The sequence below is a fragment of the Crotalus tigris genome, unplaced genomic scaffold, assembly GCF_016545835.1.
Source record: "Crotalus tigris isolate CLP2741 ecotype Arizona unplaced genomic scaffold, ASM1654583v1 scf7180000024339.11422700, whole genome shotgun sequence".
NCBI classification, from domain to species: domain Eukaryota; kingdom Metazoa; phylum Chordata; class Lepidosauria; order Squamata; family Viperidae; genus Crotalus; species Crotalus tigris.
Window position 1 is genome coordinate 784,422 of NW_024100509.1, and position 288,358 is coordinate 1,072,779.

The window sequence follows — 288,358 nt, forward strand, 5'->3', positions numbered from 1 at the left end:
ATTCTCAAATATCAAATGCCATAATAACACGCTCACTTGCTCCCTGAAAGTATGCTTGAGGAAGAGCTGTAGAGGAACTTTTGTCAACCACAACAGCTGAAGAATCAGCTTTGAAGTGCTTTGAAGTCAGTTTTTGAAACTGTGGCCACAGGGTATCTTCAGGGAAGATAGTTTACAAACAAGTACTTCTATTAAATTGGTTACAAGCAGCATCTTGCTGGTGCCATATTAGAAATAAGCAACACTGTGAGACAGTAATTGATTGATTTGAAAAAATAACAACTTCACCCTTAACCAGGCAGAGATATCACAAACTTGATGTTAAAATGTATTCACAAATAAACAATGTGCTTGATTTACACAATAATCTTAATTATAATAATCCATGGATTATAGATTACAGTAGCTATACACAATACACAATATGCTAAATCAGAATATATGTAGTTTTAATTTATTGTGTGTTAACCCTATGAATCTCTTGCTGCCAAAACCATAACTGGAAACTAAGGTTTGGTTCACACATTGCATTAAGTCATGGTTTGTTGAATAAAATCAATTGTTGGATTTTGTGCTACATCTTTTTATATGACAAAGGACTGTATTCACATACAGTAAAATACTCTTTTTATTCCAAACTTTCTTAAAAGAAATAATTGATTGGTTTTATATATAGTCCTCACTTAACAAAAGTATAATAATAATAATTTTTATTTTGCGGTCACAGACCAAAATGCAAGTGCAACAAAAGAAAACACAAGAAAAATATAATCACAATTAACACCAGAAGCCTTGGCTAAAGGGAATTACAACATTCTCCTCCAATGGTTACAGCTCTCAAAAGAAATTTAGAAACCTGAGAAGTAAGCTTAACAAAAGTAATTGGGACCAGAATTTTTGTCACTTAAGTTATGCAGTCGTATGCCGTTACACGACTGTTGCCTAGCAAAGGCAGTTCAGGCACGGATACATTTTTAAAATTCTTTAAGTATGTTAAGCACTTTATGCTACAAATAATTAAGAGTAAATTTTCTTTAAAAGTGAACTGCCAGTTCTAGGCTGTAGAAATCCAGATGTTGAATAATTTGAGAAGGGCAGCAAAAAATTAGATAGAATTTGCTATATCTCGTTGTGGCTCAGAAGTGATAGCCCCAGTAAATAAGAGCTTATTTCTTAGTAAACACAGGTTGGAGTGCAAGGGTCCAAAATGATGTATGTTCAGTTGGTATATGTCTCTCTAAGGTCCATCTTTTTCTGGATTAAGATTAAGATTTTGACTAAACCTTGACTCCTCCAAGTAGCATCATTCTTAGGGTATATGTATTCATTTAGGAAGAGGCAACATTTCTTCTGATGTTGGATATAGTGGGGCAAAAAAGTATTTAGTCAGCCACCAATTGTGCAAGTTCTCCCACTTAAAAAGATGAGAGAGGCCTGTAATTGTCATCATAGGTAGACCTCAACTATGAGAGACAAAATGAGAAAACAAATCCAGACAATCACATTGTCTGATTTGGAAAGAATTTATTTTCAAATTATGGTGGAAAATAAGTATGTGGTCAATATCAAAAGTTCATCTCAATACTTTGTTATATATCCTTTGCTTGCAATGACAGAGGTCAAACATTTTCTGTAAGTCTTCACAAGGTTGGCACACACTGTTGCTGGTATGTTGGCCCATTCCTCCATGAAGATCTCCTCTAGAGCAGTGATGTTTTGGGGCTGTCGCTGGGCAACACAGACTTTCAACTTCCTCCAAAGGTTTTCTACGGGGTTGAGATCTGGAGACTGGCTAGGCCACTCCAGGACCTTGAAATGCTTCTTACGAAGCCACTTCTTCGTTGCTCAGGCGGTGTGTTTGGGATCATTGTCATGCTGAAAGACCCAGCCACGTTTCATCTTCAATGCCCTTGCTGATGGAAGGAGGATTGCACTGAAAATCTCACGATACATGGCCCCATTCATTCTTTCCTGTACACCGATCAGTCGTCCTGGTCCCTTTGCAGAGAAATCAGTCGTCCTGGTCCCTTTGCCACCCCCATGCTTCACAGTAGGTATGGTGTTCTTTGGATGCAACTCAGCATTCTCCCTCCTCCAAACACGACAAGTTGTGTTTCTACCAAACAGTTCTACTTTGGTTTCATCTGACCATAGGACATTCTCCCAATCCTCTTCTGGATCATCCAAATGCTCTCTAGCAAACTTCAGACGGGCCGGGACATGTACTGGCTTAAGCAGGGGGACACGTCTGGCACTGCAGGATCTGAGTCCCTAGCGGCGTAGTGTGTTACTGATGGTTGCCTTTGTTATGTTGGTCCCAGCTCTCAGCAAGTCATTCGCTAGGTTTCCCCCCCCCCCCGTGTGGTTCTGGGATTTTTGCTCACTGTTCTTGTGATCATGTTGACCCCATGGGGTGAGATCTTGCGTGGAGCCCCAAATCGAGGGAGATTATCAGTGGTCTTGTATGTCTTCCATTTTCTAATTATTGCTCCCACAGTTGATTTCTTCACACCAAACTACTTGTTTATTGCAGATTCAGTCTTCCCAGCCTGGTACAGGTCTACAATTTTGTTTCTGGTGTCCTTCGACAGCTCTTTGGTCTTCACCATAGTGGAATTTGGAGTGTGACTGTTTGAGGTTGTGGGCAGGTGTCTTTTATACTGATAACAAGTTCAAACAGGTGCCATTAATACAGGTAATGAGTGGAGGACAGAGGAACTTCTTAAAGAAGAAGTGACAGGTCTGTGAGAGCCAGAAATCTTGCTTGTTTGTAGGTGAGCAAATACTTATTTTTCACCATAATTTGCAAATAAATTCTTTCCATATCAGACAATGTGATTGTCTGGATTTGTTTTCTCATTTTGTCTCTCATAGTTGAGATCTACCTATGATGACAATTACAGGGCTCTCTCATCTTTTTAAGTGGGAGAACTTGCACAATTGGTGCTGACTAAATACTTTTTTGCCCCACTGTATATTACACAACACAATTGAACAAACAATCCAGACAATGTAGATTTAATTGAATATGAAAATATTGCAAACTTGAACTAGTAATACAAAGAACTAGCACTTTAAATAAATCAAAAGTTGGATTCAGAGCCAAATGAAGGTAGTCTTCAAATTATAACAATTGGGACCAGAATTTCTGTTCCTAAGTGAAGCTGCTGTTAAGTGAATCACACTCAATTTTACAATAATTTTTGCTACAATTGTTAAATGTGGTTCAAGAACATGGAAGCATAACTTCAAACTGACAGGCGGGAAGTTCAAACGTAACAGTGTCAACGTCCAGCTCGAGAATCCAAATAAAACTCTAGGATCCAAGTTTCATCCTTGACAATTAGAAAGTATTACTTCACAGAAAGAGTAGTGGAAGCTTGGAATCTACTTCCAGCAGAGATAGAGGGTTAGTCAACTGTAGCTGAGTTTAAACATGCTTGGTATAAACGCATGTCTACCATCCAACAAAAATTAAAAATAAGTAATAAAATCAAAATAATAATTAAAATAATTAAAACAAAAACAGAAAAATTCAAAGAATAGACTCGGTGTACCACTGGATTTTTTTTTACCATCAGTTTTCTATGTTTATAAATGTGAACTGATTGCCAAGAGTCCAAATTATAAGCAAGTGTGGGGGGGGGGGAGTGACAATCCTAACTTTGAGGATGGGTCATAAGTCACTTTTTCCAAGGCTATTGCAACTTCATTAAATGAATGGTTATAAGTCAAAGACCACCTGTACACAAAAACAATTTCCATTTAGGAAAGCTATTTACTGCAAAGGATCAGAAAAACAGAATATGAAACAAACTCATTACTGACAGCTGTGGGTTATCAGCAGTAACAGCCTTCTGCCTATCCCCAGTCTATTTGCTCCACTACACAAAGGAAAGATGGCTGATAGGAGAATATTGTATTTTCGCAAAATAATTTGCACCAATTGCAGAGTTGCACCAATTGTGGAAACCTAGAGTACACATTAAAATACTGCAAGCCATGGTATTCCCATTGACACTCATTGGAAGCAAAAGTTGAACTTTGAAGAAGCTCAGGAAGAGTATTGATAAGATTGCCAACTTTTTTGCAATGAAAAGGAGGACACAAATAAATTGAAGAAAAAAATATCGTAAATAAAAGAAAGGTTTTATTCATTGCAACAATAATACAGACAACTTGTATGTGCAAAGTTTGCCAGTCGGGTGTTTTGGCGCGCTCAGCAGCAATTCCTATTGGCTTTTGAAAGCCAATAGTGGGAGTAGCACAGCTCATGCAAAAGTTGAAAAAAAAAAACATCAAAAAAGGTGCTGGAACAGTGTTCTGAGAGTTCTATGAGAAAAAAAAAGCCCTGCAAATTAGTCTTCAAATATTGAAAAGGGGGACATGTAGGAGGACACTTTTTGAGGGAGGACAGAACCTACAAAAGGAGGACTGTCCTCCCTAAAGGAGGACGGTTGGTCACCTTAGTATTGATATCTTTGAAATATGATGTTGGTGGAACACTCCTGAGAATATTGGGGACAGCCCAAAAAAGCCCTGAGGGACTATCAAACAAATCAATCCAGAATTCTCGCTTGAGGTCCACACCAACATACATTATCCTATTTCAGACATAGTATGCAAAGACTTATTTATTTATTTATAAAATTTATTATTAATTTTATATTATTAATTCCCTAGAGGAGACTGTAATGCTGAGAAAGGAAAGACAACCAAGCAGAAAAGTAGATTGACTCAGTTACAATGCACCACTGGCAGATTTGAAAGATCAGGCAAGAGACAGATTGCCCAGGAGAAAATCTATTTATGTGGTTACTAAGAATTGATATCAACTTGATAATACATAATTATCTGTCAGAGTACATATTCTGTACTGATGTCTTGTATATGCTCATCATTTACAAGATAATTGTTTCATTGTACTGTTTTTATTCTTTGTATATATTTTTTATTCTTTTGATTGTGAGCCAGCCAGTTTGATTTTAAGATGGGCAGCTATCCCAATTATTTATATTTTATTTCTTATTCTAACACCTGTACTGTTCATCTTCTTTAACAGTCTATTCTTTTGATGTTGATTTCATATTTCTTTCCTGGGTTCTATTCAATCGGGAACCGGGGATGTAAAATATACAAAGGAAGTAACGTATTTATAGGGTGTTAATCATTTTGGCTATATAACTGCAAACTGTCCCGTAAATTTCGCGCTTCTGTTCCGGGCCTCCGTGACGGTACTCCAGAAGAGGTCCTCCGAGGGCGAAAAGCCAGCAGCCGCAGTTCCGGACTTTGGCCCTTAGAGGGCGACGGAGACAAGCCTCTTTCGCACTCTTCTCACCTGGATTCCAGATCTTTCTCGAACTCCGGGAGGCTACCCGAGGACCCGCGGAAACTGCCGAAGTTCAAGTCGGAATTTCGCGGCGTCCTCGTATGGCAATCAGCCGCGCCTGCGCAGAGGAGAGAAAGTGCCGGTTGGCGGTTGTTGCTCCGCAGTGAGAGAACGAGCGAGCTACTCGCCGAGGTGCCGTCTCCCCGCCGCTAGCGCTGTCCCGCGAGGGCCCGCCGCGGTAACGCGGAGGGAGAGCTGAGGAAGAAAGCGGACCGCACCCGCCGCAGTCATGTCTGTGGTGGGCATCGACCTGGGCTTTCAGAACTGCTACATCGCGGTGGCGCGGAGAGGCGGCATCGAGACCATCGCCAATGAGTACAGCGACCGCTGCACACCGTGAGTCTTAGCCTTCCAACCGTGCTTTGGGCAACAGCCTCCTCTCCGGAGGGATTAACGGCGGCTCGTGCTCTTTCCGTTGGCTCCTTCCCTGCTAGCCTCATGAAACCTTTTAAGGAGCTTTCCCCCCTGGACCGGTGCTACTCCGCCTACCTGGAAATTATTAGGTTGGGGAAAGGCCGGTTAAATTAAAAAGCTCTCTCTCTCTCTGGATTATGAGCTGTCATCATAGTTTACAAACCCATAATAGGTGGGTTCACATAACATCCTAAAACATGGCTCATTGTCATGTATAAACTTGGAAAGAAGCTGCTATGTATCAGCGTGGATCCTGTACTAAGGGAGTTCGGTGTTGTCAAATTAACCGTTTCTCAGCTAGGTGTATTGAACTCCAACTCGTTCTTAACTGTCCTGCTACAAGCAGATTTATAATCACCAAATCTGGAAGATTGTTAGATTGAGATAAGACTAACTTTTCCAGAATTGTCTTGGTCAGTCTTAAAAAGGCCTGGAATTTTCTTGGCACTATTTTTCACACAAAACCTATGTCGTGCTGAATATCTGTTCTTATCAGTGCTGACATTATCCAGATATGTTAAAATTCCAACTTCCAGAATCCCTTTCCTGAATCAAATAGAGTTTTGGCAGCTTTGGATTGAAGAAATAACGTTTATCTCTTTTCCAAAAAGATTTTCTTCTTTTCACTTTAATAAGTTTGGGTTTAACAGTAAATTTCAGTTGATAGATTTGAAACTAATTCACCATGAGCTTTGGCTTTCATAAGAAAAGCCAACTTAAACATTTCTTTCTTATTTATTTAAACACATCCATTGTTGAGTTATTTTGTTCTACTGGTCTCATTTCTCATTTTAAAAATGAGAATTACACATCTAAAACATTGTAGGTCTGTTAAAAACTATGACAATAACTCCTATTATGAAGATTATGGTATCTACTAATCCCACATTATTGTTTTACTTTTGCCCATTGCCATTTTCTATCCATCCATCACAGTAGCATTGAAATAGAAGCGCTTTAAGTTTTTGCAAACAATTCCACCATAAGGCATTTTTTTCTGAATCTCAAAATAATTGTAACTGTCTCTTCACTTAAAAGTATTACGGTTGAGGGCAATTCAGGTCACAGTAATATGCACCATTTTTGCAGATTCAACCTTTGAAATAAGCATGCTAATGAGAACATACATAGGATGAAAGAAGTTTGCCCAGTATTTCATCTTTTCTATCTTGTAGCATTTTTCCTTTTGCCTGGCATGTTACTACTTGTTCTATTGCCTAACTATCAGGCATGGAGGGTGGTACCTGTGAAGAGATGATGTGTAGATGATTGTAGAGTAGATAGAACTTGTTCACACTTTCCTGCTTCCATGGGTTACAACCAGGAGTGTAAATGGGCAACATCTCTTTGTAGATTTAGCAGAATCGAAACTTTATATAATCAGAAGTACACAATTATTTGTTTTGTGTTCTTTGTTCCTTTGAAAAACAGTATTTGTCATTCCAAATGTTCCAACTATTATTTTCTTTAGTTAAATTTAACAAAAACTGATAATGAATTGGATATGCAAAAACATGGATTGTGTGTGCATGGGAGAGAATGAATGAATGAATGTATTTATGTATTTGTTGGATCAGTCCAAAATTCTTTTTGTTCTACTGCTATGTATTCCAAAAATCAAACAAGACTTCAAAATAACTTATCTTTTGCTCAGCCTTATCAATCTTTACTACTGGGAAGATGCTATTTTGCTACATCTGGAGGTTGATAGCTGTTTTATGCTCCTGGGATTTACAGTGTTGTATAAAGAAATAATAAGAATTTAACTTATTGCATTGAACTTTAGGATCTTGGATAATTGCAAACATTTTAAAATTCAATAATTCATGGTTATCCTTAAATCTAATTCAGTTAAAACATTTATTTTATGAGAACCCAGATTGTTGGAATCAATATGCTGACTCTAAACCACTTAGAGAGGGCTGCAAAGTACTATGAAGTGGTATATAAGTCTAAGTGATACTGCTATTGCTACTTATCAATGACTTACATTGCTGATTTTCATATATATCCTTGAAAATTCTACTTTCTGTATTGTCATTTTTGATTTTCTGAAGGTGAAAAAATATTAGTGAAATTAGATTTGCTTCTGCAAAGGGGCTGCTTATGATTCATGGTTGGGTTCTCTTCTCTGTAGATTTAGATTAGCGTCTTCCTTTACATCACCACTTTCCATTATTAAATATTATATTTGTTTTATATTGGTTTTTTAAAATCAAGCTCAACTTCTGTAGACAAACTTCCCAGTCTAGTTCACATGACTGAAATTTATGTATATCTATGCTTAATATATACCGGAATTTCAAACTCCTTTGTTCTGTTTTCAGATTGATGAGTCTTTCACAGCCCTATAGGTAACAATTTGATTTCTTCATGCACATTTATAGAGTATCTGTTGTATTTCAGAGCTTGTATATCTTTGGGATCCAAAGCCCGGACTATTGGAAATGCAGCAAAAAGCCAGGTAAACATAAGTTTATAACTTTTCAGTAAAAGTTATCATTTTATTCAGCAGCAGTTCTTTTTATCAAAAAATTTATTCACAAAACTCCTTTTAAATCAAAAGCATTGATAGTATTACCACCAGTGTACACTATGAACTTAAGTATTTATGTCTTGCATAAAATTTTATTTACAATACTAAGGAATTAGAAATGCATAATAAGAATGGAATATTTTTACTACTATTAAGTTAATAAAAGTATTGAAAAACTGTAAGATGAAAGGAATTTTAATATGAGCATGCAAAATTAATACCTTAATATTATTTGACAGATTATTACAAATATTAAGAATACGTTACATGGATTTAAAAAGCTGCATGGAAGAGCATTTAATGATCCCTTTATAAAGTCTGAGAAAGAAAAAGTGCCATATGAGCTTCAGAAATTACCTAATGGGAGTGTAGGAGTGAAGGTGAGCATGGTACCTTCTCTTTTGATGCCTACTATCAGAATATACAAAACAATAAATGTTAAGATCTGGTCCTTCTAACACAGCATTCCCCAATCTTTTCAGTTTTGTGGACTATCAAGGGGGAGAGGAAGAGGGAATGGTTAAGCATGGGCAACGAGTGAATGCACGCACAGCTCCATTTGCACACGCTCACCCATTGCTTCCGTGGCCCAGTTCTGAACAGGCCAAGGCCTGGTAGTGGGCCACAGCTGAGAGTTGGAGACCCCTGTTCTAACATATCTCACTAAATAGAGTTTGCTGATGGAAAAAATAAAACAAGTGTTACATCTCTGTCATTATGAGTGCCTACTATGTATTCTAGTTCATTATTAATTTAGGTGTTTTTTAAACTCTAGGTACGATATTTGGATGAAGAGAGATTATTTGCTATTGAACAAGTTACTGGTATGCTATTAGTTAAGCTTAAGGAGACATCAGAAAATGCACTTAAAAAGCCTGTAGCAGATTGTGTCATTTCCGTAAGTTTTTATAATGATATAGATACTTACAAAATAATAATGTTATATGAAATTTGGAGTGATTAGATCAGTGGTTCTCAACCTTTTTAATGCCGCGACCCCCAACAGGTCGTAAGTCGAGGACTACTCAACTGGTGCAGCACCGTTTGCAGAATGGGACTTTTGGTGGGCTCAGCAGGGCAGAGACAGCCTGGACAATTCCTATTGGCTTTTGAAAGAGAGTCTATTCAAGAGAGTCTATTCTATTGACTTTCAAAAGCCAATAGAATAAAAGTGAGTAGCACAGCTAAGGAAAAGGGGGAAAAAATGGCGGACTGCGTTGTTTGGCGACCCCCGTGAAATGGTCGTTTGACCCCAAATGGGGTCCCGACCCACAGGTTGAGAACCACTGGATTAGATTATAACATGTTCCTGGCAAGACAGTCCTATTATTTATTTGATTTGGTTTGTTGGCTGCTCATCTCGCAACTCTGGGCAGCTCACAATATTAAATTATAAGGTAATAAAGTTTTGTTTTCTAGAATATTCTTTTCTGATTTCTCAGTTACTGACAATGCTTGCAGAAATGTGTAAACAGTAAACAGTTGCATACATAGTAGACACTTGATAAGCTGAAGTTTGTCCAAATTCAGACATATAGGTTTAGGATGTTGATCACGTGCTGAAATAATTCACATTGTCCCCTTTCCCTCATTGTTTTGTGCCCAGCACATCGTGAAACTCACATATATTGTTGATAACATCATTTTGCAAGAAACCTAATTATTATATAATACATTAAGTTAATCTAAGTTGCTTAATTACTTATCAGCTTACATTTGTTGCAGGTAGAGGGCTTGTTTCAGGTAATCCTTGATTCATAACAGTTTATTTAGTGACAGTTCAAATGGCTCTGAAAAAACTGACTTATCACCATTTTTCACATTTACTACCATTACAGCATCCCCACGATCACATGATCAAAATTTCGATACTTGGCAACTGACTTATATTTATGATAGTTGCAGTGTCCCAGGATCACGTGATCATCTTTTGCAGCCTTCTGACACGAAAGTCAATGGGAAAGCCAGATTCACTTAATAACCATGTTACTAACTTGACTACAGTAATTCACTTAACAACTGTGACAAGAAAGGTTGTAAAATGGGGCAAAATTCACTCAACAAATATCTTGCTTAGTGCTAGAAATTTTGGGCTCAATGGTGGTTGCAAATCAAGAACTAACTATATATGTACAGGGCTATCCATGAACCATTTTTTGATATTGAAACGTAGACTGCTACTCAGGTCCCTTTCTCTTCCCAACCTGGCATTTTGTGAACAAGCAAAAGTTGAAAATAGGAAACATGTACAGGCAGAATATATGTCTCTCTGCAGCATTGAGATCTAATTTGATTCAGGGTCTCATAGAGCCATAAAATTATTCCAAATTAAAACTAATTAGAAAGATGAATATGGTGAAATTAATTTAATAGAAAATATTTTTCTACAGATCCCAAGCTTTTTTACTGATGCCGAGAGAAGGTCTGTTATAGCAGCAGTGCAAGTGGCAGGTTTAAATTGCTTGAGATTAATGAATGAAACTACAGCAGGTAAATTTATATTTTACTTGTTATAGCAGTTTTGCTTTTTAATCAAATTCAAATCAGAGTCAAAGTATATTACATAACAATCTAGTAAGATTATACAGTATACAATTAAATACTGAGGTACCTTACTCACAAATAAACTATTGTCCAGTATGAGTGGTTTCTACTAAAATAAGTATTGTAAATTCTTGGAGCAACATTAATGCATATCTATTCAGAAATCTATCCACCACAATAAATTCAATATGACTAATACCATATTTCTAGGATAACATTTAATAAACAAATATTCATATTGCTTTTGACTCCAAGGTAGAAAATTGGCTTTATTTGTGTAAGTAAATGAGATATTAATAATGTACCACAAATTATTTGATTTAAATATGTGCACTATTGTTTCCTCGCCATTTTTATAAAGAAAGATTGCAAGAGGAAAAGTTTTTAAGTTTTATGAGTAAGGCAAATTCTTCAAATTATGCCATTTTTAACTAAAAGTAATTTCAGTGAATTTGTAATGAATATCATTAGAACATAAGAGAAATGAATGTTTTGCAATAGCTTATAATTTGACAATATAAAAAGAAAAATAAATGGTATTTTGACTATTTTGGATCAGCCTTGAGATGTGAAAACTCCCTCAAACTTTATTAATAGAATACTGTATCTGATTTAATAAAATAATTTAGCAAATGTTGATTGCCAAGCACAAGGATAAAGGACTGGCAGGAAGAAAAAAACATTAAACCATTTTCCTTAAAAGAAATGGTTAAGTCAAAGTTTCAGAGTGCTTTAAAATGATCAAACAGTATTGTTTCCTTAAAGCTAATTGATTTCTTTTTTAAAAAAAAATACTTACATAGTGGTAAATTACCAAGATATGTGAAACTCTATTCCATCTTGAAATATTTCAGTGTTCCCCGTTCCATTTTTTTCCAAGCATATGAAATTTCAGTATATCGGATTGGTTTGTTATGTTCCAAAAGTAGTCAGAATAATAGTTTTGCACATAACTAGTTATAGTGCAGCCAATATTTTGAAGCTAATTTTTAATACTTTTTTACTTCATAGAATTTACTCTTTAATTCTTGCAGTTGCTTTAGCCTATGGAATTTATAAACAGGATCTACCAGCCCCAGAGGAGAGACCAAGGAATGTGGTTTTTGTAGACATGGGACATTCTGCCTACCAGATTTCTGTTTGTGCTTTTAACAAAGGAAAATTGAAGGTAAATTGTTGAAGCAACATATAAATAAGAAAGATAAAACAGGATAAAGAATAAGCTCAATCCCAAAATAAATATGAGCAATAACATACCAGAGAAAAAACTATATTGCCTTATAGCTGTGCTTGGAACTTTTTCTGATACAACAATAACAACAAAGTTCTTGAAAATGACTAAGTCAAGATCCTATGGGACTTTTGAATCCAAAAAGACATATGGCCCACAACACCCCTGACATCGCTATTGTGGAAAAGAAAAAAGTCTGGTTCATTCATATTGCAATAGCAGAATTGAATAGAAACAGCTAGAAAAAAATAACAAAATATTGTGATTTGCAAATTGAAGTTGAAGATTATGGAGGAAGAAATCAATGGTTGTACCAAGTAATAGGAGCCTTTGAAGCAATACCCAAAGGACTGCCTAGATAGATACATGGACATTTTGAACTTGTTAGACTTGAATATCCTGACTTTGCAAAACACCATCTTACTCGGAATTGCCTATATACTCAGACATTGCCTTAACACAGACATGTCAAACACAAGGCCCGGGGGCCGGATGCAGCCCGCGAAGGGGTTTCATGTGGCCCACGAAGCCATCCTGGAAACAGCCCTGGCCCAAGCCAGCCAGGAGCCAATGTACAATTTTGTGGTGGCCATCTTGGCACTTGCTCCGGTCCTACCCCCTTCTGCCAGAGACCCTCACATCTGTCCCACTCCTGCCCAGGCCCCTATAGGCAGCCTTGACGCGAATGATGTAGAACTGGGCATGCCCACCAGGAGGCCACACCTACTCCATCCACGCCCACTCAGTAGGCTGCACCCACTCTGGCCACACCCACCTGGCCCCCCCAGGGCAACCGCAATGCTAATGCTGCCCTCAGTGAAATTGAGTTTGACACCCCTGCCTAACAGCTCTTAGATCCTTGGTTAGGACTTGAACTGTTAAGTTTTTATCAGTCCCAGACTGAATCAAATTGAAAATTAATAATGATGATGATGATGATTCATGCACGGACACTGCATTAAGACTTTTTTCTTTATTGCTTTTACCATTCTTGTTGTGTTTAAATTCATAGGTACTTGCTACTACATTTGATCCCTTTTTGGGCGGTAGAAACTTTGATGATGCTTTAGTAGATCATTTCTGCGAAGAGTTCAGGATCAAATATAAACTTAACGTTAAGGACAATGGTCGAGCATTGCTACGATTATACCAGGAGTGTGAAAAACTGAAGAAGCTGATGAGTGCAAATACTTCTGATCTTCCAGTAAACATAGAATGCTTTATGAATGACATTGATGTCTCTAGCAAAATGAACAGGTATCATATTCAATGTATAAAGTGGGAATTATAACAATTTACTGTATATGCCTGAAATATTAATATTCTTTTCTCAAAATAGGGCTCAGTTTGAACAACTGTGTGCATCTCTTCTGGCCAGAGTAGAACCTCCTCTGAGAGCAGTGATGGAACAAGCTAGTAAGTAAATGCTGCAACATTATACAGTATTTAATATAAAGACTTCTTGCTACTGTAGGTCACACCTATCACATTGAATATTCTTCAATTATTTAATGTCTATAAAAATTGAAAAATAATATTTTGGTATTATAGAGTTGGGTATGTGTGATTCTATCAAGTACAGAAAAGAAGTTAAGAAGAGGGAAGAAAATAATTATCTAGATAGAAAAATGGCATCCACTCTAATAAGCAAGAAAGCAAACATGTTAGGGAAAACATGCAAATGTGGCTTCTAGAATTTTTTATCCGTGAATAATAGTTTTGCTCTGTGTCATGTGACAAAGAGGGAGGAAGGGTTCTAAGATTGCAGGAATTGGTAATATGTTGAGCAGCTGCCCAATTGCCTCTTCCCTAAGGGGAAAAATTGTGGATTTTTTTTTTAATGCTGTAGTTCCTGGTCTGATCCAGCCTATTTTTGAACTTGATCTTTCTTTTTTTCAGTTCTTCATACCAAATTTGATCCTGTTGTATTTAGTTTTCAGACTGTTATCATGCTAATAGACAAGCAGACTGACAGAGTCCTAACCCATATACATAATTTTGTTTCAATACTCTGTTGATTTGGAAAGAATAGAAAATGTGCTGGAAGGAAAATTCGATAGAAGATTGGGAAAGGAGAGCTAGACTGCACACCTACAGATTCAGATCTAACATTGAATAAGCCACCAAAATCATGAGTTGCAAGAAAAAAATTAAGTAACAGGTCCTTGGGATTCATAGACATTGTAGAGATTAGGATAGTGTAGTCATGTAGCTAGCAGAAAACCTATAGTAGAGGATGAAAACAATCAAAACTAAGAAAAAAGAAAACTACTTTATATTTTAAACTTGAATAGTCACTAGTTTACTCTAATTCATTTGTTGAATGGGAGTTCTCACTATCTGTATTGGGCCATCACTTAATGTACCATGTACCAGCAGAGCACATTGCTTTAATTTCTGGTTATATTGTATAAGTTTGGTATAAGACATCTGTGTATCCAGTTTCCAGATGACCATAAAGCTCATTTAATATACAGATGGTTCTTTTTTCCATTGATAATTGTTTAAGTGTAGGCTATCTGGATGAAGACAAGCATTTTCTCAGAAGTTCTTTAATTTTTTTTCTATTCCAATAATAATCATAATAGAAGTAGAAATCAGAGTAGATCAAAACAAGTGAATTGCATTAAAATGTTGCAGTGTGAAATGCTTCTTTTTTAGGATTCTACTTTCATTACAGTCTTCATTTTGCTCAAACAACCACTGAGCATTTCATGGCCATTGAACATATTTTTCTTCTATGAAACTGTTTTGAGGCTCCATCGTAGAGTTGCTTTATTTTTGTTAAAATATGCCCATTTCTACAGAAGTTGGGGTTCTCATAAACCTTCTTAGATTTTTGTTTTACTGGATATCAGAACATCAGAAATCCTAAGAACTTAGGATCTGTGGCTGAAAAACAAAAGTTAGTATTAGAGACAAGTGTATTCAATATATCTGCTTACCTTCCGTTTAATTACTCCTTTAGAGAGCAAAGGAAGGCATATAAACCATTTTTGGGGAGTCTTTTTGTCTTTTTTAATGAAATTGAACAGATCAAATAGCCTTTTGCCAGCTGCTAATCCTCACTGTCAATTTAGTACTATACACCAGGGATCCCCAACCATGGACCGGTGCGGCATGCCAAGTGGCTCTTTGAGTGTTTAAGGTTGCTGACCCCTGCATTATACCATACTTAATTTTGATATTTATTTAAATTATGTATCACTTCTGCTAGGTTCTGGGACCTAGCAGCTAGCTTCCTATGTTATATGTGGCATTAATATCTCACTGTGTTATTTTGGCATATTTATTTAATACTTACATTTAGAGCCCTATTACCTATAAGAACGGTAAGTACATTTTTAAAACAAAATTTCCACATGTATTTAGAAAAGAAGATTAAGTTTTAATGTTAACAGAGATATACAATGTATGGTAAAGAAACTTCTTCCATTCTTGCAGTCTCTCCAAGTAAATCCATTCCGTCTAAAACTGATTATATTTTTCATCCATAAAAACAAATAATCTCCTGTTTGTCTCCTAGAACTACAGCGTGAAGATATTTACAGTGTAGAAATAGTAGGTGGAGCAACTCGTATTCCAGCTGTGAAAGAACAGATTTGCAAATTTTTATGTAAAGAGATAAGTACTACATTAAATGCAGATGAAGCTGTTGCAAGGGGTTGTGCATTACAGGTGTGTTAATTGTTTTTCTGTTCAGTATTACTACTTAAATTTCTTTGGCTTTGCAAATTTATCAAAAGAAGCATGCTATAATTATATTAATCTTCGCATTAAGGTGTTGAAGGTAACACAGCTACTTAACTTATTTAACAAATTTTAACCTTTTTGTATTTTTAATTAATCATTTTGACTAATCCTGAATCTGTTCTCTGAAACAACTGAGCTCTGTTTGTGAGCAATGTTGCATCTCTTGTATGATTTTTCTGGTCACAAAAAAAGTTACTTGTCGTCTCTAAGAACATTGATTTTGCTACAGCAAATTTTCTTAGGCTTTATAATTGTGAAGTTAAAATGTAGTTGACTAGTACCTCATAAATAAAATAAATGTGTACCAGACACTTGTGAGTGATACTCCATTTCTTTTCTAGTGTGCAATTCTGTCCCCAGCATTTAAAGTCCGTGAATTTTCCATCACAGATGTTGTTCCTTATTCAATTACTCTGAGGTGGCAATCATCTTATGAGGAAGGAACAGGGTAAGAGTTTTGAGATTTAAAAATATGAAAGAATTAAGTAGATAATATATCTATAAACAAAAAGGCGTTCTCATTTCATCTTTTCTATGAATATGAAATTCATGCTCATTGAAGGATAAGAAGGCATATAACTATTGTGCATTGGGATAGAATAATTTTGAAGCTTAACTGTTTATTCTTCTAAGTTCTCAGAAGGATACAGACGTGAAAAAGAAAGTACATGCTCTTTGAGTTTTATGGTGTTACATATCAGGACACAGTAAAATCCATCTGGTCTTTAGCAATTCTTAAGAGTAGGTAATGCAAGCTCAAATGAACAACCACACATGACATATTACATCATGTCATCATTTATTTTACAAAAAGCCAAAATGAAGATTCAATACCTTGTAGAACCATCTTTAGCAGCAATAATTTGAAGTAATCATTTTCTTTATGACTTCTCGGTCTTTCATATTGTTGTGGAGGAATTTTGGCCCACTGTTGTTTATAACAAGAGGGCTTTTTTTCAGTTCAACAAGCCCACTTTTTCAATTCAGATCACCCCTCCACCACTGTGGTTGATGGTTGGTATGAGATATTTGTGCTGATATGCTGTGTTTGGTTCATGAGACATGGCATTATGACCGGACATCTCACTTTAGTCTCCTCTATCCAAAGAACAGTATTCCAGAAACAAACCATACTTAGTATTCTTCTAATTGTACTGTCGTGAACTTTAATGTTTACAGTGAGGGAAAAAAGTATTTGATCCCCTGCTAATTTTGTACATTTGCCCATTGACAAAGAAATGATTAGTCTATAATTTTAATGGTAGGCTTATTTTAAAGCGAGAGACAGAACAACAACAACAAAATCTAGAAAAACGCATTTCAAAAAAGTTATAAATTGATTTGCATTTTAATGAGTGAAATAAATATTTGATTCCCTATCAATCAGCAAGATTTCTGCTGCCAGGGGTCTTTTAAATGAATTCCTCTCATCTTCCTATAAATTGAAGTGTTAGATGTCTAAGTCTTGAGTTGTACATATCCTAGCTTATCTTTAAAGGTAACAGTTATACAGGTAGAGTTCTTCAGCATGTTGTATATTGACTACATGTGGGACCATTTTTCCCTGAATGAATGTTCCTCTAAATTAATATTGAATGTTCTGCTATGTAACTTCCTCAAAATTCTTAGTTTTGTAAAAATATCTAAGATTCATAATGGATGGTTTATTATGAATTATTGACTATACATAATGATAATATGGAAGTAATCAATGGTTTTAAGATTTAAATCTTTAATTCAGGCTTCACGTAATTAGTATCACAAGATATATTGTGACTGCTTTCCTATTCTCATTATTTGTTCTTTTTAATTATAAGCACTCTTTTTTTCTACAGTGAATGTGAAGTCTTCAGCAAAAATCATGCTTCTCCATTCTCAAAAGTTATTACTTTCCACAAAAAAGAGCCTTTTGAACTGGAAGCATTTTATACACATCCTCATGATGTTCCTTATCCCGATACAAGAATAGGTAAATGTTTTTGTTACTGGTTGAGCATGATAACAAAAAAACTTTTTAAAGATTTGTTTCAAATTTCAAATTTGTTTTATGTTTATAAAACAACTGTTTTGATTACTGATGCCTTGTTTTCTGTGGACAGTGCTCTTCTTTAAAAAAATATATTTCTACTTTTCTGCATGTGCCACTTATTAGTAACTAGGGCTTACTATCCCCAAGTGGCACATATCAAGTTACACCTTACAAACATATTGTTAGCAATGTAAATTCCGGTTCCAATTATTGTCATTAACTAAGGACTACCTGTATTCTCTTTTACTCAGCTGTTGTGAATTATAGGTGTACAAAATATTTTGGATTCAGAGTATCCTGTTGTGCTCGTACTGAAACAATTCAACTAAGCAGCTGTGTTTTCATCTCTTAACAACTGCTTAGGCAATGGCTGGAGTATTCCCAACAAGATTGAAACAATCACTATTGATTCCTACCAACTGCCTGGACATGTTTTTGCGGTTTTCATGGCAAGATTTTGAAATTGGTTTGTTATTGCCTTTTTTCTAAGGTTGAGAGAGAGAGTCAGATGCTCAAAGACACTTAGATAGATAGTGCGTAAGATAGGACTAAAGCTCAGTTTTCCAATATCTAGCCTGGTGACATAACTGTTACATCAAACTGATTCTTTCAAAGCATTTTAGATTTGAATTATATTTACATCACTCATTTGGATAAACGTGGTTGAATCTAGAAGCTTAGATTGGATCAGGCCATTTAAAATTTGGATGGAAGGCCACAGAAGAATTTAGAGCTCTAAACTAGACTAGCAGGTTGGAAAACTATCCTGGGGGAAAAGACAACAGCAAACCATATAGATCAACGTATTACAAACTCACTTCAAAGAAAGTCCACTAACCATTGATTATCCTAACCTAGGATGGAAATAAATTGAAAATGATTTTGTGCTATTTCTATTATTACTTACCACTATGTTAAACAATCAGTGTTATCTTGATTTTATTTTAAAGTATAGCTTTCCTATTATATGATACACTTGTGCAAGAAATAGAACACATTCTGAAATGGATGTGGTTGCTAATTATCAGTCAGATAATTCTTAATTATCTTTATAGATCCACAATTTTTTTTTTATGTAGTGCAGTTCCTGGGATTTTGACCTGCTAGGAACTGAGCAACAGGGTGGTAGTCATTTGTCTTTGCCCATATGCTCAAATGTGGTCTAGGGACAATAAGGGCTTCATGTTGCCCAGATATAAGTGGATAGGTATAGTTTTAGATAATTAGCTTATTGTATAACTATTAATAACACAGATCTGTTCAATACAGTTTAATTAAATAGATATTTGATCTTATCTCCTGATGACTGCATATATAAAAACAGTGGAAGTGATTTATAGGGTAATTTTAGTAGGCTGCTGTTGATATTAAACAAATAAAATAAATAAATAACTTTATTTCAGTCTGTGACACCATAAACACAAATATGTAAATGTATGTAAATATCAGGCTTCTGATGGAACCACTCAGGTCTCAGAAGACACCTTCGGAATTTTATGAGGCATCCTGGAATTAGAGAATGGTTACAGATTTGGGTAGGGTTTCCCCTGGATTTTTTCCCCTTGGCCACTGATCCAAGGAAAGTCCTCAGTGTATTAAGGAGTTCCAAAGATGAAATGGCAGAAGAGCGCCACTTGTGGGAAATAAACAATTAGTCTGAATTGTAATGCATATTCAAAACTTTACCAGCAACCAAGAACCTGCTTGAAAAGGATGGACTGGAAAACTGTTACAGGATTGTCATAAGGAATATTCTAGGCATCTGAAGGATGAAGGCTTTCTCCAGATCCATTTAGAGTTGGACGCCAGCTGAGTTATTCAGTTAAGTCTTGTGATGTTATCTGGGATGAGTTTGTACTGGACATAGATCTGTGTGCCAGCTTGGCCAACTGTAATCTAGATCTGTGCCCTTCTAGAACGATGAGAACCGTCAGTGAAGTAACAACTGGATTGGGGGTCAGTGAATGAGTCAAGGAAAAATGCTGCCTGCTTTAAATGAGTGGTACTTCTCCTCTACAAGAAACCATTGCTGAACTCAACAATGCTGGGCAAATGTTTATATGTTCCTTATCTCCCCTTTCAGGAGAATGTTACAGAGAAATGATAGGATGCTGTTGCATAGAGCACTGGAGGAAACTGATTATCTCTACTGTTTTCAGTTAGATTTTAGGGCTGGCCTTGGTACTGAGTACTATTTCTAAGTTGATGACCTTAGTATGACCTCCTTAACCTCTTAATAACTTTTGATACTATTAATCAGGCTATTCTCCTTGACTATTTCCAAGTGTTAGGGGTGGATACACTGTTTTGTAGTTCTCCTGATGGAGCAGTTCCATATAGTGGTTAAGAGAGCAATGTCAGACCTCTTGAATATTGGGTGCAGAAACCTCACTCTCTCCACTCCTCAACATCTGCATGAAATCTCTAGGGTGCATAACAGTTTAGTAGAAGAGTAGCTGTTAGCCAGTTTTATATCTTAACTTGCAATACAAACAGAGGATGCTGTCAAACATCTTCTCAGGTTATTAGAATGGGGAGAATAAGCTTAGTCTCAATCTCAGCAAAAGGTTGTGTTTTCAGAGGAGGAAACTGCTTAAATCCAGAGATATTATTTACCTCCCAAGGGAATCATTTTTCCCTGTGCTAAATTGGCACATAGCTTAGATCCTTGGTGCTCAGCTCCTGCTTGAGGAGTAGGTTACAATTGTAGCAAGGAGAGGTTTTGAACAACTTTACCTGGTGTAACAGTTACCACTTTCTATGGAATATTCCAACCTGTCTTAGTTATCTCTCATTTGGTATTACAATATGATCTGCATGATACTCTGTGAAGACCACTTGGAAGCTAAATCATGCAACTGTTTCAACTAGTAAATATATTATACATACTTGAAGTATAGTTCAGGTATATTATAATCTGCCCATATTTCATTGATACCTGTTAGTTTTGGGTACAATTCAAGATGCTAGTGTGACATTAAAGCTTTTCATGCTGCATAACCTGGATATCTTCAGGAATACTTCCTCTTAATTGTGCCAATTCAATAACATTATAAAGATCTCAGAATTGATTATTGGGACATCAGAGATGGACCTTTTTACTTGCTACATTCTTTGAAACAGCATTCTCCCTGAGATTGAGCAGGCATGGGAAGGGGATGCTGTAGCACTATGCAAATATAGTTGAGTGCATGCATTACAGATCATGGGATGGAGCATGTTGCAGGTAAGTGAGCACTCTGAACTGTAAGATCCCTTGGATCTTGTACTCCGTAGCGGGAGAAGGCACAGCAAGAATAACTTATGGGAACAAGTTGTGATTGCCTACTGGATTTCCCACTGACTTTGCTTGTGGAAAGCTGGAAGGAAAGGTTGCCAATGGAATTCATATGAACACAGTGTACTGCTAGCATTGGGAGTGCAAGCCAGCTTCCAAGTGCCCAAATTGTGATCACGGGACAGAGGGGGTGCTGTGACAACACAATGGTCATAGGTAACACTCAGTCATCAAACTTTGTAAGAGAATTTTAATTTCTCTGTTGGTGAAAAAATAAATCAGAAGCTCTCACAGTTGACTGCATTTAGCTGATTCAAAATAACTTCTTTATATTTATATCAAAATATTTACAATACCATACATTCTTCTTTACAGCAACATAGCACAAATGAAGACTACTTATAGAGAGATACAGAGACAGACCTGAGACTGGAAATCCAGCTCCTAACTCAATACCCTTTTGCACAGACTCAGTAGCACTTTCTTCACATTGGCTGGCTGAGTTACCACATGACTTCCTGCTCATGAATATTCCAACACTCCTCCCTTCATGACAGGAAGAGACATCAGACCTATTGACTTAATACATTCTCCATAGTGAAGACTACCCAATGGTTTAGTCATCATGTCTGCCAAATTATCCTCAGAAGAACAATGATGTAAACTAATCAATTTTTTTTTACAACTTCCCTGACATTACAATACTTAATGTCTACATGTTTACTTCTGTTCTTTACCCTGTCACCAATTGCCATTTTTATACAGGCAGTATTGTTTTCAAATACCTTTACAGATTCTTTTACGTTAATATTTAAATCTTGCAATAACTGTATATCATTATTTGGCAATACCTTTTTCTTATATACCCACTTACAACCCACAGCTTTGGTTCCCTGTGGCAAAGTCACTGCTTTAAATACTTCATGGTCTCCCATGGATTTCATCTCTTTATCCATGGCCTCCTTCCATCTTTCTTGTTCAGCTTTTGTAATGCCAACACTTCTTTATAACTTCTTGGCTCATACCACACATTGCAAACTTTTACCTTGCTGGCAGAATACTTGTCAGGCGGAATTCCTTTATTACATCGCTCTGACCTATGTGGAATTAACTGCTCCTGTGTCTCAAGTCTTTCTGGTTTCATGTCTTGTTCAGCCTCTCCTCCCTGAACATGGACATCTTCAATAATGATTTTTTCATCATTAGATGAGTTATTGTCATTAAATAGATCACCGTCATTAAGTGAGACATACCCAGAATTTGCATTCTGTCCCAATTTTGTTCTGCAAAATTAGCAGACCTTGACATTACAATTCTTTTACTTCCATCGCTAAAGCGATATCCTTTTGACCCTGGCTCATAGCCCACAAACCTGAGTTTTCTTGCCTTTTGCTGTCCCTTTCTTCTGATTGCTTTTGGAATATGTACCCATGCAGTACTTCCAAAAATTCTCAAATGTGCCAGTGATGGCTTTCTCCCATATAGAATGGCATATGGAGTATTATTAATGGAGGAATTCCATAGCCTGTTAACTATATAATTGTCAGTCAATATAGCTTCTCTCTAATATGACCTGCTCATACCAGAATCCTCTAATAATGAATCTTTCATTGTTTGCAAAACACCATTCCTTCTTTCAGCTACACTGTTCTCTGCTGCTGTGTAAGGATTTGTACATCTGTGTCTTATCCCCAACTGCCCTAACCATTGTTGGAATTTAGTTGACATAAATTCAGTACCTCTGTCAGTTTGCAACTGACACACTTGTCTGTACCTTCTCTCTACAAAACTTACCCACTTTGAATTGTTGTAGCACCTCTGTCTTTGCTCTAAGCAAGTAACAAAACGAATACCTGCTATAATCATCAACAATTACCAGTGCATATTTTGCTCCTCCCAAACTGGTTTGCATAGGTCCCACCAGATCTGCATGGACCAGCTCTAGAGCTCTTTTTGTTTGTCTTGTGCTATATTTACTAACTGGGAATGCCTTTGACTTCGATGCTTTGCATACTGCACAGTCCAAATATGTTTTGCATCCCTTCAAATTTAGCCCTTCTGCAAACTCTTGCATTTGCTGCAAAATCTTAAAGCTTGCATGGCCTAGTCTTCTATGTAGAAGATGAACACACGAATCATGCTCTGCAACATTCTTAAATATATGGGAACATTGAACCTTTTGTCCCTGCAATACATATAGATTATTTTCCTTTATGCCTTCTGCACAAATATTCCCATTCCTTTTGATGAGACACTTCCCATTTACAAACATGACCTCAAAACCTTGTTTGTCTAAATTAGACACACTTAACAAATTATGTTCCATCTCAGGTATACAAAGCACTTTGGAAAACTTTGATTCCAAATATGGAATTTTTACATTGCCTTTTCCGATGACTTTTGCTTTCTGGCCATTTGCCAAAGCCACAGCTTCTTGTGCTACTGGAACAGACCTGCAAAATAATTCAGAGTCATTAACAGTTGTTTGACTTGCCCCATTATCTATTAGCCACTTGTCTCTGTTGTTGCTATAGCAAACTTTTGCAACACCAAAATGTTCCTTTTGCAAATCAGTCCTTTTTGCGTCCACAAATGTCCTTTGCTGCAAATTGTTCCTTTGCAAACAGTTCCTTTTCAGATGTGTCTTTGCTCCACAAATGTAGCAATTCCTTTCTTGCTTAGCTCTCTGCCTGCAAAATGTTTCTTCTTCGGAGACTTGCAGTCTGGACCCCCTCCTCAGGAATTTCACCTCGTGGCTGCTTCTAAAATGTTGCTTTTCTTCTTCATTAAGCAAACTTGCCTTTAAAGCAGCGGTTCTCAACCTATGGGTTGCGACCCCATTTGGGGTCGATCGACCATTTTTCGGGGTCGCCAAAGGTGGCGATCCGCCATTTTTCGCGGCGCCGTGCACGCGCGTCGCGCATGGGGGCGGCGTGCGTGGAACGGCGTCGCGCACGCACGCCGCGCATGGGGGCCCCGCCCCCATGCACGCGGCGCCGCGCATGCACAGAACGTTTGTGTGACGGGGGTCGCCGTCACACAAACGTTGAGAAGCACTGCTTTAAAGCCTCAAAATTTAAGTCTTGCTCTTCTTTACACTCAAATATCGCAGAAACTGTCCCAGGTTTTATCTAAACTGTTCAACACCAATAAAACCTTCTGGGACTCAGGGAATTTAATCCCACGTTGTTCTAAGTCCAAAAATAAACTTTGCATTTTATTTAAATGCTGTTCCACAGATTCACCTGGTTGCAAATAGGCCCTGTAAAGTTTTCTTGACAACTGCATTATATTGCATGCAGAAACATTCACGTGCACAGCTCTCAACTTCAACCAAATCTCCTTTGCAGTCTTTAAATTTGCAACATTTAGAAATTGTTCATTATCTAAATTCAAGATGAAATAAGCTATTGCTTGATCATGACTTTTCTGATCAGCAGCTGCAAACACTTGTGGTGGATTTTCTACGATATACCACAGCTCTTTTGCTTTGAGCAAACATTCCATTTTAGCAGCCCACACAATGTAATTCTTCTGGCCTAAACGAGGCACAGAGTTTTCCTCAAATTCCATTGCAGCCATTCTGCTAATTCTGCCTTGTTCTTATACTTTCTAAACACAGGCAATTTCTTCCAGCTTTAAATTACAATGCAGTCCTTAGTAAGCTCTGGGCCCATAACCTGTTAGAGAATTTTAATTTGTCTGTTGGCGAAAAAATAAATCAGAAGCTCTCATAGTTGACTGCATTTAGCTGATTCAAAATAACTTCTTTATATCAAAATATTTACAATACCCTACATTCTTCTTTACAGCAACATTGCACAAATGAAGACTTCTTACAGAGAGATACAGAGACAGACCTGAGACTGGAAATCCAGCTCCAGACTCAGTAGCACTTTCTTCACATTGGCTGACTGAGTTACCACATGACTCTTCCTGCTCATGAATATTCCAACAAACTTTGAATAATTGCCTGTATACTGAAACTTTAGTAAAGATTTATTATCACAATGTGCTAAAAGGTTCACACCTCACCTGGATTACGTCTATTCCCATCTCTCAGTTTGGGAATATCAAGTGGACCATATATTTCCCACTTATGTAACAAATATGATAAGAACAAAGAAGAGACTTTGCTTGGTTAAAAAAAGATGTATTATCTTACATATATGAATTACAATTCATTTATAACATACAGGTAACTTGCAGTCCAATGTTCGTTCTTATAATCTTTTTTAAATTTTGTTTTTAATCTGTAAATTTCATCATCATTAAATTTTCCAAGAACATGCAGGCATTTTTTCCCTACTCCACCTAATGTAATTTTTTATTGATACGTGTAAAACCTCTGAGAACAAATTGCAAGCTTAACATAACAAAAAACTTTCTTATGCAGTTAAAAAGAATAAGGTGATCTACCTTTTGCTAGTCAAGAGGATGCAAATTCATGAGGGGCTTTAAACAAACTTCATCATTTCTGGAACTTTTCCTTACTTATTTTCTTGTACCTTGTAAATATGTTCCAGAAAGTCTTTTAACTATTTGTAGTCTTGGGAGGACTGAGGACATAATGTTTCAATGGTGGATACCATATGGACATTACTGGATAAACCAATGATATTAACATAATACCTATACATAATCAGTACTAAAGTATATCTTCCAGAATGCTTCTATAGGGATATATATATGTAACTTTTTTAAAAATGTTGAGTAACATCCTAATTTGCAAAACTGTAACTGTTTTGCATTGCCTCTTTTATTCTTAATGGAAACAAATGTCTAACTGGCTTTTTTATCTGTCTATCTAATCTATCTATCTTCTATGCCCACCCTTCTTACCAAGGTGACTAGGCAGCTTACAGTTTCAGTCATAGCTGCAGTAGCAGCCATTTGAGGAAGTTGCCCATCAAAGATCCATGCATACAGGTATCCTCACTTTACAATCATAATTGGGACCGGAATTTTGGTCATCAAGCAATGCGATTGTTAAATAATTGATCATGTGAGCAGAACTGATTTTGTTTTACTATTTTTACCATTGTGGTTAAACAAACCCCTGCAGTAATTAAGCAAATCATGTGGTCATTAAGTAATTCTGGCTTCCCCAGTTGGCTTTGCTTCTCAGAAGCTGCCTCGGAAGGTTACGATTATGTGACTGGAAGATGCTGAACCATTGTAAATGTAGCCAGTTGCCAAGTATTCAATTTGCAATCACATGACTGGGGGTGAGGCCACAGTCTGAGGTATCATAATTCAAACCATCATTAAAAAATATAAGTGATGTATAAATTTATAAATGTTTTTGTAATATGTTTGATATAAATAAGTGTACTAATCAATGCCATATTGCTATGTTGTTTAGGCCATTTTGTTATTCAAAATGTTGGTCCCCAAAATGACGGTGATAATTCAAAAGTTAAAGTTAAAGTGCGAATTAATATCCATGGAATCTTCAGTGTGGCTAATGCATCTGTTGTAGAGAAGCAAAATTTGGACTGCGAGCCTAATGATATTCCAATGGACACAGAATTGTCATGTAACAATCAAAGCACAGAAGAACTGGTATGTAAAAACTATAAATAGAATTCTTAATTCTAAATTGTCTTATGTACTGTGCTGACTAAATGCAGTGGGGTTTTTTACTTTAATCTTTGTCATTGAGAATTTTTGTATTTTGAAAATCCAGCTTGTTTCATTAATTAATTTAACTTTTTTTCCAAACCTGTGAAATTTTTTAATCCTAGTGCTTTCAATATTTTTTCCTATTCCATGTAAATTAACTTGGCTTTCTATCTTTAACTTTCTTGTTTTCCTTGCTTTTATAAACATGCATACTAGTCACTCTTTCTCTGCACTAATAAAGGCTATATCTTTGACATTGTATTGAGAAATCTCTTATAAAACTATATACACACACATGTATACATGTACACATGCTTAGTTAATTGTAAATGTGTCTCCTTAACTTCCATAGAAGTTTTAAAATAGTTAATTTAAATTTACAGCATGTCTGTTAGAAGCATGTCAAAGCAACAGAAAATAGGACTTCCGGTTCTGGATCGCGACGCCTCTGGCCGCACAAAGAGACTTGTCTCCTCGTCAGCTAGCTTCCCTCCGCCGGTAGACCCTGGAGAGTGTGACTTCTGTCGAGGAGGCTTTGCTCAGCTGCGGAGGAGCAGTGGCTCCTCCAGCTGTCCGAGCTATCTCTGAGGGCTGACGGAGAAGATCGGCCAGTAAAATGGCCAATCAGGCGCCACACAAAGAGACTTGTCTCCTCGTCGGCTAGCTTCCCTCTGCCGGTAGACCCTTATGAGGGTTGAAAGTCGCCCTGGAGGGTGCGACTTCTGTCGAGGAGGCTTTGCTCGGCTGCAGACGAGCAGCGGCTCCTCCAGCTGTCCGAGCTATCTCAGGGCTGACAGAGAAGATCGGCCAGTAAAATGGCCGATCACCCTGCCGCTTCAAACCGCAAGTCAAAGAACATCTAAGCTGTAAGAACCACTGTGGTGAATCCGGTGAGGCTTTTTTTCTGTTTCCTGCTCCTCTCTTCATTTTATCTTTTTTTTTTTTTTTTTTGCCTGTAAGAGCCTTGTTGGAATTATTTCCCTGGCTTGAAAAAACAGCTTTTACATGTTTGGGAAGAAAGGCATTACAGAAGAATACAATAAAAATTTAAAGAATATACTTTATTTTCATATGCTTTGGGGTACAGAAAAAAAAAATTTTTCTAAGAGCTGTACTATCATTTTATGCTGGAAGATTATTTCTTTTTTCACATTATATTTCAAAAGAAAGAAAAAAGGGGGAAAATGGTGTCTGGAAAAGTTTTTTTCAACTTACTGAGGACATCTAGTGGTGAAAATCTAATATTGCAACTTTTGGCTATTTTTTGGAGATGGAATAGATGGACCTTCAAATTACCTTTGAGGAGAAAAGATAAGCTGATGCAGCTGTGAGAGTTGTGGGGGTGAACACTGTTTAACTTTTATTAAACACAGCCTCCACAAGAAGAAAAAAGAGACTCTTTTTCATTACTATCAAAATGTAGAAAGCTCATTTACAATTAAACTGCAAACTTATATTGGAAAAGATTTATGAGGCCACTGCAGAAATATGTGCTACAATGAAAGAGTTTACTACAGAATTAAGATCCAGAAGTTGTACTTCAAATCTTCAAACTGATCTCCAGGCTACATCTGATTATTCTATAAATAAAAATATACTAGAAGAGGAAACAACTGAGATAAATGAGAAAGTTACTTTATCTTATAAATATTCCATCTACAGCTTTGAGGACCAGAAGAATCAAAGATTGAGACTGGAAACTTTAAAGCAATGAAGCTTTAAGAATGAGAGAAATAGATGCCTAATTCAGAGGATGGGATTCCTATTGTTTCAAAGGGCACTACAAGCAATAAAGAGAGATCTATTGGCTGAAAAGGAAGCTTGATTATGGAAACCTGCCTGGCACAGAAAAAAAGCCAGAATAAGACTGAAAAGAGGAATTTAAAATTGTGTAATGGATTTAAAGGCAATGTTGATTTATGGACAGTTATAAGGATTAAGATTCAGAGTTAGAAGTAAGAAAAAAGGTTGATTATTAGAACAGATGTTTTAATTAGATTAAGAATGTACTTTTTGGAATAATAGGTTTATTTTCATGAAAATTATTATGTATTGGAATGGAAAAATGCTGGCTTTTTAGGGTTGGATTGTTTTAATAATTGTTTTAAATTAGTAGGATGATGTTTCGGTATGATAATATAGATGTGATAAGGCACGATAATCAATTGGATGAAATCTGAATTTTGTTTAATGAATTGAAATGAGTTAAGACTTACACTATTTTGTTATTTTAAAGAGATTGGTCGATAGATGGATTATACATGTATAGGGTAGATTAATATTTTATCTTAATTAGGATATGTATTGTGTAGTGGAAGAAGAAATAAATGAGACTTGTGATAAAATGAGGGATATAAGAGATTAAGAATTAGAATATAGCTGGAAGGGATATCTGAATTGATTGTCAACGCTGCAAATATTGTATATTCTTGCTTTTGACAATATGTAGAATTGTCTGGTAATTATGGGGTTAATACAGAGCAGAAGGGGGGTTGGGGGTAAAGCCCGGGAAAGAAAGAGGAAGAAAACATTTGACCTTCACACTAATTGGGTAATGTGAGATATGACGGCTAATTTAGGGAGGGAACATGCTGATAATTTAACTGCTCAGAGGAAGAGAACTTAGACCGACATTTTGTAACAATAAAAGACTTTTAGGAAAATAAATGCCTGGAAGTTCTTTGGAATTTCATTAGCCGAAATCACAACATTAATAACTTTTGACTTAAAGTTAAATTTGATTATGGTAATTGTAAATTTACAACGTTTTAAAACAGGTTTAGCAGTTATAGAAATTTAAATTAGAAATGAAATATTTTAAACGTATTATGGTAGTTGAGGGAAATAGAGAGGGGACATTGAATGTATTGAGTTGAGTTATTTATATATGGTTCTATTGTTGAATGTTTGATTACCCAAACACCATGGTGTGTCCCGAGCACCTTTTTTAAGATTTAAAAAAACCAATAAAATGTGTTTCAAAAAATAAAAAGCAACAGAAAATATGATTGTAACTTGAATATTGCTCATGCAGATGTCAGTAAAGAAGTAGATAAAGAGTTCATAGGATAGCTAAATGTCTATGGAGATTCTTAGTAATCCAGGTCGTGGTTATCCCAAAGCTGCTTTTCCATGAGACAACTGGACTTTCTTGTTTTTCTTTGAAGAGGTTTCGCTTCTCATCCAAGAAGCTTCTTCAGCTCATACGATAATGTAACCATTTTAATTCTTAAGCCTTGTTTCTTTCAAATATTTGCTAACTATTGTCTGATACTATAAAGGGTATTGATACTTACCTTTCATGACTGAAGACGAAACCCTTCAACTCTGAGGTTGAAGTTAAATATATAGTAAGCAGAAGATAGCAAAGATTGACTAAATTTTGGATTCTTTTTTGAATATAGAGTAGGATATAAAGATGGTGATTATAAGGATTTTCTAATAGCTGTACTTTTCAAAAGTTATTAAGGCCTTAAAGTTTTTGGGAATCTGAAGCAAAAAAAAAATGGATTGAAAGCATATAGCACATGTTGGCCTTTGTAAACCAGCAATGGCTTTTTCTGGATCATTTATGTTGTACACCCCTATAAAAATAGAATGCTTGTTACTTTATAATTATAGCAAAAATACTTCCACTTCAGATGTTGGCTAACAATTGAACATGCTAGTGGTACTTATGTACATTAAAAAAAATAAACCATTCAAAAATATTGGAATAAATTTTGACTTAAATGCCAGAAACACCATTAATTTAAATTTTTGACTTAAATGCCACAAGCATAATATATGGCCTGGGGAACCCAAAATTGGATGGAGCCCATCAAGTGGCTTATTTGATTGACTGTTGTTGCGGGTAGGGAAGCTGATTGCTTTTTATTGTTTTTATGCTGGGTTCTTAATAGCAATTAGACTCTTTGAGTTCCTTACAATGTCAGCGTATTGCTCTCAACAATCTCTGTCCTCATTTTACTGACCTCGGAAAGATTGAAGACTTGAATCAATATCGAGCCCAGGCAGGATCGAATTCCAGATCACTCAGAGTTAGTCTGCAATATTGCATTCTGACCACTGCTTATCTTTGTAAGCTACCCAGAGTCATTGAGAGTGAATTGGGAGGCCATATAAATTTTCATAAATAAATGATGTTCTGCCTCAAGCTTGTGAATTCTTATAGTAATGAGGTGCTAATTTTAGGGGTTATTTTCAGTTTTCTATTATTCCGCTTACTGACTTAGTTTCATTTAAATCTTTTTGTTTCTTTTTCTAGGATTCTTTTAACTCCATTGTTTATAGAACATTTAAAGTGTTCTTTGATGTAAATGCAATTATATTTTGTTTGAAGTGGGTTGTTTTACTTTTAATATGTGATTAGTATTATAATTAGTAATATGGTCTCATTAATGTATAATTAGAATTATATTATTAAGTAATTAGGACTGTATTTCACAGCCATAATTATTTATCAGTCATGGACACTTTCTTGCAATAACCATGTTGAAGGAATTGAATAATCTTTTATTGTTAGGGAGAAGTCAGTAATAAACTATTCCAAAAGTATTGCTAAGACAACTGCATGGATTTGTCCATGAAATTGCCAGAAGTCATGACTGATTCAGAGGCAAAAACATTATTCCCCCCTCCAAAAAAATCCCTCAATATTTTTTTTTCTAAAAGTCATGGAGGTAGGGGAATAGTATATATCAAGAACAGAGTCCTTCTGTGAGGGAGATGGGTGGTTTCAAAATAAATAAATAAAAATGAACACAATTTAATACCATTGTTTTGATTCGTATTTTAAAATTATTTTTACTGGCATACCTCGTTTGATTGTGAAAAGCTACTGCTTCTTGACAAGAATAATAAAACTTTTCATAAAATTTAGTGTGGAATTAAAACTTCTGTTTTATAGGCTAAAATGCAGATTGATCAAGATGATGGTAATCAAAAGAGTCAAATAGAACAAAGTCAAACAGATGAAGAAACTGATCATATAGGGACCGAAGGAAAGGTATATATGAAATTATGATAAAGTCAGATTCTAAAGTTAGGGCTGTCTATCTTTTGATAGTGCTAAGAAGTGTTAAATACTCTGAGAATAGTGTGCCATGCTTTGACACCTTGGAATTCTCACTTATAGTCATGTGAAAAAGTTCTATGGTTTTACATATTAGGATACAATAAAAATCATCTAGTTCTTAGAGTTCTTAAAAGTAAATACAACCTTAGATGAACAATACATAACACACGTCATCATTTATTTTATAAAAAGCCAAAATGGAGAAGCCATGTATAAAAAACTAAGTACACCCTTACTGCTTCTATAGGGATGAAGTGGCTAAGTAGCAGCTAGATGCTGCTAATCAAGTGCCCTTGATCAATTAATCATCAGCAAGAGTGACCACCTCTATAAAAAACAAAGTTTTAGGAATTTTCTGATATCCAGCAATGAGGTATGAGTTAACACAATGGAAAGACATCAGCTAAGAGAAGCAATTATTGCTGCCCATCAATCTGGGAAGAGTTACAAGGACATTTCCAAACAATTAAGGCCATCATTCTACAGTGAGGAAGATTATTCACAAGTGGAAAATATTCAAGACAGTTACCAATCTTCATAGGAATAGACAAATTCATCCCATACAATGCTCAGAAAAATCACTAAAAATCCAAGAGTTACAGGACTCAGTTTGCATGTTAAATGTTAACGATCATGACAGTACAATTAGAAAAAGACTGAACAAGTATGGTTCGTTTGGAAGGATTGCCTGGAGAAAGCCTCTTCTCTCTCAAAATATGGCAGCAGGGCTTAAGTTTGCAAAGTTGCATCTAAACAAATCACAAGACTTCTGGAACACTGTCCTTTGGACAGACGACACTAAAACAGAGATGTTTGGCCCTAATGCATAGTGCCATGTTTGGCAACAACCAAACAAGCATATCAGCACCAACATCTCATACCATCAAGCACAGAGATGGAGAGGTGATGATTTGGGCTTGTTTGCAGCCACAAGACATGGGTACCTTGCAATCATTGAGTCAACTATGAACTCCTCTGTATACCAAAGCATCCTGTGAGGCCATCTGTCTGATAGCTAAAACTTGGCTGACATTGGATCATGCCACAGAACAATGATCCCAAGCACAACAGCAAAACTACAACTGAATGGCTGAAAAAAGAAAAGAAAGTGTTGCAATGGCCCAATCAAAGTCCAGACCTCAACCCAAGAGAAATGCTGGGGCGGGGCCACAAGAGAGCTGTGCAAGCACAAATGTCCACAAATCTCAATGAATTGAAATAATGTTGTAAAGAGTGGGCCAAAAATCCTCCACAACAATTTGAGAAACTGATAAAAGTCATAACAAAAACAGTTATTTCAAGTTATTGCTGCTAAAAATGGTTCTACCAGCTATTAAATCATAAGGTGTACTAAGTTTTTTTACACATGGCTTCTCCATTTTGGCTTTCTTTTTGTAACATAAATGAAATCATGGTGTAATATGTCATATATTGTTCATCTAAGGTTGTATTTACTACTTTTAAGAACTGCTGAGGACCAGATAATTTTTATTGTGTCCTGACATGTAAAACCGTGAAACTCAAAAGAGTTACTTTTTCACATGACTGTAGGTTAAAAGCGTTCATGTTTATGTAGAGCAGGGGTGTCAAACTGCCGACCCACGGGCCAGATGCGTCACACCAAAACTGCGCCCACCCCTTTGCCGGCAATGGGAAAAAAGTCGCAGTATGTCGCGACATGTCACGTGACATCAAGAGTTTGGTAGGGTGGATGCTTGTTATGTATAACCCTTGAATAAATTGATGTGTGGAAAAGTCTTTGACTGCTAGGCTGAAACACTTCTGGGTGAGTTTATTTTCAAGCAATGTTGGAAAATAGAATCACTCTATTTTCCAAATCTTGTATTTTAAAATTCATAAGTAAATGCAAAAATTACAAGATATGTCTATTTAAAATGGCAGCATATTAGGATATTATTTTATCTGCTAAATTATACAAGTATAGTTTTTTATCAGATTTCTATTTTTATGTGCAATGGGAACAAATGCTATGGTGACATAATTTAATCTCTTATTCTGCAGACTGCTTCAGGAGACAAGATTGATGCAAATCAGTCAAGCAAAACAAAGACCAAGAGCATTGATCTACCTATCCATGTTAACTTATATAGACAGGTTGAACAGGATCTTATTAATTGCTACATTGAAAATGAGGTGAGCAATTGCAGAAATCTTGAATCATATATGTGGAATAATTATAAATGCATCAGTGCAGAAAAGAAAAATTATCTCTAATTGTTCCTTGTAAATCCAGTAATTTGGGGTAGAAGAATATAGATGTATTTCAAGAAAAAAAATCAACTATGCTTTATATTTGTGATTAAGTTATCTGAATACTTTTATTTGCTGCAGGGGAAGATGTTGATGCAAGACATTCTGGAGAAGGAGAAAAATGATGCCAAAAATGCTGTTGAAGAATATGTGTATGATCTGAGAGATAAGCTTTGTGGCGTCTATGAAAAATTCATAACTGAAGATGTAAGAGTTCTCATGAAACTAACATGATGAAGTCCTTTAAAATAACATTAGTATTAAAATTGCTGCATCTGTAAAACATTGCAGTGAGTTGGTTCTAGTTATAGTTCAATAACTCTTTAAAATCAGTGGGATAAATTAAGATAAACTTGAGCTTCCATTGATTATAAATATTTTACTTCATAAATCAGTTCAAATGTTCCTAAACTAGTAGATTTCCTCATATGTTTGGCATAAACTTCTAGGCCTGTGAATTTGGAGGTGTTTTCCTTGTTGGGGGGGGGGAGAGGGAAGATTGTTAAATTTCTCCACTTTATTACATAAAAATTTCTAACTCCTTCAAGATTTTCTCCTCACTGACACATCAAGGCAGAAGGAGGCTATGGATGATCTCCATTGAAGTAAAAGTTACATTGAATTCTATTTAAGAAGGAAATGAAGATAAAATTACTGTTTTAATGATTAAAGTATATTCCTTAAAATAGTAATACACATTCCTGGAGGCCTTCAGGAATGTTATTGCCTTCCTTAATGCCAGACATGCAAGACCAGAAGCAAGGATCGAGCGAGCATTTGTTGCTTGTCCTTTAGTAGCATCTTTTCCATTGTATTGGGCCAGAATAATTTATTGAAATGTTCCATTCTAGTAGCAGGAGCAGGAGCATCAGTAGTAATCAAAAAAAGAAAAAGCAGGAGGGAACAAAAAGAAAACAGGAATCCTTTACTCACCTGTACATGAATTACTGGTGGGATAGTGGACAGGATTTCCTTCGGTTGCAGTTTTCGTTCTCTCAGTAAATGCTGAACCTTTTCTTTAAGAAGAAGAAGATATTGATATATGTAGGTGTAGGTACATAAACATAATATGTCTATTGGTTGGTATATATAATACACGAGTTGTATATTCTAATTAGTGGTAATAAATAATTGAGAAGTATGATCTCTCCTGGGAAAATGTTTATCAGCAATTGACCTTAGTAACTTTGCTCTGAAGGAGAGATAATCAACAATTCATGACAGGTAGAATTTTTTTTAATTTCTACTATTAACAGAGTAAACCAAAATCTCAGAAAATAGATTATAGTCTTCCTTTAATTTTCATTCCTATACATTAAAATTATCTTTGCTTATTTAAGCATTCAAACAAAGCTCCTATCTTGTTTTAATGTCTGTTTTGATTTTTTAATTTCCATGTTCTAATAGTTGGTGTTATACCTATAGAAATATAGACATTTATTTATTAAAATCTCTTTCAGCACACTTTGGCAAAAAAGTAGCGTGTGTTCTGAATATAGATTTAAATATAGTAAATTCCAGATGTATTGCCATTATTAAGTATAGAATTAAACTAGATAGATACTTCTATGAGAAACTTAAATGGAATTATGGTCTACCTGTGTTGCTGATAAATTAACCATTAGATGTGAGATCTAATTTAAATTTATATTAGATTTGCCTATTAACATTTACTACAAGAGTTGATGCAGAATGCATGTAGGAGGGACTTGGAGCTAGACTATGGTATTCCTGAAATAACTGAAACAAAGAAAGTTCCATTTATACTATATACTTCTAGTAAATGTATTATTTGCCTCCAAGTTTACTTTTTAAAAATATTAAATAGCATGAAATAGCATATCTTTGACATTGCAATTACTGTTATTTGTTCTTTATGAACAGTGTAGAAATAAGAGCTTATAAAAGATGCTTTAGTTATAATCTTATTACTGTAACAGTATAAGTAGCAAATTATTATTGTAGAACTATTTTTTCACTAGTTTAAAATGATAAAGATCACTGGGCTATTGTTATATATTGTATTATTCTCCCTCTAGGATTCAAGAAAAATAACATTAATGTTAGAAGATACAGAAAACTGGCTTTATGAAGATGGAGAGGACCAACCAAAACATGTATATGTGGAAAAACTTCAGGAAATGAAAGTAAGCTTTCTATTGCTAGAAATAAAGGGCCTGATAGAGATAGAGAGATAGATTAATGATGATGATGATGTTGGAAGGGACCTTGGAGGTCATCGAGTCCAACCCCCTGCTCAGGCAGGTAGGAAGGAAACCCTACACCATTTCAGACAGATGGCTATCCAGTCTCTTCTTAAAAACTTCCAGTGTTGGAGCATTCACCCCTTCTGGAGGCAGGTTGTTCCACTGGTTAATTGTTCTAACTGTCAGGAAGTTTCTCCTTAGTTCTAGGTTGCTTCTCTCCTTGACCAGTTTCCATCCATTGCTTCTTGTCCTGCCTTCAGGTGCTTTGGAGAATAGCTGACTCCCTCTTCTTTGTGGCAGCCCCTGAGATATTGGAACACTGCTATCATATCCCCCCTCATCCTTCTCTTCATTAAACTAGACATACCCAATTCCAGCAACCGTTCCTCATATGTTTTAGCCTCCAGTCCCCTAATCATCTTTGTTGCTCTTCTCTGTACTCTTTCTAGAGTCTCAGCATCTTTTTTACATCGTGGTGACCAAAGCTGGATGCAGTATTCCAAGTGTTGCCTTACCAAGGCATTGTAAAGTGGTATTAATACTTCACGTGATTTATATTCACTGATTTATCAATTTATCACTCCTATATTATAAATAAGATATTGTAAAATATCACAGAATCTCTGCCACATTTACATATTGCTGCATTTGTTGATTAGTAGAAAATACCTTTACAAAATAGATCACACATTTATCCCTGTCATTCCTTGACATCTGGAATAATACAATTTTCTTAATATAATTATTTTTGATGCACACACATACTCATGCTCAATCCAATCATAGTTCCTTATAACAGTCAAATTCCAAAGCTTTGGTTCATAATTCAGGATTACATTAACACGTAAAGTATTAAAAATCTTTTAAATATTAAATATTTTCCCATAAATCTATTCAAAGTTCCAGAAAGATGCCAGATGATTACACGGCTATATCATATGGATAAGGGTCCTCATTTTTTTTTAATACCTCCAGCACAAAAAAATTGATGTCCATCCTTTCAGATACATTTTTGAAGAGTTCTGTACTTCTGTAAATGCCTTTTTGATGGATCAATCTTAATCTCAAATCTACAGATACAATTTCAACATTCTAAGAACCTGAAGCCCCTAATGTGGCTTTATCAAAAATTCCAGTTCTATAAACCGTGTTTGAAATATCTCAGAGATGTCTGCTTTAAAAATATTGAGCTTTTAACAGAGATATGTTATAGGTTTTATTCTGTCATGGATCCATCAAGCAAAGTATTTTTGAGGCAGTCAAAGCATTTGGTCCATATTAATCCATTAGAGCATGGGTGTCAAACTTGTCACATGACATGTCTCAATATATCGCAACTTTTTTTGCATTGCTGGAGCTGGGCCTCTGCATGATGCAACTAGCCCTTGGGCTGGCAGTTTGACACCCCTGCATTAGAGCATACTTAAGCTGAAGACACATGACCTGTATTCCATAGGAATCTGTCTACATTTTTTTCCTCTTAACTATTCTTTGCTTTGTTCAGTACTTGATTCCCCCCCCCCCCTATACATTATACAGTATTTTCTTTCTACTTACCAGGCAGCTTTTATCATCATCCCACCTGCTTGAGCATTAGATTTCTTTCCAAGCTTCAAATACTTTTTAGATCTTTTACTGTGTTTGTTTCATTTGTATCCTGCCTTTCTACTAGGGGACTGGGATGGCAGCTATTCCAAACTATAGTCCATAGTGGAATATGTGAGAGAGATGCATTGGGTTTCCTGCTTTAAGCAAGAAACTGGACTACCTCCCATATAATGGTAATTCTAGTATTCCCACACAATTAAGACATAGGCTTGTTGGCTGTCATATGTGATCAATTTTCCTGGTTTCTTTCATATAGCACTAGCAATAGCACTTAGACTTATATACCGCCTCAAAGTGCTTTATAGCCCTCTCTAAGCAGTTTACAGAGTCAACATATTGCCTCCAACAATCTGAGTCCTCATTTTGATCTCGGAAGGATGGAAGGCTGAGTTTACCTTGAGCCTGGTGAGACTGGAACTGCCAAACTGCTGTCAGCCGGCAGTCAGCAGAAGTAGCTTGCAGTACTGCATTACCAGGGTGACTAATGGTGATATATGGTGACTAATCATTTATAAGCAGTTCTGATCAATTAATAACAAGATTTTATCTTCATTTATATTTTTTTTCTACATTTTAATGAGAACTTTTACAATAATTTTTCTATATTTCTAGAAATTTGGTGGCCCTATTCATGATAGATATAAGGAATATGAAGAAAGACCAAAAGCTTTATTTGATTTAGAAAATAAACTCCAGATGCTTATGAAAGCTCTAGAAGAATACGAAAATAAGGTAAGACAGAGCATATGTTTTTAATAATAGTTATTCATAAATATCTATATTATATAGGACATTTTCAATAAATGTATATAAAATTGAAAACTAATTTTCAAAATTAGATATATAAGATAATTTGGGCTTGTGACAATGTGACACCAGTACTCCAGCTCCACTTGGAACAGGAATTTCTAAAATCAAACAATAAATAAGGCTATATTTTCAGATTCCTTTAAATAGATAATTATCTGACTTTAACAGAATGTGTTTGTTCAAGTAAGAAATCATTATGAAATCAACTCTTCTAAAATCCATTATGAGATAAACATATATGTTTATTGCTGAATGTTAATTTTTAATATTTTCTTTGTAGGATAAAAAATATGATCACATTGATCCTGTTGATATGGAAAAAGTTGAAAAATATGCCAGTGAAACTATGAACTGGTTGAGCTCAAAGATGCATACACAGCACAGACTGAATTTGACACAGGATCCTATTATTAAGGTGGCAGAAATAAAAGCAAAATCTAAGGTAAATTAACTTTCGGATTGAAATATTCTAATGGAAAAGTAGGATGAATTAGCCTTAGAATAGCTTAGTATTTCAAATGATATCAGAACACAAAATATATTTTGGCAAAAGCTAAGGCAACTACAGTAAATAGATATTTCTTAAGTTTCCACAAAAATGGATATGATGTAGTTCAACCTGCTATACCTGTTCATATGAAAACAGGGTTCTCTAGGTGATGATGTTATCCTCCCTTTTTATATAGGCAGTAAATATACCTTATTCTCATGCCTCGTTTTCCTCACAACAACCCTTTGAGGTGGGTTGGACTGACAGAGACTGATCCTAAATCATCCAGCTGGCTTTCATGCCTAAAGGAGTCCTAGAACTCACAGAATCCTGATTTGTAGGCCAGCACCTAAATCCCTATCCAAACTAGTTTTCAGATGTTAAATTCAGGTGATAACATACAAATATATTTAAATCAGAAGGAGAATTTGGTTTGTTCCATGAGTTTTCTATTCCATTGACGGAAAAGGTTTTTATTATCAATCTATTAGAGTTAAAATTGTTCATCATAATATATGTGCTTTTGCTGCTGGGAGAAAAAGCAGTTAAAAAACACTCTATTTTCCAAATTTAAAAACATGTAAAGAAGTTTCCTTATTACAGATTACTCATGTTGACATATGCTATTGTGTTGTTTAATCTAATTATGGGTAATTTTATAAATTTACTGCTAAGCTTATCTCCAGTATTTTACATTATAATCAATTTCATAGACCATTATGTTATTTGCATGGTAATTATAATAATTATTTTTTTCCTGATAGGAACTGGACAGCTTATGTAATCCAATTATTTACAAACCTAAGTCCAAAGCAGAACCACTGTCTAAAGATCAAGGAAAATCTAATAGTGAACAAAACAGGCCAATGAATGGACAAAGCAGCTCCGACACTAAATTAGAGGATAGTTGTCAGCAGCCTAAATCATCTGAAGAAATGGACATGGACTAAGTTTTACATTTCTTTGAGTTCATTAAAAATAGTGCAAGTAATCAGAGGGTCCTTTTTTTTCTTAATTCACACTACATATGTTCAGTTATTTAGAAAACTTTGTCCTTTATTCTTTTCATTAGGTTTAAAGTGTTTTTCTATTGAGCATATTCTCATTGTTCATTCCACTGATTAAGCTTATTGTGAAGCTTTAGTTGAATGTAGATTGTAATCAGTTTAAGCTTTTATGATACATTTTATATCAAAGAGGTGGAATTGATACATAAATGACAACAATCTACCATATTTTATTGTAAGCCACTGCTCCTTTATTCATGAAAGACCACAGTATTGCACTTTCGATGCTGAAGTGTAGATTTTTGCATCTTTATTTTAGAAGATATTCAGTTTGATGTGGCTTGAACATTGCCACCAGAAGCACTGACCTTTTCCTAATTGTTGTATTGTTCTAATTTAAATATTAAAATAGAGGTTAGTTGGCAAGCTAGTTCCTCTTGTTGATGTACCACAATAACTTGTAAAAATTTTGTTGATCAATATCCAAAGCTTGAAAGGACCTTACACCAGCAGCATTCTTTGTCTTCAAACTAGTAACATGATTCAAAATAAAACTCTTGGTCACCGTGTCCACACGGTCCTGTATCATATTTTGTGTTGATGCTGAGATGCTCTTAAAGTTGTAATAGTATGGAAAGGGGCGTTGTCTTACCTGAATGCCTTTTCTCAGTATGGAGATGGAGAATCCACCAATGGGTTGAGACTGTATTCCTGCCCAATCAGATCAGTCAGCCAAAGTTGCCATGCCCGTCCTGGACCATGAGATCCCAGTCTTGACGCGAGCGAAGCCATTGACTGACAGCAAGACGTTGTGGCTCACCATTAACTAACCGTAAGCCTATATGACCTATGAGGGTGGGAGTGGATTCTCCATCTCCGTGCTGAGAAAAGGCATTCAGGTAAGGCAACGCTCCTTCTCCAGCACTAGAGATGGAGAATCCACCAATGGGACATACCAAAGCCTACTGTCCCTGAGGGTGGGAAATAGACTGGTCCCGTGTGTTACTTTGGTGTACAACCTGCTGGAGAACCCTCCTACTGAAGGAGGCCTCTGCAGAGGAAAATCTATCTATTTTATAGTGACGGATGAAGGGTGATGGCGAGGCCCATGTAGCCGCTCTGCAAACTTCCTCAATGGAAGCTTGAGTGGCCCATGCCGTGGAGGTGGCTGCACTCCGTGTGGAGTGTGCTGTAACCCGTCTGGGAATCGGCAATGCCTCCGCCTGATATACCCCGGCGATGCATGCTCTGATCCACCTACCAATGGTGGAGGAGGAAGCCTTCCGACCCCTGGAAGAGGAGCAGAAGGATACAAAAAGAGCTTCTGAACTGCAGAATTCTGCTGTTCGTGATATATAGTACCTAAGAGCCCTACAGACATCCAATGTATGCCATTGACACTCCAGGTCATGCGCTGGATTCGGGCAGAAGTCCGGTAGCACTATCTCCTGTGACCTATGAAATAAAGAATTGAATTTTGGGATGAAAGTGGGGTCTAATCGCAGAACGATCCCTGTGGAAGAAACAGGTAATCCGGTATCAAGAGCGCCACTAATTCAGAGATACGTCGAGCTGATGTAATTGCCACAAAAAATGCTACCTTGTGGGACAGTAGCAGACGTCGCATTCTTTTAGTGGCTCAAACGGTGCCTTGGTAAGCGCCCGTAAGACCCGTGGTAAATCCCACGAAGGGTACCTGTGCACAGTGGGAAGCCTGATATTCACGGCCCCTTTAAGAAAGGAACGGAGTAAAGGATGATGGCTCAGTGACTCCACCGAGTTACAAGAGAGAACCGTGGAAAGAGCAGCAATCTGTCTGCGTAGTGTGCTTGGGGCCAGGCCCCTCTCCAGACCGTCTAACAAATAATCCAAGATGTTGGGGACTGTTAGTTCCCCGATGGACAGGTTCAGGCCAGAACACCAAGATTGAAAGTTTTTCCACGTGACTTCGTATATACAATTCGTGGAAGGATGGCGAGAAACCTGAATTACCCTGATGACCCCTTGCGAACAAAGTTCCCTTGCTAAGATCGAGTGCTCAAGTGCCAGATGGCTAATTTTAGCCATGGCGGTTCTGGATGGAGAATCACCCCGACTGAGTGAGACCCGGTCCGGAGGGATCCGCCAAGGGTCTGTGATGGAGAGGCTCCTCAGGTTGGCGAACCAAGGTCTCCTTGGCCAATACGGGGCCACCAGGAGTATCTCCGCTCGCTCCCGAAGGAGTTTGCGTATTACCGCCGGAAGAGGCAAAGGGGGAAAGGTGTAAAGCAGATCCTGTGGCCATGCGCTCCGGAGCGCATCTGCCTGTTCTGCTCCCGCGGATGGGAACCGGGAGAAGAAGCGAATCAACTGGGCATTGGATGGTGATGCGAAGAGGTCTATTAGTGGATGGCTGAAGCGGTGACAGATTTATTTGAAGACCCTTGGATGGAGACGCCATTCCGAGTGATCTACTGTTGTCCTGCTCAGTAAGTCGACCTGAGTGTTTGCTTCCCCTGATGTATGATCGGCCTTGATTGAGGCCAGGTTTTGTTCCGCCCAGGATCCCAGCAGGAGGGACTCGGACCATAGGGAGCGAGATCAAGTGCACCCTTGGTGATTTATGTGGGCCTTGGCGGCCACATTGTCCATGAAGACTAGTATGTGCCTCCATGCTAACAAGTTGTGGAAGTGCTGTAGTGCTAGGTGGATGGCTCGTAGTTCAAGCCAGTTTATGTTGTGTCAAAGGTCCAATGCGGACCAACGGCCCTGCGTCCACTGAGTCCGGAGGTGTGCTCCCCAACCGAACAGACTTGCGTCGGTCGTAAGGACTAACCTGTCCAGCTCTCTGAAGTCTGAGCATGGCTGCAGACAGCCACCACGTGAGGGAACGCCGCACCCATTGTGGCAGTCTTACTCTTTTTTGGGAAGTGTTGAGGTTCTGTCTCTGGAAGGGAAGCATGAACCATTGCAGCTCCCGGGAGTGGAGTCTGGACCATGGAACAATTGCTATGGTCGAGATCATCTTCCCCAACAATTGGGAAAGACTGGCCAATGTTACTGACTGGTACCGGCATATTTGGAGCAATGACTCCCTTATGCTGTTCCGGCGTTCTTGGGATAGGTATACCCGGCACTCCACTGTGTCTATGATGGCCCCGAGGTGCAACAGTCTTGTTGTGGGTACCAAGTGGCTCTTGGGGAAGTTCACTGAGAACCCGTGATCCTGGAGCAGTTTTACCACCAGTTCTAGGTCCGTCAGGGCGGACCAGGTGGACGATGACTGGATTAATATGTTGTCCAGATAACATTGGACTCTGACTGGTATCGTCCTTAAATGAGCTGCCAGAACCGCCAGGATTTTGGTGAACACCCTGGGAGCCGATGACAGACCAAATGGGAGTGCCTTGTATTGGAAGTGGCGTCCCTTGTATGCGAACCGTAGAAACCGGCGGTGGGCCAGAGATAGGGATATGAAGATACGCCTCGGTGAGGTCAATAGATGTCAATAGATCCCCTTTTCTTACGCTTCCCAAGATGGAGCGGAGTGTTTGCATTTTGAATTTGCGATGTGCCAGATGGAAATTCAGGCCTTTGAGATCTAGAATGGCTCTCCATCCCCCTGATGCCTTGGGGACGACGAAGAGTATGGAGTAAAATCCCTGGCCTCTCTGGTCCAGTGGTACCGGTTCTATGGCCCGTATACTTAGTAGATGTTGAACGGCTTCATTCATGAGTCTTTTCTTTGTTCGGTTCCGGGGGTAGGGGCAAGAGAGGAACCGATTTGGGGGTTTGGAAAGGAATTCTAGGGATAGGCCGTGACGGATGGTGTTGATCACCCATGCGTCCGTGGTGGTGACTTCCTATTGGTGGGCAAACAGGGAAAGTCTGCCCACTATGGGAAGTGCTGATGGGGAGTCATCTGGAACGGCGGAATGGCCGGCTGCTCCCGGGAAAGGGCTGCTTGCTCTGCGCTTGTTGTCTGGGCCTAGGAGTTTGTATATCTGCCTGTCTCTCCTGCCTATCTTGTCTGGCCTGGAAGGGTTGCGATGGCTGGGAGTAGCCAAACCTAGCTCCTGCACGAAAGGACTGCTTCCTTGAATAGTGACCGGGACGTCTGTCCGGTCTCTTCAGGAAGTGATTGAGGACCCTGCACTTGTCCTTGTTTTCTGTTAGATAAGGATTTAGCGCATCCCCAAATAGCTTGCCTCCCTGGTATGGAGTGGCTGCCAGCTTCCTTTTGGATTTTGCATCGGCTTGCCATTGTTTAAACCAAAGTATGCGCCGGCTGGTGATGCTAGAAGCTATGGCTCTTGCCGAAAATCTGGCAGCCTGGAGTATTGTGTCTGCCGCATACTCCATGGCCGCTACCATCTTACTGAGGTCCTGGTGTGTGCGGACGTCCTCCGCTGGGACCCAGTTCTGTAACTGTTGGAGCCAACGGAGTGTGGCTCTGCTAAAGAAGGAGGCGGATGTTGCGGCCCTGATTGCCCATGCGGTTGTTTGGTATGTTCTGCAGTGGGTGGACTCGCATTTGCAGTCCTCAGCCTTGAGGGCCTCAGAAAAGTCCCCAGATATGGCGGTGGACGATACTAGAGACCCTAAGGGCTCATCCACCATCGGTACTTCCAACGCCTCTTCCAGCTCTTTGGCTACATTATACAACCTCTTGTCGATGTTCCCTGGGAGAGGGAGGGAAGCCGGGGGCGGACCATTGTTTCTGGATCACGTTCAGGAACGAGGGACATGGAATGCGGTGCTGGGACGTTACCGGTTCGACGAAGTTCGGGTCTGCCTCCGCATCAGGAAGAACAGGAACCGGTTCTGTTGAAGTCCCCGATCCGAGATGAGCAGTGGATGTGGCCTTATGTAGTAGGGTGACAAAAAAGGAGGGGTTAAAGAGCCCGCTGAATGAAGGGACTTCAAGTGGGATGTCCTCCTCCTCAGACATTTGGACCTCTTGCTCTATAGTGGCCTGGTCGAGATAAGAATCCTCGGAAACATATGATCCCAATGGAGAAGAGGGATATTGATGGGTGTCTGTCCCCTGCTGTTGAACGAGACAGGACGTGGTCATTCCCAGTTTGGGAGCCTGAGTCCTAGCCTCAAGGGCCTGGTCTACTGCTTGTGCGATCAGTATGGCTAAGCGGTCCTCCGAGGGTAAGGAGACCGTCTTGCTAGGGCGTAGCCCTGCTACCGTGGATGTGAATGTGGCCTCGGGAACCCCCCGAGATACCCGTGGGGAAGAGGATTGGGAAAGAGAAGAGAACTCACCTGTCTCCCACCGTGCCGCGGACTGTGAGGATTCCCCTGTTGACCAAACTCCCAGGGGGGAAGTTGGAGCTCCCAAAGGTAAGTCAGGAGCTATGCTTCCAGCCTGAATCCTTTCCAGTCTGGCCCTCTTCTGTGCTCTGGAGAACTCCTTTTCTAGAGCCTGGTGTGTCCTGCTGGCCAGTTTGTCTATCTTCCTGGAAGATTTCTTGGTAGACCTTAGTTGCCGCCGTCTTATCAATGCCTTCCGGACCAGGTAAACCTGATGAGGATGGCAAGACTCCTGTCGAGGGAAGGATAGCTTCCTCCATTCTCCGATAGTACAGGGACACGGTAGGGGGGCCCTGGTATCTGGAGAGTATACACTCTGGATAAGGACAGACATACTACAGGGGACGCCTGAAACCCAGGTACAGCCTCCGCGTGGATAAGTATAGGTGCACTGTTGGGGGCTGCCTGAATCCCACAATGGCTGTGCACGGATAAGGACACACACACTACTGGGGGTGCCTGGAATCCGGCTTAGTAAGCTGTGGATAAGGACAGGCACACGACTGAGGGCACCTGGAATCCACGCAGTTGTTAACTGGATAAGGACAGACACACTACAGGGAGTGCCTGGAATCTGGATGGAGCCAATCGTAGATGTTGATGGGATAGGAGCCAGGAGACACCAGGGCCTGAAAGATGGGGCACCAGAGAGTTGTGGCTATGTGATCAATCTAGTCACCCTTGAGGAAAAACTAGGGAGGCCTAGCGTCCTTCTTTGAGGGTAGGCCTCAATCTGCCTTGGTTAGCCCTTATAATTTAGCCAGTAGGTGGAGCCGCTTCCACCCCCACGGTGAAGTTTCAACCTGAATCTGCTTAACTTTTAATTTAGACAATGTTGTCCGGACACTGCCACCTGCTGAGGCCTTAGCCCCAGGGTCCTCCCCTGCGGTGGTTGGGAAGCGGCTCCCTCACTACGCCTGTTGGTCTATGTAGGCCGTGCGGTGAAATGGCCATGCATGCGCAAAATGGCGGCCATGCATGCGCAGTGGCTCTCTTGTTCGAGCCTGCGCTTTGGGCCTATTCGGGCCACATGCATTGAACAAAGGAGGTTGCTCGTGCGCCGCGTCGGTTTCAAGATGGGGGCCTGTGTGGAGAGTAATGCTCGCCCAGAGGCCTTGGAAACTAGTGGCTTAAAGAGAAATCGGAGCGGCCCCGGTTTCTGGCTTTCCCGCGGCCACCTGACAGCTGATCCGTGGCTGTTCCGCGTGGTACTCTGCGCACACGCCCCTCTTCACCAGCAATTTCCACGCCTCCGAAATCGCTTATGGGTCCGGAGAGGCCCACAGAACGGCCGCTGAGTAAGCTCCACTCCCCGAACGTGTTCAACAACTGGCTGGACTAACAGCCGTTAGTCCAAACTGTTAGTTCAGTGAGCAAGACTTAAAGTTTGAGGCTTTAAAGCAGTGCTTCTCAACGTTTGTGTGACGGCGACCCCCGCCACACAAACGTTCTGCACATGCGCCGGGCCGCACGCATGGGGGCGGGGGCCCCACGCGCTGCGCGCATGCGCGGCGGCACCCCCATGCGTGACGCGCATGCGCGACCCCCCCCACGTGCAGCGCGCGTGCATGGCACCGCCCCATGCGTGACACGCATGCGCGGGGCTCCCCCCACGCGCGGCGCGCGTGCACGGCACCGCGAAAAATGGCGGATCGCCGCCTTTGGCGACCCCCGAAAAATGGGCGATCGACCCCAAATGGGGTCGCGACCCATAGGTTGAGAACCGCTGCTTTAAAGGCATGTTTGCTTAATGAAGAAGAAAAATGCCATTTTAGAAGCAGCCACGAGGAGGAGAAATTCCTGAGGAGGGGGTCCAGACTGCAAGTCTCCAGAGGAGAAGAAACAAGCATACGGGACCAAATTGCAACAAAGGAGAGATTTTGCAAGAGAGCTTTACCAGTAAAGAATTGCTACATTTGTGGAGCCAGCACACATTTGCAAAGGAACTGTTTGCAAAGAAACAATTTGCAGAACAAGAAATTTGTGCAAAGAAAAAGGACTGCTTTGCAAAAGGAACATTTTGGTGTTGCAAAAGTTTGCAATAGTAACAACAGAGACAAGTGGCTAATTGGTAGTGGTGCAAGTCAAACAATTGTTAATAACTCTAAATTATTTTGCAGGTTTGCTCCAGTAGCACAAGAAGCTGTGGTTTTGGCAAATGGCCAGAAAGCAAAAGTCATTGGAAGAGGCGCTGTAAAAATTCCATATTTGGAATCAAAGTTTACCAATGTGCTTTGTGTACCTGAGATGGAACATAATTTGTTAAATGTGTCTAATTTAGACAAACAAGGTTTTGAGGTCATTTTTGTAAATGGGAAATGTCTCATCAAAAGGAATGGGAATATTTGTGCAGAAGGCATAAAGGAAGATAATCTATACGTATTGCAGGGACAAAAGGTTCAATGTTCCCATATATTTAAGAATGTTGCAGAGCATGATTCATGTGTTCATCTTCTGCATAGAAGACTTGGTCATGCAAGCTTTAAAGTTTTGCAGCAAATGCAAGATTTTGCAGAAGGGCTAAATTTGAAGGGATGCAAAACATATTTGGACTGTGCAGTATGCAAAGCATCGAAGTCAAAGGCATTCCAGTTAGTAAATGTAGCACAAGACAAACAAAAAGAGTTCTAGAGCTGGTCCATGCAGATCTGGTGGGACCTATGCAAGCCAGTTTGGGAGGAGCAAAATATGCACTGGTAATTGTTGATGATTTTAGCAGGTATTCATTTTGCTATTTGCTTAGAGCAGTGGTTCTCAACCTGTGGGTCGGGACCCCATTTGGGGTCGAACGACCATTTCACGGGGGTCGCCAAACAAGGCTGTCCGCCATTTTTCCCCCTTTTCTTTGGCCACGCCCCTGGCACCCGGTGATGTATAAGTGGTTGGGGGTCACCACAACATGGGGAACTGTATTATGGGGTCGCGGCATTAGAAAGGTTGAGAATCACTGGCTTAAAGCAAAGACAGAGGTGCTACAACAATTCAAACAGTGGGTAAGTTTTGTAGAGAGAAGGTACAGACAACAAGTGTGTCAGTTGCAAACTGACAGAGGTACTGAATTTATGTCAACTAAATTCCAACAATGGTTGGGGCAGTTGGGGATAAGACACAGACGTACAAATCCTTACACAGCAGCAGAGAATGGTGTAGCTGAAAGAAGGAATGGTGTTTTGCAAACAATGAAAGATTCATTATTGGAGGATTCTGGTATGAGCAGGTCATATTGGGGAAAAGCCATATTGACTGCTAATTATATAGTTAACAGGCTGTGGAGTTCCTCCATTAATAATACTCCATATGCCATTCTATTTGGGAGAAAGCCATCACTGGCACATTTGAGAATTTTTGGAAGTACTGCATGGGTACATATTCCAAAAGCAATCAGAAGAAAGGGACAGCAAAAGGCAAGAAAGCTCAGGTTTGTGGGCTATGAGCCAGGGTCAAAAGGATATCACTTTAGCGATGGAAGTAAGAGAATTATACTTTCAAGGTCTGCTAATTTTGCAGAACAAAATTGGGACAGAATTAATGCAAATTCTGGGTATGTCTCACTTAATGACAGTGATCTGTTTAATGACAATAATTCATCTAATGATGAAAAAATCATTATTGAAGATATCCATATTCAGGGAGGAGAGGCTGAACAAGATATGAAACCAGACAGAATTGAGACACAGGAGCAGTTAATACCACGTAGGTCAGAGCGATGTAATAAAGGAATTCCGCCTGACAGGTATTCTGCCAGCAAGGTAAAGGTTTGCAATGTGTGGTATGAGCCAAGAAGTTATAAAGAGGTGTTGGTATTACCAAAAGCTGAACAAGAAAGATGGAAGGAGGCCATGGATAAAGAGATGAAATCCATGAGAGACCATGAAGTATTTAAATCAGTGACTTTGCCACAGGGAACCAAAGCTGTGGGTTGTAAGTGGGTATATAAGAAAAAGGTATTGCCAAATAATGATATACAGTATAAGGCCAGGTTAGTGGCACAAGATTTTTCACTATTAAAAAATGTATTAAGTTAATAGGTCTGATGTCTCTTCCTGTCATGAAGGGAGGAGTGTTGGAATATTCATGAACAGGAAGAGTCATGTGGTAACTCAGTCAGCCAATGTGAAGAAAGTGCTACTGAGTCTGTGGAAAAAGAGTACTGAGTTAGGAGCTGGATTTCCAGTCTCAGGTTTTGTATCTGGTCTGTCTCTGTAAGAACTCTTCAATTAAGCTATGTTGCTGTAAAGAAGAATGGTATTGTAAATATTTTTATATAAATATAAAGTTATTTGAATCAGCTAAATGCAGTCAACTGTGAGAGCTTCTGATTTATTTTTCACCAATTAGAGAAATTAAAATTCTCTAACAGTATCCCTGCGAGGACTGCCTAAACCACAAAGTACTCAGTAAAGGATTTACCAATCTGGGACAGCGCTGATCCCAGTGCTGACCAGATGGCAGCAGAGAAAAAGAATCCACAAATGGAAAAAAAAACTGTGTACAACCTACTTTTCTCAAATTAGCTGGGAGCCAATTTACCATGTCCGTTTGGGCTGAGACCAAATCAAAACTGGGGTGTGACGTAGCCCAGGATGGGTGTGGCAACTTTAACTGATTTGGTCTAATTGGGCAGGAAGACAGAGTTAACCCATTTGTGGATTCTCCATTCTTCATGCTGGAGAACAAGCTATTAACATTTAAGCTTAATATCAGAACAGATGAATCCAAAAATAATCTTAAAACATGCTAACACCACTTTCTGATTAGCAATTACATTTTTTTAATCAAAGTAATCATTGCTCATTCCAATTTTTGGCTGAAAAATTATAATGTAAAATGCATCTATGCTTTTGCAAAAATATTATAAATCAAATTTCTGTTCTTTATATTCTACATATAAGTTGATTTGCTAAGTTATTAAATTTTAGATTTAACTGACTGGATCCTAAAGAAGAAATCAGTTTTCTGCTGCTGCCAAAAAAATAGGATTTGTTCTTTAGCAACCAGAGACACATTATTTTGTCCGAAAGAATTACATGTTCTTTGCCTAATTATAGCATGTGTTTTAGTATATCATATTCATATTGCTGTAGTATGGTAGATACTGCTTTCCCATCTGTCTCAATTGATTAAAAGAGGAGAGTAACATAAAAACATTTGCCAACTACTGTTAAGTCAGCCTATCATGCTAGCCAGTGGATATAAGCTTGCTAAATTACAATGGCTAATTAGAAACCATATTTTAATATTTTAAGTCTGCGAGTTATGGGAAGTGACCACATACATAGTTTATGCCCATTTGATGATGGGCTATTTTTTAAAGCAGGGGTCCCCAACCTGTGGGCTGCAGCCCAGTAATGGGCCGTGGCTGCTGACCATCAGGCCACGGGACAGGTTGATCAGTGTGCGCATGTGCATGCACATCCCCTCACTTGCACTAGGGTAGTGGCCATGGGGCACAAAAACGGGCCACTGCTGCGCTGTAAGGTGCAATAACAGCTGCCGCTGCAACGCAGAGAGCAAAAATGGGCACTGCTGCGCTGCAAGGCACAAAAACGGCCGTCGTCACCCCGCGGGGCACAGGAACAAGGCACTGCGCCATGCAAGAACAGGGCAGGGCTAGTGAGTATAACACGGGCACTAGCCCCGCCCCATTTGCAGTGCATGTGTGCTCATGGCCCCGTACATGCGCACATGCACATAAAATGCTTCCCACTCCCTTTTCCTCTGGTCCACCAACCAACAAAGGTAGTGATCTTTGTTTTAAAGTATGATCTAAATGGATATGCTTCTCATAATAATACTGAACACAGATGGGGGGGCACTTAAACACCCTATTTGAAAGAAACAAGTATTAGAAAGAATCTGAAGTTAAATCATCTGCCATTGTGAAGGTGATTAGTTCAACAGATTTTTGTATTATGAAGCAAATATATTCTTATATAAATATTGCCTAGTGGGACAGAGGCGTGTTCTCAACTTGCATAAATCTATACAGTGTTACATAATGTTTCCTATATACACTGTGTGCACAATTATTAGGCAAGTTGTATTTTGGAAGATTTTCTTATTGAACTACAGTGCTCTCAATCCAAAATGTTAATAAACCTCAAACATGAATATTTAAGAAAGTAAAAGTGACGTTTTGTCTTTCTTAGACTATCTTATGTGGTGCACAATTATTATTATTTTTATAAATATTTTATTAATTTTCTAGTTCTACAATAATAAATACTTAATAAACGTGTTGTCTGGGTCCATTAGTAATTCAATGGTATAAACCTCTTCAGTATAAGCCCAATATTACACCATCCAATGCTTCCTCTCTTCTTCCGGTAGTATACATTTTCCCACACTAGGCAAATACAATTAATTCTTACTGTTGTTAATACATATACAATTGAATATCAATATCTTTGTTACATTTTCCTAATAATATCAATAATGTCGGTTTAAAATATCTTTTCTAACCAAAATATATCTTAATTGGATTTGCATTTAATATCCAATTGTTCAATTAATATCCTGTTTTTCCGCTTTTTAAAAAAATTAACTTCCCATCAATGTTCAAAATATCTCTATCGCTTATAATTTCTCATAATAAGTTATATTTGGGTAACCAAAAGCTTCCCTTATTCAAACCTTCTCACCATTTTTATATTTCCCTTTTCATACCAAAATATAATATTCTAGTTACAAATCCTATCTTTCTAGTTATAATAATACTTCTATCTCTAACAATTATCTATTCTCAGCCATGTTCAAATATCTGATTAATAGTATAATATCCCATCTAATGGGTCAAAACCTCTATTTTCTTCAATTTTACTCTAGCTTTCTTCCTTTGCCAACTAACTTTCCAAGTCAATGCATTTGAATCATCAAGTAATTCTTCCTCTATTTTTGTGTATATTGTTTGGAATAAGAAAGACAATTTGATTAAAGTATTTTTGGAAGGACGCTCAGCCCATTGATATTCAATTAAACAGCCTCCCTCCTCCAATTTCCCACAATTTTCCTAACAGCTCTATCTTCCATTCAATATAATATCTTCCATTCCATATAAGATGACTTTCTAGGCATGTGACTTGGCGCCGAAGATGGGGGTCATCTTATATGCCGGGTCGCCTTATATGCCGGAATATACGGTAATGTTTTCCTATCAGTGCTAAGAAAACTGCATGGATCAATCTGCAAAGTCCTATCTTATTTTAGGATTTTACTCATTCCCAGGCTAAATAACATTGCCAGTACTTGGACACAAAGAATTGGGTTTTGTTGGCTTTTTATATGCTGCAGCTTTTCCTACTTATCTTGATAGTTTGTGTATCTGTTTGTGATTAACCCAACTGGCTTGGTTGGTTATATTGTTTTATCTTGCATTAGTCCTACCTATTTGATTTTTTTTCCCCTTACATCAGAAAACCTTATTCCCTTGTGTCAAAATACTGACGATACTAGTTTACTAATGAAATGTTTCCAGAGAGAAATCCAATCTCCGCAAACACCAAGATTCTAACATTTCAAGTCTGATGTGTAGCTGCACATTCTCTACTACTGCAATTTTGCCTTGTGCAAATGTATATACTGCCTATATTAAATTATTCTGAAAGCTACATTTACTTGTTAATTGATTCAAAGCTGTTTACTAGATTAATGGAAATTCTTTTACTCTTTTGTTAGTAGGAATCACACAGCACACTAAAGCATGCTTCATTTAAACATGGTTTATGCTGCAACTCACTAGGTTAACTAATGTCAAGATATCAGTTATAAGTCACAACAGCCAAATTCCCTCAATGCAGTAAGAAAAAAATCAATCCACAGAATATTTATTGTAACATATGATCCAATCATAATATTCAGCATATGAATCCACTACTGAGCCCTGATGTAACGTAAAGCTTATAGGATAACATCACTGGCTCTCTCAGCTAAGAAACGGAGATGAGCACTCCCCCCACCCAGAGTCAGACACAACTTGACAGAGAAAACCTTTACCTTTATACCTCACATATACAATCAGCACCTTTTTCTTGAACTGGCTCCAAGAATACTTCTGCAGCAATTGCACCTAAATTACAGAAATCCAGCTATCCATTATACTGTACTCTACACTTAAGAGAGACAAAGTCTTTGCTCTATCTACTAGTCATTAGATTAACAATCCAGAAGAAGCAATTGGCAAAAAATGGATTGGACACAGGCACCGGAGCCTTACATGCTTCATCCACATTCTGTATTGCACGTAAGAAGAGTTTTTTCTAGCAACTGGCAAAGTTTGAATTCTAGCCAAGAAAATCACTCTTCACTGTTCTTACAAGGGTTGCACAGAGAACATGTAAGGCCCTCCCCACAGCATAGCTCCTATTCCAACGTCATGTCACAGTAACATTATATATACTGACGTTTTTCTCCCAACTCCAGGATAGTATAGCAAAGTTGCTGTGTGGATGAGCTCAGAATATGATAATGGCTTAATGTGTTATGCAAAGCCAGCCAATTTTGCCTTTTGTTGAACAAACCAGTCAAGCAAACACTAGAATAGCAGGCTGTAAGAGACAGCTTGGGGTCAGATATTCTAATTAATAGTTGTTGACAAAGCTACAATGTCTGGAGCATTAAATTCTCCAATTTTATCCTCATAACACACATCTGAGATAAAATATCTTAGGTTGGGTGGGATCAATACAAAAAAAAATATTTTTGGATTAGCATGATCAACGTACCTTGGCTTGACACAAGAAGTTTGTAGACTGAAGATTAATGAATGGGGGAACAGAGAAACAATGAAAGAAGCCTTCAATGTATGCTTGCAAGTTTCCTTCCAGTATTTGGACGGCCCCTGCACGAAGTATTTTGCTGAATAGCCAGCTAACGTATTTTGGCTGCGTTTGCCCAGCACAAAGAACAACAAACTCATCACGTTTTAGTTTTAAACAATTCCATTCTCAGCGGCATGGTTAGCTTATGGTTTAGCCCGTTGGGTAAACCTAATAAATTGGGATCACTACGTAAACTAGGAATATATATATTGCATGAATATAGTCCTTTTATTTTTAACATAATTAACTCCCCCGGCTATAAAGTCTGAAATCTACTTCCTCCATATCCTGTCGTCCCACTACACTACAGCTAAAATGACTACCCATCCATTCGCATGCGCTTTTTGTACCCCTTTCTTGCCGATCATAAACAGCCTAGAGCGCACGCGCACGAGAGAGGAAATGACGTATGACGTCAGACGCAACCTTTCTGGGCGAAGTTTGCAACGGCGCAATTTTTCAAAATGGAGCCTCGCAAGGAGGGAGTTTCTCGCCGACCCCCATAGCGGGGACGGACAGGCCTCTGGACCGATAACCCTAGCTAGGCTGTCATGCGATAGTGGTAACGGATAAGACGAAGGAGTGAGCGCATCACCTTCACCATGGCGACCTGCATCGGCGAGAAGATTGAGGTGCGGAACGGCCATTAAACTACGGGCGGGGCGGGGAAAAATGATGGACTTCGCCATTCGTTCCTTGGGAACAGATTGCGTCCAAAAATTATCCAGTCGAAGGGAGGAAGGTTTGCTGAGTAATCCAGTAGTCCCATCTCACCTTTCATGACAGATGCGGCGCAAAAGCATCACCCTTGCAGAACACAATTGACGATCAAAGTTCCCGGCTCGGGTCCCCTTTTTATGCAAAAGATATTTCTTGAGGTTCTCTGTGGAAAAGGACCTCGTTGTCTCTAACCCCGCATAACCGGATAGTTGAGAGAGATCCCAAACCTGTTTTACTAAGCTGGACTCCAGGAAACGTACTGGACGCGTCTCTGTTTTCTAGTCCGAAGTGATCGCCACTACTTTCTTCCGAAATACTTTTTTAAACTTCCGAATCTCACTCTGCTTGACATTTTTGGGATCAGTCGAGATCAGCTAGACTGCCCTTTGTAAACAAAGTAAAATGTACCCTCAGCTCCAAAATTTTAAACCTTTGAGGTTTAAAATAAACAATGGAAGCAAGCTGGGCATCCAATAGCTGTGCAGTTCAGTTATCCTGTGCAAATTATCCCGTGTAGAAAGCATTCATAGTAGCAATATGCCTGTGGCCTATTTGATTGTAGAAATACTTTATGAAACATGCCTTCAATTTTTCAACATTAATATTAGTTTAGATAATTGCAAATTACAATTAACATTTCAGAGTAGTAAATTCTATCATAACTGTCTTAAATAATTCAGATCTTGACAGATTTCCTGACAAAATAAGCCATCTTGTTCAACTATGATTTGTTGAATAAGTTATAAATGTTGTATAAATGAAATATCTGGCCCAAGTCAGATTTGATTTCTGGTAAATTCATGGACACTTGTGTGCTGCTGGGATTTTTTTTTCAACAGTAAAGAAGTGGTTTACAATTGCTTGATTTCCTAGTTTAGGCTAGTCCTGAGATTTCCTGGAGCTCTCCTATTAAACAGATCTAATCTTGCTTAGATTTTTAATCCAGCTAAGGTCAGCTAGGTAACTTTAATCATCACAATCTTACCTTAGAGGTAAATTGCTGTACACTAACTACATCTGAGCCACAAAGCAGTTAACAATATAGTCCAGCAGGTTCCGTAGAATCAGCTGGTATGGTTAGTTTATAGTTCAGTGTGTCTCAGAAAATTGCATTGAGAAATCTACAGTTAAGCCTCTTGTAAACAAGTCAATATTTTGAGTGGATGTAGACTATAGCTTTCAAAAGCATGATCCTAAATTTACAGTTGCAGTTCTATACTTACCTAGAAGTTAATTCCTTTAAATATTATGAGACTAAATTATTTGCTATCAATTTAGTTCAATTACTATGCTGCCTTCCTTGGCCACCTACCATTGTTTCAGAGTCTAATAATGAATAGCAGACAGAAATGTAACCAGAACTTGTTTTCAGTGTCTGAATTCTTATGCCATTCATGTATAACACTTCCGATTCAACTTCAAAAGATTCTTTGAAAACCAAACACATCACCTTTCTTGGAACAGTTTAAAGCAGCTACATGCAATTCCAGGAAGAGACATAGTTGCCAACAGGTGCTGCCTTTCCTACTGCAGTACATTCGGAACTCCCCCCCCCATTTTTTAATTGCCTGATTAGGCGTTACAATGACTTCCAAAATGTAAGTCTGAGTACATGGTAACATTCCTACCTTCTCAGATCTATTATTTCTTTGCATACAGGATAGCCCCCAATTTATGACCACAGTTGAGCACTAAATTTCTGTTGCTAAGTGAGATCATTGTTAAGTAAATTTTGCCCCATTTTACAACCTTTCTTGCCACAATTGTTAGGGGAATCACTGCAGTTAAATTAGTAACACAGGTGTTAAGTGAATCAGGCTTCTCAATTGATGTTGCTTGTCAGGTCACAAAACGTAATCACATGATTTCAGGGCATTGCATCTGTCATAAATGTGAGTCAGTTGTCAAGCGTCTGAATTTTGATGTGACCATGGTGATACTGAAATGGTCATAAGTGAAAACTACTCATGTCACTTTTTGCAATTTCAGTTTCAAACTTTGGTCACTAAATGAAATGTTGTAAGTCGAAGACTACCTGTATTATAGATTGTAAGATAATGCTGTTTCTGAAAGTGATAAGAAATGGAAAGGAAATGCTCCACAGGAAATACATATGTATGTTGGTCTCAATTATGCATGGATTGATGGTCTAGAAAATGAATTAATAAGCCTCTATTTCAACGGTTCTCAACCTGTGGGTCGCGACCCCATTTGGGGTCGAACGACCATTTCACGGGGGTCACCAAACAAGGCTGTCCGCCATTTTTTCCCCTTTTCTTTAGCTGTGCTACCCCCTCTTATTCTATTGGCTTTTGAAAGCCAATAGAATAGACTCTATTCAAGAGACTCTATTCTATTGGCGTTCGAAAGCCAATAGAATCTATTGGCTTTCGAAAGCCAATAGAATAGACCAGTGGTTCTCAACCTGTGGGTCGGTGCTGCACCAGTTGAATAGTCCTCGACTTACGACCGGTTGAGTAGTCCTCGACTTACGACTGGTTGGGGGTTGCGGCATTAAAAAGGTTGAGAACCACTGGAATAGACTCTCTTGAATAGAGTCTAATTCTGTTGGCTTTCGAAAGCCAATAGAATAGACTCTCTTGAATAGAGTCTAATTCTATTGACTTTCAAAAGCCAATAGGAATTGTCCAGGCTGTCTCTGCCCTTCTGAGACCGCCAAAAGCCCCAGTCTGCAAATGGTGCTGCAAGGAAAACTTCTCTCCCTGCTGAGCAACTACTAACAGTAAGTAAAAGAGGGCCAGGGGTGGGAGGTGGGAGGCCGGCGAGTGCAGGGAGGGTTGCTGGCATGCATGGGGCCTGGCAGGTGCCTTACCTACCTGGGCTGGGCCAGCTGGTGGCCCAGCCGGTGGTTGCCTGCGCCGTCGCTGCCGCTTGCCTGGGCCTGCCTGCCGCCGCCCCGAACAGGCAGTGGCCAAGGTAAGGCTAGCGGGGCAGTGGCGGGCACAGGGAGGGTTGCTGCCACACATGGGGCCCGGCGGGTGCCTTACCTGCCTGCGCTGGGCCAGCTGGTGGCCCAGCCGGTGGTCGCACTGTGCCGTCGCTGCCCCTTGCCAGCTAGGCCTCGGCCGGCGCAGGGGGCGGCACCACGCATACGCAGCGCTCCCGGGCAGGGAAAGTCCTCAACTTACGACCGATTGAGTAGTCCTTGACTTACGACCGGTTGCATAGTCCTCGATTTATGACCGGTTGGGGTTCGCGGCATTAAAAAGGTTGAGAACCACTGCTCTATTTGTTTGCAAAATCTTTTTAAATCTGGTTACTAAATATTTTTTAAAGTAGACACCAGAGACCAAGCTGAAATATTCCATAAAGAATGTTTCGTATTTTCAAATTGTATATGTGTGTGTGAGAGCACACAAGTATATATATGTATAAAACACTTAGATCCATTTATGCTGACAGGGATTGCCTAAGACAGGAGTGTCAAGCTGCCGGCCCATGGGCCAGATGCAGCATGCCAAAACTGCCCACTCCAGCTCCAGCAATGGGGAAAAAGTTGCGATACGTTGTGACATGTCACGTGACGGGGCGAGTTTGACACCCCTAGTCTAAGAGAAAAATGAATGTAAGGGAGTAAATATTACTGAGAAACACATGTTTATATGATAATGATATTACCTTTGGTAATGCTCATCTGTTCAGTATGTAATTCTAGAAGTACCTTGGAAGGATTTCTTTTACAGATTCTTGTTTATGTCAATAGTGCAACAAAGAATCCCCTATTTCAGTCATCTTTCAAAAAGCACAGCTGTTTAAAAGATGGCATATGCCATATTTTTTATTAGCATTGTTCTGTTTTAAGCTTCTTTTATGACTACAGATATTAAGATCAGATTCTATGTTTACAGTGTTTAATAATTTGGGGTGCGCAACTGTAGGGTATAACAAAAAATAGAAAACGTGTATTTACAAAATACTAATATTCACACATTATTAAATTCAAAATGTGATAGTGCTTGTGTTTAGAAATTAAGTTTTATTCTGATTGCAATTGAAGATTTAGAGTGGTAAACTGAATCCTTGGGAAAACATGTTTAGCAGTTGCCATAGTATGCTGAAAGCGCATCTGGCAAATCAGATCTTTTGGGGAAAAAACTGGATTTTTTTGTAGAATTGTGCATAATGGAATCACATATTTATCAGTCAGTACTGCAAAATCTGTAACAATTGTATAATGATGTAAAGAGCTCTTTTATGTTAAAAATTTGGCCTGTTACTTAACTGGAACAGGTAGCTAAGTTGGCTGATTCTCTTGCAGATTTAGTTACTTTCTAGCTTATAACCATGATACAGTTAGTCCTTGACGACCATTTGTTTAGTAACCTTTCGAAGTTACAAATGTAACTTATGAGCATTTTTCACAGTTATGACTGTTGCAGCATACCCATGGTCATTTGATCAAAATTTGGACGCTAGAAGTGGTTTATATTTATGATGGCTGCAGTGTCCCAGGGTCATGTAATTATCTTTTGCGACCTTCTGAAAGCAAAGTCAATAGGGAAGTCAGATTCACTGAACAACCGTGTTATTAACTTAACTGCAGTGATTCACTTAACAACTATGGCAAGAAAAGTCATAAAATGGGGCACTTAACTGTCTTGCTTAGCAACCGAAATTTGGGGCTCAATTGTAAGTCAAGGATTACCTGTATTTTATACTCTATCTCAGGGGTCTTCAAACTTGGCCCTTTTATGACTGGTGGACTTCAACTCCCAGAATTCCTCAGCCAGCATGCCTGTCATAAAAGGGCCAAGTTTGAAGACCCCTGCTCTGTCTCATCTTTAAATTCAGAGTGCTTTACAATCTGAAGCATATCCAAGAACGGTCAGGAAAGAAGAAAAAAAGTTACCATTAAACCATATAGCAGTGTTTCCCAAACTTGACAATTTTAAGGCATGAGGACTTCAACTCCCAGAATGCTGGCTGTGGAATTCTGGGAGTTGAAGTCCTCATGCCTTAAAATTGTCAAGTTTGGGAAACACTGCCATATAGAAAGACAGGTTGCGCTTTAGAAAAGGCTGTTTTACTAAAGCTGTAGAGAGTTATCCTAATCTGAAGTTCTCCAAACGTCTGTGTAGCAGATTTAAAGTCTCTGCTTCAAATGGGTTCAGGCTCTTGCTTCTTTTCGAGAGGGAGGGGAAGAAGGGAGCTCCAAACGCTCCTTAAATCATTGGGCTCGTTTTCAAAGTGAAGGCTCTAGTCTAGTCCAGGGGTAGGCAACCTCGGCTCTTTTATGACTCATGGACTTCAACTCCCAGAATTCCTGAGCCAGCATAGCTGGCTCAGGAATTCTGGGAGTCGAAGTCCATGAGTCATAAAAGAGCCGAGGTTGCCTACCCCTGGTCTAGTCTAAGCCACTGTTGAGATAACTTGACTCAGTCCGATCCGTTTTGTTCGTGGGCTCCCTTCCCCGATGCAACGGATAAACTTGGAGTTCCGGACTTCACGGCCGGGCGGCAATAACTTAAATCACCGCGGGATCCCAAGGGGCAGGGAGGGTGTTCAGGCTCGCCTCCCTCCGGAGTATTTCCTTGGCGGCGGCGGCGGCTGCTGCTGCTATGGAAGCGAGTGTTGGAAGCCGCGTCTCCCTCGGGAGCGGGAGAAAGAGCGGCAAGATCGCCCGTCTGCATAGCTTATGCTTCAGACCTCTCAGTGGGCTCGATTCCCGGGCAGGATGCCGCAGTGGCTGCTCAGTCTTCTGCTCTCTCCTCTGCCCAGCGACGGCGTATCCTGCGCCGGCATGTCCCATTGCTTGCCTTCTGAGAGCTCCATTAAGGTAGAGAGCCTAATCAAAACGGGCTCTAAGATGCCTCAGATTTTTCTCCAAATTACGGGCGGGATAGTTCTCTTTTGGAAGGGGATTGTGTGTGTGTGTGTGTGTGTGTGTGTGTGTGTGTGTGTGTGTGTGTGTGTGTGTCTCACGGAAATTGTGTGGAGGGAGAAGCGTTGAAGGAACAGGTGGTTTACATTACCCCCCACCCCAAATCAGGAATTTCACAGGAGCTTACAGGATTAGTCTGAATGACTTTTCATTAGGTCTTTATCTCTTATTAATGCAAATAGGAAGAGAATTGTGTGCTTGTGTAGCCCACTTTTGAAAAGTCTATGGAATAATAGAAGTTAAGAAGCCAGCAACACTGTGAACTTTGTAGAACTGAGACCTAGGTCCAGTGTTGTAGTCATATTTGCATCTTGTGAGTCTTTGCCCTGGGACACAGAAGGAATTTTTTTCTTCCACTTTTATAATATTTTTATTACTTTTATTTTTATTACTTTTATTACTTTATTGCTTTACTTTTGTTTCAAAACATTTCACTGTTATTTTTTTTTTGAAGTAAAGTTAACATGGTTTAAAACAGTTAAATGTTAATACATTTTTTTCTCAATTTTCTGTAAAAATTCATTTCATAATGGGAAAAAGTGCATGTAGCATATTTACAAAATAGCTAATATTGGGTAAACAATAAATGAAATAATATAATTTTTTTTCATTTGTAGGATTACAAGGTAGGGAACCTTTTGGGCAAGGGTTCCTTTGCAGGTGTATACAGAGCTGTGTCCTTAAAAACTGGGCTTGAAGTGGCTATTAAAATGGTAAGTGGCCAGCAGAGCAATAAATAGACTAATAACATTTCATGCCTGATATTCTTTATTTGCACCAGTTTAGCTGATTTCCGACTAGGGCCTGGTAGAGTTTCAAAAATGTTACTGGTTTGAATGTTATCCTTCGGCATCTACTAGTTTGGAAATGATGTTTATTGCCACTGAAAACTTACAGTATAAAAGTATGTTACATTTATATTGCAGTTCCCAATCTGTTCCCCCACCCTTTGATTGCTATTTAAACTTAAAACAATAGCCAAACCATGTTTTAAGATAAGTTGGCTTTTGTTTTATGAGTAAGTTCATTATATTTCCATATGACTTACAAGGCATTCAAAGCAATATTTGTATCCAGATCCTAACTATATACTGGAAGTAATGCTAGTTTGATTCAGTTCATGTATTTCTCTGTGATCAATGTGAAATTCTAGCACCAAAACTCATTCAAAACTTTGGCTTGAGAGTAAAAAAGCAGCGTGTATCTGAAATAATATTGTCATTATTCATTATACTGTTAAATGTGTTTGCTCATTCTATCTTAACAGCAGTTATTTTCATTTTTGTATATGAGCTGAAAAGATTTGTTACCTTTTTAGATGATAAAAAAGCTATGCACAAATCAAATCAAATCAAATCATTATTACAGCCGAAGGCCAACACATAAATTAAACATTCAAATAAAACAAAACTAAACAGAACCAACACAAGAAGACATAGCAATATATTACCATTAATGATGTAATCAATGGGTGACCAAGGTCTGCCTAGTTTTATAGACAGTATAAAAAAACTAGCTAGCTTCAGAAAAACTGAATCATACTGACCTGACAATAAAAATACACTGACTATAGTCTAATGCTGGATAAAAACATGTACTAAAATTGATTATAAAAGATTATTAAAAAGATCTAAATGTTTATGTTTTTGTATATGAGCTGAAAAGATTTGTTACCTTTTTAGATCGACAAAAAAGCTATGCACAAAGCTGGTATGGTACAAAGGGTACAAAATGAGGTGAAGATTCATTGTCAACTAAAGCATCCCTCCATACTTGAGGTAAGAAATTATCTTTAGAATTTGTACAACTATAATTAAGATTTAACTTGTTATAACTATTTATTTTTTTTCTAGTTGTATAACTACTTTGAAGATAGTAACTATGTGTATTTGATACTTGAGATGTGCCATAATGGAGAAATGAGCAGATATTTAAAAAACAGGAAGAATCACTTTTCTGAAGAAGAAGGTAAGATTGATACATGTTGATTGTATACAAAAATATATCCATTTTAAAACGTTTACATAAAAAATCCTTACTTGAATTTCAGAAATTGAAATTTCTAAATACTGCAACGCATGTATGACATGTAAATGTTAACTTTCTACACTGAGACAGATGTAATTTCACAATTAATATAATATAACAAACCTCAGCTTGAGAAACAATTCAGTTTCAGAGTTTACTATTACAAACATTTGCACAAAAGAAAGGACACGATTTTAGAGGAAAAAGTCAGATATTGTTTTGCATATAGTCTAAACTGAATTTTTATTCTTTGCTCTGTTCTATAAATTAGAAGCTTTTAATTGAGAGTAGAATAGGAATAGCACTTAGACTTATATACTTATAGCCTTCTCTAAGCAGTTTACAGAGTCAGGATATTTCTCCCAACAATCTGGGTCCTCATTTTACAATTCCATTGTTATGGGTAGGTCTTGCAGTATTTTATTTGTATGTGGTAGTTTATATTTCCCTTCTTTCATCTCTTCCATCTCTAAGTCCATTTCCTCTGCTTCATCTTCCGATCTCTGGTTTATTTGTTCATACTTTGTAGTCATCTGGGAATTTTCTAGTTGTAGATTTAATTGGAGATTTGCTCATTTATATTATCTAAATTATTTTTGTCTCATTGTGGTTTCTTTTTATGCCCTCTTTGTATGCAACAATTGTTTGGTGAATTAGTTGTAGCGTAGAGTATATTTCCTTCTGAAAGGTATTTGTTTTTTCTTGAGATCCTGGAGATCTCCTGGAGATCCTCTAATACAGTGTTTCTCAACCTCAGCAACTTTACGATTTGTGGACTTCAAGTCCCAGAATTCCTCAGCCATCATGCTGGCTGGAGAATTCTGGGAGTTGAAATCCACACATCTTAAAATTGCTGAGGTTGAGAAACACTGCTCTAATATCACCAGTCTGAGTAAGACTAAAACAAAGTTTCCTCTACTTTTCTGGTATTTATATGCAGCCTTTATAATCCAATAGATTTTAGCATACAGGTCCAGTCCCAAAAGCAATATTTTATAGTGATCTTTTGTCTCAGGCATCCAAAAATTGTCAGTCAGGCAAAGTTATAATCCACAATGTCCAAAGTGTTCAACCTACCTGAAAATAGCTCAAAAGTCTCTCCCAGCCAGATGTAATCAAAGGTCAAGTTTTTCTTTTTCTTCCACTAGCTCTTGAGATTAAAAATCCAAGCTCAGTGGGTGTTTATAGTCCAACAAGGTCAGGGTGATAAGTATGCAAAATATTTTCCTTTATTGCCAGTTGTTCTCCCTTAGGCTAGGAATCACCAAGCAGGCAGGAAGCTAGATGTCCACCACTAGATGTCATTCAAAATCCATTTTTCATTCTTAAAGGATTGATTTCTTATATTTCACCTCAATGTTTTTTTTTCCAAAGAGAAAATCTTAACAATTATCTCAGTTCTCAAATTTCAAAACTGTCGCTTTTTGTTACTTCCACTTCAATATTGTGTATTTCTGTCCCCCATAGAAATTAAAATGTCGCTTCCCTTCACATTCGGAGGTTTTTAGCTTCTTGGAAGGCTTTCCCAGGAAATTCAGTTGTAAAATAGTAAAGGAAAGATCACTATTCTCACCCAGTTCCAAATATGCTGTTTATGATGTGTTAATTGGTGCTTTTCTTCTTCGGTTGTCAGCAGCTAATGGCTGGCATTAGGAATGTAACCAGTATTTCCCCTACTGGTTTGGAGGGCTTTTCTCTGATCAAACAGAAAGACCGCTATCTCTCCGTCATCAATGAGACACCTCTCCTCCTTCATCGCTTCTTCGAGGTGACTTTAGGCCCTTTTTAGGGCCCCCAACAGGGTAAAATTGGGAACGGAAGAAGAGCTCTGCCTTCCTGCATGTGTCTCGCCGCGATACAAAACCGAAAGTCCTGGGTCCTCATTTTATTGACTTCTGAAAAATGGAAGGCTGAGTCAACCCGAGCCAGACATAAACAAACTCTTGGCAGTGAGCAGTGAGCTAGCTTGCAATACTGCACTCTAACCACTGCGTCATCATGGCTCTTAAATAAATCATTCTGATTTGTTTTACACTAACAAGGCATATGTAATCAGTATTTATATGCTTCATGCTTCAGCGCATAGCTTTTTTATATTAAGGATGAGATTTTCTTAAACCCTATCTTTATGAGTTCTGTGAATGTATCAGCTTTCTCTCTGAATGTGTAAGATGTATATTTGGTATAAAGCATCCTGTATCTCTCTCTGTTCTATACAGTTCGGAACTTCATGCATCAAATTATTACAGGAATGTTATATCTGCATTCCCATGGAATACTCCATCGGGATCTTACACTCTCTAATCTCTTACTCACCAACAATATGAATATCAAGATAGCTGATTTTGGACTTGCAACACAACTGAAAATGCCTCACGAAAAGCATTATACAATGTGTGGGACTCCTAATTATATTTCTCCAGAAATAGCTACAAGAAGTGCACATGGGCTTGAATCTGATGTCTGGTCTTTAGGATGTATGTTGTTTACTCTTCTGGCTGGAAAGCCACCCTTTGATACTGATACAGTAAAGAACACTTTGAACAAAGTTGTACTAGCAGATTATGAAATGCCAGCATTTTTGTCAAGAGAGGCTCAGGATCTCATTCACCAATTACTTCGAAAAAACCCAGCAGATCGTTTAAGCCTTTCATCTGTATTGGATCATCCTTTTATGTCCAGTGGTAGATCAGTAAGAAGTAAAGATTTAGGAAACGTAGAAGATTCAATGGATAGTGGAAATGCCACAATTTCCACTGCTTCTACTGCTTCTCCCAGTGTCAGTACAAGTGGCTGCTTAAAAGAAAAGAAAAGACTTTTAATCGAGCATCCACTTCCTAACAAAATGACAGTTTTTCCTAAACATAACAGTGCTAACAATGTTGCAACTGGTTGTGGAAGCTGTCCTTATGACAACCAGGGACTTCCAATAAATGAAGTTACCAATATTGGAAGAGGAAGAACAATGCAGCTAATTGAAGAAAGACCTCATTCACGCTATCTCAGGAGGGCCCATTCGTCTGAAAGATCAGGCACATCTCACAGTCAAAATTCAGAAATATTAAGTCAAGTGGAAAGATGCCAATCCTTGGAAATCCTCCCAAAACCAAGACAAGGACTAATAGAAAATAGAAAAGAATTTTCTCCTGCAAATTGTTATCATGATTTCCCAGCTGTATTTAAGGAGGACCTTCCCACTAACTGTGACTCAGTGGAAAAACATTTTCCACCATCTATAAAAGAACAGCCTTGGTAAAAAATGAAATCTTATTTTAATTGGGTTCTCTATAATGTATTACCTTTCTTTTACATAATGATAAGTAATGATTTAGAATCCGGTTTGCTAATGCTTTCATTGCAGATGTAATATTAGAAATGTACATTTAAATTTGTATCCAGTTACAGTTCAATAGACAGACAAACTTAAACTGGGAACCTTTAATTGTGGTTTAAAGAAATAAGCCAACTACTTTATACATTTAAAATGCAACTTCTGTCTGAAATAATTCTATATATTGTATTATGTTGAATTATAACCTAGCCTATAATTATATATAATTATATATAAGTAAATATATATTTAAAGATTAGCAAGTTATTTGTGTACATTATAATGGAGAGTGCTTATAAGTGCCTATATTTTGTTTTTAGTTCAGAATTTCCCTGTCCAATGAAGGCTGACAATGCTTTCTTAGACCTGAAGACTCAAACTGAAACAATGCAGCAATGGCTTGGAAATATCCAGCTGGGTGGTATTGATTTATTTAATCTGAGTACATTAAATTTATATAAAACAAGTAATTCTTATAATGAAAATTACAGGAAAACTTCGTGTGGATATATTCAATAATGACGTAAAAGATAGAAAATTCTTTTGTGGAGGGGTTAGAGAACATGAGGAAGGTTATTTTGAAAAGTAAATCTGCTGTAGAGGAAGAGTTGTGTTGCTTTTCTAAGCCTATTGTGTGCAGCAGAAGAAAGACACAGTCCTAGGATATATTCAAGCATACATATATTACAACTCTATAGTAAGCTGCAGTTGAGACAGGATAGCATTTTAATATTAATATGAATTGCCTCATTCTTCCGAAAGATTTGCAGGAATAATTAACCTATGTATAGTTGGAGGGGAGGGTGGAATTACAGGGAACATAATTTATTTTCTCTGTCTTTATGTCTGTGTGGAGATATGTTTATTCATCCTTAGTTGAATCTCAAGTTTGATTCCTTGATTATAATGCAGAGTTCTGAAATGTAGGAACTAGCCTTTACTTGATACAAAATGTTTCAGTGTTTAAATTAAAACAAATGCATTCCTGAATAGACCACATTACAATCTGAAAATAAGTAAAAAAGAGTACTAACTACTCTTTCAACAAGAATTAGAATTGTCCACATCTGTCCTTAAACTTTGTTACTTTAATTCTTAAGTATTTTTTTTATCTTTTGAAACTAAAATTATTATTATCTCTTCAAACAGCTTAGATATTGCCTGGAAATATATATAATAAAAACAGCAAGTGATTATTAGCATTAGTTTATATGTTGGGGGGAAGAATAACAGGAACAGATGGGAAGGAGGAGTTTTCTTTCCACTGCATCACATTACAGCAGGAATTGAAAGAATACAGACGTACAGATGTAATTTAAAACTATGGTAGTTAAACATCCTTAATTACTAGGAAACCCTTGGGGAATAGAAACCAAGGATAAACAGTTAGGATTATCTGGATCCTTGGATAATGCTCTTTTCAATTTTTGTTCTTAATTATGTTTCTGCTTTGACAGGAGGGATGTGCTGATTCATATACTTTATCAGGATAGTTGTTGGGATTTATTTTTACCACTCCCCATCCATATGCTTATCTTGAAAGGAAGAACACATATAATTAGATGTTTTCTAATGCAGGAGACTGACAGAAATCTGATCAGGGTATATACATGCTGAATGCAACAAGAGAATTAAAATTAAAGTTCTAAGTACGGTAAATAGTTAGAAATAGTATTGCTGTTTATTGGATTTCATGCTTAGGAAAACAGTTTACCCAATAAGAAACCTAGTTTATCAGTTATATAATAACATATGCTACCTTAATCCAGGTAATTCAAGTGGAATTGAATTTTGATGAACATTTTCATATTTGAATCAGAGAGTTAAAGTAGACTAACATACGCTGTATCTGTTAACCTTGTTTATTTTTTTTAAAATGTACTCTATTTTTTTAAAAAGAAAATTTCCATAACATTGCATTTCCAAAATGATTTAAATGTTATTTTGCTACTTCAGTTCAGGTATCAGAACCTTCATATAAAATAAATGGGGATTGTCAGTTCTATCTTGGTATGCCCCAAGAGGCTCTAAATACAACGAGAAATGGTTCACAAAGTAAAAATTCTCCTGATTCTGCAGCAACTGTGGGTCCACAAGAATTAAGAAAATTTACCACTAGACCTCCATGTAAATCTGAAAAGGCCCTGCTAGCACCTGCATTTGGTCTCCATCTTGTGTCTGAAATCAAAAACAGAGACAAAGCATCACAGTATCAACACCAAAAACCTCTCCTGCGAAATATTGTATCTCCTCTGAGTGCTCATAGACTGAAACCAATAAGGCAGAAAACAAAAAATGCTGTGGTAAGAGCTTTGTGCATTTCTGAATAACATCTCCGCAGAAATAAAAAGTAAAGTAGAAAATTAATACTATAATTACTTAGAAAAATAATGTGATTATAAATATAAGCATGTCTGAATGTGTTTAAATTGCTAAAGTATAAACTAGTGTTTATAATTAACATTTGTTTTTTTCTTCTAAAGTACTGAATTCCAAACGTTAACTACTACCTGTGACTAGCTCTGTTCTTGCATTGGGTTAAAGTTGGTGGTACAAACAAGATACATATATAGATTCAATTTATTCCTGTTGCTTGCAAGCAAAGCATACATGGTTAGTTCTCAATACTACAAAACCTGTACCACAAAGAACTTCCCTCAGTGAAAATGCAAATTGAGTAGTAAGTCCTCAGTGGAATATGAAAATATCATTGGTGTTGGTTGATCTAGCACAGACGTGTCAAACTCGCGACATCATGTAACATCGCGCAACGTATCAGCGCTTTTTCCCCATTGCTGGCAATGGGGTGGGCATGGTTTCCTCGTGATGCGTCTGGTCTGCGGGCTGGCAGTTTGACACCCCTGATCTAGCATCTTTATGCAGATAAATTTCTGTTTAGATTTAGTATCTAAAAAGATAAAATTGGAATAATCTTGCATGTTTTTGTGGTGCTTACTGACTATTTTTTGGTATAACAGCAATAAGTATAACTGGCTTTAGAGTTTCCAGTTCAGTTATTAAACTCAGAAGGCTTCTTAGTCCTTAATTTTTAATTTTACATCTGCCTCTATTTGAGTGCTGTTACTTTATCCCCCCCCTTCTTTTTCTTTAGTTCAGATCTTTTGGTTTAACTTTCATATTTTTCTACTGATCATCTCCTTTTTTTCTGCTAATATCCATGTCTAGTATATTCGTTGTTTTAAAACTCAATAATCACTTTTTAGTGACATAAAAGGATTTTTTTCTATTCAGATTGATAGCATTATGTAATATGTTATAAATGACTTGGCACTACAGATATAATGCACATTTGGTGAAGGAAGTTTTTCTTTAGATTTCTTGCACTGTTTTTATTTTGTTGATTTTCAAACTAAATTCTAGGTGAGCATTCTAGATACAGGAGAAGTATGTATGGAATTTCTAAAGGAATGTAATTCACAGGAATTTGTAAAAGAAGTTCTAAAGATTTCTTGTGATGGAAATGAGGTAACTATTAATTCTATTTTTTATAATTTGAATATTATTAAATTATATGTTTATACCAACATTATCATATTATGTAGAATGCAGCTGAAGGTATTTGCTAGGTTTTCTTCACCTTGAACCTCCCCCCCCCCCCACAAATATATTTTAAAACTCAATATTTATTCTATACAATCTGGGATGGGAATCACATATTGCATTAAACCATAATATTATTTGTGTATTCTGTGAATCCAATCACAGGTTTTTTTTTAATTATATTGTATAAATAATCATGTTTAGCTTTGTATTGTGCACAAATCCAACCAGTTGTAATTTATTCAAACTGGCTTAAATCATGTAGTGTTCTTTTAATAGCTTCTGATTTGATGGATCTTAAAATCTGTAAATGTGGCTGTAAAATTTGCAGATGATGTTGGTCAATAAAGATAGCAAGGCATTCTAGAGAATATTAGTTTGAATTGAGAACCTACACAGTTTTAATTTAAAGTACTCTTTGCAATAGTGGAGAATATCTGTAGCTTGGGTGTAGGATGAGGGTGAAGGTTCATTCTCTGAGCTTGTGGGTTGGTTTCCAAACGTTTCATTACCAGGCTAGGTAATATCTTCAGTGACATTTAGGGGATGTCTGTGTCAGTGCTCTTCTATTTATAAGGGCTTCAGATGTGAGTGTGTCAAGTGAGGGTCTTGTGATGAGTCATCAGAGAGAGGGTTGTGATGGATCTTGTGATTTCAGGTCAGGGTCGTTGGGTGTGAATTATCAGTGGGTTAGGGGTGAATCATCAGTGAGAAGCTGGTGATGGGTCTTGTGATGGGGAGATTATCTCAGGTCAGGGTCATTAGAAGGTGAACTGCTGGGGGGAGGGGCTTGAGGATTGGTGCTGTCTCTGAATGGCTGTGCAATTGATTTGGATTCTGAGGGGTTCATAGGCTGATTGTAGATCAATGTATCTGTTGATGGAATTGCTTATGGAGTGCCAAGCTTCAATGATCTAGCAGTCAAACACCATGATCCCAAATCCTTAATCACTACCCACACCAACACCAAACAACACCAGTTCAATTGGAGCAACACTAAAAGCATGGCCATGCTACCACCCGCCATGCTCATGAGTTCATTGAAGCCTGGCACTCCACAAGGAATTCCATCAATAAACAGATAGATCTACAACCAGCCTATGAACCCCTCAGAATCCAAATCAACCGCACAGCCATCCGGAGACAACACCAACCCTCAAGCCTCTTTCTCCCCCCCCCCCAGCAGTTCACCTTCCAACGATCCTGACCTGAAGTAACCTCCCCATCACAAGACCCATCATGAGCCTTTCTCTGATGACTCGTCACAAGACCTTCACTGGACACACCCATATCTGAAGCCCTTATAAATAGAAGAGCACTGACACAGATATCTCCTAAATGCCACTGAAGATGTTACCTAGTCAAAACATTTGGAAACCAACCCACAAGCTTGGAAAATGAACCTTCACCCTCAAAGTAGTCTTCATTGCATAACTGTTGTTCAATTTATAATTTAGTTTTATGAGACTTTTTTCTGTATATTAAGGTCACAGTTTACCATCCAAATGAAGGTTTAGGTGTTCCTCTTAATGACAGACCACCGGCATCTCCTGAGCACCTAAATGTATATAGCCTTGACAACTTACCAGGTAATTATAATTTCTTTGAGTCATTTAGAATTTTTCTTTCTTTTAAGATCACATTTTTGGATGGAATTTGTGACAGGATTCAGATTTACGCAGAATGAAACCAGGAAGAAGTGGAAGTGATTGATCAGTGTGTATTAGTACACTGCTGATTGAAGATAAGCCAGTAATCTAAAGAATTATGATTTATAGTGATGTCTTATAAAGTTATAGAATGTGCAATATAATCTTGATAACTATCCATTTTTTCTCAGCTCATTCATTTAGTTTCCAACTATCCTGTGTATCAGCAGGAATATAAATACACACATCTCTAAGTGTGTGTGTGTGAGTGTGTGTATGATTATTTATATGAATTATTTATCCATTTACTTGGATACTGAGGCCTTCTGAAAGTATTGATGCCATAACTATCTTTAAAAAGTTTTTTTCTTTTAACTGCTTTGAAAAACATAAACTACCTTTTATTCAAATAAACAGCTTTTTAAAAGCATCGTTGTCACTGATTTTGAGCTTCCAAAGTATTCTTTCTTTTCTGTTCGTTACATGAGATGGGAAAGTTTAGGTAAAAGCTCACACACTCCTACATATCCTCCCCAACCCACACAATGCCTGTTGTGCATCTTTACAACCCTGACCTGTGCCATGCCTCTCATACATGCCCTCAAGCACCATCCCCAACCTGCACTGTGCCTCTCATGCTCCCATTTGCAACCTTGTGCACTCACACTCTGCCTCTCTCACCGTCTACCCAACCTTTCCCATCATCTCCATGTATCCCCTTGCTTTCTTTCCCACCTAGCAGCAGCGACTTACCTTCTTGTGGCTTGGGCCTTATAACTTCCTGCCAGCTTCCTCAATGACTTTGGTTGTAGGAAGCCAGCAAATGGTTGCCTCACCTGATGACCATGTGATTCATTTAACAATAGCAATTGGGTCTGCCAGGATTGCCATCACTAAGCAGTGTGGTCGCAGTTTACAACTGCATTGCTTAGCAACAGAAATTCTGGTTCCAATTCCTGGTGTAAGTCAACTATTACCTTTATGTTAATGCACAGCAACTTGTTAGCCTACCTGCATTGTTTTGCAGTACTAAATTTCAATATTAAAATAAATTCTAGAATTTTTAAATGAAAATATTGAATTACTGGAATAAACATTAAAAGTTTTTAAAGGACTTTTGTTAATAGTATCCTTGAACTAATTGGGATCAGAATTTCTGTCACTAAGTGGTCATTAGGTGAAACATCATGTAACTGCATCATTTAGCTATGTTAATTGTGGTGGTCCCAGTTGTAATCATTAGGCCAGGTTCTCGTGCTTCTTCTGCCTATCACACTTCTGCTTCAAAGCTCCCCAACCTGCCTCCCTCCCTCCATCTCTGCCCTTGAGGCCACCCTGCGCTCCACCGCCACTTACCTCTGTTCCCCCCAACTGACCTTGCCTGTTTTCTTCCTCCTCCTTGATACAGGGGCTTTGTCATTGCTGCTACTGCCTCCCCTGGCCATTGGTTTCCTGGCCGGTCTGTCCCATTACAAACAGCAGTCTTAGCCTCCTGCACATTCCCCACCAGCCTGTCTGGTCTGCCTGCTGGGGCTCTTTGTGCCAGACATGGCTCATTGCCTTTTCTGCTGCAGGCCCTACTCCAGTAGTATCAGCCCCCTGCCTGCCTGGGTCTATGCATGCATGCTTGCCTTCATCCTGTACAAATAAGAGTACATTTATTTATAGCCTGACTGAGCAGCCTCTCTTTAGCAATAAACAAACTTGCTGAATCAAATAGCTTCAGTAGGAAGTTGTTTTGCACAGAATGAGTCCATTGTTGTCTATTGTCATGGGTGGTAGTTAGCCAATTTCAGACAAGATTGTTCCAATCCTGCATAAAGATGCAAGATGTACATTACTCCTAAGCTAAAGCAGTTCCTCTTCTATGTATTGTGTTAGTCAAGTGCCATTGAAGTTTCTTTTACTTTTATGGTTCTTTGGACAGAAACTTGTTATCTTGACGTGTCTCTAGGAATAACTTTACTTTTTCACAGTTCTGTAATCCTATTAGAATTGCCCAACAATCATGCTGTCCGTCCTTCCTTCCTTCCTTCCTTCCTTCCTTCCTTCCTTCCTTCCTTCCATTCCCACAATTTGTAGGTTGCCCATCTTAAATATATGACTCTGGGGAGATAACAGGATTTAAAAACAGAATTAAAAACATAAATCAATAAATAACAGATATGGTTGTCAAGGTAGAAATTCAACCAACTCATCAATAGAAGTAGTTGTGATATGGGTCAACCACACAGTTGGTTAAGCAGTAAAACCAGGTCTTCATGGCCTTAGAAAGATCAGAAAGTCAAGTTCCCAAATGGATGATTTATCAGGAGCACTGCATATTAATTCATAGAGGCTGATTTAATTATTCTGGCAACTTGTTCAAAGTTTTTTCAAGTGGCTTTAGTAGTCACCGTTATTTAAAGTTTACTGCCCCATGCTTTCAGTATAATAATCAGTAAGGTTGCCACAATGATTTGTGCATTTTCTTTTCAATTTAAAATAACAGCAATATATAAGCATTAATCTATATATGAATAAAGTTTGGAATTATGGCCCAAAGGCGATATATCAAAACAAAGGAAGGAACAGAAATGAAATGTGAGATCATTTACATATATGAGGATGAAGAGTGTAATGAAAAATGATTTTCTTGTTTTTCTTATGTTAAAATCAAGATATATTAGCTTGTTATAATTTAAAAAACTGAATTGTAACAACTTTAACTCTTTTCTTTCTTTTAGAGAAGTACTGGAAAAAGTATCAATATGCAGCCAAATTTGTGCAGTTGGTAAGATCCAAAACACCCAAAGTCACCTTCTATACAAGATATGCCAAGTGCATGTTGATGGAAAATTCAGTTCCTGCAGATGTGGAAATTTGTTTTTATGATGGTAAGTGTCCTTCAGTTCTTCTACACATTTCTTTCAGTGTTAAGTTTGTAATTAAACTATTAGTTGACCATGACTTTATACTGCTAATGGTTCCTTAACTTGTGTATTTTAAGAAATTTTGTTAATTGATTCATCATACACTAAATATACTAAAACTCTTAAAAGTTTCAACATTGAAATGAATATATTTGGCTATATTGACATTACTAAATATTTCTTCTTATGCTTTTATAGCAATAGCACTTAGACTTATATACCTCTTCACAGTGGAGACCATTTTTTATTTACTTAAGGAATTTATTGTTTTATAATATTCATAAGTGATTGTAAATATTATAAAACTTAATTGTTTGAAAATTAAATATTAATATTTACACTTTTTCTTGACTGACTTCTGCATGTAATTGACACGGCCATGTGTAATCTAAAGTCCCTTTTAAGTGGCCTTCAGAACTTCCTCTGATCACAATAGCTGAAAACTGGCAAAAACTCCCTTTTTGAGAGAAGCAAAGTTAATCATTTTTTTAAAAAAAAGAATTTCAATCCACCCAAATTTAATTTCACTCCAAAGACGTCATAGATTCCCATCCTCTTGAGTTACAAACTCCTTCAGCAGAATGTCCACAGGCAATTGATCATTAGAGGAAATCCTCAGGTTATAGTGGCCATAGGGACTGATGTCCTATTGCTAAACAATGTGGTTGTAAAATGCGATGTCTTGTCACCATGTTGCTTAGCAGTGGCAATTCCAGCAATCCCGGATGCTATCTTTGAGCCAGGACTTTGCATGACTGCAACTTCTGGCCTCCTGCTAGACTCCCAATGGATTTTGATTGATCGGTGTGATTGATTGATTGATTGATCCCATTTATATTTTTATTTATTAAATTTCTATGCCGCCCATTTCATTTACAGCAACTCTAGGTGGCTTCCAATATAATAAAAAGTTTAAAAGTGCTAAAAACAATTACCATTAGAAAAATTGAACAGAGAAATTAAAATATAATGAACAGTCTGGGGGCATGGATGAGAATCTTCTCTACCCTGCCAGCCACCCCCAACATAGCAGGTCCCTGTTGGGCCCCCAGGCCAAGTGACAGAGCCAAGTTTTTAGGCTCTTCCGGAAAGCCAAGAATGTGGGGGGTGGACTTCACCTCTGATGGGAGAATATTCCAGAGGGCAGCGGCCACAGTAGAAAAGGCTTGTCTCCTGGTCCCTGCCAATCGAAATTCTTTAGCCTACATGATCCAAAGTGGGCCCTTTCCACTGGAATGAGTGAGGCAGGTAAGTCCCATTGAGGTAAGGTGGTTCCTCAGATACCTTATATAGCTGCCCATCTCACAAAACAAGTGATTCTGGGTGATGTAGCAGTGGGAGAATATCAGCGATTGTGGTCATGTGACTGAGGTTGCTGTGATATCTGGAACTATGAGGACCTGTCATAAGTACCATTCATTCAGTGCTGTCATAATTCTGAATGGACATTGGAACGAGTGATCATAATCTGAGGACTATCTATGAAAGATTTCCTAACATTAATTTAAAGTCATAAAAGAACTATTCCTGTGCAATTTTTTTGTTGGAAGTTTTGAAGACTTGTATTCCATTTTTTTTCATGATATTTATTCTGCTGGCATACAGATTGCATATGTGTTTTATTCTGGTACTAGATAATATTAAACAGTTGGAAAATTTCAAATGTAATTTTATTTTAATATGTATCGAAGCATATGAGACTACATTTCCTCTGCTTGACCATTTTTTTCCTTCTAGGGGCAAAAATACACAAAGCAGCAGGAGCAATAAGAATAATTGAAAAATCTGGAAAAGCCTATACAATAAAAGAAGAAAATGAAAATTTACAGAAGGATATACAAATATATGTGCATCATGCAAATGAGGTGAATATTGTTTATATTTTAAAATGTGGAGGTGTGAAACTGCATTTTCCAATTCATCTGTTCTGTTCCAGCTCCGTGTTTGTGGTTGAAAAACTATAAAAAGATGTGATAGACAGCTGGGGCAAATGAATCAATGCAAAATAATCTCAATTGTCAATTTTAATAAATTGTTTCCAGGTATATAGCTTTAAATTGCCTTTTTTATAGAATTATCAATACTTTCTGTTAGTATTACTGTTGTCCACTGTGCTCTTGTTCCATCATAAAGGAACAAAACTACACTATCAATGTAATTTTAATGTGCCTACATGTATATTTTTCCTTATTTTAATAGGCTCATCGCATTTGTCTTGCACTGGAAACTGCAATTTTGGCAGAAGAAAGAAGTGAAAGTGTTCCATTTTTCCCCATTATTGTTGGTCGGTAAGCTGTCACATTTGGTGTTCTTTATTTTTCCAATAGCTTCTCACATGGTTGACACTTTTTCTTAGAGATTTTTATTTATGCTTTCATGTAGAGCTAAATGTATCTTTTCTCCATTTCAGTAAACCAGGAAATCCTGAATCTCCAAAAGCTTTATCAAGTATAGCCCCATCTTTAATGAGTATAGCTTTGAAGAGAGATGTTGCCAAATCTGAATCTTCAACTCAAGCCTCCAATATTAACCTATCTGTAAGTAAGCACATGTACAGATCATTCTTTTATTATGAGATTTTTTAAAAAAATATGCTATAATGTTAAATTTTAATTTTGGTAACTGTCCAAGATTGTTTAGAGAAATCTGAGCAATGGTATTGAGATGGATAATGACAAGATTGAATTCTTGATATATAATTAATGAAATTAAATTATTTTGCTAAACACTGAAACCTCTGGGAAAGTTTGATCTATTGTTGCTATCTTATATTTCCATGAATACTTTCTAGATGTGCTATGAAGGATCTGCATTCACAGAAGCTACAGTTGAATCAAAGAGCTCTTCTAGCAGCTCCAATGACCGTGTTCCACATTCAGCACAATTGCTAAAATCTGTCTTTGTAAAGAATGTTGGCTGGGCTTCTCAGGTGAGTATGGAATTCACTCAGAAAAAAAACCCCAATAAGCTTTATATGATCAGAATGAAGATGGAGGAGAGAGCAAATTACAAGTAGATTTGTAAAGCTGTAACTGTTCTCACTCTGCTCATGTTTTGATGTTTGCTACAGATTAGGCTATAGCTACAGTGGCGGCCAAAATTATGGAAACCTTTTGGGAAAAGTGTACAATAAAAATGCAACCTTTGGTTAAGTTTCCACCCATTTTTCTTCTAATTTCTTTATAACTGTAGCCTTGTTCACTTAATAATACTATTTTACATCGCTTTCTGGGCAAACAGTCAATTCTAGGTAAAGGACTAGGTAAAGGAAAAAATTTTACAGACTTCCGTATGTGAAATAATCTTTATTTTTTCTACTAGTTGACAAGTGGGGCAGTATGGGTTCAATTTAATGATGGATCCCAATTGGTTGCTCAGGCTGGCGTTTCCTCTATTACTTACACATCTCCAGCTGGTGACACAGTTAGGTATGTATCAGTCTTATTACTAATAACAAGATCCTTTAATAAATATCAGTCTCTAGACTTTATATTTTCTCATTTGATTTCTAAGCAAGAACGTGGGGACTGTGGAGATGTTAGTATGTGGGAAGTTCCAAGCAATGATTTTTTGCAAAGTCAGTGTGACAATTTTGATAAAAAAATTAAATATTAAAATTTCAGTTTGCGAATTCTCGTATTTTGTTACTTTCTCCATTTGTTTTTCATCAATTCAACTATCTTGTACTGCTACATTTATATTATTTTTAAAATATAATTAAAATTTCTTAGAAGGCATTCCATGCTATCAACTTTATAACAATGTTACTAATATAACAGATCCTTTTACAGAAAAATTATTATATAATGTTTAACAAATAATCTGAACTAAAATTAAGAGAGAAAAAGAGGAACCCCCTAAAAACAATAAAAATAGGAAAACCACTAAATAAATAACTGAAAACTAAAATTTTATGTGTATATGTATATTGAGAAAAAATTTTCAATGTCAAATTATTCAAATGCCAAATTATATGTTTCAATGTCATCATGATTAAATTTTTAAAAGGAAAATTATATCTACATTGTCCTAAATCATGTAATTTTGATCTTGCTTCTCCTTTAACGCTGAACTAACTCAGAGGCCAAGTTGAAAAAAGTAAATAAGCCATCTTTGGAAGCATAGCACATGAATGTTTTCCAAGAGTAATGGAGCCATGTTTTTACAAGCTCAATTATGCTATAAGCCAGTCTGCTTCAGTGTTTTCATCTGAACATTTTATAAATGAATGGACAATCCTCTGATAGGATAATTCATGTTCTGAAATCATTTTCATGAAAAGACTAGGAAAACAGGGAACATAAAATATAACCCATTAGTAAGCCTTGTTGAAATGTGACTTGAAATGAATGCTTTGTTTGCATGTTTCACTCAATTGGAATTATTGAACTGAAACAATCTACGAAGACTGATTTATACATAGACCAGCAAATGTAATTAAAGTAAACTATAATAACTCTTAACTCAAAATTCTTAAACTCTTAATTCTTAGACAAACTAACTTATTTAAAATCACAATTCCTGATTTGTGTATAATAACAAAATAGGAATCTGCTAGTGAAACTAACTAAATTTTTGTTGACTCCTCCTGCCTTTTCTTGGGGGGTAGCAGCTGGATATGCATATGCACTTATGCAGAAACCATATGTTCTACAATTATGTGCAAATTCATCTAGTGGTTTTGTTTTAACACTAAATGACAAAAACTCCTGACATCTCAAAACAGTAGTTGATGAATTAATTTTAGGAACTTCCAGTATTTAAAATATATTTATGTAAGAGAAATGTGAAAAAATGCAATCTATGGCTAACGTCACTATAATTTACTCAATCCTATTTTAATTTGTACTATATAGTAACCACACATTAGGTCCACAATGTAGATTATAAGTGGTTGACTAATTTTTGCTCTGTATACGCAAAGTACAATCATAGCATACATTTTTTAAAATCTCTTAGCTTTGTCCTTAAACTGTGGTAACATTAAATCACTAGGCCATTATTTTCATTTGTTAATGCGATAATAGCCCTAATCAGAACATTTAATCCAAGAGATGAATGTTTCTGGACTCCAGTTTGTCCCTCCCTGATTTTTTTAAAAATGACTTTTCATAAAACAAAATTAGAAAGCTTGCCTGCTGCAAAGCAAAATACCAGCTTTCATCATATTTAGTGGGAGAATGCTTTAGAGCAGTGGTTCTCAACCTGTGGGTCGGGACCCCATTTGGGGTCGAATGACCATTTCACGGGGGTCGCCAAACAACGCAGTCCGCCATTTTTTCCCCTTTTCCCTAGCTGTCCTACTCCCTCTTATTGGTGGCCACACCCACTTGGGGGTCACCACAACATGGGGAACTGTATTATGGGGTCACGGCATTAGAAGGGTTGAGAACCACTGCTTTAGAGGCTCCAGAAAGGTACTTCAAGAGACAATACCTATGAGGCTAGTTCACAAATGAGTTCTTAGTAATTGGTTACGCCCATCACCATAGTTGTCATTTCAGGAGTTTATCTTTCATATGCGCTCACAAAATCCAGTATTGTCTGGCTCAATGTGATTGTTTATCCATTTTAAATAATTTGAATGAGTTAGAAATTACCATCTAGCAAGATCAGGAATGGAAACTTTTTAACCTTTAGATACATGAGTAATTAATTCCTGGTTAACTCTGCCTCATAAATGAAGATCCTGCTTCCACAAGTTATTCATGGGTGGATTAATATCAGCTTTCTTAAATTCTCTTCAGTGCCTCAGAATATTATGAAGAGTTTCTTGTGCTTCAGAGATCTCCAGCCATTTTATAGCCAAGGACAAAGATCCCGAATATCATCACAGATTACCCCTCCTATCCCTCCATTGCACAGAAACATAGTTGGGAATCCATTGTCAAACCATTTTAGGTTTGCACTACAATTTAATGTAGTTTTGAGAACTAAAACCTAGCCCCCCCCCGCCTCCCCCCCCCCAAAATTACAACAGAGCTCATTATGGTTTTGGTTCCTTCCCAAGTATTCAGTGCAGTTCTTTCTTACTGTAAGATTACTTCCCTTACATACTCAAATGATGTAAAATAAAAAGTGCATCCCAACAGATTAAAATTGGAATATTGGTATCTTGTGTGTTTTCTTAGGTATAAAGAAGATGAGAAATTGCCAGAATTCATCAAAGAAAAGTTGCACTGTCTATCTTCCATTCTGGTAATGTTTACCAATCCAGTTGGCCCTCACTGACAAACCGCATATGACAAATTTAAATAACTCAGTGGTAATAAATTCTTTTTATACACAATAGTAAACTTTCCTCAAAAAATCCAGAGTTTTTTCTTGACTGGAATTGATGTATAAGTGTTCTCCTTTTAAAACATTAAAGCAAAATTACTTGCATTTCATGTAATTTAAAGAGAATCCTGAAACCATCTTGATTCCCCCCCCCCAATGTATATATGTGCATGTTCTGTTATCGCAGCTCTCAAGAAAAAAAAACTGCTATTGCAATATATGCCTGTAAATATTTTGTATTTTATGCTATTTTCAGATATGAAAAGTATTGTTTTATGATTGTTTTATATTTTTGTAACTTTCTAATGAAATATCCCTGCAAAAGTGTTAAAAAATAAATGCAGTGATAATTTAGATCCCTTGATTTATTTAACACAAATGTCTAGGTATGCACGGTGATACTAGTTTACTAATAAAACTCTAATCTACAGTAGAATCCATACGTTTTGTACACTTGGATGCACTCCAAGTAACAGGTTTATTTAATGGTTCTAGTGTCATATTAAATTTGGGAAAGAAACCTAATGTGGCAGAAACATTCCTGGGAGTGTTCTAGAACAGGGATCCCCACCCCTGGTCCGCAGACTGATACCAGGCCACAGCATGCCAGCAACCGGTCCGCACAAACAAGCAAAGACCCATCCGTGGTATATAGGTAGCACACAAAACCACGCACTCTCTGGTCCGTGGAAAAACCTTCTCCACAGAACCAGTCCCTGGTGCCCAAAAGGTTGGGGACCTCTGTTCTAGAAACTATCTATCTCTAGGTTTGTATGTTAGTTTAAAGGGAAATTGAAAGTTCAAACAGAAATAGTAAAATTAATATAGTAAAAAAAAAGGTTATTGAGCCAACGGTAGTATTTGTCTTTCTTTGCATTGGAAGTAAAAGCTAATATGAAAAAAGCAAACAACACTAACAAAAGAAACCCCCTCTTATAGCACTGAAAGAATTCTGGAGAAAAAAATAATCCGGGTCTCAATTGCAAAAGTTTCAAAATAAGGAGAAAGCAGGTTAGAGAAGAAACCATAAATTAGGCAAATTTCATCACAGACCCTTATGATTTTATTACCTAGCAGCTATGTGACACTATTTACTTGTTTGGGTCTATATTATATTTAACTGATCAATAAATAGACATCACATATAATAGAAACAATTATATATTTATAAACAAGCATATCCTATGGTATTGAGGAAGCAGCACAGCATATTTCATGACATCAGACAAGATTGCCATTTTTTCTAAAAAATGTTTAACCTTCATGTGAAAACGAAGCATGAGGACCTTCCTAAGTACTCTCAATTGTCTTTTTTGTGAAGATCATTGTAAAATACATTGTTTCACAAATTGAAAATGAATAACAGGAAAAACTTAAGTGGTTTCTTAAGGAATTTTTACCAGGTTTATACAGTGCTTTAGTTTCAATCTCCATGGTGCTTCAGAGTGGAAGAAAGCACTATAATAGTAATTATATGCTATATTTTGAAGTAATCCCACCTTTTTCCAGGATAACAGCTGCTCTAAAATGTTGCAAAACATATTGGAGACAAAACCTGAAATATTGTACAGTTCTGGTTTTTACATTGTTTGTTATTGGTAGACAATTTTCATTACAGTTCAGTGAAAAAAATGTGTAAATGAGAATATATGCATGTATGTTATATATAGAACATAAGACTATATAAAGACTTTTATGTATTTTATTTTATTTTATTTTGCTTTGACTTAGAGATGAACAGAAACAAAAAAAATAGGTGTGCATGGAATGGAAAATGATTTTTTTAAATTTCAGATATACATATTCTTAAATATTTTCCTTCCTTTCCTATTATTTTCCTGATCTACCATTGCTATCTTTGACTTTTCCCGATTCTCATTACCTTTCCATCAAACATTTCAGTCCAGATATCCACATTTTACTATTTAGTTGGAAACAGACAGCCCTATAGTATTTCATTTTATTTCAGAATGAAACTCATTTCATTTAGGAAAACAATCAACTGATACCAGCTATGTCAAGCACAAAACAACTTACGAATTCACCATTTTCTATATCTCTATCCAAAATCTTGTTAGCAAACATTTCATGTAAGTGATCCACAAATAAATGAAAGGCTGTGCTATGCAACCAGAACCCTGCCTTCTGTGACATCACCAGGGGTGCATTGCCTCTATTTCTCCCGAGTCTCAGCAACATCTGACATCACCAAACTTCTGATTTGCAATCTGGAAGTCCTGTTTATGAGACATGGAACTGTACAAGATAACTTTGGGATGAAAAAGTTCAAATTTTTAAGAAAACCAAATCTAAAATTAACTTGGTTAGACTGTTCCACAATTTGGGGGTGGGGAAGGTAACTACAGTACTGGGCAATTACCATTTAAACATTTTTTTTCTAATTTAATGTGCATTTCACAATAGGTTAAAGTTTTACCGTTTTGTGTCTATGGAGATTCTCAGACATCCAGGCCATAGTTATCCCAAAGCTGCTTTTTCATGAGGCAACGACTTTGTTTTTCTTTGAGCTGAAGAAGCTTCTTGGATCAGAAGCTAAATGTCTTCAAAGAAAAACAAGAAAGTCTAGTTGCCTTGTGAAAAAGCAACTTTGGGTTTTACCGTTCAGGAAAGCAGTGATTAAGATTCTTGGTGTAATGGTAGAAACCTCAGATATCTATCTCAGTAGCCTCCAGTTATTAAATCTTCTATCAGTTTCAGTACTTATCTTTATTACAAGTGCTGCATCAACATTCTTTATTTTTACTTTGAATCTTGATCTTATTTGAACCATTTTTTAAAATTATAAATTCCAAAATATGTGCAACAAAATATCAGGATTAGTTTCTGCTATATTTTACTTAAAATACATTCAATTTAAAAAAGCCAACCAATTATAAAAATGCATAAATAATCATGCTCATAAAACTTCGTTAGAATAAATACCCTTTTTAAATTCAGTTTAAAAAACTTAATTTAAGACATGATTCACAGAATCAATGTATTTTAAATATATCTAGTGTATATAATTAGAACTAGTGCCATCTCTTAAAACTATACTCCAAAATAATAACATCTATTGTATCACAGTTTGTCATTTCCAGTATTAAAGTGATATAAATCTGGTGGCAGAAATACTGTCTGTCCTGATGAATGATAATTCTATATACCATCTTTCAAAGATGCAAAATACTGAAAACAGCAAATAATGATTAAAACAAAACAAGACAGAACAGATAGCTAGGAAATCTGTTCTTGTAGCATCTCATATCTGACTGAAAATGCAATAAGTCTCTTGTACACCACTTCAAGTAGTAAGAGAGAAAGAATAACAATTCCACAGATGAAACCAAATGCCCAGCGGGGTCCTAAGGAACTGTAGAGTTGACTGACAAACACCGGGCCCAGAATACGTCCACCACTTCCACAAGCAGTTAGCCATCCCATATAAATGCCCTAAAACATCAGATTGTGTTCAGTGTTAATGACAGGTTTTAACCCTGAAATATTCAAACAAAATCTATTATTCTCCCAGTTTGGCAACAGCAAACTACCACCACCACCATCAGTAATAATAGCAGTAGCATTATTAGGATTTATGAGCTGGCTTGATTGTCAAGCAACTCAAAGTGACATATAAGCTAAGTTAAAAATAGTATAATATTAAAAGAACAAACTATGAAACAACCAGTAAGGAACTACAAAGTTTAAAGTAGATTGTAGCATATTCATTAATTAATAATAATAATAATAAAGATGGAAGGGACCTTCTGCCCTGATGGAAGAGCCCTGATTAGATAATAGCTTTTAGTAAAATGGTTGCTATCCCAAAAAATCTCATTGTCCTTCATATACAAAACATTCAGTAGCTCAGCTTTATTTTAAAAAAAATTGAAATCTGAAGGGATAAAAAAGGAACTTCTTTGATGAAATAAAACTATTACAGGAAGCAATTCATAGCGGTATTGCACCAGATCATGTAAGCTAGATGATAAAATATACTGATGTTATGTAATTTTATTGCTTAACCAAAGCATGACAAAAAAAAAATAGTTCCAAACTCAGTAATCTACCACTTGGCAACCTATTTTCCAAAACTGTTAAACCAGTTAAAAAAATTATCAGCCTAAATATAAATCTTACCTGAGGTTTTGGCCCTAAAATTTTTGAATATAGAGTATATGACATCACATTACAAGCTGGATAACCCAATCCTATTAGAATGTCGGAAGTGATATACTGGCCCAGATGAATTACGGGAGTATAACTGCACCACAATTGTATACTAGGACATCCTGTTGCTTCAGTTATATTATTAGATGAAAATTCAATCTGTGACATCCACAAAAATGCAAAACTTTCACCAATGATCTTTCTTGGAGTAGAATTATTCCTTATGTCTGAAAACATACAAATAAAATATCATATATGACAAAATGTATTCTTCAAAGACCTTAAAATAATAATGCAAACATTTAAATTTATACCTGCCCATTGGATATTAGGAAATTGATTTCCCCAAGGTAACAGAATAAAGAATCCAACCAAGATAATGACTAGACCTCCATAGAGGATTGCACGTTCACCAATTCTGTTGAATAATGAAAACTAAAATTACAATACCCATATTTTATCCAAGTAAAATTTTCCATATTCAAAGCCTGAGTCTTTTGTTCTTAATAGTATAATAAATGTTTCAAGGTAATGATTTAAGTATCAACGATAATGCATAAATTGATCACTACAGGAAAAATGCATTTACACACAGCCATTTGTACTCTAGAACTTAGAAATCAGATTTTTCTGAAAATAAAAATTATACTGAAACAATATAACTTGAACATATTACCTTTTAGAAAGTTCTTTAACTGCTAAAAACACAACCACTGATTCGACGCCAACAGCACCAAGAATTAAGCCATTGATAAACACTGCTTTTTTTCTGGTCCATGCATACATATCCATTGTTAATGGTGTAGCTATGCTAAAGAATACAATAAAAGACAAATTAAATATAGTAGAGAACTTTCTGAATTTCAGTGTTCACCAACTATCTAATTGTAACTAACAACTTTGAAACTGAATAAAAACCCTATGAAGCATTTGTACCAATAGCATAATACAAAAAAACAAGTGCTTCAAATAGAAATGTTTCAAATTCAAAAATATTTAAAGATATTGGTCCTTGAAATTTTTTAAAGACTAAAATGCAAATTAGTAAGTTTTTATAATAAAATTATAGCCAGAACACTGAGAAGGAAATGGTTAATATTTCACAAAAAATATAGTATGTGAAGAAAAAGTAGCAAATAGGAAGAAAATTTATATATTCACATAAAACTGTGAAGAAAAAATTATACTAATTAGAAATGTATGACAATATATTTGAATATGTATGAATTATATAATTACACAACAAACATCTGATATGATTTTATAAAAGACATGCCATTTCTATATTTACAGCTAGAACAATATTACTTTATCCAATTAGGCTATAAATTATTTTCTAAAATATACACTTGATAAATTTTTCCCTGATAATGCTTGTTATCCTCCTGTGAAATTTTCTCTTAAAAACTCAACTTGTGATTTATTCTGAATTCTGAATATAACATTAATCTAATTACACATATCTTTACACTTTAAGGCATTTTTTTCACTCCAAGGCATTTTTTGTTTCTCTAACTCTGCATGTAAACACAAGCCTTTCATTTTCTTCAGAAAAAATCTTCCAATGTCAGATAATCATAATATAAATTGAAGTTCAGATAGATAGATAGATAGATAGATAGATAGATAGATAGATAGATAGATAGATAGATAGATAGATAGTATGCTGTTGTAGAACTATAAAATACGAATGAAACTTTGGAAGGTAAAGGGAGAGCCCATTTGGTTTAGTGGTTAAGGGCACCAGGCTAGAAATCAGAAAACCATGAGTTCAAGTTCCACCTTAGCCAAGACAGCCAGTTGGGTGACTCACCTGACAGGATTCTCATGGGGAAAATAGGAGAAAGGTGTGTTGGATATGTTCAATGCTTTGAGTTATTTGTAAAAAATAATTAAAGGTGAGGTATAAATAAATAAATAACACCCCAAGTAGGATGGCTGATAGTGATAGTTTATGTATGTCTGGATGTATTAAATCTATTATGGTGGTAAGAAAAAGGTATCATAGGAAATGTCATAGCAGACTCTATTCATAAAATTATGCAGAAATGCAAAAAATATTATTTTTAAAAAACAGATACAAAAAAAATACTTACGTTTCAAAAACTGCAAAAATAAATAGGATAATAAAGAAAAGAAAGTTTGTTGATACAACAGCCACATGGTCAATGTATTGCTGATTATCTTGAACCACATCATTATTTTCTGTATTTGGAAAAAAAGGTAATTGATAAAGACCTACATAGCATTGATATAGATGCAATTATTTTAATTTGAGAAAATCTTAGTTCATGCAATATGCATAAGATTTATGGACATAAAGAACATGCAGCGCCTTTATCTCCCTTTTAATGGCAGAACAATACAGGAAACTGTAGCTAATATAATTTTCCATTTCATTAGAACATGGTACTACAGCTGTTAATGTCTATGCAGGGAAGAATCTTGCATGAATATTAGAATTATGGTTAACTGTAGCTTTTCAATTTATTGCAATACTTGCATGAAAAAAGAGCAAAATATCAGAGTTCATGAATCTTGTTAATCACCTTAACATGACCAATAAAATTCAGGCTATACATTCTCTCCTCCAATTACCATAGCAGAAGATATCTGGGACTTGATAAACAAGTTTGTGATGTACGTGACATTGGAACCTATGGTTCAACCAATTCCAGAAATTTCCTAATCTGGAAAGTGATGATGTCAGGAGGAATATAATTGCAGACCTAACACTTGTTTTGTTTTGTTGCCTGAACAATGATAGTTCTTCTGGTCTTATAACTTCTGCTCGAAGTGCAGGTAGCAGTCATGGCTAGAAGGGCCTTTACACAACTTTGTATTGTGTACTAGCTGCACCCTGCACTCAATCTCTCAAGCCCTGGTCATCTCATGCTTAAACTATTGCAATGTGCTCTACATAGGGCTACCTTTGAAGAGCATTCAGAAGCTACAACTGGTACAGAGTGTGGCGGTGCGGACAATTCTTGGGGCCCCTAGAGTGACCCATGTTATACTGCTGTCACATGAACTGCACTAGCTGCCGGTTTGCCTCCAGGTGCAATTCAAAATGTTGGTTATCATCTTTAAAGTCCTGCATGGCATGGGTACAGGTTATCTGAGGAACCATCTTATTCCAATGGGACTGGCCTACTTCACCTCTGCTGGCAGAAGAGACATGCTGCAGGTCTCATCAGTCAAGGAATTGGCGGGGTCTTGAAAAAGAGCCTTTTCTGTCATGGCACTTGTCCTTTGGAACATCTTGCCCCCTCCACAGGTGAGATCCACTCCCAGGCTGCTGATCTTCCATAATGGCCTTAAAACCTGGTTCTGCCAGTTGGCCTGGGGCCCATTGAGGGTGTATCATGATGGAGTTGGTTGATGGATTAAGAGAAGACCCCATCTTCCCCCCTGCTCATCCTATTTCCTTTCTTTCCATCTCTGAATTGTAATTTTTATTATTATAAATACTTATTTTCATGGTTTTACTGGCTTTTAATGTTGTAAGCCATCCAGAGTTGTTCCAAAGTAATATGGACAGCAAACAAATCTCATAAATAATTATTTCCAAACTGGGCAGAACTATTTTTCTTTCATTAAGAATCTAGAGGGGTCTAGAAAATCAGGTACATTGGTCACTTTTGGCAGCATGCTCATTACTTTTAAATTTCTCTTTAGAATTTGGTACTTTAAGATGCCTTCATATTTTCCAGTAGAATCTTAGTATACAATTAGACATTAGTATTTATCTAGAAGTTGCACTGTAATAACATTCATACTCACTGCAGATATATTTCTATTCATGACCAGTTGCAATTATTAGTGCTTGCTTGTGAACCATCAAATCTAATAAATTTGATTTGAATTTGTAGGTAGTTGCTCTTAGAGACATAAAACATTTATCCCAAAAGCTATCACCTACATCCTTCACACACTGTTATTTGATACTATTTCTAACTATACTAGCAAGTATATTAAAACATATTTCAAATTACCTTCAGTTTCAGTATTAATACTATTTTGTGGTTGTCCCATGTCATCCACATGATGCTCTCTAAAAATTAAGAGATTGTGTGAAACAATTGAATATATCAAAGAAACTTTCAATATAATTGATAGTTTTGTGTTGAAACAATGTTATTTGGCACAATTCTTTGTTAATTCAATTATGCAATGAATCTTGTTTTATGGATGAAGTCTTATAAACAATCTATACAAATAACTTGAGAATAGAAAAGAAGCACTTATATGTTATTTTATAGAAATTATGCTCAGTGATGAGACTTAGTAACTTCAAACTAAGATATACTGCAATTGTTGATTGAGAAATATTAAAAACTACAAAATCCACAAATTACTCTTTTCTTTCTTTTTCTTGATTCATAAACTAAAAAAAACTATGTGGACTAAGAAGAATAGAGATTTTTCTGCACAAATTGAAAGACCTTTCTTATAAACATTCACAAGTTTTTAAATTTCCAATTACCTAAATACAGCAATTATCAGTACGATATTAATAATTCCTAGAACACTTCCAAATAAAACTGGAGCTGTGTACATGTTCACTCGAAGATAAATCAGTTTCCACAAGATTCCTTCTTCTCCAATAAGTGAAAAGAGAGCCTGAAAAACTAATAGAAAATATAAGTTTATACAATTGGATTTTAACAGCATGTATCCTGATGTTAATTATAAAAAAATATAGAAATTTTATTGCAGCAGCTAAAAACCTAATGCATTAAGTAAATAAAAAATCAATTGTTAAAGTGTTCACTTGTGATTAAAATACCAGATAATTACATAATTCTTTTAGTAGTTGTATGAATATTTTTCCTTGACATGCACTGCTTTAGATTTTATCAATAAACTGTAAAAAAACTAAATGAAAATTGGAGTCTGTCAAATTGGGAACATATAGTACAATATTATTATTATATTTTATATAGTAAATTAAAGTTTAAATATGTACACTTTGATTAAGAAATGGGAGAGCATTTTCCTCCTGAACTGATTAATGAATCACTTGAAGAAAATGGGAATACAATGCAAATTGTACCTGGTCCCAGTATGAATCCCACTGCCTGGCAAGCACTAGTGTTTGCCATGGCATTAGTTCTTTCAGTAAGAGAGGTGGCACCAGCAATATATGAGCGAACTACTGCTACATTTCCTAAAACAAAACAAAAGGGTGTTTATCTGGAAAACCTAAGAAACATATATGTTTTTAATCATATGCGCAAGCTAGCTAAAAGGCCAACGGTATAGTAAGCAAAATCTTGGTCTTTTGTCTGCTCACCAAATCTATTTTTAATAGATCTCATCACTACAGAAATTAATAACTAAAAAATGCTAAAGAATCTTTATCTTGAAAACAATTACAGTAATCAAAAAAATCAATGAGCTTGAGAAAATCTTCTTTGCAATTTTTTTTCATATAAGAAAAATCTCTAAAACTAATATGAGTAGTACTTTTAGACTGATGTCTCAGGAAATCTTCTGATGAATCTATTACTTAGAATACTGCACTTTGGGGTAACTCAACTTAGGAGACTCTCTAATCCTACAGAAAGCCATGGCACAAACATTAGTAAGTAGGATTCTGGGAAAACCTTTCAATCTATATGTTGAGACAATCAGCAGGATTATACATTTACTCAAGAGGTTCTGAGTGCCAACTTGTTGGGGTAGAAGGGATCTCAAGGGCCTGAGATTTTGATTTCTCTAACAAATAGCTGAATTGCCTTAAATACACATAGCTACTAATATAGCAAACTTTAAATATTTCTAAAATTACCTGCACCAAATCCCACCAATGCTCGAGCAGCTAGCATGTAGTATTTGTTGTGTGAAGGGGGCAAATGGACATAAGCATAGAGGAAATTGGCAGCTATTGAAATAGTAGTTGAAACCACAAGGGGTTCTCTTCTTGGCCTATAATTAGACCATGTTCCAAAGAATGGAGAAGCTATCATCTGACCAATGCTGTACGAAGCAATAATCCAGCCCAGAAAGCTTGGATCCGCAGTTTTATCTATCTATGGAAACCATAAATATAATTTCAACAATATTTTATTTATCAGTAGGACGCCGTAATTAAAATATTCAATTCTAACAGATATTGTCATGCTACTAAAACATAGGTAAATGTTAATGAAGAGAACATTTTTAATGTACAAGGTTAAATTAGAGAACACAGCATTTATATATTAAATCTGGCAGACTTAGTTAGTGAATTAAGTTTATTAATAACTTATAGAATAACACTGTTAAACTAGCATGGAAAAAGACTGAAGTTTAAATTTAAAACTAGTCTATGAAGCACTATCCTTCCACATTATGATAGTCACAAAAATAGTATTTTTAGCAGTATCACATAAAAAGATAAGAATACACATTCCAAATTGTAAATGAGTGGTTACTGAATAATTTATATATTGTTAGGTGGCTGGTATAGAGTTTCAAAAGAATCCATGACAAATATTTTGAGGGGTTGGCATCATGCACTTTCCTCTTTTTATTACTTATAAACATCATTTTCTCCAGAAGTTAAAAATGGCAATCAAAACACCAATTCTCTAGAATAAGTTTGGGTGATGATATTGATTGGCTCAAAGTCACCCAATGAGCTTCCATAACTGACAGAGGACTTGAGCCTGGTCCTCCAAATCCTAGTCAAAACATCTAAACTGTTGCACTTCAATATGTTTTTTTTTTATTATTATAGCTGTTCTTCTTTTCCATAAAATGAATCTCTGCAAATTATGATGCTGGTCCTACTTTAATTGTATGTAACTCAACTGATTACACCATTACACTATAACCTAAGCTCTCCTATGTCTTACCATCTTATATTTCCCCAGAAAATATTTATGATGGTTGTAGTGTATGGGGGTCATGTGATCACCTTTTGCAACCTTCTGACAAGCAAAATCAATGGGAAAGACTGATTCACTTAATAACTTTTACTAACTTAACAATTGCAGTGATTCATTTAACAACTGTGCCAAGAAAGGTCATAAAATGGGGCACAACTCACTTAATTGTCTCGCTTACCAACATAAATTTTGGGCTCAATTGTGGTCGTAAGTCAAGGACTATCTGTATATTATGTAAAATAAAGTAATCTTTGAACAAAAGATTTTATTGATAAGGCCTACAGGCCATTGTAGTAAGTCTAAGCAGCATACAATTCTCCCTCCATAATCTGGATTTTTTTTAAAAAATCAAATCAGAACCATAAATCACTACGTAAGACCATGAAATAATTGCAATTCATTCCCCTCTAAACTATTTCATTAGTAGAGGGGAAAAATAGGGGAATTTACATTTCCATTATTAAAATATTATTTTATTTCTATACTACCTTTCCCAGCTCAGGGAAATTTAATTTTATGTACACTAAAACAAAATAGATTAAGTATACTAAAACAACTATCATGAAAGTCAGACTGAAATAGTGAATTTTATGTAAATTTGAAGGCCTTTAAATATGGAATCCTAATATTAATAAAGACTTCTTTCTACAATCCAGGGGCAAAAACTCATAAAGCCTTTTATAAATTTCCACCAGTAGGTGTGCTAGTGCAGGGCTTTTCAACTAGTGGTACGGGTACCACCTGTGGTACATTGGCACCTGGCAAGTGGTACATGACCATCATAGAAAAGTGGTAGTGGGGGAGAGCAATGAGCTGAACCGGTGGCAGCACCGCACAAGCCTGAGCAAGAGTTGGCTGGAGCTGCAGGACTGTCAGGGTTCAGCGGAAGTGCCAGGATCAGCGCTTCTTCGGGGCTGTCAGGGCTCAGCGGAAGCACCAGGATCAGCGCCAGGCTCCAGCTGGAGCTCGGCGCTGATCCTGGCGCTTCTGCTGAGCCTAGAAGAAGCGCCAATCAGCTGGAATGTTGCAGCATCTCCAAGGTCTTGTGATTTACATTCAGATGCTTGGCAACTGATTCATATTTATAACGGTCACAGTGTCCCAGGGTCATGTGAAGTGATCAAAACCTGCTGCAACCACCCAGCAGAGGGGGGGGGAATAAAAATCAAACATCCCCCCACCCCACCTCTGCTGACAATCCTCAACAGAAATGCTCACAACAATGAAAACCTCGGACAGAAGAGCACCGCTGGCAGGCGGGCGTCTTGCTCGGCTGTGGCTTGGGGGGGCACTTTTTTCAGTGCCATTGTAACTTCGAACAGTCATTAAGTGAACTGTTGTAAGTTGAGGAGTACCTGTACTTTCACTTTTTGGGGGGGGGGTCATCAAATTTTTGACACCTTGCTAGGCGACTGGTGGTACTCGGATGTCACCATATGCTAAAAGTGGTACAATGGGTGAAAAGGTTGAAAAGCCCTGTGCTAGTGATCCCAATATTTGAAATAGAAAGCAGCAATCTGGACATTGCAAATTATTTTTCCATTAGTCCCACAAAAACACCAAAGTTAAATATAATGATCTTTGGTATTTTAAGTATTGTAAATACTTATCTTTCATTTTGGCTGAATGAACTCATACTATAACTTTATTGTTATTTGGTAGTTCAAATCAGTGTTGATTCCTGGCAAAAGCCTGGACAAATCTCTGTAGTTTTCTTGGCAATAGTTTTTGAAATGGTTTAGCAATGCCTCCTTCCTACAGAGAGGATGGCCAAAGGTCACTCAGCTTCTTTGTGCTGAGAGCAAGACTAAAACTCACAGTATCCTAGTTTCTAGCTTGGTGCCTTAATCATGACATACCACTACAGCTCTCAGATGCCTAAGTTAACATCATGGAAATAAAAATTTATGTCATTTACAAACCTGTTGAAGATAGGGCCATATTGACATAATGACAATAGAGAAACCTGCAACATAAAGTATTTTAGTTATTTTTCTCTAGTACTTTTTTGTCACCTATTTTGACCATATTCAGAGAAATAAAAATACAAAATTCTATACAAAAAAAAGGAGTTATGTTATTTTGGAAAAAAAAGGTCAAAAATTCCAAATAATTTTAGATATGTTTAACCTTGTCTTGCAAACTTTAATGATACTTTTAAGAAAATTAAACTATCTACAGATAAGCTATAGGTTATCCAATGATACTTGATTATATAGTTTAACTACAGAAGGTAAAATATCTACCTTCAAGAAAGAGAAATTCAGTCAATGGCAGGTGCATATGTGGAATTGCTTACATGGAACTTTAACAGTGTGAAAACTCTTTAATTTATTGTATACATTCTTCAGTTTCTTTTAATGAGCAAGCCTTCATTATTTATCATCTGTTATACAAGATGATCCAGAAACCTAGAAAATACTTCGTACCATTTTACAACAAACCACAATATTAAGGAAAAGTCAAGGCAACTACATAGACAATTTATGAACACTGACCATGTTTTACCATAGTTACCCTAACAATGGCCACAGAACATATTGGAAATAGAACCATGCTATTGATTCTGCTGGCAAGCATTTGCTTCAGCCAGGCTTAATTCCATCTGGTCCCTATAAATTTATGAACAAGTTCCTGAGTTTGCTTATTGCGACAGTTGTTCTTCCATTGGTGCTAGTTTATAATGCTATAGTCTAGTATTTTGTTTTTGTTAAATCCTACATAAATTACAGAAAATGTTTAACTTACAAATGAGCCAAAAAGATTAAATAAAACAGTTTGTTATATAAGGAATTTCTACACAATATTTTAATTAATATCCAAGGAAATAACAGTAACAGCATTATATTAAAAAAAACTGATGACTGGTTAGCAAATTTTACAAACCAACACTGCTGAAGAACATTGTAAGATACATTATTCGAATGGATCTCCACCGGCTCCTGTAATGTTGCAATGTTTCCATAACATCCTTAGATCTGTAACAAACAATATTGTAATATTAATGAGATTAATATTAACATATCAAATGCTCATCATTCTTTAACAAATTCTAACTCAAGAAGTGTTAAGACTATATGTTACTATATTTACATTTAGTCATTTATTCCTATCTTGGTATGATCAAAATCATTCTCTGATGCATGTCTCATGTGTTGGCAATACTCTGTTCTATTTTACAATAATCAGATTCAACAATTGCTAAGCATGAAATGGACAGAAATATGCCATCAGAATGTATTTCAATGCTAAATCTTAAATGTGGGTAGAAAATATCAAAGACATGAGCATAAGATATGGGGGATCAAACCGGACAGCACTTTATGCATAAAGTGATTTAAAGATGATACAGCAAATGTTTAGAAGATAGTGTTGATTGGAATGTAGATGTCAGCTCCTCTCCCCAGTCATATTTAGATCTCCAGCTATCCCAACTGAGAACAAAGTGAGCTGTCAGATTTGTATGTTTGTATGATTTGGAGAGGGGAAGAACCTGGGTATCTGGGACTAGGGCATTGAATGCTGGGCAGATGCAGTACAGAAAACTGGTTATATTATCCGGACATGATACAGGGTCTTTTGACCTGGAGGAAGAATGTGGGTATTGAGGAGGGAGCAGACAATAACATTGTCACAAGAAAATAAAGAAATCAAAGAAACTTTTAACATTGATGTCAACCCTTTTGATGTAGGTCAGGGCAAAAATATCAGCATGCAAAAATTCTCTATATGAAACAAGATGACGACCCAATCACAATTTGTATGCTGGGTGGCTATATAAACTTATTAAACATAAATATATATAGGCTGGATACACAAAAGTAATTGCAAGATCAGGAGTCATAACTCTTCTCTATTTTCCATTGGACAGACAGCAACTACAATACTGTGTTTTAAGAAGGTCACTAGAGGACTGTCCGTAATTTAAGGTGCCACACTAGTCTTACTCCATAAGATTAATCGGATTTCCCTCCAGGGAAACAAAAATAAAAAATGTATACTTTAGTATACTCAATGTTATGCAATAAACACCATAAAAATCATTATTCAACATTACCATACGGCAGAGGTCTCCAACCTTGGCAACTTTAAGACTCCCAGCAATTCTGGGAGTTGAAGTCCACAAGTCTTAAAGTTGCCTAAGTTAGAGACCCTTGTCATATGATATTCGAAAAACCCAAGAGACCTGAAAGATTTAAAAAAACAATTAAAATGTCTGTTTAAAGTACACAGCCCCATTGTGCCCATAAAATATCAAAAATACCTTCTGTGCCTTAATAAACAAACCTGGCCTTCGTACATATTTTATTAACAGTGCAACAGCCTGTAGGTCAAAAATCTATTAAGATTTTTAACACAGATGTATTTATTTAGCCTAGGCCAGCTACTGATGTCATGCAATCTGATATACACTAATAAAATTCATTATACATAAATACAAATACATGAGGTGTCATTTATATTAGACATCGCAGATTTTAATACCGATAGGATATCACCATCAGTTGTATTGGTTTCTTATATTCATTTCGCTATTTTGTAATGCGTGTTTTAAACTGAGCTTCAAAGCTAATTTCACTACCCCCGATTATAGGCTTCTCCTTCTTACACACCAAGGAGCGCAGCTTACGATGAAGCTGTAGAGCAGTTAATATTACAATTCCCAGCATCTTCAGCGTGAGACAACTTGAGTTGCGATACAGAGGATTTTGACTCCATCGCTTCTGGAGTCCAGGGGGATACGCCCCTACCAAATAAGACCCAAGTGGAGTCGCCCCTAGGCACCTTTCATCTCCACCTCCGTTCAAAAGAGGCTGCTCCCAGTCCTCGCTTGCGGGCTCCAGAACAGCAGCAGCCATGGCCGACGTCGAAGCCTCCGAGCTTCAACCTGACACATCCGCGAGAGCCACCCCTACGTGCTCCCCCTGACGAGACAACAGAAGGTGAGGAAGCACCCAAAGCCTCGCCTCGGCTTTCTTCCGGGACGAGGCGAGAGGCGACTATCACGTGGCCAAACAGCAAACACAACAAAGCGAGTCCAAGCTACTACCTAGGACAGTCGCATGTAGACTACTGAAAAGCGAGAAGGGGGAGGGGACAATTCCGATCACGTGCCGGGCGAGCAATTGGTAGAGTCGGCAGCCGCCCTCTCGCCCCTTGGTTTTTAAAACCGCCGTTGCGGCTGTGGCGCTTCTCGCGAGAGCGGGGAAAAAACGGGAAGCGGCGACCTTCGACGTGTTTCTCCACCCCTTTTCATTCAGTCGAGAGCGACGTTGAAGTGGGTGGCTTTGGCTGCCTGGCTGCTGAAACTAGGTAGCAAGAGAGGAAGAGTCCCGAGCAAGGGCATTACCGAAAAGTGCTGCTCGGCAATTCTCCTGGTGTTCCCGTAGGTTCACTCTTTTTTCCGACGGCGAGTGAGCACGCCGTCTGACTCTTTCTGAGGTTGTGGGTCCCTTAAAGTCGCGATTGTGAGAAATGGAGGAGTCAGTTGCGGTGACCTCTGATGTCAAAAAGTAAACAGCGAATAAACGACAGGGCGGGTTTTATATAGAAGGAAGGCTATTTCCAGGATGATATTCTAATTCCCGAGCCTTCTGGAGGAAAAGAGTGGACTGCAAACGGGCCAAACTAATGTTTAGACGCTTATTGAATTGTACGGCAAATCTCTGCTGTGCTTTTTTGTGAGTTACATTTTGCAGTCCTGTACGTTGACTTGTGAATGGGCCTATCACGTGCCATGAAATTGTGGGGAGGGAGTTGAGGTGGATTGTGCACTATAACGTGGTGATTCATGGATCTGAACCCTTGCGGTAGTGGCGCTTGCCAAAGTCTGCTGGTGATTTGGTTGATGAGGTACGGGCAGGTTGGCACCTCTGTTTCTGTATGCTGCACAGAGTTTTATTTTTGTCTATTGGAACGACATTTGAACAAAGTAATGATAGTATTATCATAAATGAATTAGCTAAGATAATTTTAATGCTACACAAACAGGCCACCTAAATTTGCTTGAAATCATTTTAAAAAGTAACATAATAGTTTTTATATCACATATAAATCTAAAAAATTGCAATATTTTCTTCGAGAATGTCTAATTCAGTGTTTCTCAACCTTGACAATTTTAAGGCATGTGGACTTCAACTCCCAGAATTCCACAGCCAGCAATGCTGGCTGTGGAATTCTGGGAGTTGAAGTCCACATGCCTTAAAATTGTCAAGGTTGAGCAACACTGGTTAATTGATATTACTTAGATAGCATAATGTCTCATTTACTGAGTTATACACTGAGCAACATTTGGATTTTTTCTCATTATTTGAACCAACAGATATAATGAAGATACTTAATGGGATTGAACTACCAAAATAGACAGGTAGGAGCAAAAATATGATTATATAAATCATATCAGCTATTATCTGAGAACCTTGCAATACAAATGTTTAGATATGTATTTTTTCTATAGAAAAATAAGGATCTTTATTTCTCCCTGTTTTAAATAACATTGTTTATCACATTTTTACAAGGTTGTTACAATGTATTCCTCACTTGCCATTGTTTTTTTTAATTGAATTACTACCTCAGTATAGGATTATTGAGGCTGTATTATTTATGTAGTGGTTATCAAACTGGTTATGACAGTATAAATCATTCTTATCTATATTGTTTTTTCAATGTAATATTATTCTGTATTACTTCAATGTAATAGTGCCTTATACATGAAGAGCATCAACCAAGAAAGTTACAAATGCTTTCCTAACAAGCACTGCAAGTAATCGGGCAAGCACAAGACAAAGAACTCAGTAACATTTAAATATGTTTAAAGTTGCTTTTATATATTTAGAGCAGTGGTTCTCAACCTGTGGGTCGGGACCCCATTTGGGGTGAATGACCATTTCACGGGGGTCGCCAAACAAGGCTGTCCGCCATTTTTTCCCCTTTTCTTTGGCCACGCCCCTGGCACCCGGTGATGTATAAGTGGTTGGGGGTCACCACAACATGGGGAACTGTATTATGGGGTCACGGCATTAGAAAGGTTGAGAACCACTGATTTAGAGTAACAGAGTTAGAAGGGATCGTGGAGATCTTCTTGTCCAACCCCCTGCTCAAGCTGGAGACCCTATACCAGTGATGGCGAACCTTTTAGAGACCGAGTGCCCAAACTGCAACCCAAAACCCACTTACGCATTGTCGAGTGCTGGGTGGGTGTGGCCCATTGGGTGGGCGTGGCCCATTGGGTGGGCGTGGCTGCAGTGCTAATGGCAGACTGGGTGGGACTAAAAAGTTCAATCAATAATTCCAATTTTGCAAGATTTTTTTTCCGCAAGAAGTTGAAATTGACTGATTGAACCTTTTTTTTTTTGCACATGGCGGCGGAGGCCTAAAGCGAAAAGGTTTTATAAAACCCAGCTGAAGGCCTAGGACTGGGGCCACGGTTCACGTGCCCACAGAGAGGGCTCTGAGTGCCGCCTCTGGCAACCATGCCATAGGCTCACCACATTGCCCTATACCTTTTCAGACAAATGGCTGTCCAATCTCTTTTTGAAAGCCTCCAGTGATGGAGCACCCACAACTTCTGGATGCAAGCCATTCCACTGGTTAATTGTTCTCACTGTCAGGAATTTTTTCCTTAGTTCTAGCGTGCTTTTCTCCCTGATTAGTTTCTATCCATTGTCTTGGTGCTTTGGAGAACAGGTTGACCCCCTCTTCTTTGTGGCAGCACCTCAAATATTGGAACACTGCTGTCATGTCACTTCTAGTCCTTCTTTTCACATACCCAATTTCTGCAACCATTCTTAATATATTTTATCCTACAGCCCCCTAATCATATTTGTTGCTCTTCTTTGCACTCTTTCTAAAGCTCAACATATTTTTTATATTGTGACCAAAACTGGATGCAGTATTCCAAGTGTGGGCTTATTAACGTCTTACTGAGTGATATTAACACTTCACATGATCTTGATTCTATCCTCTGTTAATGCATCCTAGGATTGCATTGGCTGTTTTGGAGGCTGCAGAACACTGCTGGCTCTTATTTAGGTGACTGTCCACTATGACCCCAAGATTCCTCTCACAGTTACTGCTGTTGAGCCAGATTTTACCTAATCTGACCTGTGCATTTGACTACCCCCCCCACCCCCCCAGTGCAAAACTTTACTTTTCTCTCCATTGAATTTCATTTTGTTAGATAGGGGTATTGTTCAAGTCTTTTGAGATAAATTTGGATCTTGAGTCTACCTTCAGGGATGTTGGCCGTTCCTGCCAGCTTGGTGTCATCTGCAAATTTGATGATTTCTATTCATTCATCTAAATCGTTTATGAAGGTATTGAAGGGTACTGAGCCTAAAACAAAACCTTGGGGCTCCCATTGCTTACTTCCCTCAATGTAGCTGTAATTTTATTAAGGATTACATGTTGAGTGCAGTTTGTCAGCCAGTTACCAACCCATTCGGTGGTAATGTTGTTTGTCCCAGTTTTCTAGCTTACCAAGAACTAGGTTGTAATCTCATTTGTCAAATGTCTTACTGAAATCCAAGTATACTATATCCACAGCATTTGCTGAACAATACAGTGTACAGTAGTGGCCAGGATTGTGGAAACCTTTTGGGAAAAGTGTACATTTGAGGTTTGATGGCTAATAACACCACTTTCTTTTGGAGTAGTACCATAATATTATATATCAATGGAAAGATTATTTAATCAAGACTGTAATGCAATGAAGTTTGTTCAATTATCTGTACTGTATTCTATGAAAAATTATAGCCAAATAACCAGTAAAAGGAAGCACAACTTGCTTAGGTTGATTTCAGGTAGCTTTCCTTCATCTGATTGTAGCCAATGAGCATGAATGTTTAAAGAGCCAATCAGGTGTCATCTTGTTTTGGCAATGGGCCAATCATTGATGTCATGTATTGAAGCTGAGAGGAGGACATTTGTCAGTGTGTTATGTGATCGCTATCAAGTTGGTTGGTATTTTTTGTGTTCTTTCATTTAGTGAGCTTGTAAAATGTAATAAAATTAAAGTAATGGTGCAAAGAGTTGACTGGTCGCCCAGAAAATGATGTAAAATAGTATTATTAAGTGAACAAGGCTACAGTTATAAAGAAATTAGAAGAAAAATTGGTGGAAACTTAATCAAAGGTGGCATTTCTAAGTTTTTGAAGAGGTATAAGGAAACCCAGTCACTACAAAACCACACTGGTAAAGGCAGGAAAAGGTGCACAACAGCAAATGATGATAGAAGAATTAAGAGACTGTGCCTACGTGACAGAAGAAAATCATCTGGGTGTATACAAGATGAAATGGCGCAATGCAGTGTGAAGTTGAGTGCAAGGACTGTTTGGCTCAGACTGCAGGAATTTGGCCTAAAATCTAGAATTCCACAAAAAAGCCACTTTTTCTCTCAAACAAAAGTTGAAAAGACTAAACTTGGCTAAAACCCATGTTACCTGGACAGAGGAACAATGGGACAGTGTTATTTGGAGTGATGAGACCAAGATCTCCCTGTTTGGTAGTGATGGCATAAAATACGTAAGGAGAAGAATCAGAAAAGATTTGCATCGTGATTGCATTACATGTACTGTGCAACACCCAATCAGTGTTATGATCTAGGGTTGTATGACATCAAAAAGTACGGACAGAATTTGTGTGATTAATGGGAATACAAGTGGCAAAAATACATTAATGAAATACTTGAGCCCAAACTGAAGCCTTCCGCACATGATCTTTTCCAAGACAATGAAGCATTTATATTTCAACAGGATTCAACTCTATGTCATGTTGCTGCTGTGTGTAAAAAGTGGTTTCAAGATAATCATATTCCACTGCTGGAATGGCCTGGGAATAGCCCAGACCTTAACCCAATTGAAAATCTATGGAGCTGACTAAAGAAACTTGTTAGTCAGAAGCGACCCAGCAATAAACCCAGTTAATAGAAGCAATCATGCAATCTTGGTTTCACATTATAACAGCTGCAGAACTAAAGGACTTGGTTCACTCCATGGGAAGACGTTGTAAGGCCGTAATTCATGCTAAAGGTTACCAACTAAGTATTAACTGACATGGTGATAATTTTTGTATATCTCATTTTTTTCTATATGTTTCACTTTTCTTTATAACTGCTATTCTAATAGCAAATCCTTCATAAAAGTTATTGCATTACATTCTTGATTTAATTATCTTTCCATTGATAAATAGTTTTATGGTACTACTCCAAAAAAAAGTGGTATTATTAGCCATCAAACCTCAAATGTACACTTTTCCCAAAAAGGTTTCCACAATTTTGGCCATTACTGTATGTTTAGTAGTGTTGTCTTAGTGTTGTGGTCACACAAAGATGTATGCCCTGGAATTTGGGGCAGAGCCATTAATTCATATTGGACTTTTGCTTACCCTGATACATAGGTATTCTCATCCTAACCCTCCCTCACCTCACTGGTTATTCTACACACTCCCCAATCCTTGCCATGGCTTCTGCATCCCCTGTGAGCTTTCCCCAAGCCTCGCTCACCCACCCTTGCTGACCCTTATCATACCTCCTTCACACACTCCCTTCCTGAGCATCTTTTCCAAGCCTAGCCAAGGCACCCTCACACAATCTCCCCAACCCTTGCTGTTCTTCCCTTGTGCTCACTGCCATCCAGTAGCAGCTACTTTCCTGGGACTTGCAACTTCCTGCTGGTTTATCCACTGATCTGTTTGGTGGAAGCCAGCGAGAAGTTGCCTTGTCTTACTGACAGTGGGATTCAGTTAACAAGGGCAATCAAGACTGCCAGTATTACTACCGCTAACTGATGTGGTCATGCTTCACACCACTTTGCAATGGAAATTCTGTCTCAATTGCCATTGTAAATTGAGGATTATTTGTATTAGTGAATCTTAAAATTTTTCAATGTGTTATGTATGTGATAAAACAAATAATTAAATTACAATTTTAATTTTTACGTCAGATTTCCAAAGTTTTCCATTGGAAGCAGGGAAAGGTTGTTCAAATTCAATGAAGAGTAAACCATTTCAGTTTACAAGAAATGGTTCAAGAAAGTAAATTGTACTAGTGAAATATTAACTAAACAATCACATTGTACCAAGGGATAAAATAGCTTATTATTGTTTGCTTTGCCTGATAAATATAGATGAACATTATACTGGTATCTATTTTTAATCAAAAGTTCCTCCTACTCATTAAAATAGTGCACTTTAGTTGTACAGATAGTCTTTGACTTACAACCATTTGTTTAGTGACATTCAAAGTTACAACAGCACTGAAAAAAGTGACTTATGACTGTCACTTTTGTCACTTATGACTGTCACATATGACTGTCACTTTCGACTGTTGCAGCATCCCCATGGTCACATGACAAAATTTAGGTGCTTGGCAACTGGTTCACATTTATGATGGTTGCAGTGTCCCGGGGTCATGTGATCATCTTTATAACCTTGTGATAAACAAAGTCAATGGGGAAGCCAGATTTCACTTAACAATTGTGTTACTAAGTTATGATTCATTTAACAACTCTGACAGGAAAGGTCATAAAATGGGGCAACACTCACTTAACTGTCTCGGTTAGCAACAGAAATTTTGGGCTCAGTTGCTGTAATACAGTGGTTCTCAACCTGTGGGTTGGGACCCCATTTGGGGTCGAACGACCATTTCACGGGGGTCGCCAAACAACGCAGTCCGCCATTTTTTCCCCTTTTCCTTAGCTGTGCTACTCCCTTTTATTCTATTGGCTTTTGAAAGCCAATAGAATAGACTCTCTTGAATAGAGTCTAATTCTGTTGGCTTTCAAAAGCCAATAGGAATTGTCCAGGCTGTCTCTGCCCTGCTGAGCCTGCCAAAATTCCCATTCTGCAAACGGTGCTGCAAATTGTCTGCAGTGAAGGCGAGCTGTCTGGAAGCTTCCACCCCTCCCTGCTGAGCAACTACTAAAAATTTAAGTAAAAGAGAGCCAGGGGTTGGAGGTGGGAGGCCGGTGGGCGCAGGGAGGGTTGCTGGCATGCGTGGGGCCCGGAGGTTGCCTTACCTCCCTTGGGCTGGGCCAGCTGGTGGCCCAGCCGATAGTCGGCCTGTGCCATCTCTGCCGCTTGCCAGCTACGCCTCGGCCGGCGCAGGGGGCGGCACCACGCATGCGCGCGCTCCCGGGCAGGGAAAGTCCTCAACTTACAACCGGTTGGGTAGTCCTCAACTTATGACTGGTTCGGAGTCGTGGCATTAAAAAGGTTGAGAACCACTGCTTTAAATTCTGCTGCCTAATTCCTTTCTTCTATTGTTGTTATTACCACACTTCATAAGTAACTCTTATTGTGAATAAGAGCATAAAGTCCCTTCTATTTTGGCAACATTTTTGGAAATGGTTTGCCAATTCCTTCTTCCTAGGATTGAAAAGGTGTGATTGGTCAGTCAGTGATTGGCTCCTTGCCTAAAGCAGTTTTAGAACTAATGGTATCCCATGTGGGTTTAGTCTCTTTGACAGCTTCCCAAAACTGATTCAATGCTTTCTTGCATATGTAAGTTTCAGTTTATTTACTATTAACTTTTTTTGTTGACAATGTATACAGTTTCAGTTCGTGTAAACAAATCAATATACTTTTATTGATATGAATATTTATATTTTTCCTAGATGTGTTTTGCTAATGGGTGTGAGCAAGCTAGATGTCTTATATAGGCGTCTGCTTCTCACTAAGCTTTTTATTCAAGGATGGGGAAGACCAGAAGACTTAAAAAGGTAGGTTATAAACAGTTTTCTAAAGGTAAATATTTGACCTTTCCATCTAAATCATTTTTGTTACTCTTGGTTAAGGCAAACAGTGCAATTATATTATTTGTAAGGACAATAGCTTATAGTTGAGCAAAAATGTGAAAATTGGCAAAGTTCCTATGGTAGAGTGCATTAAAAGAAACAGTGTATGTGTGTATGTGAAATAGAAATACTAGACCTGTTACAGTCAATTACATACTGTTGTAATTACATGTTTATAGTACAGTATGCAGTCTTTTTTTGTTCTTAATATCTGCAACTAATTCTTATTTTTAACAGAATATTTGAATTCAGAAAGATTATTGGAAACAGAGAAAAATGTCAAAATCTTGTTCCAAGGGACTATCCTGTGCACATTAATAAGGTACTGAAAATGAATCAATATACATAAATTGATTATGATTATTCACAACCATATTCAAAACAGAAGTATTGAGGGATGATAAAAAGAAACCTTGTATTTGATATGGTAGACATTGTCCAGTTATTAACTCAGCATACCTTTTGTGAACAGTTTACTTCTGTTTAGTAGAACTTGCATTTCTATATGAAAACTTTGATAGTGACTGTAAAAATATAATGCTGTATAGGTTGAGGAGCAATCAGACTGCAAAATCCTTGATGGACACTTCATTTCTCCTTTGGCACATTATGTTCCTGATATCATGCCATCAGAGTCAATTACTGCAAGGTAAAAATAAACATATACTGTGAGTTAAAATATAGAACTAAGTAAGTTATGGACTAAATATAGTGATAAAGTGATACAAATGCACACATATTATGCAAGGTATATGAGAAATCTGTATTTCATTTAAATAATTTTTCATTATTTTCTTTCTTTTGATAGGTTTCAATTTATAGTACCAAAGAGATGGAACAGCAAATACAAACCTGTTTGTATTCATTTAGCAGGCACTGGAGATCATGTAAGCTTCAGTGTGGTTCAATAATGGTTTCTCAATATTGCTATACTGGTAATATTTAATTTAACTTTATTTAACTGTATTTTTAGTACTTTTGGAGATGGTTTCTCAATATTGCTATACTGGTAATATTTAATTTAATTTAACTTTAATTGCTATACTGGTAATATTTAATTTAATTTAACTTTATTTAACTTTGTATTTTTAGTACTTTTGGAGACGACGAACTTTAATGGCCCGTCCAATGATCAAAGAGGCCAGCATGGCTTCATTATTGTTAGAAAACCCCTATTATATCCTTTTTATTTAAGTACTGTATACCTTTGGACACAGAGGAGAGAGAAAGTGTTATCTAGTGACTTATTGAATTCAGATATCAATATAGTAATAGAATTGCATCAAAATATGTGAAATATAAATCTATTTGATTCTGAAATAGATAAGTGGTTTGTAAATTCACTGAATCACCCCAGGCTATAGTAATCATCTGGAGTTTGGGAGTCTTGTATTGACATTTTGCAGTCCACCCTTATGGCAAATCCCCACACTTCCATTTTTTAAATTTGTAAATTTAGGAAATTAAACGATTCTAGCCTAATGAGTTAGCAATGGCTGCATTAACTAAATGTACTTTAACTATTTTAACAAGGGGTTTATTTGATTTAAAGTAAAGAGGTAAAAGGTTAAAGAACTTTTCAAAATATTTCACTTTATTTCCTTTAACTTACATCTGTCTATACATGGGTACAGAAAACCCAAGGATCAGTTGTAAGTATTATGATTGTATAAGCATAATAACAGCTTTTATTAATGTGTAGAAATAACTTTAATTCTAGTGCATTTTATTCTAATGCATAAAATGTGATCATGTTACGGGAAAACATTTCAGAACATTATAATACATAATGCAAATATTGCAATTCATCCATTCAGTGACCACACATTATTGAAGCTTGACAATGAGATGATTTAGGGAAACATTTTAACTTTTGAGTATTTTCTGCCAGAATATTTAATCTGTGATTCTTCAGATCCTACCTGTGCTCCAGTATCACAGACACTTATTCTGCTTTAATATATTGTCCTAAATTTACTTATTATCAGCAACTGAATATTACATGATTCAAATGTTTGAGTACTGTATTTCAGAGTAAACATTAAAAATGAATATTCTTGATGTGATTTCCTTTCTGTTCCTCTGAATAAACTGGTAACTTAGAGAAGTTCAAAAAATAATCAGTTTATAAACAGATCTGCAAGAATTATTATTTCTGTGCTTTCCTCTACAATGCTGGATTTTGTTCAGACACCAGATCTATCCACTGTTAGAACCTAAAAGAGGTACAGTTAAACTTATTGTTCCTATAGAAAACAAACATGCTATACTGTTGCTTAGAAAAGATAGTAATTTACCTTTGAAAACGTGACAAAAGTTCAAAAGTGTAGTACATTAATACTATATGGCTTATATGTGGTTAAAGTCCACAGTGTTTTCTTTTGGCATGTACAACTACTAAGTCAATACAGTATGTTCTTTCTTTATCTAAATGAAGAAAACACAATTTTATTGTCTATCAATAACAATTATATTATTGTTTTGAGATTTAGTTTAGTTTAAATGGCTTTCTTGTGTTGAATGGTCTAGATTATTGCTTTAACTGATCCCCCTTTTCCATGTGCGAGTAAAAAACAGATAACAATCTATGGGTATTTCACAGCAACATTTAAAAAACAGTTCTTGGGTTATTTGCAACTAAATAATAGATAGCAAAGTCATTTCATCTGAAAAAACCATAGTCACTAAACCCTAACTTTCTACAAGCATTTTTAACACACTCTCTTTTAATCTGTTTTAATAAAATAAATTAATACACTTGAACTTACTGTTAATATATTTCTTCAAACAAGTAAGCTTGCTTTTCTTTCTTGGGAGGAAAGAAGATCCTGTCTAAAAAATGTATCTGACCTATTTGTGATGGGAGGAGCTCTTGTATTAGAATCAGCAACTCTTTTGCATTGGCTGGAAAAAGAAGGATATGGACCTTTAGGAATGACTGGCATATCAATGGGAGGACACGTAAGCTTAAATTTTTAATTAATAATAATTTAATAATTGAAGCAGATGGTAGCAACCCAGTTGAACTTGTCTGATCACTAAAAAGTCAGATCCAGTTATCAATGGTACTAGAATGGAGATTACTTGGAAATTCCAGACTATGGACTAGATTGGAAAATCACAAAAAAGAAGACCATTTAAAATCACTTTTATATTGTAACAAACAAAAGTGGAAGGGTAACATAGGTTTATATATAATCATTAGAAGCTGACCTTCACTCAAGGGGAACTTAATTCCTAATAGTACTTATGTTCTTTAGTGCCATATTACATTAAATGGGAAACATCCAGCATAATATCTAAAATCTGATCATAACACATCAGATTGAGAAATGTGTGAGGACTGAGGTGGTTTTGTAGTTACATATATATTATGACACATTTGCAGTTATACTATCAAAGCCTGTAATGAAAATTGTTTTATGTAATTGCAAGAAATAAAAGAGTTTGACATGGGATATATAGATTCATAATTAGTATATTTTAAAAAAAATCATATTAAAGTGAATATAATTTATGCAGCATTAGACTTTGTCAGGGAAACACAAACTTTCAATTTGGCCAGTGATAACTGTCTTGCTGTGATGTGAACATTACATGGGATAGCCTTATTCAGATTGTCTAACTATCCCTAGAATAAATGCATCATACAATGTTCTAAATTTAAATGAAATTCTGTTCATGTGTGATTTTATATAAATTTTCATATGGATCTCATTTAGTAAGGATGTTTTGAAAGCAAGTATAAAGCTTAATACATTTGAGGAATACAAACATTTTTCTTCAATAGTTTTATAATATGTACTGTATTTCGGATAATTTCAGATAGTATCTGCTATATCCATTGCTATATCCATTTCTTTGATAAGCATTAATACCAATACTGCTCAAATTCTATTGCTTGGCTTCATATGAGATACGAAGCTGAAATTGAAAAATGAATTATATGGCAATTTTTCATACCAATTTATGAAAAACATTTCATGTTTTGATTTGCACTCATGGGAAAAATTACCATTTTTTTTTTTACAGATGGCATCATTAGCAGTATCAAATTGGCCTAAACCATTACCATTAGTTCCCTGTCTGTCCTGGTCTACAGCCTCTGGTGTTTTTACTACGGTAATACATTCTTAGTTGGTATATAATTATGTAAATCCTTTGAAAGCATCTCACGTTGAAATATTAAAGCAAGGGTGTCAAACTGGCGGCCCTTGGGCCAGATGCAACACGTGCAGCCACACTCACTCTGGCTCCACAAAGGCAAAAAACATTGCGAAATGTCACGTGGTGCGATTGAGTTTGACACCCATGTATTAAAGCAACCATATCTTTTTCTAGAATCAATGGGTATTTTATAATCGCTACAAGTTGACTCCATTGCATGTCTACCCAGCCAATTTTACTGTTGCAAAGAGATGCATGATATATACATTACTAAGTGTTGCTGAGTACTTTTTTCAAAGGATTTGTACATCCCTAATCTATATATAATATAATATAATATATAATATATAAAGGCAGGGCTAGATAAAACAAAAGTTGGAATTAAGATTGCCGGGAGAAATATCAACAACCTAAGATATGCAGATGATACCACTCTAATGGCAGAAAGTGAAGAGGAACTAAAGAGCTTCTTGATGCGGATGAAGAAGGAGAGTGCAAAAATTGGCTTGAAACTCAACATTAAGAAAACCAAAATCATGGCATCCGGCCCTCTCAATTCTTGGCAAATAGATAGGGAAGAAATAGAGATAGTGACAGATTTTATTTTTCTGGGCTCCAAGATTACCTCAGATGGGGACTGCAGCCAAGAAATTAAAAGACGCTTGCTCCTGGGGAGGAAAGCTATGGCAAATCTAGACAGCATACTAAAAAGCAGAGACATCATCCTGCCAACAAAAGTGCGTAAAGTCCAGTTGCAATGTATGGCTGAAAGTTGGTCCATAAGAAAGGCTGAGCGCCAAAAAATTGAGGCCTTTGAACTATGGTGCTGGAGAAGACTCCTGCAAGTCCCTTGGACTGCAAGGCGTTCAAACCGGTCAGTCCTAGAAGAGATCAACCCCGACTGCTCTTTAGAAGGCCAGATCCTGAAGTTGAAACTCAAATACTTTGGCCACCTAATGAGAAGGAAGGATTCACTGGAAAAGGGCCTAAAGCTGGGAAAGATTGAGGGCAATAGAAGAAGGGGACGACAGAGAATGAGATGGCTGGATGGAGTCACTGAAGCAGTAGGTGTGAACTTAAATGGACTCCAGAAGATGGTAGAGGACAGGAAGACCTGGAGGAACGTTGTCCATGGGGTCGCCATGGGTTGGACACGACTTCGCAATTAACAACAACAACAAATCTATAAGGTCCATGTGTTTAAACCTTGAATATTAACAGAGTGCTTTGTTATGACAAAAAGACTAATCTACAACATGTCTTTAATTGTAATATAGAAATAGGTTCCTTTTTTCTTGTAATTATGACACCATTTTATGACTCTGAACTATTTAAATGTTTAAAATTCCTGCCCAAATACTTCATTTCAAAATGGATTTGTCGCTTGGAAATCATATGAACTATTGATCCTTTCCTTTGTTATTGAATCCAGGAAAACATTTGCAAAGTGATGGAAATTTAACAAAACCCTGGCATAATTAAAACTGATTCTTAAACAGTGCATATACTGTATAATCCATCGTACTTTCTCTTTAATTTCAGGGTGTATTGAGCAAGGCAGTGAATTGGAGGGAACTAGAGAAACAGTATTATAGTCAGAGTGTTTATGAAGAAGAAATAATTCAAATGCTTGAATATTGTGGAGTGAGTATAAATTAATTTAATTGTAACTCCTATACAATTTCTGATAATTGTTTAATTTTGTAATTGTAACCCCACGACAATTTCTGGGAGCTATTTTAATGCAATAGTAGTTAAAGCTTTTTACAAAACTCTATTATAACACATGTTTTGTATTAGTCTTCTGTGAAATTATTTTTCAGTTATGTGTAACAACCATCCAAGTAGTTTTTCTTAATCTTTGAAAAATCTCTGAGATATTTAGCTACAATTTTTAAAGTCAGAAAAGAGGGTCTATATATTTTTTATAAAATAACTCTATTCCTAATTAGAAAACAGAATTTGAACTGTTATACCAAAGGTAATTTGTGTGTGCATTATTGAAATTTTTAAACCTTTGAGAAATCTTTAGTAAAATAAATACTGAAATGAGTAATTTGCACATTAAAATGGTATTGGAGAAACCACTTGAAAATTCTCAGTTCTTTTCCGATAGAGGTTTCTTTAAACTTTAGGCAGGATTGGCCCCATACCAATGAAATATTAGAGAAGATGGTCAGGATGTTTGAGATTTAGAGAATGACATTTTCAGCAATTGTGTCTTCCTTCTGCAACTTTTTGCTCCCTGGAGTCTCAGGTTTCTTTCCATAAAATGATGAAGACAGTGCTCTTTAGGTGGTATTTGTGTAGAATGATTAGCTCAACAGTTTGTTTTGCACTTTTTATTAATATAGGTAGTCCTTAAGTTACGACCACAATGGAGCCAAAAATTTCCTTTGCTAAGCAAGATAGTTAAGTGAGTTGTGCCCCATTTTACAACCTTCTCTGCCACAGTTAAACAAAGCACTGCAATTGTTAAATGAATCATAGGGTTGTTAAATGAATCTGGCTTCCTCCATGGACTTTGCTTGTTGGAAATTGGCTGGAAAAGTTACAGGTGGTGATCACATGACCTGAGGACAATGCAACTTTCATAAATACATGCCAGTTGTCAAATGCCCAAATTGTCAAATGACCATGGGGATTCTGCAACGGTTTTAAATCCATAGTGCCAGGTGCTAGTCAGACTAGTTAGTTGCAGCTGAAAAGGATTTTGTTAATTTAGTGACATTCCATTTTCATTTATTTGTATAAAAAGTGCTAGTATTTATTTATTTATGAGACTTATATGCCGCTTTAAGTGCAAGCACTCTCTAAGCGGTGTACACCAGTAAGCAATGTATATATATATTTACATTGCCCCCAACAATCTGGGTCCTCATTTTACCTACCCCAGAAGGATGGAAGGCTGAGTCAACCTTGAGCCGGTGAGATTTGAACCGCTGACCTGCTGAACACAGTCAGCTAAAGTGGCCTGCAGTACTGCACTCTAACTGCTGCGCCACCTCGACTCATGTATGGAATCCATCTTATATGAAAATACTTAGCTACTAGAAATTACTAATTATTTTGGCTATTATCATGGGGTTACATAGTCCACTTCCCTTGCCCCATGCACGTGGGGGCGAGGGAGAATCCTTTGGCTGGTAGTCTGATTGCTGCTTTCTATGCCAGTCAGTTTTCAAAACATCTGCAAAGGCAACCCCACACTCAGTGCATAGTAGTTAATCCAGTTACAAAGTTTTCAGCGCATGAATCCCTTTCAGTAGACAGATGTGTGTTTGAAAATGTATCAGCACTTATTGTCAATAAGTTTAGAAAAAACTAAATGACTGGTATGAGTTACCAACATTTCTCATAATATATGGCAGGGAGAACACTTGAGTCTCCAATCTATTAATCTGTAGCAAATTAATCTTCTGAAGTCTTCTTTTTCCTCAGTTTATTTTAAGAGATAATCAAACAGAATTGGGAATGTGGGGACATTTCCATATATATTAGAATAGTAGCAATTTATTATAATTTATCAGTAATTTTATGGTGCTGTTTTGTGTTTATATGTTTTGATAGGTCATTCACAATAGAAAGCAAATTGTTTTTAACAAAGTAGAAACAATAGAAACAATAGGAGAACATTAATGCTCATTTCTTTTTTAAAAAAAATCTCTGAGTTTTGTTTAAAAATAAAAATGTAAGATGGGAATTTAATACGTATCCATTTAGTATATATTTTGGATATGTATTCAGTTAAAATACAAGAAAACTCATATAGAAATCTAATTCAAGAGATCAATTTGTTTTTACACATTTTAAAGCATCAAATTGTAAGTTTGATTGAAAAGAGAACATTGAAAAATATGCCAAAGTGCTTCAACTTTAATAAATATTTCTATTCAGACAGATTCCTTCAAGATGGGACAAGATTTTGTTAAAAATTCTCCAAGCAGTGTGGACAGCTTGAGTTGTCTGGATCTCAATTCCAGTATTCTGCATCTGGATATCGGAAACGAAGTTTCTTCTTCAGAAGTGGGCCATTGCCTTAGTCCTAATAGAAACAATCTAAGCTCCTCAACAGAAGAATTGTTGGTGCAAGATGTACCCAAAATGCAGTGCATAAACCAGACATTTTCAACCAGCATCAGTAGTGCTAACTTTTCCAGTGAACAAAAGCACCTGATAAGTGGAAAAAATGACAGTTTACAAAGGGAATCATTACGATTTATGAAAGGAGTAATGGATGAATGTACCCATGTTGCTAACTTTTCAGGTACATGCTAATTTTAGAATATTTTAGATTTTCTATGTTCTTTATTAATTTATAATCCTATTTAATAATTCTCCATCTCTGAACACTGTTCATAATTTTTATGATATTTTTTCTAAGTTCTTTTTCATATGTGAATTGAATTTGCTCTTATGTTTTTCATATTTCTTTCTATAGACAGCAAATGTAAGTGACATCAGATTTTTTATTATATCTAAAAAATGGAGTTTCTTTGAACTGCTATGTAATTCAGTAATCAACATTATAATGCAAAATATACAGTAATTATATTTATATAAATTTACATTTATATAATCTGAAGAAAAAAACAGCTTAGTTTATATAAATAGTGGTATTTGACCACAATTAAGATTTCTTCTAAACAAAATTAAATGCAGGATGCATTTCAGCTTTTCAGTTTATTAAACAATTAAGCAATTTGGAAAGTTTGAAAACACAAAGGCAGAGCTTGAGGGAAGGACAATACTGAGTGGATAATATTCCTGGAAATGAAGTTAGGACCCATTAGTTCCAGTAATGCAAAGCTGAGATCATGATGTTTTGCTTTCCAACTTGAGCAGAAAAAGCTATGCAACTGATTATACAATGTATTAAAATGATGGAACACATTTTTTTCTGCAACATGGCATTTGAATGGCATGTGTACTATACTCCAAAAACAAGTGATAGGACAACCTCAAAACTAAATTTGATTTATGCTTAATTATATTTAATTTTTACATAAATGTAATGTAAATGCAGACGACACCAAGCTGGCAGGAATAGCCAACACTCCAGAAGACAGGCTTAGGATACAGGAGGATCTGGACAGACTTGAACACTGGGCGCTATTTAACAAAATGAAATTCAATGGTGAAAAAAGTAAGGTTCTACATTTAGGCAAGAAAAACCAAATGTACAGGTATAGTATAGGGGCTCAATAGTAGTAACTGTGAGAGGGATCTCGGAGTCCTAGTGGACAATCATTTAAATATGAGCCAGCAGTGTGCTGCAGCTGCCAAAAAAGCCAACACAGTGCTAGGTTGCATTAACAGAGGGATAGAATCAAGATCACGTGAAGTATTAATACCACTCTTCAATGCCTTGGTAAGGCCACACTTTGAATACTGCATCCAGTTTTGGTCACCACGATGTAAAAAAGATGTTGAGACTCTAGAAAGAGTACAGAGAAGAGCAACAAAGATGATTAGGGGACTGGAGGCTAAAACATATAAGGAACGGTTGCTGGAATTGGGTATGTCTAGTTTAACAAAGAGAAGGACGAGGGGGGACATGAGAGCAGTGTTCCAATATCTCAGGGGCTGCCACAAAGAAGAGGGAGTCAAGCTATTTTCCAAAGTGCCTGAAGGCAGGACAAGAAGTAACGGGTGGAAACTAACCAAAGAGAGAAGCAACCTAGAACTAAGGAGAAACTTCCTGATAGTCAGAACAATTAACCTGTGGAACAACCTGCCTCCAGAAGCAGTGAATGCTCCAACATTGGAAGTTTTTAAGAAGAAACTGGACAGCCATTTGTCCGAAATGGTATAGGGTTTCCTGCCTGAGCAGGGGGTCGGACTAGATGACCTCCAAGGTCCCTTCCAACTTTATCATTATTATTATTATTACTATTGCATATGAAATTATAATTGAATAGATTAGATCTTATCTATCAATGATTATTCAACTTCATCATTGACCATATTCTAATACCTCATGGAATATAAATATTTATTTCTGCAGTAGCAGGAAAACTGGTTTAATTTCAGAAATTTTAGTGTTAAGAATCTTTTCTGATTCACATTTTCTAATTCTGCTATATAGAAAACTAAGCTGTTGGCAGCTTTATTTATGCAGTTATTTAGGTTATATTGCCACCTATTAATGTACTTTTGAATGTTCATTGTATTATTTTGTAATGCAACAAACATTTCTAATATGATATTAATCTAAAGTTAATAAATTTATCTTCAAATAAATTGTTGTCCTCAGTTCCAGTTGATCCCACACTGATCATAGTTGTCCAAGCTAAGGAAGATGCCTATATTCCAAGAACTGGAGTGCGTAGCCTTCAAGAAATTTGGCCAGGATGTGAAATCAGATACTTGAATGGAGGTCATGTTAGTGCTTATCTCTTCAAACAAGGATTGTTCAGGTTAGTCATTCAGAGTAAGTGCTGAAAATTAAGTGTAGCTGCTGCTTAAATCATTTAAATTATTTGTATACTGCTTATTTAAACATTCAAAATCAGTTTAACATAATTCATTACAAAATAAACTCCAAAGAATGTTAATAGCTGTAATAGTATAGTAATAACATTATACTTTTTAAAATTCTGTGTAGAGACTTTTGATACTACAAAGTACATACCATAACAAAGTCTCCTTACATCCCCATGAACTAGCAATCTATGTCATGATGTAGAAAGTAGGATATCCTCACAGATCAATAGAATCTAGAAGGATATATAATTGAAAATGGTCTTTTAGGTTTTGGTTTCTACTAAATAATACATGATCCTTTGAGTTATCATTTCAGAGATATTTCCATATCAGATTCCTCAATGGTATCAACAGTGGCAGAACTCCTAACGTATTGGAAAGGTTCTTAAAAATTCAGAGAGACATTCAGAGATATACCTGCTTGAAAGCAGCCCATGTCAAATTGTACAGCATAGTCAAGCATCAGCAGTTGACCATAGGAAATGTTTTATGACATTCTATAGTTAGTTTCAGGGGTAAGGCGCACTTTGGTATGTAATGTTATTAAAGTGCATAAACCATTTTGCAAGTAGAATCCTAATTTGTACATGAAAATGTGATTACCTTGTTGATATAGACCATGAAGTTGTAGTTTATGATAACAGCGTTCAAGTTAAATTTTACAATTTAAAATAATAAAGCTTTATTGAAATCAATATCCAAATGATATTAGTACAATTCATTTTCTTTTTTTCTTTTAGGAAAGCCATATATGATGCATTTGAACGCTTTGTTCAGAAATATTTGGTATAGTCCTCTTCTGTTGAATTGTTCCATGTATTTTTACTCCTGTGTGGATCCTGATATTAACTTCATGAATAGACAAACCTAACAAAATTGTAATCAAATATAACTTTTTAAAGTTAGATTTGTGGTGCTAAAGTGATTTTAACAAAATTTGTTAATATTGGTATCTTAAATCTGCAAAATATGCTTTGATTAAAAATTATTATGATTTAGAAAGTTTATACACCCATAAAAGAGAGACCAATTCAATTTTGATAACTCTTAAATTTCAACTTGCACACTTCTTTTGTTCTACTTTATTATAAAGATCCAAAGAAGTAGTATTGCGTTACAACAATATAATACTAGCTCCTAAAGGAAAAAATAATATAAATTAGGCTTAATATATTGAAATTCCCCCTCCCTATCTCTTAAGATATTCTATATTCTAGTCTGAATTATGATCACATACAGATCCAATATCCAGAGTTAATTTTTTTCTACTTGAGCTTGATGAGTAAATGTAGTGTAATTAACTAATTTTCCTGTAGTCTGTTTTTTACTTTATTACTATATTCATTTAACATAATTGATAGCAATAACCCGTGCCTTAAAAAAGATAAAGATGCACATTTTGAACCACAAGAATTTGAATAAAGATTGGCGTTTCTGTAAATGTTGCATGTATTAATGTTTTAATAAATAATTTCTTGAATATTTTTTTAAAACTACAAGTTGCATTAATAAGAGATTATGCTATAGTTCCTTGTTTCTATTGCTCTATAAAATTTTGCAGTAGTTTTCTTACAGAAATTCAAAATTCTTTCATTGCATAATATTGCTTCTGCAAAACCTTAAGTATGTACTTTTCATAATTGGAATTTAAAGTTAAGTGTATTGATAACCATGTGCACAGATATTCCTTGAGTCTTCACAACTAAAATTTCCTGTTTGTTCCTAACCATTTTTAATAGTTGCTCTGGAGTAGAGTAAGATAGCAATATTCAAGATTGTAGAATGAAGGATAGGCAGAATGTAGGGTGCTTGCCTTAGGTTAGTAAAAGTGTGGTTCTACTAGTACAAGATACTTCTGGACCTAAACCATTTTACAAGCTGAACTTCTAAATTATTCTCATTTTTTAATTCCAAGAGCCAGTTTGATATAGTGGGTAAAGCATAGGTTAGAAAATGGGAGATTATGAGTCCTAATTCTGTCTTGGGCACAAAGCCAGCTGAGTGACCTCGGGCCAATGATTCTCTCTCAGCCAGCCCTACAAAGAAGGCAATGGCAAACTACTTTTGAAAGATTGCCAAGAAAAAAATTGAGTATCTAGTCCAGGAGCCAATTTGGTATAGTGGTTGAGGCATCAGGCTAGAAACTGGGAAATCATGGGTCCTAGTTCTGCCTTAGACACAAATCCAGATGACTGATTTTGGGCCAATAATTCTATCTCGGCACTAGGAAGAAGGTAATGGCAAACCGTTTTTGAAAATGTTGCCAAGAAACTGAAGGCAGCCATTGGGTTGGCACTGATCTGAAGGTATAAAACCCAACTAGTCCAGGCAGTTTCCAGGAGTTAAAACTAACTCAAAAGCACAAAAAAAAAAAAAAAGATTAAAACTAAGACTGTACTATACAATATTTAAAAGATAAAAGCAATCGAAGTGCAGCATCTATTGAATAAGCAAGTAATAGAAAAAGTTCTTAAATATAGATGCTCTGTTTAAAAGATTAGATTAAAATTGATGCATTGGCAAATATCCTTTGCTTTGACTGCAATCAGATTGTATCTAATTAAAACTACACTTTACCCTCTGATCTATGAATAAATACAATTGCTCTCAATGGAAAAAAAAAATCCTAAATTTATGTCAACTATCTTTGAAGAATGAAAAGAGCATTTGGATGATTTAGAAATAGAAGCGATTTCCATTGCCGTTACCATGACCAGATAAGCCCTGATCCAGTTATGATAAATCACCCATTACCTCTGAGGAACAATTTGGATAGTTTAGATGCCTAAATTCCAAGGAAGGGGATAGACTGCTGGTTAAGGTTGTCTCCTGTTACCTGTTCTTTGAGACTTGCCTGTCCTTGTTGTTGTTGTAACAAATGAATAAGTAACCCCTTGGATCCTGGATATTGTCAAGGCCTCCTTGCAGGAGGAAAAATTACCAGCACTCTTAAAGGAAACTGTAGTGTGTCCTTTCTAAAAAGGCCATCCCTGGAAGTTTGTTTATTTATTAACTTTATTTGCCAACCATCTCATTTTGAAATGACTCTGGGTTGCTTACAGCATAAAAATGTTAAAATCATCAGAGATGAATATTTGTAATATAATAAGATGAAAGTACAATCAAAATAAAATAGTTACAAGAAGGGAGCTAGATGGTAGGGGATAATTTAATTCAGTTTCACTTTTTAAAGGATTGTTATTGAGACAATAGTGACAGATGACAACATCTTAGAACAATGTTTCTCAACCTTGACAATTTTAAGGCATGTGGACTTCAACTCCCAGCATTGCTGGCTGTGGAATTCAGGGAGTTGAAGTCCACATGCCTTAAAATTGTCAAGGTTGAGAAACACTGTCCTAGAAGATGATTATATCAATCCTTCTCACTCAGGTTCAGATTTGACTTCATAAAGACTGCATCGGTCATTTTCTTGGATTAAGATCCAGAAGAGGGTAATATTCCCCTTAGTTCTTTTAGATCTCTTGCACTTTTAGTACCATTTAATATGACCTACAGAAATTGGAGACTGGAAACACTGTTTTGTAATGGTTCCATTCCCTCAGTAGGTAATTTTGGGGGTGAGGGGGAGGAGATCATCATGGTGGCTTCTGCAGTGTGGATACAACAGAAATTGGGCTTGTTTTCAATAGCTACATGAAACTGTTGGGATGTGTCATTTGACAATTTAGAATGTAATACAGGTGGTCCTTTAGTGGCCATTTAAAGTTACAACAGCCCTGAAAAAAGTGACATGATCGTTCTTCACACTTACGACCATTGCAGCATCCCCATCATCACATGATTTATATTCGAATGTTTGACTACTGATGGTTGCAGTGTTTGGGGTCACATGATCACCTTTTGCAACCTTCTGATAAGCAAAGTCAATGGGGAAACCAGATTCACTTAACAACTGTGTTACTCATTTAACAATTGCAATGATTCAGTTAACAAATGTGACAAGAAAAGTCATAAAATAGGGCAAAAGTCACAACAATTTTCTCATTAGCAGCATAAATTTTGGGCTCAATTGTCGAGGATTATCTGTATTATTGGTGTACGGATGATACTAAATTATATCACCAGCCCAAATTATGGAGGAGAGGCTATAAGGATCTGAACGAGAGAAAAGAGTTTGAAACTCAACTCAGATAGGATGAAGTTGCTGTTGTACATCAGAATTGTCAACACCAAAGGGACAAGCACTCCCTGTCAAAGAGCAGGTTTGCAATAGAAGGGATCCTGGACTTACAGATCCTGCTTGAACAATATCTACAGGCTATAGCTAAAGAAGCCTTTGTCCAGTTTCAGCTGGTATACTTATTGCAACCTTACCTTATGCAAGAGTACATAGCTATTGTACCTCATGCTCTGGTTATCACTTAAACTACTATAATGAGCTTTATACAGAGCTGGTTTTAAAAGACAACCAAAAAATTGTAGTCCAGAATGTAACAGCTTGCATGCTAGTTGACTATCAGCACCAGGAACATATAAGCCCAATTTGCAGGTCCTGAATTGATAACCTTTATTGTCATTTTTTACTGTGGGCACAGCGGCACACATCAAAAATGAAATTGTTGCTTCCTCTCAAAATGTACACATAGATAACACATTTAAAACATACTATATACAACGTGTGTATAGACCTACACCCTTACATATAAGTAACATAAATATTCATCACTGTCCATCTTGAATACATAATGGAAGGAGGAAGCTTTAGAGTTCAAATGGTTAATATTGTATGGAACAAAGCTTGGCGGAAACTGGATGTTCTGGTTTGGATACCACAGAGCCTCCTCCAGAAGGTAACAAGGAAAACAGGTCGTGAAGAGGATTTGTAGTGTCCCAGATAATCTTACAGACCCTGCTCAAGCAACGCTTCTGTGCTATGTCCTGGATGGGAGGGAGGGAATATAGGGTGTGTTCACCTATATATTTCATATTCCAACTGGAATCAATCCAATTCCTTACATCTTTTAATGATGTGACTTTTGGTCTCATACTTCCAAGAGAGGAGAGTAGTCACAGCTAGAAGATGCACATCTCTGATGCTATTTTGTTATATAAAATGAAAGCTACTGATAGTTGTTAGGTTGTAAGGAGCATAACTGCAAGGACTTCAGACAGTCACCAGGTGTCAACACTGACTTGAAGCTACCTCCCACACGCACACACACAAAAAAATTAAAAGGTGGAACATTAAATAAAAAAGGGACAGAGGTAAAAATGAAGTTTTTCTAATTTCTCACTAGCATTTAAACTGAAAGGTTGCTTCGAGTAAAACTACATTTTTATACTACTGTCTTGCTTTTAAAAAGCATTTGTGGGGAGGGGGGTTTGAGAAACTTACTCTTAGTTGTGGAAATCTTGCTAAATATTCTGGTTATTGCCTCTCTTAAAAGTGCAAGATCGAATCTGGGCCTGTCACTGGAAGCAGGGATTAACTCTTCTGAGCTTTCAAACTCATGCTGGAGCCCATCTGCAGGTAACTTCTCTATACTGGAATATGTGCTTTGGGCTATTCTGTGAGTTGTGTATATTCTGGGTCATGTATATTTGCCGTCATTTTCTTAAAAGTATTACTTTCACTCATACAGAGCACTAGTACCAGTGCACTCTGATTAGACTGAAAATGTTTAAATGCCATCTGCCATAGAAACTAAGCCATCAAAACTGTTTTCATAGTAATAAACTTTATTTCTGTAACACTAACAAATGTTTTGATAGAAGCAGAAGTGTGCTTTTATGCTAGACAACCCATATCCCATTCAATTATTGTTTCAGAGATATTTGCTTACCTAAACAGAATGACCATGTGTGGGCAAAAAAGCAGTGGGATCTGCAGTGACTTCCTGCTGGCTTTCCCATTGAGTTTTCTTATGGGAATCTAGCAGGGAGCATCAGAAATCTTCCTTCCTTCCTTCCTTCCTTTTTTCCTCCCTCCCCTTCCCTCATTCCTTGCCATTCTGTCACAAATTTCCTTACTTGCCTATCTCCCTCCTGCTAGCTTCTCATTTATATTTCTTTTGGGAAGCTTGCAGAGAAAGTCAGTGCGAAGTCAGCAGGAAGTTGTAAGTGTAAAGCCAGCTGGTAGGTTAGTGACTGCCGCCAAATGTGGGAGGGAGCAAGGTAGTACATAGGGTTGCAGGTCAGAAAGAGGTGCCACCTCTTTCTGGGAAGAGTGTGTGGGTATGTGCCTGAGATGTGCAGGTCGAGGTGGTACATGAATGGGCAGCATAGGTAAGAAAGAGTGCCCTGGGGTGCAGTATAGGTGCTGTGCAGATCAGGGAGGATAACCAGGACAGCAGCAGGAGTGAAGAAGTGTATCAGGGGTATATAAATGGTTACTGTCTGGATCAAATAGGGCATGTGGGGCTGCATGGGTCAAGAAGAATGCATGGAGGAGGGGTCAAGAGGTCAAGAATGTGTGAGAAGTACCATGCAGGTTGGGGATGGCATTGGGCGGAGTTAGCATGGAAAGGGTACCTGGGGGTACTTGGGAGTATGGAAGAGGTGCCTTGAAAGTTAGGGATGTGTAGGTGGTGGGCCCAAACGGTGCTGTGTTGGTTGGGGAAGGCACATGGAGGGGGACAGCACAAGGAGTTAGCATGGACTGGAAAGGATGTTAGGGGTTCCTTCTTGCCTGTTCTTTCATCATCCCTCTCTTCCCCTTTCCAGCAGATAGGTAAATGGGAGCAACTGGGTAGATGAGGAAGTAAATGGATTGTGAGACTAGCTGAGAAACTGTCACAAAAGTTTGAAAATTGTGGAATTAATTGCATAAATATGCCCATAGACATGCTCCCACAAAGTCCTTGAGATAACAAATGGACTGCTCCAGACACGGAACACATTCATCAGCCATTTGGACAGGGTCTGATAAGAACACGGGAAGCAGGATGCATGAATCATTACCCACCTGCATAGCCTTGCATCTGGAGAGTGTCTGTTATGTGATACATTGTAACCACCCCTATATACGTCTTTTGATTACGCTGTGTGATGTAAAAACTATAGTAACAATAAAATAGGGTGTTGGAGTCAGCTCTGGGCTCCCATCCCGAGATACCTGCGTGCGTGTCTCATTCTCCATGGGAGACCACCACATCTGGTGACCCCGACGTGATCCACTGAGGGATACGTCCCTGCCGACCCTTTACTTATCGCCTGGAATAGGCTTGGTGCACCCGACGAAGTTGCTGGCAACTGACTCCTCTTCGTAAGTATGGGGGGTGGAATGTCTCACGCTCAAAAGCAGCATGTGGAAGAGCTGAGGCTACTTGGCAGGAAAAAATATCTTACTGATCAGGAACAGAAATTAACCCGTCACCTTTCTAAATCTGAGGCTGTTAAATTGCTTGCTTACGTATGGGCTAACTGCTCATCCTATCCGGAGTCTGGATCTTTAAAAGTAAATACATGGAGGAAAATTAGCGCCATCCTCCATCAGTCTCCAAGAGCCCCCCCCAGAGATTTTGTGCCTTTGGAAAATTGCCTATACCCTGATTCAAACCCATGCTGACTTGCCTCATCAGCCTTTATTAGACCCTCCACCGTACAAAAGTCCGTCTGTTATGTTGGCCACTCCCTTGCCACCTGGAGCCGGTTTTAACCCTCCTTCTGCCCCTGCAAATTCTATGGATCCTGATAAACAACAAACAGCCTCTCCTGTTCCTGCCACGTTGCCGCCTGTCTCCCGGCCCGGAATCATCCGTGGCGCTTTTCAAAAGGCTTTGAACAATGGTGATTTGAGCATTTCTGAACTATCCGAGACAGAGTTGTTCCCTGTTACTTACCAACAGACCGCAGCGGGCATAGTGGTTGATTGGGAAGCACTTCCCCTGGCTATGATCCGAGAATTGAAAAAAGCTACAAAAGATTATGGCATAACCAGTCCCTATACTAGAGGACTGATACACTCAGTTGCTAGCGCATATCGAATGTTGCCTCAAGATTGGAAAGATCTGTTCCGCATGCTTCTTAACGGAACGCAATACGTAGTTTTTGAATCTGAATATAAGAGAGAGGCACAAAACAGAGCTAATCACCCAGGTTCACAATGGACAGCGGAACAACTCTTCGGAGAAGGCAATTTTGCTAGCCTTAATGCTCAGGCTCAAACTTTCACCCCTTTGCATTTCTGATCATTAATACTTGTGTTCTTTCTGCCATGGCTCGTGTTGATGAGTCTGGCACCCCGATTCAATCTTTTTCTGCCATTCGCCAAACTGCGACTTAAACCTATGCAGACTTTGTGAATCGCCTGCAAGTTGCCATTGAGCATCAAATTTCAAACAGAGATGCAGCAAATGAAATCCTCATAAAATTGGCTTATGAACATGCAAATGCGGACTGCCAGTCCATTCTTAAACCACTTGTTTCCAGTCCCACGGCCACTCTAGCGGACTTTCTTAAAGCCTGCCGCATTGTGGGAACCAATGCTTTTCAAATGGACACTCTTGCAGCCGCAATCCAAAAGGGGAATCAACCCCAAGGCACTTGCTTCAATTGTGGAAAACTTGGTCATTTTAAAAAGCAATGCAGAGCCCCAGGAGGCAGCGCGGCTCGACCCGCTGCCATCCCCGGAGCCAAGCCCAAAACTGTGTGCCCAAAATGTAAAAAGGGTTTTCATTGGGCCAATCAGTGCCGTTCCTCTCAGTCCAATCGGGGAAACTAACAGAGGGGTCTGCAGCTAACCCCTCTCCAAAGGCTTCATCCTTTTCAGACTTTACTCCTTCTGCTTCGCGATATTTTTCTGGCATTGATTTAAAATTGGCTTCTGATCTTTCTGTTACTTTTCCTAACCTACTCACGGTTGCTGAAACCCTTTATTCCGGACCCTTGCCTCCGGAAACGGAGGGAATAATCCTTCCTACACCTGTTGTTCGGGAACAAGGAGTGTTTGTGCTTCCAGGTATGATAGATCCCACGTATAGAGACACCCTAAAAGTCCAATTTTATACCAATCTCCCTGTCACAATGAACCGGGGGGATACCGTGGCACGCTTGGTTTTATTACCACGTGCAGCACCATCCATTCCAGAGGCTGCATATGCACCTCACTCTGGGAATTCTTCCTCTGATTTATTGGCACTAACAAAGCAAATTACTCCCCAAAAACTGGTGATGCCTTTTTTAATCAATGGCATTCTCTTCTCTGGTCTTGTAGACTCTGGTGCGGATGTCTCAGTCATAAGAACAGCTGAATGGCCCTCTAACTGGCCCCCCGAATCCTCACCAGCAGTCAGGGGAGTGGGAGGATTTCAACAAGCAAGCTCCAGTAAAAATTGGCTTACTGCACAACGAATCACAAAAGGCATTTCTGCTAAATTTAAACCTGTCGTCCTCCCTCTTCACACAAATTTATGGGGCAGAGACTTACTCTTTCAATTTAATGCAAAGTTAACTCTGGAAGACTAATAATGCCTCCTTCACCCATGAAGCTTACGCTCCTTTCTGACACCCCCGTGTGGGTACACCAATGGCCACTCACTTTAGAAAAACAGGAAGCATTGCAGAAACTGGTATATCAGCAAATACAATCTGGCCATTTGGAACCAACTACCAGTCCTTATAACACCCCAGTTTGTAGTCAAGAAAAAATCAGGCAACTGGAGAATTATTAATGATTTACGCCTCATTAACATAATAATTAAACCCATGGGTCCGCTACAGTGCGGAATACCCAACCCAAATATGATCCCCAAAGACTATGATTTCGCAATTATTGATTTAAAAGACTGTTTTTTTACCATTCCTCTACACCCTGATGACAAACAACTTTTTTCCTTTTCTTTGCCTCAAACTAACATGTCCCGACCTACTCCTCGCTATCAATGGACTGTTCTTCCCCAAGGCATGCTTAACAGCCCCACCATATGTCAAGCTTTTGTGGACGCTGCCTTGTTGCCTTTTCGCAAATCCTATCCTAACTTTTTGCTTTATCACTATATGGATGACATTCTCCTACCTGCACCGGGTCCTCCTGGCACGGTACAAACTGTCCTTCCTCAACTCATTCAGCTTTTAGCTTCTTCTGGCTTTATTGTCGCCCCGGAAAAAGTTCAGACCCAATTTCTCTTTTTATATCTGGGACATAAAGTCCTAGCCTCACATTCTGTTCCAGTACTCCCTGCCATCCACCTTCCTTCTCCTCTCACTTTAGTTGCTTTACAACAAATCTTGGGCACCATAAATTTTGTGCGCCCATTTCTTGCACTCACCACTGCCCAATTGGCACCCTTGTTTTTGGCTTTGCGAGGCCACACTTCCCCTCCTCTGTTGTTGTTCTTAACCCCACTCAAAAACATGTTTTTGCCTTAATTAATAGTGCCCTCTCCACCCGCTGGGTGGACCGAGCCATTCCCAATGAGCCTTTGTCTTTGGCCATATTTAATACTCCCTCTATTCCTACAGCTGCCCTTCTCCAACATCAAAAGGGGAGGGTCTCCATTGTTGAATGGATTCACCTCCCCAATACCCCTCGCAAATCTATCAATCCACTGCCATATATGTTTGCTCTTTTAATTACGAAGGGCCGTTTTCGAGCAAAATGTTTAATTGGATTTGATATTGTTTTTTTATATGTCCCCATGTCTCTTACTATATGGGAACCTTTATTTGCCTCTTCAGATGTATTGCAACTTTCTCTTGCTGACTGGGCAGGATCTGTTTCCTGTCATATTCCCTCTGACCCTCGCTTCCAACTCCTTAATAATGTTTCAATTTCTCTGCATTCTCCCATTTCCTCCTCTCCCATTCCTAACGCTGTCACCCTGTATGTTGATGGCAGCAAGACTTATGGTTCATGTGTATGGAAGGAGGGTGAACAATGGCATACAAAAATTACTCCTCCTCAAACTTCTGCTCAGCGTGCTGAACTTGCCGCTATAATATTGGCTTTACAAACTTTTTTTTCTGAACCTTTTAATCTTATTTTAGATAGTCTTTATGTATATAAAGTTCTCACCTCTTTATCTGACTCATATGTGTCACCCTCACTGGATGACTCTCTCCTCAGTCTATTTCTCACATTCCAATCCCTTCTTCATTCCCGCTCTACTTGTTTTTTTCCTGCTCATATTAGAAGTCACCAACCTTTCCCTGGTATTATCTCCGAAGGCAATGCCAAGGCGGATGCTGCCGCTTCGGCCGCCTCGACTCACCAGGACGTCTCTGTCCTTGTTTTATCTCCCATAACCCCATGGGACAGCCATTCATATTTTCATCAAAATAAGAAGGCTTTAATGAAACAATTTTCTTTAACGGCTACGGAAGCTGCGGCTATCATACAACAATGTCCCACCTGCAGCCTCCAAGCACACTCTGTTCCTCAAGGGGTCAACCCAAGAGGGACGCAGAGCTGTCAACTTTGGCAAATGGATGTTACACAATATTTGCCATTTGCCCCCTGGAAATATTTGCATGTTTCCATTGACACCTATTCAGGTTTTATTATGGCCACCCCTCAAAGGGGTGAGTCTGCTAAACATGTTATTAATCATTGTATTCGTACCTTTTCTACCCTGGGCAATCCAAAAGAAATTAAAACGGACAATGCTCCTGCTTATACCAACACCTCCTTTGCGCAGTTTTGCTCTCGCTGGTCTATTGTTCATAAATTTGGCATTCCATATAACTCCACTGGTCAAGCGATCGTGGAACGAGCCAATCAGACCGTAAAAAGGGCTCTAGACATGCATGCAAAAAAGAAAGGGGAAAATACCCCCGGCTTGCCTGGGATACAAAACACTTAATCTTGTACTTTTTACCTTAAACTTTTTGAATGTTTCTGGCACCCCTGGCTCAACCGCCGCAAGCAGGCATTTTTCTGCTTCTCCCACAGATTTTTCACGCCCCCAAGTATACTATCGACGTTTGCCTGATCCCACCTGGAAAGGGCCTGCCTCCCTCATTACCTGGGGTTGAGGCTACGCTGCAATAGACGACCATGGTGAGATCATTTGGACTCCAGCTCGTTGTGTTCATCCTTATATGGCTCAACATACACCACCTCAGCCAGGCATATGAGGATCAGGGAATGTGGGCTTTTAATGCTCTTGTACGGGATGCCAGGCGCACTGCTCTTACACTTAACGTCATGAACTGTTGGATTTGCATGCAAATTCCTGGTGACAGTCATGGTGGCCTCATTTTTCATGCCCTCCCGTCCAATGAAACAGGATGGAAGCAGCTGTGGAACATAACTACAGAGACATTGAATATGACATATGCTGTGGGCGCTCATATAATGGAACCTGCCAGATTTTGTTTTTATAGCACAGGACTATTCCGTACTGCCACTTATTTGGGAAATTATAGTAATTGTCAACAAGTTATTATATGGAATTCAGCTAAGAAATGCAAATCCATCAAAAGCAACCTTACTAAGATAAATGACACTTATCGAAGCAATCAATGGACAAACATCAGTACCTACATGGCTTGCCTTGACATGGAATCCATAATAACATTTGCTAATGAGTCTCGCCAGGGTTATTATGAGTTACCCGATATACGGCTACTATGTGGCTGTAGAGCCTATCGCCAGGTGCCTAAGGATTGGAAAGGCACCTGTACACTGGGCCTTTTGACCCCTGCTGTATATGCCTTGCCTCATCTCCCTGATGGACGCCTGAGGAACAAACGTGATACTGGTTCCTCGGATCCACCCCTAACATTGGGTGGTAGTTTAGAGACTCAAATCAGCAGAGGAATATTGCCCAATCTAGGAGTTGCCATGAACTATAGGGACCTTCATTTGCTTAACAATTGGACTGTTCATATGTTTAATGAAACAATCAACAGCATTAAAATGATTAATCAAGAAATGGGGGAAATAAGGGAAGTAGTTTTGCAAAATCGGTATGCTTTAGATATTATTTTAGCAGCAAAAGGCGGTGTATGTGCTTTAATTCATTCTCATTGTTGTATGTATATACATGATTTTCAACCTAATATTTCAGCTACAGCAAGGAAAATGGAATCTATGATCCAAAATAATCCCTTACGCAGTGATGGATCAGGCACCGTGGATATCTGGGGTGCCCTTTGGTCCTGGCTACCGGATGGATCCTGGCTACGATCTTTGATTTCTATTATAGTAACCATTTTGATATTAATTGTATTGCTATGTTGTTGCATTCAATGTATTCCCTCCCTCCTGCAAATGTGCAAATATGTTACGCGCTCCACTAGGAAGGACGCCTTAATCAGTGAATCAAGATCCCTTCTGGAACTGGAAGTGAGTAACATTAAAAAAACACAAAAGGAGGAGATGTGGAATTAATTGCATAAATATGCCCATAGACATGCTCCCACAAAGTCCTTGAGATAACAAACAGACTGCTCCAGACACGGAACACATTCATCAGCCATTTGGACAGGGTCTGATAAGAACACGGGAAGCAGGATGCATGAATCATTACCCACCTGCATAGCCTTGCATCTGGAGAGTGTCTGTTATGTGATACATTGTAACCACCCCTATACACGTCTTTTGATTACGCTGTGTGATGTAAAAACTATAGTAACAATAAAATAGGGTGTTGGAGTCAGCTCTGGGCTCCCATCCCGAGATACCTGCGTGCGTGTCTCATTCTCCATGGGAGACCACCACAGAAAATGAAAATCACATGACCCCAGAAGAGGCCACTAGCACTGAAGCAGCAACAAAATTTCATTCCCTAAAGTCATTAGTCCCAAATTGTGGAAACACTTCATAGGTTAGCCATTTGGAGTATCTTGGTTTAAAAATAGTTGCCTATGATGCATCATTCTGTCCAGTTAAAGATCATGACAAGAATCATACTTTAGTACAGTGGTTCTCAAGCTTTCTAATGCCATGACCCCATAATACAGTTCCCCATGTTGTGGTGACCCCCAAGTGGGTGTGGCCACTAATAAGAGGGAGTAGGACAGCTAGGGAAAAGGGAAAAAAATGGTGGACAGCGTGGTTTGGCGACCCCCGTGAAATGGTCATTCGACCCCAAATGGGGTCCCGACCCACAGGTTGAGAACCACTGCTTTAGTAGTATATAGATTTAAGTATCAGTTAAGTGAACACAAACAAAATGTACATTTTGTCTGAATTGTATTTTATATTTTCCAACAACTATAAGTAACACCTCTGACTTATTTTGTAGACTTCATAAAGTGTTTTTAAGCTTCTAAACACATAAGAATACAAATCTAAATTGTGTTTTGAAGTAAATTTGCAAAACTGCTTAAAATCCTATAGAGGAAGAGGATGACAAAGAAGCTGAAGTAAACTGCATTTTATTCCTTCAGCTCATCACAATTGAATCAGCATACAAGAAATGGAAAAAGGATTAGATTAGAAAGGAATGGTACAAATAAATAGCTAGAACTGTAGAGCTCATATCAAGGAAACAAAAGCTCAAACACTAGTAAGATATGCTAATAACAATAAAAGGTCGTTTTAGAAATAAGAGTACTGAAAAAAACAATCAGAAACCAAAAATGTGGAACTGCTCAGCTCCAGTCTTCTCAAAAACAAACCCTGTTCCACCAGAAAAAAGCAAGGAGCACAATGAAAGGGCAGGATTGAACTTGAAAGTGATAAAAACATGGCCAGGAAATATATATATAATCTGAGTTTATATCACCAAGACCTGATGAATTGTACACTAAGATACTGAAAGAATTAGATGATCCTCTGATGGAACCACCATGATCCTGGAGAGATGGCAAGGGAACTGTTTGAACACTGGCAAAAAGAAAACTTCGGCATTCAACTGTCAGATATTCTAGAGCAGATAATTAAAAAGAAGTATGTGTAAATGCCTTAAAAATAGTGTAATTACCAGAAATCATATCTCATTTTATCATCTCTATCTTAGTTAAGCATTATTTGACAAAGCACCCTGTGCTTTTGATTCGTAAACAGTTAAGCATGGGCAAAATCCCATGAACTGATACCAACTAGTTCACAAATCATAGTGCAAAAGTGGCCATCGATAGTTCTTTCTCACTGGAAAGACGTATTAAAAATGTGCGTCCTAGATTTTTTTCCAAGGCTTTTGTCAGCACAACTTAGTTTCCTCCTGATCTCCCATGCAGAGGTCTTTGGCCGAAAAATAGGTTTCCTCCCTTTTGACTAAATTCTCCCCCACATGAGCGGGGGGGGGAAACAAAAATAAGAAAAATAAGAATATGCTCCACTCTGCGCTGCTGGCCGTTGTGATGTCACAACGGATCGAAGAGTTTGAAGACTCCACCTCTTCGTAGCGATCGCCTTGCTTACTAGTTCTTCGCCTTTTCCTCTTCCTTTTATTCCCTCCTTGTGCACTTATCCCCGCCCCTTTCCCACCCACCCTGCCCCTCCCCCGGCGCGAGATAGCACGCACGTGACAGCTGTGACGGTGTTAACCAGGCCCTCGAAAACTGACTCTCTTAATCACCCCCTCCTCGTCGGGAACCCTAGTTTTTTTTTTTTTTCCCGCGCGCTACGCACGGTCTCTCCCTTCCTTCCCGCCGTAGGGCGGTGGCGGTTGAATCACCCCTTGAGGTGTAGGAACAACGCCGCCCCCGGAGGCCGCTGTTCAGGCGGGGGGGGCGCTTCCCCTCCAGCCTCAGCCCCCGTGGGGCGGCCCAGCTCGCAGCACGGAGCTTCTCTCAGTTTCGCTCCGATCTCTCAGCGCCCTGCTTCTCTCCCTACTGCTGCCCAGCAGGGAACGGAGGGAGAGGAGTGTGCCGGGCAGTGCGGCGGCTCCTTCTCGGCATGTCAGCGGCTGCCCCGCAACGACCATCTCGGGGTGCGGAGAAGAGTAATGGTGGGGCCTGGTTACTCGAAGAGAACCATCGGGAGCCGTTCCTGCTTCCTTCCGGCCAAGTAACTGAAGCTTCCCGGGAAAGTGGCTCCACCGAGGGCTTGCAGTTGCAACGACAGCAAGAGGACAACGAGGACAACGACAAGTGGCAACGGGGGAGGCCGCAGCCGTGTCATGTGGTCGAGGCACCGCCGCCTAAAGAGAATCCCTGGACGCGTTGGAAGCCTCCCCCCAACTCTGGTAGTAGTTTATCTCCTTCCAACGCTTCCTCGGGCGGCGAGTTAACTTCGCAGGACCCGGGTGAGAAAGGCCGCTGCAGGTGGCGGGGAGGGGTGGTGGCGGCGGCGTTAGGTGGGAGAAGTTGTCAAATTGAGTAGCAGCACTACTTTTTTTTTTGGCTTAGGGATGTCGAAATGACGGCGTTTCGCTCTCAAGTTTCTTTAAAGCTCCTCCTCCCTTCGCCTTTAATATTGACCCCAAGTAACACGAGCTGTGGAGGAGCGAGGGGTGTTTGTCAAGCCGACCGTAAGAAATTTTGCCGTTCAAAGTTACGCACGCGGTCAGATTAGGAAAGTGAGTGTGAAGGGGTGTGGTATATTTGGGAGTTACGCGAGGCTGAAGATTGGAAGGTCTAAACTGGAAACCGCTAGAGTTTGTACTTGATGTTTGGAGGTCTTGGAGAGCGATCATGGAGATGTGATGAAATACGTCGTCTGGTTAAGTGTTTTTAAATATTTCAAGAGAACCAAACACCACACATTTTTAATATGGAGCAACATGCGCTTTTTCTTTTTTAAAAAGAGAATATTGCGATAAAACGCGGTTTAAGAATATTTGATATTTTTTCTGACATTTCATATATTAGAAACCTTAATGATATCTGAGCTTACTGGCAGGTGGTGATGTTTTACAATCATTACAGTCACACTAATTTCATCCCATTTCAATATTTGGTGGTGTAGTCACTGAAGGAAAGGGTAATGGAATGCTTATCTGAACTTTAATTCAAACTTTTACCATATATACTGAATATATTCATAGCAATAGAGTGAACCAGCTTGCAAAACATTTTTTCAGTTTTGGAGGAATATTGATATTCTGCGTGAAGCTTAAGAAAATACTTGAAACTATAAATAACTAGATTGTAGATGATGGCTGAGCCAGTAATTGTAATAAAGTATGCTTAAAGTTTTGGAATAACAGAAGTGTCTTCTAGTCACCCTGAGTCATAGAAGCTTGCTGAGTGATTTTAACCTAGCTATTGTATCAGCCCAATAGGTTCTATATTTTATTTTGGGATGGTATATGTTCCTTGATTTATTTGGTATTACAGTAGAATGTTTCTAGTTCCTCTTGTATTATAAAGCTACACATTTTTATGGAAATCTAGAATTCTGGAAGAACCATTAGGAATTTAGTTCAACTTCTGCACTGCACAGAAAAAAAAAATCAATTAAACCATACTCAAGAGGTGGTTTTCGAGAGACGGAAAGCCTACAGTCTCCACTGTTGTGGAGATCTAAGAAGTAGGAAATTGTTCCTGACATTTAAATAAAATCTAAGTAGCTCCAGTTTATGTAAAGTATGGCCATGTAGTTTCTGATTATTTTTCCTATGGCACCTTTTTATGTCCCTTATTACTGACATGTCTTCCTTTGGTTTTTTCTTTATATTGAACATTCCAACTTCCTTCTGTCTCCCCATAGAGCATATTCTCAAATCTGTATCTTTGTCACCCTCTTCTGAGTCTATTCTGACTTATCGTTCTGGAAATGAGGTACTCAATACCCCAAGTGTTGTTTTTCTGATGATACAGTATTCTTGCAGTCCAGAATTGCATTAGATTTCCTAGTGTTTATCTCCTGCTAGTTCATGTTCAGCTTCCTATGAATGACTGCACCCAAAATTATCTGCTGATATAGTTCTTTACTTTCAAGCCATAAATCCTTTATTTTTTGTGGTCCAATATTTTCTCTCCCCAAATGTAATACTTTACATTTTTCTCTGTTGAAAAACATTGTATTTTTCTCAATCTAGTTTTCCAATCTGTCAAGATTAAATTACAATCTCATTCTATCATCCTGGGTATTGGCCACATGTCTCAATGTAATATCCACACATTTGATGAGCAGCTCACTAATCCTGTTATCCAGGTCATTAATAAAATAAGACTAAGACTGATTCCTGTGAGATCCCACCGGTGACTGCTATCCAAGTTGATGCTGACTTTATGTGCAATTTAATCAGCCAGTTGTGAATCTATCTTTCTGAAGTGTTGCTCAAACTACCTAACAGGTTATCACTGAGAAGGTCACGTGGAGTCTTGTCCAAAACTTTATGAAATCCAGGTAATGTATATCCACAGCATTCCTCTTATCCATGGACTACTTAGCCTGACATAAGAGATTTGTCCCACCTTATCTATTTTTGACAGGGCCATGTTTTTACTAGCAACACTGTCTTTGAGATGCTTATAAGTGGCTTGATCTATTATTGCCTGTACTGACATATTTCTAGGGATTGATGTTAGGCTCACTATAATTATTGGGATCCTCTTTTTTTCTCTTCTTGCAAAGGTGGACTATATTTATCATTCTTCAATTTTCTGGCACCTTTCAACTTTTCTAGTAGGAATTATCAAAGATTCTAACTGCTCTTCAACCAGCTCTTCTTTTAGTATTCTGGCATGTATTTAATGTGACCTATGTCTTGAAGGCATTCAAATTAGTATAAGATCTTTTACTACATCCTTACAGATCTGCATCTTCTCATGTTTATGTTTGCTACTCAAACAATCATTTGCTTTGGATATAAATATAAAGACAAAATGATAATTGAGTTATTTTGCTTTCTCTTGATAATCTACTTTCTTGATTTGCAGTAAAGCAGTGAGCCTATACTATCTTTATTTTCCTTGTGTTAGTGTATTTCTAGAATCCCTTCTTACTGGTTTTGCTGTCTTTAACTACCCTAAGTTCATTTTCTGCCTTCATTCTACATTCCTACATTTCTGAGTAGAAACTTTCTGATAAGGTTTTTTTCATAGTCTCAGTTTCTTCTGAAGCTGCCTCTTCAACCATATTGGCTCATTAGATATATCCTAGTTTTATTTAGGGCTTTGCATTACTTCATGCTGTACTCCAGTTGCACCCTTTCCTGAATCAGGAGTCCCTGTGCTCAGTCACTCATGCCTGGTCCTCTCACACTTCAATTATTGCAATGCACTCTACATTGGGCTATCCTTGAGCATTCAGAAGCTACAACTGGTGCAGAGTGAGTGGCGGAGACAGTTCTTAGAGCCCATAGAGAAGGGGTGTCAAACTGCTGGCCCACGGGCCGGTTTCATCATACTGAAGGCATGCCCACGCCATTGCCGACAATGCAAAAAGAGTTGCGATACATTGTGTCAGGTGACGTGGCGAGTTTGACACCCGTGCCATAGAGTGTCCCATGTTACACCTCTGTTCCGTGAATTTCAAGGGCTGCCTGTTTGCCTTTCATATGCAATCCAAGGTGTTGGCCTTTAAAGCCCTGCATGGCATGGGTTCAAGCTATCTGAGGAACAATCTCATCCCAATGGAACTGGCCTGCCCCATCCATGTCAGCAGAAGGAATTTTGACTGATGGGGTCCAGGTGAAGAGCTTGTTCTGCTGTGATGCCTGCCCCTTGATGTAAGAACCGTTCCCACCCTTCTGACCTTCTGTAAGGGACTGCAGACCTGACTCTGCTTGTTGGGCCCCAATGGGGATGTATCATGTTGGAGGTGGTTGACAGATTAAGAGAAGATCCCACCTACCTCCAAATGTATCCTGCTTCCTTCCTCCTCCCCATATTGTTCATTGAAATTTATTACTGTTATTAGGAATATTTATTGTTCATGGTTTTATTGACTTTTAATGTTTGTAAGCCATCCAGAGTCCCCTCAAAGTGAAATGAGTGACAAACAAATCAAATAACACAAAGTTGCACAAAGGTCCTCCTGGCCTTTGCTGCCACTCATTCTCCAAACAGGAGGCATGAGTTTAACCATCACTACTACCATCTCTGAGTCGCATAAAAGTTCTGTTTGGAATAGGAATAGAAATAGAATAGAATCATGGAAGTCTTCTAGTCCAGCCCCCTGCTCAAGCAGGAGAGTCTATATACCATTTCAGACAAGTGACTGTCTAGTCTCTTCTTTAAAATCTCCAGTGATGGAGTGCCCACAATTTCTGAAGGCAGACTGTTCCACTGGTTAATTGTCCTCACTGTTAGGAAGTTTCTCCTTAATTCCAGGTTGCTTCTCTCTTTGATCAGTTTCCAACCATTGTTTCTTGTCCTGCCTTCTGGTGCTTTTGAGAGTAATTTGACCCCTCTTTTTTATGGCAGTCCCTCAAATACTGCTATCATGTCACCTCTATTTCTTCTTTTCTTTAGACTACCCAGACCCAATTCCTACAGCCCTTCTTCATATGCTTTAGTCTCCAGGCCTTTGATCATCTTAGTTGCTCTTCTCTGAATTTTTTCCAAAGTCTCAACATCTTTTTTTGTAATACGGTGATCAAAATTGGTTGCAGTATTCCAGGTGTGGTCTTACTAGGGTTTTATAAAGTGGTACTAGTACTTCGTGTGATCTTGATTCTGTGCCTCTGTTTGTACAACCCAGGATTGTATTAGCTTTTTGGCTGCTGCTGCACAGTGCTGGCTCATATTCAAGTTATCATCCACTAGGACTCCAAGGTCCCTCTCACAGTTACTGTTTTTGAGCCAGGTCTTGCTTAATCTGTACTTTTATCTTTGATTTTTCTTAGCATAATCTCATTTAGAACGATGAAAAAATCACCAGACCTAGGAGAACCTAGTACTTAAAACAGTCTTGCTAAAGTTGAACTGAAGCCTGGTATTTCCCATCTAAGCTCCCACTGCTTCCAGATATTGAGACAGCGTATTAAGTGAGTGGCTAGATGTAGAGGGGTATAATCACCATACTGATGATATTCATCTATGCCATTGGATGACATCACCTAACGATGTCATGTAGATTTTAAGTAGGAACAAAGATTACCAAACTCTGCAAAATCCTGCATAGCAGTGACTGTGAGCTGAACCTCTCCTCCCTGATCAGCACTGCCTGGGACTGATCCTGGAAAAAGAAGAAAATCAGTATAGGGTAACCTATTCCCAACTCCTACCCCAGCAACCAGTCTCAAAGGGAACTATAAGTGATAAGTAAAATCACTATAAATAAAAGACATGTGTTATCCACCATTTTGTTATCTTCATTGTCATTTCTAAGACTATTGCTTCTACCTGATATCATGGTTTTCTTTATATTTTATTTTAGCCCTTTTTTCTACTGTGCTCTTTGTCTTTTATTACTTAGAGCTTGCATATCCTTTGTGTTTTCAGCTATCAGAGTAGTGTCATCAGCATAATTCATGTCACTGAAATTTCTCCCTTCAATTTTAAAACCACACTTATCGCCTTCCAATCCAGCTTCTCTTAATGGGCATTTGGTACATAGGATGAATAAATAAAGGGAGTATACAGCCTTGTTGCAATCCTTTGACAACCTGGAGCCATGTTCTGTCCATATTCTCATCTGCAATAATGTCTCATGTTTCTCTACCTTTTCTAAAGTTTGAAATCTGGTATCTTTTTTTCCACGTAGATCTCTAATCAGCATTGGATCATCCTTAACATCACTTGCTATCAGTATTGTATTAACATGAGGTGTTAAGGATACGGTAAGACAGTTTGCACACTATATTAAGTTTCCTTTTATGGGGGGGGGGAATCGAAAGGTAGATTGATCTCTTCCAATCTGTTGACCACTGTTTCATTCTACAGACTTGCTGTTGCTGATATAGCTTATTTAGAACTTTACTGATTCTTCTTTTATTGCTCTACCATAATTCACTGGATATTCTGTCAGTTACTGTACCTTCCTGTTTGGTAATGACCAGAATGCTGATCTAACTTCATCTTCTAGTATTAGAGGTTCTTGTAATTAAGGAATATCTTTTAAGGTATTCTGAATGTTGGCATCTCTACTATACATTATTTCAGCATGCACTTTCCAAGTTTGTTAGATCTCCTTTGAATTATTTACTAGCTGTCGATCAGTGTTCAATTGAAGGTTGGAATGTCTTTTCCAATGTCTCTTCCAACAGCTCTCTCGAACTCTTTGTAAAATTTCTTTCTGAGATTTTTATCTTTACTGGCTTTGGTTTCTTTTCTCTTCTTACCAATTTCTACGATTTCACCTGAGAAGAAAGTTTGAGAAGAAAATTTGTTTTTTATCTGTTTCTTCATGTTTGGTAGTCTCTTCTCATATTCATCCTTAACAACTTCTTTATGTTCATTCCATAATTCCTATGCTTCTGTATCAGTGAGGTTCAGGACTTCAAAGCATTTCTTAAAATGATGGGTTCAAGATTGTGGAAACTGACTAGCTTTCTTCTTCTTTAGCTTAACTTGCAGCTTGCATATAAGAAATTTGTGATACGATCACAGTGATTACCTAGTCTTTGATGGTATAAATTTCTGTATATTTATCTGGTGATGTCCATTTATGGAGGCATTGTGTTGGTTTTGTTGAAGGTAGTGTTTGCTATGCAGAAAACTTTGGAATGGCAGAAATTGATTAGTCAGCCTCTTTCTTAAGTTTAGTTTCCTAAGCAGTGGTATGCGTATGAAGGGTTGAAAAGCACTGTTAAAAAAATGTAGAAGTGTAGTGGGGGTGATGAGCTAAAGCGACGGTGGCGCCACATAGGCCTGTGGGAGAGTCAACTGGAGCTGCGATGTTGTCAGAGCTCTGCTGAGCACCCAGGATCAGCATGGCACTCCCACTGATTGGTACACAGCTCCAGCTGGTTGGTGCTTCTGGGAGCAGAGTGCAGCCTTGTGGAGGAGGAGTCAGCTGGAACTGCACCAAATAGAAAAGGAGGAGGAGGCGGAGAGAGGAGAGGATATAAAAGGAGGAGGTTTTGGTGGGAGAGGGAGAGGAAAAAAAAGATGTTGGGGAAAGAGAAGGGGATGGAGAAAGAGAGATGGAGGAGAGGCTTTTTTGAGATAAGCAGATGGAGAGAAGGTGATAGAACAGTGCAAAGATTAAAGTCAGAAAAACAGGCACAAGTTTCCCATTAAAAATGTGGTAAGTGAGTATATAAGTAGTCCTCAACCTACGACCACAATTGAGCCCAAAATTTATATTGCTAAGTGAGAAATTTGTTAAATGAGTTTTATCCCATTTTATGATTTTTCTTGCCATATTTGTTAAGTGAATCACTGCAGTTGTTAAATTAGTAACACAGTTGTTAAGTGAATCTGGTTTTCCCATTGACTTTGCTTGTCAGAAGGTTGCAAAAGGGGATCATATGACCCTAAAACATTGCGACCATCATAAATATGAATCAGTTGCCAAGCATCTGAATGTAAATCACGTAACGCTGGGGATGCTGCAATGGTCATAAGTGAGAAGAATGGTCATAAGTCACTTTTTCAGTGCCATTGTAACAGTCACTAAGTGAACTGTTGTAAGTCTAGGACTGCCTGTACTTTATCACTTTTTTTTCCTTTTTTTGTCATCAAGTTTTTGACACCTTGCTAAGCGACTGATGGTACTCGAATATTGCCATATCCTAAAAGTATTACAATTTGTGAAAACTTTGAAAAGCACTGACCTAAACCATACAGTCAAACATTAACCAAGTTAGATGTCCATTACCGGAGTTGAGGTTACATATGTTTCCATTGAAACAATGTATATTTAGTATTTCATTTTTTGCTCTTTAACTGGATACCAGTGTCAAGGAACCTATTTAGCCAATAGGTCCTAACTTACTCAGAATTATGTAGTGAAAGTAATTTAGATAGGACATTTTTTTTATCTTGCTTTAGAAAATTTTTGATCAATAACAAAAAAAATTCTTGTGAATGTTTGCTAGTATTACCATTTGAAAAAATACATTTATGACTATATTTGCAACTGTATTTTCAATATTATTTATTAACATATGAAACTGATTTTAAGAAAAAATAAAAATGAGAGTTTTTTTTAATTTTCTCACCTCCTCTTCTTTCAAATGCTTCCCAGAAATCTCAAACTGTTTGTGAGAGCCCTAGTAGTTGTAGTGCCATTGAATGGCAGTGGGAGCAACAATCTCTTCTAGGTTTTTTGGGGGTGGGGTTCCATTTTCTTTATACACAACGTGCAGAAACTTTCATCTTTAGAACATTTAGTAGCTACCTCAGTTAGTGACCATTCACAAATATATCAGTAATAAAGAACCCATTTTTCAACTAATGTACTTATTTATGACCAAATTTTGTATGCCTGACAGAAACTCATGCCAGAGTGAGAGTAATGCTATTATAGTTGTTAAAGAACTTTATCTGAATGAGACCGTCTCTTTCCCTTTTGAATGGAATGTGATTGCTAAACAAGTGAGACAAAAAAACAAATGATAATTATATTCTATCTATGCATTTCTCTAGAGCAGACATGTCAAACTCGCGATGTCATGTGACATCACATGACGTATCAGAGCTTTTCCCCTATTACCGGCAACGGGGTGGGCGCAGTTTTCTGGTGATGCGTCCAGCCCATGGGCCGGCAGTTAGACACCCCTATTGTAGAGATTATCCATTGTTTTTGTCTATTGTTTTTGCCTATTGTTCCTAATAGCCTAATTTTAGTGCTTTCATTAATTAAGATTGTGGGATACCTGTGCTTTGTAATATATTTGTTTGTTCCCTTTTGAAATACTTTCATAATTCAGTGCCATAGTGCAGGGCTTTTCAACCTTTTCATCCATTGTATCACTTTTCGGATAAGGCAATATCTGAGTACCACCAGTCGCCCAGCAAGGTATCAAAAACCTGACCCCCCCCCCAAAAAAAGGAAAAAAATGAGAAAATACAGGTAGTCCTCGCTTGGTGACTGTTTGAAGTTACAAGTGAATTATGACCATTTTTCACACTTATGACTGTTGCAGCATCCCCAGGGTCTTGTGATTTACATTTGGATGCTTGGCAACTGATTCATACTTATGATGTTCACAGTGTCCCAAGGTCATGTGATCAATGGTGGGGGCGTGGCCAGCTGATCACTCAGGTTGCAGGGTGCCTCTGGGGGGGGGAATCTGTGGGTCTCTGGTGGAGGGGGATGCGACTGGGGCGGATGCCTACCTTCCTTCCCTCCCATTGTCCTTTCCTTCACCTCCCTTTGTCCCTTCCTCCTTCCCTCCCTCTTTCCCATTGTCCTTTCCTTCCTTCTTTCCTTCCTTTCCTTCACATCCCCCTTTATCCCTTCCTCCTTCCCTCCCTCTCTCCCATTGTCCTTTCTTTCCTTCCTTTCTTTCACCATTGTCCCTTCCTTCTTTCCTTCCTTTCCTTCACCTCCCTCTTTGTCCCTTCCTCCTTCCCTCCCTCTCTCCCATTGTCCCTACCTTCCTTCTTTCCTTCACCTCCCTCTTTGTCCCTTCCTCCTTCCCTCCCTCTTTCCCATTGTCCCTTTCCTTCCTTTCCTTCACCTCCCTCTTTGTCCCTTCCTCCTTCCCTCCCTCTCACCCTGTCAAGCCCCCGCGGGCTGGATATGAATGGGCAGGGGGAGGGATCCAGGACGACATGCGGGGCGGCAAAGGAGACCAGCAGCCAGCGCCGTTCTACCTGGCAGCGTGGAGGTGTGCCAACCAACAGCTAAGCGGCTCTTAGCCGCTGAACAGCTGATGGGCGGGAGGCCGAGGCAGGGAGTCAAGGGCCGATGGAGCAGCCTGAAGCTGAAAGGCTCTGTCTCTCAGCCGCCGAACATCTGATGAATGCAAGGCCTGGAGCATAGCTGAATGACGCTCATGGGACTGGAAGACTGCAGCGCTGCAGCTCCCATTGTTCGTCCCTTCCTTCCTTCCTTCCTTCCTTCCTTCCTTCCTTCCTTCCTTCCTTCCTTCCTTCCTTCCTTCCTTCCTTCCTTCCTTCCTTCCTTCCTTCCTTCCTTCCTCGTTCCTTCGTCCTGTGCTACACCGCCCAGACCCAGCCTGGTTTTGGCAGGCAGCAACACATCAGAGCCCAGCCTGTGTGCATGCAGAGGCAGAGGAGAGCACACAGGCAGGGTGGGGATGTGGCCGGTTCACCTCCCGTTTTCAGGCACGTACGTTATGACCCAGCTACTTCTCCCAGTCATTTTTCCCCTGAAGCAGAGAGTCGGAGAGCTGCATCACTCTCACCGTTTGGGCCCTCTACTTTTACGCTCCGGGAGCAGCTTGCCTTTCAAACCTCCGATAATTAACGGAAGGGGAAACCCGCTGCAAAGGCGCATTACCCAAAAACATGAAGGGGGTGGGAGAAAGGCGATCAGTCAGCCAAGAGCCCGGCTGTTTCAGACTTTAAGCCTGCGATACAGGCAACAGAGGGCCAAGCAAAGAAGGTGATCCAAGAAAAGGTTACTTTTTCAAAACTGCCTTAAATGAAGAAGTGACTTCCCCCCTCTCTAATAATTGACTTTCTCCTGGCTTCTCCAGCCTTCCATAGCAGGAAGAGATCAGCCCCAACCGGCTTTTGTTCCCCAAAGGCTAAAGTCAATCGCTCGCTTGTCTGATCCAAGGGGTGCACAGGCACCCCGAGACCCGCTCCAGGCTCCCACTAAGCCACGATTCCCATTTTGTAGAAAAGATGGGGGGGGGGGAGAAAGGAGATCAGTCAGCCAAGAGCCCGGCTGTTTCAGACTTTAAGCCTGCGATACAGGCAACGGCGTGCACTTCTCCCATCCCGGAAGGGGAAACTGACTGATGGGCAGGCAGGCTGGCCATGGTGGAAATGGGGAAGGGTTAAATGCTGTGAAACAGTGGGGGGGGGGAGAGTCAGGTGGGCGCATTTCTCCCTCCATATCTGCATTCTGTTGGCTTTATCTGGCATGCGTCAGTAAGAAGAGGGAGGGGAAGGGCGATACGGATCCCGCTGACTGTGCACGAGAAGAAGGCAATCCGGTTGCTGCACAATGAGTCCCTGGGGAGGGCGGGACCATTAAATTTAAAATATGTTGGTAAACTATTTCACAAATAAATTATGTACAGATAATTTGGTGCTATTCATACCTGCTAAATATACAGTACTATTCAACTCAATCATTTTAAATCAGGCTTTAAATCAAGCTTCAGTGATTTAACTACTTTTCCTTTATTTTAGAACTGCAGTGTTCTACTAAAGTCATAAAAGCAGGAAAGTTGAAGATAAAGAAACCCAGTAAGGCATGTATTGATACAATTTAAGTTAAATATTCTGTTATTAAAAATTCAGTTATTGTGTGTATATTTATATTCTGATTTTCATTATAAAATGTATATAGTTACCTTAAACTGTTTGTCCACTGTTTTTAATTACAAAATAATTTTAAAAGGCTTGAGTGTATTCACAAGATTTATATTTATGAAAAAGGCTAGTATTTTTATTGTAGCTAAGTGCTAGAATTGTTTTAACCATTTATTGATTGGTATTTTTAGAAAAGTATTACATCCAGGTTAGAAGTGTGCTTAAACAAAATAGAAACTTATTAGAATAATCTTTGCATAGTTAGGTATATTCAGAAAATATGGTTCAGGCTGTTAAATTGAAGAAGTCATTCACTACATTAAGTGCTTCTTTAACAGTCTGAAAATGTTTGCTCAAATTATTTTCTTGGAATGGGCTTAAACTACATTTGTCTAATTGTTGCCCCTGACTCTTCCTCCTGTTCAAGAAAATTCTCTCTATATAAGTCTTCCTTTTACACCATTGAGGTCCAAGAGCATTAGTAGATGCTCAACAAACCCGCCCAAAAGAATTTATACTTTGATTTTTAAGTAAACTTTAAAGATTCTGCAGAATGCAATGGGCTTTGTGTTTATAATCTCAGCAATTTTAGAAATATACTGCTCAAAAAAATAAAGGGAACACAAACGTATAGGATCCTATACATTTGTGTTCCCTTTATTTTTTTGAGCAGTATATTTGCAGCAAACAGTATGTACACACATAGTATTTTTATCCACTTTTTTAATGCAAGTATGGCCCTTGTGAATCAAATGCAGTTCATTTAAAGACATGAATTCTAAATTCTGTGTTAGAATTTAAAAATGATCTATTTTTTCTTTTCCTAAAAAATGTGTTTCCTTTCCATATTCCATGTCAATTCCTCATGAGAAAGTATTCTTTATAACTGCACTTTCCTAGTGAGAGTAAAATTTTGGTGCTGTTAGAGTTAATGGATCTGACCTTTTCCAACTGAAGGCTTCCAGAGTTCTATATACCTATTAGCCAACACAGTGCTCAAAAAAGCCAACACACTGCTAGGCTGCATTAACAGGGACGGAATCAAGATCATGTGAAGTGTTAATATCACTTTACAATGCCTTGATAAGGCCACACTTGGAATACTGCATCCAATTTTGGTCATCACTATGTAAAAAAGATGTTGAGATTCTAGAAAGAGTACAGAGAAGAGCAACAAAGATGATCAGGGGACTGAAGGCTAAAACATATAAAAAACGGTTGCTGGAATTGGGTATGCCTAGTTTAATGAAGAGAAGGACAACGGGTGACATGATAGCAGTGTTTCAATATCTCAGGGGTTGCCACAAAGAAAAGGGAGTCAAGCTATTCTCCAAAGCACCTGAAGGCAGGGCAAGAAACGATGGAAACTGATCAAGGAGAAGCAACCTAGAACTGAAGAGAAATTTCCTGACAGTTAGAACAATTAATCAGTGGAACAACATGCCTTCAGAAGCTGTGAATGCTCCAACACTGGAAGTTTTTTAAAAGAGACTGGACTGCCATTTTTCTGAAATGGTATAGAGCAGGGACTAGAAGACCTCCAAGGTCCCTTCCAACTCTAGTATTATTAGTATTGGTATTATTAATATTATTACTATTAGTATTATTAGTATCTCCACTGCTGAAAGAGGAGGACATCCTAATCCCTTAAAGCTCATTTCTCTCTGCTTTGAGAAATGCATTCATAATTTCTTTTATTTACTACTTTGAAATGTAATCATGGCTTCCCCTTTTATGATTATGATTCAGTTACATTTGTCAAAGACATGTACAAAGATCACGTCTGGGCTATTTTAAATAAGAAAGAAAAGAAACATTGTTCTTATTCCTGATGGTTTACTTCAGGTAAACTGCCTTCACCTGTAGTTATGTATTCAATGCTATCAGTCTTTTTTCCCCCTTAATACATCTTTGTAGCAACAAATGAAAAACAACAAGAATAACCCAGTAATTTATTAGGCAGATCAGCAGATGATAAACTGTTTTTTTCCCTCTGGTGTGCTTAAATGTTTTTAGTCACAATGTTTCATTCCATGCAGTATAAATTAATAATAAGGATGTGTCTGGTCACTAATACTGTACTATTTAATATAGAAAACATTCTGGAAAAAAAAGAGAAGCAAATAAAATAGAAAACAAATGCCTCATTAGCTATATTCAGAACAGTCAGAAAACTCAAAATGACACCATTCAGAATGGCTACACTTGGTTTCAGCATATTTGATTCTGATCTAATAGACCAGGGGTGTCAAACTGCCGGCCCGCAGAGCGGTGCATCATGCGGAGGCCGTGCCCACCCCAGCTCCGGCACTGCAAAAAACGTCGCAATATGACATGTCACGTGATGCGGCGAGTTTGACACCTATGTAATAGACTTTTTTTCTTGTCAAGAAATAAGAATGCTGTAATTACTTAATATATTTTTTGTGATTCACAACTGCATATGATTTTAAGGGACTTGACTGCCACTTCTACCATGGCATTTTTTCCAGATTACTATGGCGGTGCTGTTAAATTCAGAAAAATTAATTCAATCCTGCCCATCCCCAAAATCTATGTAGAAAATATGTGAATTTATGCCTTTTTCAAAAGCGGTTTCAGGTTTTAAGTATTACTTCAGTTCTGTTCTTAAATTCTATATTGTCTCTTTTCCTTCTTAGATATACATGTTTTTAAATATATATAACCTTATATGATAAGGGTACATTATACTTAGGACTATTGCAGCATTTCTGCAGTTGCATTGTCAACATTTGGGGGCTTAGCAACCAGTGAGTTTTTATGACTATTACAGAGCCCTGCATTCATGTGATTGTCATTTGCATGCTTCACAGCTGACTTCCACGAAGTAGAGTCAGTGAGAAGCCAGCAGTAAAATTACAAATTTGGTCATATGATGTCTCAGTTAATGACAGTGCTTAACCATTGTGGCAGAAGTGAAGTTGTAAGTCCGTCATGGACCATAATGTAACTCACCATTTAGCAGTGGAGTTGCTAGTCCCAATTGTGGTTGTTAAGTGAGGACTACCTGTATTTGCTGTGCATCTTGTTATCCTGCTGTAATAGTGAGGATTGTTATTAATAATCTTGTTATCTGTAATTCAGTTGCTATAGTGTGATTTCATTGACAATTATGAAAAGTTTCCTGCTTGCTTTTGAATAAATATTGTATGGACAATAAATTGGCTTTTTTGTTCCTGCAGGCAGATTATTTCAATGATGCAACAAATTGGCCAACACCAAGTGAAATTGCAAACTCTGAGGTAAGTTCATTTTTGGGGAAAAAATGCACCACAGCTTTAGTTTTCTATGTCATTTTAGAAATTGTTTGTGTACACTTCTAGAAGAAAGTAAGAATATATACATTTTGCTCCTCTTAGCATGCTACTGGTGGTCCTTCCTGTCTAGAATACTCATAGTTTTATTTCTTTAATTAACCACAGAATCTTTAATTCTTTCACTTTGTGGAAAACTACTGTTTATTTTTTTAAATCTTAGGTGGCAACAGTAATACTTCCACACTGATGGCTTTCTTTTTTCTCTGTACTATACTCTGTTGTTATTAGCCATACAATGCATTTATTTTGAAAGCATATTTATAGTCATATTTATTTACTTTTAATTGGGAGCCGCCCAGAGTTGGTTATAGGATGGGTAGCTATTTAATTTTAAAAAATAAATAAAAATAAAATATCTAGTATGCTTGAAGATAGCTGAAGAAGCTTCTTCTGTGCTTAACAAGGGCAATTAGAAATTATAAAAAATTAAAGCTTTCTGTAATCATTTTGCAGCTAGTCTCTAGTTGCTGATCTTGGTCACTAGCATTTTCTTAGCAAGAGAGCTTAAGCGTCTGTTTTAGAAGTGAACATGAATGGGTAAGAAAGTATTAGTTTAAAAAATGCAAGACCCTACGGCAGGGGTGTCAAACTTGCAACAATACGTGATGTATCGCGACATAATCGTGATTTTTTTTCCATTGCCGTCAATGGGGTGGCCGCGGTTTCGGCATGACGCATCCGGGCCACGGGCCAGTAGTTTGACACCCCTGCCCTACCCTATGTATCTTGTTCCAGTGGTGGGATTCAAATATATGACCAACTAGTTCTCGGTGTGGATGCCGCTTCCGGAAGTCCATTCTGGGCCTGGGCAACAAAAAATTAGCTACCAGTTCTGCCGAAGTGATGCGAACTGGCTGAATCCCACCACTGTCTTGTTCCCACCATGATATGTAAAGAAAAGAATGAATCTTGTTCCCACCATTATATGCAAAGAAAATTAAAATACTGCTCATAGAAAGTTTATACTTAAAGCAGATTTGGAGAAATAATAACTGGGACTTTGTGCAAATTGTCTTTTGGCAAATAAGGGAAATAAGGTCATTTGATTAATAAGAGACAGAAGCACAGATGGAAAAAAATAGGATTTTTAAAAAAATATGATTAAATATAAAAGGCCTCAATTATATGAATATGCTTAAAATTGAGTTCTTACATCCTTTAATATTTTGTTACAGTGTAAAAATGTAAGTAATCAGAATAAAAAAGCTCCAATAAAAAAAGAGAAAGAAGAAAAAAATGAAAAGAAAAATACCAATAAAATAAAGGAAAATTTGGAGATAAATCCAGATATTCATGGAGAAAATGTTAGTGAAGATGAGAGTCCGATTAACAATCAAAAGAAAAAAGGTTAGTCTGGACTAAATTTTATCTAGTTTTTAAGTATGGTAAATGTGCATCCATTTGCAGTTTTTAGCATCTTATCAACTTTATTAATGATTAATTGTCCTGGCCAGAATATTACTACATGTTTTCCTCTCTGTGTATTTAATTGCAACTAATATTTTAGAAATGATTGTATTAGATCTATATTCTCAACAATATTTTACTTTTATATTTTATATTTGAAGGTAATAAGCATAAATGGGTACCACTTCATTTAGAAGATATGAAGCCAGATAACCAAGAAAGGCCAGGATCTCAGAGCAGTTCAAGGTCCCAGCCAGAAACCAGCAAGCTTGTGCCTCACAACAACAGACGCAATGAGGCAAGAACTAGTATGTCACTTACAATTCTGCTGGTTTATCTTGCATATGTAGTTGATGTCTGACTATGGAAACTTCAGTTGTGTAACTGCAGAATTTTATTCTTCTGTTTCCAAAAGGCTGGCGAAGGGATAGGGAAAAGCGAGAAGATCATGATGAAGTTTCGAGTGTGAGAAGCGAAGGTGGCAGTGTTAGAGGATTTTACAGAGGACGAGGGAGAGGCAAGGGAAGAGGAAGAGGACGTGGAAGAGGAAATCCACGAAGTATGGAAATAGAAAATAATTAAGAAAGAATGGTATTGAACATATTAAATTGCAAAACTAGCCATAGTTACATGGGTTGCTTATAATATAATGCCAACTCATGGCTTGTTACATGAATTAATTGTATAAACTGTAATAATGAATAACAATTTGAAATGAGCTTAGAGTTTTAATTTGTGAACAGAGTGCTTGATTCATGTGTAACAAGCAATTATAATCTGTTGCTTAGTAGGACATTATAGGAAATTCGAAATTTGTGAGTGTGATTTAGCAGAGTTTACTCTAAATTCTCATCTTAATCTATTTTATTTATCAGAATGTCTAATTTGCAACATTGTACATTTGCCCAGGTTTTGATATCGAATCTGAAAAAGACTTTGTAACATTTCATTTGAGGAGAGATATAAAAGCCAAGAACACATCAACAGTAAATCAATTAAAACATATTGGATACTAGACTAATAATAGTATGAAAAACTTCTCTAGGAATGAAGTTGGGTATAAAATGATATCCCTCCCTTAGAGAGTCATACTGATCTTTTGTAAAGAGCTTCAGAGCTAGATAATATAATAGAACAAAAAATAGGAATGATTATTGATATACAAAAGCATTCAACGTCCCACTTTTTCTATGTTCAGAAATCTTGGTTCCTCCCCTCTTAAATAGCCACATGATGAAACTGAACTGAGTCGTATACATTTAAGGAAGCTAGTGAAAGAATCTAAGCCATTAATCCTTGCCCTCTGAGAATAAGAGGAATAGTTGGAAATGTATGTATGTATGTATGTATGTATGTATGTTGACAATGACATGTCATTGTTAACTCTTAGCAACCAGAAATAGAAAGAAATAAATTATTTATACTATACAGATGTTTTGCCCTGTGATTTTTTTTCTCGTGTTGAATCAATCAATCAATAAAAGCATTCAAGGGCACTTTTACTTAATCTACTTTTTTCTTCTGCTAATCTTTAAGTGAACCATGACTATTCATGTGGCTACCGAGAACAATATAGTGAAAGGACTGATCCGCCATTTCAGCCAGATCTTAGCACTAATATGATGTATTATTACGATGATGGAACAGGAGTTCAGATGTACTCTGTGGATGAAACATTGCTTAAAGAATACATTAAACGCCAAATGTAAGTAGATTGCTTAATGTATGTGCAACAGAGGGGTGAGGAAGCCAGACTTTAACTAAACTGTCTTTGAAAATCTTGGCTTTTTAATGTATCACTGGAAATCAGTGCTTGTTCTTTTACTCACATTAAGCATTTTCACTATGAATTTTTAAGAAAGATGAATCCTGACACTCTTCATGCTACAAAACTAGTTCTGCAATTTTAGTATGCTTTACCTTATGTATTACAGTATCACAAATTCATATGTCTATAACACTTTGTAATTGTGAAATTATCATGATATAAGATAATTTACTAAAGAGGTTTTGATGGTTAGTTACTATATTGTATTTGAACTGCAAAAAATCAGAATATTTTTATGCATGGATATTATAATTCAATAAAAATAGAAAAAAATCTAAAAGCCCAATCATACCAAAAAACTAATACTGAAGAAAGTCCTATGGATCAGCTGTCAGAGGCAAGGGCTCCCCAAACTTATATTTTATGCTAATCTAAACATTTTTAACTGTTTTTTAGTGAATATTATTTCAGTGTAGAAAACCTGGAAAGAGACTTCTTCTTGAGAAGGAAGATGGACCAGCAAGGATTCTTGCCTATATCTTTGATTGCAAGCTTCCACCGGGTGCAGGCTCTCACTACAAATGTTAACTTAATATTAGAGGTAAATCAATATTTCTAAATAGTAAGAAATATATATTACATTTGCGCCTTTAAAAGACATCTTAACAAAGCATTTTTTTTAATTTGGATGGTTTCTGAAATTGCAATTTGCATTTAAAATACATGGATTGAATTAATGATTAAAACAATTATTTTCTATTAACAATGAATTTATACTTCATATTTTTATAAAAAATATATGAGCGAGATGGATGGCATATAAATTTAAAAATAAAATCTTGCTCAAGAAAATTCAAGCCTAACGTGTCCAACATACCAAGGGAAAATAAAAAAAAGAGATCGAATACTATTAAAATATATTGATTGCTTGTTATAGAAGATCATATTTTCATTATCCGGGTAGCTCTCTTTTACTGACTACTCATTCAATATCCATTCAAAGTTCTGATGGTGGTGAACAAGGGCTACTTAACAACTGATCCTCAAAGTTCTAACCTTTGCAGTGACCCCACAATTATACGATTGCAGTTTGGCAACTAACTCACACTTACTATGATTGCAAAATTCCACAGTTACTTGATCACTATTGATGTCCTTGCCTGCCAACTTCCCCCAAGCAAAGTCAGTGGGGAAGCCAGCAAGAAAGATTAGTAGTCACTCTATTAAGTTCTCATTCTGACCTTCCCAAGCACCATGCCATCCCTCCTTCCTTGTGCTCTCACATCACACCTAAGTTGTCCTTCTCTGTATTTCCCTGTTCTTATATGTGTGCACCCAATTGCATCTTCCCTGGGCCTGCCTACAGGCGAATTCAGTTCTCCTTCTCTGGGCCTCTCTGTGCTCACATGCATACATCCAAGTTCTCCTTCCTTGGGCTTCCCATTTAACAACCTGCACATCTTGGGCAATGTCAGCAACCAGGACTGCCTAAATTGTCATGTGACAATGCCATACAATTTAATGATGGCATATAATTTAATGATGGCAATCCCAGTCCTAATTGCTGTCATAACTCATATATGCTCATATAACCTAAACATTTTAACTGCTTTTAGCAAGTATTATTTTAGTGTAGAAAACCTGGAAAGAGGCTTCTTGAGAAGAAAGATGGACCAGCTGTCATAACTCATATATACTCATATACAGATAATGATCAAAGATTACCTGTAGAAATCAGGAGTGAGACAATTACATATTTCATTTAAAAAAGGAATTCACCAAACTATACATCAAATATTGCTTATAGTTCAGGGAAAAACCAGCTGTTTACAAATGGAAATTTGTTTAACAGATTTTTGCAAAATTCAGAAAATCACATCATCTGGAGAAGTGAAAACAAAAACCATCATGAAAAGATCATTCTTTGTTTTGTAAATATTTGTCTCTAAAAAGAAAGTAAGCAACTTGTATTTTAACCTAATCTTTGTGTAATAAAAGGTAAGGTTCTAGTATTAAGCATCATTGCATTTTATTTACATGCAGGTTAATTAATATGTTTATTTGTATGATACAGGCCTTAAAGGATAGTACTGAAATAGAAATAGTGGATCAGAAGATGAGGAAAAGGATAGAACCAGAAAAATGGCCAATTCCAGGACCCTCTCCACGTAGTCTTACACATACAGACTTTTCTCAGCTTATTAACTGCCCAGAGTTCATACCAGGGCAGATTTTTGATTCACATACAGGTAAGGTAATTTTACTTCTTCAAATTGTATTTTAAGGCTCTGTATTTATAAAGACACAGATATCCCATTTTTATGCAAATGGCTATTTATAAACTAATATTGGCCATTACTGCTTCAGTTTCCAATTTACTTCCATTATTTTTTCCCACTTCTATTCTTGAAGAAATAAAAAGTAAAAAATATAACTAAACTTGAAAGCTATACTCTCTTGCCTTTTATATTTATATACAAGAGGCAGTGTCTATATAAAAGAAATCATGGTATCAATCAGAAACTTCTAACTTTCTGAAAACTTTCCTCTGTGCAATTATCCTTGACTTTAAGAGGAAAATAAGCATATTTTCAATTGTACATTGTCTCAGCTAGAGTTTTGATTGATGACTCTTAAGGCCTCTTTAAGTATTGGTGATGTACAGGGAGTTATTGTATGAGCTTTGGGGCAGACTTAGGATAGCAAAAAAGAAAGAAAACACTGGATTTCTTCTTCATAGATATCTAGTTACACTAAAGCAATTGCTCCAGCTACAGCATTCTTTTAGTTAGTTTCTGAGCATAATTATAAACTGAATTATCTATTTGTATGCCACCTACTTTTAAAGGTGCTGAGTACTTAACAATCAGACACATCATAAAAAACAATCTCTTCTACAATGTCTATGGAGATTCTTAGTAATAATAGTAATAGTAGTAAAGTTGGAAGAGACCTTGGAGGTCATCTAGTCCAACCCCCTGCTCGGGCAGGAAACCCTACACCATTTCGGACAAATGGCTGTCCAGTCTCTTCTTAAAAACTTCCAGTGTTGGAGCATTTACTGCTTCTGGAGGCAAGCTGTTCCACTGATTAATTGTTCTCACTGTCAGGAAGTTTCTCCTTAGTTCTAGGTTGCTTTTTAATGAAGCAACTGGATTTTCTTGTTTTTTCTTTGAAGACGTTTCGCTTCTCATCCAGAAGCTTCTTCAGCTCTGACTGGATGGTGGGGAATGGAAAAATTTATACTCCTTGCAGACAGCTGCTCATTTGCATTCTTTTAGTGAGTTGTTAGTGCTACCTGGAGGCTTATCTGTGTCCTCAGGGTCACCTAAGTGGTGCAAATGTGTGTGGAGCTTTCTTGGAACTGTTGAAAGCACTGTATTCTAGACTGGAGATAGATGATGTCATATCCCTCCCCCTCTGTTGAGAGAGGGCTGTTCAGTTTTTACATAGATGGCCTCTTTGACCCCTCTTTCAAACCATTGATTCTCTCTGTCCAAAATGTGAACGTTGCTGTCTTCAAAAGAGTGTCTTTGTCTTTTAAATGCAGATGAATCTGGTCCTGGTGGGTTTGTTCTGCTATGTTGTGCCATACATTTATGAAGTTGCTGTTTTGTTTCCCCAATGTACAGATCTGTACATGATTCACTGCATTATACTGCATATACCACATTGCTCAGTTTGTGTCAATAAAATCCAGTTGCCTTGTGAAAAAAAGCATCTTTGGGATAACACTTTATATAAAAAAGCCAAACCCATCCAGAAAGAATAACAAAAAATCTTGACAATATCATAAAGGATGAAGTAAAACGAGAAGGGATCAGGAGCAGAGATACTGTTTTCATGATGCACCCCTAGATTCTAATATGTGAAACTTATTCCTCGCAGCACACTTCTTGGATGGATGGAGGGTTTTTATAGCAACAGCTCAAGTAAGAAAAGCTAAATTGTGTTGAGCATTAGGGCCTCAACAAAACAGAGTCATCTCATCTTATCATTTTAATAAAGGCATCTCAGTGCTAAGGAGCCTTCAGTTTCCTTGTCTTTGTAAAGGACTCTTTGCAGATTTTACTCTGCTAGTCATTGCCATCTATAGAGTGCAGTTCTCATCTTCATTTCAAGGCCATTGACCCAGTGCTGTCCAAAGATATTTTCACGGTCATGTGGCCAGCATGACGTTATAGTGCTGCTACTTTCCCACCAAAGTGGTATCCATTTGTCTACTTGCATTTGTATGCTTTCAAACTGCTAGGTTGGCAGAAGCTGAGATGAGGACAGGAGCTCACTCAGGAAACATCATTGTCAGAAAAATCTTGAATATCTGCTTTGTATTCTTTCTTAGCTGTTTTCCCAATAATATTGCATAGTATCTGTTTTGCATCGAATTGAATCATAGGGAGAATAACAGCTGCTTAGGCAAAGTTTCAAAGAGGAATATTGAATTGTATTGAATTGAATTAAATTGAACTGAACTGAACTTTATTTGGCCAAGTATGATTTGACTGTACTGGAGACACATAGAATTTGTCTCTAGTACAGAAGCATTCAGTGTACACGCAAAGCAACAGAATTATCATCATCATCATAAAAACCAATAAGAGGGGGGAGCGAAGAAATTAATAAGAATAAATAATAACACTATAACTACACTACATGGTTAAATAGACATAGGCATTAAACAGTACTGTAAGAATTAGTGGTTCATCAGAGTGATGGCTTGGGATGAATTTGAAATTGATTGCCCTTCAGAACTTCCCATTTCTGTTCCAAACTTAATTCCAAGGCTCCTTAGGCTAGCGGGGGGGGGAGGGGGGAAATCCCAGAAAATCCCTGTTTCTGACTGACAAAAAATTGCCGAACCTTGTTCTGTGTAGTTTGTGTAAGTTAAATACCTTAGCTCAAATTCAGTGATTATGAAGGAACACCCATCCATTATATTGACAACAATAATGAAATGGTTTGCCATCGAAATATTTGAGGATATTTTTGAACTTTGGAGTTTAGTCTATAGTTTTGAGATTTCCTGGTGGTCTCTCAGCCTAGTATTACTTGGGTCTGACGTATTTAGCATTCCATTTCAGATAAGATCATTGATGTACTGCAAGATACTGCCTTTGTGCATTGTTTATGAAAATATGATTTATATCCCACCCTTTTAATCTGATGTTTAAAATCTCATATAGATTAAAATTACAAAATATTAGATTCCAATCATTTAACTGTGAAAAGAGGATGCTTTATAGATTTTTGAAGACTGGACATTTGATGGCCACATGCTATTTTTGAAAGAATGTGTTGTATAGCCTGAGAATAATGGCAAGAGGTGACTTGTTGTATGTGCTAGAAAAATGGGCAATCGAGAGAAAGAATATTTTCAAATGAATTAATACTGCAATTCTTTGCGGTGGTCTTAACGTTGATTAGTGATTGGGTTAACTTAACAAATTCAAATATACTTTCTTTGGAGGGATGGGATTTATTATTTGGATGGCACGCGTATTTAATTTATAATAAAAAGGTGGATAGGGTTTTTAAGTCTCATGTTTTAAGAATTGCTTTATTGCGTGTCTGGAAGAAATATTATAGATTAAATTTTAGAATACCGTTGTGGGGAATTCCTGGGCATGCAATAGAGGGGATAAGGAAAGGAGTGAAAATGGATAGGATTTCTTATAAACAATTGCTCAAGTTGGAAGGGAATAATTGGCAGTTAAAATCTATAGAGGAATTAACGCAAGAAAATATTATTTATTCTTGGTTCCAGTATAGGCAATTATTAGAAAGATGGAGTATAGATCAAAAAGTGGGTTTTACTACGGAAGATATGAATTTGATGAAACAAATTAAAGATCAAAGTCAAACTCATATAAAAAGAGTTTATAATGGTTTAGTGGAATTGGATTCAGAAACAGAATTAGTTAAAGATTGTATGGTTAAATGGGCTCAAAATTTTGAAGAGGCGATTTTATTAGACACATGGGAGATAATTTGGGTGAGGAATGTTAAGTTCACCCAAGCTCAAAATTTACGAGAAAATTTTTATAAAATGTTTTATAGGTGGCACCTTGATCCACAAAAGTTGTCTCGTATGTATCCGAATGTACAGCCCAAATGTTGGAGATGTGGTTGTTTGGATGCAACGTACTATCATATTTGGTGGTCATGTAGAAATATAAAGGCTTTTTGGATTAAGATTTGGTGGAACATTCAGAAGATTTTTAATAGAAGGATAAAATTTACACCACAATTATTTTTGCTAATATTGTAGATTATGACGGCAAAGAGATTATTTTAATGTTGAACTTTATTACGGCGGCAAGGTTATTGGTTGGGCAATATTGGAAGAAAGATTCCTTGCCTACTCTAGAGGAATGGTTTCTTAAAGTTTCTTATTTATCAGAAATGGCAAAAATTTCGGCTTATCTGAAAGACCATTCACAAGAGAGATATAACTCTGTGTAGAAAAGATGGGTTAATTTTGTACAGAATAAATATGGGATTAGAAAATATTATTTAGCTTTTGAATAATTTATAGTTTAATGCGGCTATGGTTGGATTTGTTGTATTGGAGTTAAAGTATTTTTAATTTTTTGGATGTAGGTATAGTTGATTGATGCTCATTTAATTTGTAGGGTTTTGTTTTGTTTTGTTTAACCCTGTATTCAGCTCTGGGAAGGAGAGGGGAGGGTTATGGGGGGTGGGAGGGGGGGAGGTATTTTATTGTAAAAACTTTATAACATTTTCAATTAAAAAAATACTGCAATTCTTAATAGCAGCATTCTGTATTTCAAAATGTTTGGTTTAAGCCAGGAATATACATTGTCTCAACAGGTGCACCAGTATTTTTTGCAACATGTTGAAGGAAAGACATAAAATACGCGTATTGCTAGTGCCAAAAGTGGGCCTAATTTTTACAGGATGGAAAGTTTTAAGAATTGAAATTAATGAGGGTGAAGTTTTTTTCTCTGAGCTTGAGGGTTGGTTTTTGAATGTTTCGTTACCAGACTAGATAACATCTTCAACGGTGTTTAGTGGATGTCAGTGTTCTACGTATATAAGAGCTTCAGATGTGGGAATGTCAAGTGAGGGCCTTGTGATGGGTTAGGTATGAGTCATCAGAAAGATGCTTGTGATGGGGAGGTACTTAAGGTAAGGATCATTGGAGGGTGTGTGAATTAGTGGGTCAGGAGTTATCAGTGGGAGGCTGGTAATGGGTCTTATGATGGGGAGATTATGTCAATTCAGGGTCATTGGAAGGTGAACTGCTGGGGGGGGGGAGAGGATTGAGGGTTGGTGCTGTCTCCAGATGGCTGTTCGATTGATTTGAATTCTGAGGGGTTCATGTGCCGGTTGTAGATCAATGTGTCTGTTGATGTGGAATTGCTTGTGGAGTGCCAGGCTTCAATGAACTCATGAGCATGGCGGGTGGTAGCATGGCTGATGATTTTAGTGTTGCTCCAATTGAACTGGTGTTATTTGGTGCCAATGTGGGTAGCGATTAGGGATTTGGGATTGTGGCATTTGACTGCTAGCTGGTGTTCATGGATCCTGGTTTTTAACTGACATGATGTTTGTCCCACGTAGAAGTGGTTGCAATCATTACAGTTGATTTTGTAGATGACATTGCTTCTTTCACCCTTCTTTGTCTTTTGGTTTTAGATAATTCCTGGTGGAGTGTGGCTGTGGGTTTGTTGGTTATCATTATTCCTAGGGATTGGAGAATTCTGGCTGTCATTTTTGACACCCCTATTGTATATGGTAGGGTTCGTTTTTGTGTGGCAGTCAGCTGTGTGGTGTATGGTGGTTTGGATGCTGTGTGTCAGAATACAAAGTTTTTGGGATAGCCATTATGGAGAAAGACATCAAGCAGCCATTTTTCTTCTGCTTTTCTTAGTGCTGTGGTCCTGCAGTGTGTCCTGGCCCTTCTGAAGAGGGTCTGGACATAGCTTCTTTTGTGTGCGATGCTTGCGAAGCTGAGGATCTGGTCTGTGTGCGTAGGTTTGTGGTAGACGCAGTTTTCCAGTTCTCCATTGTCCAGTCTCCTTATGTCGATGTCAAGGAATGGGAGTCTGTTGTTTGTTTCCTCTTCATGTGTAAATTTGATCCCAGGGAATATGTTGTTAAGTAGGTGGTGTGTTTCTTCAATTTGGGAATGTTTGATGTTGATGAAGCTGTCATCGACGTAATGTGTCCAGAATTTTGGTTGGATGGTGGTAGAGCTGTGGATTCAAGTCTTTGCATGATTGCTTCTGCTATGAGGCCTGATATGAGAGATCCCATCACTGTTGTATGGTTTGTTTAGCCAGGTCGATGTCAATCGTGGTGAAGAGGATGGTGACATCAAAGGAGACCATAATTTCTTCCTTGTTGATCTTGGTGTGTGTGATACATTGGAGAAATTGTTCTGGGGAGTTTATTGAGCGGGTTGAGTCATTGACCAAGTGTCTGAATTTCCTCTGCAGGGATTTTGCTAGTTTGTATGTAGGTGTTCCAGGTAAAGTCACAATTGGGCATAAGGGGATCCCATTCTTGTGTATTTTGAGGAGTCCGTAGAACCTGCGTGTGGAGGAATCTAGTGATTGCATGTGCTTTCTCTCTAGTGTTAGCTGTTTTCCTTTTCCCATTTTTCTTAGGGTGTGTTTTGTAGGATCCCTGTGGATTACTTAGTAGATGTTAGTATCACTGAGATGGTTTTCAGCTTTACGGATGTAGTCAGCTTTGTCCATTACTACCGTCAGTCTGCTTTTGTCTGCCGGTAGAATGACAATACTTTCATCTTGTTTCAGTGTCTATCATGCTCTCTTCTCCTTTTGGCTGAGTGTTTCATTTTGTCTGTTGTGTTGCACATTGGGAATGATTCTTTGTCTGATATCTTCTTGTGTTTCTTGGTCTAGGTCAGGGGTAGGCAACCTTGGTTCTTTTATGACTCCTGGACTTCAACTCCCAGAATTCCTGAGCCAGCACAGCTGGCTCAGGAATTCTGGGAGTTGAATCCAGGAGTCATAAAAGAGCCAAGGTTGTCTACTGCTGGTCTAGGTTGTGTGTTTTTAGAATGAATTCAAGATTGGTGAGGAATTCAATGGGGTCAGTATCTTTGTGGTTGAAATTGAGGCTGTATGTAGGCATGATTAATTAATTGAAATTAATTAACTATGCCTATAATTCTGTCCATAATACCCCCCACTTCCACCCTCACTGTTGAAGAGGCCATATATTTGGCTCTGTCCACATAGTCCAGGATGGGATATTAATGGCGAGGGTGATATTAATGTTTACAAAGCCCAAATCCTGATAGGGTAAGAAAGAATACCAGCACAGATAGGATTTTTAAAATGTGAATTAAAAAATAAAATAAAAAAATCTTGGTTGTTTAATGGAGATACAGAGTTCAAGATTATTGTGTGCCTTTTTCAGCTAGCTGGAACAAATATTGTATACAAAGTACTGGTTTATTTGGGTAGTGATTTTATATTTCCACAACACGCTATTTGAAACATGCTCCGGGCTAGAATATAATCTGCATGACTATATAACATTCAGTATGTCAGTTTGGATTGTATCGTTGTTGTGAGATATAAAGGAGAAAACTTCATTTTGTTTTATCCTTGGTGCCATTATTTGTTGCATATAAAAAAATTAAAACTGAATCTATACAATCATCATATATCTCTTTGAAGTTTAAGATATTTTTACACCAAGTTTATAGTCAGTAGAAAGAACAAAAAATATATACATTTTTATTAATAAATAGATTGATAACAAAAAATGGGCTGATTTTTCCATGCACAGAAAAATATTTTTTCATTTTAGAATCTGCACCAAGTTCTCCAAGAATAGGAAGTCTAAATACTAAGAAAAGCATTGAAACAAGCAATCTTGAAGTAATATCCAAAGGATTATCTACAAGCCTCCCGGATTTGGACTCTGAACCTTGGATAGAAGTTAAAAAACGACATCGTCCCTCCTTAGTTAAGCCAAAGGTAATGCTTAAAATGTTAATTTTAATGTTTGTATTTTTAAAAAATCCCTCCTGTGAATGTGGAGCAAGTCTAGAGAAAATAAGTCATATTTAGACACGAGTCCCAGATAAGTTATTTATGAAATTTTGTCTATATAGCTAACTTATTATGGTTGCCTCGTTACCATATCTAAGATACCACTTAAGTATGGTATGAGATACTTATTTAAGGATTTAAGAAAAAGACATTACATAAGAGAATTAGAAAACAGCGTGATATAATGAGTTATATGCATATGTACCCACTTATACCCAGCCTGATCATTCATTGCTGGTATTCTTCTTTGAATAGACTGTAAAAAGAACTGTGTTTAATTGCTTCTGTGGATAACAGTTGGGGTCTGTCAATTCTTTGCTTCTTAGAAAGGAATGAAACACATCTTAAGATGGTAGCTGCACATCATATGTGAATGCAATTTTGGGAAAGGAGGAAAATAATTTGTAGAATATATTGGCCATAATATTGACATATTTAAGCCCATTAAATACATTGATTTGTACATTCTGTTCTATTTTATTAAGCATGAATGCTAAAATTGCTATTTCTGCTGTTAAATGATCTATTATCTCTCCATGTAAATATTTTTATTTTTGCAAGAATAATAAATAATTTTTGCCTTTTTCAGGAATCTGTGTCTGCACATGAGGAATTGACAAATCAACAACCACCACCATTGTCTTCTGAAGAACAAGAACAGGAAGAACTTGATTTTTTGTTTGATGAAGAGATGGAACAAATAGAAGGCAGGAAGAATACATTCACAGAATGGTCAGAAAGTGATTCAGATTATGAAATTGATGATCAAGACTTAAACAAGATTTTGATTGTGACACAGACCCCACCATATATGAGAAAACATCCTGGAGGAGATCGAACTGGCAACCATGTGTCACGTGCAAAAATTACATCAGAACTTGCCAAAGTTATTAATGATGGATTATACTACTACGAACAGGATTTGTGGATGGAGCAAGGTGAAAATGATTGTATTGTTATGAAGGTAATTATGAGTTTGAACAATGAATATAATATAATTTAATAAATATGGCTATTGACACAACTTTTCAGCACAGTGCATGAAAATATATTTGAAAAATCTGTAACAAATTCTAGTCATAAGTGAAGACTGGGAAGGAAGCTGTTTCAAAATCAAAGTAATAAAAATTCAAAATAAAAAATGATAATTGTCTCTTGAAACTGACTGGAGAACTAAAACAGAGCTTTGAAAATTCATAGTAAAGCTTTTCCCCCAAAATAGTCACAAATGATATATTAACTAGATCAGGGATTTTCAACCAGTGGTACGCGTACCACTAGTGGTACATTAGCACCTGGCAGGTAGTACGCATACGACAGGTTGAACAGCACTGCAAAAAAAATGTAAAAAAAAGTGTAAAACTGGATGAGGTGAAGCAGCAGCAGTGCCGCACAGGCTTGTAGGAAAGTTAGCTGGAACTGCACGTTGCCTGGGTCCTACTGAGAGCCCAGGATCAAAGTTCGCAGCTCCAGCTGATTGGGGAGGGCAGGCGGCCTCACCCAGACTTCAGGCAGAGATTCAGCTGGAGCTGCACGAGGCATTGCCTGCCTGGGTCCTGTGGAGAATCCAGGATCAGCATGCACAGCTCCAGCTGATTGGGGGTAGCAGGCAGCCTCTCACAGTCTTCAGGCAGAGATTCAGCTGGAGCTGCGAGAGGCATTGCCTGGGTCCTGCTGAAGGGGAGAGAAGAAATGATATTAAAGGGGGTGGGGGAAGAGATGATATTAAAGGGAGTGGGGGAAGAGATGATATTAAACGGGGTGGGGGAAGAGATAATATTAAAGGGGGTGAGGGAAGAAATATTAAAGGGGGTGGGGGAAGAGATGATATGAAAGGGGGTAGGGGAAGAGATGTTATTAAAGGGGATGATAGAGGACTACCTGTACTTTATCTCTTTTTTCCAGAGTTTTTTTCTTTTTTGGTTGTCAAGTTTTTGACACCTTGTTAGGCGACTGGTGGTACTTGAATATTGCCATATTCTAAAAGTGGTACAATCGGTGAAAAGGTTGAAAAGCCCTGAACTAGATCATTGGTAGTAATAGATATTGTTTATCCAAATATATAATTATTTCAGAGCTAGGATAAGATGGGAGACAAGAACTTTGTAACATTGCTTTTTTTCTTGGATAATTAGGAGGGTCAGGCTTTTGTCTAAGCTATTCTCTTAATCCTCCAATTTGAGTTATTTTCTTGATGACAGTGGTTTTATATTGAGGACATAGGATATGAATTTGGAAAAACTGAAAACTTCACTCATTACGAGCACTGTAATATTTCAGTTCTCTCTTGCTGGGTGGAATAATTATTTCATATTTTAAATTTATTTTGTAGAAAACTCTTTAAATATTATTATTAGCATTAAATGTATTGTTTATTTTGCATTTTTCCTATGGGCTATTCTTGTTATAGTAAGTTTTACCTATTTCAGCAGGAAGTTGAAAATTTTAAGAAGTTACATCTTATCAGCAAAGAAGAGTTTGACAGTCTTACTCCTGAATATGTAATGGATTCAAATCAGGATGATCCTCCTGGTCCTTCAAAAGGTGTGTATGTCTGATATTACAAAAAAAGGTTACACTATTAAGATGACACTTGGTACGATAAAATATGGGTAAAATTTTAATTTTTTCTCCAGTATTAACATGGTGTTTGAGATATTGCTAACTGATTTTTATCCTGTTCAATTACAAGAGCTTTCTGTATATATGTATTTAGAACATCTGTGTGGAAAGGTTCTTGGTGGAATATTTCATAATTTCTTACAAAACAATTAGCTTTGTTTTGATTTTCAGTACTTCGAATTGTTAAAAAGAATTAGAATTTTTCATAAGCCTATTGCTACTAGACAAAACAGTGTTTCATTTTGAGACAGTGTAGGAAGTAAGCTATGTTAATCTATGGTAGCAAAAAAATCAGAAGTCTAATATCTTCCAACTGTAACTTTTATAAAAAGGCATAAACTTTTACAAGCTGAATTTCATTCCATCAGATACATACAATATTTCATGGCAGTATATAATCAGAGAACATAAATATGAAGTAATGTATGGTTTTTGTAGTTTCCATTATCTGTTTTGTTCTTTGTTCTCTGAGCTTGCTTGTTTTCTTGCAGATATTTCATTAACCTAACTAGGTAACATTATCAGTACTCAGTTCAGCATAGATTAACTCCAAGATCACTTTTGAACAACAATCAAGTAAGCAATACCCCAATCAAGAAACTGCCAAAGAGCCTGTAAGGACCCACCCCACTTTGCATCTTAAGAAGACAGAACTCTTGGAATAGCTCTTCCAACAGGAATCCTTTATTAAGAGAAAATGGTTGCAGGCATGCTAGACAGGACTTGGGGTTCAAGCTCTCCCATTCAAGGTTTTAAGGGGTTCCCCAGTAGTCCCACCCAATCAACCCCCCTTCCAGTGATAGTTTCAAGTATCACAATTCCATCCCCTTTCTTCTTCCGTCTGGATGGAGACTTCAGATAACTACATGAAAGGCAATTACTCTTCTTTGATATGTTAAAGCTTAGAGGCCACAATAAACACACATTCAGTCCTTTGAAGTGTGCTGAAGGAAGTGAGGGCCATAAAGCCCCTTTGCTCTCCCCCTTTTCTCCCTCTTATGGCAGAATCCAGAGAAGGCAGAATTGGGAGTTTCTATGTTTGATAATTAAAGATGAAATATAATTGGATTCTGACATCCGGCCCCTCTTAACAATAAGAGAGATCCACCTGAAAGAAAACACAAGTAAAGAATTTAGTTAGGCTTGTTAGGATACTCTGTGTGAAACTTCTTCAATAGCTTCGGGGCTCTGACGTGACGTTTATGGACCCACTCATTTTGTGAGGCAGGGAGGTGTTTCCAGGCAACTAGGTACTGAGTTGTTCCATGATATCTCCTAGAGTCAAGGATCTCTTTTATTTCGAAGTGTTGTTCCCCCTCCACCATGATTGGAGGTGGTGGGGGGGGGGATTTTGGCCGTAGAGGTGACTGATGCTCTCTTTTCAGCAAGCTGCAATGAAAAACTGGGTGTATTTGCCTGAGGTTTTTGGGTAATTCTAATTCTACTGTTACTGGATTTATGATCCTTTTAATTGGAAAAGGTCCTATATATTTTGGTCCAAGTTTTTTACAGGCTGTAGGGACTTTAGGTATTTTGTAGATAAGTACACCATTTCTCCTATAATGAATGGTGTAGGCTCAACCCTTTTTTTATCGGCTTGTGCTTTGTATGCCCGCCTAGCTTCATCTAGTGATTTTCTGACTATTGGCCAGGTGTTTTGTAGGCTTTCCATCCATTCTTTCAGTGAAGGGATCGTTGGTTCTTTTGGGGTTACCTCTGGCATAGGGTTGAAACTTTGGCCGTTGGCTATTTGAAAAGGAGTGTAGCCTGTGCTGGAGTGGACTGCATTATTTTAGGCAACTTCTGCAAAAGGAAGTAAGTCCGTCCAATCACTCTGTTGGAAATTTAAAAAACATCTCAAATATTGCTCAAGTAACGACTGGCAGCGTTCCGCTTGTCCATCTGTCTGAGGGTGATGGCTAGATGTCAGTCCCTGAGTGGTCCCTAAGAGGGATAAAAATTCCTTCCAAAATGTAGACGTAAATTGCACTCCCCTATCAGAGATGATGCGTTGGGGTGCCCCGTGCAATCTGTAAATGTGCTGAATAAAAAGTTTTGCTAAGGCCTTTGCAGTGGGAATTTTTTGGCAAGGGATAAAGTGCACCTGTTTGGAAAATAGGTCCGTGACTGTCCAGATAACAGTATTCCCCTTGCTTTCAGGCAATTCCACTATAAAATCCATGGCTATTTCCCTCCAGGGGGCTGAGGGACTTGCCACTGGTTGTAACAGCCCTGGCGATTTCCCTTGCAACCTCTTTGCTGATGCACAGGTTGGGCAGCTGGCAACATAACTTTCTATGTCCTTTTTTTATTGATGGCCACCAAAATTGCCGTTTAATTAAGTGTAAAGTTTTTACAAATCCAAAATGCCCTGCTGATTTTGTGTCATGGCAATGGTGCATGAAAGTTAGTCTTTGAGTTGTTGGTATATATAACTTTTCCCCTACCCAAGGCAATCCGTCTCTCATTGTGCACACCTGTTTGTTTTTCTGGAACCAATCATCTGTTTCCAAACTTTTTCTGAATTCAATCCCAGTTTGGCTGTCCAGTTGTGGTTTTATTTTGGCTTGGGTTCTTGTGGTTACTGGCGCTGCCAGTTGTGATTCTGCCAGTATTGGTCTAGAGTCTGTGGTTCGTGCGCTGTTATATTGGGGCATGCGAGATAGTGCATCTGCCAGGAAGTTCTTTCTTCCTGGTAAATGTTTGAGCTTAAATTGGAATTGGTGAAAATGCTGGGACCAGCGGACTTGTTTGGGATTGAGTTTCCTGGAAGTTTTCAGGTCTTCTAAATTTTTGTGATCAGTCCACACCTGGAAGGGGATTTTGTTGCCTTCCAGGAACTGTCGCCACGTGAGTAATGCCCAACGTATCCCATAAGCCTCCTTCTCCCATACGGGCCAGCGCTGTTCTGTTTCCGTGAGTTTCTTAGATGTATATGCACAGGGTTGCAATACTGCATAATCATTTTCTTGTAATAGCACAGCCCCCACTGCCACATCACTTGCATCTGCCTGTATTATGAAGGGCTTGTCCATATCTGGGTGCCTTAGTACTGGTTCGGCAGAAAAAAGTCTCTTTAGTCTCTCAAACGCTGCTTGGCACTCCATTGTCCATATTAGTGGCTGGCTAGGTTTTACTGAGGATGTTCCCTTCGTTTTTAGTAAGTTGGTGAGGGGCAAGGCTATCTGTGCAAATGAGGGGATGAATTGGCGGTAAAAATTTGCAAAGCCCAGGAAACTTTGTAGTTGCTTTCTTGTGCGGGGTGGTGCCCATTCTAATACTGCTCTGACCTTCTCTGGGTCCTTTTCAATGCCCTGTGGGGATATGCGATAGCCTAGGTAGTCTATCCTTTCCTGGTGGAATTCGCATTTTGAGAGTTTGGCATATAGGTGAGCGGCTCGCAGCTTCTTTAAAACCGCTCTGACAAGTTTGACGTGTTCTTCTTTTGTTTCAGTAAAGATAAGAATGTCTTCCAAGTAAACAAGGACCCCCTTAAACAGGTGCTCCCTTAGAACGTCATTGATTAATTGCATAAAGACTGCAGGGCCCCCTTGTAATCCAAATGGCAAGACTTTGAATTGATAGCACCCCATGGGGCAGTTAAATGCAGTCTTCCATTCGTCCCCTTCCTTGATTCTCACGCGATAGTAAGCTTCCCTGAAGTCTAGTTTAGAAAAATTTTTCCCTTTCGATAGGTGTGACAGCATGTCTTTCATGAGGGGCAGCGGGTATAGGTTGCTTTCACTGATTGTGTTCAGGGCCCTATACTCCACGCATAAACGTAAAGAGCCATCCTTCTTCTCTCTAAAAAGGACCGGGGCAGCCACTTTAGGCTTAGCTGGTTCAATGAAACCTCTCTCCAGTTTTTTTTTTATAAATCTTTCCATTTCCTCCTTCTCCTTTGGGCTCATGGAGTATAATCTGGGTTTCGGGAGTTTTGCCCCAGGCTTGAATTCAATGGTACAGTCTGTGGGTCGGTGGGGGGGAAGCTCATTCGCCCTCTCCTCACTGAAGACTTCAGCAAGGTCCCTATATTCCTCTGGTATTTCTGTTAATCTTTTTTTCCTCTCCTATGGATGCTTTTTCTATTCTTGATTCTGGTAGCCTCCCTTGGGGTTTTAAGTCCATAGGGTCCCCCTTCGGGAATTTGATTTCTGTCGTCCTCCAATTTACCCAGGGGTTCCATTTTTTCAACCATTCCATCCCTAGAATCATTGGGCATTCCATACCTGGGTCACCACAAACGTTAAGTCCTCTTCATGGTTGCCCAGGGAGAGGTGTATTGGCAGAGTGGCTAGGGTAGCTGGCACCCCCCCTGCTATGGATCCATCTAGCTGGCCAAATGAGATTGGTTGTTCCCGTCTCCTGGATGGGATGCCCAGATTCCCCACTAGTGTTGGGCTAATGAGGCAGCGGGTGCAGCCAGAGTCTATTCAGGCTTTCACCTTCACAGCTTCGGGCATGGGGGGGATTAATATAGTCACTGTTTTGAAGATGGGTGTGATGCGTCCACTTACCAGGGGTTCGCCTTCCGAGCTGTCCTCTGAGGCATCCACCGTCCCTGTGGTGTAGGCTGGAGTTCTTTCCCCTTGGTGAGCAGAGGTGGGGTTTTCTGCAATTTCCATCATTTTCATGGCTGTTTCTTTTGGCTTAGCTGAATACCCTCTGGTTTTGTTGATTGGGGATCTGTCTGGGTTGTGCTGGGGGGCCTTTGAGCGGCATTCTACAGCTCGATGCCCTTCTCTTCCGCACTTGAAACACCCCATCTGCTTCTTTGCTGTATCCGATGATTTCACCGGTTGGTGTGTCAGCTCAGGCGGGGGGCGGCTCCATTGTTTTCCTCGGCGATGCCTCTTCAATATGTCGATCTCTGCTTCCTCTGCAAAGACGTACCATTCCTCAAGTCGATGTGGGTCTCCTCGGGGCAGGCAAGCATCATATAGATCATAGTTTAGTCCGTCTTTGAAACGGCCAAGGAGGATGTCTTCTGGCCAATTCAGTTTGCTGGCAATGGCTCGGAATTCTTGTGTATAATCAGCCACTGGGCGTTTGCCCTGCCTCATCGTTGTTATTCTTTCACGGGCTTTGCGATCAGCCAGGGGGTCTTCAAACCGTCTTCTCAACGAGGACATGAAACGGTTGAAGTTACTGAGTTCTGTGGCATTGGAGTCATGCAGGTTCACCACCCAATCTGCAGCTGGTCCATCCAGGGCAGATTGCACGATCCGGATGCGGGCTTTGTCGCTGGGGATGTCCTGCCCATATTCCTCCATGTAGCTGAGGACTTGGGTTAGGAAAAACCCAAAGCGTGTTGGCTCCCCTTTGAATTTCACCTCCAACGGTGGACGTCTTGGAATGGATCGGTGCCTCCATTGTGGGTGGTAGTGTCTTCCGTCCAGATTTCCATCTGTGGTCCGGTAGGGGTGGGAGCTCCTGGATCAGTAAATGTCCCTGGGGTTGCAGGTTCCACGTCCCCCTCGGTGTCTCTCCCTTTGTGGCTCCAGGAACTGGGGCGGGCGTATGGCTCAGGAATCTCCTCTCCTAGGGAGCTGAGAGTTCTCTTCATCAGGTCAATAGCTCTCTCTAGGATCCAGTCTGAGTACGGCATACAGCTTCCTCCCTCTTCACTTGCGTGCAGGGATTTCTCCATCTCCTGCTTCCATTCTGGTTGCTTGGTCCCCCGTCTCAGGGTCACTTTTCTTGATTCCTTTCCCCACTCGCTTTTCTTTCCAACGCCCATCGACCAGCGAGGCTTGTGGTCCTGTGTCTCCACCACTTCTTCTTCTGAGAAATCTGGCCTCTCGGATCCCAACATCTGGCAAGTTTCCAACTGGGTCAGCGGCTCTCTTTCCAGGGAGTTTTCTCCCTCTCTTGCTTCGTTGTCTGACATGGTAAATTTTTGCAAAATCCCCCGGCAAGGGTCTACCTTCCAGGTGGATTAATTTTGCAAGTCCTTTCTAATGTAAGGACCCACCCCACTTTGCATCTTAAGAAGACAGAACTCTTGGAATAGCTCTTCCAACAGGAATCCTTTATTAAGAGAAAATGGTTGCAGGCATGCTAGACAGGACTTGGGGTTCAAGCTCTCCCATTCAAGGTTTTAAGGGGTTCCCCAGTAGTCCCACCCAATCAACCCCCCTTCCAGTGATAGTTTCAAGTATCACAATTCCATCCCCTTTCTTCTTCCGTCTGGATGGAGACTTCAGATAACTACATGAAAGGCAATTACTCTTCTTTGATATGTTAAAGCTTAGAGGCCACAATAAACACACATTCAGTCCTTTGAAGTGTGCTGAAGGAAGTGAGGGCCATAAAGCCCCTTTGCTCTCCCCCTTTTCTCCCTCTTATGGCAGAATCCAGAGAAGGCAGAATTGGGAGTTTCTATGTTTGATAATTAAAGATGAAATATAATTGGATTCTGACAGAGCCATTAGTAAACAGCCCAACCAAAGAATCTCTTAAGACCACCCCAACCCACCCAGACAGGCAAGACACCAGAATATAAACTGACAGCAAACAGCACTCCTTACTAGCACTGATGGTGTTACCTAGTTAGGGTAATGAAACGTCTGCAAGAAAACAGGCAAGCTCAGAAAGCACCAAGGACCCCTCACTTAAACCCTGAGTTATAAATATTCTCCTTCATTTTGTTCTTTTTAAATTTAATCTAAACTTAATTTAAACTTCAGTATCTGGTGATATATATTACACGCAAGGAAAAAAAGTTGAATACATAAAGGATAACAAAAATATGCAAAATAAGAGAATAAATAAAAATAGCTCCAATACAGTGCTATTGAGACCACGTAAGATAAAAAAATAGTACTTACTATATATCTATTAATCATAATTTTTCTGATTAGATGTAACTGAAGAGCTGGCTTGTCAATTGTTTGGTGTCCAGGAAATACCTCCAACAACAATGGCTCGCTCACTGCCAACAGCTGTTCCTGAATCTCCTCGAGTTCAACCTACCAGAACACCTAAAACACCTCGTACCCCAAGACTGCAAGATCCTAACAAAACACCAAGATTCTATCCTGTGGTTAAAGAATCAAGAATTATTGATGTTGGGGTAACCAAAACCAAAATGTATTTCTGGATCATAGTAAATTATTGCTATTACCACCAGAGAGCAGTTTTTGAAACACGTTGTATTCCTTGCTAGGTCAAAGCTGCTAAATCTGTTTTGAAAGGCATTGTCAGCTTCCTGTTAAGGCTAGTAGTTCAGTAGTCAGCCACAACCAACTTTATGACCTCATAATGCATATGATATGTAAAGTGAAATTTTATGAAACTGGATTTTAATTAGACTGTGATTCTTCAGAAAAGTGGCTCCAGTCACACCAGGGAAATATAATGCTATATTTTATTTTAGACACGAAGGAAAAGAAAAACACGGCATAGTACCAACCCTCCATTAGAAAGTCATGTTGGCTGGGTAATGGATTCCAAGGATCACAGACCAAGAACATCTTCCATAAGGTAGAAATAATTTATATTGTATTAATAGTCTTAATTTGTGTGGGTTTTTATAGTCACTGATGAAGTTAATTTAATTACTTTCAAAAGTAATTAAATTACTTTCAAAATAAGAAAAGTGGAAGATGAGCTAGAGACTTTCCTAAAAGCCACATATACTCAAAAATATACTCAAGATTCAACCATGGATATTGCTAGAAGTAAATTTGGGCATTATATTCCAGTTAATCTGTGGCAGTTGTAAAGCTGGCAGAAATGAGATGTGACATTTGTTAATTCCCTTTCCACCCTTCATTTGAAGTGTCCTTAGAAGAGTGAAAGCTTACACTATTAGGTGTACAAACAGATAAGGTTTCTTTGGTTCTTTTTTCCTTTTTTATTATTTATCACTTTTATTTTTAAAATGCTTTTCACAGCAAAAAAGGGTTAATTATATCCTGCATTGATCACATATTATATGTCCCATGGGCACTCCACAAAACACTGTAAAAGAAAGCTATGTTCACCTAGAACATTTTTTAAAAATGGAAGAAAAATAGATGTTAAATCCCTCAATTAATTTGCACATTTAAGTAAGTGCAAACACTCACCCCACCCACTGCCCCTGTACATTTTACACAACTTTTATCAATTATTAAGGTAAAGGAATTTTAAAGTAAAACTAACAAAACTGTACATCACCCGCTTGATAAGAAAAATTGCCGAAGTAAAAAATAAGTTTCCACAACTCCAGTATTTATATTTGAGATTAATAACATAAAATGATAAATTATGATGGCTTGCAGTTATAAATTATGTAAGAAGAATGTGAACTATAACTAAAAACTTTCTACCATAGCTGTTTTGTTATGAAATAGTTATGTTGCTATTTTGTGATGAAATGTTTATAGATGTTGACTTTCATTACAAGTTCATTGGAATTGGATGTTTTGAGGGTAGCAGTTGAGTTGCAGTCAGTGTCACTAAACATTTTTCATGTTGTCTGGAGCTAATGCAGTATCACAAAGGCCACATAATAATTGCATTCAAGAATCTAATTCAGTATATACTTCAGGGTTTTCTGGGGAATTGTATTTGTATCATTCAAATGGAAAAGTTATTGTATTAGATTCAAACTTGGTAGCTATTGTATATTGGAATCAATAGTAATCAAGACTAACAAGTATTATTAATTTCAAAAAATATATAATTATTTTAAAGTCTTTATCAAGATACTATGAATTGCAAAAATCAGTGGAAATTTTTCCAGCCCAGATAATTGACAGTGCACATTTTATATGCATATGTTAATTTGCATTGGAAATTTTTCCAATTAACACTTAAAAATGTCCACATGATTTTTTCCCATCCTAAAGTTTTTCCGTATCAAAAGTCTTCATTTAATGACCAGTTGCTTAGTGACTGTCTGAAGTTGTGATAGATCTCCCCACCAACATTTACAACCTGTTTTCAAAGTTCTGACAGACACAGAGAGGGAGATAGAGAGACAGGGATATGTGGTCATGTGGTCTCATTTTGGGTGCTTGGCAACCAGCTCACATGTACATCCATTTGCAGCATCCTGTGGTCATATGAATATGATTTTTGAAGTCTTTCACAGGTTTCAAGCGTTTACTTCAGTTTCCATCAAAAAATGGAAAGTGGACTCATTTAATGGCCACATCTGCTTAATGATCATAGTGTTTGCTTAATGACTCACAGAAACAATCATAAAAATTGGGCATGTGAGCTGCTTAATGATTGCCATGATTACTGGGCTCAATTATGGCCGTACATTGAAGACTACCTATGAGTGGAAAGCAAGCATGTTGGAAAAGAGAAAAAATATTTCTCATGTAACCATATTACTAATAGTAGCTTTCTAAGTTCTAGCACTTTTTGGCATGGGTAAATGCTTACATAGAGAACCAGTTTGGTGTAGAGGGTAAGGCATAAGGCTAGAAACTGGGAGACTCTGAGTTCTAATCCTGACTTGGGCAAAAAGCCATTTGGGTGACCTTAATCAAGTCACTTTCTTTTAGCCCTATGAAGAAGGCAATGGCAAACCACTTGTGAAAGACCTTGCCAAGAAAACCTCAAAGCCTTGTCCAGGCAGTTTCTAAGAACTGTACACGATTGAATGGAAGAAAAAAAAAATCATTCACATAAACTCATGACATAGTTGTATGATCATTCTGAAACTTCAATTTTATGTTGCATTTTACAAAAGGGATTTTTAGAAAAATCTGAAACTTGTTTCATTTCAAATAGCAGTTCAAACGCATCACCACTAGAAGGTGCTCCGCTATCAGGAAGTTATGGATGTACCCCTCATTCACTTCCCAAATTTCAACATCCTTCTCATGAACTTCTGAAGGAAAATGGTTTTACTCAGCAAGTATACCATAAATATCGCCGTAGATGCCTAAATGGTAAAAATCTAATATTTGATATTTTTTAATTGGAAGAAAGAACTTATGTTATTGTATTCATTTATTTATTTAACGTATTCAGAAAGCACCCATCACTCTCATAGTGTTGTATGAGTAAATAGTGTAAATGAACTAATGTTATATTATTTCCAAAAATTGCAGCAAGTTCATTTCAACAAAATGTTGTAAAATGCACTAGGTGAATAAACATTAATTCTTATCTGCTTCTTCACTATATTCCAGTGCTCCTTTTTATTTATCTTTCAGTACTATGGACATTTGTAATGAAATGAAAAAAAAGTTCATTAGTCAATAAATCACAAGCTTTGAATTACTGGCCTTGTTGGGATAATATTAATTTTAATGCATTCATAGATAAATGTGATACATGATTTTAACATTCAGATAATTATTTTCAAATTATTAGCTAGGTTGCTGCCTTTATAATATATTTTAGTATTTGTTTGTCAATTAGAACAGGGCTTTTCAACCTTTTTACCGATTGTACCACTTTTAGGATATGGCAATATTCGAGTACCACCTAGCAAGGTGTCAAAAACTTGATGACCCCCCCTCCCAAAAAAACCTGTTCAAAGTTGCAATTGCACTGAAATGACTTATGACAATTTTTCACACTTATGACCATTGCAGCATGCCCAGGGTCATGTGATTTATATTTGGATGTTTGGCAACTGATTCATATTTATAATGGTCACAGTGTTCCAGGGTCATGTGATCCCCTTCTGCAACCTTTTGACAAGCAAAGTCAGTGGCAGAGCTGCTGCCAAGTGCTAAGGAGGGACTTCCTTTCCTCCCTTCCTTTCCTGCCACCCTTTTTCTCATTCCCATCTCCTTCTGAAGGAAAAATTTGCCCCCCCCATATTTTCCCTCTTCCATATATTAATCAAACAAGGAAAGGCCTCCAGAGACAGAAAAGACAAGCTGCTGAGTGAACTAGCTTAAAAAGGCACATTCCCCTTTAAGAATTAGCTACTGGCTAGAAAGGAAAGTAAGGAGTGCAGCCGGCACTTAAGGAAGAAAAAAAAATGTAAGTACTGGCTGCCGGCTAAGGCAGCCTCCCCAAATGGCTCCATTCATAAGTAAAGGAATGCTACAGGCAAAATCCATTCAGGAGAAAAATACTTCAAAATCCCTTGCAGCAAAACTTACAGCTAACAACAGCAGAGCAATAGACGCTAACACGAGACATCAGCCATCAGCCAAATAGAAATTGCCAAACACTCCTTAAGAAAACAAAGCCCTCATTGCACAAATCCCAGAACTTCAAAGTCACAAAAGCACATAAGAATCCTTCCACCCTCCATCTCCTTCCCTCCTCAGTGCCTCACTTCCAGCCATTGCTGCCATTTTTCATTCCTCTTGGAGGGTGACCCCTCCCCGCTGCATTTCTTACCTGTTTGCTGCTGCCAGCACAGGTGGCTGCCACAGCAGTTGTAGATGGGCTCATGGCCAGCCTGCTTGATCTCCTCTCCCCCTCCTTCGGTGCAGCTGACTCTGCCTCTTCCCAAGGCTGCTGCTTTTTTTCTCTCTCCCTCTCCTACCCAAACTGCCTCCTTTTATAGGCTCTCCTCTCCTTTTATAGGACTCTCTCCCTGCAAGTCCTTGCCTGTTCTGGCTCTTTCCCTCCCCCACTACACTTGGCTAGGCAGGGCTGCGTACCACTTGCCGCTCATTAATGTACCACAAGTGGTACACATACCACCGGTTGAAAAGCCCTGAATTAAAGGAAATATACTTTAATTCTAAACAGGTTATCTCATACCATTACCTTTTCCCCCCCTTTTCTCTCTAGAAAGAAAACGGTTGGGAATTGGCCAGTCTCAAGAAATGAACACACTCTTTCGTTTTTGGTCTTTTTTTCTCAGAGACCACTTTAATAAGAAAATGTATGAAGAATTCAGGCAACTAGCTCTAGATGATGCAAGAGAACATTATAGGTAATGCTAAATGTTTTGTAGTTTTCTAAAATTATACACAGTTCATAATTGCATATAGAACAGTATTAGTAGTACTGGTGTGATGTTTTAGTATTAAAATAGAATAGCTCTTCCAGCAGAGAAAAGTAACAGGAATTATTTTCCACATTACACAAGCTATGTGTTAAGTATTAGGAATAATAAAAATAATCCGATAGACAATTGGATCCCACCTTGCTCTATTTTGCTCCTGACTAGCATTTTTTTTTAAAAAAATACAAGCAGTTGAATCTCAAAGTATAAATATGTTAAAGAATTTGCCTTGCTTTGAGCAAAAAATAACAAAATGAAACATTTCCTGGTTCTAACTTTTCTCTTCAGGTTTAGTTGTGTTAATCAATCCGACAGTTGGACTAAATGGCAAGGATCTGTTTTCTCTTTTCTAAGAGAGATTACCAAGGTATTTTGGGATAATGGATATATAGGAATGAAATAATAATAATGATGATGATGATAATAATGATAAAGTTGTAAGGGACCTTGGAGGTCATCTAGTCCAACCCCCTGCTCAGGCAGGAAACCCTATACCATTTCAGACAAATGGCTGTCCAGTCTCTTCTTAAAATCTTCCAGTGTTGGAGCATTCACCGCTTCTGGAGGCAGGTTGTTCCACAGGTTAATTGTTCTGGCTGTCAGGAAGTTTCTCCTTAGTTCTAGGTTGCTTCTCTCTTTGGTTAGTTTCCACCCGTTGCTTCTTGTCGTGCCTTCAGGCGCTTTGGAAAATAGCTTGACTCCCTCTTCTTTGTGGCAGCTCCTGAGATATTGGAACACTGCTATCATGGCCCCCCTTGTCCTTCTCTTCGTTAAACTAGACATACCCAATTCCATCAATCTTTCCTTATATGTTTTAGCCTCCAGTCCCCTAATCATCTTTGTTGCTCTTCTCTGTACTCTTTCTAGAGTCTCAACATCTTTTTTTGTTCTAGCAACTCCTAAGGCTGAGAATGTTTTTAAACTCATTGTTTATATGTTTGTCCAATCTTCTTTAAACTAGGGGAAATTCAAATATTAATTGTACTCTATATGAACATTATTCCTCATCTTGCCTCCTTGCTCAATGCTGTTAAATTGCCCTCAGTTGTTAGCATTTTAATACTGTTAAGAGCGATGTTTTTTCTTTCTATTTATATATATTAAGGCCATTTATAATTTTGCTTTTTTCTACTTGTGTTTTTTAAACGATTCTTTAATTTTTGAATATTTTTTTTCTTTTTGAATTCACTAGTTCTATAACTTTAACTATTATAACTAATTCTATTTGTCTGAAATGTTATAGATTTGTGTGAAATATTATAGGGTTTCCTGCTTGAGCAGAGATTGGACTAGAAGATATCCAAGGTCCCTTCCAACTCTTGTTATTCTGTTATAACTTTTAGAAATAGGTTGATACTGTAGAATGGTATATGGCATTCCTAATGTATTCACATTATACTTTTATATAAAGGCATTCTAGGGCTGATACATTTTATCATAAAGTTCCTAGTATGTAACAATAGCTGTTTTTCTTCTACTGTTGTAAATGAATCTTTCAAATTTTTAATTCTTGGGTTCAGAACTGTACTACTAATACATTTCATGTCTAGATTATCCTGCCTAATGTGCATAACTTCATTTTAAATCTAATTTGCTGTAAATTTTATAAATTATTCCCCTATAAGCCATATAGTCAGACTCTGAGCAATAGTACAGATTCAAAGGTGATTCTAAGAATCCCAGTCCTTTTTTCACTCCATTTTGAAAATTCAGTTGATCAGTTCCCACATTGTTTTTTCTTTAGTTCTTCAACAATTTAACAAGCTATTTGACTTGTTACCATTCCTCTCCTGATGTCTTGGCACAGAAATGATGCAATAAACACACACACATCTTTTCCTTAACCGAGTTATAAATTCGCCACCTTTTCTGAAAGCTGTCATTTTTAACCCAAAGGTGCTTTCTTTCAAAAGGCAACTAGACTTTTTTGTTTTGCTTGAAGGCATTTTGCTTCTCATCCAAGAAGCTTCCTGGATGAGAAGTGAAATGTCTTCAAGCAAAATAAAGAAGTCCAGTTGCCTTTTGAAAGGAAGCACCTTTGGGACAATCGTGACCTGGATGACTGAGAATCTCCATAGACATCTGTCATTTTTAAGCATCTTTGTATATTAGTATCATCTTTTTAAAAATAATGACCTGCTTTGCACATAATTTGAAGGCACAATGAGGGTTCATAATACTAAAGATCGTCTCAGCCTTCCATCTTTCCATGGTTGGTAAAATGAGAACCCAAATTGTTGGAGATAATATGCTGACATTTATAAACTGCTCAGAGAGTGCTGTCAAAGCACTATGGAGCGGTATATGAGTTTAAGAGCTATTGCTAGCACTATTGCTAAATCATAATGTAATTAATTTGTAGTGGAACATTTTATGTATGAACATGATATAAGATAAACTAGAATTAAAAAACAGTGATTTTTTTTTGCAACAAAGGAATTAAGATGGCAGTTTTTTAATGCTCTAATATAGCCCCCGCTACCCCCAGACCATGGACCATTACTGGTCTGCAGTCCGTCACGAGGGGGCAGGTGAGCCCACAAAGCTTCATTTGGTCATGCACAAAAACTATGTTGCATACGAGATCATCCCTTCCCCCACTCCGACTACTGCTGCTGGTCCATGAAGTCAAAAAGGTCTGTAAATTTATTAAAAAGAAAAAACTGAAATATGACATTGGCATAAATATTCAGATCCTTCACTCAGTACTTGTTGAAGTACCTTTCAGATACTACACTTGATATTAGCCAAAAGGCCAAAAAGCAATGGAAAGCTTAAGACCGTATTGGTTGGAAACATGCAGAAGAGGCCTTCATCCTGCAGTGGATAGACAATCGCTAGAATAAACACAAATAAAAAGAACTGTATGCTTTTCTGCTTGTCTACATTATAAGAAAGCAAGAAAAGAAGTCACGTGGAGTCAAATAGACAAGGGCTTGGCAACTGATTCATATTTATAATGGTCACAGTGTTCCAGGGTCATGTGATCCCCTTCTGCAACCTTTTGACAAGCAAAGTCAATGGCAGAGCTGCTGGTGGCCAGGTGGCCAAGTGCTAAGGCGGGACTTCCTTTCCTCCCTCCCTTTCCTGCCTCCCTTTTTCTCATTCCCATCTCCTTCTGAAGGAAGAATTTGCCCTCCCCCCATATTTTCCCTCTTCCATATATTAATCAAACAAGGAAAGGCCTCCAGAGACAGAAAAGACAAGCTGCTGAGTGAACTAGCTTAAAAAGGCACATTCCCCTTTAAGAATTAGCTACTGGCTAGAAAGGAAAGTAAGGAGTGCAGCCGGCACTTAAGGAAGAAAAAAAAATGTAAGTACTGGCTGCCAGCTAAGGCAGCCTCCCCAAATGGCTCCATTCATAAGTAAAGGAATGCTACAGGCAAAATCCATTCAGGAGAAAAATACTTCAAAATCCCTTGCAGCAAAACTTACAGCTAACAACAGCAGAGCAATAGACACTAACACGAGACATCAGCCATCAGCCAAATAGAAATTGCCAAACACTCCTTAAGAAAACAAAGCCCTCATTGCACAAATCCCAGAACTTCAAAGTCACAAAAGCACATAAGAATCCTTCCACCCTCCATCTCCTTCCCTCCTCAGTGCCTCACTTCCAGCCATTGCTGCCATTTTTCATTCCTCTTGGAGGGTGACCCCTCCCCCGCTGCATTTCTTGCCTGTTTGCTGCTGCCAGCACAGGTGGCTGCCACAGCAGTTGTAGATGGGCTCATGGCCAGCCTGCTTGATCTCCTCTCCCCCTCCTTCTTCCCATTTGGTGGAGCTGACTCTGCCTCCTCCCAAGGCTGCTGCTTTTTTTCTCTGTCCCTCTCCTGCCCAAACTACTCCTTTTATAGGCTATCCTGTCTCCGCTCCCCTCCTCCTTTCTCATGGTGCAGAGTGAGCCAGAAGTGAGCCTGGGGCCTTTGCAGCTCCAGAGGACTCTCTCATTGCAAGTCCTTTCCTGTGCTGGCTCTTTCCCTCCCCCACTACACTTGGCTTGGCAGGGCTGCGTACCACTTGCCACTCATTAATGTACCACAAGTGGTACGTGTACCACCGGTTGAAAAGCCCTGAAATAGACTATTTATTCCTTGGTTTTTTAGGTACGGCCTGGAATGCTTGTTCCGTTTTTATAGTTATGGGCTGGAAAAGAAGTTCAGGCAAGAGATCTTCAAAGATTTCCAAGAAGAAACAAAAAGAGATTATGAATCTGGTAATGCGTTTTTATATTTTTTCCCATGATATTGTTTAACTTCCTGCTTCATATTTTTATATGCTAATTATTCTTTTTTAGGCCAACTTTATGGGCTAGAAAAATTTTGGGCTTATCTGAAGTATTCACAGTCTAAAAGTCCACCTATTGATCCCAAACTTCAGGAATACCTATGCAATTTTAAAAGATTGGAAGATTTCAGAGTTGATGTAAGTGTTGACATTCTCTCAAACGAATTAATTTAAATAAACTGTAAGCATGATTTGTTTAAAAGAACAAAAAGGAGAAGGACCAATACCATCATCATTAAATGTACCTATAATCCATCCTGTGCATACCTGAAATACCAGATGGAGACTATTGTACAAGAACAAAGAATGACAATGTGTACAAAGATTAAATTTTTGATATTTTCTCATTGTGGCACTGGGCTATCCCTTCAGTTGTTTTTGGTAAATACATTAAAATTCAAAATATTGAGAACTTAAAAAATAATATCATGAGTTCTTATAGAGCCTTCTGGTAAATTGTAACAAGATGCCCTTTCTCTGCTTTAGCCTCCCATTAATGAAGAATCTGGGAGAAAAAGGCATTTACCTGGTGAGGAAAGTGATCATCGCAGACATCAATCCAACACTGCTTCCAAGATCCTTGCTGGTAATTCCACAGCTGTGTCTCAGATGTGGGTCCCAATAAATTTTCCCACTACAAATACTGTACAGGAGTTGAATAACAGCATACACCAGAATAGTACTGCCACAAAATCAAGATGTGATATAACTGAGCAGTAGACTTTCAGTAAGCTTGAACCTTAAGATCAACTCCTAATGCCAGTATTTTAGCTCAAGGATCTTCAGGGAGAGCTATTTTAAAGCTTGATTAAAAACAAATGTATAGGAAAAAAAATTGCATCTGCTTTCTGACAAGATTAAATTCCAAGTAAATTCCCTTTCTTCAATTATATTGGGTTCAAGCATCATGAGAAATCCTTGGGAAATACCTGTTAGTCTATGTTGCTATCCCAAGTTACTGTTTACAGCAGCAGCATTCCAATAGTATATACATAAATACTTTGGAATGTCTTACAATCCAGCTCATATTTTTTTGAGGAAGTTGTATTCTTTTTGTAGTGTAGGAATATTTTACTATTAGGTTTTCTATCATTAGTTCTACCTATAAAAGCCAAAAAGAGAAAATATTTTTGAGAGATATACATAATACATGCATTTAAATTGATAAATGCATTTTTCAGTAATAACATACTCTTCCAATACTAGTTCTGAAATCCATTTTGCTTTCTGTTTCTTTTGTTTCAGGGTTTTGAGTTGAGTTTGAGTTTTTAATTTAGGCACAGGTTGTTTTGTTTTAAATTTTTTTAATGCTGATTCTTATTTCTACTTAAGCAAAGTAGTTTGCAAAGAGGATGGATTATGACTGTATTGTCATAAACGTAGTAAATTTTATATATATATATATATATATATATATATATATATATATATATAAGTTTAAGAAAAAGGAGAAAAATTCAAATAGGTCTCTGATCATCCTCCAGTTTGAAGAAATAGTTGTATTTTTCTGTTCAATTTCTTTATTGTATAAGTGACTTGCATTTCTAGGAGAGATTATTTAAGCCATTTAATTGTATTTGACAGTTTTAATTTAAAAGGGATTTAGAAGAAAATGTACTTAGGCTAAAATAATTAATGTCAAAATGGCTTTAATATGGTTAAAATCCCTTATTTTACCTAAGACCAACTGTACTGTAATTGGCCAAAGTGTCACTTTCTTTAAATGTAAATGATTCATTGAATATATATTATTTATGTCAGGAGGTGAAAATTAAAAGGAAGCATCCCTGAAATAACTAATTGTAGTTATTGTGATTTAAATACTTAAGGGAATGGAAATCATTCTTCCATAAAATAGAAGTGGTAGAAATAGATGCATTTGTATTAGATACAGCAAAACAGATACTTAACAGTCTTCAGGTTACTTTCACAAATAAAGCCTATTACTGTTGATGCCTTATTGCTGGGAAATACTCTAAGTGATCCAACATGTAGATTTCTGTGCTGGAAACTATATGAAGTCCATTATATAGTCCTGAAATACTGCTTGAGAATCTGAATTTAACAATTATGAATATATGTGCATATTTAATATGAAGATAAGTGGATTTCCCAGCTATTTCTAATGGAAGCTAGCCTTTAAGAACTGCTCTGTTTTTTGAAGACACTAGGAATTCATGATACCTGTTTTATATAGCATCTTTTCAGTTTGCTGAAGTTCTACAACTCATATCTCTGTTCAATCTATGCCACCTCCTCCAGGAAAATGATGCAGTTGTAAATTTGGATTTAAGCTGTATATAAAAGAATTATATTTACATTCATTTCTTTAAATCAAATGTGTGAATATTAGCTTTTAGTATGCATTTTTTGTGGTATATTTGCAGATTTTATAAAATACAAAAAAAAAAAGCCTATGGTGTAGTATGTGTTCTTAAGCAGTTTTGTTTAATTTAGTATGATAAATTTTTACTATTCTGAATTGAAATGTGTGGGACTGTTTATAGCAATAAATTAAAATAATGTTGAATATCATGATTGTGAAAAATCACGAAAAAGAATCTATGATTTTCCAGATGTTTTTGTGCTATGATTCTTACAGATTCAAGGGTAAGGACTACTGATAGTTCAACAGCATCACTGCACTAGATGAATTGCCCATTGTTCAAGTTAGTTATATATCCTGTTGGCAGTATTGTTCATGTTCTCCAAAAATTTCAGTGAAATGAAATGTAGAAATGAAACTCTGAAGTTGAACTATATAAATTAAATTTGTTCTTAATTATATTTTTAGAATCACATGAGAGGCCATAACAAATATTAGCTTCACTTTGAGTAACAAAACTGTTTTGTTATCCAAATGATAACAGGAGTGAAATGGGATAGAAGAGACTTTTCTAAGTATATTCTTACATTGAGTATTATACATTTTGAAAACTCTCAGCTCTTATTCAGATGTTACCAAGGTTCTAGAATTATTTTTCCTCCCTCTACTGTATCCTTTACTATGGCTTGGATGCAGACAGTTGCTTTGTGTATAAGAGATCCAACATCCAAACTACATCTTGTTGCTGATTTTTTAAAAAAACAATATCTATCTTTTGAATCAAAATTCTGATCTTTTATAAAAATATAATACTGTATAACAAGAGGGAGACTGTATTAAAATAACATGAACACATACAAAGAGAAAATAGGTCATATTGAATTTAAAAGGTACAATGAAATAAAAGGTTAGAGCAAGGTATTCCAAAATTAGAATACCATTGAGAATGCTCTTTTTTACTGTATTTCTCTAAGATGAAAACTATGTGGATGACAATCTTTAGATATCTTAGTTTCAAAATATTATGAATACTATTCACTATTTATCTTGCCTGGGATGAACACAAATTTATTGGCTCTCATGAGGTCCAATAAACAGGCGATATTTAAATTCCTTACCTTTCAAATTCAAATAGCCAAGACACTACTTTCTCTCTTTTTGCTATATATTGCCCTATAGATTTAATTGAAATTAAAATTCTAATTCTAATATTGAAGACATATAATACATGGAATGCTGCCAGTGTAAGACAATTTTATACACAATTATCTTTTTATATAAAGTATAACATAGAAATAGTTTTTACTTAACTTGTTCTACCTTTATCTATTACAGTATTTTCTTCATATTCAGCAGGAAAGTATATAACAATCACAAGATGATGATCCTCATCTCTTTCCTTTTCTTTAGCAGTTTGCAGTCTGTTAGCTAATATTAGGTTGGATTATAGTTGTATAGCTGTCTAGCTTCTTAACAATTATGTGCTTAAGGATCAAAATCAAAATATCTGAATAAAAAATGGGATTCACTCTTTTTTTTAAACTGGAATTTATGTGAATGGCCTCTGAACAATCCATGACCCCCAAAAGTCCCTGCAAGAAAGATCAGACTGCAGGTTATAGATATGGATGGGTTAGGGCAGTGGTGGCGAACCTATGGCACGGGTGCCACAGGTGGCACGCAGAGCCCTCTCTGTGGGCACGTGTGCCTTCGCCCCAAGCCTTCAGCTGGGTTTTATAAAACCTTTTCACTTTAGGCTTCTGCCGCTGTGTGCAAAAAAAAAAAGGGGTTCAATCAATCAATTTCAACTTCTCGCAGGAAAAGATCTCGCAAAGTTGGAATTGATTGAAACTTTTAGTCCCACCCAGTCTGCTGTTACCACTGCAGCCACGCTCACCCAATGGGCCACGCCAACAACCCAGCACCCAACAATACATAGGTGGGTTTTGGGTTGCAGTTTGGGCACTCAGTCTCTAAAAGGTTCACCATCACTGGGTTAGGGGTTCTAAGCTATAAATGCATACTTTTATATTATTTGAAACTCAAAAGATCCTATATACTCCCCTTCCCAATTTCCAGGTTGTAAAGGGAATTAAAAAGTAACATGGCTCATCTCCCAAATCACAAAGAATCTGACTGAAAATATTTGCCCCCACCCACTCCAGTAACATGTCACCAGTCATTTCCCTTACAATCCCTTAGTCACAAAAAGAAAAAAAAATCCCTCAGAAAGATACACTCTTTCTCAGAAAGATACACTGGTTAAAAATGATTGCCTCTACCAATTTGATGGGCTTATCAAAGGGGGAACATTATTTGAAATCCATTTTTATTTCTGTATTGGGTAGAAAGGGTTGAAGTGCTTAAATTTTCTAGCAAAATGTTCATGTGACATATATTCAATTAATATCCCTGAACATTAGGTATATGCTTCAATAAGTTGTTGTTTTAAATACATAAGCTAAACATTCCATAAAAAAAGATTATAGCAATAAAGGATCACAGAAGTGTCTGGATTTTTTGTTGCTGAAAATAATCATTTGGCAGTTGTACATGAGCAAATGGCCTAGGTTTCCTCACAGCTTCTTTTGATAGGCAAAGGTTTCGTAAAATGAACAGTAGCTGGGTAATTTTTCATAGAAAAATTGCTCATAGGCAAATTCTGGAAATGCTTCTTCTGAACTTCTGTTAGGAATGACTGTGGCGTCTCCTGAAAAATCTATTTATGGTGCCATATTTGTCCAAGGAAATTGCAATAGCCAACTTCTTAAATCAATTGGATTTACAGCTATTGAAAGAACTGTAGAATTATAAAAAAAGAACTGCCTAAATAAAAGAAATAAACATATTATGGGATGCACTGGGCCGTACAGTATACAATCACATTAGGTAGGGTTTTTTTTAGTGATTGTAAGAAAACCATTTAATTGAAATATTTTTGCTGATGAGAATTAACACATCTGATTTTCTTTGAGCCACTAGGTTTCCAGGATTGAAACAGCATACAAACTATAATAAGGAAATCATATTCAAGATTTTTTGTAAAAAATACAACCATGTGTTTAGATCTTTTTTCTTTAAAAGACAGCACATAAACTTGGCACTGTTTTTGAAGAAACTAGGATCCAAGGGACATATAAATTTACTATTCATAGTATCCATGGCTGGGATGTATGGGCCTTCTGATCAGATCTGGGCATTTTATGGCCCATAGGCCACATCTGACCTGTGGGTGGTTCCAATCTGGCCCATAGGGCGGAGCATGTGTGTGGTGTCAGAAGGGGGGGGAACAGTGGTGGGCAGGGCAGCATCAGAGTGGGAGGCAGGGTAGCAGCAGCCCTCCACAACAGTCCATTTCTCATGGCCGCTTGGGAAAATTGACCACCCGTTCTGGACATTTTTCCACCTCTAGCTGTGAATGGGGTTGCAAAATTGATATGTAATGTGGAGGTCTTTCGCATATGCTCAACCAAATGGCAACTGTAGCTAGGAAGGTCTTTACTCAGCTCACCTTGTGTCATTTCACCCATTCCCGAACCAGGAGGCCTTTCTCATGATCATTCATGCCTTATTACCTTAGAGAAAGACTATCCTTGAAGACCAATTGGAAAATTAAGCCGATCAAGAAGTGGCAATGACAGCAGTTATATTCATGCCAGAGGAAGGTCACATAGCACTAAAACTGGGAGGGGCTTCAAGGCTGGTATCAATTTAAAGGCAACATGAAATAAACCATTAAAATTATCTGCTAAATTCAATAGTGAAACGTCTCCATTATTCTACTTTGCAAACTGCACTGGTTAGCAGTAGTATTACAGGTGTAATTCAAAGTGCTGGTTATTACCTACAAACCCCTGGTTCTTATAGCACGTTGTATAGTTATTTAGAGAAACCATGTCTCTCTTACTGTCTCTGCCCACCCTGTAAGATTTGACTTGGCATGTTCTGCATCCCATCTTTTGAACAATGTAGCCAGGACGCAATAGGTATGTCTTTTCTGTCACAGCATTGCCTTGGAAATTTGAGTGGTCCTTACCCCCCTCTCCATTATAAATAAGTCTTGAAAACCTGGCTTTTCCCTCACTCTTTGAGTTAAAATGGGCTGTAGATGTTTTTATTTCTGGGATTATCATCTTGCTTTTTTCATTAGTTTGATGTTGCATTTCTTTGATTTTACATTTGTACACCCACCACCAAGAATTGAGAAATTGGGCAACTTAAAAATGTGAAATAGTTCAACTTCCAGGATTCCTGTTATTATCCTTTGCTCTTAAAATTGTTACGAAAATCTCCTCCTCCTAAAGGAAATTCAGCAGTCTGTTTACACACTTTAGACATCTATTTTTAATTCATTACGTGAGGATATGATATATGTGAAGAAATGTGCATAATGGCTGGAGCAGAGGGCCTTCAGAGATGCCAAGCAAAGTGAAGCCTAACAAAATTACTGTCAATACATTTTAAAAGCACAACATTCATTGTCTGCACAAATGCACATATTAAAATGGGCAAAACAGCATGAAGAACAATTATAAAATAACCCCAAATAAAAATCATTAACAGAAAAAAAACACTGTCTACCTCAAATGAGCCGAAGATTTCCTTACGATACTGTTTCCCTATAAGGAAATGAGAAGTACAACACACAATATATCTACAGAACACTTTATTTTTTTTATAAAAGAACACAAATTGTTCATTTCTCAAAACAGATCGCATAATTTCAATTGAATAAAATTTTGGAGTGGAAGAATTATAACTGGCTGATCAATGGAGGCTTAGACATTAAAATAAATGCAACAAAAGGTTCACATCAAAAAAAGGGAGGAACAGTATTTTTCTATAGACACTGTTATCAATAATCACCATTTACAATCCAACCTGAAGGCCAGAACTATTTGGTCATTTGGAACCAGATACTTTTCACGTGTTTTTGTGGAAAATACTCTTAACAGATGGACTGAAGATCACATTTCCCTCTTGCCAGACTCACTGTTTTATTGCATGCTTTTTCTTTTTAATGCTGGATGCCACAACTGGATTAGTGTTCTGACTAGCTTGCAAAACCTGGAAGAAAAGTACTTGCTATATCAAAAAAATAAAAGAAGTGATGCAGTTAATAGGCTAGGAAAGGAGAATGACATATTCACTAAAGCATTTTCAGATATATGTTCTATGCAGATATATGCCACTGTTTTTATTCACCAAAACTGTTATATTTTATGTATTACAATTAATGATGAAATTATTAAAAAAATATTTGGCCAATGGTTTATTTAATACAGTGCAAAAATATTAAATCATTTTCTTTTTTTTTTCTGAAACAAAAGTCCTAGCCACCAATACTAGTTTTTCAGCATCTTCATAAAGTCTGACAGCACATTTGGTATTTTACATGCTTTATTAAAATTGTATTTGTATTTACAGTATCTGTAGGAACCATCCTCCCACTTTTTGTACTCAAGCACGCACATCCATGCATAGCCTCATTTCACAATGATATGAGGTTAGGCTCCTCACCTTTAAGGAGCTCCCTGGGGATGGAAAAAATACTAATTGAGCTTATTTAAAAAGCAAAGGGAGAATGCATTTGGCCATTACACTCTTTAAAGTTTTTGCATGTGTATGTATACAGACACACACACACACATTATTTATATATATATCTATATATATAACACTGTGTATTTCTTTATATTCTATATACAAAATGACATCAATTGTTCCAGTTAACTGACTGTTCTAGCCAATCTTCAATGCTGCTTTTAGTGACTCATATTTTGGGTTTTCCTCTAAAACAATTCAAGTCTAAGTGAAATAAGGCACAAATATTTTGATTCAGGGAAAAAACAAGCATAGAATGCAGATTTCAGATGATAATGTCTGCAAATAAATTCTCTTCTACCTTTAGAGAATTTTATTTGAAACTATGTAATCTGCAGAGCTCTGAAGTAGTTTACTGTCTGAGCAGTCCCATTTATGTTTCAGCCGCTGTGTTAACTATGAATTCCTTAAAAGAACTAGGTTTTCCATTTAGAGCTCAAAGAGTAGAAATTACACATGAAACACATAAGCCTGTAAATAACAAACTGTTCAAAGGCTTCAACGTGCTGCAAGAAATTACTTTCTTTGCATTTTAAATCCCTGGCCCCCATTAATGAAGCCTTTCCAGACATAGATACATTGCAAAAAAAAAAAAAAGGAATAAAGAAAGAATAAATTTTTGGCAGCACAAAGAATGCCTACTAATCAAATCAAATCTTCATCAGGAAAGGATCATATATAAAACAAATCATTTTCTGTAGTAGATGAAGTGTATCCAAGGTATAGGACATTCTTTGATGGGGAATAAAAGATTACAGTTCCAAAGGCCCCTAACTTTGGTGATTTACAAAGTTCAATCTTGTTTAGTGTGATCCTTGGTATCTTCTTCATCTGTATATTCTGATGGTTCCTCTCCTGGCTTTAGAAGTCTACCTACATAGTCATATTTTTCTGGAAAAGACAAAGTATATTATAATACATATTTTAAAAACCAGTGGATATCATACTATTTATTTCATTTGTTGTTTCAAAGCCATCATAAACGTATACATTAATTTCATGGATGTCTTGTTACAGTCTATTTTCTTGAAGTAATGCATCTGTTTTTGTATTGCAAAAGGCACTTTTAAAATGAAAAGGCACTATGTTCCAAAGACACGTGACCATCACAGTTTTTGTCAGTGTAAAGAAAATACTACATGCTCTCCTTTAGTAACTCCACATGAAAGCAATGCAGGGATCTGGATCAGCTAGCGGGATCGTATTAACACAGAGGATACAGAAGCTTCCAGCTTTTCTTTAAGGACTAAATTGAGATTGCACAGACCTCTTGAGTTAATTGACTCAGATATAAGGATAAAAACAAATTGCTATCTTTAAAAGCTTTAAAAGCAGATCTTTGTGATGTAAGGGAATGGAATGGGAAATATAGGATATGTCCCACTTCTCTAGTATCATTCTCAAAAGATTACTTTTGCGCCCCAGTGTAGAAATTTCTGTCATGAGAATGATGGGGAAAGTTCCTACTGGTAAAAAAAAAAAAAAAAAAATCCCTGTCTTACTTGCAGCTGTGACAAGAAGTTATGAAGACAGTATATAATCAAACACTTCTTCTATATCCCATTTCATCTCTTGATGTGTGGGTTTTGGGCTTTTTTGTACCTGATAATAGAAATCTAGTAAAGTTTTCTTCCTATTATTTCTTTATATATAAATACACATACATACACAAACACATACTTGAATTACTCTACTGTAAAAGAGAAGTCACCACTTTTGTAGTAATATGTGTATATAGTAATTTTAAAAACACTGAAGTGTATTTCTATGGCTTGTTTTCCATTTGATGAAAAGAAATCTTTCAATTAAAATAATTACCTTTAAACTGCATTTCCCATTCCCTAACGCTTTCCATTTGCACAGCATTTAAGTCCGATAAATCATCATATTCATCTCTGAGTGCATCTTTATCTAGACAGAAAGTTGCTAGTCCCCTTGAGGCATCTCTCCCAGCAAATATTCCATAAGGACCTTCTGAAAACAGAAAAAATACATTTATAAAACTAAATATATATAATGGTATACTGTTCATTCTTGTCTATACAGAATGACTAAAGCTTTCTTTAAAATAATTAAACTTGAACAATCTATTACATCTTAAAATATAAAATACTTGAATGCTCATACTTTCAATTACCTATTTTCTTTTAATTCCAGAAAATATTTTGAGAAAGATTGACGAATGTTAAACAAAACAACATTTATTGCAATCATGTAAAATGCTGCAGCTATTGCTCTATTTTACCTGGATCTAATATCACTTAACCCCTTTATGGATTACTGCCTTGTTGTGGCGAAGGGGCTTGCGTAACTCAATGAAGCTATAAGCTATGCCGTGCAGGGCCACCCAAGACAGACAGGTTATAGCAGAGAGTTCTGACAAAATGTGATCCACTGGAGAAGGAAATGGCAAACCACTCCAGTATCTTTGCCATGAAAACCCCATGGACAGTACTAAAAGGCAAAAAGATATGACGCTGGAAGATGAGCCCCTCAGGTCGGAAGGTGTCCAATATGCTACTGGGGAAGAGCAGAGGGCTAGTACTAGTAGCGCCAGAAAGAATGAAGCGACTGGGCCAAAGCCGAAAGGACGCTCAGCTGTGGATATATCTGGTGGTGAAAGGAAAGTCCGATGCTGTAAAGATTTTTTCTCCATAGGAACCTGGAATGTAAGATCCATGAATCAAGGCAAGCTAGACATAGTCAAAAAAGAGATGACAAGACTGAACATCGACATCTTAGGAATCAGCGAACTAAAATGGACAGGAATGGGTGAATTTAACTCAGATGACCATCAGGTATACTACTGTGGGCAAGAATCCCTCAGAAGAAATGGAGTAGCCTTCATAGTCAATAAAAGAATAGGAAAAGCAATACTGGGATACAATCCCCAAAATGACAGAATGATCTCAATTCGAATCCAAGGCAAACCATTCAATATCACAATAGTCCAAATCTATGCCCCAACCACTGGTGCTGAAGAGGATGAAATTGACCGGTTCTATGAAGCCCTACAGTACCTTATAGAATTAACACCAAAAAATGATGTCCTTATCATCATGGGGGATTGGAATGCTAAGGTAGGAAGCCAAAAGATAACCGGAATAACAGGCAAGTTTGGCCTTGGAGTACAAAATGAAGCAGGGCACAGGCTAATAGAATTTTGTCAAGAGAATACGATGGTCATAACAAACACTCTTTTCCAACAACCCAAGAGACGGCTCTACACGTGGACGTCACCAGACGGTCAACATAGAAATCAGATTGACTATGTGCTCTGCAGCCAAAGATGGAGAAGCTCTATACCAGTGTTTCCAAACTTGACAATTTTAAGGCATGTGGACTTCAACTCCCAGAATTCCACAGCCAGTGGAATTCTGGGAGTTGAAGTCCACATGCCTTAAAATTGTCAAGTTTGGGAAACACTGCTCTATACAGTCAGTAAAAACAAGACCAGGAGCTGACTGTGGCTCAGATCATGAGCTTCTCGTTGCAAAATTTAGGCTTAAATTGAAAAAAGTAGGGAAAAGCACTAGGCCACTCAGGTATGAACTAAATCATATTCCTGATGAATATACAGTAGAGGTGACAAATAGATTTAAGGAACTGGATCTGATAGACAGAGTGCCTGAAGAACTATGGATGGAAGTTCGCAACATTGTACAAGAGGTAGCAACTAAAACCATCCCAAAGAAAAAGAAATGCAAGAAAGCAAAATGGCTGTCTGAGGAAGCTTTGCAAATAGCTGAGGAAAGAAGGGAAGCGAAAGGCAAAGGAGAAAGAGAAAGATACACCCAATTGAATGCAGAATTCCAGAGAGTAGCTAGAAGAGATAAGAATGCCTTCTTAAATGAACAGTGCAAAGAAATAGAAGAAAACAACAGAATAGGGAGGACCAGAGATCTCTTCAAGAAAATTGGAGATATGAAGGGAACGTTTCATGCAAAGATGGGCATGATAAAGGACCAAAATGGCAGAGACCTAACAGAGGCAGAAGAGATTAAGAAGAGATGGCAAAACTACACAGAAGAACTATACAAGAATGAGCTTAACATCCCAGATAACCACAATGAGATGGTCACTGACCTCGAACCAGACATCCTAGAATGTGAAGTGAAATGGGCCTTAGAAAATCTGAGCAACAACAAAGCTAGTGGAGGTGACAGTATTCCAGCTGAGCTATTCAAAATCTTAAAAGACGATGCAGTAAAAGTGCTACACTCAATTTGCCAGCAAATTTGGAAAACTCAACAGTGGCCACAGGATTGGAAAAGGTCAGTTTACATTCCAATTCCAAAGAAAGGCAATGCCAAAGAATGTTCAAACTATCGCACCATTGCACTCATTTCACATGCTAGTAAAGTTATGCTTAAAATCCTACAAGCTAGACTCCAGCAGTATGTGGATCGAGAACTACCAGAAGTACAGGCAGGATTTCGAAGAGGCAGAGGAACTAGAGATCAAATTGCCAACATACGCTGGATCATGGAGAAAGCTAGGGAGTTCCAGAAAAACATCTACTTCTGCTTCATTGACTACGCAAAAGCCTTTGATTGTGTGGATCACAACAAATTGTGGCAAGTTCTTAAAGAGATTGGAGTACCAGACCATCTCATTTGTCTCTTGAGAAACCTATATGCGGGTCAAGAAGCAACAGTGAGAACCGAACACGGAACCACTGATTGGTTCAAAATTGGAAAAGGAGTCCGGCAAGGCTGTATACTGTCGCCCTGCCTATTTAACTTATATGCAGAGCACATCATGAGAAAGGCAGGGCTAGATGAATCAAAAGTTGGAATTAAGATTGCCGGGAGAAATATCAACAACCTAAGATATGCAGATGATACCACTCTAATGGCAGAAAGTGAAGAGGAACTAAAGAGCCTCTTGATGCGGGTGAAGAAGGAGAGTGCAAAAGTTGGCTTGAAACTCAACATTAAGAAAACCAAAATCATGGCATCCGGCCCTCTCAATTCCTGGCAAATAGATGGGGAAGAAATGGAGGTAGTGACAGATTTTATTTTTCTGGGCTCCAAGATCACCTCAGATGGGGACTGCAGCCAAGAAATTAAAAGACGCTTGCTCCTGGGGAGGAAAGCTATGGCAAATCTAGACAGCATACTAAAAAGCAGAGACATCACCCTGCCAACAAAAGTGCGTATAGTCCAGGCCATGGTTTTCCCAGTTGCAATGTATGGCTGTGAAAGTTGGACCATAAGAAAGGCTGAGCAACAAAGAATTGAGGCCTTTGAACTATGGTGCTGGAGAAGACTCCTGCGAGTCCCTTGGACTGCAAGGCGTTCAAACCGGTCAGTCCTAGAAGAGATCAACCCCGACTGCTCTTTAGAAGGCCAGATCCTGAAGTTGAAACTCAAGTACTTTGGCCACCTAATGAGAAGGAAGGATTCACTGGAGAAGAGCCTAATGCTGGGAAAGATTGAGGGCAATAGAAGAAGGGGACGACAGAGAATGAGATGGCTGGATGGAGTCACTGAAGCAATAGGTGTGAATTTAAATGGACTCCAGAAGATGGTAGAGGACAGGAAGACCTGGAGGAACGTTGTCCATGGGGTCGCGATGGGTCGGACACGACTTTCCAGTTAACAACAACAAAATATCACTTAAGGGATAGTATGGCCAACAAACATGATCCTTCTTCTACAAAACTTATAAGAGTATCCATACAAACAAAGCAGAGTCATTACCACTGATTATATAAAGCAATAACCTACACAGATTTTGCACCAAAACTCTTAAAAGATGTTAAAAAGTATATGAAGGCATTGAACATTTTCATTTAGGTACAAAATTCAAATGAGACGTTATGTTCCCTGAAAAATTGGGGTGTTTCACTGTTTTAAAGAAACTAAAGAAATTTAGCATTCTAACCAGTATTTATCAAATTATCAAAATAATCTTTGGAAATAGCTTATCTGTAATTTGAAGGTTTTATATAACCTTTATATAAAAATAATATAAAGAATTTCATACTAGAAACAACCTTTTTTTATTGAACAAACTCTGTTTACAGGTAGTCTTCAACTTACAATCCTTCATTTAGTGATCGTTCAAAGTTACAACAGCACTCACAAAAGTAAATGACTTTTTCGCACGTTCAACTTTTCCAGCATCTCCTTGGTCACATGATCAAAATTTGGATACTTGGCAACTGGCTCATATTTATGAGAGTTGTAGAGTTGTGGGGTCACGTAATCACCTTTTGCAACCTTCTGACAAGCAAAGTCAATGGAGAAGCCAGATTCACTTAATAAATTTACGAACTTAACTGCAGTGATTCACTTACCAACTGTGGCAATAAAGAATGTAAAAGTGGGTAAAACTCACTTAACAAGTGTCTCGTTTTGCAACGGAAATTTTGGGCTCAATTGTTGTAAGTCGAGGACTATCTGTATTATGTGCTTATATTAAACAGGTTACATAGAGTTATTAATGTATCACTGGATTTCAATATTTCAGTAGAATGCACTTGGGTACTAGACTGACTAAATAATATATGCATATATAACTGTGTATTTATTTGCAGCTTCAAGACAGTGTTCATTCCCTGGACTAGTCTCTACAGTTTTCTTGGCATGTTTTTGGAAGTGGTTTGCCATTGCCTTCTTCATAGGCTGATAGAGGGTGACTGGCACAAGGTGACACTATTGACTTCACGACTAAAATTCATGGTCTCAGTTTCTAATCTAGTTCCTTAATTATTAATCCAAATTGGGTCATTGTGTGGTGTGTGTGTATACACAGATGCACACAAATTATTTGTGCTAAAATGTGAAATGCAAAAATGTATAACTTTTCTGAAATTACTTGTCTCTAATATTGTACAAACTTTGTTTTACAGTAAAGAGGTGTTTCTGCAAATTTAATGGTATTTATGTGCTAAACAATTATAGAACAAATAATGTTAGCATTTCTGTAACAATAAGGGAGCTAACATTTAACTCTTCGTCTTAAAAAAAACAACTTTGGACAAATATAAAATTAAGATACAGACCCCAGGTGTAAGATGCTCAACGTTGCACATACAGATCATAAAACTTTTCAATGGATGCTCTCAGCTGGTAAGGCAAATAAGAGATTTCTTGCAATCCCAATGATTTTTACACAAGCATAAAGATTAAGATAATCTTATTATTGAGCAATTGCTTCGGGAATTATAAATTCACTCATGTACAGAAAGTAGAACCATATCCAACCTGTAAATATATATTTGCAACACATAACCAAGTTTTGAAAAACGAATCTCTGAAATATTTGCCCATATTAAAATGCTAGGACTTCAGAGAAATGCACATCTTGAGGTATAACTGAGTATTTCTTCTCTGCCATATTTTTTGTATTATGACTAAGTACTATAGTGATATGTTTTAAGAACACAACATAGCAATGTTAGCTGAAGTTTTACATACTTCATTCACATGAACATATTATCATTTTTGTAAAAGTCAGCTGTATATTTGGTAGCAGCTTTCTAATGATCTAGCACAAGGGTGTCAAACTCGCAGTGTCACGTGACGTGACATATCATGACTTTTTTTTCACTGCCGGCAATGGGGTGGGCGCGGTTAGTAAGCTCTGCTATAATCTAAAAAAGCAAATGCATTTATTCAAATTGTTTATGTCATAGAAATATGGTATTATCCATGCTGCCATTTTCTGAAACTGCTAATTTTTTCAAGGCTTGGGGCAAGTTTCTTATAGAACACATCACAGTAGGATGGTTAGACATCAATACACAAAAGAAAATATGCAATGCCCAAAATTTTACACTACTGTAGAAAGAGTAGGTAATATAACAATACTCTATTTCTTTAATTGTAGGTAAACTCTATTTCTTTAATTGTAGGTAAATTGCCCCAATTTAGTTCAATACAAGTTTTTTTTCCCTACATTTTCCTTGCAGAACCTCTACCCATAACTAAAAAGCTCCTCATTAAAAAAAAAACAATTGCAGATGAAGAAGAAATTCCCAAAACTGCCAGACCATCCATACTTTCTTTGCTTTTGAAAAAAAAAAACATTCAAGGGAATGAAACATGCTGCATCACAGATTAGAATGAAAGTTTGCATCACAGATTAGAAAAAAACAACATTTTAGAAATTCAGTATTCATAAATCTTTCCCCAGGATGAAATCTGTATTTTGTGCTCTCCGCAACATTTGGGATTTTATCTTAAATGAACTCTCAAAAAATAAACTTGAGAAACTTCCCAAGAGAATTGTTTATTTGGGGGGGGGGGGGAAATGAATTTAAAGAAATGTTAAATCGTAAAAATAAGAAAAATAAATAAATTTCTTAAAATAGCTCTTTCAGCTCAGTCTGATTAGAGGGATTCTCTTTCCTATTATTATCAATGGAACTGAGAAAAAAATACCTTTGGTTGAACTATATGTCTCTTTACAATGAATTTACAATCTCAATTATGTTATTTTCAGTGATAGATGATTTATTATTTTGATATACAATAAAGCTGTAGAAGATAAAAAAAATCTGATTATAATAATGCATAAGAATTTATAGTTTAATAAATTTTAGAACGTATTGACAAAAAGTAAGAATATAAAGCACTTTTCAATAAAAGAATCAGAATATATTGACCCAATATATTTAGCCTGTTGATAAAAGCTAAAATCCCATAGGTTTCAGTATGTTCAATTGAAATCTGTGTATGTATCATTGCAGAAACAAACATAACTCCTGGCCTTGAAATTGTCATGGCAAAGCTCACAAGATTTTGAAGGGAATGCTATCCATGTTGTATTCTAGAACATTAAGTAAAAACAAGTTTAGATTAAAGACAGGTACCATAGTAATAACAAACTCTTCAAAAAACTAACTTTGAATATTTCGCTCCCTTTAGAATTCCACTTACAAAAGAAACAGGCAACCTACAACAAAGATAGTCAATTTTCTTCAGCAGATTCTGAATTTTCATTTAGAAAAAATTGACTCCTGAGGGAATTTATAGAGTATGGCCAACAAACCAATATAATAATAGAATTTTCAGAGTTGCTATCTCATGACAATTCAAGGAACAGGATCAATGCATTAACACTCAAAGAGGCTTGATTATAATTATTCTGACCCTTACTGCAGTTGCAATAAAATGAAAAATAAACATAATCTAGAAATTTTCTGAAGAACATAACATGAATGGTGGCTCACAGGCCAGTAATGGCGAACCTTTTAGAGACCGAGTGCCCAAACTACAACCCAAAACCCACTTATGTATTGTCAGGTACTGGGTGGGCATGGCCCATTGGATGGGTGTGGCCCACTGGGTGGGCATGGCTGCGGTGGTAACGGCAGACTGGGTGGGACTAAAAAGTTCAATCAATCAATTCCAACTTTGCGAGATCTTTTTTCCCCGCGAGAAGTTGAAATTGATTGATTGAACCTTTTTTTTTTTTAATGCACATGGCAGTGGAGGCTTAAAGCGAAAAGGTTTTATAAAACCCAGTTGAAGGCCGAGGACTGGGGCAACGGCATGCGTGCCCACAGACAGGGCTCTGAGTGCCGCCTCTGGCACCCGTGCCATATGTTCGCCACCACAGTCATAGGCCTTGCACTTCTGTTCTGAAGTGTGGTCTTTTTTTCATAACCTCTCCTTTTGAAACCATTAATTCATTCTTTTGGCACACATGAAAGAGATTTTAAAGGTGTATCTTCTTCAATCTTTTCTCAGAAATTTTATTCTTTATACCTGTTTCATATATCACACTGAACCTTAATTATTTAGTATTATACATCATAATCACTACTTCCTAATTTTCCTACTGTTCACAGAGAATTTGGGGGAGAAATGCATGCATGCCACTAATACATGATTTTTTTTTAAATAAAAAGTTTTTTATTTTCCATTTATTCATACAAAATACAATTCAATTAAAATAAATTCCTAACCATTGGTACCGCCTGCCCATTCCCCCCAGGCTGAGTCCACCCTCTCTAATCCTTCCCTACTTCCCTCCTCTTTCTCTCCTCCCCTCCTACTCTCTTCCCCTCCCCTTCTCCTCTAACCCTCCTACTTCCTCCCTGCTCCTTCCTCCCCTCTCATCCCTCTCACACACATGAACGCAGCATAGGGGAAATGCCCAAGCATTTACCATGACTATATTATCATTACCCACCCAACCACCCACCTTCAACCTTCTTAAGAAAGGTAAAATTAATATGTAATTAGTTTTTGGCAAATCCTAATGTGACACCAGAAAAAAAAAATTTCCTTTTTAAAAAGTTTTCTGTACTTTTTACAAAATTTAGGAAAAAGAATGTGTCTGTTAAAATGCTGAGGAAGAGAAACATACAAAAATTCTAACTATTGTTATCAGGAAGGATTTGATTTAAATCAGGAGTAAAAAGGCTTGATTTAAATCAAATCGATTTAAATAAGAATTTTTAAAGAGCAACTGTCATCTCTGTCCTGCAGCGGCTCCTCCTCTGACCCGCTGTTGACTCATCGACAGTCCCATTCATTTTAATGGAATGGCTGGTAATGCTGCAGTGACACAACAAGGTGAGGGATGTGGCTAGCAGCAGGTGAGTGGATGCCTGCTAACAGGCACTACCACGATAGATCTGAAATGACAGGTGCTCTTTAAATGTAAGGACTCATTCTTGCTGGTAGTTAGAATCTTTATTATTTGCAAACAAAATGAAGGTTTCCTAATTTAGAATAATAAGCTGTCAGGTTAGTAAAACAGCGATATCAGAACTGATTTTAGGTTAATAGGTTAATCATACATAGTTGGAGAACTACTCAAATTCTTTTAAATTAAAACACTTAGAGCCTAGTACAGATGCATTTCTCTTCAAACAATCATACAGTTGGTAGTGTACACAGAGTTGCAAAACAATGGGATAAAGGAATAGTCCTGAACTTTGTTTTATGGTTTATTTCACAGTTACTGTGAAATTGTTTGACTGCATCAATGCAGTACATGTTACAGCTTGCAGAGCTTGGATTCATTGAATGAATTTACCAAAAATGTAAATATTGCAGAATATACAGCCTCATGCTACATAACTAATCCCTATTTCATGCTGAATAAACTAAATTATTAATGTATCTTAAATAGAAAACTATCTTTAGATAGATTTTTACTCCAAAAGCATTTTATTAAAATAAATTTGATAAAAATAAAAAAAAATCTGATTTAAATTTTAAAAAATCCATTTATTATTATTATTATTTAAAAAATCATTGGTTGTTATCCACCCTGCTATAAATAACTTGAAGGTATCAAAACCAAACTGCAGTTTCAAACATTCTTACAATAATGTATTGCAATATATTAAGGTAATCATTAAAACAAATTAACATGCTAAAGGGAAGATTGTTAATTATCACATTCTCTGGCATTAAGCACTTCCTGAAAATACAGTAGTTTTTTATATGGCCACACCAGTACTTAAAAGACAAATATTAAGCTAATGTATACTACTACCACAAAAAGCTTTATCATATCTGCTAGACTCCCTGTATTACATTTTTGAAATTTTAATTTAACAAAATTAAATGGAATCTGATATGCTGTAAAATCTCTCTGTTAATAGGCATTCTTTTTAAATTAAAAAACAAAAAAATAGTTGTTGCTATCTGGTGCTTTGGGGGTTAGGGGAGACACCTCCTCAGAGAAAAAGACAAAACTGAAAGAAGCAAAATACTGAAATCCTGAAAAGTAAAAGCAGTTGTTTACCAACATGCCTTCAGGGAAAGAGATTTTGTGATTGTTAACTAAATCCATGGCATGTACTCTCAAAATGACAAATGTGCCTATTTATCCCAGTGTTGTATGCTCTACAGTCTACACCAGAGGTGTCAAGCTGCCAGACGCACCACATGTAAGCTGCGCCCACCCCGTTGCCGGCAATGGCAAAACCAGCTCGATACATTGTGCGATGTCATGTGACATCTCGAGTTTGACATGTCTGGTTTACACTATACTAGATTGGGGTGGGATATTTCCAGTGGTTCATCAAAACATTTGTTGATTGACATATGTAAGAAATAATTCAGCTAAAAAGTGAACAAATCTACAGAAATACCTGATAGGTGAACAGGAAACGCTCTCTTGATGAATCTCTTGTAGAGTTTACAAATATCACAATAGGTATGCTTAATTCCATTTTTTTGAATATATTTCTCAGTCAGGTCTTTATTTTTCTTCTAATCATATATCTAATTACTCCATTATACAGTAATTTCTATTACTGAAGAAAATATATGAATAAAACTAATATGAAATGTTATGCACCAAACTAGTCCTCCTTTTCATTCACCTATATTTATATCACAGCAGATTGTTTACAAGCCAATTCCACTTCAAAAGCAAATTCTGATATACCAAAAGAATTATTTAAGAAACCTATCTAGGCAACCCGATACCTACTCATAAATTTTATTTTTTTCCATTTAATAACTTTTCTTGTCCTATCTACATACTATTACATTTCTCCCATTTGGCTCCTTCAATTAGCCCAAACAGTGCATTTATAGCAAAACATTTTTTGAATCAAGGTACCTCAAATCCACTAACTTATAAAGAATGTGTATAAAATCCAAGACCCATTACACCATGTAACTGATATTTCAAGGATCTATATTATCAGTTGCATTCATAAAGTGTGGTCACTATGGTCAGCCGTGGTCACAACTGTGATTTCTGATGCATCCTGTCAACTTCCCACAAGCAAAATCAATGGGGAAGGCAGAGGGAAATCAGAAGTCACTCCTGTTCTCATTGCTTTTTTGCTAGCTGTTAAATAATTTGGCTTCTCTGTTTAGGAAATATCTCAGAAAGTTTTGCTAGATCAGGAAGAGTTCCAATCCAGCCACACCTAAGCATTTTTCAGTCCCTAGGAATTCAGTAGGAGCCCAAGGTATGAATGTGAATACAATGGTACATCAGTACTTGTTAATTGTTCTGGGAGGTTAGACAAGTACCAAACAAACCACATGACTTATCACATGACCCTTTGTTTCACTGGGAAGGACTTCCTGTCTGCTCCTTTTCCTATGTCAGCAATCTTCCCAGCATAGCCGATTTCTTGTCTGCCCTCTGTGGCCATCTCCATTTTCTTTTCAAAGCACGTTGAGTACCAGACAAACAAGTACTGTGACAACATTTTTGTGTCAAAATGTGTTGTGTACCAAATTCAACAAGTCAAGCAGTCAAGTACTGAGGTATCACTATATAGCTGAAATCAACAGAACTAGGAAATGTACCCATTTAAACATTACATATCCAATATGGGATGAATGACATCTTGCTTACCCAATGTTATTTTGCTCTTGGATTTAATAGTTTAGAATTTACCTTTCTAGCATTTATTTCAATCTCAGATCAAAAAGCATATTATTAAATGCATGCCATGTCCAAAGAAGGATCACAGATGTGCCCATAATTATATTTTGAGATGTTACAATTTTGTATGAAGCCCACAGAATACACTACAGATACATGTAGTTTCCCATCAATGATAGATGATAATCTTGAGTCGGTATAGGCAATCATCATTTAACAACCAAAATTGGGACAAGTAATGTAGTCATTAAATGAACGGTGCTTAGGTTTTTATTTCCTTTGCTTTACAGTGTCAGAAAGACATAATCCCAAACAGCCAGGTTAGTCCAAGCAGCAGGGAAGGCTTGTGGAACTTTGTCACAAGGAAGCCAGGTAAAAGGGCAAATTGTATAGCACTTTTCTCCACTCCCTGGCCCTTTAAAATGCTTATCCCAATGATGAGATTATTAACAAGAGAATGTTTGTATTTACATTCATTGGAGAGGAAGGAATTGCAAAAGAGTAAGCAGACACACAATGGGAAGAGACATTGAAACAAAAGCACTAACACCAGTAGTTTGCCTAGCAAGTAACTTAGGAGGCAAAAGGAAGCTTTCAATCTGAAACTGATTATGGTCTAATCAGTTACATGCAGCAACTGTCAGTCTAGGGTTCTAATTTAGTAATTAAGATTATAGAGCTGAATTTATTAACTTGTGTTGGAATTTTTTAGGGATACAATACTCTACCCAGAAAAGTAGCTGAAGGAGAGATACCTTCTTTAAGCAATCTGCTCTGTGAGGGGGAGAAAAAAACCCCAAGACAACGCATACTACCTGACGGTAATAGTGAATATGTTACAGAGATGGACGCTGCAAATATCATACATGCAGGCATTTATTGCAACGTTACTTGTTCATCAACGTCACAATTGCAAACAGTTATTGTCCGAGGCAGTCACTAAATATATTTTTTGTTTATGGTACATTCTACAGTGCCTTCTATTGTACATTCTGAAGCACAGCAGAAATGTTACTCTTGAGGAAGGCAGAACCATATATAGTTTCTGGCCAAATCTGATTTCTGCAGCTATTCAATTGTTCACTAAATCCATGCCTTTCAGGTGGCTGGAAAAGTGCAGTTGGATTTGGGAGATAAATAACTCTTTGAATCAAGAAAGGGGCAGCCAATCCTGAAAGGGGCAGTAATGTATTCCCTCTTGAAGGGACTTTTTTAACTTAATCCATCTACTAAATACTGGCACCTAATGGGCCCCAGATGTGTCTTCTATTTTGCAGCACCCATCCCCAAATTTGGCAGGCTTTAAGAAAAGTCCTAAGTCCTGGTTCCCTCAGGTACTAGGCCAGGGACTTCTATAACTTTGCTGGAATTATATGAGGTATTTGGCTCCCAACACGATATATTTTATATTTTGTTTTACCTTTATTATTTTCCTGCACTGAAGTTTTCAATCCTGTAACGATCTACAGTTGCTTAACAAGTTAACATATAAATTTAATAAATCACACTGGACAACTTTATGCAATTTCCTCTTTCGGAAGAATATTTTAAAGTTGATGGTGAGGATTTAGCTTCAGAGAATCCTACAGGAAAATATATTATGTAGACCCTTTCTATTCAAAGTTCAATCCTAGATGAGGCAGGAACAACATTGGCTATCCTGGTTGATAACCTCTACTACAGTGGTTCTCAACCTTTTTAATGCTGTGACCCCCAACCGGTCGTAAATCGAGGACTACTCAACCAGTCGTAAGTCGAGGACTACTCAACTGGTGCAGCACCGTTTGCAGAATGGGACTTTTGGCGGACTCAGCAGGGCAGAGACAGCCTGGACAATTACTATTGGCTTTTGAAAGCCAATAGAATTAGACTCTATTCAAGAGAGTCTATTCTATTGGCTTTCAAAATCCAATAGAATAAAAGGGAGTAGCACAGCTAAGGAAAAGGGAAAAAATGGCGGATTGCGTTGTTTGGCGACCCGTGAAATGGTCGTTCGACCCCAAATGGGGTCCCAACCCACAGGTTGAGAACTACTGCTCTACTAGGACATGAGTGCTCTCCTGAACTTATTGGACCCCTCAGCAACGTTGATATAATCTACCATATCCAGCTGGAGATTCTACTAGGAATGAGTAAGGGGCACTATTTGTGGTGGTTCTCTTATCTGAATGGATCATTCTCAATGCCTGGGAGAAGAGTGTGTCAAGTCCTTGGCTCTTCCACTGAGAGACATGTTAGAGCGTTCTCTCCCGTGCTTTTCACTAACTACACAAAACTGCAGGGAGAGTGACATATCATCAATATATTGATGATTACTACATATTGCTACCCAAACTGAGCCAAATATGTTGCAGAAATTCTAACTCAGTGTTTGGAAGCTGTAAGAATTTAGATGGCCAAAACAAGATCAGATGCCTTCATGCAGGATAGAATTATCTTTACATAATCCATCTGTTTTGATCTCAATCACTATTTTGGCTCTAGAAACTTCTGCATTCCCTCTAAAAGAGGACTGCAACTTGGAAGTCCTTCTGGAATTGTGGGTACTGCTTAAACAATAGTTGGAAGCTGTGGCCAGGAAAGCTTTTTCCCAGTTGGGCTGATGTGCCAGATGTGTGGAACTTTTTCTAGAAGGGATCTCTTAAAACAGTGATTCATATCCTCATCATTTTGAGGCTAATATATTGCCTTTTTCATGGCACTGCTCTTGAAGATGATTCACTAGCAGCAATTAATTCAGAACATAACATTTAGTAGTATGACAGCTATACTGAGATCACTACACTGATTGCTAGCAGGCTTTCAATTCTAATTCAAAGTGCTGATTTTAACCTTATATAGCTTGTCACCTATGTATTTGCAGGAGCATCTCTCCCAGCCAGAGTCTTTATCACTCTGTTTATATTCCCAAAGGATTAGAAATCATTTTATTTCAAAAGGGCTTTTAAGAGAGACAATATGTTTGGGGCACATTATTTTGAATTCTCTTGAAATACATGGTAAAGAATGTTCAAGAAAAACTTAAAAAACTCTAAACATCACATGGGAAGACGCTGAAGTACTCCCAAAAATGCTGGAGATCCGTTGCTGCTTGATATGCTACACAGCATGGGAGTATCTAATACTAATAAAAATATAATATTTATACTTTTGAGTAAACTGTCTTAAGTATAAGGATTGGTATAGAAATGTTATAATTGATGTATTTAGATTTTATAAACAGTTGTAAAACTACTGTTATATACTCAATATTTACAATACTGATAAACCAATCTCTACAGTGTAGTTTGTACTATGGTAAACATTCATCCTGATACATTAATTTGCTGCAAACTACTATTATGCTCTCCAGAATTAACCAATATCTAGATTAGCAAGATCTAATGGCCCAAGTACAAATTACACATAAGCTACATGAAATATATGTGAAAAGAATTCTGATAGGTTAAACTGGTGTCTCAACTACCTTGCTGGCTTTCAAACTTTATTTACAATATAAATAAATAGCTACGAGAGGCCACTAATTTTTAAATAGCATTCACAATTTTTTTTCACAAAGATTTTTTTTAATATAGCAGCCACTATAACTTTGTATCATTTAACAATATAGGAATTTCAATGGTGCCCCATGCGTGCTATATAAAATATGGTAGTTTTTAAAATAATGTAAGTTCTTTATAATCCTAAGTATTTAAAAGTAGCAGTAAAATTAGTTGATATACCTATTTTACCTACTAAAATGCTTGCCTAAATTAGAAATGGTCTGATGTACTCCATGTTTTCTTTTACTACACACTGCATGTTTCTTTACAGATGTCTGTGACTGTTATTACAATTCTGTACTAATTCATTCACAATAAATTTCAACTATCAAGTTCATTGAAATCTAAATAAGACTAATTTTCTTAGTTGTTACGAATTGTAATGCAAAATATCAATAGTGCAATTCTACGCTATCTTAAAAATACATTCAGTTCATTTTAATTGAAAGCTAGGGATTTTTCCAAGGTAACTATGAGTAGCTATTACTAAAAAACTGTAAGATCAAAACTGCCTACTCATATTCAACACAATGTAATAGGCTGGATTATGGCCCTTATATAATTCCAACTGTTGAAATATCTTCAATTAAGATGACAAGGCAGTCTTAAAGAAATGACAACTCTACCAAGAACTTTGACCAGATTTCGACTTCTTTCTGAAAGAACATATGTTTCCATCAACTCACACAGAAGAATAGAAGAATGTCTATACCTCTTTTATCCAATAAAATAAAGACGCTTCTTTTATCTAATGTTATCTGCTATTAGTGGGCTCACCCAAGATGTTAGCCTGAAATTAGTAATGAATTAAGTGAACCCAAACAATGTAGTAAATCCTGGTTCGGTTAACCACAGATTGGCTTAATATATGAATTACTTGAAAAGATCGTCCTCCCTTCTCCCAAAGGCCTTTCTAACCACAGCAATAGGAAGACACATTATGACCCCAACTGCGTTGAGTCGGTAAGAAAAGCGGCAACCCTCTGTTCTCCCCTCACCGGGCCCGTAGAACTTGCTGCCTTTGGTTACATCGAAGACTTTGCCGTTGACGGCCAGAAGGATGCGCGGCAACCGCGCGCCGTCGTACTCGCGCAGCTGCTCCAGAGTGAAGTCCCGCCGCTTCATGCGGGGCAAGGAGTGGGCCTGACTTTGTTGCGCCGCGCCCCCAGCTCCGATCCTTTTGCCCCAGCGCTTGTAGACCTGATAGGCCAAAAGCGTCACGATCACCAGCGTCAAGATAAATAGCATGTCGAACCAGCTTCCCCAGAGCCAGCTTCCGGACGAGGCACTCGCCGTCTCCGGCGGAGCGTCGCCGCCGCTGCTGCCGCCGTCGCCTTGCTCCGTCCTTAGCTTTCCAATCCCATCGTCCGCCATCACTGCCCAGCCAGCGCCTGCCTGAAAGGAACCGCTCCGCCCCCGTCGGGGAGGAGGGGGAAAGGCAGAGGCGGGGCACCCTCTATGTTTTTTTATTTCTTGCTCCGATTGGTTGCGATTAAGGACACGTCACCCATACTAGCTCGCGCCCAGCAAAAACGAATAAAAAACAGGTGCACGCGGCTACCCAACGGTTGAATTCCACCTTATGACAGGCTTCGTCGGAGAGGGCGGGAGAAAACACGAAATAGAAAAACGCGCCTGCGTCTGTCCTCCCCATCCCCGCCCCCTGCCTTATAGTCACAAAACCTTTGCTCTTCAGTTGCTGTCGGTCTGGGGTTTGGTGGGTGATTGTAGCTGTTGAAATGTAGACGTGCTTGATGGGCTCTGACGTTGCTGCGGGCTGAGCTCGTATACCTCGAATGCTTTTAGTTTATCTTCATTACTATAAATACGCTTCAGAGTCCCGCCCTGCAGCATAAACCAGACAGCACATAGTTGCTTAGTTGGAGAAGGATTTGCGGGGCAGAGTATCAGTGTCCTTTCTCCAATGGAGAAGATGTATAATTTCCTTCGTAAGTCTCAGCCTTATCCAACCAGGTGCCTTCCGGTTGTTTTGGACCCTCAACACCTATAATCTTCGGTGGAATTGGCTAGGGGTTGTGACTGGTGATCTCATTAATAAATGAGCTACAATTGCTGTATGAGGACATAAATAATGATTAGCAGCTCTTGTCTGCATCAGCCACATAACCCGCAAAGCACTAATATTGCTTAATATCCCAAATTTACTCTCAGTCATAATTTCCAGAGACTTTTCATAACATTTGCTAAAAGATCTATCTGTTGCTGCATAAAAGCAACTGAGAGAATTCAAAGATTTTTCCCAGTAATAGAGGATTACTTCACACTGTACATAAAAGCTCTGTATGCTTTTATGTAAAACAAATTAATTTGATTAAAAATGTTATAGTGCTTTTTTTAATGAAAGCATCTTTTATATCAAAGTATTTTAAAATTGCTTTAAAACAAAGCTATATTTAAAAATTTAGTGATTAATTTACAGAAAAAAAGTTGTAGCTGGAATGGTTGGTGTGTGTGTGTGTGCGCGCGCACTCCTCCCACTTGCGCTAAGACTGCCGCAAGGAGGCTAGCTGCCACACGGGCACTAATGGCCCCATTTATCCATGTGCATGGGAGCTAGCGGCCCTGTTTCGCATGCACATGGTTACTACTGCCACCGGCATCATGCGGGCCCTAACAACCCGTTTGTGCATGCACACAGACACTAGTGCTGCTGCCAGCGTCACTGTAGCTGCACATGCTCCGTTTGCGTATATACATGGTTGCTAGCATTGCTGCGCTGTGTGCAGCCTGTTTGCGCATGTATGGATGTGTGCACCAAATTTGCCCTCTCCCTTTCTCTCCGGGCTGCCAACCTGAAAAGTTGGGGACCTCTGACATACACTGTATGTATAGATACTGAAGATGAGACCAGATTCTACAAATCAATAGCATCTTATGTGCTGCCTGGTTTTTAGAAGATATAATGTGGAATTAGCAAACATGTTATCTGCTGATCTGGCAATTTGAACTGGTTTCACATTTTTTTGGACGGGTTAGTTTACGCAGCTTGGCTTCAGACATTTCAAGTTCAGGTGGCAGGTAAATTCTTTTCTTAAATAAATGAATAGCAATAGAATAGTTATTATCATATATTGTTTATTATTGTAATTGTTTAACAGATCTTTGACCTAAGACCAGTGACCGCTGGAAGTTATGACGGACTCCCCCAAAACTATAACAATTTATAGCTGCTAAACACCTCTGTGGTCGTTCACCTTTATGACAGATTGCTGCAGTGCCTGTCTGCCTATCTCCCCCATTCCCCCATATGGGTCTCCATAGGGTTTGGGCCTATGTCCCACTCCACCATCTCCCCCCACACTTTCCTCTTCATCTGTCAAAGGTCTCTGGAACTTGGATTAGGGAAGGGAGGGCAGGCTGCTCCATTCCTGGGCTATAGGGTGTGATCTTGGAAGTGGCTACCAGAAAATGGCAGCTGCTTCTAGGATTGTGTCATGCAGCCCAGGAATAAAGAACAATGCTCTGCTTCTCTAATACAAGCTCCAGAAAGCTCCACAGAGATCTGCAATAGTCTGGAATTCACGTTAAGGAAGCAAAACAGATAACCACATTTCAGGGCCATGTAGCATGATCTTAGAAAAGGCTGCCATTTTCTGCATGCACTCAATTCAATGCAGCCATCCAGAAAATAGTGGGTTCTTGGATTGGTCCTGTCCCCAAGAGGCAGCTGGGACTCCCCTCTCTGCTCCATTCAAGCTCAGCCCAGGAGCTGCCTATGCGCAGCCAGGCACTCCCCGGGAAGCAGTGCTAGGCTGGGTTGTGGAGTTCTGGTGCCTTGGGAGCTTGAGGGCCAGGCTATGCGCCCCTCTGCCCGCTGCCAAGGCCCCCAGGCAGCCTGCACCACCATCTGGGGACCCCTTGCGTGGCCCAAGAGGTATGGCGAGGCTCCTCCAATGAATAGTGCTTCACAAAACAGCTACCATGGTTTTCAATTGTGTTGGACAATCTCCACTATGGTCACGAATTGAGGACAAGTTTCAACAAAAAATGTTCATAAAACTCTAAATATATAATCAACAAGAATACAGTGATATTTTCGAATTTAAAAGGAGTTTGATTTCTAGTCAATAGTCTGAAATACCAGAAGATAAATAGCAAGTCCTATATACACAAAAATATATGTTCGATTCAGCATTACAAATATCTAAACTGAATTGGGATTGTGTTGATTTTTCTACTGGTAACTATGAGAGTTTTCTAGATTAACTTAGCCATCAATTAGGTGATATAAGCTTGTCCTCATTGTGCAACATAATTATGTTTTTGAATAAGGGTTTTGTGGATTAGTTTTTGGTTTTTATTGTTTGTTGTTGTGAGCCACCTTGGATAATTATGTGTAATTATGCATAAGATAGGAAGCCATAAAATTAATAACTCTTATTAGCATAAGAATAGGATGACTCTAGGAGTGCAGTGGCCTAGCAGTTAAGATGCTGGGCTTGTCAACTGGAAGGCTGGCGGTTCAAGACCCAAGTACTGCATGATGGGGGGAGCTCCCGTTCCTGTCCCAGCTCCTGCCAACCTAGCAATTCAAAAGCATGCAAATGCAAGTAGATAAATAGGTACCACTCCAATGAGAAGGTAACAGCATTCTGTGCATCTCAGCGTATAGTCATGCCAGTCACATGACCTTAGAAGCACCTTCAAGCAATGCTGGCGTCCTCAGCTAGGAAACAGAGGTGAGCATTGTTCCCTAGAGTCAGGGGAAATCTTTACCTTTTAAGATGACTTTAGAACAGGCATGTGACATTGTGCAATGTATTGGCCGGTTTTGCTATTGCCGGCAATGGGGTGGGCGCGGCTTCCACATGACGCGTCTAGCCTGTGGGCCGGCAGTTTGATACCCCTGCTTTAGAAGATGCTATAAATGACTAGTAAATGACTATGACAGCATTTTTCTCATAGTTAGCAAATGTTGATAACTTAAAACTTCTATGGTTGCATGTGCACAAAATATTAAATCCTGATGTAGCATAAACTATAGGAGATGTATTCATAAGTATTTCATCAAGTGATGTAGCAAATCAAAAAAAGCCATGATTTCTTTTTTTTAAAACAAGTTTTATTGGTTTTTCCATTTTACAAACAAGTGCTTAAGAATCAACGTGGTGGCAGGGCAATCAATTGTCCACACAACAAAGTCATACTCATAAAGTTCAGATTAAATCATTAAAAAAACCCTCTCTTTTCCCTCTAGTAACATATTATATTCAAGTTAATATATTTCAATACAACTAAATCAATCATAACAATCCTCAATAATCTTTCATCTAAATAAATCCATAAATCCAGATCCTGTGTTAAGCTTAACTATTTCAATTGCTATATTTCATATTTCTAATCTAAATACATAATTAACACTTCGGGTGTCTCCCTATTACCTTTTTCCTTAACATATTCAATAAACATTTATTAATATCATTTCTTCTTTTTTCTTATTCTTCTTTCATTACAAAGTGACTATCATTTCTAATTAAAAAAATATTAGTTCAAATTGGAAAAGAACAAAAGAACAAAGAACAAAAAACAAAGACAAAAAAAAGAAAAAAGAAAGAATACCTTTCCATTTCTATTATACTTTATAATCTATCAATCAATCCCCAATATCTGTATCAAATTTCTTTAACCTCCTCCCAAAATTACTATATCCAAAACATATTAATACATAGACAAACATCTTATTATTAAATTCAAACCTTTAATTAATTTTTATTCAATCTAACATCTTATTTAACTATCTTAAGCCATAAATCAGTCCATATCTAATAAGCCTTTTAAACCCATTGCATAAAGCCTTAAGTCACACTCTTAAATCTTATTCTAGCTTTCCTTATATGCAAGACAGGTTTCCATAATAACGCCTCTAAATCAATGAACAAATCATTTTTTATGCCTTGTAGTATCATTTGGATCAAACAAAGACATCCTCTTTTCTGTTTTAGAAACCTAGGTCCTTTGTAAGTAATCCCTTGTTGTTTTGAAGAGTCAAGTCTCCACGTTTGAAACTGTTGAATAGCAGGCTCAGTTATGTCCAACTTTGTAGATAATAGTTGTTTAAAAAGCCATGATTTCTTGATTGCAAATTTGGCTGATTATATCTATAAACTTACAAGATTTATAGTAGTGGTTTACTGTTTTGAGCAGTAGTCTGATCTGAATCAGAGACACTGTGCCTGATTGGGAAAGCTGAAGATGAAACAAGAGCCTGAGACATGATCTTGTAAGTTTATAGACAAAGTCCTATAAGGGGAGTTAACCGTAAGTTAATATTTCTTATGCTGTTAATAATGAGTGATATAAAGATTAAATAAATAGAGGGTACTACTAGGCTCTCCAAAATAGGACTCAACTGCAAAGCTAACCCAATCCCCCCAACTGTACATATCTTTAACTATGCTTGAACTTAGCAGAAGTCTCTCAGATATTGCAGCTAGATAAGAATATTTATTACAAGTTAGACTGAAGCCACTTTAGGTAAAATAGTGCAGTTCCCTTTTTATGCTCACATACTTCCTACTTTCCCCCCCCTAACATTTCAGATTTTAGTGAATTTCTGGCTCTGTACTTTGTGACCTTGAAGCTCCACAATTGATAGTTCTTGCCATAAATGATTTTTCTGCCTCAGAACTACTTGCTCTTGGCTTATGTCTCACAAATGCAAACTGAGATTGGTTGGGGGTGGGTGTCTGTCAGTAGTATAAGTCAGGAATTGGATGTCATGGTTAATGCAATAACAATGCTGTAGCTATTACTTGTTATTTAGAATTATGACTATCATGTAGAATCAATAATAATATTGCAGTATTGCTGCAGCATCATATAGGTAATAATTTGTGAAAAGTTTGGCATTTTAGTGGCTTCCAGTAATTGTTAAGAATATATTATTTAAAAATTTAAGGAAATGTGTTAAAGAATTGTTTTGCTCTCTGTAAAACAATGCATACAATTTGAAAAAAAAAACTGACCACTATTAAATCATGTAAAGAAACTTGACTCATATTCAACAATTTCCTAATGTAGAGTTGGCTAAAGACATACAAGCATAAAACTTGGTAAGGCTGCCTTGCATTTCATTTAGGAACTAGTTTTACAATTGTTGTAAAACATGTTAATTATCTGGGTGTGGAAATCTGGAATTTCTTCCATAATTGGCAAAGCATGGTATTAATGCATTTTGTAAATTAGGACGGAGCTCAAACAAAGGATGCTTCCTATGTAAATAAACTAACACCTTCACTTTGAAAGTCTATTTAGACATTCTCAAATATTTGTTTAACATCCAGATGATAAACATATAAAAAAGTTCCAGGGATTTCATTAAATTGTCCTTTTACATTGCAAGAAGTCTTAGGACTTTTAGGCTCCCACCATTGGCCGCACCCACTTCGCCTCCAGTCATCTGCCTCAGCCCATTCCCAGCCAGCTTTCCTTCTCCACTGGCCATTCTCCCTGACCAATGGGCCCCTGGCCCTCCACTCCTTGCCCTTCGGCCTGGCCCATTCACCCAGACATCCTTTGTCTTGAGTGTTTCGTTCCACAAAACAAGGAGCTGCCAGCCAATCGGGTGGCAAGTGGCAACAATGGCAGTGGAAAAGGAGAGTAAGGGGCTATGAGGCAGATGCTATTGGTGACAGGTTATGGAAGAGAGCAAGATATGCAGGAAGGGCAGCAGGCTGCGTGCTGCTACTGGGGGTGCCTGAGGGGTGGCAGGCTATCGGTGGTAAGTGTGCCTGGGTGGTGGTGGTAGTGCATCGACAGTAAGTGCTGTTGCTTGGGGTTGCCTGGGAGGATCAAATAGTGGTGACGCATGGGGGGGGGCAACTGAACTTCCCATTTGGCATGAGGCCAATAGGATTGAGTACAGGCATAGGGGACAGCCAAACTGCTCTTTAGGCGTCAGGCCAGAGTCCAGATGCGGAGGCAACAGGGAAGTGAGGTGAAAATGGGAAGCCTCTGTGGGCCATGGGTAGGCAGCAGGGGGCAAGGGCTTCCCATTTTGACCTCCCCCCACTGCGGCGACATTCGCGCGAGTGGAGCTATGCATGCACACACACATGCGCACCTGCCAGCAATTCACACGGCTTGGTGGCCAACAGGCCATGACCCGTTGGCCAATTATTTTGTCTGACTGCTAAGTCTTTTTTCATTTGTACCTAGTAATGGCACAAACATAACCAGGCACCCTATTTTTCCTACAGTGTTTTCTTGTTAATCCTTTTCATGTTTCTCAGTCTATGTGATAGAATGTGCACTTGGAGGAGCAGTGAGGGAGAGTTTTGGCAACACAAGAGTTTTCCCAGAGCGTAGCCCAGACTAAGACATTGCAGTCCCAAGCAAGATGGGGGAGGGGGTCAGGATAGTCATATTGTAAAATCTCTCACATTATATCTGGCAGGTTAGAAGGTTATAGATTTAGGTTGGCAAGATTCTATTAGGTGCAAGCAAATAAAGAATTGAACTTCTTTGGATTTCACTGTGCCACTGTAGGTGACAAATCACTAAGGGTGGTGAACATATGCTGCTAGATTTCATATATTATGGATATAGTTAAGAAAAACAGGCATTGTTTCAGGTAAAGATATGGTAGAGTAAAAATGTACCAACAGTGTAACATGTCCAAATGCCATTATTCTTGTTCCATGATTTCTGAGAAGAAAATTTTGAACATTCATCCATAACTATATGATCTGTTATACAGACTAAAATATAAGAGAGAAAGCAACTGTCAACAAAGTTAATTGTTTTGATTGCTCATAATGCATTCTCTATTTTGCTTGTTTTGCTTTGCTTATGGGTTTGTGTGTGTGTCTCTCTGTGTGTATTTGATCTTTGTTGCTTTGGTAACAAATCTCTCTTATTTTTATTCTCTATCATTACTTTAGAATTAACTTTTATTTGGTCTGTATATCAGTGAACTTCTCATAATATCAATAAAAGCCCAAATCTACAAACAGTAATGTATACTAGATGCCTACATTTTAATTATAGTTCATAATATTATTTTGCACCATGATAAATATTATGTAAGATTCCTAAAATTATATGCAGGTTGTAGGCAAATGTGCAGATAGGTTACAATTTAAAAAATTACTTTTTCTCCCTGTTATTTTAAGGGATGCAATATATGATAAATTAGGAAATGGAAATGAAACATTGATCCATCTAAAAATGAATGGTCATCAATTTCATTATTCTGGAAGTGTAAATTGAAGGAGGAAGATCTTATCCATATGATATTTGATTTGGTGCATTATTTTCCTATATTCTTTTAATACCCAGAAACTGTTAATACATTTTAATAGAATAAAATGAATCAAATACAAGAAAGTGCTTTTTATTTAGATACCGATAATTTGGAATGCTTTTATATATGAAAAACTATGAATTGAGGTGCAACACCCCCCCCAGCACCACCCTGGATTTAGACTGATTTAGACTGATGATATCTGTCTGTTCACTGCTTACTAACTGTCTCTTTAGCAATGTAATCAATGTTCCCCTTACGATCAAGATTTAGTATAATATTTAAAAATGAAGCTTTTTATGCATTACATTATTTCTTGATTTTCCCCCCTGCCTCCTCCCGAAATTCAAATGTTGAAACTCTTTGGTGCCATCTCATGGTTAGTCAGATTTTGTAGTCTAACTTTTATGCTCATTCTTATCTTGTTCAATCAGGCCTGTATAGAAAAAAAAAATTATAATTTTATTATTTACTGTTCATTATTTTATGCAACATCATATGATGAGAAGAACTTGGGACATAGATAAATTTGCTTGCCAAATTAAAAAAAAATGCATAAAGTTGCATTTGCTGGTTGAAAACCACTCAGATATTTCTAGAAGTAAACCGAACCAAACCAAACAGATGAAGCAGAAGTTGAATAGCATTTCGGAAATTTGTAACACCCTATCAATTCAATACCAAATAAACTATACTAATTATCTGAGATAGAAATGCTGAAATTGGAAATAAAATAGCATTTGGAAGAACAGGAAAATTGTCATTTTACAAAATAAAGCAGGAGACAAACTGTACTTTTTGCTTGAATAAGTACAAAGGTAGAATTACTGAGAATATTTAGGGAAACATTTTATATGGCAAACAATATAATGCTATGAAATTGTCAGGTGCAAAGATGATTTATTGCTCATGTCTATACTCAAGAATCTAGTCAACTACACCATGTCCATCATATTCCTATGGTCAACTATGGCAATCTAACAAAAAATGAAGATCAGACTGGTTTAACACATTTTTTGTTACTTTCCTCTGGTTCTTTCCAAGCAATGTATTATTTTCAAAAGACCCTTAAACTAACTTTTAAATAATTTATTCCTGACTTTTTAATAATTTATTCCAGTAACAATATCAAGCTGGCCAGTCTGCAGTTACCTGGCTTCTCTCCCTTCCCCTTTTAGGAGATAGAAACAATTGCTCTTCTTGAATTCTCTGGCAATATGCCCATGCTCCATTTTTTTTCAAAAATATCATAAAAATTATACCCATAAGCTTTTTCAAAATCCCTAGCTTTAATTGGTCTGGTTCTGGTAGCTGAAACCTGTTCATTTAGCAGATCCTCCCTATTTTTTACTTAGTTTAAGTTGATATTCTTTCCTTGCATCGGTTATTTATCCTACATCTATTTGAACATAGAGCCTCTTCAGAGAGAAGACTGAAACAAAATAGGCATTACTCTGCCACACATTACTTGTTGCTATCCTGCCATCTCCTTCTAGCAGTTGGTCAAGCCCTTTGTTTTTTTATTTTTAATTAGTGACATAGCTGAAAAAAGTTGCTTTCAATTTCCTTTATGAACCTTTAGATATTAGTCACTTGGTAATATATCTCCTTAGTAATTGCATCCATTTTCCATTTCCTATTCATATCCCTTTTAGTCCCTCGCTCAGTTAAAAACTTAATAAAACAAATCTTCCTAATATACTCCCTGTATTTTTTTCTGCAGGAATCATGTTCAATATCACTGCCAGTATTTTATTTTTGAGAAATTCCCATCCCACTTGTGCTCCTTTGATCTGAGAATTTCTGCCCATGGGATCTCTAAGTTAGTTGAAATTTGTACCATTAGGACTGTGCTCCAATTTCTTTTACTGTGTAGTTAGTATCTTGAGCCTCAAGATGATATCATTTAACATGATCACAGCAGTAACAAAGCAGAGCTAAAGTAGCAGCAACCCGGCAGCACTGAAGCAGCCACAACTTTCCCAAATTTCATTCCCTTGGGAGTCATGGGTCCTAAATTTTGGACGCATTCTGAAAATTAGCCCATTTGAGATAGTTGTTGCTCTACGACACGCTGTTTCCCCAGTTAAAGGTTATGGGAACAAGAGTTTTGGTAGTGTACCTTATACGTTTTCTCTATTTCCTTATCTATCATTCAGTAATTATATTTTGTTCTTTGTTTCTATTCATATGACTCCTTATTATGCAAAGACTGTTTTCATTTCTTTGCTGATATTAATTGTGCCTCTATTAGCATGACTCACTGAATCACAAATTAACCAATTGCATTTTAAGTAGGTGTTCTATATGAATGGAGTTCATGTGATCACTTTATGATTCTGCTCATGTAAATTCAAACAATCTGGTAATCTGAGTATATCATGGTCAAGATTAGCATGGGCAAGCGTGTAATGCAAACAGAACCTCTGTCTTTAAAGATCTAAGGTCTTACAAAAATCAGAGGTGTAAAACAATGACTACAACAAAACAACTCTGTAGTTTATTAAGACAGCATTTGGGATCTTCTTTCAAGCAAGATGTTTCTGAAAATGACCAAAAGGTGGCAGCACTAAGCACTGCAAAGATTTTCAAATGTATTTTCTATTCTAAAATGTTTAGCTTCTAATGTTTATAGCTTCTAACTGGAGCAGAATCCAGTGTCATGTAAAATCACTTGATTTTTAAGAGTTAAATCTGCATTAATACCATATTTAAAATGCTAATATGCATAAACTGTAATCTTTGCTTAATTCTTGAATCACATACCACAGAAACTCCTGGAATGTCATGCATATTTTTCTTCAGACCTTACATTTTTGCCAGAGAAGGGAGGGAGGGTGGGAGGGAGGGAGGGAGAGAGAGAGAGAGAGAGAGAGAGAGAGAGAGAGAGAGAGAGACTAGTGGTGCAAAAAAAAAATCTTTTAAAAATATTGGCAGTGTTTGCTTCTCTAATTTATTTTTTAAATGGTTCTTGTACATATCCAAGTAGTTAATGGCAAAAGCCTTGGAAGCTGGACTGTAATTGCTGACTGATTTTTGCTCCCATTGTTTCAGTCACTTGTACTCCTGACATAACTGTAGCTAGAGCTAAAAGCTTTTTAGCGTTATCTAAAAGCCTTAGGGTTAGGGTTCCTTGCTATATGCAGGTAAGAGACATGTTCTTGCTGGAAAGCATTCTGCTATGATGGAGTTGCACATCATGGTTCCTGATTTTTTATATCATGTGAACTAAGATATTCTGGTTGATTTTACAAATCCTAATTAATTAAACCATGACAGCACAGTGTTGAAAACTAAGTCAAAACCTAACAAATAACATGTCTTAGCACACAGAAAGTGTGAACACAGCCATTATCACTGGTGTCTTATAGAAGTCATGATGAAATTGTATATATACATGGTACATTTGTGTCATTGCACAAATGATGCAAATCACATTATCCACATCACTTGAGTGATGAAGCTAAGACATACATGATATCATTTAGTCTTTTCTCCCCTGCAACCACCCATAACCATTATCTAGCAACATGACTCCAAAGGCTTTCCTAAATTGAATTGTATAGGCCACCTAAAAGTGAGTGTTGACTAAACCTGGCTACTCTTTTTTAATGGAAGCTTTCTTAATAATGGGATTAGAGTTTTATATATTTATCGAATTTAGTCATCTCAACTGGGCCCCCCATTTTGAAGTCCAACTCAAGCTAATCTGAATAATTTTATCCACCAAAAAATTCCTTAAATTGACCCTGTGGATGTTTATTGTGTTCCTTTTCTCCCCAATAGCGGAGTGTCTTAGTTTAAGAAAGGGCATTGGTTGGCTAGCTGCAGATGCAACAAGAGCAGAAAAATGCTCCATTTTATCTTTTATTTCCACAACATAATCCCTAATATGTACTTTTTATATGTTTGATTGGATTGCCCAACAGTGCTGTAGACATCTCATCTGCCATTTTGCCTCCCTGTGCTTTTCTGAAAACCAGGGAACTGGTTTTCAATATTGGAATCAATATTGACTGGCAAAAAAATTCCATCTGAGTCTCCCCTAGCCTAATCTCATTGCTCTCATTATAAGAAGACAGTGACTACATAGACCTATGGAATGCTAAAAATCACTGTGAAGCCTCTGAAACCTAATACGTAATCCTATCCCACTCGTATTTTGGTTATATTTTATCCAATTATAGGTATTTTTGTTTTTGTTTTTAATGTTATTAAGTATTTCATTTCCTTCTTTATTCATATTTTCTACTAATTTGTGCTTTTGGAATATACCTATTCTCACATGCTGGGTGTAAAAATGTTATTTAGATGAAAAAATAGAACCTCTAAATATTCAGGGACTATTTTCTTCTGATTGTTCAGTTTTAATCATAACAATTTTAATAGATCAAAACTATTGCCATTTATTATACATAACAAAAGGAAGAAGGCTACAACTCAGACATGTCTTTATCAATGTAGATTCTGCAGATATGTGTTATTAGATTATGTATTTTGAATCAACTATACATCAGCATCTCTTTGTGATTCAGAGTTTGACTTTTTCATTCCTTGGATTTTGGCATCTTAGCTTGAGGAATTACACTCAAGGCATACTGTTGGTGAAAATTCTCAGCCAATACATTCTAAGGTATTGCTGTCTGGAAGTTGAGCCATGGCAACTGGACTTCTTTTCTTGTTTGGTTTGAAACATTTCACTGTTTATCCAAGTAGCTTCTTCAGACTGAGTTGCTATGACTCAACTTCCAGTCAAGGCATATGGCTGTGTATGTGTGTTTTGGTATCATAAATGAATACAAGTATTCAACTTATGACTGCAATTATAGCTGGAATCTCAGTCATTGAGTGAAGCCATTATTAAGTGGGATGTCCATGTGACCACTTTGCTCAATGACAGGAATCCCGGCACTCCTGTTTGTGGTCATTAAGCAATCTTCCATGTTGTTAAGTGGATGGAATCCCAGGTAAGGAGCAAGAAGTGCCTTGGGGTAGAATGGGGGAGGCCCTGGGAGGGTCCACAGAAGGGAAACCCTTTATCAGACTTCAGAAGATTATCCTGACGATTTTAGCGCCATTCCTGTGGCCCAACAGAGGATTTCCCCTCTTCTGTATACACTGAGGAGAAATCCTTTACTGGTTACAGAAAAGGAGTTAAAATCCTGAAGATTTTATAGCTCTATTCCTGCAGCCCAATGAAATATTCTGTCCCTTCTAACGGGGGGGGGGGGAACCTTCAGGATTTAACTCCATTAATGCAACCCAATGAAGGTTTCCCCACTCCCAGCAGATAGAGGAGAAGGGAAATACTTAGTTGGGCTGGGAATCTCATCTTTCAGTCAGTCCCTAGAATCAAGGGAATTTTCTTGGCAAGTGGCAGTAGCTTACAACCTTTCCTGCCTGTTTCCCCATTGACTTTGCAGAGAAGGTTGCAGAGAAGATTGCAAATGGTGATCACATGTTCATAGCTTGCTTGGGCTTAAGTCTACAAGCACCCATATCGCAATCACATGACCATGGGGGGGGAGTGAGGTGCTTTACAACAGCTGGATGTGCTTATGGCTCATTAAGCACCCTTTAAGTTCATAGGATAAGAATATTTTTATTATTAAGATATGTATTTATACTTGCAACTTAGTAATCATAAAGTTAATCACCATTACTATCATATGCATGTATCTTGTTGGATATATCAAGGTTCAGCAGAATATATATAGCACTTATTTCTAAACTAAGTTTCCAGCCAATGAATGGGGAGTTAGTAGGAAAAACTGGATATATATTTCCTCCAATATTAATCCAAAAGGTTATTTAGAAAGTAAGAACTTAGCTTTCCTGAATAATATTAGAATAGATAAATATTTGTGTCTACAATAATGCTTTTGCTTGTCTCGTCTCGTCTTGTGTCAGAAATGCAGGAACCATGCTTTCATTGTTTACTGTATATTTGGCTTTTTCTTAAAATTCATAGTATATGCCTGATGTTCTTTTTCTATGAAGCCAATCTAACAAGTAGCAATGGCTATTTCTATAATTCTCCTGGCTTTATAGATGTTTGTCACAGACAATTTACAAGAGATATGTTGCCAAGGAGAATGTTCATTATCAGTGAGCAAGAAATAAAAATGAAGAAAAACTAAAAGTAATATGTCTAGGAAGGGAAGATAAAAAAATCAAGATGTAAAATGATTATATTGGTTTAATTCTTGTTCTTACATCTCTATCTTTTGATTATAATACTTCTCCAAACAAAAAAAAGTAGTTTGTCAGCTTTTCTGTACACTTAAACAAATTAGACATGCATCCCAAAAGGTGTGATGTGATAATTAAAGTCCATTTTATATGCTTTGTAAAGTTTTCTCCTTTGGGCACTTCTAGCCATGTGTGTACATGACAAGTTATGCCCGAATTGATTTTCTAAGTTATATGAACCTGACATGGCTAAAATCTCTTCAAGAATTAAGAAAAGCCTGGAGGATATATCGTAAGATCAGCTTCAAGCTGTGCTTATGAGTAAACAATATTAATCCCTTTAGAATGGTTTATTAAAACCATTTCCTGAAGACAGAGAAAATATTGTGAGTTATGGATGCTTGCCTCCATGTTCAGAATAATTAGATGTTTCTCTTTCCATTATTCTGAATTTGAATAGTCAAGGATAAGAGGGAGGAAAGGTTATATACACAAAATAGAAAATTGCAAATAATTCCAGGGTAAATTAAGCAGGAAAAGATCAGAAAATGAGCAAGGAACATAAAAGGAATTCATAAAAAAGAGTCAATCCACCTGCCAATTCATCTGAATAATCCTCACTAAATAAAAGATCTATACAAGAGTGTGGTTTCAATTCACTAATAGAGTGGATTGAGTTTCCTAGTTATTATTTATATACCTCATTGCAGGAAGGGTTGATGCTGGCAGCTTTAAGGAAAAATTGGTCTTCCTCTTTCTTAAAAGGCTGTCTCTGGATCCATAGGATTAGACATCTACTGCCTGATCTTCAACTTTCTCTTTGTGGGAAGGTGGTGGTGATGCAGGGCCAATGAATGAACACCTGGCCTAGATGATGCAGTTAATCTGCACTCCTATCAATCAAAGTTCAGGTTTGAATGGAGAACAGAGATGCCATTGATCACTTTGGTTGATAGTAGAAGTAGTGTATACCTTTTTTTAATGAAAATTATCAGCACTTTTGATCAGTGACGTCATCAAAGTAAACAAACCCACGTGCTGATTACGTCAACAGGGCACAGCCCTAAAAGGAAGTGACGTGCTCAGCCCCCACCCTCCGGATGTGACGTTTTGGCCTAATCCCATCAAGATTGGCAGTCAATCCTCTGGGTACATGATTAGGTTAACCCTAGACTAATTCTATGGACATTCAAAACCAAAAAGAGCTAAGTAAAGTGAATAATTAGCAGAGGCCTGTGTTTTTGGGGAACAAGCCCTACTTTGGGGAGCTGTTAACCCTAGACTATTTCTATGGACATTCAAAACCCAAAAGAGCTAAGTGAATAATTAGCAGAGGCCTGTGTTTTTGGGAAACAAGCCCTACTTTGGGGAGCTGTGAAATAAAAAATAAAAAAGGCTTTTTATTTCTAATCATTCTAGCCTAACGATGCTTTTAATTTTTGTGGAGTTTTAAAAATCAGTGCCTCAAAAGCTGGGGAAAAAGAAGCCCCTGAAAGGCAGCCAGAGCCTGCATTTAACCCCTTTTTTCTAAAAGATATTTTTTTCTAAAAGGTATTTATGTCTAGGTGGTTTTAAAAGCATTTCCTCGAATGCAGGGGGAAAAACAAACAAACACAGCCCCTTTTAAAACCCACAGCTGGTTTTTACCTTTGTAAAAAATCTAAACACACATATTTTGCCATTTGTACCCTGAATAAAATTTATTCTGCCCGCCTTCCCACTATAGCAAAAGACAAGGAATATTAACAGGAATTAAAATGCTCACAAGAGGCAAGCAGCCAACCAGGCTCACAAGAGGCAAGCAGCAAGCAGCCATGCCTGTCTGTCTGCTAGTAAAAAAAAAGAAGGGGTAGGCCTTGTTTGGGATGTGCCCGGGCATGTCATGCTCCCCGTGATCTGGGCATGCGCAATGCTCAAGGGCGTGTCATTGCAAGGGGGCAGGGGAGTTTGTGTGGGCAGGGACATGCCTGGGCATGTCATGCTCCCCGTGATCTGGGCATGCGCAATGCTCAAGGGCGTGTCATTGCAAGGGGCAGGGGAGTTTGTGTGGGCAGGCCTGAACAGCTAGCGATTTAGTCCCAGCAGTCTTTTGAAGATGGCAGCCTCTGATTCCAAAGGTGTTTTTACACCAACAGCAAAAGATAGCTTCGGACACTCTGATACAAGGCCCCAGCCAACAGAATGCAACAAAATCTGTTGCAGGGGTTATGATAAAGAAAATTTTTTATTCAGACCTGTGTTACATGGCTGTAGCATGGTGTGTTGTAACTTTAACGATGAGATGCAGAGTACTTACCGGACAGCCTGTGAAATGGTGAATGATACTACATTATCTCCCAGCAATGGTAAGTAAATATGTTTTTATTTATGATAATGTAAATGATGCTGGAGCGGATACACTGCTAACAGAATGTGCTTTATATTTTGCAGACTCTGAATTAGTAATACCTAGACAGCAAACATTTCAAGACACCCCGCTTTTAGATTCCTGTGGTAATCGCCGTGGTCAGAAAGCTTCTGCAGATTTTTCTGATCTAGACTATAACAGGGATTATGAGTTATCCCAGAGACCACGCTATCTACCTTGTGAGTTAAAGAGCTGCAATTTGTGTAAAGACTGGTTTGCTTGTGACTACGGACGTGATTTATGGGGCACAGGCGGGCCAGAGTATTATAAAATAGCGTGTTATAGGCCTTTATCTTCTGATTCTGATAGTGGTGATGAGGGATATTTTTCTGATGGCAGAGCTGTGCGCCCTCTGAATTCTGTATAACCAATAAAAGACTGCGTTAATGTCAACACTTGAACATTTATCAGTGGTCTTTCAGTATAACGATGCCTGAAAAGGTTTTAAGTCATATTTATTATACGCCGGGGTGTGTAGGGAGTTATGGAGGTGTGAATGCCCTTTTTCAGGAAGCTAGAAAACATGATAAAAACCTGACCATGAAACAAGTCAAGACGTAGTTGTCAGGGGAAGATGCTTATACGCTTCATAAGCCTGCAAGAATTAATTTTCCTAGAAATAAAACAGTAGTGTCTGGCTTAGATCATCAATGGCAGGCTGACCTCATAGATGTCTCCAAATTTTCTAAGGAGAATCATGGAAAAAAGTACATCTTAGCAGTTATCGATGTGTTATCTAAATATGCCTGGGCCTCCCCTTTATCTGATAAATCAGGGAGGGAAGTTACATCCGCCTTCCAGAATATCTTTCAAACAGGACGTGCACCCCGAAAATTACAGACAGATGCAGGTAAAGAGTTCTTGAATATTCCACTGAAGAAACTTTTAGCACGTTACGGCATTCATCATTTTGTCACTCATAGCGAAACTAAAGCAGCCGTTATAGAGAGGTTTAATAGAACCCTAAAAAACAAACTCTGGAGATATTTCACAGCTAGAAATACCCACCGGTATGTGGACATTTTAGCAGATACTGTTCAGGGGTACAATAGCGCTTACCATCGTAGCATCGGTACTTCTCCTAACACCGTAAATTTGTCTAACGAAAGGGGTGTGTGGATGAGACTTTATGGGGCAACTTTAAAAAGAAAAAGAAAGGAAAAATGTCTTAAGATGGAAGATCATGTCAGGGTATCCAGACTGAAGGGTAAGTTTGAAAAGGGCTATCAGCAAACCTATACGGATGAGATATTCATCGTCAAAGAACTGCAGACAAGGGGGGAAAGAGTGGTGTATAGATTAAATGATTACACTGGTGACCTTGTAAAGGGGGTTTTTTACTTTGAGGAGCTCCCAATGGTTCCTGCTGACCAACAGCGCATATACAGAATAGAGAAAATTATCCAAAAATGAGGGCGGGGGAGGCACAGAGAATTTCTAGTCAAATGGACTGGATGGCCAGAGAAGTTCAACAGTTGGGTTAAGGAGACTGAAGTACAACATCTTTGATATGGCAGAGTTTTACATCACCCTTCCCAGCAATGCGTCAGCAGCAATTTTCCCCCAAAACAGAAATTCTAATTTCACTATACAATTAGCAAGATCGTTGGATCTTCCAGGGTCATGGGAAGTAGGGCTAGCAGAGATACAGTATCCGCATAGTTGGCACACATTAACTTCTCCTGGATATTTTGAAATTGCCAATGAGAGAAAGAGATGGCATTTTTCTTTGAGAAGCGGATACTATAGTAGCATCCGACAACTGTTAGAAAATATGAACAAGCTTATATCAAGTGCCAAGGACGGCCCTAAGACAACCCTACAGTATGATGCAGTGGGTCGAAAAATTAGCCTTAAAGGTGATGAACCGCATACCATTCTAGTTAGCGGAGAACTTGGACATCTGTTAAGTACGTTCCCTGGATTCAACACCTTATATGTTTACACAGACATTGTAGAGCTCCAGATAGTGGGTGACTACTATGTGCCATTACTGCGCTGTGTGCCTGTGCAAGGGCAAGACAACGATTTCATCACAATAACCTATGACCGTCCACATTATGTACCGGTCAGCAAACATCACATCGATACCGTTACTATAGAAATCAAAACCGACCAGGACAAAAACGTGCGTTTTTATAACGGGAAGGTGATTGTCAAGCTTCATTTTAGGCCTCGGAAAAGTGAAGGATGGTTGTAATCAAGGAGCACGGAAACCCTCAAGACTATGTGGCTTACTACAGGGCACAAGCCGGTGGAGGCCTTCCAGGCTTCCGAGGAGCCCCCATTATGTACGGGACAGGGTTAGGGGGTCTGTTCCGTGGGCTTTTTCGAAAAGCAATGCCTTTTTTGAGGCGTGGATTAGAAATCATTAAGCCGCATGTGAAATCTGCTGCCAAAAACATTGTCAGAGATGTTGCGGGGAATCTTGTATCCCAAGTTGTTGAAAGGGGGCAGGATGGATCAGGGTTGTTCATAGGCAGGAAGAATTATGCATCGGGCCCGCCTATTCCGTTTAAAAAGAGAAGACTTGTGAAAAAGGCCCGTCATACCAAGAAGAGACGTGCGCAGAAGAGGAAGCTCTGTGACAAGGAAGACATATTCTAATACAATATGTCATTTATTCATTCTGCTTCAGAGGAATGTGTTAAATCAGAACTGGATCTTTTTCAACTGGCGCCTACACAGACCAGTATTGAAAACAGTACCTATGTCGAGATCCCTCCTTTATCAGCGCTAACACCCAACGCTCCCCTGGAATTTTTTATCACGGGGCATGGTGAGCATTACACGGATTTAAACAACACCCTGCTGTATGTGAGTTGCAAGATTGTAAAGGCGGATGGGACGGATATTGATGATGGGGCAAGGGTGGGCCTGACCAACTACCCTATAGCACCACTATTTAACCAGCTGGATGTTACTTTGGGAGATCGGCTCATTACACAGAGCCATCATTGCTATTCTTATCGGGCCATGATTGAACTGATTCTGAACTCTGGTAGTGATGCACTGGGTTCCCAATTTACAGCTGGGGGTTTTTACAAAGATGACTCAGAACTCATGGAGAGTACTCTACTGACAGCTGCTGGGAACTCCGGTTTCAAAGCGAGAGCAAGACACACGGCCGGTAGTCGTAAATGGGATTTGCTAGGGCCTCTGCATAGCGATCTGTTTTTTCAAGACAGACTGCTGATTAATGGCGTTGATGTGAAAGTCAAACTCACAAGAAGCAGAAATGAATTTTGTGTGATGAAGGACGGCAATGAGAATTATAAAGTGCAACTCCTGGCAGCTTCTCTCTTTGTAAAACGTGTAAAAATAGCCCCGGGAGTGCGCCTTGGGCATGCAGAAGCTTTGCTCACCTCCAATGCCAAATACCCCATTGATCGAGTGGGGATGAAGGTTTACAGCATTCCTGCAGGGAGCCTTGTGTGTAATCAGGAAAATCTATTTCTGGGGCAGCTACCTAAACAATTAGTGATTGGGTTTGTGGACAATGCATCTTTTAGTGGGGATTATGAAAGAAACCCGTTCAATTTTCAACACTGCAATGTCAATTTTTGCGCCCTGTATTGTGATGGCGAGCAGATCCCTGCAAAGCCTCTCCAGCCTGATTATGAACACGGTCTTTTTGTGAGAGAGTACATGCAGATGGTGCAAGCCACGGGCAAAGGCATGAAAGACAGGCCACTGATAATCAGCCGGGAAGAGTTTAACCGAGGGTATACCTTGTATTGTTTTGACTTGAGTCCTGATCAGGGATGCTCTGAGCACTATTCTTTGATCAAGAATGATAACCTCAGAGCCGAAATTAGATTTGCACAACCCCTCCCCAACACCGTCAACATGATTCTCTATGCAATTTTTGAAAACCTTATTGAAATAAGTCACACAAGGAATGTGCTTTTTGATTATATGTGAGTATGGACACACTGCAGCTCCTCCAATTGTTCTCTGGAAATACTGCCTTTCTAGGGGTCTACCCTTGTGATCTGCTACCCCAGAGACATATCTCCAAAAGACCTTTTGGATTAATTGTAAATACTCACCCTCACACTCTGCCTGGTGAACACTGGCTGGCCCTCTACTTCCCATCTCCTGGATATGGTGAATTTTTTGATTCTTATGGAAGACCGCCGGATAGCCCTGACTTTCCTGGCTCTATAGTGATGTTTCTAGAGCAGCAAGCTGAGAAATACACATTTCACCAACGTCAACTGCAACACCCCAGCGCTGTGACCTGCGGGCAACACTGTGCGTTTTTTCTACTGAACCGGACTAAAGGAGTGGACTATGAAAATATTTTAAAGATGTACTCCAATGCAGATATTAAAAATGATCAAATGGTAAAGCTGTTTGTAAAAACTATAAAGGTGGGGAGGGGGCTTGGAACCTGTAACCGTCACCAATGCATGCAGACTTGCATGCCTTATTGTAAAATAAAGAAAAAGACTTAAACGTTTTTACTTGTTTCACTGTGTTTTTATTCATTTTACAAATTGAGCCAGTCACCAAACTTGAACCTACTTCTAGGATTTAATGTCCAAGGGCTAGAGGGGGTACCGGTAATCAGAGGCTTCTGAGTTCCAAAAGGGGGTGTCATAACAGAGATGGGGTTAGTAGCAGCTTCATCCTTAACAACCAGAGAATCTTTCAACTTTTCTATTTGCTCTTTAACAGTTGTAGATCCCAACACAGAGGTTGGAACATTCACCTCGGCCATAGCATTCATAAAGTCATCCCAGCCTTTAGGTTTCCGCTTCTCAGTAGGAGCTCGGTGTTGTGAGGCTCCTTTTACCAAGTCTAAAATATTAGTACCAGGAATAGGGACCCCTTTGTATAAAAAGGTACCACGATCATCCCAGGTTGAGACGTCCTGATGCTGCTTCATTTTGTTCAGTAAAAGTTCTGCATTTTTCCTGTAACGGGTGCTCACACCCCTTAGGATCTCATCCATCGCTGTGTCCTGCGGAGATGGCTGTGGCGACTGTTCTGGTAAAGTTGGAAGTGGTCGAGGCTCTTCCGGTGGATAAATGAGATTCAGTCTGTCCTTTTCAGATTCATTTTGCCTGGTCAGTCTTAGATACCTCTGCAGTGTAGAATTGTAGAGCTTAATCTTGTCATCCTCAGACAAATCAGCTCTCTGAAGAATGGTACGCATCTCATCATCCAACCGGTTAGTGGCTATAGCCCCCATAGTAGGGGGCCTACCCTGTAGTTGCTCCATCTGATGACGCGACACCAGGTACATTTTTTCGGCATGATCCATGGTTTATCCAGCTAACAGGCTAGTCAATAGCGGAATAGCTATCCCTAGTAAGGGCCCGATAAAACCGCCCGACTGAAGTATGATCTTCTTCTTCTTTTTGAGTGAGACCTTTCTATCACTCAACTTTTTAATGACCCCTTTCTTTCTCTTTAGAGACCGGAATTGTGAAGGTTTCAGAGGAAGGTTTCCTTTTAGGGTGTTCAGAGCTATTTCTGCTATTGCCCCCACCAGGTCATTGTTAGCATTGCATAAGATGGCTTTTCTCTGTCTTGGTCCAGCCTTTACTAAGATTTTTAAAAGCCCCCAATTTCTACGTACCCTCTCTGACATCTTAAATGAACTAGCGCTAGGGTAACTGAGCTACTGCTTTTTACACTTCTTTTTCATTGTGTAAACAGTAGGCCAATCAGGCGGGAAGAGGCCTGTTCTCAACCTGTAGGATTCTGGAGTGGTGGCTGCCAAATCTACCAAAAGGTACCCATGTGGTTTGCGAGTGGCATCTTGGAATACTTCTAAAAAATACTTTGTGTTAGTGGGATACATTTGTCTGGCCAGTGTGACAATTTGCATCTGATCACGGGGGCTGCTGAACAAAACCAAATATTTGGAATTCAGAGCTATTGTTCTCATTTTCTTACCTTGAAAGAACAGGTTTTGTAGTATGAGAATAATGCTAAGGTTTCTGTGATGGACGTACTGTGTAAAAGCCTTCTCTATTTGATCGCTGTCACCGGCCGATGCCATGAGATCATCTATCACAGCTAGAGTGATTTGTTTTGGCGGAAACAAATCATCATCTTCAAAAGAAGACGGAAGCCCCTCCATAAACTTAATATAAGGAATTTTATTAAGCAGTTCTTTGTACAGAGGTTGCCAACAACTATAAAACCATACAATATTTTGAGGCATTTGAGACAACACAACATCACCATGTTCTAACATTTGTTTGATAAAAAAAGATTTGCCAGAATTGGACGGGCCGCTTATAATACAGGAGAAAGGGTGTACAAATTGTGCAATGTTTTCCGCCATCCTTAATAACCGTAAGGCAGCGTACAGTAATCCTCACTCTTTAATAACCTTTTATTATACACTACTTTTAGAGTTTTTCGGAGGACCCGCGTTTCTAGGGTCCAATTTTTCTTAACCCTAACAATCCCCAACTGCTCTACCCCAATCTCCTTTTTTCTCTCTGCACCAGACACACAATAATCATCTACCAAATCTTTCAAGCTGTCAAAATTAACCTTGTTGCTATTACCACAGTTTAGCGTGATCCCCTTCACTTTTAGCACCGTTTCCCCGTTGGACAAAGCATAAGCATACGTTTTGGGACCAGCCGCAACAAACTCTGTTATCGTAGTGTTTGGTGGAATCTCACTTGTCAGCTGTCCTAAATAATCACCCAAAGGAGGTGTCCACGCCCCCTCTCTACTTACAAAAATGACTGAATCGGTGTCATGGTACAGGCACCTATCGCCCAGCCCATCCAGTAGTCTGTATAATTCCAGCCGGGCATAAGCAGTAGTAAAGCTGGCGATAAATACATTAGTGCATGTCGATTTGGTGGGGTGGTTCTTGGCTGTTTTCCATGTCACAACGCTGTCTCTGTATCCACAAACTCACATGAGGAAACATCATAATAGGGCACAAAAAGGTATTTGAATAAATCCTCAGGGTTTGTCACCACGGATGTGGTCAGGTGATTGGTGCTCTGACCAAACTTGCCCCACAGCGAATTTAAAAACAGCTTGGCAATCTGTCTTTTAGCAGGATTTACTTCAATGTGGTCACGTCGTAAGCGGACACCTTCCATCTTTTCATAATCCTGAATATATTGCTCTTCATCCTGTTCTGTTTTGCACCAGTCAGGGTAACCACTGGCCTCCTGTTTCTGTCTGAGATGCGTGTTCATATAACCTGAAAATAGCTCATTTGATGTTCTTTCAAAATGCCAGATCTCATAGATTTCAACAATTCTGTAACCTTTTTCTAAAGCTACATTCAATTCAATGGTACACCATGTCCCAGTCAGAGCTCTTTCCTCATCACTGTGTTTACAGGGGGTGGTTTGCAGTTTTTCTGTGCAGGTTGCGCACAAACTAAACATTAATTTGCCCCCTGATTTGTGGGGTAGGATTGGGAAATAGAGATTCCTTGGTGGGTACACTTTGACTTTGGCCAACCCAAAATATTGCTTTATGTCCCCAAAGTTTTGGTAGATGATTTGCGGATGGCCAATTGGGTACTCCTTGGTCTTATTCACAAACGGGTACAAACTGGTGAAATCATAGTATAAGATTTGTTCACCGGGTTTGGGTTTGTAGTACAGGCATGTAGCATTTGTTCTACCACCAAAAAAAGCATCTCGAGGATTCAAAGGAGTTGGGAGCTTATTCTCAACTAGAAACTGCTTCAAAGAGGTGTCATCCTCCACCATGGCCCTCCATTCATGTTCCCAGATGCAGCGCACAGCATACCCCTGGCCCCTGAGGTACTCTTCTTTAATCTTAGTACGGTTGTGCAGGCCTCCATATGTTGAATCAAGTAATTTGTTGAAGTCTTTTTCAGAGTAGCAGACAGGGCACCCATGAAAAAAACACCCGTGAAATTCAAAAGCTGTGGGAGTTCCATTTATGACAGCAAAACCATCCAAAAAATATTTGCCTACTTGCTTTTCACCCCCCTTCAGAGCATGCTGGATATTGAGATTCTCAGTGTGCTCTATATGCAACAACCATTGAATCGCTGGAGCTGAATACCTTTTCTGTGTCTTGTGATAATTGTCCAAAGGAGCTAATGCAATGGTATAGCTCTTCAAATACATGAACCGGTACTGGGCCATACAGACAGATGCCAGTGTGATATGTTGGAAGGGGTCAATGCCTCGAATCGCTATCTCCTCAACAATATCCCCCCCGACCCCCCTGAAACACTCTCGCTCAGTCATTTCCATCACCTGTTCCCTAAATCGAATACAGGCCTCTCTTAATATATCTACATCTTGTCTGCAATAGTAAGCCAGAGCCTTCTTTAGTTTAAACACGGTACCTGTATTAGCAGAGTGCCATTTCATGAATTCTTCTCTCTCCCCGGGCATCATGGTTTCAGGGCTGTAATACTTGATTTCAGGGAGTGGCCCCACGTAGTCTTGATTGGCCATTGTATTGAACAAGTGGGGAAAATATCCTTTGCTGCCTTGAAACCCCATAGCTTTGGGTAATTTGCTTAATTTAAGGGGCAAAAATGAGAGGCTATCAATAAACCGGATCTTATAATCTGGCAGGGTGATACACAACAGTTTCCCCCCCTGACTTATAAGCCGAACCTTAATCTTTTCACGGATCAACTGCTTCAGTACTAGGTACCCGTCATAACCTTTGGAGTTGTGAGCGATAAAAGTACATCCTTTAAACTTATGATTTATAAAATTCTTTACAAACTGCTCCAGGCATCTAACACCATAACAATCCCACCTCACAACATCTTTATCATCCTCATCATTCAACATATCCCTGGCGCAGGCATAATTAGGTATATGGATGCCTGTCTCTTGACAGCATTCAAAATCATAAATGATGTATCTTTTGCCAATTTGCGGCCGGTCCAATGAATTTAGAAAGCATAAATGCCCTTCCAAGCTTTCAACCTTCTCAGAGCACTGTCCACACTTGGTTTCCTTGCACTTTTTGTGGGGGCTAAAGACGTAAGCCCCACACGTTTCACAATATTCTTTATTCTTACAGTCAACTTTTCCCTCCATAGCAAGCTGTGTGTGTCTTTCAAGACACACCTTAGACCGGCAAAACTCTTTGCACCTACAGCAGCGCGCCTTCTCCCCCACCACCTGCTGGCATTCTTGGGTGAGGCAGGCTCTGCAGATATATTGACAGCCATGACTAAATTTGTGGTGGTAGGCTGTGTGGCAGAATTTACAGAAATAGCGTTCACCCAGGAAGCCCTTGATATTTTTGATGCCATAATAATGCTTGTCGTGTAACAATATAAACACTATTTTTTCTTGCTGGGGGCTACCTGTGACAAAAAACCGCCAACCGTCCTGCATATAAAACAAGATCTTTATAGTGACCCTTAAAGCTTCTTCAAAGAGGTGTATCTGAGAAAAGTCAATTCTGTTTTCTGTGGAAACACCCAGTCTATTGTGAAGTTCCCTGGCCCTGGTAATAATTTCTTGATTTCTAACATCCCCGCCAATCAGCCAGAGCAAACAGCTAGCAAAACATAGAAATTCACCTCCCACATTGAAATCTACTAGGTGCTGCCTTTTTTTCTCCAGCACTCTGGTGAGCAGCACAGTGCTTAACTTCCTAAGACCTCCCCCCTCCTTGTTCTTCATGACGGTAACCACTAATTGCAAATCACCCCCCCCCACAATATCTCGGCCTTACTTTGCAGCAGATTTTCAATACCGGTCAGAAAATCCTCAGCATTTAAATCATTGATATTCCTCCTAAGAGAAAAGAGAGGATGATTGAACCCCTCTGCATCCAGCCGTAGTTGAACAAAATCGTTTGGACCTATGTCCCTAGCAACATTATTCAAAAGAGGCTGTATCACATTATGAACAGCCTCTATAGCATCTACAAAAGACTGGATTCGGTCAAGATTAATAAATCTATAGCGTTGATAATATTCCACAGCCCTGAAATTCCTGATAGGCTTCTCCCATTCCTGTACCATATCCAAATAAACATTGTTCATATTCTGAGAGTTTGCAGAGTTAGGGGCTTGTAGCTGTGGTGTAGAATGACATATCTCCCCTTCTGGTTGAGATGCTGGCATGAAATCACATTTATGACTGTCTGCTGGGGATGCGGGAAGTCCACCTCCATGCATTTTTGCTTTTTTGCAGGCCGGCTCTGGTTAAACAAACAAACAAAAGGCTATCACCAACATTCCTAATAATGTAATACCGTTCCCCTACCTTTAGTTTCTAAAAAATAATACTAATGATTTTGTAGTTGGATAAAATGCTAAATATTATACCTCCTAACAGCATTCGTGTTGTGTAGCTTGTGCATGGCCGGGCCTCTTGGGGCTCCTGGGGTAATGTAAGGTCTACATAGGGCTGGTCATCCTCCCATTCTGAAGGAAAAAAAGCCCCCCAATGTTCAGAATTGTTGCAGAAATGTTTACCAGAATCTAAAATGTTATGAAAATATGAAAGACAAATACCTTCATACGCCCTCAAACATTCTGAGTCTGTCAATTGGTTCTCAATAGCAATAACTACTCCAGTAAATAGCTGATCATCCTCCCATTCTGAAGGAAAAGAGAAATCCTATGGTCAGATTTGTTGCAGAAATGTTTACCAGAATCTAAATGTGTGAAAAGTATGAAAGACAAATACCTTCATAAGCCCTCAAACATTCTGAGTCTGTCAATTCATTCTAGTGAAATAAAACAATCAATCAGTCAAAAAGCAAGCAGACAAGAATATTCTAAAACTCCATTTTGCATCTAAGTGTTTCAAAAATTAGCCATAAAACTACTTACAATAGTGGCTTCCATTCTGAAAAGGGTCTTCTTAGCAGATCAAATGGCTCCGGAGGTACAGATATGCCAGAAACCAGCAAATGTGACTAGACCAGTATGGACCCTGCTTTTGTATACACTGGTGATGTCACAACTTAATCACATCAGAGGAGGTGTGCTTTTCACAACTTTTGCAAATCTGGCCAGCCCCGCCTCATCAGGAAAACCCAATTGAATAATACCCCTTGAGTTTTGATTAAATTGTGTTTAACATCTGCCAAAGTTAAACAGGGGTCAGCAAAAGAAAAACATAATACATATTTCATGTGATTTGTAAAACCCATTTTATTATAAATTTCATAGCATTAAGAGATTCTTGTAATTAATTTCTGTTACATTTTGGCATATGAGCCTCTTCAGAGACAATGGCAATTCAGATTCAATCTTTGACATTAATGACAGTGGTTTACGGCTCTTTTCGATGCGCTGTATGAATGTCTTGACCTCATCAAGGGAGCCCTGGGTGAAATATAAGTTATTCATTTTGTCAGAAATACTGATGATGATCCAGAGAACATGAGGCATAGAAAGTCTAAAGCATAAGCTTTTAATATGTTCTGTTTCACTGGTACCATCCACGTGGTCTTCATCTGATTGTAGACACCCCATTAAACAGTGGTGTAATATTTTAATAATACATGCTTTCAGAATCTGAGGCATGCTGACATTTTGAGACTCCGCCGTTTCTAAAGCAGGAAATAAGGTAGATTTAGGCTAGCTGTTTCAACCAATCAAAATACTGTTTTCTTAATTTTATATATATATATTTACTTACCATTTGATGTTTTGCAGAATCTGCAATAACAAGGTTTTATAAGTTTGTTCTCTTCAATGAAACTGTATAACTCAGGTCCTTTTCTTATTCTGCGCCCACGCTTGGGTGGTTTGGGGGTCAAATTTACATCAAACAAATCTCCATCAGAGGCTGCCATCTTCAAAAGACTGCTGGGACTAAATCGCTAGCTGTTCAGGCCTGCCCACACAAACTCCCCTGCCCCTTGCAATGACACGCCCTTGAGCATTGCGCATGCCCAGATCACGGGGAGAATGACATGCCCAGGCATGTCCCTGCTCACACAAACTCCCCTGCCCCCTTGCAATGACACGCCCTTGAGCATTGCGCATGCCCAGATCACGGGGAGCATGACATGCCCGGGCACATCCCAAACAAGGCCTACCCCTTCTTTTTTTTTACTAGCAGACAGACAGGCATGGCTGCTTGCTGCTTGCCTCTTGTGAGCCTGGTTGGCTGCTTGCCTCTTGTGAGCATTTTAATTCCTGTTAATATTCCTTGTCTTTTGCTATAGTGGGAAGGCGGGCAGAATAAATTTTATTCAGGGTACAAATGGCAAAATATGTGTGTTTAGATTTTTTACAAAGGTAAAAACCAGCTGTGGGTTTTAAAAGGGGCTGTGTTTGTTTGTTTTTCCCCCTGCATTCGAGGAAATGCTTTTAAAACCACCTAGACATAAATACCTTTTAGAAAAAAATATCTTTTAGAAAAAAGGGGTTAAATGCAGGCTCTGGCTGCCTTTCAGGGGCTTCTTTTTCCCCAGCTTTTGAGGCACTGATTTTTAAAACTCCACAAAAATTAAAAGCATCGTTAGGCTAGAATGATTAGAAATAAAAAGCCTTTTTTTATTTTTTATTTCACAGCTCCCCAAAGTAGGGCTTGTTTCCCAAAAACACAGGCCTCTGCTAATTATTCACTTAGCTCTTTTGGGTTTTGAATGTCCATAGAAATAGTCTAGGGTTAACAGCTCCCCAAAGTAGGGCTTGTTCCCCAAAAACACAGGCCTCTGCTAATTATTCACTTTACTTAGCTCTTTTTGGTTTTGAACGTCCATAGAATTAGTCTAGGGTTAACCTAATCATGTACCCAGAGGATTGCCTGCCAATCTTGATGGGATTAGGCCAAAACGTCACATCCGGAGGGTGGGGGCTGAGCACGTCACTTCCTTTTAGGGCTGTGCCCTGTTGACGTAATCAGCACGTGGGCTTGTTTACTTTGATGACGTCACTGATCAAAAGTGCTGATAATTTTCATTAAAAAAAGGTATACACTACTTCTACTGTTGATGACTTATGTCAAGATCCATATAAGAATAGCAAGCCTGATGTGATCCATTTGGATCTTTAAGCACCTGACACTCTAATTTCCACTCATTTAGACTAGTGCAGCACACTGCGACCCTCTAGAAGCTTTAGTTGGGGGGAAATGTGGTGGCCATAGTGTTCAAGGAGTTGATAGTTCAGTACATTTTATAGCTGGTTTATGGATCATGCAGCAGCTTCCTACTAGCTTCCAAATTAAATTTAAATGCTGGTATGAATCTATAAAGCCTTTATGACTGGTGCCTAGTATCTGCAGGACTGCATACTGCCACTAGAATCAGCTCATTCATGTCAGGAAAACAGCCAGTTCTCTCCCCATTTTTGAGATGTTAAGAGAGCCAAATTCTTGAAGCCCTGTTTTTTTCTGTGATGGTGCTGATCTTCTGGAATGAGCTCTGTTGGATATCCATTTATATCCAACACTGGCAGCCTTTCAGAAAAGGCTAAAAGTGAAAATTTTCCAGTGATTTTGTTCTGTTTCAGGAAAAGAGGCATTGAGATGAAGCAACGAGTTCCAACAGTCTCCTTTATTGCAACACCAACAGAAAAGGTTTTAAAATGGTGCGGCCCCCTTTTATAGTCCCTTGCACAATACCTTGCTGGCCAACCATTGCAAAGGCTGGAAGCAGCCTTTGTTGTCCCGGGCATCCACATGGTCTGCCTGGGCCAATCACTGCAGCCTGTGCCTGCCAGCCCAGGACATAACACCCCTTCCCCCTTGGCTAAAATAATAAGGCACACTTATTATTTTAAATACTCCAACACTCCATTACATTGCATACATTGCATCTATATATACACAACACTACATCTTGCTATTGCCATGCTCCCCACTCCCCTTGAGCTGCATTACTTAATCCCGACTATCAGGCCTACCCATGAACTGAAAGGACCGTACATAGTCTTGTAAGTATTTGGGAGGACCTCTGGCCCGCCCTGATCTTCTCATGGCCAGTGTGCATGCCTGGCCTGCCAGCTCGCCTGCCAGGCTAGGCAGACCAGGACTTTGTTGCCCCAAAGACCCAGGGGACCCACCCAGCTGCTGACTGGCTGGATCTGCTAAATCCAAGCCAGGGTTCCTTGGGGTGGAATTACCCAAGTCCAGTGGTGGGGTGGAATTCCCCAAGTCCCCACTGGACTCCTCTTGGGAGCACTGTCCCTTGAACCCTAAACCAGCAGCTGGAGTGGCCTGAGTGCCAAAGGCCGGAGCTGCCTCCATGGCAAACCCCCTTTCTGTGGACTCCCTGTTTGGAGAAATAGCTGAAGCCTGGGGATGTTGGAGACACCGTGGTCCACAATCGTAATTGTGGTCCTCCCCCCCCCGAAAGCAGAGCTAGAAGTGGAAGAGTTGCTGGGAAGCCTCCAGCGCAGTTTGTCAATGTAAGGTCGGATCACACGACCATCATCCAAGGCCACTTCATATGACAGCGGCCCAGAGACCTTGCATACCACTGCTGTGACCCAGAGATGTCCTGGTCCAAAGTTCCTTGCCCAGACCAGATCTCCCACTTGTAGTCTCCTAGGTGCCCGCGGCTGTGACACCTGTGAAGCTACCTGGTCTGGGTGCAATCTGTCCAGTTTTGTGATGAGGCAGCAACCCCAGCGGAGTTCAGCTGGGCTCTTTCCAGTAGCTGTGCAAGGTGTGGTGCGGTGGCACAGAAGAAAGTCCGCTAGCCTGTGATGCCAGGTCCCATGAGTGATCCTCTTTAAGGCATCCTTGGTTGTGCATACCATTTGTTCAGCCTGGCCATTGGAAGCTTGATGGAACGGTGCAGATGTGGCATGCTGGATCATGTTGGCCTGGAGGAACGCCTTGAATGATTTGGGACTTGGGGCCTGCTGAATTGCTTGCAGCTTGGATTCAGCAGGGTGGATGCCCTGAGCATCAATGTGGAATCCTAGAAAGTCTGTGGAGGTAACCCCGATCTTGCACTGGTCTTGCTTAAGCTTCAGCCCCGTTTGGCGGAAACGTAGCAAAATGGCTCTCAGCCTTTCGGCTAAATTGTTAGCTGAGTCCCCAGCGATGAGGACATCGTCAAAGTACAGGCAAATGCCAGGGATATTTCAGAGTGTTTGCTCCATTACACTCTGGAAGATGCCAGGGGCCACGTTTACTCCAAATTGCAATCTTTTTACCTTGAATGCCCCCCTGTGAGTCACTATAGTTTGGGCCTTGGCCGTTTCCTCATCAACTGGCAATTGTTGATAGGCCTGAGCCAGGTCAAGCTTAACAAAGATCTGCCCCCCCCTTGAGGGAGGCTAGAATGTGACTGACCACTGGTACTGGGTACGAATGCTGCTGCAGTGCTTTGTTAAGCGTGCACTTATAATCCGCACAGATTCGGACTTCACCATTGGCCTTCAGTGGTGTAACTATGGGCGTTTCCCATGGACTACTGTCCACAGGCTCTAAGATACCCTCTGAATCAGTTTATCCAGCTCTGCATTTATTTTTCCCTTTAAGGCAAAGGGCACCCTGCGTGGCTTGATTCTAATGGGGGCTATGGCTGGGTCTACCCTCAGAGAAATAGGAGGGCCTTTGTAGGAGCCAAGTTCTGGACTAAACACATCTGCAAACTCCTTGCAGACCCCAACCAGGCCTGTTGTTTGCACGCTGTGAATTCCCAGGGCCTCAAACCAGTCGAGTCCAATGAGACTCGTACGGTTTCCTCCAACCACAACTACATCCAGTAGCCCCTCAAAATTCCTACGCTGCACCTTGAGTGTGGCCTCCCCCCTCACGTTGACTCTGGAATTTTGGAAATCTGTGAGGATGAGGTTTGACAGCCTGAGTTTCACCCGTAGACTGCTTCTGCTGCAGACCTTGTTAAAGCTGTCTAGGGAGATGATCGATAGAGCAGACCCAGTGTCCAGCTTCATCGACAAGGGGACCTCTTGCAACTTCACGTTGATGTGAAGCTTCTTCCTAAGTGGCCTGTGGACCCCCATTCTAAAAATGCTCCTACGTGACGCGCAGAAGCCCACCCTGTTCTGGCTGGGGACCCTGGTACCTTTCTGAAGCAATTTTTCTGGGTAACGTTCCTTCTGGCGATCCAAACAGACAGAGGCAATGTGGCCCTGCCTCCCACAGGCCCTGCAGATGGTGGAGCGGAAACGGCAGTCTGCACGGCGATTGCGGCCTCCACACCCGATGCACTGAGGGGATGATGCTGGCTGGGCCTTCCCTCTGTGAGGTCTTCTCCCTGGAGTCTGATGCAGCCAGTCCACTTCCAATTCTGGATCCTATTCGGATTCTTCGTGAGCAACCTCTTGATGGATGGTGGCTGGAACTTGAGGGGGCTTGGAGAGCCGCAAGGCCTTCACAGCTCCGCCTGCTGCTTCTTTGGCTGAAACTTCCCTCAGGGCATCTTAGAACGTGAGGCCTTCCTTCGCGAAGAGCTTCTGCTGCAACTCCCGGCATCGCAGGCCACAGACCAGCCGATCCCTCAGTCTCTCCTCCAAGTCTTTGAATTTGCAGGGCCTAGCTGCTTGTCGCAAGGCCGCAACAAACTCTGCTGCAGACTCACCAGGCCTCTGGTCCCTCTGCTCGAACGCGTGTCACCAGGCAATCACAGAGTTTAGGTTTAAAATGCTCTCGAAGCATCCTCTTCAATTCTGTGTAGGTGATTGATTCCAGTGGCGACCAGATTCTCCGCAATCTCGAAGATCTCTTGCCCCCCCCCACACAGCAGTGTGGCAGCTTTGAGGTCATCTTCACGAATTTGATTCACCTGGAGGTAGTTCTCCACCCAGGCCACATATGAGCTCCAGCTTTCTGGGTGAGCTGTGTCAAATTCTGAAAGCCGGCCTATCTTTGCCATTGTTTCAGCCCAGGAACTTCATCCATGCCTCTTGCTGCAAGGATTGAGAAGGGGCCCCCTTTTCTGAACTCACCTCCAGCGTCTCAGTGCTGGCAGGCTAAGTCAATCTCCAGGAGCCACACTTCTCCGAGCTGCAAGCCCCCTTGTGGTGAGTCAGCTTGGCTTCTTAATCTGTTTGCCTTGCAGGCATCCCACCTTCGTTGCCAATGTTCTGTTTCAGGAAACGAGGCATTGAGACGAAGCAACGAGTTCCAACAGTCTCCTTTATTGCAACACCAACAGAACAGGTTTTAAAATGGTGCGGCCCATTTTTATATCCCCTTGCACAATACCTTGCTGGCCAATCATTGCAAAGGCTGGAAGCAGCCTTTCTTCTCCCGGGTATCCACATGGTCTGCCTGGGCCAATCGCTGCAGCCTGTGCCTGCTGGCCCAGGACATAACAGATTTGTTTCAGACTAGATATATATTAACCTTTTTATATTTATTGTATTTTTGTATCTTGTTAGCCACTAAGAGTCTTATGATTACAATAGCATGCACATTTCATAAACAAACAAACAAATAAATAGGAGTTCTTATTAGATACTGTTAGATGGCATACAGCCATTTCCCTAGATATATGTTGTTTTATAACAGTTTCAGCTTACTTCCAAGTTGCAAAAGTCTTTCTATGAGAACTTCAGATTACAGTTTTTCTTTGATCTTACTGCTTCCTCAGTCATGCTTATCTCATCTTGTAGATATATAAGAAACCAATAATACACTGGTACCAATATATGGGACAAACTGGGATTAGCCTCTGTGAAAAAAAGTTAATTGATATAGTATTATCTTTCTGGTTATTATGCATTTTTCTAAAACAACTTTATTTATGTAAGGCTTCTTGGTAATATATGTGGCTAAGGAGTCATTAACATTCTTTTTGTATTCTCAGAGTCATTGAAGACATATGTAATACTGTTATTTTGTTTGCCTTTTACAAAGTTGTGGGGTGATATACTTATTTATACAAAGTTTTCTATATTGCCTTACTTTACTTGACTCAGATGTTAAGGCAACAATATATCCATTAAAACTGTGAAATGTATACTAGCCCCATCACTTTTGTTCTTTTCCATGCAATATCAGATCTGAGTCTGCCCTTGAGACAACATACATTGTCTATCTCTATAGATAGACAGACAGACAGATAGACAGATGAGAGTGGGAGGGGTTTTCATAATATCAACAGGAATTTTTAATGTGAGGCAAGTGGTGGTTTTTTTGTGGTTAGGGTTAATTCTTTCCCCCCCTGTTCTCCACTTATTAGAGCAGTGTTTCTCAACCTTGACAATTTTAAGGCATGTGGACTTCAACTCCCAGAATTCCACAGCCAGCATTGCTGTATTAGAGACTTAAGCCTGCTCAGGTTTTCCTGGGGTTCTACCCTGTAACAAAATTAGTGTGTTTAATCACCTTTGTGTAATTAAGTCTGATTTTTTCATATTGTTAGTCATGCAGCAAAGAGATGAATCTATCAAAGTTCATTTTGTTAACAGGTTATATACTTTCAAGTCTAATGCAAAATTAAGATGGATAAGAAAGAAATTAGCTTGTTAGTACCAAATATCAAAATGTAGAGAGTAGATAATTAATATTTGAAGCTAGAACTTGTTCTCTAATGTTGTCATTTTTCTTTCGTAAGTATCCATGACAAAGATTTTCCCTATCAATGAGCAGTTTACCTTGTTTGTAATTTCACATGGCTTTACATCTGGCAGATTGATTAACCTAGACAAAGCTGTGGATAATTGGACTGTTTTTTTTAAAAAAAGACTGGAAGTATCACTTATGTTAAACTTGTCTTTGAAGTGTATCAATAATGACATACCATACATAATAAAAGCCAATCTTTATGGAATAATGTTGACTTTGCATCTGTATTAATTAAACATTTTGGTAGATTAAAATTGGGTTTCTGAATTGCTAGATTATATTTTAATCCTGCTCATGGAAACTGATTTATCTGGAAAGCAAATTATCTTCTTAAAAAATTGAGACTCTGTAAATTCCTAGAGTAATAAAAGGGATTTTTCTCAGAGAATCTTCATCCTTTAAATCCAGTTGTTTTTGTTAACTGAGTATTTAATTGGTGATGAATTTAAACTAGAGAAAGTTAGATAAAACTGCATTCCAATGGAAATATGTCTTTGTATGTGTGTATAGTTTTGTATTAATCATCTGTACAGATGTATTGGATAAAGTTATAATGGATTGATTTGATACAAATAATCCTTTCCATGTGAAATAGATACATGTTGATCACTGAAGAATATTTTAAACAGAAGCAATAATACAATAATGTAATCACCAAGCTAATTTTTAAAAATGGTATAGCTATTATTTTGTGTCTATTGGATATATAAGAGATATACTATAGATATGGATATAGATATAGCAATTTCCATAGGAAATGCTACTTCAGGTAAATCCAACTCTGGAAGCTTTAGAGGCATTACTCTGTCAGTTATTTCAAATCTATCTTATATGGTAAGTCCTATGCACATATAGTATTATGATAGAACCCTAATATTTAATATATAAGTTTATTAAGAAAGTGCATGTTTCTATAAAAAGGCAAACCCAAAAACGGAGAAACCACCCCTTTTTTAAAAAGCGCCTTGGCTGTTCATAAACAAAAATTCTTGGGATGCAGTGAATACTGTACATTGAAAGAACAGAATGTATTGAAGGGGAAAATGTTTCAAATCAATTAAGAATAATTGATTTGGTTCTTCTATCTTTTGGAAATTGTGAGCAGTGATAATTTCAAAATGTCTACCCTTTCACTTTGGAGTATAAATCAACCTAAGAATATCAAAGCTCTGGAAGCTCAAATGAAGGAAAGATAAAATGTTTGTTTTCTTGTAACTAATGTTACAAGAAAGGAGAATCAAGCAAGAAATAAATCCTTTGGAGATGATGAATGGGAAATCTACTTCCTGTGGAATTGTTGCAAATGGAAGGAAACAGTTAGTTTGACCCAAATGACTATCATAATATGGAATCATTAAAAGATGTATAGTTTCTGTGCTAGAAGTACAGAGAGTTGGGCAGACTATCTACCTAATTTAAAATATGGTATAGTATCTGAAGTAAACACCAACCCTATGAATATTTCTTGGATATACTTCATGTGTTCAGATTTATCTGTAGCAAAATTTATCATATGTCCATTGACTTGCCATTATTTATCATGTAACATGAATTCTGAATCATTTTAAATGGAAAAAAAAATACAAAAAAGAGTATGTTGATGAAGATTCTCAGTCTTAGAGTTGTCTGAAAATTAAGTCAGTGCAACTGGAGTTATTTTTATTGATTTTTTTATTAATCAATAAGTTATTTTTTAATTTTGTTACAAAAATAAGTCCAATTGCCATGACTTAATTGTCATACAACATACACACTTATTTTGTACATAATTATATTTATCTATATTTGAGATGCCCTAAGGCAGTGATGGTGAACCTTTTAGAGACCGAGTGCCCAAACTGCAACCCAAAACCCACTTATGTATTGTCGGGTACCGGGTAAGCATGGCCCATTGGGTGGGTGTGGCCCATTGGGTGGGTGTGGCCCATTGGGTGGACGTGGCTGCGGTGGTAATGGCACACTGGGTGGGATTAAAAAGTTCAATCAATCAATTCCAACTTTGCAAGATCTTTTTTTTTCCCTGTGAGAAGTTGAAATAGATAGATTGATTGAACCTTTTTTTTTTTTTTGCACACAGCGGCGGAGGCCTAAAATGAAAAGATTTTATAAAACCCAGCTGAAGGCCTGGGACTGGGGAGGCGGCGCATGTGCCCACAGAGAGGGCTCTGTGTGCCACCTGTGGCACATGTGTCATAGGTTTGCCACCACGGCCCTAAGGGCTTTGATTTGCTCCATAATGTTTTGTCAGTCCACTTTTTATTTGTTTATTTTTATTATTAAAAGTTTTAAAGATTTTATACAATATATATCCCAAATCCCTCCCCCCTCCCCCCCACTTCCCAGACCTGATTACAGGATTACACATAAACAATCATAATCTAACTAACATTACTCAACTATACAAACAATCAAATCCATAACATACTTTAACTCCTTTTCAAAATAAATATTAACAAATTAAATACAAAAATAATAATATAATTAAACCATAAAACTAAAACTAATATAAATTCTACCATATTAAACTATTAATAATAATCTAAAATTTACTCATAAGCTAGATAATACTTTTTAGTCTCATATTTATTCTGAATATAATCTATCCATCTTCTCCAAACTGAGAATCTTTCTTATGAATAGTCCTTCAAATAAGCGGAAATTCTTCCCATTTCTGCTAAATCAGACACCTTGAGTATCCATTCTTCCATAGTAGGCAAAGAATCTTTCTTCCAATATTGCCCCACCAATAATCTTGCAGCTGTTATAAGATTCAACATCAAATTCATTTCTTTAACATCAAAATCTACAATTTGTTGTTGTTAATTGCGAAGTCGTGTCCGACCCATTGCGACCCCATGGACAACGTTCCTCCAGGTCTTCCTGTCCTCTACCATCTTCTGGAGTCCATTTAAATTCACACCTACTGCTTCAATGACTCCATCCAGCCATCTCATTCTCTGTCATCCCTTTCTTCTATTGCCCTCAATCTTTCCCAGCATTAGGCTCTTCTCCAGTGAATCCTTCCTTCTCATTAGGTGGCCAAAGTACTTGAGTTTCAACTTCAGGATCTGGCCTTCTAAAGAGCAGTCGGGGTTGATCTCTTCTAGGACTGACCGGTTTGAACGCCTTGCAGTCCAAGGGACTCGCAGGAGTCTTCTCCAGCACCATAGTTCAAAGGCCTCAATTCTTTTGCGCTCAGCCTTTCTTATGGTCCAACTTTCACAGCCATACATTGCAACTGGGAAAACCATGGCCTGGACTATACGCACTTTTGTTGGCAGGGTGATGTCTCTGCTTTTTAGTATGCTGTCTAGATTTGCCATAGCTTTCCTCCCCAGGAGCAAGCGTCTTTTAATTTCTTGGCTGCAGTCCCCATCTGAGGTGATCTTGGAGCCCAGAAAAATAAAATCTGTCACTACCTCCATTTCTTCCCCATCTATTTGCCAGGAATTGAGAGGGCCGGATGCCATGATTTTGGTTTTCTTAATGTTGAGTTTCAAGCCAACTTTTGCACTCTCCTTCTTCACCCGCATCAAGAGGCTCTTTAGTTCCTCTTCACTTTCTGCCATTAGAGTGGTATCATCTGCATATCTTAGGTTGTTGATATTTCTCCCGGCAATCTTAATTCCAACTTTTGATTCATCTAGCCCTGCCTTTCTCATGATGTGCTCTGCATATAAGTTAAATAGGCAGGGCAACAGTATACAGCCTTGCCGGACTCCTTTTCCAATTTTGAACCAATCAGTGGTTCTGTATTCGGTTCTCACTGTTGCTTCTTGACCCGCATATAGGTTTCTCAAGAGACAAATGAGATGGTCTGGTACTCCCATCTCTTTAAGAACTTGCCACAATTTGTTGTGATCCACACAATCAAAGGCTTTTGCATAGTCAATGAAGCAGAAGTAGATGTTTTTCTGGAACTCCCTAGCTTTCTCCATGATCCAGCGTATGTTGGCAATTTGATCTCTAGTTCCTCTGCCTCTTCGAAATCCTGCCTGTACTTCTGGTAGTTCTCGATCCACATACTGCTGGAGTCTAGCTTGTAGGATTTTAAGCATAACTTTACTAGCATGTGAAATGAGTGCAATGGTGCGATAGTTTGAACATTCTTTGGCATTGCCTTTCTTTGGAATTGGAATGTAAACTGACCTTTTCCAATCCTGTGGCCACTGTTGAGTTTTCCAAATTTGCTGGCAAATTGAGTGTAGCACTTTTACTGCATCGTCTTTTAAGATTTTGAATAGCTCAGCTGGAATACTGTCACCTCCACTAGCTTTGTTGTTGCTCAGATTTTCTAAGGCCCATTTCACTTCACATTCTAGGATGTCTGGTTCGAGGTCAATGACCATCTCATTGTGGTTATCTGGGATGTTAAGCTCATTCTTGTATAGTTCTTCTGTGTAGTTTTGCCATCTCTTCTTAATCTCTTCTGCCTCTGTTAGGTCTCTGCCATTTTGGTCCTTTATCATGCCCATCTTTGCATGAAACGTTTCCTTCATATCTCCAATTTTCTTGAAGAGATCTCTGGTCCTCCCTATTCTGTTGTTTTCTTCTATTTCTTTGCACTGTTCATTTAAGAAGGCATTCTTATCTCTTCTAGCTACTCTCTGGAATTCTGCATTCAATTGGGTGTATCTTTCTCTTTCTCCTTTGCCTTTCGCTTCCCTTCTTTCCTCAGCTATTTGCAAAGCTTCCTCAGACAGCCATTTTGCTTTCTTGCATTTCTTTTTCTTTGGGATGGTTTTAGTTGCTACCTCTTGTACAATGTTGCGAACTTCCATCCATAGTTCTTCAGGCACTCTGTCTATCAGATCCAGTTCCTTAAATGTATTTGTCACCTCTACTGTATATTCATCAGGAATATGATTTAGTTCATACCTGAGTGGCCTAGTGCTTTTCCCTACTTTTTTCAATTTAAGCCTAAATTTTGCAACGAGAAGCTCATGATCTGAGCCACAGTCAGCTCCTGGTCTTGTTTTTACTGACTGTATAGAGCTTCTCCATCTTTGGCTGCAGAGCACATAGTCAATCTGATTTCTATGTTGACCGTCTGGTGATGTCCATGTGTAGAGCCGTCTCTTGGGTTGTTGGAAAAGAGTGTTTGTTATGACCATCGTATTCTCTTGACAAAATTCTATTAGCCTGTGCCCTGCTTCATTTTGTACTCCAAGGCCAAACTTGCCTGTTATTCCGGTTATCTTTTGGCTTCCTACCTTAGCATTCCAATCCCCCATGATGATAAGGACATCATTTTTGGGTGTTAATTCTATAAGGTGCTGTAGGGCTTCATAGAACCGGTCAATTTCATCCTCTTCAGCACCAGTGGTTGGGGCATAGATTTGGACTATTGTGATATTGAATGGTTTGCCTTGGATTCGAATTGAGATCATTCTGTCATTTTGGGGATTGTATCCCAGTATTGCTTTTCCTATTCTTTTATTGACTATGAAGGCTACTCCATTTCTTCTGAGGGATTCTTGCCCACAGTAGTATACCTGATGGTCATCTGAGTTAAATTCACCCATTCCTGTCCATTGTAGTTTGCTGATTCCTAAGATGTCGATGTTCAGTCTTGTCATCTCTTTTTTGACTACGTCTAGTTTGCCTTGATTCATGGATCTTACATTCCAGGTTCCTATGGAGAAAAAATCTTTACAGCATCGGACTTTCCTTTCACCACCAGATATATCCACAGCTGAGCGTCCTTTCGGCTTTGGCCCAGTCGCTTCATTCTTTCTGGCGCTACTAGTACTAGCCCTCTGCTCTTCCCCAGTAGCATATTGGACACCTTCCGACCTGAGGGGCTCATCTTCCAGCGTCATATCTTTTTTCCTTTTAGTACTGTCCATGGGGTTTTCATGGCAAAGATACTGGAGTGGTTTGCCATTTCCTTCTCCAGTGGATCACATTTTGTCAGAACTCTCTGCTATAACCTGTCCGTCTTGGGTGGCCCTGCACGGCATAGCTTATAGCTTCATTGAGTTACGCCAGCCCCTTCGCCACAACAAGGCGAAGGGGAAATCTACAATAACACCTAACAAAAATAATTGTGGTGTAAACTATCTTTCTCTTAAAAATCTTTTGAATGTTCCACCAAATCTTAATCCAAAAAGCTTTTATATGTCTACAAATCCACCAAATATGAAAATAAGTTGCACCTAAGCTTCCACATCTCCAACATTTGGGCTGTAAATTAGGATACATACAGGACAGCTTTTGAGGATCCAAATACCACCTATAAAACATTTTATAAAAAATTTCTCTTAAATTTTGAGCTTGAGTAAATTTTACATTTCTAACCCAAATTGTCTCCCATGTATCCAATAGAATCGGCTCTTGAATATTTTGAGCCCATTTTACCATACAGTCTTTAACTAACTCCGTTTCAGAATCCAATTCTATTAAAACATTATAAATTCTCTTTATATGGGCTCGAGTTTGATCTTTAATCTGTTTTACCAAATTCACGTCCCCTAAAGTAATACCAACCTTTTGATCTAAACTCCACCTAACTAACAGTTGATTATACTGAAACCAAGAGTGTACAATATTTTCTTGCTTCAACTCAGCTAAAGATTTTAATTGCCAATCCTTCCCTACCAAACTAAGTAATTCCTTATAAGAAATCCTATCCAAATTCACACCCCTAGATACCCCCTCTATCGCATGTCCAGGAATCCCCCAAAATGGAATTTTATAGCTTAACTTATAATAATACTTCTTCCAGACACGTAATAAAGCATTTCTTAAAATATGAGATTTAAAAACCTGATCTACTTTTTTATTATAAATTAAATATGCATGCCATGCATATAATAAATCCCATCCCTCAAGAAGGAGTATATTTTTATTTGTTAAGTTAAGCCAATCACTAATCAATGTCCACTTTTTATTTTGAATTACTGCATGTTCTATAAATTGGAATGTATTGTATGGTTATAATATCCTCTTCATCATTAAATTTAAATTTAAAATATATAATTTCCTTTGCCTAGAAATTCAACAAGCTTCCAGTTTCTTTAATAGTTTTCTGTAAGCTATTAAAAAAAATAATCTAGAGAACATTTGGATTATGAATTAATGTCAGTAATTCTCTCAATTTTTTTCAATGTTTATATGTTTACTGCTGGCTGCTTATATTCATTTGTTTTTTGTGTGTATTGCTAACATTTTTACTGTGTTATTCATATGTTCATTTCATTTTTATTTATTGCACTATGGATATTTTATTTTATTTTATTGTTTACTGTTGCATTAAAAACTGCCAAGAATTTCACTATTCTGGCAGACATACATTGAATGAATAAATAAATGAATAAATTAGTCCCACTATATCAGTGATGGCAAATCTTTTAGAGACCGAGTGCCCAAAAACTGTCTTTCCCCTGCTCCGTCCCACCTCTCCTGCCTGCAGGGCCCCCACCACCTCCACAGACCACCACAGATCGCCCAGGCAGCCCAGCAGCATCATGGTGGCCACACCCTCTGTCTGCTCCCCGCAGCAGCATCTGTACATGATGGGGTGCGAGGGTGGAGTCTTCTCCCCATTGCCCAGCTGCTCTGCGCAGGCTGCACCTGGGGTGACTCTCCTCCTGGGGGGCTGCTGGAGAGGAGGGGGCCATGGGGGGTGGCGGGGGTGGGGCAATGGTGTGCATGCCCACAAAGAGGGCTCTGAGTGCCGCTTCTGGCACCCATGCCATAGGTTCGCCACCACTGCACTATATTGTCTTATATAATGGTAAATAATATAAATAGGAGCTACAGCTAATAGGAATATTTACCAATTATGATTATTCTGTTATTGGTCACTGAATGTGGCACTGTATTGAAAACTGCTTTTCCCCATATTATCTTTAAAATAAAACGTTTTAGATTAATTTACACTAATGTAATGGAGCCAGATAAGGTTTGTTAATCTGTTTTAACTTTTCATTCTTTGGACTGGACAATTGTTTTAAATCTATTTTCTGGGTAAATATGATAGTTGTCAAACAAGGGTTATAAAGTGATAATGAAAACTAAATCTTATTGATGGTTTTTAATCTGAAAACTTCACCACAGTATGACTGAATTCCTACTTCATGCAAAATCATGTAATTTATTTGGTTTTAGTTTAGCAAATTGGATGAACCTAGTATGTTCCAAAATCTGTGAACTTCACCTAGCATTTTTGCATTGGGAATATTTTGAATATACTGTTTTGTAGCAACTGAGAGTTTTTATTTCATGTGAAAAAAAATCTATTGATCTCGTTCATTTAATAAATTCCTCAACAGTCCATCAGGATATGGCATGTATAGCTCTACTAATTAAAGCTGTTTTGTTTTAAGTTGGGGTTGGTTTTTGTGACCTCAACTTTATGGTTTAAATTGTTGAATTGTTTTTAATCTTGTATGGTGCCTTGAATCACTGCCATGAGATGGACTACCATACAAAAACATAAAATATTTAAAATAAATGAATCTGTCAACATTTTATATTTGCCATAATTTCATATTGGCAAATATGTTTGAGAAGGAGCAAAACATTTATTTGCAATGACAGTTGACCATGCATATGAAGCACCTCTTTCAAAGTAGTTGCATTTTCTTCCCTATAACATATTCATGCATCTGAAAAAAATATATTTGTTTTAACAATTCAGAAAGAGATGCTTAGTGCGTTCTCCTGCAGATTCTCAAGATTCTATTGCAATGATTTATGCAGACCTGTTGCAATGTAGTGGTTGATTTCAATAACAATATTTCTTACCTCTATAGCAGGTTGAAACACAAGTTAGCCAGCAGCATCTTCACTACTGTATATATTTAGATTTTAAATAGTACCTTTAATCAAATGAAGTGAATACATATGTAACCCAATATACTTTTCATCTGCATTAATACCAAAGTTTCTATTTCTGTTTTTTGTGTGCTTTATATGCTGTATATATCAATATAAATGTGTGGAATTCATGTAAGAAAAATACATCCAAAAATAAATACAACAGGAAGACTATAATTGCACAACTGCACATTTCTAATATGCCTGTTCTGACCATTTAAAGATCATATAGTGATAATAGGATAATAGTGGCTCACAAATAAAATATTGACTCTAGCAAAGAGAAATAAGAAAGTATTGAGGAATATGTTCACCTTAAAAATCCCTCAAGGTAAACTTATGAAATGTTTGGATAACATCATATCAGTAACTACCATTACAAACATTTAGGAGACAAGGTGCAGATTATAAGAGGAAGGAAACAAAGCTCGATATATGGGATGATGTTACTGCCTCACACGGTCAACAGCTTCTTTCCAGGGGTGGCTTGTTATATCTCTGTAGCTTAATGCATCAGCCTGGGGTAATTGAACTATTTCCCCTAGAAATCCAATTATTTGGGTGTGGGTTTTTGCCCGTTGTGGATCTCTGTGCACTCATAACTGGTGTGGGGCTGTGGAGCTTTCTCTATTTCACCTGTCTTTTTTCTGGCCATTGATAGGAACAGTACATTGAGGAGGCCTGCCTGGTGTGAGAGAATGCTTCTTGGTAAGGGCCTGTGGTGTTCCTGGATCGTAGAAATGTCTCCTGGCATTATATTTCCCTCATTTTGGTTTGGGTTGCTTTTCTTTTTGTTGTTGTTGTTGTATCTGTGGTTTGAATTTGTCTTTGTTGTTTTTATTATGATTCAGGATGGAGAAGGTTGAATGCCCACTTCACTTATTTGTTGGGTGAATGTGAATAGCCTGTATCCAGACTGCCATTGGTCCAAATGGTAGACCAAAGAAAGGTATAGAGGAGAGGAGTGGAATGGCTAGAGTGGAAATTCTATAGTGAATAGGATTGAGGAAGGGGACTAATATCTGCAATACTTGATTTTGTTAAACAGAAAGTTTTCTGTTCCAGTGACCTATTCTTGGGAATCAACTGGCTGGATTGTTGGGGCACCTGGCCTCAAATTGGTGCTGATTATTGTAAAGTTTGTTTGTATCAAGACCATGTCCATTTATAATTTGGTGATTTATAAACAGGCAGATCTCGTATGAATCACTGAAACTTAGCTGAGAAAGTATGGTGATGTGGCTCTCTTGGAAATTTGTTTACATGAATTTCAGGTCTTATAATGTCCTCAGAACTTTCAGTGCCAGGGCTGTGGACTTAGTGTGGCATTGATCTATTGGGATACCTTATATGCATCCAGCGTCACTATCCTAGAGAAGGTTGGGTCTGAATGTCTTTGTGTCTAAGAGTCCTTGTTGTGTACTGGCTGCCTCCTCCTCCTCCTCCTCATTGAGGGAATATTTTATCATCAAATTTGCTAAATTTGCTATAGTCTGAGCTCTACTTGGGCAGAGTTTTGTAGAGTGACTGAAGGATTGCCTTGCCAGGTTATCTAGTTTCTTTTCAGACTGTTATGTCTGAGAAAGTAGACAGGGATATGTAAGATGTTTTTAATCACCAAGAGGTGGGGCCCTTACCATCCTGGCTTCATGGGTAACTAGTCTAGGAGTACTTTCCTGCATTTGGAAGATTGTGAACATCTCTTCACAAAAGGGGTCAATACCAACAGGTCTATAGGAAGCTTTTTTCCATAGCTGTCTAATAAGAACCATATCAATCATGGTTCAGTTCAGATATAGGACAAAGATGCCTCGTATCTGTGGGAACTTGTACTCCCTCTAGAGTCAGCCTGACACTCCACACAGATTGGGAAAAGCAGCTTGTTGCCCTGCATTTGTGAAAGATTACGAGAGGTGAATCCTAGAAGCCTCATTTTTCTGTGATGGGGCCCATCCTCTGGAATGAGTTATATTGGAAAGCTGTTTGTATCTCACATTGTTTGCCTTCTGGGAAAGACTGAAAACAAAGATTTTCCAGAGGACTTTGAGGTCTGATGTCACATATTTTGTTTGGGCTTGATCTGTCTTAAGCCTTTTGCAGTTTATTGTATTTTTACATCATTAGCCACTAAGAATCTTATTAATCAAATGGGTATGCTGCAATAACCATAAGTAAATATAATGAATATATATTTTAAAATGCTAACGTTTTAATACATGATTTCCTGCACTATATTATCAGTTTAGGACACTCAAGTGAGAAAAATAACATAAAAGTAAGGTAAGAAAGGAGGATAGCAAAAGCTTCCAAAAGATGCTAAAGGACTGCCACAAAGGACCTGGGGTTTACAAATATCATTGTTACCTGCTTTTATCCCCCCTTCCTGCTTTGTTACATAAAATATAATATTTTCTTGTCTCCGTATACTAGGCCACATGATTATTATTCTCTTTTTATACTGTATTTTCAGGTTGCATAGAAGAAAAATAGTCAAAGAGCAAAGGAAACACTGTCTTTGCAGAAATATTTTATCCATAGAATTGAATGTTCATTGAACCTTATGCACACATGGCACCTTGGCGTTTTTTCTTCTCCTTTTCTATTCTCCAATAATGACCAGTTTGTGTTTTTTTAAATTCATCTCTATAAAAACTATCATAGTCAGGGGAAAAGCAAGCCTCAGGATGCTTACTGTCTCTTGGTTCCAAAATTCCTCCACTGGCTCTATGTTTAATGATAGGATGTAAAGATTTTTTTTCTTTCTAATAGCAATTATACACAAGATAAATCACAATCCTAAATAAAAATAGATTTTTTTTCCTACTCTAGTCTAGGGCCAAGGAGCCAGTAAGCCCCTCCCCACTTTTTGCAGCTCTCAGACATCCATTCCAAATCAAGCCATCATACTTTGGCAGCAGATCAGTGAATTTCAACAACTTGATCACTAGCAAGAAAGTAAAGGAAATAATTGTGCTCTCTCTCACTATTGATGAACTTAGCACAGCTATTGTTGTTAAATACCAACACCAAGCTTCTCCCAATAGCTAAAATATGACTCTACCTCCAACTGCATCATTTCACCATGTTCTCTGCAGTCCCTGCTTCATTTCAATTTACTTTTCTTTTTATTTCTGAACATCCAGGTGCCATCTTATCTTTCAAGAATGTTTCTATAGCTCAGAGACATAGAAAGAAAAAAGAAAGAAATAAAGAAGGAAGGAAGGAAGGAAGGAAGGAAGGAAGGAAGGAAGGAAGGAAGGATCTGAACAATGAGGTTTTATTTTACAGTAGGCTTCGTGGTATCCATAGCAGAACATCCAGATTCAGCCATAGTTTCATTCCATATAGCATTAACCTTGCTATGTATATGTAGGGGTGTGGATCTATACATATGTTGTACATAGTATGTTTTAGGTGTGCATCATGTATGTGTTTCACTTTGAGAGCGGGTAACTAAATTTCATTTTTGATGTGTTACGTTTGTCCACAGTAAAAAAAATGACAATAAAGGTTATCTATCATCCCAGCTTAATTAAAGCATGTCATTAAAAAAGTAAGAAGGAATAAAGAACCTGGTAGGCAGGAAGATGACTTGACATAATGTTGCCAAGAGCCATTGCTCTGGATATGCCATAGGCAAAACTTTAGTTGTGATCAAGGCTTATGTTGGACTGAAACAGACATGAATAAGAAACTCCTGGAATTGCTGAGATTCTCCAGCATGATGAGTGGAGAATCCATGAGTGGATTGTCTTATCCTTCCTGTTCAGATGAGATTAAGTCTAGAAAGTTGCCACGCCTCCTGCTGGGCTAGACTGTCCCAATTTTTTGACTTAGTCTTCGCTCAGCAGGATTCGTTTCTATGTGCTCCTTCTAGACTTAGATTAGGTTGAAGACCCACTCGTGGAATTCCATCTATTTACACTGTGAGTGATTTTCCTTAAATTGCTGTCACTCACCTCAAAAGTTAGCAGTTAGACGCCTTTCTTTCGATCCCTTTGGCCTTCCCAGAAGATTTAATAGACTTTCACTTAGTTTCCTGATGGCGCGGAGCACTTCGCACTTTCCGAGTGACCCCCAGGTGCCCCGGCCACCACAGAGCTTCCTGGCCAAATCGCAGCTGTTTCCGATGCCGCAGAGCTCGTTGGAGCTCAATCGGCCTTTTTTGAGGCCGTTAGGCGTCTGCAAGCCTTCAAATTGAGCCGCAGCTGACAGGCGCGAGAAGACCGTGCAGGCTCCTTCCATGAGTGTTTCTCAAAGTATTGGCTTCCAGCACTTTTCATGAGTTGCAGGACAAAAAATTGTCTCCAGACAGCAATTACTGACGGCAGTAGCGCAAGCCCGTAGATCTGCCTTCAACAGTTTGGGCAGCTAGCTGCAACTGGTACTTTTGGCGTGGACGCCATTTTGAGCCCCTTGCAAGCCTCTTTTTACCTCAGGCTCCAGGCAGCTGTCAAATTCAGCGTGGCCGCCATTTTGAGCGCCGCGTGAATGTTTTGTCTACCTTCCAAGCCTGCTTCACACAGGAACTGGCTTGCAGAACCTCATATTGTAATATTAATAATAGCTTACCAAGAGGTCTTTGATTTCCTCTTTTACCTGAGGCAAAGGGAGCATTTTAATTAGATCTGGCACCAGTTTGCATCTGCATCCTCTGAGTGACATCAGAGGCCTTTAATCTTTGCCAGTATAACTTGCCAATTAACCATTTAGCATTACTTGACTACAGGGAGTTTTCTAAATTACCACCTGTCCTCCTTAGGTGCAGGCACTGTGTCGCAAGGCCTAACAGATAGCTTTAGATAACTATCTGGGCTGTCAGCCATTGTCTTTGTTGTTCAGAGCCCGGGCTTCCCTCTCTGACAACCAGAATCGTGATCCTCTCCCATTCCAAATATCTCCTATTCGGAATAACTCGGCTACAATGGCAGACAGTGTGACTCCTCAGCCTATGCAGGGCTCTTCTAATTCCCCCACCAAGAAGAAACATAGATTCTCCAAATTGGAGGCGGCGGGGAGGATTAAAGCCAAGGCCAAGGCTATTTCCACCAAGAAGCCCTCCAAAGCTGCTGAGAGAGAGGCCACGAGGAGACATCATCGCTGGAAAAGGAGTTCTTCCAGAGCTCAGAGGCTCTCTTCCAGTGGAACAGAATTGGTTTCCCCCATTCCACTGGAAAGATCACTATTCGAGCCCCAATATGCGCCACTTAACACAGCCCCAGAGCTTGGTCTCCTCAGGGGGAAACTGGACAGGTGAATCTCCCTCTCCCCCCCCCATGCCACAGGCCCTCAGGGGATTTCCCCTTCCCCTAGACCCCAACAGGGTCTGGAGGCCAAGTTTATACCTACGGCAGCAGGTGTCCGTCCAGTGGAGCAGCAGGGGGCGTGGCCTGACCAGCTTCAGTCCCTGATGGCTCAAGCCTTCACGCAGTACATGGCCTCCTCCATGGGACAACAGCATTCTCAGGTGTCTGTACCTCCACCAACTACTCTGCCCCAGACTGAGTCAGCCCTGTTTCCAGGCTCTGCCTTCTTGGACAGACCTTCCCGGAGGGAGATTCGGGATTGGAGGATTACGAGACATCTGGCATGCTAATGTCAGATGATGAAGAGGCATCTCCAGATCCTCCTCCTGTTACCTGCCTCTTTGACCCATCTCTGTTCAGGTCGCTGCTTCTGAAAGCATGCACTTTGGCCAACATCGCCCCTGAACAGGAGCCACAACCGACACCCTCCACCACCCAGGACTCTAACCCATTGTTTTCTGAGCCGGTGGTCATGGAGAAGCAGATTTCTGTTCCGCCCTTCTTCCGCAGCATGGTGCAAAAGCAGTGGTCCTCCCTTGGTACTCTCCCCACTCCAAGTGGGACAGAGAAAACACTCTTTAATGTTTCTTCCTCCTTTTCTTCGCTCCTTGAAGTGCCACTCGCGGACACACCTTTAACCTCTCTATTTTCTTCCCCCACTATACCAGGGGACATGGCTGAGGCTCTGAGAGTGGAGGACAAGAGGTTTGAATTTTCCCTTCGTAGGTCTCATCAAGCCTCGGTGTGGTCGGTAAAGGCAGCGACATCATTGTCCTTCTTCACCAGATCTTCCATCATCTGGCTTCGAGAACTCCAGGCTCTGATTCCCCCAGACCAGGTGCGGGCACAGCAGACCTTGGGCAAGCTGGTTGCCGCATCTGAATATGTAGCGGACACCTCACTTCACTCTGCCAGGTATTCTGCTTGATCCATAGCAGCCAGTGTCTTAGCCCGCAGACTTCTCTGGCTCAAACAATGGCAGGCTGACCTGAAGTCCAAGTGGCATTTGGCAACCGCCTCTTATAGCAATACTCACCTTTTTGGTACAGTCCTCGATCCTTACCTGATCAAGGGAAAAGACAAATGCAAAGTGCTCTCGCACATTTCTAGATGAGCAGACAGGAGATCCCAACAAGACTCCTGGAGGCAGTACTTTCGTGCCAGACCGGCCTGAGACTGGAGGCAGCCCTTTCGTGCCGGACCGGCCTGGGACTGGTCTCGAAATCCTCGCCCATTTCCTCCCAGGCAGGATCGCCAGCAGGACCACCAAAACCCCAGAACCAACCCCCAGTACCAGACTAAACGTTCCTTTCGGGGCTCCGGAGTTCATCCATTTAGATAGACCAAGTGACTCCAGGGAGGCCTCTCCCATAGGTGGTCGGCTTTCTCTCTTTGCCAGCACATGGGAGGCCACCACCACAGACTCCTGGGTGTTAGACACCATTTGGTACAGCCTTGCCCTGAATTCCTGATCACACCTCCAGAACGTTTCCTAGCATGCCCCAACACGAGAAACACTTCCAAAGCAAGGGTCATGTCCGTGTCCATCACCCATCTACTACAGATAGAGGCCATAGAACCAGTACCCACGGAACATAGGGGAAAGGGGTTTTACTCCATTCTGTTCATGGTCCCAAAGTCCTCAGGGGGTTGGAGGGTGATATTGGACCTGAAAGGACTAAATTACCACTTGGCCTACAAGCAATTCAAAATGCAGATTCTCAAGTCTATCCTGGCCAGTGTCAGGAGGGAAGATTTCCTGTCATCCATAGACATGACGGAGGCTTACTTGCATGTTCCGATCTTCCCCAAGCACCGCAAATTCCTCTGATTTTGCCACACACACCAATATTTTCAGTACAGAGCACTCCCATTTGGCCAGTCTTCTGCCCCACGGGTGTTCACAAAGATCTTAGCAGTATTAGCTGCCTACCTGAGAATGATTCCGGTGTGCGTTCAATGTTATCTGGACGATATCCTCATCCAGTCCCGTTCCTTCCGGTCGGCCCAGTTGGACCTGGCTCTCACCATCAGGACTCTTCAGGTTAAATGGATTCTCTGTGAATTTTCAAAAGAGCCACACGGTCCCTTTAACTCGTCTCCTTCACCTGGGGGCAGTCATAGACTCAGAGCTCTGCAAGATTTTTCTTTCCAAGGAATGTCGGGACAGCATCCGGACCCTCCAGGTTTGAATGGAGAGGGTAGTTCCTCTAGTCGTGCTGTCACAGTTGCTGGGGAAGATGGTCTTCTGTATGGGAATTGTTCCATAGGCCAGGTTACACTCCAGAGAGTTGCAATGGTTCCTTCTTCCCTTTCAGAAGTTGAACATGAGCTCTTCCAACAGAAGAGTAAGGGTTCCATGCCAGACATTATGTTCCCTCCAGTGGTGAACCTCCCCGGCGATTGCCAAGGGATCCCTCTTCAAGGAGCCAGTCAGGCTCACCTTGACCACAGACGCAAGCTTATTTGTCTGGGGGGCTCACCTCCAATCACAATTAGCTCAAGGTCGGTGGTCCCACTCGGACTTAAGACACAGTATAAACTGGCTGGAGCTCAGGACCATATATCTGGCCTTATCCCACTTCACCAACAGGGTGGCGGGACAACATGTTCTGGTCCTCACCGACAACGTGGCAGCAAAGGCACATGTAAACAGAGAGGGAGGGACCTGATCCAAGTCCCTCATGAGTTTGAACTCCTGGGCAGAGGTCCATCTCTGCTCTCTGAAAGCAGAGCACATTTCGGGGGAGGCAAACCAACAGGCAGATTCCCTGAGCAGATCTACCATGGACCATTCTGAGTGGCGCCTGGACCCAGCTCTATTCAGGGAGATCTTGGACAGATTCGGTCAGCCACAGTTGGACCTGTTTGCCTCTCCAACCAACTCCCAACTTCCGAGGTTCTTCTCCAGGTTCCCATCCCTGGGGCAGAGGGAATGGACACCCTCCACAGCCAGTGGCCCACTGTATGCCTTTCCTCCCCTTCCCCTGATTCCAGCTACCATCCACAGGATGCTTCAAGAATAGGCAGAGATCATATTGGTTGTTCCACATTGGCCGAGACTTCCATGGTTTGCCCACCTCATGGACCTGTCCATTTCACTGCCATGGAGGATTCCTCCAGATCGCATCTCCCTCAGCCAGGGGGCCCTTCAACACTCGGATCCCCAGTGGCTCCAGTTGGCCATCTGGCACTTGAGCGGTGGAACCTAACCAGGCAATCCTATTAATCGAGGGTGATCTCTATGGTTCAGGCTTCCAGACGCCCCTCTACAAATAGGATTTATGATGCGACATGGAAGAATTTTTGCCTATGGTGCACTAAACATCACTTTCAACCTTTCTCAGTAACTATCCCAAATATTTTGGACTATTTGTTGGAAGGTCTGGATAAGGGGTTAACTCCTAGCACTATCCGTAGACAGGTAGCGGCATTATCCACGGTGCTTACATGTGACAATTCTGTTCCTTTGGCCCAGCACCCAGTGGTAAGCTCCTTCCTCAAGGGGGCGACTAATGTCAAGCCACTGGCAATACGCCGCTACCCCTCTTGGGACCTGTCACAGGTTCTACAGGCTCTACTTTCACCGCCATTTGAACCCATCAGGTCTTGCTCTTTACAACTCCTTTCACTGAAAATAGCCTTCCTGATTGCAGTCATGTCAGCAAGATGCATTTCTGAGTTGGCTGTCCTCTCCATCAGGGGTGACCTGTGCATCTTCCATGCAGACAGGGTTGTCCTTGGTTTAGACCCATCCTTCATCCGCAAGGTGAATACCTGGTTTCATAGGACTCAGGAGGTAGTACTGCCAATTTTTGTCCCAATCCATCTCATAGACTGGAACGGCAGTGGCATAAGCTGGATGTGTGCAGGGCCCTGCAACACTATATTAAGCGGACTTCTGTCTTCCACAAGTCCGAGGCCCTGTTCGTTTCCATCCGGCCCTCATCCATGGGCCGGAAGGTCTCTTCTTCCACCATAGGAAGATGGATAAAGGCTTGTATCGCCCGTGCGTATACTTCGCATTCCCTGCCAGTTCCCGGCCACATCACGGCCCATTCCACCCAGAGTGCGGCTACATTAGTGGCCTGGTCGTCACAGGCATCCATTGAAAAAATCTGCAAGGCGGCAACTTGGTCCTCCCCTTCCTCCTTCATCAGGCATTACAAGTTGGACAAGTTTGCCTCTTCGGATGCTTCGTTTGGCCAGAGGGTGTTGCAGCAGGTGTTTCCATCTAGTGAGACACAAGCCCAGAATAGTTCCCCCCCGTAGGGACATGAGCGGCTTTGGTATGTCCCACTTGTGGATTCTCCACTCATCATGCTGGAGAAGGGGCGTTGTCTTATCTGAACACCTTTTCTCAGCATGATGATGGAGAATCCACACCCACCCTTTAAGGGCTGTCTGGTCCTGTGTCAGGGATAGGAGGAGCCAATGCGTCAGACTATCGTCAGTTGCTTTGCCTTGGTTGAAAACTGGGACAGTCTAGCCCAGCGGGAGGCGTGGCAACTTTTTAGACTTAGTCTCATCTGAGCAGGAAGGTTAAGACAACCCACTTGTGGATTCTCCATCATCATGCTGATAAAAGGCGTTCAGGTAAGATAATGCCCCTTTTCTCTTTTTAATCAGAAGTGAGGGTTTACAATCAAGCAAAGTTCTTGAGTTCCCCAGACTCGTTGTTTGAAACTGCAGTGGAAAGGAGTGATCTGAAACCTGGAGGGTTTCAAGTAGCTTCAGAGTGGGCTTGGGAGATTTTAAATTAGGAATGCAGCATAGACAAGACTTTCATACCTTTTCCCCCTAAAACTATCAACTCATCAGAGTTGCTCCTCTCATTCCTTTGAGCTAGAGTTTCCTAAACTGTGAAGTGTACCCCTCTTGACCGAATCCAGAACAGATGTGAAGAACCTTTTAATTATGTTGTCACAATACATCTACCTTTCATAAAGTTTCATAGTATTGTTTTTATTGTTCATTTTGGGATTTTTAGGAGAGATGTGTCCATTAAGGGAAGGGATGTGTCCCATCCAAGGGAAGGGGTGTATGGGATATATTCCTTACACTAAAGGGAAGTATGATGGCAAAACGTTTAGGAATCTCTGCTTTAAACACTGGAACTTCTATTACAATCACATTTAATATGACAGGTTCTTCATAAAATAATCCAGCCCTTGTTGAAGTAGTATAAAGTGTATACACTATTCCCATTATTCTGATATGATGTTGGTTTGATGACTTTAGAAGATGCTATAGGTGATACTTAAATACCAATGATTTTCATTGAGTTGGAGTCAGTTATAGTAGGAATTATTTTTTTTACTAAAGCAACAAGTAAAACACTTTATTTATTTATTTATTTATTTATTTATTTATTTATTTATTTATTTATTTATTTTGGCTGCTGCCTGACTCCAACCAATATCTAAGAGTTATGGTTCTCATTAGAAGTATAAAGAGAGATCTATCTCAGCAAGGCCATATTAATACACATTTCCCTAGAAAAAAGCATTTCTAAACCTTTGAGAGAAAAAAGTTTAAAGATTCTCCCAGAGTCAGTTGGACAATATTGACTGGTCACCAAAAAACAGTGGACTCTTCACTGTCAGCATCTGGACAGAAATATAAGCATTGCTTACAAAGCTGAAAGAGCCAAGTTCCTTTTGAATTATAACATGGGAGGAAGCAAATGGATAACTTAGGAGACATAAATCATTTAGCTGGTATTTATTCCTGCAAACACTTTAACAAAGATAAAAACAAAAAATCATTTAATGATAAATACAGCACAAAAGTCCATTGACTGTAATCAGCCTGTGCAGTCAAGAGCACATTATCATACCAAGTTCCATTGACTAATTTAACATATTGCTGAATAAGAAATCTAATAAATTGAAGGGGGGGGGAGGACTTGGAATTCTAATTAAAATGTTACAAAGAGCCTTGAATTTAATTGTTCTTAATATTATATGATAAGGGATGCCTTAAATAACAAATTGGTCTATTGGTCTAGCAGTCTTTAGGGCACTGCACAAACAAAAGAACTTGCCTTTGTGTGAATTGTGACCAATTTAGCTACATTTGTTTTTATTTCCTGCAGCATGAGTTTAGAGAGATCTGTGCCAGTATGTGCCAAGATTGAGACATAGATGGTAGTAATGGTGCGGCTTGTTTATTACATTATATCCTACCTTTATGCTAAGAATTCAAAGAAATCCAAACAAGTTCTTTCCATATTTAATCTTGCCACAAAGTAAATTAGATACAGTTGAAAGAGACAGACAAGTCCCAAATCACTAATTTTACTCAAGGTCAAATCTCCATTGATACAATCTCCTTACATTAGTTAATGGCATGACACAACAATATTTCTGCCAAAGCAAAATTTAAAACTGCTTATGATCAAAGGCCAGAAAAAGCAAACAAATACAGTGGATGCCTTCAGGAAGCATCATTTGTCATATTCTTGAAGCTAGATAACAAAATTTGCCAGTAAATAAGTGACCTGAAACTTCTTATTGTCTAATAGTAAGGCTATATAATAATAATCTCATTGCTCGGGCATTATTACCATATCTTTCTGCCTGTTTTTTTTTTTTCTGAAACCCTAACTCAACTTCCTCCTCTGAAGGCTTTAATGGATAGGACACTAAGAGTAGTACATAGAAGGGGCAGGTAGAGAAATGCAAAGAACTAGGCTAGAATTATCAAGACAATTTATCATGTGAAACAGGGATTGAGGTCCAGGGAGGTATCTTTTTGCAGATAGGATTTTAGAAAAAATGTCAAACAGATGCTAGCATGTAATTGCCATGGACATTGTATGAAAAGAATTCAAACCACCTGACAAAGTTATTTGTGTCAGTATCCTTCTGTTTGCTTGTTGCATATTTTGATTAATGGACATTTTTTCTGAAGTTATCTCTTTTGTATTTAAGATTTATAGCTACATAACCTTCCATCATGAATATGTTTTCCTGCACAAATGCCCTGAATCTCTATGTCACCAAACAGACTTTCTACATTAGCTTTGAACATATGTTCTTATTTAACTAACATGAAACAAGTCTTACATTTTTTCCTATTTGGAAGTTAAAAAGAAAAAGTTTATCCAGAACAGATTGCTGTAAAAGGTATGTTTATTTAATTACTATTGCCTTCAAAATAAATAAGAAAAATAATATTTTTTCTTTTTAATTACCTCATCCTGGAAGCATCTCTTAACAAATACTTTGCAAATGTATCCAATGCATATGGAAATGATAAAATAATAGGATACTTCCCAGTCTGTGCCAAGTATTCTCCCAATTCATTTCAGATTAAAAATATTTCTAAAAACTCATTTTCCTTTAAAAAAATCATGCAAATGTATTCTAAAGTACTGGGGCTTTAGTTTCCTTATTCTTATTTTTCATAGTAAATGTGGTATAGTTATCCTAGCCAACATTAATGACTTACCTTCCATTGAAATCTCATATATTTATTGTCATAATGTCACAACACAACAAAGTGAGACTAAATTAAATTAAAGTTGATCTTGAAGAGAGCAACAATGCCTGCTAAGATCAGAAATATAACAATAATATTATTGATTCTCAGGAGTCACATATTAATGGGACAAAATCACAACACTATTGGATTGAGCTATAGCTCTTAAAGTATGGTCTGCATACCCTTGAGATCCTCAAGGAGGTCTGCAACCTTAAAATTGTTTTCATAATTAATAATCATTTAATTGACTAAATAATACTAAAATGAAAGAAATGTATTTATGTTTTTCTTATATTTAAGGATGTTGGCATAAAAAGGTTTAGAAGATTCATTTTCTCACCCACAGCTGTACTGTCTATATCTGAAATTGTTTATATCAGAGAGTTCTCTGACTCTGGGAAAAGAGAAATCTACTGTTAATAAATTGGGAGAAACTTATAAACAATTCACAAAAAGATCAAGAAAGCTATCTTTCTCTTGGCTTTATTGATTTTAATAATTTACTTTATTATGACTTATGCCCAACAAAATATTTTCAACAAATATAATGCTGCTAGTTAAATTGAGGTGTCATTTTGAGATCAGAATTAAAAAAAATAAAGAATATTTTATATGTAAACATAATTTGCTCTTTAAAACATTAGTTACAGCATTTCAAACTGGACATGAAAAGCCACTGAAGCATCTTACAGAATAAGTTATTGTATAGCATTGGCTGGAGAAGCTGCATAATAGTTGATAGACTAATAAAACCTGATACCCTTGACATTCATGAATGCCTGCTGGATGAAAAGTCAGTAAAAGAAGTCATGTCAGTGCCACTTTCTGATGATTCATTAGCTCAGTGAATTAAAGACTTAGCTAAAAACATGACTGAGTTAATACTTTATCTGCAGAATTGCACTTTTGCCTTACAAAAGGACCAATTGCTAGACATGGTTGGACTTGCTGTTTTGCTTGTATTTCGTTGATAACAGCACCAATTCATTATTAAAGATTTTTTATGTGAATGCTTGGCAACAAAAGCAATGTTGAAATGTTGATGTTGAAATATTCAAGGTATTGGAAAAATGTTTTTGAATTTCCGGGTTATTCTGGATCTGCAAAAGTAATGGTGGGTGAACCGGCTAGCACCCTAGCACAAATCAAGCCAGTGCCACTAAATTGTACTGGTAATCATTGCATTCTTCACTGCCATGCACTCACAGTTTAAAAAAGGGGATGAGTTTCACTTAAGAATGTCCTTGATGAAACAGTAAAAATGACTGATTTTATTAAATCTTGACCTTTTTTTAATATTCTGTATGATGAAGTGGAAAGGCCCTGCACATAAGAGCTTATGCCCTTGTCATCCCCCAGCTGGATTACTGCAGCACTTTGCACATGGGGTAAGCCACTCAGAATCGCCTGAACTGCAAAATGGTCATCAAAATAAATTTGATAAATCAATCAATGATAAATAAAGAGTATTTGGAAACTACAGGTGGTAGAGACCGCAGTGGCATGGACAGTTCTGGAGGCCCATCACGTGGCACATGTGACACTGCTGTTACATGAGCTGCACTGGCTGCCCGTTTGCTTCTGAGTCCAATTCAAAGTATTGGTCATCACCTTTAAAGCCATTTGTGGCATGGGTCCAGGGTATCTGAGGGTATCCTTATCCCAATGAAACTAACCTGCCCTAATCATTCCAGTGATAATCCCCTTTCAATCCCGGCCACTAGAATTGATGGTGGATGAGGTGTAGTGTTTTTAAATATCCAAAGTGCCCAGCCTGTTTTACGTCATGGCCGTGTTGGAGGGCACTAAGGTGGAGGGTCTCTGGCAAATATAGTTTTCCCCCTTTGTAAGCCAAACCATCCCTGCATGTTAGGGAGGTTTGATTGTCCTTGAACCATTGGTCGGTGAGGAGCTCTTGTTTTATTTTCTTTGTCCCAGGGTCATTGGGATTAGGGGCTCTTGAAAGTGGGACTCTTCGCAGCATAAATTGAGAAGCAGTTTGTGGATTGGAGATAATTGCCTCATTAACCTCTTCACGCTGGCTTTTGTATTGGGGCAGTCTGGATAAAGCATCAGCCAAGATGTTTTTTCCTCCTGGTATGTACTTTAGGGTGAAGTTAAAATGGTTACTGTGCCCATCGTACTTGTTTCGGGGAGAATTTGTGGGGAGTCTTTAGTGCTTCTAGGTTTTTGTGATCAGTCCATACCTCAAAAGGCATCTTATGCTCTTCTAGATAGTGTCGCCAGTTTAACAGATTGGGAAAGCTTCCTTTTCCCATACATCCCACCTCCTCTCGCAGTTAGTGAATTTTTTCAAGATGTAGACGCAGGGTTGTAGAGTCCCACTCTGGTTCTTTTGCATTAGCACAGCTCCGATGGCCGTGTCGCTGGCATCAGCTTGAATCACAAATCCTTCCCTGGGCAAGGATGCTTTAAGACCGGTTTGACCACAAATAATATTTTTAAATTTTCAAAAGCAGTTTGGCAGTTCATAGTCCATGCTAGTGGATGGCCTGGAAGCAACTTTCCTCCCTCTTTGCCTGTTTTTAGTAATTCCATAAGGGGCAGGGCAATTTCAGCAAAGGAGGGGATGAATTGATGGTAGAAGTTGGCGAATCCCAACAACTGGAGCTGTTTGCAAGTCTTTGGGGGCTGCCATTCAATTACAGCTTTCACTTTGGTCGGGTCCATCTCAATGTCCTCACTGGAAATTTTGTAGCCAAGATAATCTAGTCGGGTCTGGTGAAACTCACACTTTGATAGCTTAACATAAAGTTTGGCGTTTGACAGTTTCTTTAGCACTTCTCTCACTAGGTTTACATGGTCAGCCATATTCGTGCTGTATATCAGGATGTCATCAAGATACACCAAACCTCCTTTGTATAAATGGTCATGTAGTACCTAATTAATCAGCTGCATGAAGATAGCTGGAGCCCCTTGCTGTCCAAAAGGCATGACTTTAAATTGGTAGCTCCCCATGGGACAGTTAAAAGCAGTCTTCCACTCATCTCCCTCCTTTATCCTCACCCAGTAATAAGCCTCTCTCAAGTCTAACTTAGTGAAGACCCTCCCCTTTGCCAGATGGGTCAGTAAGTCCTTCAGGAGGGGGAGTAGGTATTTGTTTTCCATGCTTACTCCATTCAGACCTTTATAATCTATGCAGAGACAAAGCGACCTGTCTTTTTTTTTTCTTTAAATAACACCAGGGCTCCCACGGGCAGACTTGGCCCATTCGATAAATCCCTTTGCTAAGTTTTTATCCACATACTGCTGCATCTCCTTCATCTCAATAGGGGACATAGCGTATATTCTCCGTCATGGGAGTTTGGCTCCCAGTAACAGTTCGATGCAGCAATCATTGGGCCAGTGAGAAGGCAGAGTGTTGCATTTTTTCTTACTAAATGCCTCCGCTAGGTTCTGGTATTCGCTGGGGATGAGTGGCTCACCTGGTTGAGTCAAGGCAGCCATGTGCGCTAGCTCATTGGGTGGGCTAGGTTCTCCTGTAATGTCCATGGAATTAAGGGGAGGCTTGGATCCTATAGATAACCTCACAGTTGTCATTCCCTTCTCCCACCAGATAAACGGTTTCCATTTGTCTAACCAGGCTAGTCCTAGGATCACAGCCTCAGTCATTTTTGGAGCCACCATGAAACGAATGAACTCCCAGTGTTCACCTATTTCTAAGTGTAGGGGTAAGGTCAATTGCGTGACTAAAGTTCCTCCCATTAGGGAGCCATTGGTTTGCTAAAACCTCACAGGTTTGGAGAGGAGCCTTGCTCGTATGCCCATTTTCAGGGCAACTGATAAGCTAATAATGCACCGGGAGCATCTGGAGTCGACTAGTACTTTCAAATCTACCTGTGCTCCTGTCTTAGGGATTATGAATTTGGCAGTTAGCGAAAAAGTGGGATGTATCAACTCACCATCAGGTCATTCTCTCCTTCTTCGTCACTGTCGTAGGAGGGTAGAGTGGTGGCAGGTCCGGCTTGGGGTTCGGCACTCTCTTGCGTGGGGGATGTGACTTGGGTGATAGGTTCCTATGTGATCCAGTTGGATTTCTCTTTCACCAGCTGCTGGGCTGGTTTCTTTCTCGCTGGTGGTCTAGTCTGTTGCTGAGAGTAAGGGACTGGGCAACTTGCTGCTCGATATCCCTGTTGTTCACATCTGAAGCACTTGATCAATGGGCCTGCAGGTAGCCTGGGATTGTCAGTAGCTGCAGTGGTTGGAGTCTTTCGCGGGGGTGGCGGTGGCTGTCGTTTGGGTTGATTTGGCCTTGGCTCGGCTTCTTGTGGGGGTGGCTTCTTTTTTTTATTGAAAAGTTTTATACAAGTTTTTAACAATATCCCCCCCCTAAAATAACCCCCTCCCTCTCTCCCTCCCCCCTCCCCAGAGCTGGTTACAGGGTTACAAATAAACAAACAAATTCTAAATAAACTTATCCAACTATACAAATAATAAAATCAATAATGTACTTTAACTTGAATACAAAACAAATTTAAGCATATTATATATATATATATATATATATATATATATATATATATATATATATATATATATATATATATATATAGTAACAAATAAAATGAACACCAGGGTAAAGATAAAACCATAAAAGTTTAATTAAAAAGCGCCAAGCTTTCGCCGTCACCTGCCAGCATCCTCAGGGCTAGAGCGCCAGGAAGTGTGAGAGTCTTTTTATAGGTATATCAGAGCCTGCGCACGACTCCTCGACCTCGTCACCGGGCCGGATTGATTCAATTGCACAAGGCTGGTCTGTTCTTTCTTGTTCTTTTCAGTTACGTGTCTCTCCTCATCCATCCTACCTTCCTTTAGCTCTGGGGTGAATGGATAAGAGTCTCTATTATTTCGGTGGTCTCTATACTTTAGTTCCTTCCCCCCAGGTTCGGGTAGCAATATGCATTTCATGTTCTTTTCACAATCGTCCTTTACCCAGTTGCTCCTTTCGCGGTGGCTTTCTCTTTTGGCTTTAATGCTTTCACTTTCTACGCAACTCTCATCCGGGTGATCTTGTAAATTATTCCGAGTTGAATGTGACATAATGATGGTCTGAGGTTGGGAGGTAGGTTGTTTAGTTACGGGGGGGAGCGGTTTTCTAGCTGTCATTGTATTTAGCTGTTTTTCGCACACCATATTACGGTTAACCGGTCTGGGGGGGTGGTGGTAATGAGATCACATTCTCCTTGGTTGTCACAATACTTTTCTCCCGTTTTCTTTTTCTTTCCTGTGTTGCTGGTGTCTGCGCATGCCTCACGGAGATCTTCAGGATTCACCATCCAGCTTCCCATCTGGGGAGGCTGCGACATCCTCCATTGCTATATGGGCCCCAGGCTGGGTGGCTGGTAAGCATGTTGATCTGGGGTTTGGCTGTCCCAGTGACGGCTTGGGCTCTTATCTTGTCGGTGGTAATCAGGGCTTCTGGAGGGAAGATGACTGGAGCTCTCTCTCCCCGCGGGGCTGGAGGCCATGGTTGGTGGTTTCAAGGACGGGGAAGCTCCCTGACCCACACAGGTGGAACTGGGGCTTCCCCTTGGCATGAGTTGGTGGCTGCCTCGCCGATCATCATGATCACTTGCATATGGGGAACAGGAGGGTTGTTCTCCACTTCTCATTTCTAGCTCTTCAAATCTCCCCACCAATTTCCCCACTGACTGACTACGGGCTGTGGACAAGTACTTCTACTCACTCGAGTCCTCAGCAATAGTCGATTTTGTGGTTCTCCACCAGTCCAGGGAACGCGATGTGCAGGAAGCCTCTTTTTGCAACTCGACCTCATCCACCTTCAAAGCCCTTGATCATGGCAAGGCCGTCTCGAGGAGTCTAGAGTCTCCATTGGGTAAGGTCCATTCAATTGACCAGACCAGCTGTCCTTGCGGCTTGGGTCTCACTCCCCAACTGAGAGGCCTGAAAAAGTTCCTTCTCCACTGGCATGCTGGCTTGCACTCCCCCTTCTGAGGTAGCAGCCACTACCGGGGTGCTGGTTTCAGGCACTCATTCCTTTTCCATGCTGAGATCTTCCCTGAACCTTTGTCAGTCTATCCCTCAATTCTAGGGACAGCGACTAGGGCTCGGGACCCCAAGATAGTTAGGTAAAAATTGGAATTTTTGGCTTAATGTCATGGTTCTGACAGATGAATCTCTTCAAAAGAACTTTGAGGCATTGTTTTCCTTAAAGAATTTTTTATTCGAGAAACAAAGTATCGGCACTACATAGTTGAAGCCAAAAGCTGAATTCCCCTCCCCTGGCACAAAGTAGCAAAGCACAATTCCCTCCTCCAATTAACAATCATAAATCACATTCCCCAATTAACTTGGAGTGTGGGCTTTTTCCCCATTCTCCTGCCCACCAAATTTCTATCAATTCTGGACCTAATAACCTTGAGTTCCCACAGCTGAGTTATTATTATTATGACTAGCTGGACTCTCATCCACTTTCCCCCTCCCAGCATCAACGAACTCTAAAAGCGATAGAGAAAAGATGGCTACATTTCCATCTGTTGTCAAAGCAAAAACATCCAATGTTAGCAGTGTTGACATTATGATCTAGATGAGGGCATTGAAGGGGAACTCATAAAATTTGCAGATGAAACTGAGCTGAGGGGAATTGCTAACGCTTTGGAAGATAGACTAACAATTCAGAAGGATATTGACAAATTTGAACAATGGGCCTTATCCAACAAGATGTAGTTCAGTGGTGAGAAAGGTAAGATCCTATACTTAGGCAGGAAATAAACCAAACGCACAAATAAATGGTACTTGGCTCAATATGGTATCTCTGAAAGGGATATAGGTGTCCTAATCGACTGCCCCTTAAGTATGAACCAACAGTGTGCTCCAGTTGCCAAAAAAAGCCAATGTAGTCCTAGGCTGCATCAACAAAGGGATAGCATGATCACAGAAAGTGATAGTACCTCTTTATACTCCACTGGTAAGACTTAGAATTTTGCATCCAATTCTAGTTACTATGATAGAAAAAAAATGCTGAGATCCTAGAAAAAGTGCAGGGAAGAGCAACGAAGATGGTAAGAAGTCTGAAGATTAAATTGTATGATGACTGGTTAAGGGAGCTAGGTATATCTAGCCTAATGAAGAGACAGATTAGGTCACGATAGCTGACTTTCAGTACTTAAGGGGCTCTCAAAGAGAAAAGTGGGTTGACTTATTCTCTAAAGCATCTTAGGATAGGACAAGAAACAATGGGTGCAAGCTCATTAAAGAGTGATCCAGCCTCGAACCAGGGACACTTTTCTGGACAATGACAACAATTAATCAACAAAACAGCTTGCCTACCAGAGTTGTGGGTGCTCCATTGGTAGAGGTTTTCAAGAACAGATTGGACAACCATTTGTCTGGCATCGTATAAGGTCTCTTGCCTTGGGAAGAGAGTTGGACCAGAAGACTTTCAAGGTCCCTTCCGGCCCTATGATTCGGTATTCTAGTTGGTTTTGTTTATGGGTCAGTCTGGTTTTCTTCTTTTGTGAGATAACCCTGAGGTCAAAATATTGGAGCAGGATCCATTGTCCCTATTTGACCAGCATATTGAATGAGGTGAAACAGATATGTTTTGTTGTTGTTGTTAATTGCGAAGTCGTGTCCGACCCATCGCGACCCCATGGACAACGTTCCTCCAGGTCTTCCTGTCCTCTACCATCTTTTGGAGTCCATTTAAATTCACACCTAATGTTTTACCAATAGATAATAAAATACACGCAGAAGCAGAGATGAAAATGTAGATGTCCTCATGTAAACCAAGCATTAAAGAGATTTGAAAAAAAATGTAAAACAATGCCTCTCTTCTCACTATTGTTGGTTTGGAAAAGATAGGTCTTTTCATTAAATATGTTATTTATGTTAATATGTAATGGTTTATTCTTATTTTTACATAAATATTTTTAAATTTAAAATTTTTAAATTTCTAATTTAAAAATAGTTTTAATCTCTAAGTTAAATTTTAATAATAAATATGAATGCTACATAAATACAACTCCACTTACACAAAGCTTCTTTGGGATAGTAATAGTAGTAAAGTTGGAAGGGACCTTGGAGGTCATCTAGTCCAACCCCCTGCTCGGGCAGGAAACCCTACACCATTTCGGACAAATGGCTGTCCAGTCTCTTCTTAAAAACTTCCAGTGTTGGAGCATTTACTGCTTCTGGAGGCAAGCTGTTCCACTGATTAATTGTTCTCACTGTCAGGAAGTTTCTCCTTAGTTCTAGGTTGCTTCTCTCCTTGATTAGTTTCCACCCGTTGCTTCTTGTCCTGCCTTCAGGTGCTTTGGAAAATAGCTTAATTCCCTCTTCTTTATGGCAGCCCCTGAGATATTGGAATACTGCTATCATGTCCCCCCTTGTCCTTCTCTTCGTTAAACTAGACATACCCAATTCTCGCAACCGTTCCTTATATGTTTTAGCCTCCAGTCCCCTAATCATCTTTGTTGCTCTTCTCTGTACTCTTTCTAGACTCTCAACATCTTTTTTACATTGTGGTGACCAAAACTGGATGCAGTATTCCAAGTGTGGCCTTACCAAAGCATTGAAGAGTGGTATTAATACTTCACGTGATCCTGATTCTATCCCTCTGTTAATGCAGCCTAGCACTGTGTTGGCTCATTAATACTTTTTAGGAATACAAAGGTATTCTGAAATAAAAAAAATTGAAAACCACTGGGCTATAGAATAATACCATAGAAAATCAAATCTAGCAGAGGATGAAATAAACGTTGCCAAAGTGGTAAACACTTCTGAGCTTTTTGCAGCAACTGCTAGCTTTTTGAAAAGAAGATTGCCCATAAAAATCATGTCCATTTATTTCTATTCTAAAAATAGCTCTAACTTGTCACATTTATTTATTATACTTCCAAGTGATGCTCAAATAGCTTTTGATATATATACACTGTCTTGTGTGACAAAGCACTAACATTTGCAGAATCTACCTTGATTCAGGAAAATTAGTTCCTTTAGTTTCTTCATCTTGCTCAATAAATTGCTCATTAATACCTATTCAATTGGAAGGACTAATTTAGGTTTGTTTTTGAGACTGAGTAGAGTTTTGAAACCATGTCTTCTCATAATCCAGATGCTCTAGCCATAATTTTACATACAATCAAAATATGTATCTGAGCCTATTTCCTCATTTTTCTCATCCAATCCCATTACTTCAAGAATTTTTGAAGTATATGTTTGAATGAGAATGTTTGAAAGACAAAAATTCTGAATTTACTTGCCTTGCCTCCGAAGTAGGAAAAAATTGCAATTTTAAATAAGGATTTATGTGATTTTTCTGACAAATATTGCTTTTGGGAAATAGCTTAAAAGATTACAGGTTATTCACCCCAGATACCTAGAGAAATTAATTTGGTTATTAAAATAGTATTTAAAACTAATTCCTCTAAGGCAAATACTTGTTCAGAATGTCTTGGGATCCTTCTGTTAAAGATGCTTATGTACATTAGTTTGATTCTTCTCATTTGTCATGTTTTCTGCAGGTGTTACATTCTGATTTACTTTCTATTTTGCCTTTCTGTACAAAAGGAGATTAGCTTACTGCATGCCCTCAAGCATATGAGATGGTTTGAATGTTAAACTAGCACCACTTGATTAATGGATGTCCTATTTATGTTTCTCTAGCTTTAAAATGATTGAATTTGTAGGGAATGGTGATGCTGGTCATATTTCTTCCATCTCATTTTTGAATCATAAAAACCAATAGGTATCTTTGCTTTTTCCTTTATCTCCCTAGCCCCCTACAGCAGGGGTGTGAACTGGTGGCCCGTGGGCTGGATGTGTCATATGCAGGCCATGCCCACCCCGGCTCCGTTGTGATTATGTCAGCCTTCCATCCTTCTGGGGTAAGTAAAATGAGGACCCAGATTGTTGGGGGCAATGTAAATATATATATACATTGCTTACTGGTGTACACCACTTAGAGAGTGCTTGCACTTAAAGCAGTATATAACTCTCACAAACAAACAAACAAACAAACAAATAAATAAATGACACAATCGAGTTTAACACCCGGGGCCTAAAGTATTAATTTTCCCATGTGTGAGTACCTATGCATAAATACAAGCACAAGTTTGACTCTGTTTGGAGAAGCTTCTTTTATAATTAGCTAATTAAGCATGCTATGCCTCTAGCCACTTAGTAAGGTGTTATCTATTTTGCCATGTGGAGAGCAAAATATTTCTACTTGACTTTTCAGGATTTCAGCAAATATTATTTGTCTCCAGGAAAAACAATAAATAGACAGTGAGGGCAATAAGACTCACTAAGTAGTTACTGATGCTGCTTCAACTGATGCAAATCTGACAGATATGTTACTAAGTGATGCATATGAGTAAACCTGCACCTGTTGCCAATTGCTTTTCAAATAAAACTTAAGGGGTATTTTTTACATTTATGTTTTAAGTGTGGCTGAGCGACTGCTTGCTACCTAATGTCTAAAAACATGTCCTTTGACAATTTCCAAACTACTTGCTCTATTTAATAAGCATATAGATATTCTTTTAGTTAGAAAATATAACAGGAATCTAGCATGGGGAAAAGCAAAGTATCAGTCTTAACCTGTGTTTTCCAACAGCATCCTTGCTCTGACCCTACCTTGATTTTGTTTGGTATAAAAGGGGGAGGGGTAAAGAGAACTTTAGTAGGTTTTCAAGGTTTTTTTATCCTACAATAATAAAGTACATTCCTGTAATCCTTGAAATGTTGTTTCTTGGTCTGCCTAGGTAAAAGAATTTATAACTATGCTATAGAATATAGTATTAATATTTTGAATCATGAGTGTAACAAGATGTAGCTGGACCATTAAGATAGAACTACTGAGTCCACATCTCACACCAGTTAGTATTCCAAACAAATTTTGTCCTGAAAACAACACAAAAATCTTACATGTGCAGTTCAGTTTTAGTTATAGAATTAATATACATTTTAAAAGAAAAATGGGATTTTATAAAAAATGAAAAGTGAGGTCAAGGATAGAAAAGAATTAATGACATTACAGCCATTCCAGATAATCGGCACTGACCCCAATAGACTTTTGCGTCTGTAAATGCAACAAACATTTTCCCCTGTGAATTCAGTTTTTCAGACAGCCTTGTAAGTCTGTGCATGAAGCTATTAATTCACTTCTACACTGATTTGACTTGATTTTTGAAATACTGTATATCTGGGAACATCCCATATTTCTATGTATTAATGTTTTGTTCTGAGACATGCATGCAGTTTCTTCAGTGACAGGATCTTGGCATCAGTTCTGAGTTTTATTCTAAAATTAGAATTCTCCTTTACTGCTTTCTGAAAATGGTTAGGCCTCCCATCTTTTCTCCAGAACATCATTTATTGTGCAGTGCTCTTCCTGTTCTTTCATTCTCAACTTTGATTGAGTTAAAACTGCTGCTTTCAGAGAGGATCTTCATGAAAACCATATATACATTCAATTTCAAGAAGGGAATTAAAAGATTTGTTGATAGTCCTGAGGATTCTCTTTATTGATAGCAGGATGTAATTCAATAGTATACATTGTATCTTTATGTCTAACATTAGTTCTGTGGAATTCTGAGGGAAATACATCCAAGTAAATCTGCATAAGGTTGTAGCTTTAATTAAGCCAACAGAACAATTTTCCTCCCAGTAGGCTTCTGGAAGCAAAATGAAAAAAATACAAGGATATCTCCATGGCATCTTTTGGTTTATTAGACAAAACATTCAAACTATCATTTTTTAAATATTTACAATAGCAAAGATAATACATGTGATCACAGTGTAAAAAGATATTGGCATGTTTTCTATAGTGATTTAATTAAAATAGTAGCAATTTTATTTGGCCTTTAATTGATCCCTTTGATCAGGAGTAGGAATTCAAACACTGAAGGCAATATTTGAACAGGTTTATTATACAAAAGATATTTCTTTATTATAAATATTACAAATTTCTGCTACCTCCTCTACTAATATACATTTTTCAGGGATAATCCCATAAACCTTACAGCAGGTAGTCTACTCTTGAACTGTATTCTCAGTATATGCCTAGGATATTACTATAGAGGATACAGCATTTTGTGCTTCAGTTGAACCGCCTTTCTTTGAAACATAGGATATATTTTCCTCCAGTAATAACGACATACTCTCAAATATCCATAAATCTGTAATGACTGTGAAATCAGAATCCCTCATTCTGAGATATAGATTTAGATATTCTGGAACACATTATACATTTACATTAAATATCATTTTGCTAGGGATTTATTTAAAATATATCTTAGATTGGCTTGCTGCAGCAGCTTACAAGCACAATTCTTTCCTTAATAGCATCACATCTACTCTAAAAATTAGTTCTACTTTTGTGGCCATCCTAGTTTATATTACCAGGGATCAATTTGTCTGTTAACATCTCCTAAGAAATAGTTGCATTTCCTTTTGCAACTCTGATTACTGATTGAAAATGCAGAATACAAAAAGTGAAAGCTGGAAAGCTATTTCATGTGTTGCAATAGTTGCAATAGAGCCGAGGTGGCGCAGCAGTTAGAGTGCAGTACTGCAGGCCACTTTAGCTGACTGTGTTCAGCAGGTCAGCGGTTCAAATCTCACCGGCTCAAGGTTGACTCAGCCTTCCATCCTTCTGGGGTAGGTAAAATGAGGACCCAGATTGTTGGGGGCAATGTAAATATATATATACATTGCTTACTGGTGTACACCACTTAGAGAGTGCTTGCACTTAAAGTGGTATATAAGTATCATAAATAAATAAATAATAGTTGGATGGGAACAAATTCTTGAATTTCAAAGTAATTAAGGCAAATGTTTCTGTTCCATATTTTATCCTCAGGAAATAATTAGAGTTTTTCTATAATAAAATAATAAATAGCAATAATATTGGCCTGAGATAGTAATGCATTTCGAGAATTATATATAAAACATTTATCTTCCCAGTGTTGCTTTCAGCTAAATTTGGTGCCTTTCAAAAGTATTGAGATTGCAGTTCTTAGAATTCCATGATAGTCAATAGTTATGGTGACTGGGGATTTTGACAGTTGCAATTCTAATATATCTGAGCCTTTCTAGATAAGGGAAGAATAAGTACTTCTGCAATTAGGAATGAGTAGTATAATAGAAAACAGTGTAATAATTTTAGGAAAATGTTCTTTCACAATCATTAATAGGAGGATTTACAACAGGCAGTATAGGTGCTAAACTAGCCACAAGTTGAGCTAATACCTCATGAAGATCCTAACTTATGAGGCTTTTCATATCAAGGTATTGTACTCCCAACGTCATGACTGTTTTTGCAGTTACTGTCCATAATCAATAAATACCTGTCTTCTCCAGATCAGGGTCTCCTGCACATGCTTTGCCAATAGTCTAGTCCTCCCAGATAGTTGTGAGACTGAAGCACATCCCCATTGCTACTTATCTTTTGTGCATAGTTTTTCATTCTCCAGAACAAGCAGGCATAGCCTTATGAAGTGTCTGTACAAGGGATCAGGTACATAGATTTGGAGAAATGATTTTTCTTGGAGGGACTGTTTGCCTTTAGACCAGGCACTTTCCATTGCTGACTAAGGTCTTTGCCAGGATATTGGGAAGATGTGATTGGCTTGACATTTAAAGACGAGTATAAAATTGTCACTTTAATTCCTTCCCACACTTATAGCGATTCCCACTTGTACTAAATATTGGCTTAAATCTGGATTTAGTTTCTCATCTTCCATAACAACAGCAGTACCCGTTTCTAAATAATAACAGGAACATAATACATTTTGATTTGTACACTAAAGCTAGTTAATGTTTGTGCACTGAATAATTTCAAGTGAGAACTGTGTAGCACACAAAAGTTTTGGGCATGCAGAATATGTGAAAGTTTAAGTGGGAAAGCAATCTTTGATACATATTCCTTGTAAAAGGAATCTATTGTGGAATCAGGTCCTTTTTGTCTGGAGTAGACTAATTATTCATGCAAATTTTCTGCACAATTTCATATATAAAAACAACTGGGAAATAAAAAAGGTAATTTCTTCTCTCTTATCATGTAAATCTGAGGTATGTTCCTGGGCAGAAACATTAGTAGACAACTATTTAAATTAATGCCAGTAATTATAACCATTTTTACTGATTGTTTATAACCACTTATTTTCTTCAGAGAGAAATTAAACTCTAGCTGAATAGTTCTTTTAGTGAGCATTCTGCAGTCTGGGAAAAAGAACATATTTTTTTTTTCTTTTTTTCTGCTCATTAAGTCAATTGTTAGATGATATGCTAATGCAAACCAATTTCACTTATTATAACAAGGAATACGATCTTATCTTTAAGATCTGCTGGTTGAGAAAAACTTAGGATTGTATATAGGAAAACCATGGAGTTTGTATAAACTCTCAAATGCCATTTATGAAATACTATTCTGCCCCTCTTATTGGTGTGGTTGTGGCCATGGATCTGTCAGGCATGACCCAGATTCCCTGAAAGAATGAGTTGCAGTCCTAGTACTGAAAAAAAGAAATGAACAATCAGCCTCCCTGCTATCAGCCTCCCTGCTATCAGCCCCCTTTACCACAAAGATCCTGCAGGAAAAGGGCAGTGTGGACAACCGTGGGATCTGGCAGGGTGAGAGCTGTGAACCATAAACACAAAGCTTTCGCTGTGTCCCTGCACAACAGCTACAGTGCCCTTGCTGACCTTAATAGGGACATTAAGGAGACTGGTAAAGGTATTTGTGAAGATAACTCAAATAAGCAGGGGATTGTGGTCCGAGATGAAGAACTAGATTTTGACAGGGAGAAGTGTGAATCAGGTATTGCACATCAGTCATGCAAGAATAGAAAGGCTCCCAAAAAGAGAAGCTACCTTCTGGTAGGTGATTCAATTATAAGGGATGTAAATTTAGGAAAGGACACAGAGGCTTTGAAAGAGGTCAGGTGTCTTCCAGGTGCTACTTCCAGTAGGGACAAGAAGCGTATTTCTAAAATAATCAAGAATGGCAGCAAGGACTGTGATGTGGAGGCTGGAATACTATATCATCAAATATTTGTTTGAATATGGTTAAAAGAATAGTCAAATTTGGGGTATCAATGGGTTTTATAATAAAAGAGATGTGACTTATAAATAGTGTAGTATTTTTTTATGATAAGGGAAATATAAAATACTGGGATGATTTAAATGTATAAAATGTTTTGAATATCTAAATGTAATCAATTTTGAGAAATGTTTTGAATATCTAAATGTAATCAATATAATTGACAAGAAATTTTTTGATTACTGAGGGGAAATTAAGCTCAAATAAGAACTCTGAAAACAGGACCTATAGGACACAGAGGTTTTGAAAGAGGTCAGGTGTCTTCCAGGTGCTACTGCCAGTAGGGACAAGAAGCGTATTTCTAAAATAATCAAGAATGGCAGCAAGGACTGTGATGTGGAGGCTATTGTACATCTTGGCACTAATGATCTGTCCCAAAAAGATGTACTCTCTGTGCAGAATGATTTCCAGAGCTTGGGGAAGGAACTTAGCAGAATAGGCTGTAGGCTTACTTTCTCAGAGGTTTTACCAGTGTATAAGGAGCAAAACGGAAAAGGCCAGCGCATAGCACAATTCAATATGTGGCTAAAGGAGTGGTGTAAAGGAGAAGGCTTTGGATATATTAGTCACGATGTCAGTAGCTGGTCCAATCAAAAGATGTACAAAAGAGATGGTTTGCATCCATCAAAAAAAGGGACTGAGTTACTCGGCTATAAATTCACAGATTTTCTGGAGGGAAATTTAAACTAAACAGCGGGGACAGGGAGTTAATTGATACGGAACAACCCTGTCCCCGGCAATTTAAAAACTATAGAGCTATCAGTGCATGTAGCATAGATGTGTGTGTGGACAAGAATACCAACCTTGCTATCAAGCAAAATGAAGCCTCTAATAGCGAGTGCCACATAAAGTGCACTAACCAAATAGGTGGTAAGACAATAGGGGAACTCAGGCACCACACAGGTTATGTAGAAAGGAAACACAGGGCCACCCACAAAGGACTCAAATGTTTATACACCAATGCACAGAGTATGAACAGCAAACAGGGTGAACTAGAAATTCAGGTTAATGAGGGCAGATACGATATTGTTGCCATTACAGAAACATGGTGGGATGAAACTCACACATGGAACACACAGCTAGAGGGATTTAAATTATTTAAAAGAAACAGACCAAATAAAAGAGGAGGTGGAGTTGCTCTCTATATAAGAAATAACTACATCTCCACAGAAATAGAGTACAACAATGATAAAAACTGTCTTGAATGCATTTGGGTCAATATAAAAGGGGGGGGAAATGACATTGCCATAGGTGTATACTACAGACCACCCAACCAAACAGAGGAAATAGATGAACTTTTTGCTAGTCAGCTAACTAAGGTATGTAGGAAGCACATCACAATAGTAATGGGGGACTTTAACTACCCTGACATCAACTGGGAGACAAACTCCGCACCAAGTGGAAGATCAAACAGGTTCCTGGCAAACCTAGCAGACAACTTTGTCTCCCAAAAAGTAGAGAAGGGAACTAGGGGATTAGCCATTTTGGATCTAATTCTCACTAACAGAGATGAAATGATAGACGGTGTTGAAGCCATAGGAACCCTGGGAGGAAGTGATCATGCAATATTAGAATTCAACATTATAGAAGCACAACCAATAGAACACAGTCAAACTAGAGTCTTGGACTTCAAGAGAGCTAATTTCAATAAACTTAGAGAGGGCTTGGGAAGGATTCCATGGATGAGAATCCTCAAGGGGAAAACAACTCAAGAAGCTTGGGAAATTTTGAAAAATGAGATAATAAAAGCACAGTCTAGCACAATACCAACAAAGAGGAAAAATAACAGCTCTCAAAAGAAACCAGCATGGCTGCATAAAGAACTCTCTGACAAATTGAAAGATAAAAAGGACAAGTATAGAAAGTGGAAAGAGGGGAACATAACTAAGTCAGAATATCAGCAAATAGCCCGAGCCTGCAAAGATGAAGTGAAGAAAGCCAAGGCTCAAAATGAACTAAGGCTTGCGACCAAAGTCAAAAATAACAAAAAAAGCTTCTTTCAACATGTAAAAAACAAGAAAAAGTGAAGGAAATGATTGGTCCATTAGTGGGTGGAAGTGGCAAGAAGGTGACAAGCAACAGGGAGAAAGCAGAACTATTTAACTCATTTTTTGCATCTGTCTTTACACAAAGGGAAAAAACAGACCAACCTATCAAAAATAGTGCCATAAAAAACAAAACAGAAACACAAGTTAAGATAGGCAAGAAAATGGTTAGGGAGCACCTGTCCAGCCTAGATGAGTTCAAATCGCCAGGACCAGATGGATTACACCCCAGAGTTCTCAAGGAACTGGCAGATGTGATATCGGAGCCACTGAACTATTTTTTTCAAAGATCCTGGAACACAGGGGAACTACCAGAGGACTGGAAAAGAGCTGATGTAGTTCCCATCCTCAAAAAAGGAAAAAAAATGGATCCAGGAAATTACAGACCTATCAGCCTGACCTCAATACCTGGGAAGATCCTGGAAAAGATAATCAAACAACGAATCAACGAACACCTAGAGGCAAACAAAGTCATTACTAAAAGCCAACATGGGTTTGTCAAAAATAGATCATGCCAGACAAATCTTATTGCATTCTTTGACCAAGTGACAAAATTAGTGGATCAGAGGAATGCTGTGGACATAATTTACTTGGACTTCAGTAAGGCATTTGATAAAGTAGATCACAACCTACTACTTGACAAGATAGAAAAATGTGGGGTAGACAGAACCACCACCAGATGGATCCGTAGCTGGCTGACCGGCCGTACTCAGCGAGTGGTCCTCAATGGAACTGCATCTATATGGAGGGAAGTGTGTAGTGGGGTGCCCCAGGGCTCTGTTCTGGTCCAGTACTCTTCAACATCTTCATCAACGATTTGGATGAAGGGATAGATGGGGAACTCATCAAATTTGCAGACGACACCAAGCTGGCAGGAATAGCCAACACTCCAGAAGACAGGCTTAAGATACAGAAGGATCTGGACAGACTTGAACACTGGGCACTAACTAACAAAATGAAATTCAATGGTGAAAAAAGCAAGGTTCTACATTTAGGCAAGAAAAACCAAATGCACAAGTACAGCATAGGTGGCACCATGCTCAATAGTAGTAACTGTGAGAGGGACCTCGGAGTCCTAGTAGACAATCACTTAAATATGAGCCAGCAGTGTGCTGCAGCTGCCAAAAAGGCCAACACAGTGCTAGGCTGCATTAACAGAGGGATAGAATCAAGATCACGTGAAGTATTAATACCACTCTTCAATGCCTTGGTAAGGCCACACTTGGAATACTGCATCCAGTTTTGGTCACCACGATGTAAAAAAGATGTTGAGACTCTAGAAAGAGTACAGAGAAGAGCAACAAAGATGATTAGGGGACTGGAGGCTAAAACATATAAGGAACGGTTGCTAGAATTGGGTATGTCTAGTTTAACGAAGAGAAGGACAAGGGGGGACATGATAGCAGTATTCCAATATCTCAGGGGCTGCCATAAAGAAGAGGGAATTAAGCTATTTTCCAAAGCACCTGAAGGCAGGACAAGAAGCAACGGGTGGAAACTAATCCAGGAGAGAAGCAACCTAGAACTAAGGAGAAACTTCCTGACAGTGAGAACAATTAATCAGTGGAACAGCTTGCCTCCAGAAGTAGTAAATGCTCCAACACTGGAAGTTTTTAAGAAGAGACTGGACAGCCATTTGTCCAAAATGGTGTAGGGTTTCCTGCCTGAGCAGGGGGTTGGACTAGATGACCTCCAAGGTCCCTTCCAACTTTATTACTATTATTATTATTATTAAAACAAGAGCAGTGAATTTGCAAAACTGAGAACATGGATTCTATAATATCTGCACAGTGCCAGACACTTTTCCTAATAGGTTAGTGCCAAACAGAAGATGCCAAATGATTTATCATTCAGAATTTTAGAAGTATTGTACCAGTAACTATAGTCCTTAGACAGAAATAGGTGGAGCAGTATAGAGATAGAGATAGATAGATAGATAGATAGATAGATAGATAGATAGATAGATAGATAGATAGATAGATAGATGGGACTTTTTGATAGACATTCAGGAGGTAATTAAGTGAAGCAACCATAGTAAACTTTCTTATTAGAAGAGATCTATTTCCTTTCCAATTCATTGGAAGGCTGTTGGAAAGTCAGAAACTGTTTGTCCTGATTACATGGAGATATGCTGATTCTAAATTTAAAAATAGTTTGGTTGCTGGAATTCTTCTACCCCATACCATCCATCTTAAAAAACATTGCTAAATATTACGCTGTGAGAATTCTTCTTCGAAAAGAATCATTTCAGTTTAAACAACTGCCAAAGAGCCTGACACGTGTAGGCCTGCTACTTTAAAACTTCATGGCTTGTTTTTAGAGTTTTGCAGTAGGCCACAGGTCTCCAAACTTGGCAACTTTAAGACTACTGGACTTCAATTAAGACAACCATGCTGGCTGGGAAATTCTGGGAGTTAAAGTCCACAAGTTGTAAAGGTGCCAAGTTTGGAGACACCCACCTCCCAGTAGGCCAGACCTACAAAATGTCATCAACTCCATTTCCTCAGGTTTCTGTGAACATATGCATATTTTAAACTTGTAGTGCAATTCCTCTTCTTTTTCTGTTGGCTATTGTTCTATTTAGTTATTTTTTTTCTTTTAATAAAGTTTCCACATCTTGTATATTTCCATTACTCTAAGGACTGATTTATAGACAATGAGGGTGATGTACTTAATCAGTTAGTGTTTTTCCTGATTTTTTAATGGGTCATAGATCTCGGTTTAGTTAGATTATGTAACATAATAAAAATAGCTGTGTATTAAAGATTCTATTCAGTTTATTATATGGAAATGAGAGTTAAATAAATCAGGAAAATCATAAGAGTAAATTTAATATATGGAAATGGCTTACTTAAGAAGTATATGTAGTAAAACAACAAGAGGTGGTGTTAAGAACAATTTGAGTTATGAATGAATTTAGAGTAAATAAAAAAGTAAGCAACCAGTACAAAATAGATGGTTCGGTCATTTCCTTTTTCTTATAGCCTTTAATTTCTTTTACTTAATATTTCTTACTGATTTTCTATTCTCTGCATAATTCCATTTATTCTGAAAAGGATAATGGTCATGTATATGTATAATAGTGGTTTTTACCAGCCTAAAATGTATTTTTAAAAAGCACTTCCTTCCATCAAGCAGAGCTGGTAAGAAAATTTTATATATTGGGTTTCTGGTTCATCACATGGCCGCCATGGATGGCTGGGAGACTTGGTCTCTCTCCCCCGTTCAGTTTCGTATTGCTGGGGGCCCCTGAAAAGGGCCGAAAGTCACCCGAAGAGGTGACCAGCAAGGAGGGGCTTTCGCTAGATCGTGGGAGAGCAGCAACTCTCCTGTCAGAGCAGGCGATCCCTCCAAACCGGCGGACGAAAGGACCGGCCATAGGCTGCTAACAGTGAAGTCACATTACCATTTGGCAACTTCAAAGCAGCGTGGACAGGACTGGGTGAGGTTTGCCTCTCATACATCCTAATTACTTAATTACTTGCATAAGCTGCTAAAGTACTTTCCCCCCTGTGGTGAGGGAAGGGGGATTCTAGCCTTCCCTCCAGAAACAGTGGCAATTAACCACTCGGGAGTTTAAAACATTGTAAAAATACTGGGATCCTAATTGGAATTCTATTTCCTAAAATTGATGAATTATAAGATTTGTAACTTTTTACTCTCTATATTTTTTCCCTCTGATTTTCAATCTAATTACTGTTGAAGATTTGGAGGTTTTTTCCTCCTAAATGGGGGGGACTAAAAAGATCCAATTAACTCTGAGATGTAACCTGCTATTCTTCAAGAGACTTGTTGACAGCTTTGAAAAGAGATAAGATATAAAGCAACCTTGAAACACCATCTGCAAAAAACTCAGCTCAGCTCCCCATTTGGTGGACTTTCTGACTGTAAGTTTCTTTTTTTTTTAGTTTAATATACTACAATGGAAGAAGAACAGGAATGGATTTCTTCTACAGAGGAAGTACAGGAACAAATTCTTTGTATGTTAAAAGCGATTATCCAAACTCTCCATATAAGTCTGGATATGCAAACTCAAACTATGACTTCAACCAAAGAATTATCTATACAGAATTCTATAGAGAAAGTAAAACAACTAAATGTTATGACAGAAGACTTAGATACTCAACAAATACAGACAATGGAAAACACAAAAAAGAAATTGATAATAGAGAACAAGGAAAGGACTTTTCTTATAAACCAGAAGGAATTTGAAGATAAAAAAGAAAAACAGATGAAAGAGAAGATAAATACTTCAGGACAACTGCATCAAACTGGAAAAACAAAGAGACTACCAGCTAAATCAACTAGTCCTCTTAAGAAAACATCAGCTTGACGTTCTTATCAACATCAAACAATAGCCATAACAATACAAGGAGATTTTTTTGATGATTTAAAGGCAAAGATATGAAAAATGACTTGGCAGAGAAAAAAAGCTAGAATAAGATTGAAAAAGATTGGAGTTTTGATCTATACATGAGATCTAAAATAGAATATATCTAAATGGATAAAATATGTATTCTGAACACAAGATATTGTAACGATTTGAGATAAAGAAAATTTTGGTCACATAAAATCTAGAAATATATTGAAATAAGAATATTATACTGTCTTATTAGATTGGTAAGATAGATGGTAGAATTTATATACAAGGTGTGTATTTTAAATATTAGAATGTATGAGGAATTGTGATAAAGGAATTTTGTTTAATTAAAAATCTCGAAAAAATAAAATTAAATATTAAATTAATATATTAAGGGAAAATTAACAATTAGTTTACTGATTGGCTAAAAGTTTGAATGTTTACAAATAACTAAGATTTGAATTTAAGATATTGTTATGAGTTGAGACAAAGGTTAAGTAAAATTTAGAAGTATAAATACTAATAATTAAATTTGTATATGGGTTTGTGGTACAAATGTTGGTGGTTTTTTTTCTTTCTCTTTCTGGAAAGGAAGAAAGAAAGGAAGTAGAAGGAAGAAAAGAAAAAAAATTATTAGCCCCAAATGTGAGATACGAGACTTAGAAATTGGGATCATTTAAAATCTGGAAATGATAAAGTTTAAATGTTAAACTTAAATATCAATGGGAAATTAAAGTTAAGAAAAACTTACTAGGTTATTGTCTAAAAGGTGGAATGTCAAATTAATTAAGATATGTATAGACTGAAGATTATTGATGAATATTACAAAGGTACTTTTTGTTTGATTGATAGAATAAGAACTGTATTGGTTTGAACATGACAGTAGATATTATGGGGGAAAGAGAGGGAATTAGTTGTTGTAATACTTTGAGATTTGTACTGATGATATTCAATTGTAATGGAATTACTGTGCTCAGCTGCCACGCTACTTTTCAAATATGTAAATGTAATATTGTAAAATTAATAAAGAACTTGGAACAAAGAGAATTTTATATATTTTTGCAAAATAAACAAGATTTACAAATATATTACTCAGCATTACAAAGAAGACAATATTTTTTGTAAAATAAACTTATTATGAGACATATATTTTGTTTGAAGAGGTTTATATATTCTCAAAATTTCTCCTTCATGGAAATATATATGTGATACAAAATTATTTTGCTTGTGAATTTTATAAGGCATCAGTAAATCAATATAATATGTTGCTTCCTATCAGGTAAATAATTCTTGTGAGATATTAGATATAACACAAAATATAAATGTCAAATTGGTTTTGTTCCCATGAGGTTTTACAAACTGTGTGGTTTGAGGTAAACTTCTTGGTTACAGAGAAACAATCATGACTGAAAGAATAACAGAAAAAGAAAAAAAAGACAAAGAGAGAAACAAAGAGGAAGAGAACTCAATGCAGTACAAGATATACCGGTATGTGAAATACATATAGATATAAGAAGAATGGAATTAGCTCCACAACAGAATGTCATATGATATGCATAATTAAGTATATTGGTGCAGTAGAAAATAAAATGGCATTTCAAAATGAACAGAAAACTTGTTTTGAAAAGCTGTATGCACTGCTACAAGATATAATATGGCATGAAGAAAGCAAGTCCACCATTGTGCTTGAAAATGCTTGTCATATCCACACTGGAAAACTGCAGGACGCTGTCTTTTAGGTTCTTCCTAGAGTGTTTTGGCTACTATTCAGAGATTTAACAGTTCACTATTAATGCTGGGTTGTGTAGTATGTCTAAAAATAATCCATTCCCTTGGATTAGTATGGGTAAATATAGGAGGTGCCCGATGCTCTGTGGGACTGGACAGATTTCAAATGGTTATCCCTTACTATTACAGTATATCAGCAGAGCTAACCCCAGTGGCTACATTCAAGGGAACAGCAAATAAAAATCAAAACCATGGCAACTATTTTCATATGGGGTTGAGAGTTCTTGGATGTACTAAAAGCAGATAAATATACATGTTCCCATTTTTGCTCATCAAAAAAAGCTTTTCCCAATTGAAAAAGCAGCTGAAGGAAAGGGCTATAGTTGATTTCCACTTGAAAGATACTGAAGTGACAGGTCAAGAGCTGTTAATGACAGGATTGCTGTGGCTGCTGTTACCGAGAAGGATGTTATTCTTCAGTAGGATATCTAAAAGGCAGGGTGCAACAGAGAAGTGCTAGTTCAGAAATTTGGCTTTGCTTGTAAGGTTGGCTGGTATAACTTGCCTAGGGAGCCCTTTTGTATATGCTGAAATTTGTCAATGTCACTTTGACTGCAGGCATTTCTTTGTCTCTCTGTTAAAAATTGTGTCTGAGAAGAAAGCTGAACACATGCATCTCCTGGAATGGTTTGTTTAAGTTATAATATTGTTTTGTCTAAAAGAAAAAAGAAAAAATTTCCCTTAAATTTCTTGAAGAGAGCCCAGTTTGGTGTAATGGTTGAGGCATCAGGCTAAGGCCTGGAAGACTGGGGGTTCTACTCCTGCCTTAGGCACAAAGCCAACTGGGTGATTTTAGGTCAGTCACTTTTTCTCAGTCCTAGCAAGCAAGCAATGGCAAACCACTTCTGAAAAACCTTGCCAATTAAACTGTAGGGAGGTTTCCAGGCAAGAATCAAACATGATTGAACAGAAGAAAAAAAAACCTTCTCAGAGACCTTGAAGAAGACAGGATAAATAGTACCTTGTCACTTTTGTTTTTGGTCCCATTTGCTGTACTTCTACTTATAACTTGACAGTTAGAAATTCATCAGGTGAGGCTTGTCATAGCATATTGATATGAGTAAAGGAAATCTTCTGCATGTTTGGGTTTGCTTCTAATACAGCAACAAAAAGATTCACAATAAAAAGGGTACAAACGACAGAATGTTTTTTTTATTGTTTCTCTTCCAATGAAGCACCTTTTGAAAATCACCAATCGACTACCTTCCATAATATGTGTTGAGCAAATTAGGCAGGTGCTTAGAACAGGTGCATTAGCCATCTGCCAAACTGCCTGCCTTACCTTAGGTCTGTTATGTGACAATCAAACAATATTTAAACACACATCTAGCACTCCTCAGAAAGAGTGCTAAAGCCATGTCCAAAAATAACCCAACTGACAAATCACAGGTATGAAATAGAGGGTTGCGGTGAAGTGGGAGAGAGAGTAATTAATACTAAGTGAGCTCTGAAAAGAAATGACAGTGACTGTAGCATGTGGTCATAGTGAGTACTACAGTATATCTCACAGCATCCAGAAGTAAGCAATATGGCATAATAACCTCTCTTCAAAGTAATAAAAAGAGTAAAAAGTGCAACCATGGAAATACCTTCCCAGCAGAACCAGTAAAAAAACTGTAAAGTACTCATTATTGACAAAATAGCAGCTTAGTGCCAGTCTATGTTTCTGCAGCGTAAGATTAATCCTTTCTTGAAAAGAAGGCTAATCCTGATTTTTAAATACAAATCTAGTTCACGTTCATAACAGTGTTAAGGCCAGGGATATAAGATGCTCACATAAAATTTGACAATTACTTTTGGAAGCACTTGTTAGGTATTACATGGATAAAAATCTCAGTAGAAACCAGTAGTACGGTCTCTTTGCAATTCAAACCAACATGGCCATAGAGAACAGCGTCCAATAACTGGACATGTTTGCAGGACCCTAAAATGTCCAGTAAAAATTGAGCAGATCCCAATCCCTGACTTTGTCATCAACCACATTATCACGAAGCATGTTAGCAACAATTGTTTCAGAAGAGGAGGGAAGACTTTATAGATAGTCCGTAACTACCCATCACTTAAAAAAAGTGAATTGCGCTTGATTTTACAACCTTTTTGCCATGGGTGATAAGTGAATCATTGCAGCTGTTAAGTAAGTCATGAGATCATTAAGTGAATCTGGCTTCCCCCCTTGACTTTGCTTGACAGAAGCTGGCTGGGAAGATCTAAATGCAATCAAATAAACCCAGAATGCTGTAACTATTGTAAATAAATGCTGATTGCTAGGTGTCCATATTTTCATCACATAACCATGGAGATACCGTGATGGTGTTAAGTCACTTTTTCAGGGTTGTAACTTTGAACAGTTGCTAAATTAATGGTTATAAGTTGAGGACTATCTCCACTTATACTGGAACAAAGCCATTTTTAATTCACTAACCAACTGAAAAGTAAATAGATCTGTTCAGCGAATTCTCTGATCACTATGATATTCTGAGTATCATTAAATATATATATATATATATATATATATATATATATATATATATATGTATGTATGTATGTCTTTGGTTGTTCGGGTTTTCTCCCGCGTAAAATTGGAAGTGTCTTGGCGACGTTTCGACGAAGTCCCATTCGTCATCTTCAGGCTGGTGCTTTCAGCTTCGTGCTTTGCTGCTCAAAGCACGAAGCTGAAAACACCAGCCTGAAGATGACGAATGGGACTTCGTCGAAACGTCGCCAAGACACTTCCAATTTTACGCGGGAGAAAACCCAAACAACCAAAGACATACATACATACATACATACATACATACATACATACATACATACATATAAAATAATAATGCAGGAGAAGATAATTTAAAAATATACAATATATTTTATTTGCCTCTTATGAGCTGGATACTTAAATCAAGGAACTCAGAATTTCATCTATCTCTCTCTTTCACACATTTGTCAGATCTAAGGTTGCAATACTATACTGTCTTATCTAGAATTAAACTTTAGAGAATTGAACGCTTCACAATAAACATTGTCAACTTCACATTTAGTATCTCTTCCCTTTTTAGGTTTTTTAAAGCCTTATTTTTAGACATTCTTTACTCAAACAGGAATGAAGTAACATCTTGAAAATAAGTATTCTTTATTCAGTGTCTGTTCTGTGCATGTAACTGCTTTGTTTATAGTAATAGAGACATATGCTGGCTGCTAATGTTACACCATATGCAAAGAAACAAAATGCCTTTTATGCAAATGGACTTTTCATTCTTGTTACTAGTTAAGTGTTACATGGAATTAAGATGCATGAACAGGTGTAAAAATCTGTGTCTGTTTAGATTTGTCTGAAATTGAGAGAACTGAACACCAGGGTAGCAAGTGGGGAATCACATTTTGAACTCCTTACCTCTAATAATGAGCAAGTCATTCTGACTGAGGCTGTTGAAGAGTGGAAACACCACTTCAGATGAATATGCGGCCAGCATCTTGGGTGCTAAAAAAAGCAGGTGGTAAAGAAACACTTTGCAATAATCACTATGGTGAAAGCAAGGCATATTTACACTTAACCATTGAGGGGGGCTGGAAAAGAGCAAATTGTTCTACTGCTTTTCAAGCAAGCCATGAAAGAAAATTGCATTTGAGTAACATCTTTTCAAATATTGAGTTGGATTCACCAACTGGTTTGTCAGATTTTGGTTCTGCAATTTTGGAATGCTGCAGTTTATTTAAGAAGGCGAGGCAAGACAGATTTGACTTAAATATCTCATTCTATAAAATGAACTTACTGTATTTTCAGTTTGCAGAGGTACTTGAGCTTTTATGATACTTTGTGGTTTTTGGTTAATGGACAAGAAAACACAGAACTGATTAGTCCCAGTCTTGTGGTGATGATGATGGCAATGAGAATGCATTGTGGGACATTTATTAGGCTTAGCATGAAAAAGGAATATCAAAAAGGGGCAGCTATTGTGAAAGATGAAGTAAAAATCATGTATCTATCCTAATCAAGATTTGTAAAAAATACATAAATTTATCCATCTGACCAGATCCAGAAAGTTGAATTTGTATTCTTCTTCTTACCATGAATGTTTCAGCAATTCAGAAAAGTGACAGATTGTCAGCTTTTCATATGATATTGAAATTGCCTTTTTTGTTGTTTTAAATAAGCACTTTTTAGACATCATCGGTGATCAATCCAGACTTGAAATGACTTTAAGAATGTGAACTACAGAAAAATATAGCGTATAGATCAGTGTTTTAAAATTTCAATCTCATATTACAGTTTCATTGATTGGATTTGACCCTCTTTGATAATTCAGGATAATGATTGCTTTACTTGGGCCAAAATACGAATTTTAGTTATGTTATTATCAATTTGCTTGGACTTTATGATGCCATTGTATTTGCTCAAGTTAAGAAAATATTTAACTTACACATAAAAAATATCAACATCTTAATTAATAAGATTATGGTGCCCAATAAAAATGAGGCTGATGATTTTAAGGAGAACTCTATCTCAGCTAGATGCCTTACAGTGATACGGCAATAAGGCAGTGGATCTTTCTCATGTCCTTCAAGGCCATTCCCTATACACTCTACAATGTAGGACTAC

At 38.3% G+C, this 288,358-nt stretch overlaps 6 protein-coding genes and 1 pseudogene across 17 annotated transcripts; 4 read left to right on the forward strand and 3 right to left on the reverse strand.

Moving 5' to 3' along the window:
• Nucleotides 1-5,618: 5,618 nt before the first annotated feature.
• HSPA4L (heat shock protein family A (Hsp70) member 4 like) lies at nucleotides 5,619-40,837 on the forward strand. Of its 2 annotated transcripts, XM_039325995.1 has the most exons (19): nucleotides 5,619-5,725; nucleotides 8,210-8,267; nucleotides 8,579-8,719; nucleotides 9,115-9,237; nucleotides 10,730-10,829; nucleotides 11,918-12,051; nucleotides 13,127-13,371; nucleotides 13,454-13,530; nucleotides 15,641-15,792; nucleotides 16,209-16,315; nucleotides 17,703-17,836; nucleotides 26,539-26,738; nucleotides 31,708-31,806; nucleotides 33,898-34,029; nucleotides 34,228-34,353; nucleotides 36,186-36,293; nucleotides 38,574-38,693; nucleotides 39,052-39,213; nucleotides 40,026-40,837. In XM_039325995.1, exons 1-19 carry the CDS (start codon nucleotides 5,619-5,621, stop codon nucleotides 40,209-40,211), a joined length of 2,511 nt encoding a protein of 836 aa, XP_039181929.1. In that variant the 3' UTR covers nucleotides 40,212-40,837. The 2 variants fall into 2 exon arrangements, with proteins under 2 accessions (XP_039181929.1, XP_039181930.1); XM_039325996.1 differs by lacking the exon at nucleotides 31,708-31,806.
• Nucleotides 40,838-54,830: 13,993 nt separating this feature from the next.
• PLK4 (polo like kinase 4) lies at nucleotides 54,831-81,118 on the forward strand. 3 transcript variants are annotated; one of them, XM_039325891.1, is made up of 16 exons: nucleotides 54,831-55,017; nucleotides 61,625-61,720; nucleotides 62,690-62,785; nucleotides 62,861-62,975; nucleotides 65,255-66,287; nucleotides 66,687-66,787; nucleotides 68,323-68,669; nucleotides 69,748-69,852; nucleotides 71,414-71,516; nucleotides 74,303-74,452; nucleotides 76,226-76,353; nucleotides 76,688-76,776; nucleotides 76,899-77,025; nucleotides 77,280-77,417; nucleotides 77,810-77,916; nucleotides 80,620-81,117. In XM_039325891.1, the coding sequence occupies exons 1-16, from the start codon at nucleotides 54,988-54,990 to the stop codon at nucleotides 80,717-80,719; spliced, it is 2,865 nt and encodes a 954-aa protein (XP_039181825.1). In that variant the 5' UTR covers nucleotides 54,831-54,987; the 3' UTR covers nucleotides 80,720-81,117. The 3 variants fall into 3 exon arrangements, with proteins under 3 accessions (XP_039181825.1, XP_039181824.1, XP_039181826.1); XM_039325890.1 differs by lacking the exon at nucleotides 54,831-55,017 and adding an exon at nucleotides 60,502-60,902 and having other exon boundaries at nucleotides 80,620-81,118; XM_039325892.1 differs by lacking the exon at nucleotides 54,831-55,017 and adding an exon at nucleotides 60,503-60,902 and having other exon boundaries at nucleotides 68,446-68,669.
• Nucleotides 81,119-81,256: 138 nt separating this feature from the next.
• On the reverse strand, nucleotides 81,257-96,937 carry MFSD8 (major facilitator superfamily domain containing 8). 4 transcript variants are annotated; one of them, XM_039325893.1, is made up of 12 exons: nucleotides 96,598-96,934; nucleotides 94,699-94,790; nucleotides 93,735-93,778; nucleotides 90,732-90,972; nucleotides 89,994-90,107; nucleotides 89,424-89,568; nucleotides 88,933-88,991; nucleotides 87,034-87,142; nucleotides 85,614-85,748; nucleotides 85,252-85,355; nucleotides 84,908-85,164; nucleotides 81,257-84,220 (listed from the first exon to the last, which is right to left on the reverse strand). In XM_039325893.1, the coding sequence occupies exons 1-12, from the start codon at nucleotides 96,669-96,671 to the stop codon at nucleotides 84,005-84,007; spliced, it is 1,590 nt and encodes a 529-aa protein (XP_039181827.1). In that variant the 5' UTR covers nucleotides 96,672-96,934; the 3' UTR covers nucleotides 81,257-84,004. The 4 variants fall into 4 exon arrangements, with proteins under 4 accessions (XP_039181827.1, XP_039181828.1, XP_039181830.1 ...); XM_039325894.1 differs by lacking the exon at nucleotides 96,598-96,934 and adding an exon at nucleotides 96,426-96,576; XM_039325896.1 differs by having other exon boundaries at nucleotides 84,078-84,264; nucleotides 96,598-96,936.
• Nucleotides 96,938-97,039: 102 nt separating this feature from the next.
• On the forward strand, nucleotides 97,040-116,752 carry ABHD18 (abhydrolase domain containing 18). Of its 2 annotated transcripts, XM_039325898.1 has the most exons (14): nucleotides 97,040-97,198; nucleotides 98,135-98,179; nucleotides 104,424-104,528; nucleotides 104,841-104,925; nucleotides 105,152-105,252; nucleotides 105,412-105,490; nucleotides 105,696-105,780; nucleotides 106,228-106,255; nucleotides 107,426-107,564; nucleotides 108,636-108,725; nucleotides 110,313-110,414; nucleotides 112,668-113,037; nucleotides 115,027-115,189; nucleotides 115,997-116,752. In XM_039325898.1, the coding sequence occupies exons 3-14, from the start codon at nucleotides 104,437-104,439 to the stop codon at nucleotides 116,046-116,048; spliced, it is 1,386 nt and encodes a 461-aa protein (XP_039181832.1). In that variant the 5' UTR covers nucleotides 97,040-97,198; nucleotides 98,135-98,179; nucleotides 104,424-104,436; the 3' UTR covers nucleotides 116,049-116,752. The 2 variants fall into 2 exon arrangements, with proteins under 2 accessions (XP_039181832.1, XP_039181833.1); XM_039325899.1 differs by lacking the exons at nucleotides 97,040-97,198; nucleotides 98,135-98,179; nucleotides 104,424-104,528 and having other exon boundaries at nucleotides 104,884-104,925; nucleotides 107,421-107,564.
• Nucleotides 116,753-130,641: 13,889 nt separating this feature from the next.
• Nucleotides 130,642-181,598, forward strand: LARP1B (La ribonucleoprotein 1B). 5 transcript variants are annotated; one of them, XM_039325937.1, is made up of 19 exons: nucleotides 130,642-131,356; nucleotides 142,221-142,282; nucleotides 145,547-145,606; nucleotides 146,857-147,028; nucleotides 147,250-147,396; nucleotides 147,504-147,647; nucleotides 148,625-148,793; nucleotides 149,313-149,457; nucleotides 150,931-151,105; nucleotides 158,667-158,836; nucleotides 159,501-159,875; nucleotides 161,341-161,455; nucleotides 168,397-168,608; nucleotides 168,912-169,018; nucleotides 171,269-171,426; nucleotides 173,240-173,384; nucleotides 177,563-177,672; nucleotides 177,754-177,881; nucleotides 178,230-181,598. In XM_039325937.1, exons 1-19 carry the CDS (start codon nucleotides 131,008-131,010, stop codon nucleotides 178,461-178,463), a joined length of 3,177 nt encoding a protein of 1,058 aa, XP_039181871.1. In that variant the 5' UTR covers nucleotides 130,642-131,007; the 3' UTR covers nucleotides 178,464-181,598. The 5 variants fall into 5 exon arrangements, with proteins under 5 accessions (XP_039181871.1, XP_039181869.1, XP_039181870.1 ...); XM_039325935.1 differs by having other exon boundaries at nucleotides 130,643-131,356; nucleotides 171,266-171,426; XM_039325936.1 differs by having other exon boundaries at nucleotides 130,643-131,356; nucleotides 161,344-161,455; nucleotides 171,266-171,426.
• On the reverse strand, nucleotides 176,070-176,223 carry LOC120300324 (annotated as a pseudogene).
• Nucleotides 181,599-184,718: 3,120 nt separating the features above from the next.
• On the reverse strand, nucleotides 184,719-203,960 carry PGRMC2 (progesterone receptor membrane component 2). The gene is made up of 3 exons (XM_039325994.1): nucleotides 203,540-203,960; nucleotides 187,492-187,647; nucleotides 184,719-186,564 (listed from the first exon to the last, which is right to left on the reverse strand). The coding sequence occupies exons 1-3, from the start codon at nucleotides 203,913-203,915 to the stop codon at nucleotides 186,467-186,469; spliced, it is 630 nt and encodes a 209-aa protein (XP_039181928.1). The 5' UTR covers nucleotides 203,916-203,960; the 3' UTR covers nucleotides 184,719-186,466.
• Between the last annotated feature and the right edge of the window lie 84,398 nt (nucleotides 203,961-288,358).

What these genes read in the sequence shown, in the direction of transcription:
- HSPA4L (XM_039325995.1), top strand. Translation starts at nt 5,619, where the DNA reads ATGTCTGTGGTGGGCATCGACCTGGGCTTTCAGAACTGCTACATCGCG. An exon ending in GAAATGCAGCAAAAAGCCAG is followed by an intron (nt 8,268 to 8,578) that starts GTAAACATAAGT and finishes ATTATTTGACAG; the next exon opens with ATTATTACAAATATTAAGAA. An exon ending in AGCAGTGATGGAACAAGCTA is followed by an intron (nt 13,531 to 15,640) that starts GTAAGTAAATGC and finishes TTTGTCTCCTAG; the next exon opens with AACTACAGCGTGAAGATATT.
- PLK4 (XM_039325890.1), top strand. Translation starts at nt 60,762, where the DNA reads ATGCTTCAGACCTCTCAGTGGGCTCGATTCCCGGGCAGGATGCCGCAG. An exon ending in CTTCTGAGAGCTCCATTAAG is followed by an intron (nt 60,903 to 61,624) that starts GTAGAGAGCCTA and finishes TTTCATTTGTAG; the next exon opens with GATTACAAGGTAGGGAACCT. An exon ending in TTGAAGTGGCTATTAAAATG is followed by an intron (nt 61,721 to 62,689) that starts GTAAGTGGCCAG and finishes TTACCTTTTTAG; the next exon opens with ATCGACAAAAAAGCTATGCA.
- MFSD8 (XM_039325893.1), bottom strand. Translation starts at nt 96,671, where the DNA reads ATGGCTGCTGCTGTTCTGGAGCCCGCAAGCGAGGACTGGGAGCAGCCT. An exon ending in AACGGAGGTGGAGATGAAAG is followed by an intron (nt 94,791 to 96,597) that starts GTGCCTAGGGGC and finishes TGTTTGTTACAG; the next exon opens with ATCTAAGGATGTTATGGAAA. An exon ending in ATTGGTGGGATTTGGTGCAG is followed by an intron (nt 90,108 to 90,731) that starts GTAATTTTAGAA and finishes GTTTTGTTTTAG; the next exon opens with GAAATGTAGCAGTAGTTCGC.
- ABHD18 (XM_039325898.1), top strand. Translation starts at nt 104,437, where the DNA reads ATGGGTGTGAGCAAGCTAGATGTCTTATATAGGCGTCTGCTTCTCACT. An exon ending in ATTGTTAGAAAACCCCTATT is followed by an intron (nt 105,781 to 106,227) that starts ATATCCTTTTTA and finishes ATCTGTCTATAC; the next exon opens with ATGGGTACAGAAAACCCAAG. An exon ending in TTCAAACAAGGATTGTTCAG is followed by an intron (nt 115,190 to 115,996) that starts GTTAGTCATTCA and finishes TTTTTCTTTTAG; the next exon opens with GAAAGCCATATATGATGCAT.
- LARP1B (XM_039325935.1), top strand. Translation starts at nt 131,008, where the DNA reads ATGTCAGCGGCTGCCCCGCAACGACCATCTCGGGGTGCGGAGAAGAGT. An exon ending in AGATAAAGAAACCCAGTAAG is followed by an intron (nt 142,283 to 145,546) that starts GCATGTATTGAT and finishes TTGTTCCTGCAG; the next exon opens with GCAGATTATTTCAATGATGC. An exon ending in CCTCCTTAGTTAAGCCAAAG is followed by an intron (nt 158,837 to 159,500) that starts GTAATGCTTAAA and finishes TGCCTTTTTCAG; the next exon opens with GAATCTGTGTCTGCACATGA.
- PGRMC2 (XM_039325994.1), bottom strand. Translation starts at nt 203,915, where the DNA reads ATGGCGGACGATGGGATTGGAAAGCTAAGGACGGAGCAAGGCGACGGC. An exon ending in CAGCAAGTTCTACGGGCCCG is followed by an intron (nt 187,648 to 203,539) that starts GTGAGGGGAGAA and finishes TTCTGTTTTCAG; the next exon opens with AAGGTCCTTATGGAATATTT. An exon ending in ATGGGAAATGCAGTTTAAAG is followed by an intron (nt 186,565 to 187,491) that starts GTAATTATTTTA and finishes TGTCTTTTCCAG; the next exon opens with AAAAATATGACTATGTAGGT.